This window comes from Carettochelys insculpta, chromosome 1 (assembly GCF_033958435.1).
Source record: "Carettochelys insculpta isolate YL-2023 chromosome 1, ASM3395843v1, whole genome shotgun sequence".
Classification (NCBI taxonomy): Eukaryota; Metazoa; Chordata; order Testudines; family Carettochelyidae; genus Carettochelys; species Carettochelys insculpta.
Window position 1 is genome coordinate 367338978 of NC_134137.1, and position 288358 is coordinate 367627335.

Here is a 288358-nt window from a genome sequence, read left to right on the forward strand (position 1 = left end):
AAGAGAACATCTTGGTTGTGCAATATCAGAGGGTCCCAGGAGGAGGTTCGGAAAATGACCAAGGACAGAGGAAATCTTGTAACATGTTCTGACAGGCCGGGAAGATAGAAAGCCCAAATTAGGTAACAAACGCTTTAATTGGCCAGGTATTGAACCCCAATTAAGAAACAGTATAAAAGGTGATTTAGCAGGGACAAGGGGGTGCGCTCCTGGACACTAGGCAGAGGCTAGCAACTTCCAGTCCAGACAGCAGACCCCAGCCTGATCACCTGGACGTCACCACCACGAAAGGTCCCAACCAAGCCGTATCTCTGACTTGAAGGGCCGCTGTAACGTAGTTGTTGGTAAGATGTGGGAACATTGGATGTTATTGGTAAGTCACATGTAATTATATACAGCTATATGTAACCTAGTGTTTAGCCTATGCCAAATAAATAAATATATTTCAGACAAGTGTTCAGTAGTTGTAGTTACGCATAAATGAATCAGTCATTATCGGTAAATACCACTAGCTGGACTAGCTGGGGCTGTATAGAGAATTATTGGGACTTTAGAACAGCCACAGGGCATTGTGGTGTTCACAATCAGAGTGTTATTGTTCCTGGTACTTATAATACTGTGGAAACCCAGGTTTTAAAGTAGATACACTGAATCACATATTGCTGCTACACTATATAAGGCTGCTATAGCAGTGGGGTGGTCGGTCCTGGGCCATCCCCCCCCCCCCCGCCCCGCTGTATCAAACCCCACGCGCACCAACGGGACCCGGAATAGGTCGGCACATTGTCACTAACATCAAGCTTCAATATGATGCTTCAATGGTGCAAAACCAAAGGAATTTAAAAAAATGAATTAAAGCTCTGTAAAGCTTAGATTTTTGACAAAGGGTTTGAGGTTTTATTTCACAAAAATGCATTTTGGCCAAATTTAGCATGCCCCTATAAAGAAAAAGGACACTGCTGAAGTTAAAAAAAAATAAAAAAATCACACTTCTATTGTTACAAGGAACAACATCAATGATTGCAATAACAAGGAAAATAGAAAAAAAAAGCAATACTTATATTTTTTTTAAACTGAGAAACATTTATTCACTAATAAGCAGTTATTCATCCAAGTAGCCCTATAAGAGACAAAGGCCTTATGTGTTTTTGATAGCATTTTGTGGTGTAGGTAGAGGTCCAGCTCCTTACATATATAAACATTTTCTTTTTAGTCCATTTCCCTTACTAATGTGGATCGTTCACATAGCATAAGAAGAGACAAAAAGTATTTTTAAAAAAATGAGTAATTGAGACACGGAAACTGTTTCCAGCTGATTTTACAAAGATGACTAGATTTCAGATTGACAAGTTTCTAAGTTTCATGTAATAGGTGGAACATAATAAATAGGTTCAGCATTACGTATACAATTATGTGATTGTAAAATATTTTGTCCTTTCATGGTTCTTACTACTTGAAGTGGGCAAAATTATAGAGACTTGGTAGTGCGCTTGACAACAGGATATATAAATCCTATGTTTCAAAGCAGAAGTACTAGACTAGGATCAACAACCCCCAGCACATGTGCCAAAAGTGGTCCACGAGCCAATTTCCTCTGACACATGGTGGGACCTCAGCCCCATAGATAGATTTATTAGCAGCATATTTACTTTGGGAAAAGCCTATCAAGAACAACAATGAAGAAGCCAGACACAGAGCAAATAGTCCATTAGCAAAAGCCAACTTAGTGGAGAATTGTCTCCCTGAAGACATGCTACAAAGGCAATTGTTATGTCATCAGATGCTGGTATTCATCTTGATTCTGGCACTTTTCCACAGGAGTGGGGAATGGAACAAAGACTTCCCACCCTATGTGAATTCTAAACAAGGAAAGGGAAGAAGAAAATAATTATTGTCTTCAGCTGGCTTTACAAACTGCCTCCCTGGAAATAAAAGAACTGGAACAAGACAAGGGGGAACTCAGATTAAAAAAAAAAAAAGACATATCTGGTCTGAGAAGGACTTTTACTGCATACAAAAAAAATTAGGGTGAGTAAATATGATTTTTAACTTCTTAGTGCCATATACTGAGGGACTCATGTTACTAGCACCAAAATATCCTTGGAATTTCTACAAACTATAGGTGACAATTTTGTAACTTGGAACATGCTACAACTAACATGGGGAAATTCTATGTTGGACCTCTTCACAGATAATGAGAGCTAATCACAGATCTGGAAGTCATTGCTTATGTGCAAGTGAACATAACTTGTATAAATGAACTCTGTACCTCCAAATAACACCTTGGAATCCTCACATACAACACTGTAATATGATTGATAAAATTTTCATGGAGATACACAACCTCCCTAGGCAATTTATTTCAGCCCTTACCCACTCAGACCATCAGAATTTTTTTCTTAATGTCCAACCTGAACATCCCTTGCTGCAGTTTAAGCTCATAGCTCCCTGTCCTATCCTCAGAAGTTAAGGACACGAAATGTAGGTACTTGGAAGTTATCATGTCCCCTCTTGGTCTTCTGTTTTTTAGACTAAACAAACCCAATTCTTTCAATCTTCCCTCATAGTTCATATTTTCTACACCTTTAACCATTTTTGCTGGTCTTCTCTGGACCTTCTCCACATCTTCCCTGAAATGTGACAAGCAGAACCGGACATAGTACTCCAGTTGAGGCCTAATCAGAGTAGAGTAGAAGAATTACTTCTCATGTTTTGCTTACAACACCCCTGTTAATACATCCCAGAATGATAGGTTGACTCATTTAAGCTGTGTCTACACGTGCATGCTACTTCGAAGTAGCGGCACTAACTTCGAAATAGCGCCCGTCGTGGCTACACGCGTCAGGCGCTATTTCAAAGTTAACTTCGACGTTAGGCAGCGAGACGTCGAAGTCGCTAACCTCATGAGGGGATCGGAATAGCGCCCTACTTCGACGTTCAACGTCGAAGTAGGGACCGTGTAGACGATCCGCGTCCCGCAACGTCGAAATTGTGGGGTCCTCCATGGCAGCCATCAGCTGGGGGGTTGAGAGACGCTGTCTCTCCAGCCCGTGCGGGGCTCTATGGTCACCGTGTGCAGCAGCCCTTAGCCCAGGGCTTCTGGCTGCTGCTGCTGCAGCGGGGGATTCATGCTGCATGCACAGGGTCTGCAACTCGTTGTCGGCTCTGTGGATCTTGTGGTGTTTAGTGCAAGTGTGTCTGGGAGGGGCCCTTTAAGGGAGCAGCTGGCTGTTGAGTCCGCCGTGTGACCCTGTCTGCAGCTGTGCCTGGCACCCTTATTTCGATGTGTGCTACTGTGGCGTGTAGACGTTCCCTCGCTGCGCCTATTTCGATGTGGTGCTGCGCAACGTTGATGTTGAACGTCGACGTTGCCAGCCCTGGAGGACGTGTAGACGTTATTCATCGAAATAGCCTATTTCGATGTCGCCACATCGAAATAGGCTACTTCGATGTAGGCTTCACGTGTAGACGTAGCCTTACCCTGTGATCCACTTTAACCCTGAAATCCCTTTTTATGGTATTCCTTCCTAGACAGTCATTTCCCATTTTGTATGTGTAACTGATTGTTCTTTCCTAAGTGGAGTAGTTTGCATTTGTCTTTATTGAATTTTATCCTATTTATGTCAGACCACTTCTCCAGTTTATCCAGTTCATTTTCAATTTTTGTCCTATCCTCCAAAGCACTTTCAACACCTCCCAGGCCAGTATCATCCTAAAATTTTATAAGTGTACTTTCTATCCAAATATCTAAATTGTTGATGAAGATATTGAACCAAACTAGTCTGAAAAAGCATCACTGTGGAACCCCACTTGTTACATCCTCCCAGTGTGATTGTGAACCATTGATAAGTACTCTCTAGGAACCAGCAGTTATTCACCCACCTTATGGAAGCCTTATTTCAGAGCTTAACTATTCACACAGGCTACATAAGAACATAAGAATGGCCATATTGGGTCAGACCAAAGGTCCATCCAGCCCAGTATCCCGTCTGCTGACAGTGGCCAATGCCAGGTGCCCCAGAGAAGGAGAACAGAAGACAATGATCAAGTGATTTATCTCCTGCCATCCATCTCCTGCCCCTATACTGAAGGCTAGGGCACCATACTTTACCCCTGGCTAATAGCCATTTATGGACCTAACCTGCAAAAATTTACCAAGCTCTTTTTTAAACCCTAATAGAGTCCTGGCCTTCACAGCCTCCTCCGGCAAGGAGTTCCACAGGTTGACTGTGCGCTGTGTGAAGAAAAAATTCCTTTTATTAGTTTTGAACCTACTACCCATCAATTTCATTTGGTGTCCCCTAGTTCTTGTATTATGGGAAAAGGTAAATAATTTTTCTATATTCACTTTCTCCACACCATTCATGATTTTATATACCTCTATCATATCGCCCCTCAATCGCCTCTTTTTCAGACTGAAAAGTCCCAGTCTCTCTAGCCTCTCCCCATATGGGACCCGTTCCAAACCCCTAATCATCTTAGTTGCCCTTTTCTGAACCTTTTCTAATGCCAATATATCTTTTTTGAGGTGAGGAGACCACATCTGCACGCAGTACTCAAGATGTGGGCGTACCATAGTTTTATATACGGGAAGTATGATATCTTTTGTCTTATTATCTATCCCTTTTTTAATAATTCCTAACATCCTATTTGCTTTACTAACTGCCGCTGCACACTGCGTGGATGTCTTCAGAGAACTATCCACTATAACTCCAAGATCCCTTTCCTGATCTGTCGTAGCTAAATTTGACCCCATCATGTTGTACGTGTAATTTGGGTTATTTTTTCCAATGTGCATTACCTTACACTTACCCACATTAAATTTCATTTGCCATTTTGCTGCCCAATCACTCAGTTTGCTGAGATCTTTTTGTAGTTCTTCACAATCCCTTTTGGTTTTGACTGTCCTGAACAACTCGGTGTCATCTGCAAACTTTGCCACCTCACTGCTTACCTCATTTTCTAGATCATTGATGAACAAGTTGAACAGGATCGGTCCCAGGACTGAGACCTGGGGAACACCACTAGTTACCCCCCTCCATTGTGAAAATTTACCATTTACTCGAACCCTTTGTTTTCTGTCTTTTAACCAATTCCCGATCCATGAAAGGATATTTCCTCTTATCCCATGACCGCCTAATTTACATAAAAGCCTTTGGTGTGGGACCGTGTCAAAGGCTTTCTGGAAATCTAGGTATATTATGTCCACTGGGTGCCCCTTGTCCGCATGTTTATTAACCCCTTCAAATAATTCTAATAGATTAGTTAGACACGACTTCCCTCTGCAGAAACCATGCTGATTTTTGCCCAACAATTTGTGCTCTTCTACGTGCCTTGCAATTTTATTCTTTACTATTGTTTCTACTAATTTGCCTGGTACATCTACACTAGAAGCATCTGTCAACAATAACATCTGTCGACAGAGTTCTGTCTACCCACAAAAGCAGATCAACAGAGCAATCCACTTCATCAACAGAGAGGAGCCAGACTGCCCTTCCTTCTATATACAGAACGGCTGACCGGAAGGTCTGAAAACAGGACCGTCCGGTGAACCAGAAGCCCTCTCTTTCCACAGAAGTATCTACGCTGCTCTTCTGTCAACAGAACTCTGTTGACAGAAGCATTATTCCTCAACTTTTCTAGGGGTAACACTGTCGAGACAAATGCAGAGTTCTGTCAAGACTCTGTCAACAGAGTATTTTATGCGTGTAGATGGTCCCTGAGTTATGTTGACAGAAGGGGCCTTCTGTCGACGAAATTCTCTAGTGTAGACACAGCCACAAAGTTTTTCCCAGTACAGTAATCCCCCAAGGTACATGCATTCAAAATGCACATATCTTGCATTTATGCAAGTGGGGTGTGGAGAGACAGTGTTGGCGGGGGGTGGGGAGATCTGCAGCCCCTACAGCTGCAAGCCAGCTGGATAGCACCTGGCTGGCAAAGCCAGCTGTGGGGTCCCTGGCCGGGGGTGGGCAGACCCTGCAGCCAGAGGCTTCTCCCTCACTTCCCACAGACGCATGGCTGCCTGACAGCTGTGTGGCTGGGGGACGGGAGGTAGAAGGCTCTTAGCCTGGTTCCTGGCTCCCCACTTGAGGAACCGGGAAGCTGACCAGCCCTCAGCTGATCAATTTCTCAGGTCCCACAAGCTGTGGGGAGAACTAGAATCAGACTGACCCCTGGTTCCCCACTCCTGCCACTCTGGGAGCTAGGAAACTGACCAGCCCACTGGGGCTGCTCAGTTTCCTGACTCCTGCATGCTCAGGTTCCTGATTCTCAGCTCCCCTTGACTTGTGCAAAAATTTGAGTTACTTGGGGGTTGCAGGAACGCAAGTCCCACATAACTTGAGGGTTTACTATATCTAGATTTCCTTTGCTGCATATTAAGCCCATTACTTCTTGTTCTTCCTTCAGCGGACATGGAATGATCACAGTCCTGTTTATTGAAATCCTTAATATAGCTGAAGGCTGTTCTCAGATTCCACCACTTATTTTTCTTTTCTTAAGAATAAACATGCCCAGGGCTTTAAAACCATTTTCCCCCATGCCTCAAGGTTTTCTAAACCTTTTAACATTTTTGTTGCTCTACTTTGGACTCTTGCCACCTCTTTTCTAAAGTATGGTATCCAGAACTGGACACAATACTGCAGCTGAGGCTTCACCAGTGCCAAGCAGAGCTCAATTAATGTACAATCAACCTGCAGAACTTGTAGCCAAGGTCAAAACTATAATCGGGTTCCAAAAGAAATAGATAAATTCATGGCTACTACCCACAACATCTAGATGCAACCCCATGGCCTGGGTGCCCCTAGATTCTGAGTATCAGAAGCTAGGACTGGATGACAAAAGGATCACTCCAGGATTGCCTGTTCTTTTCATTCCTTCTGAAGCAACTAGTGTTGACTACAGTAAACCACTGACACACGTGATTTTGACTTACACGTTATTTGCATTAACAGAAGTCGAAATTGTGAATGACAGGGAGCCAGGCTGCCACCTGCTTCTCAGCTCCTCCCGACTTGCACAAAATTTGAGTTGTGTGGTTGTCCAGGAACGCAACTTAACACACAACTCAGTACAGTAGACCCGCATCAAAAGACAAGATAGTGATCTATCAGGGGTTCTTAAGTTCAGTGCAGTGACTCCTTTTTGAGAACAAAAACTACTGTATGATGCCAGGATGGGGATCTAAAGATAAAGGTCAAGGGTTTCAGCATCAGGATGAGGACCTCCCCTGCACAGTTTGGGGAGGGATAGCTCAGTGGTTTGAACATTGGTCTACTGAATCCAGGGTTGTTAATTGAGGGGGGTCATTTAGGCATCTGAGACAGCTAAATTAAAGAAATCTGTCAGGGATGGTGATAGATCCTGCTGTAAGTGAAGTGGACTGGCCTTGATGACCTCTCAATGTCCCTTTCAGTTCTGTACAATAGGTATAATCATGGGTCTGACATTTTCCTGTGGTTTATATAGAACATTCCTATAAATACAGCCCAGAAACTTTAGCAACTTCTTTGCAACTGCATCACCTTGCTGACATATTCAACTTCGGTTCAGCTAGAAACCCCACAGCCCTCTTACTAATACCATCAGCTAGCCAGTTATTGCCTACTCCGCAGGTATACATTTGAAGTGAGGGCATATCACGTGCCATGGATGACTTTGAGGCGCGCCATGCTCACGTGCATGTAACTGCATTGCACTGCGCCGTGCACGGCGTTTGGCGGGACCTGACCGTACTGAGAGGATATCACAAAAGCCTCATCCCATATGGCTACGACATAACGGTCTGCAATGTGATGTCATCCCACAAGCCATGCGTCAGGTCACGACACGCTGACATCACCGCTCAAAGGCACCAGTAGGCTAATGCCCCTGGACTACGGAGGGGTAGGATAGAGCCTGGAGGCTGCGTCCCAACCCGACTCCCGACCCCCACCTTCCCCCTCGGGCCATTTCCGCCTCCAGCTCCCGATAACCACAGCACTGTGCGCCCTGCCGCCTGCGCCAAGGACCCAACCCCCAGCCCGGGGCTGCCTACCGCGGTGCCTGTTCCGTACCTGCTTGTATAAGCTACTCGCCGACTAAGCCCGTGGGGGCGTGGCGGAGCTGCTAGACCGGAGTTCTACTCGCTTCCTCCCCTTGCAGCCAGGAGAGAGCTGAGTCGACCCTTCCCGGCGAGGTGTTTTCAGTTAGGCGGCGCTCCAGGCAGCCCGGGGTCCTGTGCGGGCCATTGGAGGGGGCAGGAGCTGCGGGTGCAAGAGGGGCTAGAGGAGTCCGAGCCGATGTTTACACCGGGTAGAGGTAACTGCTCCTCCCCCACCCCGGCCTGAGGGCGGAGAAGAGGGACCGCGGCGAGCCGGCGGGGTGGAGCTGGGCTGGGGGCAGGGGGCCTCCTGGGAGTAGGGCAGGGACAGAGAGAGTGCGGCCTGCAGGGACATCCGGGACGGGGCAGGGCTGGCGGGGAGGGGGTTGCCGGGAGTAGAGCGGCCAGGAGATGGGTGGGACTTGAGGAGGGGGCCGGGGCCTGGGGGTAGAGAGGCTCCGTCATTAGGGGGCGGGGCGGGGCGAGGCGAGGAGGTAGGATTTCGGCGTGGGGAGGGGCCTGGTGGGCGTGGAAAGGTCGCGGACAGATAGGCCGCGAGCAGCAGGGCAAGTGGGCCGCGGGGTTTCCCTGAGGGAGGACGGGGGAAGGCAGGTGGGCGGAGTGTGGGGCACTAGATGAGGCCGGGGGCGGATGGGGTGAGGAGGTGCCGGGAGAGAAGCGGGGCTGGTTGTGCTTGGAGGGAGAAGTGATGGGATGCTAGAGGGGGCACGGAGATGACGGTGGGGAGGGGCTGGGTATTTGAAGGCTTGAATAAAGGAGGGGTCGCTCATTTGTATAATGTTGAAGGGTGGTCGGTGGGCATTGGTTTGTGTGTGACTTTCAGAGTAGGAGACACGTTGTTTACTTTGTGTGGGAACCTTCTTTTCTTTCCACTTAGTGACCCTTTTTCACGTTTTGTTTTCCCCATTTGCCCCAACAAAGGAGGCTCGTCTGCAAAGTTGGGACTGCAAAAGCTTTTTTTTTTTTAATGAGACAGGCAGAAGCGAAAGTAAAACTCAGTTACAAACGTTAGATCAAAACCATTACTTGTCCAATTAAACACCAGCAGGAATGTTTCTCTTCCCTTTTCCCCCACTACTTTTTTTGGTTTGTTTTATGGGGTTGAGTTTAGGGCTGTCTGTGATTGAAGCATTTCACTGATGAAGGTTGGGTTATTCATGTATCTTGTTTAGTTCGGAGGGTTTGTAGAGCTGTCATGGAATATTTGTCATAAGGAGCTATGCAGACATTGTGGGAGTATGTATTACTAAGTATCTTATCAAAACGGGTCTCATTTTATATAAATATTTTTTCAATTTGTTTAGCCAGCAGTTTATAAACTATCTGGACAAGCGTCTGCAATGGGAACCTTCAAATGACCAAGATGTAACTTCTCATAGCAGTACAGAGATTTTTTTGTGGAAAAACCCTTCTATTAAATCTTGTCAAACAAAATCTAGTCTTTTGCACTTCCATAGTAATTACAAATGTAAGTTAATGAAAACTCAAAAAATCAATATTATTGTATTCCCATTTTGTAGGTGGAGAAAAACTAAGAACAGAGGGCTGGGTGCTGGGCTCTCTCCTTCCACCTTTAAAGGTGGCTGCATTAATTATGCTAGATATACTGTACATATTTTGCATAAACTGTTTTGGTTCCCTCAAGCTTAAAAACACTACAATAATTTTCTACTAAACATAGTTTGTATACTATTTTTGAAAATAGACCTAGGCTCCTGTGCTCCCAAGGTATCTTAGAACTGACAGTCTTTGTATTCTGAACCAGTGTGAATATAACTACATAAAGCTTTCATGTATCAGATTTGTTATCAATCATAAATATTCAGAAATAAATCAAGAAAGTTCCGAAACAAACCTAACATTGTGTTAAAGATGGAAACACATGTAATTAGAACATTAAAAACTTGTGCAATATTGGACAAAATCAAACATTGGGAAATGAGAATACTAAAAGGCTTTCATTTCTAGACCCTTAAATGTCACTACAGGGCAGCTCAGTGAAATTTCCAACACCATCCTTAACTCTGAATTTCCTATTTACCCCTATGTTTTTATGCTTATCTTTTAGTTATGAGCTTCAGGTTTCTACTACATACTGGATTGTAAACTGCTAATGCCTGTATCCCTAGTACAAATTCAGATGAATTGTTGGATGTCAATTTCTTTTCCATTTACATAGTCTGGTCAAAACCTCACATTATTTTCATATAGACCTCCTTGTCATCCATACTAGATCTTGCCTTTATTTGTCTTATGAACAGTATAAATTTCTCTACATGGTTTATTTATTCAGTGTTGGCCAGCTATAGACCCAGTGATCAAAGTTTTCAGTATCAGCCTTAATATACAAAATGCATATCTGCACTGATGAGACATTCCTTTGCAAAATACAAGTCGTTAATTTCTCCCTGCTTTTGATGTAAGCTAGCAGGGTCAATGCAATTTAACTTTTCAGCAAATGATCATGATAAAATAATTCATATGTACAACAGAGGATGTTTAATTTTTTTTTTCAAGCAGTAACTAGTGGGTGAGCAAAGGTAAGAGTTAGATTGTTAGTATATAAACAGATATTTAGGGGCTTTCCAGCATTTTTGGTTTTTACTTGACTGACTTATAAGTTTCCATCTTTCAGATGGTTATGTTTAACGTTAGGTTTACCAAATTTTAGAAATCCTTTTTTTGTGCAAAATTACAGCATTCTAATGCATCTAATTTAAAATTTATTGATTAGATTCCTTTAACTTTTTTCAGCAGAACTTTATTTAGTGGTGTCATCAAGAAGCATGCAAATGTCAGGGCACTTGTTAAAGAGAATCTAGTGGAATATTAAGGTAGACAGAATCTTATCAGTGAAGACGTTAAACTGACTTTAATATGAGAGAGTGTTTAAAATTAAACTTCTCCTTTCCAAAACAAGCAAAAGCACTTGAGTAGTAGGCTTGGATTGTTATGGCCTCAATTACTTGCTATTTGTAAGTTTGATCTGCTAAATGTTACTTTTGAATTTGGGGTATATGATCTAGAGCAGGAGTGGGCAATAATTTTCTCTTGAGGGGCCAGTCTACAAATTTTGATACTGGTCATAGGCTGGCTCTGGGCTCTCTGGAAGGGGCAGGGCCTTGGGCAGAATGGTTGCGGCTGGGGGATACAGAGAGAAATGAGGGTGAGTGTGTGAGAGAGACACACTTTGGGTGTGAGTGACAGACTTTGTAATGCAGATTGTATGCCACAGTGTATATGCAACAGTGAATATGTGTCTGTGGCACAGACTGGGTATGTGGGACAGACACAGAGTGTATACTGGTTGCTGCTGAGTAAGTTTTTAAGAAAAGTCACCCTCTGTCTCTTTAAGGGAAATCTGTCCTGCTCTGTTGTCTCCCCCTTCCTCTGCTCTGCGCTGTCCGTGCTTCAGACTGGAGCAGCTCCACTGCGTCTACCTTTCCCTGATCCCTGTTCTTCACAAATGGGGTACGGGGTAGGGGAACACCCTGACTTCAGCACTGCCTTCTCCCCTTCATCCCCTACTCCTCTGCACAGCTAGAAGGAGAATCCTAGGAGCAGCTCAGCTGCAGACAAAACAAGGTGGGAGGAGAGGCAGATGAAAACATGCTGCTTCCTGTAAGCGCTGCTAATCAGGTGGGTGGGCTGGAGAGAAATGCTTTGGGGGCTGGATCCAGGCCCTGGGGCTGATTTTGCCTACCTGTGATTTAGAGGAAGAGATCTTGCAACTGGATTCAATCGTGTAGATCCCAAATACCTACATATAGCCTATCCACATAGTTGCAGAATCATTCCTTTTACAGGGTAGTTACTTAACAAAAACACATTTTAAGTCAATTCTAAGTAAACTAAAAAGTCAAAATACATTGTTCTCGATTGCCAACCTTCTGTGCTGCTGCCAGCAGAGCTGGGTCCTCAGTCAGCAACCACCACTCTCTGGCCACCCAGCTCTGAAGGCAGCAGTGCAGAAGAACAGCAATACCAAGATCGTCCCTGAAATAATCTTATGAACCCCCTGAAACTCTCTTTTTGTTTAAGAATCCCCATTTGATAAAAATCTAGTCTTCCCTGTGAAATCCATGTATATTTTAGGGCAGTGTTTCCACAGTGTGGTATGTGCACCATTGGTGGTACATGAAAGGATTTCAAGTGGTATCTGGCAGAAAGTAAATTATTCAAAAATCAGGAGATAAGCACTTGGATGGCACTGGGAGAGGGGGTACGCTGAAAAGGCCAAAGTACCAAAAGGGGTACACAAATGTTTTAAGTTTGGGAAACACTGGTATAGGTTAAGGCACAAAAAGACCAGATTTTACAGGAGGAGGCCAGATTTCATGGTTCATGATGCATTTTCATGGCCATGAATTGGATAGGTCCCTACTTATGTCAAATTAATTGCCCTCTGGCCAGTTTCCAGTGAATATAAATCGATGTCTCCCCTTGCGGTTGGTCCTCATTCAGACTTCTGAAACAGAGAAGCTAAATATTGAATCAACCATCCATGGTAACTGACCTGTGTCTCACATTATTGATACGTCTTCAGTGGGTGGGAAAAAAAATAAAAAGAGGCAAAAAGTATGGTCTTCACTGGGGTTATCTAATTTAGGTTAAATTAGCAGTGAGGAGGTAGCAACTTCTACTTTTACTTCAAGATAGCACCAAAGTCGGAATGGGGAACGAACTCAAGGTGCTAACTTGAGTTAAAAGCCATTTGGTATTTCATCACTGCTATTTTAAATCACATTATTTAACTTTTTGAGTTGAGAAGGCTCTTTCTCTTGCATTGGAGGCATACATCATCCAATAGCAAAGGCCAATAATATGGGTGTGGGTGTGTAAAACAAAGCCTTTTAATATTGGGAAGCATTTTCCTTATAATTTCATGTCTGTTGATGCGCAAATATCCCATTGTTTTTTGTTTGCCCAAACATTTTAAGAAAATAACACATAACTTAATCTGACTAGGCAGTTTTCATTGTCCAAGGTGACTGAAATGTAGAAAATACATAAAAAGAAATAGCAGAAAAAATTTTCTTTTCACTACTCACAGTTCTAACAATTTCAGTACATATTAGTAACATAGTTAGAGATGTCTATCCTCCTGTCCACTAGAAGATTCCAAATTCAGTAGTGCAAAAGTTTTTAAAATTTCCTTTGGGAAAAAAAGAGAATGCATGTTAAACTTTTACTGGAAATGAGCATATTTAAAAACCCTTTCCCTTGTGCCCTGATTCTGCAAATGTTTACTTATGTGCTTAATTTTATGCACGTGAATAACTATAGTGGGACGTAAGATCAGAATTTTAAAAGCATTTAGGCATTACTGTACTCAGTTTTACAAAGTCTAAATCTTTTTCAAAAGCGTTTTAGGCACTTAGGAGCCTAAATACCATTAACAATTAGTAGAATTTAGGCTTCTAAGTGCTTTTTGAAAATGAGTTTTGAGGTTCCAAATCAGATATTATTAGAACACTAAGCACAACAGCGCCTGAATACCTGTAAAATCTGGATTTTAAGGTAAGCGTGTACACAAATATTTGCTGAATCAGGGCTATAGTTCTGTCAGTCTGTAACAATCCCACAATAACTCTTTCCATATTTCATGATCTAAAAATGTATAGCAGCATTAAGCACACTAGCAACCTCAAGCTAAGCTACACAAACTGTAAAAAAAATTTTTTTTGCAACGCATGATATGGGAAGAAAAGATTTTTACGAAAGGCTTTCTTTGAGGTTTTTTATTTGTTCTAATTTTTTTAAGCTTGCCAGTACTTGGTCTGATCAAGTAACTTTAAAATAAAAATGTGCATGCTAGCTTTGCTGCCCAGATTTAGGTTTTCCCCAGCCTGGGGTAGCTTTGAACAGTCATCTGACTACACAACTCCATGGAAGTGAATACCAAAATATATTCTGAAAGGAATTGCAGGCACTTGGATTTTATGCAGTACTCTCTGATAGTTTCTCTTTAATCATGATCTTTGAGAGATGGGAACAATGTGGCAGTGTAGTTATTTTGGATATCATCCTCCAAACTGCATGTTTAGTTTCACCTGATTTCCTAATTGAATTTCATTCTTATTCAGACTTACATGAACTGTTCGAGTGAATGTTAGGTTACTGTGAAAACTAGCTTGTTTGTATATTGGGAATGCAATAATTACACTCATATTCTGGTACTTTTGCAGATTTGCCTGGGTAACATAATGCCAGCTGAGCGTAAAAAAACAGCTAATATGGAAGAAAAAGAATCTTCATTAAATAACAAAGAAAAAGACTTCAGTGAAAGACGGTCAGTGAGCAGCAGAGAGAAACCAAAGGAGGATGTAAAGCCTGGCCTAAAAAGAGAGACCCTCAAAGCACCTGAAGATAAAAAGAAGAAACTGGAGGAGGATAAACGGAAAAAAGAAGACAAGGAGCGAAAAAAGAAAGATGAGGATAAGGTAAAAGCTGAAGAAGATCAGAAGAGGAAAGAAGATGAAGAAAAAAAGAAATATGAAGAGGAAGAGAAAAAGAAGCAAGAAGAGGAAGTAAAACGTCAGCAAGAGGAGGCAGCTGCTCAACTGAAGTAAGATTTATATTTTAAGGTTTAACTGTGCCTAATGGTATAGTCCTTACTCAGGAAAAATTCCCAGTGAAGTCAGTGGGGAATTTTGCCACAGTGAGGACTGCAATATTTGGGTCACATTTTTAACTTTTATCAATAAGAGAGTAGATAAATTATTTAGTAAACATAGAAAAAAGCGTGATCTGTGAGAAACTAGAAATATGCAGTTGTTGTACATGTGTATGTACTAACTGTTATCAGTTTGGATTTCAGTAATATCTGTCTGGAGATATAAATGTGTTTGAATTAAGCAGCCCTCTCACTGAGGCTCAGAAGTGTTTATCCCCATTTTACAGATGGGGAAACAGCAGCACAGAGGCTAAGTGACTTGCCCTTCATAACAAGGAAATCAATCCAGGAGTAGGAGCTAGGTAGCTTAATTATTGGTATGGTCCTTGATCACAAGACCTACCTTACTTTAAGCAGTTGCTATAATCTATTAAGCCCTGGAAATGGTCTGTGATCTGTACAGTGTTCCTTTTACTGTGTAGTCATAGATAATTGGTATGTCAGTGAAAAACCTACAAAGAGAATCTGGGTAGGATACAGCAGATAGTGGTATTTAATTTAGTTTTCTCTCCAAGGGCAGGTCTACACTACAAGGGAAGGCTGAATTAAGGTATGCCATTCCAGCTATGTTAATTATGTAGCAAGAGTTGGTGTACCTTAATTTGGGCTTCCGTGTGGTCTCCACTAAGGGAGGTAGACTGAGCTTGTGCTCCTGGTGACTTTCCTTACTCCTAATGCGGGGCAAGAGTACAAAGGGGGCAAGTGGTCAAAGGAGGTGCCCTATGAGTTCAATTTAGGCGAGTTAAATTGAACTCCAGAAAATCAACCTTGTCAGGGTCAGTCTTCCCTTTAGTGAAGATGCACATCGTCAGTATCCATAGCATGGTGTTAAGAGACATGGTAGTGAGAGAAACAAAACCAAGATTTTACCTGTTTCTGTTCATTGAAGGTAGCATGATACTTTCCTAAAGAGTAAGATTATTGATGTATTTGTCTTTGTCAAACACCAGGGTAGGTGAACATATTTTCTCTGCTTAAATGCCTGTGCAATTTCAGTTAGATTTGGAATTCTTCTTCTCTAGAACACTTGTGTTGTGCTGCTGTGTTCTGTCCCAAAGTTGATTGTATTTTTTCTTGAGTGAAAGAATTGTAGTATTCATACTTTATGATGAAAAGTTGCTGCATAGCCCCTTGATAATACATTTATTTTAATATATAAAAGGCATTTAAACATTTAATAAAGAGTGCTATTGAGTGTGGCCTTGGGAGTTGTTAGCAATTCCTACTACAGAATTTCTACGACCACAGAAAATTAATTAGAAGAATCAGGAAAAAATTAAAACTGCACTACAGTTGAAAAAAATTGTTTTGAAAGGATTTACTTGTAAGTTTACAAAATTCAGTCATCTGTAATGGAAATTAGTGAGGTTTTATCAGGTCATAATTATTTTTTTTTTCTTTAGAGAAAGAGAGGAGGCACATCAGCTCCATCAGGAAGCTTGGGAGCGCCATCAAGCAAGAAAGGAACTCCGCAGCAAAAATCAAAGTGCACCAGACAACCGCCCAGAGGAGAATTTCTTTAGCAGACTGGACTCAAGTCTGAAGAAGAACACTGCTTTTGTTAAGAAGCTAAAAACTATCACAGAACAACAGAGGGACTCCTTGTCCCATGATTTTAATAGTCTCAATTTAAGCAAGTACATTGCAGAAGCTGTAGCTTCTATTGTTGAAGCAAAGCTGAAAATATCAGACGTAAACTGTGCTGTGCACTTGTGTTCTCTGTTTCACCAGCGCTATGCTGATTTTGCTCCATCACTTCTTCAGGTTTGGAAAAAGCATTTTGAAGCCAGGAAAGAGGAGAAAACGCCCAACATTACTAAACTAAGAACTGATTTGCGTTTTATTGCAGAATTGACAATAGTTGGGATTTTCACAGATAAAGAAGGCCTGTCTTTAATCTATGAACAGCTAAAAAACATAATTAATGCTGACCGAGAGACCCATGCTCATGTTTCTGTGGTAATAAGCTTTTGCCGGCACTGTGGAGATGATATTGCTGGTTTGGTACCAAGGAAGGTTAAAAATGCTGCAGAGAAGTTTAACTTGAGTTTTCCTCCTAGTGAGATAATCAGTCCAGAGAAGCAACAGCCTTTCCAGAATTTGCTGAAGGAATACTTTACATCTTTGACCAAACACCTGAAAAGGGACCACAGAGAGCTACAAAATATTGAGAGACAAAACAGGTGATATTTAAATATTATATTTCATAACTTGATATAACAGTGCAGCTCATTGGAAGCTTTAAGATTTCGTTTTATTGTTGCCACCACAGCAAAACTGTGTGGGAAGAAGTGCTCTTTTGCAGAAGGTTCTTTGAAATAACATGCTCACAGATTTCCCACTTAGAAAATCTTAATAGAGCCTTGACTGTTATGTAGTGGGTCATTGTTTTTAATAACTTTTTGAGAAGACTAAATAAGTTTCTCTTGCTTTAATTTTTTTTTAACTCCTCCACTTGTTTTGTAACACTGCTTTAACAGCTTGAGACTAACATTTCTTTCCCAGCTGGTTCTGTCCTTTTCCAGTTGGCATCAAGTGTTTGGTTTTTTTCCCCTCTCCTCCCACGTATTTGTTATGGACCATATGCTGACATGGATCTGTTGTGTTTATTTTTTGTGTGTGTACCAATATTGTATGTGATATTAGCATAGTTCTAAGTATAGGGAGAAAATAGGTTGTCAAAGAAGCGTGCTTTAGATTTTAATATTCAAGAAATTTAGAAAGTCAAAAAGTGGGCCTAAACTACCAACCATGTCCTGTTAAATCTTGACTCAGAACATTAAGTGCTACAGACCTAAGCTAACTAGCCATCTGTTAGACTGAAAAGAGATTTCACTCTATGAATGTTGTTGAATAAAATATCCACTTTTCTCTGAAGTGTCCAGTACTGGTGATTGTTGAAGCCATAATGCTCTCCTAAGAAGAGCAATAGTCTGATAAGCACACAGAACTGGACGGAATGTCCTGGGTAATCAAGTCCTGTCTCCTGATATGGCAGTCATTGTCATCATATGATTTTATTTGTAGGCTGTGGTAATTCTTGTTTTCCTTGAATATTTTTAATACAGATACGCAAAGTATTTGAATTGCGGTTATTGTTGATGGGTCTGAACCAAAATTCTTTATCCCAGGTCAAATTGCATATGTCTATAATGTTGAGTACAAAAAAATTCTTCTGATCTCAACACTGTCAAACACTGGGGTTTGAAACTAGACACCAGTTTGAACTTTCCTAGAGTTTGGGGTGATCAATTTTGGTGTTGGACGTGGCCTATTGTAAGGATTTGGGTGTGAGAGGCAAACTTAAATATATGTTGTAGTCTAGGCCCATCTCTATTAGTTGTGTGACTGTATTTTGTCACAGAGCAGCCGGAGCAGTCCCAGTCTGTGGTGAGGCGGCGGTCCACTTCAGCCTGGCTGGTCTGAAGTGGGCCTCTTCAGACACCCTTGCCCCACCTCTGGGGCCAGCATGAACGGGGCTATTTCAGCCTGCCTGGAGCAACCCCACTTGTGTCAACTCTGTGGGGCTGAAGCAACCCCCTGCCCTTGGCAAGTGGGAGGCTGCTCCAGCCTGAACCAGTTAGCGGTAACCAGTTAAACTTTAACATGCTACTCCTCTGGTGACCGATGTCATTTGATTGATAATATAGCCTTCCTGTTTTTGGCTGCTCTCTGTTGAGATGGCTGACATATTCTACTAATCATTTAAGTCCACTGACGTGCATCTTAATTACCAAGTTGTTACAAACAGTTTTAAAGTTATTTTAATTCATAACAAATTCATGGAGTATTAGTTTAAAAACTGTTTTCAGTGCAGTAACTACCTGGCTAGGTGTTTCAGTTACAGAGCTACCAGTATAACACTGAGCAGACACTGTTTTCCTTTCTTTGAAATCCTTTGGGACAAAACTAAGTTTGGGAGTTTAGAAGTTTGGGGGTTTTGTTTTCTGTGGAAGAAAGAAAGAGAGGCGGGTCCTAGAGCAGTCAGCTGATGGTAAGGACACTTGGCTCAGGTGTGGTATGGAAGACCCAGTCTTACGTCCTCTGTCTGTGATATGGAAGGCCCAGGAAGATCAGGGACTTTAGCTTGGGGCTCCCACAACCCAGGTGAATGGCTATTTTTGAGTTGCTGTGGATCAAAAATTTAATTCTGGAGCTCAGAAGCCTTTTTTAGAAAAAGTATAGAACATAAGGTACAAAGTGTTTTGTTTTGGTATATAGGTAATAAAGAGTATCATTTAGGATTGTGTGGAGATGGTTGTCTTGGTTATGTAGATTTAACATGTTAAGTCTTCTACCTTAATGACAATTAGAGAATGAGAAAGTATTTTCAGTTTCTCAAAAATTCCCTTTTCTGCCTAATTTAATGTGGCTTATGCTTGTCTTTCTCCATATTCATACCAGATAAACGCATACATTAGATATGGATGCATAAGGCTGAAGACCAATGGGAAGTTTGGGTACCTAACAGAATTTCATTTAGCGTGTGGCTCTATTATAAAAAATTACGATAAAGGTATCTATTTCCTTATTCAACACATCTATTGAAAGACTTCTACTTCACTGACAAAAATAAGCTTACTGTTTTTATTTACACTAGTACAGCAGAAACAAAATGAAGAGGGGGAGAACTAGAACAGGTTACTCTTTATACATCAACTGAACTGTTTACTTAATCTGTATAGTCACTGCACAGTTAAATTTGAGTTAGCCTTCCTCAACTGAGATCAGCTATACTGCAAAATAGCACTCAAGCTACCCAGTGCATAGGATAGTTATGTCAGCAGCTGATGAGTTTTATTAACTTGAATTGTAGCCTGCCCACCCTCAAGTCAGGAGTTTTGTGTGAGGATAGGACTCCAGTTAGTGGTAATGCTCGAGTTACAATATCAGGTTAATAGATCAGTGAAGATAAACCCTATATTCAGCCAGTGGCCACTGTATACAGCACCTGAAAGTAGTAATGAGCACAAATATTAGTGGTAGCAAAGCCTGCAGACAACATATAACTAAGCACATAATCTGAGTTTGTAGAATCTTTGTTACTGGTAGTGATGGATTAGTACGGAAAAATATGCCTGGCTCTCAGATGTCGGGCTGAGTTCTCAAAGCTAACTGGTGGGCAAGGAGGAACTAAACTTATTTTTTGTAAATTAATCATGTTAAGATTCAGTAAATAAGAAACTCTACATGTAATCATTAGACCCTTCAGATTATTACTAAGTTTCAAAGTGTTACTGCAACTGTAAACCTAGCGAGTAATAGTATTAACAGCTTAGTAGTGAGCTCTGACCAAAGTTCATTTAGGCCAATACATTTAAAATCTTATCAGCTAATTCATTTTTTCTTTTGAGAATGCTTATTTTAGAAGATGGAAACTGTACCTAAACTGCTGTCTTTACTGGAAAGGAAATACTGTTAATTGTTGCTGAGATATAAACACCACCTATTAAATGCAGTAATAACACTTTTAATTGAAGAACTAAGAAACCAGTAAAATTTACGGCCCTTGTACACAGCAGTGTATAGGAGATACATGTGTCAAAAATGCCCTAATGGCTGGAGATGGTGTGCTGGATGGAGTGGGCTCTGGTTTACTGCACAGAGTTCTTTCTCAGGTATCTGTGTGGTGAGTTTTGCCTATGAGCTCAGGGTATAACTCATCACCATATTTGGCAGTGGGAAGAATTTTTCTCTTAGGTTAGATTGGTGCAGAGCCTGGCTTGGGGTTCCCGCCCCCACATGTTTTTTTGGTTGGCTGTGGGGTTTTTTTTTTTTTTTTTTTTGCCTTCCTTTGCAGCATGGCACATGGATCACTTGCAGGTTTAAACTAGTGTGAATGGTGAATTCTCTGTAATTTGAAGTCTTTAAACCATGATTTGAAGACTTCAGTAACTCAGCCAGAGGTTAGGGCTATATTACATGTGCAGGTGTGTGACGTTTTGTGGCCTGTGATGTGCAGGAGGTCAGTCTAGAAAGATGATCACAATGGTCTCCTGTGACATTAAAGCATGCAAGTTTATAATGTGACATGAGATGTGTTGCTTTGTGGCTTCCTATAAAATAGCAAGAGATAGACAACACACCTGATACTAAACAAAATACTTTCTTTAAAATTTATTCCCTTTACCACCGTTAGTTACTTTTGTTACTTTTTGTAGTTCATCTTAAAGAAAGCAAACTTCAATTTGACTTCTGTTAATCTGCTTCTTGTCAGTACAGTAGATTCCCAAATTATGCGTAGGTTGCGTTCCTGGGCAACCATGCGTAAGTCAAGTTTTGTGCAAGTTGGGAGGAGCCGGGAAACTGACCAGTACAGCAGCGCTGGTTAGTTTCCTGGCTTTGGTGAGTGGTGGGGAGCTGGGAACCAGGTGGCAGCCTGGCTCCCGTCTGCTTGCAGAGCCGGGAAACTAACCAGTGCTATTGATTAGCACTCCCGGAAACCGCTCCTGTCAGGGGCGGTAGCCTGGCTCTCGGCAGCCACCCTGACAGGAGTAGGAAGACTGCTCCAGATGGGAGGCAAGAGGCAAGCTGCCACCCCGACAGGAACAGTTTCCCCGCTCCTGACAAGGATGGCAGCCATTCCTGCCAGGGGCAGCAGCCTAGAGTCAGGTTCTCAGCTGCTGCCCCTGACGGGAGCCGGGAAGTTGACCAGTGCAGCAGCTGGTCATTTTCCCCGCTCCTCTGAGTGGTGGGGAGCTGGTACCTTGTCAGCCCCGAAACAAACGCCAGCTCCCTGCCACTCAGTTGCAGTAACCCAAGATACACACAAGTTGAATGTGGGTATCTCAGGGTTTTACGGTATTGTTTTCTGATCCTCCTGATGGCACAGGGCTGCTGTGTTTAGGTTCAAAGACTGCAAGTGTATGTATACATTTATTACAGCAATTTTAAAACAAACATTCAGAGAATTCCTGTGGCCTGCATTATCATGGAACTAAGAGTAGATGATACCACTAGAGTCTGTCTGGTCTTGTTCACCTTTTTATGTCAACAGTTTTGTTCATATTGGTATTGAATAATCTTTCTTTAGCAAAACCTAACATTTGAGGCCTAAGGTAGATTGGCAGTGTTCTTTTAATGCATTAATCAATGTTTCATTATGTGGTCACACTAATTTCTCTATTATCCTTCCATGCCCGCCCAGGCAGTGAGCAACGATTTATTTCTTCCTATAGCTGGGGACAGAAGACATCCATGGCTTTTTATAAAGGGCTTGATATCTGCCAGGTTCCTCCACTTGTTCTGGTCTGGCTGTTCTGTGGGATTAGTTGGAAATAATGAACATTGAAGACCTTTGGGCATGCCTGGGAATTGTATGAAATTTTTAGCAACTAGTAGATCTTAAGTACCATGCTTTTGTGGTCTGCTCTCTTCTTTTCCTCTTCAGTAGTCAAAATTTAATGATAAGCATTGGAAAGTAGCCTGTTTCCAGGATGGTGGAGTTGACATTATATTCCAAGTTACTAACTTATCTGTTTTGAGTCTGGGATTCAGGTTCAGGCCAATTTTTGATCAGCAGTAACAGCTGATCAATCAGATGCCACTAGCACCACTTTCAGACAACAGTAAAACTGTGTTATACCAGACCCTGTTTTACTGGGTGTTGGTAATAAAGGATCACTGTCTTCCCCCCTCCCCCTCCCCCAAGAAAACAGAGTACTGTGAAGTACTATAAAGGGATCCCTGGCATGGCTGGGAGAGTTGCTGCCACTGGGCCCCCCACCCCACCCACTCCCAGTAGTTGGGACTGCTGCAGCTGTGGGGTCCCTGACTGTGGCTGGGACTACTTCAACTGCTGCCCCTGTTGGATCTCCCCACTGCACCAGCCCCCCATGGTTGAGACCACCGCAGCCATGGGGAGCCCCTGCGCTCAGCGCAGAGCACAAGTGGCTGGCAGCCTGAGCAGCCTCCGCGCTCTGCCCTGTAAACCCTCAGACATAACAGGCTTTCTGTTTTAATGGGCTCCCTTCTCCCTTTATTGGCCCTTTATATCTAGAGTATACTGTACTTTGAAACCAGAGAGGGCAGCTAACCAAGAAAACAGTCATTTTTCATTTGAAAGCACACATTGGGCCCATGTGACAGTAGCCTTGGAGCCTGTTGGATATTTGTACAGTGCACTTAAAAACCCATGGCTGGCCCATGCCAGTTTACTCGGGCTCTTGTGGCACATACTAAGGTGCTGTTTAATCGCCATGTGGCTGTTCAGGCTGGGATGGGATTGTATACTCTGGGATGTTGCAAGCTGGGAACATCCCAGAACATTGGCTACAGTGTGAGCCCAAAGATCTAAACCACAATTGAATACTACCTTACTCAGCCCCATGAGCCCATGTCAGCTGGCTTGGTGCCCTCCGGGGTGTTAAATTGCAGCGTAGACATACCCTTAAGCCAAGTCTACATGACCATTTACTTCAGTATAACTACAGCACTCAGGTGTAAATAAGTCATGTCACTGGGAGCCATAAGTTACACTAACCTAAGCATGTAAATAGAGCTGTGTTGCTGGGAGAATATCTTCCTCTCAACATAGCTAATGCCTCTTGCAGAGGTGGATTTATTGTGCTGATGAGAGCTCTTTCCAGAGAGTGTCTTCACCAGGAGTGCTGTAGCAGCTGCCCCAGTGTAGACCAACATGTGAGCTGATGCTTTCGTGTAATGGGTTCCAAATCAGCTACCTAGGCCCTAAGGAGGATTGACAGAGGAGACCAACCCTTTGCTCCCCACTGATGCAGAACTGATTCTGCACCTTCATCAACATGAGACCCTTTGACATAGCAGGGGACATGTCAGACAGGAAGTGGTATGTCTGAGGCAGTACTGCATCCCAGGTGTTGTAAACCTCACTGAGGCCTTGCTGGCTGTGTACAAGCTAGGGCAGATCTAGCCAGTGCCAGAGATCAAATTTTATACCTTGGAGTTTGGGATCAATAGTGGCAGAAATGGCCCTTGTTTTCTTGTACCAAACTTGGCACTAACACAGGGATTAATTATATGGGTAGGTCTCTGCTTAAAACTGCATCAGCACAGCTGCAGTGCTTCAGTGAAGAGAGTGCTAGATGGACAGGAGAGTTTCTTTTGTCAATTTATTTAAACCATCTTTTTTGATGGAAGAATCCCTCCTACCAACTTGGTGCTGTCTATACTGGAGAATAGGTCACTATAACTATGTCAGTTAGGGATGTGTTTCTTAACATCTCTGAGCAACATAGCGTTGTCATGTGTTTGTTTTTTTTTTATAGCATAGGTCTGGCCTGTGTTTGAATCAAACTACTTGAAAGTAATTATTCTGAAGAATCTGTGGTATATCTGAACTGAAATGAGTTTCTGCAAATTGGATTTTCTCTTCCATCTGCTATTCACAGTTTCTCCACTATCTTGTGTAGACAGAATGTTTTGGCATTTAAGCCATTCTGACTTTGTCATTACAAGACTTAGCAAGTGGTAAATCGTGCATGACATTATTCAAATCAGGCGTAATACAGAGTAATCATCTCAAAGAGATGAGATGTGTGAGGTAATGTCTTCTATTGAACCGACTTCTTTTGGTGAAAGACAAGCTTTGAGCTTATACAGAGCTTTTCTTCAGGTCTGGGAAAGGCAGGTACTCAGTGTAACAGCTGAATACAGAGTGGAACAGGTAAGGAGTTCACATGTTTTTGCAAAAAATCATTCAAGGGAAAAGTGGGTAATTAACATATTTACATTTATAGGATAAAGGAGAGTTAGTAGATTACAAGATGCGACAAATGCAGAGTTTTTATTAAATCCATGATTTTTGATGTCTAGCTCAGTGATGAATTAAAGTTCCTAAGCTGCTTCTTCAGAAGTGGTGTTCATGTTTCCTAATGTGTTATGTGTGAATTCTTTCAATGACCTAGTGATTTGTTTGGTTTTACCTCCATAGTTGGTATTAGGGAAATTAGTGCTCTGGATCAGGTATATTTCATGTTGTTTGATAATCATGCTTAGGATCCATGGATCTAGAAAAGTGTGTTTTGTCTTGGGGGTGTTGATCATCATAGCAGTGGAGGTATGCCAGCAGGTTTTGGCTCTGTTATGGCAGGATGTGGTGTTGCTTTGAGTTGGTGTGTTCTGATCTGTGGTGAGCTTGCATTTGATGATGAACTTGGCAAGCTTTTGGATTTATTTGAAGGCCAGGAGAGAGGGGGTTGAAAGATTTATTTTAGGGTGTGGACCTCATCAAGTGTGGGTTGTAGCTGTTTAAAGATATCTTGAATAGGTTCTGATATGTAGTGGTAGGTGACAACTAGAGGTGTGCAGAAGCAGAGATGTTCTGGGTTTTTTGGGGGATGCAGGGGGCTTTTATTGAAGCAGCCTCTCTGAGTATTTGGATTTCATCAGATAATTGATTCCTCTGGTGGACTGTTTTTGAAATGATTTTGTGTGTGTACAGGTGTGTATCCTGGACCACCTTCTCAGAGCATGTTCTGTGGTGTCTGAATTGCTGCCTGTAGATAACAGATGTCTTAGTGTGTTTTGGTGGTTTCTGGATCTGTGAGGGAGTTTATGATTAAGCTGATCATGGTGTCCAGGAAGCTAATGCTACTGTTGGAGTGTTTGATGGATGGGTGTTAATTGTTGAAGTGATGACCACAACCTTTGGGGACGTTTCAATTGTCTGTCAAGAAGTTTAGAGTGTCTCAGATATTAGATTGGTTTTGTGATGTGTTTGCCTAGTGATTCTTCCTCAAAGTAGCTCATAGAATCATAGAAGAGTAGGACTGGAAGGGACCTCGAGAGGCCATCGAGTCCAGCCCCCTGCCCTCACGGCAGGACCAAGCACTTTCTAGACCATCCCTGAAAGCCATCTATGTAACCTCTTCTTAAATATCTCCAGTGATGGAGATTCTACCACTTCTCTTGGCAATTTGTTCCAGTGTTTGATCACCCTGACAGTTAGGAACTCTTTCCTAATGTCCAACCTGAACCTCCCCTGCTGCAATTTAAGTCCATTGCCTCTTGTTCTGTCCTCAGAGGCAAGGAAGAACAAGTTCCCTCCCTCTGCCTTATGACACCCTTTTAGATACCTGAAAACTGCCATCATGCCCCCCCTCAATCTTCTCTTTTCAAACTAAATAAGCCCAATTCTTTCAGCCTTTCTTCATAGGTCATGTTCTCTAGACCTTTGATCATTCTCGTTGCTCTCCTCTGGACCCTCTCCAATTTCTCCACATCCTTCCTGAACTGCGGTGCCCAGAACTGGACACAGTACTCCAGCTGAGGCCTAACCAGCGCAGAGTAGAGCGGGAGAATGACTTCTCGTGTCTTGTTCACAACACACCTATTAATGCATCCTAGAATCATGTTTGCTTTTTTTTGCAACAGCATCACACTTTTGACTCGTATTTAGCTTGTGATCCACTATAACCCCTAGATCCCTTTCTGCTGTACTCATTCCTAGGCAGTCCTTTCCCATTCTGTATGTGTGACACTGATTGTTCCTTCCTAAGTGGAGCACTTTGCATTTGTCCTTATTAAACTTCATCCTGTTTGCCTCAGCCCATTTCTCCAGTTTATCTGGTTCCTTTTGAATTATGACCCTATCCTCCAAAGAAGTTGCAACCCCTCCCAGCTTGGTATCATCTGCAAACGTAATAAGTGTACTTTCTATGCCAATATCTAAATCATCAATGAAGATATTGAACAGAACCGGTCCTAAAACAGACCCCTGCGGAACCCCACTAGTTATACTTTTCCAGCAGGATTGAAAACCATTAATAACTACTCTCTGGGTACGGTTATCCAGCCAGTTGTTCACCCACCTTTATAGTAGCCCCATCTAAGTTGTATTTGCGTAGTTTATTGATAAGTATATTATATGAGGCCGTGTCAAATGCTTTACTGAAGTCTAGGTATACCACATCCACCGCTTCTCCCTTATCCACAAGACTCGTTATTCTATCAAAGAAAGCTATTAGATTGGTTTGACATGATCTGTTTTTAACAAAAGCATGCTGTCTGTTCCCTATCACCTTACCACCTTCCAAATGCTTGCAGATGATTTCTTTAATTACCTGCTCCATTATCTTTCCTGGCACAGAAGTTAAGCTGACTGGCCTGTAGTTTCCCGGGTTAGTCTTGTTCCCCTTTTTATAAATGGGTACTATATTTGCCCTTTTCCAGTCTTCTGGAATCTCTCCCATCTCCCACGGTTTTCCAAAAATGATTGCTAAAGGCTCAGATACCTTTGTCAGCTCCTTGAGGATTCTAGGATGCATTTCATCAGGCCCTCGTGATTTGCAGACATCTAATTTTTCTAAGTAAATTTTAATTTGTTCTTTTCTTATTTCAACTTCTAAACCTACCCCTTTTTCACTAGCATTCTCTATGTCAGGCATTCCTTCAGATTTCTCAGTGAAGACCGAAACAAAGAAATCATTAAACATCTCGGCCATTTCCAAATTCCCTGTCACTGTTTCTCCCTCCTCACTGACCAACGGCCCTACCCTCTTCTTGGTCTTCCTCTTGTTACCAATGTATTTGTAAAAAGCCTTCTTGTTTCCCATTATGCTTGTAGCTAGTTTGAGCTCATTTTGTGCCTTAGCCTTTCTAATCTTGCTCCTGCATGCTCGTGTTTGCCTATATTCGTCCTTTGTAATTTGTCCTAGTTTCCATTTCTTATACGATTCCTTTTTTATTTTGAGATCATGCAAGGTCTCCTGGTTAAGCCAAGCCAGTCTTTTGCCATGTTTTCTATTTTTCCTACACAGCGGGATAGCTTGCTTTTGGGCCCTTAATAATGTCCCTTTGAAAAACTGCCAACTCTCCTCAGCCATTTTTTCCCTCAGTTTAGCTTCCCATGGGACCTTACCTACCAGCTGTCTGAGTTTACCAAAATCTGCCTTCCTGAAATCCATTGTCTCTATTGTACTGTTTTCCCTTCTACCCTTCCTTAGAATTGTGAACTCTATGATTTCATGATCATTTTCACCCAAGCATCCTTCCACTTTCAAATTCTCAATAATTTCCTCCCTATTTGTTAAAATTAAATCTAGAACAGCTTACCCCCGGTAGCTTTTTCAACCTTTTGGAATAAAAAGTTGTCTGCAATGCAATCCAAGAATTTATTGGACGGTCTGTCCCCTGCTGTATGAGTTTCCCAACATATACCTGGATAGTTGAAGTCCCCCATCACCACCAAATTCTGGGCCCTGGATGATTTTGTTAGCTGTTTAAATAAAGCCTCTTCCACTGGGCTAGGGGGCCTGTAGTAGACTCCTAGTAGGACCTCATCCTTGTTTTTTACTCCTCTGAGTCTAACCCAGAGACTCTTAACCCGTCCATCTCCTACGTCCATCTCCACCTCTGTCCAAGTGTGTACATTTTTAATATACAAGGCAACACCTCCTCCCTTCTTTCCCTGTCTGTCCTTCCTAAGCAGGCTGTACCCTTCAATACCAACATTCCAATGATGAGTATTATCCCACCAAGTTTCTGTGATGCCAACAATATCATAGTTGTATTCATTTATTAGTACTTCCAATTCTTCTTGTTTATTTCCCATACTTCTTGCATTTGTATATAGGCATCTCAGACATTGATTTGGTCTTGCCTCCCAGTTTTGCCCTGGCCCTCTCTTTACTCTCCCAGTGTAGTCCATACTCCCTCCCATTTCAAGTTCATCTCCCAGGTATCCATGCTCTCCATGTACCTGCAGGCTTTGCTCCCCTGCCACCGTCGAACCTAGTTTAAAGCCCTCCTCACTAGGTTAGCCAGCCTGTGTCCGAATATCGTCTTCCCCTTCCTTGAAAGGTGAACGCCATCTCTGCCTAGCAGTCCTTCCTGGAAAAGGATCCCGTGGTCAAAGAAACCAAACCAAACCAAAGCCTTCCTGGAGACACCATCTACACAACCAAGCATTCACCTCTAGGATACACCTGTCTCTGCCTGGGCCCCTATCTCTGACAGGTAGGATTGAAGACAATACCACCTGCGCCCCAAACTCCCTGACCCGTGCCCCCAGAGCCCTGAAGTCACTCTTGACCCGCTCAGCTTCACACCTCGCAGTATCATTAGTGCCTACATGGATGAGAAGCATGGGATAGTAGTCAGAGGGCTGGATAATCCTCGACAATGCCTGCGTAACATCTCGGATACAGGCCCCCGGCAGGCAGCACACCTCTCGAGATGAAATGTCAGGGCGACAGATGGGCGCCTCCGTCCCCCTCAGAAGAGAGTCTCCAACCACCACTACTCTACGTTTCCTTCTTACAGGTGTGGCGGTAGACTTCCCAGCCTTGGGGGTACGAGGTTTCTCCTCTTCTGTACAGGGTAGTTCTTGGTCTGTATCGAGTACAGCATAACGGTTTTCCACTACCACTACTCATGAAAAGTTTGGCTTATTTAGGAGCCATCCTAATACGCAGGTGTGGACAGAATGTTTGTTGTTGAATGTATAGTTGATTGCATATAATTTACTGGAAATCTTGTAATGGTTCACTTACCATATTTAAGCTACATGATAGCTTTTCATATGTTGCTTTTTCTGAATAAAATTGAATGTTAACTTCTGGGCTAGGGATGTTAAACTTTTTAATTTGTAAGCCTCACTCTAAATGGATGAGGCTTATTGGCTACAGGGATGGAGTCCCCCCTGCCCAGGTATGCCATGGACAGGAGCTGCTCTGAAGCACCCTCCACCTGTGACAGCACTGTGGCAGGGACACTCCAGCAGGGTTGGAGCAGCCCTGTTCCCTGGGGCACCTTGAGTAGGGCACACCAGCTCAGCTGGACAGCTCCTGTCCATGGTGGGATGTTGCTCTAGCCTGGCCTCCCTAGCCTCTCCGCAGCCTGTTTAATCAGTTAAGTGGTTAACCTAATGTTTAACTGATGAACCAATTAAATGGGGTTTTACATGCCTGTTCTGGGCATTTCCTGTATTTGTGCATATTTCTGTATGCACTTGCTATAGGTTTTGCCCCTTTTTGTTTCTTTGTACATGGAACCATAAAATACTAGATCTGAGAGGGCATCAAGTCTGTCACAGCAGGACCAGACATCACCTAGATCATCCCTTCAGTTGCTCCCCATTTTCCTTGAAAAGTGGTGCCCGGAGCTGGAAACAATGCTGCAGTAGAGGCCTAATTAGCGCAGAGTGCTGCACAAGAATTATGTCTCATGTCTTGCTCACAGAATCCTGTTTATGCGTCTCAGAATCATGTTGTTTCTTTTGTGTTTTGTTTTTTTTGCAACAGTGTTACAGCGTTGACTTAGCTTGAGGTCCGCTATTACTCCTAGATTTCTCTCTGCAGTAGTCCATCCCGAGGGAGTCCCTTTCCATTTTGTATGTATGAAACTGGTTATTCCTTCCTAAATGGAGTACTTTGCATTTGTCCTTATTAAACTTCATCCTATTTACTTAAGACTGTTTCTCCAATTTGTCCAGATTTTTTTGAATTACAACCCTATTCTCCAAAGTACTTGCAACTCCTCCCAGCTTTGTATCATCTGGAAACTTTATAAGCATGCTCTCTCTGCCATTATCTAAATTGTTGATGAGGATATTGAACATAACTGGTCCTACTGCAGAACCCCACTTGTTAAGGCCTTCCAGCATGACCGTGAATCATTCATAATAACTCTCTGAGAATGGTTATGTAGCTCAACCTTTTTTTTCAGTAAAGTACCCCCTTTAATACACACAAACACACACACAGCCCTACAGTAGCTATGATTTTCAGACACACATTTTTTTTCTACCATTGCAACACATTTGTTTATACAACTTAATTATAACTGGGTGGTTGGAAGAAATTGCTTATAGGCAAATAACTTGTCATCATGGTTATTATTGTGCAAAAAGGATAAATAAAAAAATTAGATGAACATAAAATAAGTCCAGTTGAGAAACACTGAGTTAATGTACATGTACCCCGATTGAGAACCACTGATCTGGCCAGTTATACACCCTTCTTATAGTAGCCCCATATAGGTTGCTTTTCCCTAGTTTATTGATAAGGTAATGCAAAACTGGGTTATCAAATGCTTTACTGAAGTATAGGTATACCATGTCTACTGCTTCCCCTTTATCCACAAGACTTGTTGTCCTATCAAAGTATCATCTTTTTTCCAACCTACTGGTTTTGCCTTTCGTTGTGTAAAGCTGCAATTCACAAACTTCATTTTCCTCTTCAGACAATAAAAATCACTACCTAATCCTCTTGCTTCCCCACAGCCTCCTGGGGCTGAAGCTGTAGCCCAAATCCTGCTGTGTGTGGCGACTTGGGTTTGGCTGTGGGAACTTGCATTTTGGCTTCAGCCACTGGCTTCAACAAATCTGCCCCAATAACCCTGTTAAAATAGCATCTTGTCTCTGTTTTTTGTGGGATAGTAGTCTGCAGGACACTGATGTACCACAAATTTCCATATGGAAGTTGGTTATTGGCTTTTAACTATCATGTAACAGTATTTTAAGAAAGTAGGTTTCATATGTGTTTCACACATTACCCACCCAGAGGAATAGAAAAATATTCAGTAATAATGGAATAGACATTGTAAATGTGTACAACCCTGTGTGCACATGCCCCTGTTTTCATTGTGGTTAATGGTGAAGCTGTTGACCCATCGCACACTCTGTTCTTCCTTTGTCAGGAAAGGTATGATGGTAGATGATGATGGTGTTTCTAGCAGTGGCTCATAGAACTTTAACTAGTAATTAAGTAGGTGAGAGAGGTTTTTTTGCTCACCACATGACCCTAAATTTTCCATGATAAGAGTGCTGTGCTATGTAGGATTTGTAAAATGTATTTGAAAAGAGTCTTTGATTAAAAAGAGTAGTTTAAATTTTTCCATGCTTAAAAACTGTCACAGTAGTGCAAAAGAAACCAAAATGTACCTAAACTGACTCTTTTTAGACTTTATTTCAAGGTTGTCAGCTTATATTAATGGACTAGCTTGGAAGTAAATGGCTCCTTCTTCAAACTAGCACTTTTGAGCCAGTTGGTGATGAACACTCCCTTCCAATATCAACAGTTGAAGCCTTTTTGTCATCGACTGCAAAACAGTCTTTATCCTGCTTTAATACTAGTCCAACATTTTACTCAAAATATTGCACATTAAGAATCTTGCACTATAGAATATTTAATGAAAAAGAAGCTTCTCTGTTCTTCATCTTCTCAGTTAGATTATGCTTAATGGCATTAAAGTTAAAATTGCTGTGGTTATAGAACATTTAAGTTTATTGAATTTGGTATTAAATTGAATTTTGATGGTAGTGTTAGGTATCGGTGAAAAAGAAGAGTCTCAACTTAGAGCGTCTGTATCATAATTCTGTCCTGGGGTAAGAGTGATGTTCAGTAAACAACTTAGTCGGTGGTTCAATATAGGTCAAGTAATTCTTTAATAAGCAGACAATGTCTGAGTGTATATTTTTTTTTTTCAACTATGCTCTTTATAGGCGTATTCTACACTCTAAAGGAGAGTTGAGTGAAGATCGACACAAGCAATATGAAGAATTTGCAATGTCCTATCAGAAGCTGTTGGCAAATTCTCAGTCTCTGGCTGATCTGTTGGATGAAAATATGCCTGATCTTCCCCAAGATAAACCAACGCCAGAGGGTAGGACATCTTTTAGGGTTGATAGGTTATACAATATTGAAAACGTTCCTTTAGGGTGGAAAACAAAATCCTCCCTTTGATTGTGTTTTCAGTACAAGTTTCCTTTCTAACATTAATAGCTTAGCTTCTCCTATTTAAGTGTGTGGAATAGATAAAGCTTTCTTTTGATATACCAATAAAGCTTCATATATGATTTATTGAGTTCAGTGGATTGAGCCTGAACAGGCTGGCACGAGATCAAAATAAGTAGTGAAAACTCGTGGGCACTATATGTAGCCTGGAATGTGAGTGCTTTAAAAAATGTAACTATTATAGGTATTACTATTTAGTAATACATTGTACTTACTTTAGGATGATTTTATAAAGGTGGTAAGGTGATGGGTCCCATGTGGAAAAAAAAAATCATATTGTTGGTTTTAATCTTCACCATCACTTTGAATATATTTATTTTCATAAGATTTACATGATGAAATAACTAGTCTTTCATGGGTTTTATTTTGCAGTTGAAGGATTTTTTAAATCTTATGACTATATGAACTGCCTTTGAAATGAAATTTTGAATGGATTACTGGAGAAATGTGCAAGCAAATACTATGAAATTTCAGTGAAATTGTCTAACTTCCTTTTTACTTGTCTTCCTTGTTTCTCAAATCACATAGGAGGCACTCTGTTTTGATTATTTCTTACTGTACTTTGCATCTGTTTTTAGAAGAGCTGAGTCTCAGAGCTTTACAGTTCAATATAGATTTAAAATGAACTTTAAACTTGACCTCTAAAGTATTTAAAAATTACAGATTGGGAAATGTTTCACGACCTGTTACATATGTCACCTGTGTCTTCTGAACATGAGGGCAAAATTTGGTATACCACACTAATCTGTGTCTCCATGTCTGTCAAATTTTAGTATTTATAAATTTGAGATGCTTAAAATCATAGACCTTAAGTTTGTCCAAAAATGCTCTTGGGCTTTAAAAAAAAACAAAAACAAAAACCAACTGTTTCAAAGAAGAAAAGCGATTATGCCACAGTTTCCTTTTTTTGATGGCCAGATCCTGATCAACCAGCATGCAATTGTTGCACAGGGGTTGCCCAATCTCAGGGGGCTCCTGAGGACCTGGCTGTTTTTTTTACCCTTTTGTCCATTTTTTTTCCTCCATGGTTGCCGATTGCAGTGTGCTTGTGCTTTTTTGAACTTGTAAGTTACAAATTGGGGGAAACACTCCAGCACAATGCAACACTTCAACCATTGCTGCATGCATGTGCTGTGACATTACAATTGCTTCAATTACAACATTCTGGTCATGTGCCTGTTGGCTTGATCCACTTGTCAGGCCCTCAGTGAGCCAGCTCTTTTCAGTGCCAGAAAGCAGGGCAGGCTGAGGCTCAGCAGCAGACAGGTGTAAGAAACAGAGACCAAAGTGGGTGAGACAGGGATTCCTGGGAGCTTTGGAAGGAGTAATAGAGGGCTTTCTTGAGCTAAGGCTCCTGGGAGGGGCTAGTAGTAGAAGGTATGGGCTAGAGATCAGGCTTGTGAGAGAGGAACAGGAGGGTCACATTTTGTGGGGAGATAGGGTCAGGGATGCATTGGTGGTACAGAGAAGGGTCAGGATGGTGTAGAAGGGGCAATGGCTAGCTTTTCTGCTTCTTGAAAGTAACAGTCCTATTTGTGTCCCAACCAGATTGGCCCAATTGCCCCTCCCTCCCTGGTCATTGCTGCCCACCCTGGCCGTGTCTACACGTGCCCCAAACTTCGAAATGGCCACGCAAATGGCCATTTCGAAGTTTACTAATGAAGCGCTGAAATGCATATTCAGCGCTTCATTAGCATGCGGGTGGCCGCCGCGCTCGCAGCGCGTCCAGACGGGGCTCCTTTTTGAAAGGACACCGCCTACTTTGAAGTCCCCTTGAATAATGGCACTTGAATAAGGGGACTTCGAAGTAGGCGGCGTCAAGGCACGTCAATTTTGAAGCGCGGCGGCCGCCCGCATGCTAATGAAGCGCTGAATATGCATTTCAACGCTTCATTAGTAAACTTTGAAATGGCCATTTGCGTGGCCGTTTCGAAGTTTGGGGCACGTGTAGACGTAGCCTCTCTGTCATGAGTCAAAGTTCAATGAATGGCTTTGTGGCCTGAATTAGAGTATATTCTACTGAAAAAAACTAAATTGCAATATATATTTAATTTAAATATTCCAAGATATATTAATATTAAGTCATATTAATTCTTTGTCTTTTCTAAACTAATAATAAAAATTGAGCTGTTCTGTTATTTATAAACAATATTTAATAATGGTCAGTTTTAGAATCCAAGGTAGTGGCAGTAACAGAGAAACTAGTTTTACTGTTTATCCCAAATCTGTCTTTTTTTTTTTTTTTTTTTTAAAGAGCTGATCTGAAACTTGAGTTATGTAGCTCTAACCCTTATCTTAAAAGGAAATCTTTCTTTTAGTATTACTGTATTGATAAGAGTGCATTTGTGTATTCTCTGATTCTAGAACATGGGCCTGGCATTGACATTTTTACCCCTGGAAAACCTGGAGAATATGACCTGGAAGGGGGCATCTGGGAGGATGAAGATGCTCGAAATTTCTATGAGAACCTTATTGATCTAAAAGCTTTTGTGCCTGCCATTTTGTTTAAAGATAATGAAAAATGTTCTCAGAACAAGGACTCCAGCAAGGATGAGTTTAGAGGTAAAACAAGTTGAAAGAAAATGTTCTACAGTTTTTTAATTTTGTGTTAGATCCAACAGCCTTGTATGTTTGGCAATAGTAATAAGAGTCTTTATAAATAATGATTATTTAATCTATAGCAGTCAGAACACTTCACTAGGATAGTTGAATCTCTCTTGTCCAGCGCCCTTGGGACCTGACCGGTGCCAGACAAGAGAATTTGCCATACCACAAGAGGTCAATATTGTCTAGCACATTACCAACACTTCCACTGCTTACTGGGCTCCTTGAAGATCTTTAGGGGTAAATTTAAAGGTAAATAACAGCACAGAACACTGAGAGGCAGGACTGGTGGCTGGAAACAAACTTTATGGGACCATGGGAAACATGGCCACACCCATGTTGAGTGGTCATCCAGCTAACTAAAATCATGCAGGATTACAGATATTGCCAGCCGAGTGTATGCCTGATGAGAGAGGTAGATAATCTGAATACAAAGTTCTCATGACAATAATAAATAAAAATGAGTATTGATAGCATTTTTCACCCAAATATATGTGGTTTTGGTGGGAAGCTGTTCATATTTATATCTTTATATATGAATGAAGCAAGGCTGTGTCTTCACTGCGAAGAAAGGTATGGGTTTTTTTTTTACATTGAGATAATTATCTTATTAGCTGTCATTCAAAAACTTTCTAGTACAGACAAGGCATAGGTAGGTGGTTTGTTTTTTTGGACCTTGTTATTAACCTTGATCAGATCTGACCCACCTGCAAGCCATACACACCTGGGGTGACATTGATTAGATGCGTTAGGGTAAAAACTATTCGTGCCATAACCATTTAAAATTCTAGTGGATACATCTTGCCGTAAAATACACCTATGTCACGAAGTTTAACACTTTATCCATGATCGCAGAGTGAGTAAGTGCCTGTCAGGAGTGAAACTCCATTCATCAGTCTCTGAGGACTTGTTTATGCAGCAAGTTACTGTTTGACAAGCCATGGTGCAAATCTACAATATACTAGCTGGTGTACTGAAAATTCACAGGCAGGCTTGCTGAGCAGTAACTTGCTGTGTAGACAGACCCTCAGTCCTATGTCCCAGGCATGGTGGGGGTTGCTCTACACTTCAACTCGCCACTAGAGTACTGTGCATATGCTCCAGGTGAGTCTGAGAGCTCACAAGGGTGGGGAGGAGACAGCACTGTGCATTCCTGGTGGCGGTGAGGCCTGGCAGCCGCCAGCCCCACTCCCACACTTTGTCCGTGGGTCTGGCAAATCTGTTGGCTCCCTTGCTGCATACTAATCACTAAGCATATTGAGTGTCCCAATGAATGTTACTTCTGTACTAAGCACATGCCTCTTGAAGTTTTATCAAATATTTTGTTTATGAAATAGCGAAGTTAAATTAAACTTTTTTTTAAAAAGGGAGTTATGGGTTTATAAAATGCAAATTAATGTAATTAGAGACTACTGATACAGTACGTAGAAGGAATACTAAAATTAGGAAATATATTTCAGGTTATGTGTAGATTATAGTCATTGAAAACTTCAGTTGTGATGAATTTAGTTTGTCATTTAAGAAAACAAAAATACATTTTAGCATCAGATAGGGATACAAAAAGAGTAACCGTGTAACTGATCAGAATTCTATGGTTACAGAGTTTAAATGTTTAAGTGGGGAACTAGGGGTACAGAAGGAGTACCAACATGTACAGGGTCCTAGCTGCTGGTTGGCCCTGCACCTCTGGCTTTGCTACTGGCACCCCAGTCCTGAGGCTCTACTGTTGGCAGACATCCTAGCATGCACGGGGTGCCAGCTACCAGCTGCACGTGGCGGCTGGGATTGCAGGCAGCAGCAGCAGGTTGGCTGTAATAGACCCTAATTGCTGGGTCAGAGCCCTACTGTGGGGCCCACAGCCTGGAGGGACCCCAGACAGCAGCAAGTGCAGCAGCTGCAAGGGACCTTGGGGTTTCAAGATGCCCTGTGGCTGTGGAGTTCTGGCATGTGGCAGCAGCTGGGATGGCAGGCAGCACCAGAGCCCCAGGCACCATATGCAGAAACTTCAGGCACAAAGCCAGAAGGCGGGACCCTAGGCAGAGTGTGACCATTAATGGAGTCTGGTAAGCATCAGCTTATCTAGTAATCAGTCAAACACTTAGCCTTGATATCAGATTCTTATCATAGGTTAATAGATTTTAAGATAAGAATAGACTATTAGATTTCGTAGTCCAACATCCAGCAAAAAACTGTCTGCTGTGCAAATACAGGTTTCTGATGGGAACAAAAAGGGGTTCAACAAGAGTTCATTGTAAGCTTTTTGAAACTTGCAACATTTTGGGGACTGGGGCTTCACCTTGTATTTGTTATATTTCAGGTAGATTTTGTGGGAGATTTGTAACTGTAAAATCTTGGTGGAACTGTTTGCCTTAGGTAGTTTTGCCTCAAGTTCTTGAGTTCTCATCTTGGATTATGCAGCAGAACTTCACAATCCTGTTGCTCTCAGGTGTCCCATTTCTGGCATGAAGATATGTCATGGGGGCAGCACATAAAATAGAATAAAATTTCACTTTATGCATGATCGCCACCCTTTCAAAGTTTGCTGGTAGACTCATGTATTCAAGTTCTTGGGTCCTCCCATTTGTTTGGAGTTTTCTCCCTTCTTAGGACATATAGTTCCTTGGGCATTCAAATTTAATACTTTGCACTTCTCCAGTGCCTTCCTCTGGGGATTTCAATATGCTTTACAAGCGGGTGCTGCCTTTGAAGTTTTGAGTTTATTGTTCATGCTATTAAACATAGGGCACTGTAGATTACTTGTAGAATGCCTAATAACATATCCCAGTCCAATGAAGACAGAGCAAGTTCTATTGGGAACAAACCAAAACATTCAAAAGGTGTGAGCACCTTTTAACTGAAGTACATCATAGAAAAAATTGAATTAGGAAGATTGTTCTAGGCATGCTAAGTGATATGAAAGATGGTACAAAGTCCAGAGTTGACAAATGAGGCTAATACAGTTATTAGAAGACCAGTGTGCTGCTTCTCTGTAGAGGGGAATTAGAGTGTGTAAGAGGTCAGGTTAGATATGCAGTCATACACAAACCACGTCTTACAATATTTTTAATCCATGTTAACTTGCGCTTGTTTTACATGTAAAATATTTTCTTCCTTTTCTGAAACAGAATCAAAAGAGGGCAAGGATAACAAGGATGTTACTGGTACTGAGGATTTGGAGTTGGATATGGAGAATTTGGACATTAATGATGATAATTTGGAGTTAGATTGTGGTGATGAAGCAGAAGATCTTACAAAAAAGCTTCTTGACGAGCAAGGTAAAAGCAGAGTTGATAAACGTTTTAGGGCTACTGCATTTGTTTTCTATTTGGGTCCCTGTATTTCTTCAGTTCCTTGTATTAATGTGGAAGGGTTAGGTAGAAGCCGTTTTGAGTGATGTCACTCCTTCCTGCAGCCACTCTTGCTCAACTGGTGCTTTAAACCAGTCAGTCAGTCAGTAAAGAGAGAGAAGACATAAGAGTGCTCTGCAGAAAGAAAAGAGAAATGGTCCAACACTGCTGATGGATAAAAATAGAAGTAATAACTTCTGTTTAGTAAGAACACGAAGACTAGGATGCTTTAGTAACCACCACTTCGAGGTTTGTGTGGTGAAGTTTAATAGATGCCTTTGTTACTACTTTGACGTTTGATTGAATTGTTAAGAAAGATTAATGTAAAGACAATTCTACTCAGGACAGTGACTGTAATAAATAAGTTCAGGATTTGGTATCAATTAGTATATTATCAGTTGTGCTCAGCTTACAAACAAAATGACATCTTACTTTCAAGCCTGAAAGTCCTGCTAATGGTGCACAAGAAAGAATAGACTCCAGGTCATCCTTTTGTCTGTAGCAAGATTAGCACAGACAGCAGGAATGAAAACTGGTAAAGTCTATGTGGGTTGTGGTGAATTTGCACCTGTAAGTTATGAGCCTCCTACCAGTGTTGTTGAATTTTGGTAACCTTCTGAAAAGCAATACCAAATGTCAGGTACCAAGGGCCACAGACTTTTCAATTACTTCCTTTCTGCAGTTAGCTACAGAAAAAGGGACTTCCTTTGTGTGCATCACGTCTCATGATTTTGGCAGCGGTGAAAGTGAATGATGTCTGGGAATATTCATTCCTCAGATTCTGCTCTGGTTATATGGCCTTCAGACTTGACCTGCACCAATGGTTAGAGGCTCAATGGCCTTAAATTTGAAAAGCCTTATGAATCCCATCCCCAGATACGTTAAGCATTCTTCTGTCCCCATGAAGGAACAGACTGCGTTTGACTTCAAAGCCAAACAATGTGGGGCTGACTGTGGCATTGGAGAATTTTGTGTCTTTTTCTAAGTCTTCAGTGGGCTCTGAGGTTTCATTGGCTCAAAGACATGAGCCTTCTGGTACAAGAACTTAACCAATTCTGAGGGTAATTTCTGGTTCTAAAGTACTTGCCACAGGATCTCCTTTATCAGGGCCATGGCTTTCTGGGCACCAAAGAGACTTTGTACTAAATAGGCATGCTGGTGGGTGAGTGGTTTTAGTAAAAAGCAAGGGGAATAACATTCTAAACCTCAATCCTGATAACTTGTGATTGTTCAGATGAGTTGGCTTATTTGGTGGCATCTGCTCTTTTTGAGTTAGTACTTCTGGCTTGAATCTTTGGGCCTTTTGTTTGAGGCTTAGGTCTGTGTTGCAGACCATCCTTTCGAGAGGGAGAGTTTTTTCATTTAAAAGATTAATGATTTGATGAAGAAAGAAAAGAACATTGAGTTTGCTGTTAGGTCCTAGTGCATCCTCAATAGGTGCTGTTTTTCAGAAGATTCCTGAAGCTCAGTTATGCTGATGGTATCTCCACAATACAAAGATAGACACATAGTTATGGTCAGTAATGAGCTTTAAAACTCCGTTCATATATGATTCTGATACACAGAGGGAGCAAGCGCCATTGACCTAAGAATGTGCCTTCTTGACGTGGTCATTTTTGATGATAGACATACTTCAAATATATTTTAAGCTACTTCTAAAACATATTGCTGTAAATTACTTGTCTCTGTGAGCATCAGGAATTTTGAGGGCCCCAGAGAGCTTTCTAAATGACAGTGCAAACAAATGCAAAACATTAAAGAAGGAAGTGAATATTGATAAGAGGGAAGAATTCTCCCTCCAGTCTCTATTTGATTTGTGTGTAATGCAGCCAAAACTAAGTTACTTATTTTTGCTCGCGCTTTCCATCAACACCAATCATGACCTTGTCACTCAGTCCCCAATCTGGGGGTTATATTTTTGCTCGCCCAGCTCCTTTTGCTGCAGGCATCCATGCTGTATGCATATTCTTCTGTTCCTTCCTCCACTGTATCCAAAAACTATCCTTTTCTTTCCATCCCAGAAATTAACTCACCTTTATGCTCTCATTGTTTCCTGCCTTGCCTGTAACATCCTTCCCTAACACCCATGATGCTTTTAATATATATAAAATGCTGCAGCTTGTCACCTTCCTTTCCTGTTATTCTGGTCATCTCACTCCTCCCTTGGAATTCCCTGCCATGGCGTCACATGCCAACTTTAGCACATACAAGCTTGTGGTCATCATCTTGAAAACCCTGCAGAAATCATTCCTTCTTATTCTCCCTACTCTTGTTTTGCATTGTCAAACCTTGTCAAGCTGTCAGATTCTTACATAAATACATCCATGTCATCTTCCATGAAGTGGTCTGACTTGCCTCTTCTATACTTCCTGTACATTCCTGGTATTTAAGTCCCTGTTGAAAACTAACTTTTCCATTCTGCTTATGATGCATCTGTTTGGTACGTATATTTAAAAAAACTATTCTCTTCCTCCCATTTTTTCTACTTGTCTTTCTGTCCATCCCTTAGATTCTGAGATCCTTGGGGCAAGGACCATTCCTCCATGTCTATCTTGGGAGCACATTGTGGACACAACATTAAATACATTGTGTTTTTTATTCAGAGAACGATCTCTTTTAGGTACAACATGTGAAGGGCTTTTTCAGAGCATAGAAGAACTTAAAAATGCAGACATGCAATATCCTGACCTATCCTTAGCTCACCAATACTCACCAAAATTGGTTGATTTCACGCATCCTACCAGGCCTGTGAAATCAAACGACAGGTTTGACCCTTAGTAGGTTGATCTTCAAAGTAATGTAGACATGGCCTGAGTGTCTTTCTGAAACCACCAAGTGCCACCATCGGTGACATTTTTTCTTACCTTCTGGAATACTGAGATAATTGTGACAGTATATTATTACCCTTATTAATAATGTTTATTACAGTAATGCTTAAGGACCAAGCAAGAATGGAGTTCTGTTGTGCTAGGCATAGTACACAAAGTCGCAGACAATAACTGTCCTGAAGAGCTTGCAAACTAAATATATAAGACTGATAGAGGGTGAGAAAATGATAGAATGCACAAGTGAAGTGAACAGAATGAAGGCAGGAAATGTCATGTTAGTGCCACGAAATTTTTGGATAGGTTAGTTAGGAGGGGATGAGCTTAAATGAAAAGTGAAGGAAGAGGGAATGTTGAAGGGAAGGGAGTGTTAAGGGGACACAGCAAGAGAGAAGAGGGGAAGAAAACAATGTATGAAATGAACCTCGGATGAAGAGACTGAGACAGCAGGAAGACGACAGTTGGAGAAGATAGCCAGTCATCATGGACTAAAGAATGTCATGTCAAAACTGCAGCAAGTGCTCTGAATATCAGAAGTTATCTCTATATCTGGTTCTACTGTCTGGAGTGTGTCTGATTTCTTTCTCCAGTTTTCCCCAAAGCCCTATTACATGGGGGCGGGGGGAAGGAAGGCTCTAGTTTCTTCAAAGTGGTTTCCTCTGCAAAATTGTGGGCCAGTAGCAAGCTAGAGAGAGGGATGTCTCTATGTCGCTCCCCTTTTCCTTCCTCCTCCCCACATCTAGTACATAAGTTCCTGCTTTGCCTGCTTCTGCAGCTGTCCCTACCAGCTAAAGTCCAGTTTAGTCCAGAGTTCAAGTAATAGATTTGTCATTAGTAGAAAAATTAATAATGAATGTGTTCTGTGCTTAATGCATATGTATAAGTGTAATGTAATAAAGGTGCTTTGAGACCTTCCAGATAAACTAATTAAGGACAGTTTAACACATCTGTTCTCTAAAGGGTTTCTCACTACTTGTTAATCAAATAACTCTCAATTAGCTTTGAGATTGCTTTAGTGAAACCATATTCATAATTGTCTTTCCATCACACTGTGGGAAAGGGATCTTTGAAATAACAGCATGAGGGTAGAGGACAGGGTAACCAGGTGATAAAATTAAAAGAAATCTATGTGCCTACTGCTTAGTCTGCCTTTCTCACATATTACTGTATCATAGAGATGCTGATACAGAGCAGTGGTTCAACAGAGAAAGGATACTTACCAGGTGTGACCTGTCCTTCCCATGTTAAAGTTTTGCTTCCTATTTTTAAATCTTTTTACTGATTAAGGGGAGTGATTGAATCAATAATTTGAAAACCTAAGGAGAGACTTTTCTTGCTTTTTTGCAAACGCTGTTACTGAAAACTCAGTGTGTGATGGTGCTGTATAATTCCAAAACAGCCTTTTCTTTGATTGTGGGTGTCCGTACTGTTTATCCTAAATTGTGAGAGAGCCAAGTTGCTTTAGCACCATACACAAGCATCTTTGAGTAATACTTGCTTTTTGCCCCAATAAAAAGTGTTAAAATGACCACCAGTCAGCTGTCCTACTATTCCAATTGCTGCCAATGCAGAAGAGTCATTTCAGTTTCTGAGCTTGCCTGTCCATTAGGGAGTGTTAGTAACATAAGTGCATCCCCACATTTTCATTTTTCCCATAACAAGTTACTAGGGCATAATTTGAACTAGTTTTTGCAGGCCCCCAGGCAATGGATAGGTTTGACATCTTTTGAAGATATCATATTGGACTCTAAATAAAATTGTACAATAAATTAAGTCCATTTGACTTTACAAAAAAAGGCTATTGATATGGCATATAGTGTGTGTGCAGTTTTATTGATGAATAAGTAGTAGTCCTCACCCAACAAGTTTAGCATTTTTGTTGAATGTTACTATAACAAGAAGTAATGAAGTCATGAGGAGGAAAAAGAGGATATATACTCAGGAGGGAAGTTGAAACTGCTCATTCAAAGGTATCATTATAAGGAATTTAGATCAAAGAATTTTACTTCTGTCATGTTTCTTTTGGGTACATTTTAATTTTGTTTTATTTTTAGTATGCTCAGGCAAGAGAAAGGGAGCAGATAGCACCGGAGCTGAAAATAGTGACGGAAAACAAGCTGAAAGAAGTGAGTTTTGAGGTGCTATTTGAAGGAGAGGAGGTTGCTCGGCACGTTGAAAGAATGAAGCTATGTGGTGGGAGACAAAGGGACTATTAAGAAGAGAGGAGTGTGCACGGTGAAGGGCACAAGTGCTGGGAGTAGAAGGAAGCTGGTGTCGACACATACCTAGGATTAAAAATAGGTCTCTAATACCAAGTAGTCTATAAAAGAAAGAACATTCACAAAATGAGTTTGAATATTATGCCTATTTCTCAGTATCCTATTTAGAAGACTGGGAGGGCTGTTCTAGATACAAAAACAAAAAAAACAGCATGTTGAGAAGTATTTGCTGTGAATTATCCTGAGGGATTGGATGGCTTAGGAAGCTAGAATCCTTCTTCACCAAGTCTCTAAGTCAACAAAGCAGTTAGGCACATGCCCAAGTGCAAAACTGAATCAGGACCCTAGATACTGATTTGAATCCAGTCATGGTTAGTAACATCTGAAAGCCATCACCATGTAATGGTTGCTTGGTTTGAAATTAATTTAATGATTTTAGTACAGTGCAGAGGTGACCACATTTAAAAAAAATCAGTAATTGTTACTAATTGCTCCTTTGTCAGCAGCCTAAACAGGGAGGCCGGAGACGAATAGGACCAAGAAAGCTGAAACTGTCTCTGCCTCCTGGCAGGTTGTTGCTTCTAGGGGAGACAGAAGCAACTAGCCCAGAGGCTGCTAAGCAGCTGTAGAGCCCAGGGAAGCAGTAATAGGAGCATCTATATAATTACCTGGTGGAGTGTGGTCATTGTTACGCATTAAGGGACAAGGGAATTGGCGGGAGAAAAACCTGTGGTTCCTCAGACTATCTTCTGCAGCAGTTGCAGCAGGTATTAGGGATAATTCATGATGAAAAGGCTTTAGTTTCTTCCCCATCTCTTCCTCTGAAAATTATAAGCTCGTATCAACTTGACTTCTAGTAAATGAAAATAAAAAAGTATTTTCAGCTATTACAGCAATACTGGTGTTTCCTGACAATTATTGTGGGCTTTCTTAATGAAAACATTTTTTCTCTTAGTTGCTGTGAAAGATTCCAAGAAACAAAATAGGGAACTGAGACCATGCAGGAAAACAGTGAAATAATATTCTGTTAAGTGTATAAAATAAGTACTTTTACTTCTTCCATTCTAATTGTTAAATGTAAAAACAATACATAAAAAAGAGAAGTGTGGAGCAGATGAACTATTGAAATGATAGCGGGACCTCTCCCAGAAGGATTGTCTGCTAGGCATTGGAGAGAGAAGTGGAGCAGAGGTAGGGTTTTGGGTTTTTTTTTTTTTGTTTTTCCTCCAAAAGAGCTGTCACCTTTGAGATGGTGGCTCAGATAATGAGAACAAATGAGGTCCCCTACAGAGTATAGAGGCTGTTTGGAGAGAGAACCATGAAAGCTACCAAAGAATGTGCTGGAAATGGGTCAGGAGAGCACAACTACAGAAGCCTAAACAGGAGAAAATAGAGATGGGGACATTTCAAATCCATTTCCATAGTCATCTCTCCAAGACGAAAAATAATCAAATGCCTCTGGCTTGGGCTTGAGAGCTGTTATGTGCAGTCTGGTGAATTTTAACAAGCAGTCCTATGACACCTTAGAGACTAACAAATGTATTAGGTCATGAGCTTTCATAGGTAAAACCCACTTCCTCAGATGGGAAAAAAACCACCTTTAGTGAAGGATGGAAGGTCTAAGTTCTCTGTGTTCAGGTGGAATCTCTTTCACACTCAGTTGTGAATGCTCAGTCTTCTTCCCGTTTTTCTTTCCTGGCAATGGAAGGAGGTTTGGGACTGCACAAATTCTTTTGTATTCCTTGTTTCCCTGTGTTCTCTATTCCTCTGCATTCTGCTCACGTGCCTCTTTCTCCCACTTAGCCTAAAGTTGGTTCGGGGAAGGATTTATCAGTTCTCTCCCCCTCTGTGCTTAAGAGCCATGTTGACTACTTTCTGCCTGGACTGCCTCACTCTCTTCCATGTTACATTTGTGCTGCCCTGCTCAAATCTGAAACTCCAGTGGATGGCAGAAGCTTAAAAGAGGCCCTGTCTCAGGCATCCTTCTCATATGTTCCCCTCCATTGACACTCCAAAGTCAAAAGGTTAGCTTTTAACTGTTTTACTAGCTGCCCAGGATTTTAGCTAGAACAGAGAGCATAAAGGACCGTTTTTAAATATCAGACAGTTGGCAAATATGGAGAAGTATTTCAAGAACATATGGCTTGCACTTGCACTTGCAGTACCTCTTGTCTCTCAGGACTGTCACACATGTTTATATTCTGCCTTGCCTGTTGATGGAGCTTATGGGATGCTCTTCCTGGGTGCCTTGGTTCCACCACACCCTCTGTCTCTTGTGGAATTATTGTCCGCATGGATTTTGCTTCTAGTGCACAGATACCCGAGATTAGGTTCTTTTGGTCTATAATGCCCATTTAGGGCTGCCCCTGTGCTTTTGATGCTGTCACACTCCCCGCCTAAAAGCATAAAGGGCAGAGTGGGTCCAGTCAGCTTTCTGTTTCTTCTTTCCATTCACAGATGTAAAGTTGAACCCCTGCAGTTCACTTTTCTTTGCACTGTGCAACATTCATAGCCACATGAGAGATTTGAGCTCATAGGACTGCTCTGTTATGCTTAGGGTCTCTAAAAGACTCCTCGGCTGCACCCTACTTTTCAATAGAAATGGTGTGAAATCTGGTGATTTGCATTCCAGTCCCCTCCCACCCCAGGTCCTTGTTAAACCAAAGCAAAGGACATGCACACCTTTGTTGTGCACAGAGTTCTCTCATATTACTATATCAAACAAGGTTTCCCAGAAGCTTTCCCAGGCTGCTTGTAACGTTGAAGATAGGAGCTCTTCTTTCTAGGCTGTTAGCATTGTAGAGAGAATTAATGACAAGCAATATTTACTCAAATATTGTCTAGGCAGGTAACCAGTTTTATTAAATCATGGTATGAAACAGCTAAGTTAACTCCGTCTGTATAGGTGATACACCAGACACCATCTGTGATTTCTTGGAGAAGCGTGTCAGTTTCTGAAATTTGCAAGTCATCTATGTTGGGATTAGCGGAAGAGAGAATAGTTCCTTGCCTTGCAGTAACTGTGGTTCATGGAGATGTCTTGTTCACATGGATTCCATGACCTGCCCTCCCTCCCCTCTCTACCATCTGGATTCTGTATTGCCAAAGGAACTGAGGGATCAGATGGGTCCACCCCACCTTTTATGCACTTACGTGGCATCCAGGATGCAGGTGCAGTCCCAACAGATGCTGCTGCTCAAAGTATCTGATCTCATGTGCTTGAGGCACATGAACATCATAAGTGAAATCCAAACGGACATTGCACCTTCTAGAACTGCAGTTACTGTAAGGTAAGTAACTGTTCTTTGCCTTCCCACTCCTCAGGAAGATTGTGTGACCCACATCTTATGATTGAAAGAACCTTGCAAGTCTTGGTAGGGAGATGTGGTTGTTGATGCACCTCTGGGTGTAATTTAACTGGTAGAAGATACTTATTCATAGACCATGGATTGGAAGGTATCCAGACAATAGTCTTTAGATTAGTTAATAGGTAACTTCCTTGTCGCTTCCCTTTCCATGCAGGTGTTTGATAGGTGAGTATTGTAAGCACTGAACAGACCCGTGTATCACATTTAGCAAATTAAAGGCAATGGTTGGTATTGTGCACCACAAAATGTGCTGTTTGTTTGCTTTCTACTAGAGCAAGAGGATGAAGAAGCCAGTACTGGGTCTCACTTAAAACTAATAGTAGATGCTTTCCTTTTGCAACTTCCGAACTGTGTCAACAGAGACCTCATAGACAAGGTAAAGTCACATTAATGTATTATGCTCCTTTAATCCCAGAATGCTAAGCCTTGCATATTAATTTGATCTAAAATGTAATTCATGTGTTTGTACCAGTTTAATAGCAAGAGAAACTATAAGCCACAGGGTAGACTGTGGAGGCTTTAGCAAGATGTTTTTAGTTTACACACAAATTCAGATACTTCTGTCTTTTTCCCAGACAGCTGACTTGGCAATTTCTTTCGTATTTTGTATAGCCATATCAGATCATAAGGCCCTATGTGGGCCAAATCAACTACTTCTGCTGCTTGGTTTTTGAAAGACCTTCACTCTTGAGAGTCTATCAGGTGTAGGGTCCCTTCCTGATCTTGAGTACGTCCTCCTCCCTTCGTCACAAAAGCAGCAGTTGGGTAAGGACTTGCCTATGCCAAGAGTTAGAATCCAGAATCAGACATTACTCTGCGCATGGGGATTGTGATACTTATGGCCTTTCTGCGCACACACATTAATTTAAATTAAGTTATACTGTGAGTTTGAAGTCCAGCAGCTTGTCCTGGTTAATTCCATGTGTGGATCCTCTTTATTCAGGAACAAGAATGCTTTATCCCAAAATGGCTTAATCCTTGGAGGAAGTGGACTAAGTTAATTCAGAAGAAGGCATTCTTATTCTGGAATCATATCATTCATTTATGGAGTTAAATCAGTAATATCTATTGTACCTGCACAGTTGCCATATGTGGCTGTTGGTCCTGTAGAAAAGGCAGCCTCTCTTCATAGCTAGTGAACCTTGCAACTGTTTTCCAGACAGTTGACTCATTCTTTGTCTGTCTCCCCATCAACTCAAAGTTTCCATTTTCCATCTAGTGCACTGGTTCTCAAGCTGTGATCTGCAGACTATATAATAGTCTGCAGCTGTCTTACAGGTGGGCTGCAAGGCTTGGGGCTCACCCACCCAGAGTTCTTGCACCACCTTCCCACTGCAGGCAGGGGTAGCCCCAAGCCTCGCATGCTGGATGCAGTCCCCAGGGATGGGGGGAAAAAGCACTCCCCTTCCTCTTTGCTGGGAGAAATGCAGTGCCAGAAACCACTTCTGAGAGGGTTTCCTTGCTGCTCCCATGGGCGAAAATTTGGCCCATGGGAGCAGTGGAGAGTGGTACCTGGGGAGCAGCAGGGAACGTGGCATCAGTTAAGTGCCCATGCCGCATGGCCATCCCCTGTACCCTCATCCTCCTTTGCACCCCCTTCCCACCCAGTTCTCCGAGTCCCCCAGTCGGCTTCCCCTACCTCCCAGCTCTCTCAGCCCCACTGCCCTGGTTGGCTCCCTCACCCCTTCCCACCTGGCTCCTGGACCTCCAAGCCTTCGTGGGCTCTTGCGCCTCTCCTTCATCCTTCACACTCTCTCTCTCTCCTCGACAGACTTTGCACCCTACCTTATTACTTCATTCTCGCCTTTAGCCAGACACCCTACCCCACCAGCCTGATCCTGCATCCTTCATCAATCCTTCTCTCTCCTCCTCAGCCAGACCCTGCATGCACCCTTGCTCCTTCACCCTCTTATGGCCAGACACCCTATTGCCAGCCTGCTCCTGCACCCTTCCTCCATGCCAGATACCTCACATCCAGCCCACTGTTGCACCTCCCCTGCTTTCCAGAGCACTAACCCTCAGTCTTTATCTGCAACCTCCCTCTGGGCCAAGCACCCCACCCTGGCTCGCTTCTGCACCCTCCCACCATTTCACAACCCTCCACCCTTAGCCTGCTCCTGCACCCTCCCTCCTAGCCAGACCACCTCTCCCAGCTGACCTCAGCACGCTACCTCCCACCCAGACCTCCACCCTCACCCCCATCCCTATCCCACTCCCTGGCACCCCCTCCTGCACACTGAACTCCTCATTTTGGCCTTGCCTCAGGGTGGGGCTCACAAAAACTGCTAACCACAGGACCCCAAAAGAATTAATCTTGCCTGTGGGGGAGGCCTTGAAGCTTGGTCATCACTGTCTCCCTTCCCACCCCGCCTAATACACTGTGGAGCTGGAGTGCCAGATGAGTGAGGTATCTCAGTGAGGGCAACATCAGTGAGTGTTGAGGGGGTGGTATGATTTTTTGAGGGGGGCAGTTGCTGCTCACTTTTGAGGCCCCTGACTGATTTTTCTGTAGATAGAGGCCCCCAATCCAAAAAGGGTTCCCTACCCCACCATACATAAAGACAGTGTTGAAACCATTTTTTAAGACACAAATTAATATTTTATTTTATTTCAAATGAAGTTGGGTAAACATGATAGAGTGCTTATTCTGTTTATTTTGTTTTTCATTATTAATATTTCTTACTGATTACATACACCCCCTTATGTTACAGCTCCACTAGCCCAATGTGAATAATTTAGTATTTTAAGTATTTAGAAATAAACAAAGGCATTCCTTCAACATGGATGTTTGGCTGGTGGTTAGTGGAAAGGTTTGTGTTGAGTGGGATGGGCCATGGGTCAGAGAGCTTGAAAACCCTTATATCTTCTGAATGTGTAAATTCTAACTAGAAAATGAAGATTATATTGTTTTTAAGCAATTGGATGTAGCAAAACCTTGATTTAAGTAACAGACACTTCTAATATGTAAGTTTTACTGCTTTATATGTAGAAGCTCAGGTTTAAAAGTGAAACATTGATTTTTCCCTCACAGGCAGCAATGGATTTTTGCATGAGTATGAACACAAAAGCCAATAGAAGAAAGTTAGTACGAGCTCTCTTCATAGTTCCTAGACAGAGGTAAGTAAAGAAAAAAAAGTAGAGTAACGCTTTATTTAACTTGGCTTTAGTGTGTTAAACAAGAATGTGCAGTGTAAATACTAAGTCACATGTATCTACAGGTTGGACCTCCTGGGTCCAGTAACCTCGGGACCTGATCAGTCTCAAATGAAGGAATTTGCCAGACTAAGGGAGGCCCCTGCCTCCAGTCTTCTCTCCTCTCCCCCTGCTGCCCCTCCCCATGGCTGATTGTGCTTCTGCCCTGGTTGGCCCAGCTGGGCTGCTGCCCATTCCGGATGCTGGCACTGCCCCTGCTGTGGCCAGCCCCAGCCCTGGATGGGCTACTGGATGCCAGCTCTCGTCTCCTTGAGGACTCTGGTTCTACCCATAGCCAGGTTGGCCAATGCCAGCCCTGCTGAGCTCCCAGCCACCTGCTCTTCTGTCAGTAGGCTCCCCACCAGAGGGCTCTCTTGTCCTGGAGCATTCATGGTCTGTACTGCGCATGTTGCCAGACCAGAGAGTCCTGGTTTTGGGACGTACAACCTGTCGTACGCTTACCCATGATGCACACTTCTCTGGTGGTATTTTCTTATGGATTAAGGGGACACTTAAAACTAGAAAGCAAACTAAGATTGTTCATACTGGAACAGCTTTTAGTATGGATACTCTTGTGACTTGCTTTCTTTTTTCTGATGATAGTTATGGTTATTATAAATCTTTTGGTGACTCATGTTTTGTTTAAACCATGACATCAAAAATAAAGCTTTTCCAAGAAAAAGTAGTTTGTGTTACTCAAGAGAAATACTTTAATCATATCTGAAAGCCCATTCTATCCACAGGTGTGGCAGTTAGGCCAAGTAATCCATTTTCTGTGCAATCTTTCTCATACAACCAATAAAATTCTTGCATGCAGCTCAGCTGTAGAGTATAGGTGGTAGTGATGGCAGAAGTAAGCCAGCCTCTCTGGTCTTGGGCTCTTGGCATGGGTGCTTTAGTGTACACTGTTCAGTTACTATTTATAGAGCCAAAATGGCATGAACTAAAAAACTGACAGTAGCAGACTGCAAATCCCAATGGTGACTGAACCTTTTGATAGTTTAATAAAAAGGAGTTATCAGCCTTGTTTGTAGCTGCTAGCCAGTCATGGCCAGTGGGTGCTGCAAGAAGTGTCGCAGACCAGGACACCACTTCTTGCAGCGCCCTTTGGCTGGGAGTGGTGGTCTGCATCCAGTGAGAGCTGTGAGCAGCTATACGTGTGGATGCATAGATAAAGTGAGTGTCTGGTGGCCTGCCAGTGGCTAACCCTGGCAAACCACATCCAGTCCATGGGATGCTTCTTTCCCACTGATGGTAGCTGTTTCCTTTGCTTCATACTGGTTCTGTAACATTCATTCTAGGCTTCAGAGTGATACAGAATGGTAATCACTAAATCCTATTATACAGATTATCCCGGGGAAGTTAGCAGTAAGATAAAGTGATAGTACAGTAACAAAGGGTCAGCTGCTTGCAGATGAGGACCTAACCTGCTAACACAAACAGTGCAGTGAGCTCTGACCACTCTCATCTTTTCACGGGTCCTCTACTAAAGAATAATCTGGGCACATCCCTCTAATCTCAGGTACAAAGCAGACTTCAGGTTAACAGTGAGATAATCAGTATGCAAAATCATGCTCTTTACACAAGAGCACAAGAATAGAAGAGTCCTTTTTATGCTAGACTTGGGGATAGGTACTGCTATAGTAGTAATTAGTTTGTGTGAGATTTTTTTTTGTGTGTTATGCACAATCTCAAGATAATAGCTAAGGCTGTCGAGATAATAACCATTCAGCTGTCATGGGAATTTTGTTGTACTGAAACCTTTCATGACCTCTTTCTTCCTCTCTTTATGGTCAGCAGCTTTTTGAATGGATATGCTGACTGCATCTATCATCTGTGTGGCACTTGGAATTCTACCGATTAAGAGCTCTATCATTTTCTCCCTGTTTGCCTGTTTTAACGGGTCTGAGAACTTTATTTGCAAATAGCCTTAGAGTCAAATGGTTTATTTAAAAAAAAAAAAAAAAAAAAAAAAAAGGAATATGTGTAGAGAAGATTATATTAAAACAGACTGATCTGTGTTATGTATCTAGCCCTTATTCTCTGCCAAAGCTCATCTAGTACTTTATGTGCTTGCTATGAAGAAATAATCTAATGCTTTTAGATTGATATGAAATCCTGGAAGTACGCAGCTGCTTTTGGTCTGCAGCTGTTAATATTGAAGCCTCTGATTCTCAGATGTCTTGGGTCATCTAGAGAGCAGCCTTATAAAGAGTGTGTGGTTTATAGTCCTAGTCCATTCAGGATTGTATTAATTGCTTTGAATACAAGGGATTTGGTTCTTGGTTCCCATGCTATTTTTTCCATTTAAAAATCTGTGTACATGGTGCAATAGCTATCTTCTATCCCTTCTTTCCATCTTGTTTGTAATAAGTGTCTAGTGTTCAAAGGACCTTGTCTTGTTGTGTAAAGACCATGCATTCTGATTATCCTGATTTTTAACCTGAATGTCTGTCTTAATGTCTGAATTAAGAGGGGGAAGGGCCTATGTAATTGTTTAGTGGCAGGCTGTCAGAACATGACAGTTATTAGCATACACTCCATCCTGTTAACAGGAGGTGTCCTCACTAGTAGTCAGCTGACCCTTTGTCCTTGTAAGTGATCCAGGTAATTTACATAGATTAGAAAGGCCACAAATGGAATGAAAATACTTACGTATGGGATGCAAGATGCATTTCAGTTTATTGACAGACATGCAATAATTTGCTTCTGTAATATAGACCAGGTCTAAAAAAACTGCCCTTTTTTTGAAAAACACCACATTTACTCTGCTTAAATCAGTTATTTTGTTATGAATAATATTATTATTAAATAAGTCCCTTTTACATAGATTTAGATCATTAATGCTGGCTACTCCTTTGTAGCTCATTGAAAAAGAGCAAAGTTAACAGCTATAGCTAATGGTCAATATGAGCAGTCTAATCTCTACAGCATTTTGTGGGGATGCAAGTTTGGGAAATAGAACAAGTGTTACTGTATGTTTCCAGAATCTCACGTGGTAAATGGAAATGCTGTAATACTTTTATCACTGCAGAAAAACTTCTGCTGTTTACAACGGAGCTGAAGTCCGAATGTTTTAAATAGTTTAATATGAGTAGTTTAACTGGTTTAAATAGTTTAATATGAATCCAAATTTTGAGTAAATAATCTTTAAAGCTCCCTGAGCATGTTTCAGGATTATCAAAGGCTGATTCATAAACACAGTTTTCTTTCTGAGCATCTTAAATTTATGCTGAAGAGTTGTCAGAATAAATTGAAGATGCATCTTTGTTTTAAGATAGAAAATATACAATTATTCAGAAAATTCCTAGATGAATTTGAAATGTGCATCTGACAGATCAGCATTAATATGCCAGTTATTAATATCTGACAGTGCAATTAGTGTTGAGAGAGAACTAATACTTAGTTTGTTAGCTAAGAGTACAGCTAAAAATCTCATTGCCCATTATGACTACCTTAGTATCTACTCTTCCACATGCACTTCCCATGTTCCCTGTTGGAAGGGTCATTCTCCCTGCTCTATGGGTCCTCAATTAGACAGAGATCTAGCTATAGATCTCTGGCTTAGACTGCATTCAATGCACTGCCCCCATTCTCTTACCTTGTTCAGTGATATCTACCTGTAATTGTGCTATTCAGCTGCAGAACCACTGATGGTATGTTGGTTGGTCTGCTCTCTCTGAACCACAGTTTTCTTAGTCACAGTAATCCTATTTGGAAACTGTCACCTTGTTGTGATGAAGAGGCTCGCATGTTTCAGTGACCTACAGAGCTAACTTGTCAGGAGCATCCTGTTCTGAGAGGATCTCTTGAGATGAACAGGTCAGAGGAGAATCCTAGAACAGGGCTTAGCAACGTTGCCTGGTGGAGTGCCAAAATTTGACCTTTTGACCTCTATGTATGGTCTGAGTGCTAGTGATGCTTTTCTGAAGTCACTACCAGTCCTACTTAAAACACCTTCATTAATACATAAATTAAGATGCAGAGCATTATTATTTATGTGCTGGTTAGTAGCATTAGCTGGTCTTTTGTTAATCCACAGCTGGCATGACTTTGAACAAGTTCCCAGCTGCATCGAGGAGGAGGAGGAGCGGGGCTGAGCTCCTGCTTCACCTGTGGATGAAAATTGGCTCACGTGCCACTCTTGGCACTCGTGCCAGGGGTTGCTAACCCCCTGTTCTAGACAAAGCATAGCCTAATCCTCACAAGTGCTCAGTGGTGGGTCACGTGAAAGTGAGTTCTTGGATCTCAACAGTTATGAAAGCAGATGAAGGCTGCAGCAAGTTGGAAATCTAGGGTCATCTTGGCCTTTTCCTGCCATTGGCCCTGGACCTCCAGCTTGTTGTGATCATGGCTGCTGTTGTAAGCACACCGACTTCCCCATGTGTTTAAAAAAAAATGCCATGCAGCCTTCTGCCATGAGAAATGGCCTCTTTCCAATCTTTTAAACCCTGCAACAATGAACTAGTGGTGGGAACAAGATTAGTAAATCTGGGAGTCCCTAGCTAGCATCTACACCTTTTCAGTAGTAGTTAAATGGTCATCTTATAGCTGGACTGAAATTGTGTGAAATTCTGCAGCTACTATAGTGACTGTGAAGTCCTCTTTGGGATCTCTGCTGCTCACCCCACGGGGGGATAAGGCTAGAAAACATGCTCTATATGTAGGCTGTCTCATACACTACTAGCTTGATTACTTTGTCTAGTGGGATCGCTCTGACTGTGGTCAAACCTGTGAAAAGACAGTGACTTTAGCTACATGGAATGTTTGCACTGTGATGAATACTAAAGATAATATATGGCCAGAATGAAGAACTGCTATCATCAGAGAACGTGTGAGATGCATCAAGTTTGCTTGCCTGAGTAAGACAAGGTAACGAGATGAAGGTTAATCAAGGGAAGAAGGTAGATGTGGCTGCACCTTTTTGAAAGGGAAATCTGCAGAGGACAGGCAGGCAGGACAGGCATGAAAGTTGATGGTTTTAGTTTTGCAATCAGGATTCAGTTTGTCAGTTTACGGCAGTGTCTCCTAGTTTTATTTGGCCATGGAACCCGTTTAAACTCAAAACAATTTTGTGGAACCCCATTCCCAAGCTCTAGCCCCCTTGGCCTCCAAACCCACTCCCCATCACCAGGCTTTACCCACTTCAGCCCTCAGGCCCCAAATCTGCCCCTCATCCCCAGGCTTTACCCCCCAATCCCTCAACCCCCTCACATCCCTAGGCTTAATCCACCTCAGCTCCAAAGCCAGCCCCCAGGACTAACCCATTTGTGGTGCTGGCTGGGGAGCCTACACAGGCAGCCACATGCACCCAGCAGAAGGAAGGTAGGCGTGGCGATGTTCTGCTGGTGGGGGTGAGTGGACTCATGCCCACTGGAGGGCTGTGGTTGCCTGGATATGGGATAAGTGAGCAACTCTCAGCGGCTCCCTGCCCTGCCCCTGCTGAAATGATGGAACTAAATTCAATTGGTTTAATGGCTGGATCCCTCCCACCACCCTGCTGGTCGTTAAACCAATTAAATGTAGTTGTAGTGTTTTCAGCAGTGGCAGGGCAGGAATCCACAGAGGAATCTTGTCATGGAATGCTTATTTTCACTTCACAGAACCCCATTTGGGAAACACTGGCTTACAGAATTTCTTGCAGGAATCAATGACTATCTTAAGACTCTTTGCATTGAGCTCAAAAACAACCAGTTTGTCATCTGTGCCTATGCCTCAATGCTGGATTGTATTGAGGATATTAAGTAACAATTCTATACAAATCTGGACAGAGTCTTTACCAGCATTCCCATGGAGGATAAGATCAGTTTCCTCTGAGATTTTAACGCCCAGGTCGGGCAGGAGTCAGATCTCTGGAATGGCAGATGAAGTAGGAAAGGCTCACTCCCAACAGCATCCTGTGCCTGAGAAAATGCATAGAATGTGGTGGGGTCATTATGAACACCCTCTGTAGATGTAGTGAGAAGTGTAAGACCACCTGGAGAGACACTTGTGCTCCAGGCATGGGCACCTTCTTAAGTATGTCATTGTTAATGCACAAGATAGGAAGGATGTCCATATCATGAGGCCTATACATGGAACTGGTAACTGTTAAACAGTCATCTTGTTAGATCACTCATAAATTTCCAGTTTGCTTCAAGGCATCACAAGCAGGCAAAATCAGTACTAAAGAAAATTCAAGATCAAGTCCCTTGAATATATAGAATGGCTTAAAAGAAATGTCAGCAGTATCTACAGGAGCAACTGGCTGATGAACGTTTCTGGAAGGGATTAAAGATTGCCATTCTCTCTTACCCTGCCTGCTTTCACCAGAGTTGTGGTGGTGGTGGTGGTGGTGTGTGTTTTGTTTGTTTGTTTTGCTACGTGAGGTGATCTTTTCTTTTCTGGTAGAGCAGGCCCTAGATCTCAGCGTTGTTCTCATTTAAAAACGATGTATCACGCCTGCAGAAGAGTCATACAAGCAGCTCCAGGCTGAAGCCCAAGGGAAAATCTTTGACATCAAAATTTAAGTGGTGGTGAGAAGAGCCCAAGGAGATTGAGGTCTATAATGCTAAAACATAGCATGAGCTTTTTTCAGGCAATAAGGGCCACTAGTGGCCCTCAGCAGGGTTCCCTCTAATTTTTTCCCATCCACATGTGGAATACATTTTTGTTATGTGCACCAAGGCATGTGTGGATGTGAGCACCAATACAAACGCGTTGCCTACTGTGGCACTCTGCTGATCAGCTGGGCAGCATCTGAGTCTCTTCTGGGCAGCCACCTAAGTACTCAGCTTATGGGGAACACTAACCCCAAGGTCTCTTGGCCCCACACCACCTGGAGTCCAAGACAAGTCCAGTGTATTTTAAGGCCAGCAAATCAATAAAAGCCAGATGGAAGGAGCACTGTTACTCTGAACTGAGAGTCAGCAGCTTCTACTGCCACTATTGAATCTATACCTCACTGCCATGAGACTCTTGCTAATGCCATCCCTCGGTCCCAGAAGCTTAACACAAGCCAGCATGCAGACCAAAAACAACAAGGCAACAGCCAGATTGCATGGCAGCTGAAGTATTCACATTTTGTCGTGAAGAACTGACAAAGAAGGTCCACTGGCTTTTTCTTCACATCTGGTACAGGTAGCACCTCCTGAAACCAGCACTTTCTTATCCAGCAACATCCCTTTAGTCCTAGCTAAAGATCACTACAGAATGGATGGGCAGCTCTGTAATCTTCAATCTCTGCATCCATTTCTGATCTTCAGTACGCTGATTGTGTCTTCCTTTTGCACATTGGGAATAATCCATACTGGATTTCCTCACACGTTTGCTGAAGCCTTCACTCACTCCATATTTAAAGGCTCAAGTGCTCTATCAGCCTGTTTCAGGCCTTGCATGTGACCCATCACAAATCACCACTGAGGGTCAGACTTTGGAAACAGCTGAGCATTTTACTGTCTTGAAGCCAACTTCCTCAAAATGCAGAAATTGACAGTGAGGTCCAGCACAGGATTCAAGTGTGCAAGTACTTCCTTTGGGTAACTGCTTTGATGTCATTTTGTAACTGTGACCTGTAGCAGGACATCAAGATCCAGGTCTCCAAGACAATTGTTGGTCCTAAATTGTTTTACATGTGCAAAACCTGGGTGACCTATGGAGAGCACCTTAGGTTTCAGGGGAGGTAGCACCAAAAATGCCTCTGGAAGATACTTCACTTAAAGTGGCAAGATCACTGCTCTAATGCCAGCATCCTTGCTGAAGCAATTGTCACCAACAAAGAAGAAATGATCCTCATGTACCAGCGTCACTGAGCTGAACATTGTGTGTGGATGCCAGACTCTTGTTTCTTAAAACAAGTCCTCTACTCTGAGCTCACCCGTTGTCAGAGATCCATTGGTGGTCAGAGGTAACACTGAGGACATACTGAGTGTTTTAAGAAAACTGATATGGACATCACAAGGTAGGAGGAGCAAGCCACCAACTGACTTACAGTGGCACCGTATTCTCCATCAGGCAGTGACCTGATTTGAGGAGAAGCACCTTGCCCTCAAAGCTGAAAAGAGAGAAAGAAGCAAAAAGAAAGAACTTTCTCCCAGCAGGAAGCTGGCCTGTCAGAAATCCACTGTGGGTGGAACTGTGGTTCCGAGATTGGACTCATGAATCACATCAGGACCCATATGTCAATCCTTGATAGAGATCATCCTCAAATTGAGGAATTACGAATGAATGAATGAATGAAAGTCACTGTAAGAGTTTCTGCCCTCAAGCTACAGAGGGAATGTTGTCTGAGACTGCAGTAGGAAGAGCAGAGAAGGCAGATATGGTGTTTGCAGCCCCTTATGGTTCCAAATCCCCATGTGTGGGAGGGACTGTGAGGACCATAGCTAGCAGCCCCTCTGCTCGTTGTGCTGCACCGCCAGCTGGCAGCCTCCACTGTTTAGGGTTTTTTTCAGTATGATCTGTTGGAGTTGTTAAGGAGAGAGTCACTTTTTCTTTAAATCAGACTTCTAATATTTGTGGTAAGAATTATAGATGATGCTGTATTACATACAACATCTAGTGCCAAAAATATATATACTTTTAATAAAATATTAACATGCTTTACAAAAGTGGTAGTGCAGTGCTTACCCTAAAACTTAAAGGCTACGTCTACACGTGCCCCAAACTTCGAAATGGCCACGCAAATGGCCAATTCGAAGTTTACTAATGAAGCGCTGAAATGCATATTCAGCGCTTCATTAGCATGCGGGCGGCCGGGGCACTTCGAAATTGACGCGCCTCGCCGCCGCGCGTCTCGTCCAGACGGGGCTCCTTTTCGAAAGGAGCCCGCCTACTTCGAAGTGCCCTTATTCCCATCAGCTCATGGGAATAAGGGGACTTCGAAGTAGGCGGGGTCCTTTCAAAAAGGAGCCCCGTCTGGACGAGACGCGCGGCGGCGAGGCGCGTCAATTTCGAAGTGCCCCGGCCGCCCGCATGCTAATGAAGCGCTGAATATGCATTTCAGCGCTTCATTAGTAAACTTTGAAATGGCCATTTGCGTGGCTATTTCGAAGTTTGGGGCACGTGTAGACACGGCCAAAGGTTGTTCACTAACAGAGCCTTCTCTGGGGGTTACCAGGTTGATGTATTCCAGCATGCAAGTTTCCTTTTTGAACTCCTGATACAAACTTTACTTACCATTTCCAGTAGTTTACACCATCTCTTCATGATGGCAATGGGGAAACAAAATGTCAGGATGCATTACGTGTCTGCCTTTAATTTAAAAGGTTAGAACAACAATATCCTTCTAGAAATGAGACTAAATAGCACATTTCAAATACATTTAGTCTTGGTGGATAATTGTACTTGTTAGAAGTCATATAGTCTGAATTATACTGAAATCCAAAACAGTAAGGTTAGACAAGGATTTTTTTATTTTATAAGTGGTTTTTGTTTTTTTCTATTTAAATAGGTATCAGCTATTAAACAACCACTTCTTCATGAACTCTTTGCTACAGAATGCAAATCAGTGCATTTGTGAACAGTTTCCTGGACCCATCAGCAGCTTATTCAGTAGAGGTTGAACATCTAATCCAGTAAACCCTCATCGAGCAATATCCATAACATGACATGATTTTAGTTAGCCAGATGACCACTTCTCCTGGGTATATCGAAACTTCCCATGAAGTTTGTTTACAACCATCAGCGCTGGCTCTCAGTATTCTGTGCTGTTACTTAAATGTAATTTACTCCCTAAATGTCCTTCTAAGAGGCCAGTAAGCAGGGAAAGTGTTAGTAGTGCTGCTAAACAATATTGACCTCCCATGGTCTGGCAAATTCTCTCATTTGTCCGCTGGTCAGGTGCCAAGGGTGCTGGACTCAAGACATTCCACCTGTATATTATTATGCAGTGTTGCTCTTTGTAAGGCTTTCTAACGCTCTCTCACTTTTAGGATAGAAAGTTTTGATACTCTTCATAACCTGTTTAGCAAAAAACAAAAACTGAGCTGTTTGTTTTTCAATTCAATGAAAACTGGTGTCAGAATAGCACTGCATTGCACTGTGTGGTGCATAAGTGTGGGCATATTTTAATTTTTCAGCTGAGGTTTGAACCTCTGACCTCAAGGGTACAGAATGTCTTGCTTAAACAGTGTTTTGCTTGCTAGCATTCAAGTAAGTGGCTTTCAGACTTGGAATTAAAAGGTACCTATTTAAAACTAAATATCAGTAGATTAATCCCGTGTAAATTTATTTTTACAAAACAACTTTACAGTAATTAAAACATGGCTACTCGATGGCAAGAGAATTATGGATAATTTATTGTTGGATAGCTAAATGGTTAAATCTGCCCGCTAAAGTGGTTAATTTAACAGTTTACTTGCATGCTGCAATCCTATAGGTATTCTCCATCAATAGAGAAGCTTACATGTTCTTACAGGTTATAAATTCTAGTAGAATAAGAATTCTAAAACAAGAGGTAATTGGAATTTGTTGTGTGTTCTGAGTTCTGCCAAAATCTAATATTTTTTTAATATTTTAAAATTAAAATGACATCCTGGATTATGAAAACTCTTACTCATATGGTATTAAAATTTTGAGCATTAGTTATTTTTAAGACACGAGATTCTCGTTTTCTACTTTAAGATGCATTTTTTATTTAAATTTAAACTAACTTCTAAATAAAACCCCCTGTCTCTAACTTCTTTCAACTCTTTGGCTTTTTAATTATCAGTAACCAGGTCAATTTTGTTTAACTGAACGTTAGCATGTCCCTGTTCATGAAGACCTTGTATTTCAGGATAAGAGTCTCTCAGAGATCTGTATAAGTTGTTGAGACTTATAGTTGAGAAGCATCAAAAGTCGGGGGCATAATTCATTTGGTCATTCCTACTGCTTTGATTGAAGGTGTTAAGAAAGGACTTCACATCACCAGTCAATATATTTGACTATTGATCAATACGTGTGTCAGAGCATAGAACTATTTAGATGCTATAAATATTTTAGCTCAGTGTTTCTCAGCCTTTTTTTTTTTTTTTTTTTTAAATAAATAAAGTACCCCCCAGGCTTCTTTCACATACCACTGATTGAGAAACATGGTTTTAAAGTAATCTGAGGTTTCGAAACAAGGGCCATTCAACCTTTCCAGATTACTGTACCCTTTTCAGGAGTCAGATTTGTTTTGCATATCACCAAGTTACACCTCACTTAAAAACTACTCGCTTACAAAAACATGCAAAAATATCACAGAATACTGCTACTGAAAACTTAGTGACTTTCTATCATCTTGTTATCAAATAAATGAATTGGAATAGAAATATTGTACTTACATATCAGCAAAAGGCATGTGAAGCAGTAGAAACAAGTCACTGTCTGAGAGAAGTTTTAGGTAGTACTAAGTTTACTCGTGTTTTTACATAGCCCGTTGTAAAACTAAGAACATATCTACATCAGATGAAGCGTACACGTAGCCTTGGTTGAGAAACACTGTCTTAGCTTATATGAGGTGGGCAGTTTGCGTCTTTTGTTCTTGAAGTTTTACATATCCGTAACCTCTCGTTCTGGCAAAATACTATTACCCAAGTATGACAGATCTTTTGGTATTTTATACTGTGACTTTTTGAACGCAGCTCATATGCAGAAGCTACAGTCTTATAACTTTAATTAAGCTAGGTCTTTACATATAACATCAGTTTGTTTTTTTAAAAAAAAAAAAAAAAAGGAGATTAACATCCCAGAAATATATCTCAAAAGGTACAAATACAGGACAGCCTAATGGCAAATGTCAGGATATGATCCTGTCTGGAGTGCGTACACCAAAAAGGTGGAGAGATGAAACTGCGCTTTGTGTCTGTCTGTCTGATTTTGCTTGACCTTGCTCAAGGTGGTGGTAGTGGACTTCACAGAATGCTTCATCTGTGAAGCCAGAGCTTAGTGTGTAAAAGTGGAAATAGAGGACCTTGTTCAATATGCTTCCTCTTCCTCAAAAAAGGGGAAGACTACTATGTGAGAGGGTGAAATGATCAAATGACCACAATTTGAGTTAGAACATGACTTTTTACAAAATATAGGTACCGGTAGATGGTGCTGTTACACACTGTACACTTGTATTAGGGGGTGTGAGAAAGAACAGACAAGATTGTTTGTTTGCTGGCTGCTGGTTTCACAGTACTTGACCCCAGGCTTTTCTTTATTATATTTCACCTATTTGGAAATACACTCTTAGTATTTTTCTCTATTTAAAAAAAAAAATCTTTGCTGTGCTCCAGTAGTACAGCAGCCAGGTGCTCTAAGGCTTAGTTTTCCCACAAGTATGTTGGGTTTAAGGAGATAAAATGAATTAATAGTGCTTAACATTCAAGAGCTAAACAAAACATTTTTTCTTTTAAGAAAGAGAAATTGAGCAGAAGAATAACCTCAAATAAACAAAATCCAGCAAAAGCAGTTCTTTTTGAGTATTTTAGATTTTTTATGGAGTTAATGGATAATGTAGTACTAATTAGCTATGCCTAGCATTCTTGACTGCATGTTCCAGTAAATCTTTAAAATGTAAATACTAGTTAGGTTATCGGTTAACAGGAGAGATAATAAAAGCCATTAAATACTTACCTGAAGTGGTGTGTAATTTTTTACTGGGATTTCTATGCATCATTAAGAGTCAGTTTGGTTTTCTGTCTTTCTAAGGCAGTGTAAATTAGTGTCTTCAGCTGAAAATTTAAATAGAGAAGCTCCTGTGTCCTCCATGTGGATATTAAAGATTTCATAACACTTCAAGAGTTTCTTGAGTGACATTGCGCAATGTTTTTCCTCTACCCATTATTGCGTGATGTGTGCAATATACACTTTTCTGTCTGCTGCTGTTCTCCAGTCCAGAAGTATAGTAAACTCTTCCATATCCAGCAGCTCTGGAATGGGGAGGTTGCTGGATATTCAAATATTGTGGATAATAGTGAGGTAAAGCTAGCAATGCACAATGCTAAAGAAAAACAAGATTAGATGGTAAATTAAGTACTCTGCAGACATTTTGTTTCTTACCAACAACACTAGTATTGTACAATGTAAACTTACACTGTATTTGCTGTGTTTTTTTATTTACTTTCACTATACTGTAGTTATGGAAAGCATAACTAAAATTAACTTATGGTTAAAATGCCAGTTATTTGAGAGTTCTGGATATTAAAAAGTTTACTGAAGTTACACTTCAGTGGTGACAACAAGAAGTCCTGTGGCACCTTGTAAATGAACAGATTTTTTGGAGCATAAGCTTTTGTTGGCAAAGACCCATTTCATCAGATGCATTTTGTCACCACCATTTAGTGGTGACATGAATCCTGTAGGTGTTTATGTAGCATTTCTCCCCGAAGGTTCTAAAGTAAATATAAATTACTTTTACTTGCCATAATTACCTTATACTTCAAGGCCTTAGTTATTCAGTGTTCTGAGCACTCTGGCCACAGTTGAGGTAGACACGTAAGTATCTGCTAAAAGCTACGTCTACATTAGCCCTCTCCTTTTGGAAGGGGTATGTTAATGATACAGTTTGGAAGATGCTAATGAGACACTGAAATGAATATGTAGTCCCTCATTAGCATAATGGCAGCCATGCACGATTCAAAAGTGCTGCTTTCAGAATGCACGCTGCCTGTGTAGAAGGGGCCCATTGGAAAGGACCTCCCACAGACTTCTAAAGCCCCTTCTTCCTAAAACCAAAAAAGAAGAAGGGACTTCTGAAGTCTTGGGGGGTCCTTTCAAAAGGCCTCCATCTACATGGGCAGCCTGCGTTCCAAAAGCAGCACTTCTGAATCATGCGTGACTGCCGTTATACTAATGAGGTGTTACATATTCATGTCAGCACCTCATTAGCATCGTCCGAACTGCCTCGTTAACATGCACTTTCTAAAAAGAGTGTCCAGTGTAGAAGTAGCTAAAATGTTTTACAGGAGCAGAGCCAAAGTGATCAGCTTGAGACTTTCAGATTGACCTTTGCCCAGGTTTTCATTTTTAAAACACTTGACAAACCTAAATACAGTAAGTTTAAAATATGTTATTTTCACGTTAGACCAATAGCAGTGTTTCTCTTCAGTTCCAGGAGTAGAGGATAATCAGCCTTCTTAAAGTGCAGTTGAGAAAAATGATCTCATTTCTGTTCACAAATGCTCTCCTCTCATGTCAATGAATTGTTTTGAGGCACCTTCTCTCCTTTATTGCTGCTCCCTAGCAGTGGATTTTAAATTATTTGGCATAAGGGGAAGATACAGTAAAAGCTTGATTATCCAGCATCCCTGGGGACCAGGGAATGCCAGATAATCAAATTTGCTGGATGTGGCCTAGCTCTGCTGACCCTGGAGAGGGAGGGGCGCACACTGCTCCAGAGCACTGGAGGGGCCACCCTGCTGCCACCAGCCCAGTATCTAATGCTGTAATAGGTATTAGCAAAAATAAGTAAAAAGTGTAAGCCATTTCATATGTAACTATACACGTATGCCAATAAAAGTCTCAGGGGGTAGCTGTGTTAGTCTGTAACTTCAAAATCAACAAGCAGTTCTGTGGCACTTTAGAAAAGAACATATTTATTAGGTTATCAAAACAAAAAGCAGTCAAGTAGCACTTTAAAGACTAGCAAAATAATTTATTAGGCGAGCTTTCGTGGGACAGACCCACGTCTTCAGACCATAGCCAGACCACAACAGACTCAATATTTAAGGCACAGAGAACCAAAAACAGTAAGCAAGGAGAACAAATCAGAAAAAGATAATCAAGGTGAGCAAATCAGAGAGTGGAGGGGTGGGGGGGAAGACCAAGAATTAGATTGAGCCAAGTATGCAGACGAGCCCCTATAGTGACTCAGAAAATTCCCATCATGATTTAAACCATGTGTTAATGTGCCGAATTTGAATGTAAAAGTCAGCTCCTCCACTTCTCTCTCTCAAACGGTGCGATTAATGTCTCTTCAGTAACACACATACCTTGAGGTCATTGACAGAATGGGGCATTCGTCTGCATACTTGGCTCAATCTAATTCTTGATCTTCCCCCCCCACCCCTCCACCCTCTGATTTGCTCACCTTGATTATCTTTTTCTGATTTGTCCTCCTTGCTTACTGTTTTTGGTTCTCTGTGCCTTAAATATTGAGTCTGTTCTGGTCTGGCTATGGTCTGAAGGAAGTGGGTCTGTCCCACGAAAGCTCGCCTAATAAACTATTTTGCTAGTCTTTAAAGGGCTACTTGACTGCCTTTTGTTTTGATAGTGCATAGACTAGCACGGCTTCCTCTCTGTTACTATTTATTAGGTTGTGAGCTTTTGTGGGTAAAACCCCCTTCATCAGGTGGGCAGGAGTCCTTTCCACTCAGTTGGTAGTTGTATGTATATCCGTGGGCATAATACAGTTTTATATAACCTAAGTTATCCGTGCTTTGTCCTTTCATCTTACACATGTATTAAACTTTTGTTTACAGGTTGGATTTACTACCGTTTTATGCAAGGCTGGTTGCCACATTGCATCCCTGTATGTCTGATGTAGCAGAGGATCTTTGTTCCATGCTGAAAGGGGATTTCAGATTTCATGTATGTTTTGTTTGTTTTACTACATACAGATTAAGAAATCTTTCAAAATCTTTTGAAGTTATTGTAAGTTATATGCACTAAAGCATATGCTGACTCAAACTTCGTAGAATAGTCAGATATCTGAGTAGTCTTATTTTTTAATCACAGCTTTGTTATATTATGTTGGATTTATGTGTTAATCGAATAACCTTTCTGACAGACTGTGGGTGTATCTACACTAGGAACTAACTTTGAAGTTAGGCACTACTTTGAAGTAGCCAGCAGAGAGTCTTCACACATTTTCCGTTACTTGGAAGTTAACTTCAAAGTAGGGAGCCCAACTTTTGAAGTCCTTACTCCATTCCCAGGAAGTTTAACTTGAAGTAGGGTGTTTGGAGATGCTCAACTTTGAACTAAGCAACTTCAAAGTTATTTTTGTAGCGTAGACACAGCCTGCAAATGTATTTATACATGTTCATATACTGCCTTCTTCAAGATCCAGTATTAAACTGCAGTTAAATTTAGTGAAGATGGTGGCATGACTTAGAAACTACATTAAAGGTAGGACAGAAGCTGCAAAAACTAGTAGTAGTATTGCAGAATAGAACTGGTAGTTCACAGTTAAAACTGACCTCAACCTGTATTAATAGCAGCTATTTGTTTACAAAAAGATCTCTGCTATGTATTGTGCTTTATCAGTCATACTGCATCCATTTTTGAAAACATCAAGAAAGGTGATAAATATGGAATGTAGGAAGATTAGAAATCTGAGAATGTAGTTCTTCACAAACTTATTACTCAATATTGTTTCCTGCCTTACATCTACATTTGATTACAAAGTTAAATTTATGTTGGACAACAGATACTTCTTGAGTGTTTTCCCCTGAACTTTATTACAGATAGCTCAAAATGTGTTTTCCCTAGTGGAATCAGTTAATACAACAAATACATAAATTATTTAAATAAATGTATAGTAGTTAACTTAAATTTATTATTGTTTATGCTAAAGCCAAAGCATCAGTTTGCATATTGGGGGAATTTGATTATTTGCATTTTATTAAATAATAAGATTATTAGAAAGGAAATCATACTTTGTGTTTGGTTTAATTGCAAAAATGTCCATCCATACTACTTACTTCTTTTTATGAAACAGTCATCACTTTAGGCAGGACTATCCCAAGGGGTGTGGGTCCTGGGGAACCCCCTTCCCCAGTGCCACAGGTGCGTGGGTTCCAGGGCAACCCCCTGCACCCCAGGCCCCACCCCCTCCCTTACCCCATCCCCAGCCATCCAGTCTGGGGATTATCTGGGACAGGGTGGAGTAGCAGCAGCAGGGCATCACTTCCCCTCAGGGCCTGCCCTCTGCACACACCATGCCCTCCAAGCCCACTGAGCCCCGCTTCTTTGGGGGCAGTGGATAATGGAGCCGCTTCCAGCTTCTTCAGAGAAGTATGGCTCCGTGGGCACCCACTTCGTGAGTGCAGTGGATGGGAGATGACAACCTCCTGCTGCTGCCATTTGCCACCACTGCCATGGCCTGCCCCAGTTAATCCTCCCATCCATAGAATGGCTGGGTCAGCTGCTGCGGGGCACCCAAAATGCAGCACGCGTCCTGTTCATGTGACAGCTCTGACTTTGACTAAGAAAGTCCTGTTAAGTTTCCCAAGTTATGTCTACACTATGAGATAAAATCAACTTCTAATAAATTCAATTTCTCAACCTTAATATTACGAATTTGAATTTGAGTGTCCACAAACTTTCAGGAGATTTGACCCTCAGTTTTTCTCTGAGTTTCTGCGACTCCATTTCCTTATCCAAGTTTGACTGTGTGAGCAATGCATTGTGGGTACCTATTCCCCAATTCCTTAGCTCTGGTTGCTTGAGGGTGTTTAATGTCATGATCCCAGAATGCTAAGTACTGTACCCAAATTCAGAGCACCCAGTAACCATGCAAAAACAAATGGGAGACCGTGCCATTTTCTCCGTTGCAACACTAGCACAACCATGGACCCTCAAATACGTGAAGTCATTGCACACACCGTTATGGCAACTTCACGGACAATTGTGCAATTTTTGTGTCGATTACAAAGTGAGGTGATGGTTTATGATGATGAAAGTTTTGAAGAGGAAATCTTTCTATTGTGGTCCAAGAGCTCACAACTGCTGGCTGCCCTGAATGAGTTGCGGACAGTGGAGTGTAGGTTTTGGATTCATTGAGACCAGCAGACACTGGTGGGACCACATCGTTTTGGAGTCCTGGGATGAGGAGCAGTGGCTGCAGACTTTTGAATGTGCAAGTCCGCTTTTATGGAACTTTGACATGCTGGCACCCAGCCTGAAGCGCAGCAACACAAGAATGAGGCTGTCTTTAACAGTTCAGAAGCAGGTGGCAGTTGCTCTTTGGAAGTTTGCAACACCTGACAGTTACCTACCAGTTGCAAATCAATTTGGCATGAGTGGATCTACAGTGGGGGCTGTGGTGATTCAGGTAGCTAATGCAATCTGTTGGTGTCTCTTCAGGAAGACTGTGACCCTGGGAGATATACAGGCCATAGTGGATGGTTTTGCTGGCCAGGGCTTTCTTAACTGCAGTGGGGCAATAGGTGGCATGCACATCCCCATCATGGCCCCGGCCCACCTGGCCTCTGAGTATATAAACAGAAAGGGGTACTTCTTGATGGTATTGCAGGTGTTGGTAGATCACAGAGGTATTTTCACAGACATTAACATGGGATGGTCAGGGAAGGTTCAAGATGTGTGCATCTTCAGAAATTCTGGGCTGTACAGAAAGCTCCTGGGGACTTTTTTCTAAGACTGGAAAATCAAGATCGGCGACGTGGAGATGCCTTATGAAACCCTACACAGGAGCCCTGGACCACAGCAAGGAAAACTTCAGTGTCAGACTGAGCAAGAGCAGAATGGCAATTGAATGCGTCTTTGGCTGTTTAAAAGTGAGGTTCAGATGCTTATGGATCCATTTGGACCTTTGTGAAACCAATGTCCCCACCATGATCACAGTGTGCATTATTTTGCTTAACACTTGGGAATCCAGGCAGGAGAATTTCCTGAATACCTGGAATGTCAAGGCTGAGGCCATAGGCAGGACTGACTTACAGCCGCCTACACAGCCATTCACCAATAGCCATACAGAGGCAGCAGCAATCAGGGATGCTTTAAAAAATAGCTTAATGAATGATCTGCCACGCACATAACAATGTATTTCTCTGTTGTAATAGCAACCAACCCCCACTCACCAACCTGATTTGTGCTCCCCATCAAATGTGAACTAATAAATCCGATCATGTCGTACACAGAAAGAATGCTTTTACTTGGTGGGAGGGGGTTAAGTTGCAGACAGAATAATGGATGTGGAGGGAGAGTTATTTTCTTTAAAAAGGAGGGCACAGGCCTCCCCCGCCCAGGTGCCTCTGCCACGAGTCCTTTGCAGACCTTGTGTAGCAGCAGCAACCTGTGCTATTGTCCCCCCGACCCCTGCCTTGTTTCCAGCAATGATTTGTGTACCATACCATTCATGCATGCCAAAAAAAAATCACATTGAGCTCAAAAGAATAAGTTTATTTTGGATGGAGAGGAGGTTTAAGCTGCAGGGAACAGTGTGGTTAAGGTTGGTGGAATAACCATTTGCAGTGGCCCTTGGGGCTGTAGTGGCAGGCTACCTTTGCCCTCCCTTCCTGTGTCCAGGGAATGTGACAAGTGGGGTGGGGTCGGTGACCTGTCTTAAAAGGATTCCCAACTGTTGTGTTGGGAGCTGCTCTGCAGCTCCAGCATGGAGTGCAGGACCTCCATTTGGTCACTATTGCCATTATGAGCTTTGTTGCATCTTCCCTCTGGTTTGCTGCTTCCTCTCTCTGGAAGTCACGCATAATTTGGCATCAGAGTAGAGCACAGTGGTGTCAGAGTACAACACAATGGCAGGCACTGTGCTGTCTCACTTTTCATGTCACTGGTCTCTGATTCAGACTGCTCCATGTGCTGCAGGATCAGATACTGCTTGGACCTTCTGTGCTTCCTTGGGCTGTCTCCCACGCTGAGCATGACAGCTGTAAAGTGAGGGTCACAACTGAGATACAATTCATACTAAGCCTTTACCCATGGAATGAATGGGTATCTGTTTCTACCATCAGGGAAAGTTTCTTTTTGCAAGGCTGCTTAAGGTTTATTAAGGATGGCATTCAAGGCATGCATCACACAATCCATCATTTTATCCAGAACGTTTCATTGTGGACATGGTAAGCTATTGTCTGCTTTCCCAAGGTGGGAGGGGAGTGGGACTGTAAAGAAGGGCAAGCTGTCTGTTCTCCTGGAGCAGGGGAAAAAACTTTTTTTGCCCATTCCTGGACCAAACTTCCGCAGGGCTGGGCAGCTGCATGGCAAGGGGAAATGGTGGGAAGGGTTTGATTCCAGCCACATGGATGGCTGGGTGTGGCATGATCCCTGTACATTTTTAAAAAATGCAAGTGGGGATGGTGTTTCCCAGCTAGGTTGGGGTAAAAAAAAAATTCTCTGATCACCAGAGCAGCCCTTATCAGGAAAAAAGGCCATGTAAAAGAGGGCAAACACACCTGTACTGCACATGCCAGTTTGTTGTAGCTGGGTCCACAGAGCCTGGCAGCCGTGTGGTGCTGGGGAAGGGTGGGAAGGGTTAGATTCCAGCTGCATGGATGGCAGAGGTATCCCTGTAAACTGAAAAAAAAAATGTGGGCGGGAAAGGGAAAAGGTGGGGGAGAATGCCCAAAGAGCCTGCCACCCTTGCAGAGAGTGGGGGAGACAGAGCGTGTTACCAGATGTTGTGCGGCGTTGCACTCCAGGGAAATATAAAAGGGCAGGAAGCATTACAAAAAAAAATACAATCCAAATTCTCATGCTTCTATAGGCTGTCCAAGAAGACATCACCCTCCTAAAACTAACAGATAGCAAAAAAGAAGAGGTACTCATCCTGTGTGACCACAAGCCTGGAAATTTTGCCAAAATGCTGTGTGGTTCCATGACACCAGACTGTGCTATCATGGACGCTGCAATAAGTCAAGCCTGCCCAAAAACCTTGTTAAAAAAAATCCAAGAGTGCCTGGATGAGGCATTTGAGGAGCTCTCCAACAAGGATAAGCACTCCATCTGCAGAAATATCAACATGCTGTTCTGAGGGCACAGATCCATGGAAAACCTGTACCCATACCTACACCTGCCCACAATTCACTTCTAGCATTCAGAACAAAATACTCACTGAAACAGTTTGGTTCTGGGGGCTCAAGGACCTAAGTAGGGGGCGACCAGTTCCAGCTCTAGGGTGAAAAGCTCTGGGCTGTTGGGAAGAACTTCCGTGGGCCTGTGCTGGTTGACCCCGTTCCTCCTCTGCATTAATCTCTGGTGGTCATCTCATGCGACATCTTGTCATATAGCTCCACATTTCTCTTGGACACCCAAAGTCTGCTCGCCACTGATTCCTCTCCCCAAACTGCAAGAAGATCCAGAATCTTCTGATGGCTCCATACTGGAGCTTTCTTATGAGCCTGAGAACTACTAGGTAGATCACTACCCTGCATGTTCATTATTGAAGGAGGTGCCTACCAGTGCAATGCAATGAGTAAAAGAAATTTTTCATTTTGGGTGTCCTTTATGTTGTAAGACTGGGTGCTAATGAGCTCAAATTCAAATTCCTGGGCTTCCTATGACCTCCTTCCTGCGCACCTGAAGAGCAGCAGCCATACCTGGTGGGAAACCATGTAGCTTTGTGGAATAACATATGGGACACTTCTGGAGGCTAATAAATTTGATTTTGAGAGATGGCGCTTCTACGCTGACCTTCATTTGAATTTTAAATTCAAACTTGACACTACATGCAGCTGGTACCAACAATATAATGTTATCGATATTAGTGCTCCTTAATTTAAACTAATGGTATTTGCAGTGAAGACAATGACATTTTCATATTGAAGTAACTGCCTTAAATTCGAATTCATCTTGTAGATGTAGCCCCAGTTTGGCTTCAAGACTCCTCATTTTGTCTGCTTCCCTTAGAACACTAACAATAGGCTCCACATAGGGGCTACATCTACACTAGCCCCAAACTTTGAAATGGCCATGCAAATGGCCGTTTTGAAGCTTACTAATGAAGTGCTGAAATGCATATTCAGCGCTTCGTTAGCATGTGGGCGGCTGCGGCACTTCGAAATTGACGTGCCTCACCGCTGCGCGGATTGTCCTGACGGGGCTCCTTTTCGAAAGGACCCCGCCTACTTCGGAGTCCCCTTATTCCCATCTACTCACAGGAATAAGGGGACTTCGAAGTAGGCGGGGTCCTTTTCAAAAAGGAGCCCAGTTGGGGCGAGCCGCGTCAATTTCGAAGCGCCGTGGCCGCCCACATGCTAATGAAGCACTGAATATGCATTTCAGCACTTCATTAGTAAACTTCGAAATGGCCATTTGCATGGCCATTTTGAAGTTTGGGGCTGGTGTAGACACAGCTAGAGTGTCACGGTGATAATGCCTAGGGTGCTGTAGAGCAGGGGTGTGCAAAGTGGGGGGTGGGTCACCTTGTGGGCAGGGGGCATGTAATTTTGTAAGGGGCGCAGCAGGATGTGCTGCTGGGTCTCAGGTTCATCATCTCATTAAAAGTGTTACTGTTTTTATATATGTGCATTCACATTTATATACTGATAAGGTTTTACATTCTACATACTTATTTCCTTACATGTGCCAAAAGGGTTTTTTTTTTTTCATATAAATATAACTAAAATTTCTATCGGTTTAGATTACATTAGATGTGTTGGCTGGGGGGGAGGCCTGCTAATTGCATGGGTGAAAAGTGGGGCCCAGGGTGAAAAGTTTGCTTATCTCTGGTATAGAATGTCACACTAGTTATGTTTCTAGGGCTATTAATATGTTGAGGGACAATATTCTAGACAAGAAGGAAGGTCAGAGATGGAGATGTTTAAGAGACAGGGAGGATGGGGAGGAAGGGAGTTAGAAGATTAATCAAATCAGGGGAATGGGGGAAATTTGAGTGGCAAGCCCAAACAGGGGGAAGGTGGGAAGCTGGCGATAGGTGAAGGCATAGTTGGGAGCGGTGGAGGGGAATCAGACTGGAAATTTCCAGCTTTCTGAACTCTCAGGTTTAACAAGTATTCTATGATGAAAGGAAATTTATTAGAAATACATAAAATGTACATATTTCTGAGAGCCTAAAATTAAATGAATATATATTTCTGTTTTTATTTAGGTGAGAAAAAAGGACCAGATCAATATTGAAACAAAAAATAAAACTGTGAGATTTATTGGAGAGCTTGCCAAGTTTAAGATGTTCTCCAAAAATGACACCTTGCATTGTTTAAAGGTTAGTGTTGGTGAGACGTATAGTTAGAGAAGTACAGTACTTGTTTGTAATGTATAAAATAATCTTCCCACTCCCATCTTCCACTTTTCTGGTCATTGTTTTATTGTTATGTTGTGTAAAGGTTTGGAACCTTTTTTTTTTGGTTAGTGTTCGGGGAGGAAAAACGATTTATTTATTGTGTTGCATCTGACAAAGCGGGTCTTTGTCCATGAAACCTTATGCTCCAAAATGTCTGTTAGTCTATATGAGGTCACAGGACTTCTTGTTGGTTTTGAAGATACAGATGAACTCGGCTACCTCTCATACTTTATTTTACAATCACTTGAGAAATATCCCTGGAGTATTTTAATCTCTAGTACTAAAAATCTGTTACACTATACTTCCCTACTGGGATATGAGAAAATGATTCACTACTAATGTTTTTTATCAGAAGGTAGAGGCAAACAATCCCCAGTCATCCATCCAAACTTCCTTGCAAAGCTGGAAATGAGTTTTTTGTTGTTAGTTTGTTTGTTCTGACTTTCTTGTTACTTCTCCAGTAAAAAGGAAAATTTTCAGCGAGTATGCAAGAGAGGCTGATATGCCACTTATTGCAAAAGTAGTAAATGAGTTCAGAATATTGATCCCCCGATGTTCCATTCCAGATGTATATGCGACAGTAAGAGCAAGTCTTACTGTTTATCTTTTCCTTACAATTAAATTTAACTCAGACTTTTAAAATATTAGGTGTTTATTCAAGGACGCATTTGTAGATACACTATGTTCTCAAGACACTTTGGGTAGCAGTGGAGTTAATTTTTTATTTTACTTGTTAAAACTGCATTTTAAAAATCAGACTGACTCATTGTTTATTCGGCTTTTTAGTTGCTGGTGAGTATCTGGATAGTATTATAAAATGCAAAGTTCTAGTCCTGAATTTGTTGCTGAGCAATAAAACTAGGTTAATCAATTTCACTTTTAGGTAGTCTTTTCTTGTACAATATTAAGTATTGGTTTACTGATGTAGCAGAGCAAATTTTAAAAGCATTTATGAATTATTAAAAAAAATTGTGCTATCTTTTTAAAAAGCTATGAGCTTTCTTATAATAGGCTTTGTAAACATCCTATTTTTAAATGTATAAATTCTATATTTGTGACCTAAACCACCACTTTACAACATTAATTTCTTATTAAAAGGAAGTTGTATAATGAAATGGGATGAGAATATTGCCAATATCTTATAACTCCAATGAAGATGAAAATATTTGTTTTTAAAAATATATGAACAAGCAGTTACATTAATAATACATTAATAACTGTCTAGTTTATAAAATCATGTATTCTTACTAACTGAAAAAGATTCAGAATTTGGTGACTGTGCGTATGTTTTCCTAGATGCTTCTGTCAGACTTTTCTCATCACCATATTGAAATGGCATGTACTCTGCTGGAAACATGTGGAAGATTCCTATTTAGATCACCAGAGTCTCACTTAAGAACAAGTGTTCTTTTGGTAAGATAAATGATAGCCATTTTGTTATACAAAATCATATACTGAGTTCAATTGTCATCACTGTCTTTTCTCTGTTTTGCAGCTCTGTTATACAACCTGGCAGTAAGGGTTATAATACCTCTTCCAATAAACTACACTGTTTATTCAGAAATTAGTGCCAACTTTAGTTAGATTTTATCCCCTACTATAACAAAAGAGTGAGGATCTCCAGGGTGCAGAGATAGTAGCTATAAAGAAACTGTTTCCATTTTGTTTTTTCCCGTGTGTCTGCTCTTGGTTTTTGAGCTATGCAGACAGAAGTTTTCTATAATAATTTATAGGGAAGGGAGAGGTATAACTTAAAATATAATTGAAAATAAAAACTCTAAGCAGTAAACTCCTACAAGTTTCTGTACATTAGAACAGAAACTGACTTTTAGGAGTAGGGTTTAAGTAGTAGGGGGAAATCTTTACAACTTTGCACATGCTGTTTTTAGGACAGGAGTTTTCTTTTTGAGACACTGGAATATGCTTGTACTTCACTTTTGTCCATGTCCAATGTGAAGGCATATTAGAGATGGGTGAGTTTTTCAAACTTTAACTCTGTTACATCACCTGCTTCCTTTGGCTCATAACATTCCCTCTTGATCATTTGTATCTTTTATGATAGCGATGGGCAACCAAGGTTAGTGAGTGAGCTACATGAGTGGTCCTCCTTCATTTCAGTGGGTTGCAAGATTGTTGTAACCAATAGTCTCATGGGATTGGGTAATTTTGCTAACTGTGCTCGTGTACCTTACAGGGTATGCTGATTGAACCACAGCAGTGCTTTGATTCAATATAGAGGAAGTACATGGCTCTCTCGTAGGCAATGTGTGCAATTAGTGCACTCCTCACTTTTCATGCCACTGCTTTACGTGTGTGACAGTTTAGTATTACCAGTAGGAAATAACCTGTGTGGTTGGCAACCCTGCGCATGGGCAATGGTAAACAAAATATCTCATAGGCCACACATAGAACCGCGATAGGCTGCAGGTTGCCCACCAGTGTTTTATGATCTTGTACTGAAACACTGAGCACTGCTCAATGTTAAGGTGTAGACCTCAGTGCCTGTTTGACCTATAAAACTTTTATAGTGCTAGTTGCATTTCCATATTTCACCTGCATGGATGGTAGGTGACCATTGGTCCTGTCTTGGGCAGGACAGCCGCATATTTCGGGCACTGTTCTGGTGTCCTGATTTATTTTGCAACAGAGGCTAATTGCCCTGTATTTCACCATGGCTCACCAGGAGCTGGGAACCAGACCGTGTGTCAGCTCACCTGCCACCTGGCTCCTCCCAGTGGAGGCTGGAGCTCAGACAGGGTTGGGACTGGAGCCGCCGGGAGAAGGGGGTGAACTGGGGCTTCAGTGTGGTTAGATCTGAGGCCTGTGTGGTGGGGGTTGGAGCAGGGGCCGGGGCTGCAGGGTTTGGGGCAGTAGCCGGCATTGGAGCCAGAGCTGTGGGGGAATTGAGCCGGGCCGCGGAGGTTGGAGTGGGAGCTGGAGCTGGAGGGATAGTAGGAGCAGGGCTGCTGGTGCTAGAGCCAGGGCCACGGAGGTTGGAGCCGGAGCCGTGTGGGTTTGAGCTGTGGGTGGGGATGTGAACTATGGCCACAGTGCAGTTGGTGCTGGAGCCGCCCGGCTTCCCCCACTTGGGGCAGCCAGGAGCTGGACCTGTCCAGCAGTCTGGGCTGCCACCCATAGCTTGGAGGAGCCAGGAGCTTTGCAGGCAGGGCGGCAGCCCTGTTCCTGGCACCCCAGATAAGGTGACCATCCATCCCGTTTTGGCTGGGACTGGGGTCATTCTCCATGTCCCATATTTGGCTGGGGAGATACTGTCATCCTAATGGGTGGTGGCTTTCTGAAGGTAAAGTTTGAGAAATCCAGTTATGTGTAAAATCTTCGTGATTTGCAGAACAACTTAGTGAGACTGTAGTTTATTTGAAGAAAAGGATTGGATTTTAATTAGAAGTGGAAATACAGAATCGTAAGAATAAGAGACGGAGATTGGAGGAATTAAGAGGGAGTAGCCTGGGCAAGATAGGAGTTGAGAAGTAGTCATGAGTAAGTTAAGAGTTCATTAACTTAGAAGAGCAAATTGTTAATTGGAGTAGAAGTTTGTGGAAGTCATGGTTTCATTCAGTAGCATAACAATATCTGAACTCTTAAACTCATCAGCTCACTTTCTTGCCACACTGCATACTGTTAACACATCAGTTAGCCATTCACTGATTGTCCCTCGCTTCCCATCATTGCATCTGATCCCTGAAAATAATACAGGGGCTAGGACTGTATTCTCAAAGTTAGAAGAAAGAGGATAAGAAAGTCTAGGAAAAAAGAACTTTTAACTTTCCCCTTCACTGCACAGAGAATGCCAACACGGGTGGTGACAGTGAAATATCATACGCTGAATTTATAACACAAACAGGAATCTCAACGAGCCCCCTGCCGCCCGTGTTTCTGAGGGGGTTCAAACACGAAGACAGGAGATGTTAGAAAAAGATTTTATAACCGAAATGTAAAACCAATAGGTGTCTGCAATGGGCAGCAAGCTCCCAACAATATTTTTGGCGGGGTGTGTGGGGGGGAGGGGTGCTGTGGTCTGTGGCTGTAGAGCCACTTGGAATGCTGAAATAGTCGTGTTCCCCCCCCCCCCACTACTATCTTAGCCACCAAGGGAGACTTCATGCCAGTGGCTGCAAGCCCTAGTGGTCCTGGGCTATGGGTGTGGGGTGGTTCAGTGGGGGGCCAATTCACTTGGTTCTTCTCGAGTATCTTAGCCACTGGGGGAGAATTCCCCTCAGCGGCAGCAAGCCCCCCCAGTATCTTAGCAGCCAGGGGAGACTTCCCCCCTGTGGCTGCAAGCCCCAGTGGTCCCATACTATGGGTGTGGGGGGCTTCAATGAGGGGGGCTGTTGAAGTGGTCCTCCCTGAGTATCTTAGCTGCCAGGGGAGACTTTCCCCCAGTGACTGGAAGCCCCGGGGGGCCCATGCTATGGGCATGGGGGCATTCAGTGGGCAGTTGAGGTGGTCCTCATCGAGTATCTTAGCTGCCGGGGAAGACTTCCCTGAAAATCTTAGTCGTCGGGGGAGACCCCCCCCCCATCAGCTGCAAGCCCCTGAATATCTTTCCCGCCCTTGGAGCCCTAAACGTGCACAAGCTATGACATGGTATTGCCTGGCACCACAGTCAGCACCGAACCACAGACAAATCTTTTTATTGGGTTGGGGGCTACCTATGTGATGTGGCTGAGCTGCATGGTGCCTGTTGGGGAGGGAAGGGGGTTTGTGTACAAATGTAAGCCACTGAGAACTTTCTCCGTGTCTTATGCAAGCACAACTCCCACAACAGCCCTGTTGCAATGTGGTGTGGTGGGGCAGCAGCTGGCACCAGGCAGCACTTTTTTTTTTTTTTTTTTTTAAAAGTAGAGAGGGAACCACGAGCTCCATGTGGGGTATTTGTAATGGGTAGATGTGCTCACAGCACGAATTGCAAAGAAAGAAAGACATTTCTCAGACTCTCATACAAACAGGAGCCCACAGCCACAGGCTTGGTGGGAGCACACTTTGAAATTCATGGGCTTCTTGTTACCTAATTCTGGCAAACTGGAGAGCAGCAGCCAGAGTGGAGCACTGAGGGGCATTGTGGGTTACCTATGGGACACCTCTGGAGGGTAATAAATTCAATTTTAAGACGTGGCATTTCCTCACTGGCCTGTAATTGAACTTCTGAATTTGAGCTTGATGTTCTACCCGTCAGGTGTTGGCGATATTGTAATCTCTGTATTAGTGCTTCCAAAATTGAGCTAACGGTATTTACAGTGAAGACATTCACATGGTAATATCAAGCTAGCTGCCTTAAATTGGAATTTATCTTGTAATGTAGATGCAGCCTCAGACACAAGTTTGCTTTTAGATTGTATCTACAGAAGGAAATAGTCACATTTATTTAAGTTGACTTTATTCCCGTAGATTTTATAAAGTCAATGGTGAGTGTCCACACCTGTTTAGAAAGTTGACATAGTGTGTCCATATTTGGGTGTCCACCTTTGCTAAGTATCAGAGAGGTAGCTGTGTTAGTCTGTAGTTTTGTGAACAGCAAGAAGTCTTGTGGCACCTTATAGACTGCGTGCTGATGAAGCGGTCTTTGCCCACGAAAGCTTATGCTCCAAAATATCTGTTAGTCTATAAGGTGCCACAAGACTTCTTGTTGTTCACCTTTGCTAAGTTCAGCTGTGTCAGCAGTACATTGTGGGTACTTGTCCCACAGTTCCTGCACCCCATTTCTTTCTGGGTTTCTGTGCCAGTGTGTTATGAGGAAAAAATGCACCACATGTGGTTGTGGGTATTTGATATCATCTCAGAGTACATTAGTCTCACTTCCTGCTCCCATTGAAACGCCAAGTGCCTTTTCCCACAACGTATCCATAGCCTTCCCCTGACACATCCTGTGTGCAAGGGGAAGGGTAGCAGGCCAGTCCTGAGAAACGTAAAATGCAGAAATAAAAATCAATTTTCAATTTGGAGCTATTGAAAAGTTCTTTTTATATTATTGAAATGCTTCATTTTTGGTAGTGTTACTTTGATTAAATTCATTTTGACTTGGCAGCCACGTGGTTTTGGGAGTCAGCTGAAGAGCCTGGCAGCTGTGCGGTGCAGGGATCGAGAAGGAGAGCCCAGCAGCCACATGGGGTAGGGGAGGGCAGCTGGAGAGCCCGGCAGCCCTGTGGTGGTGGAGGGGTCGAGACGGAGAGCCCATCAGCCATGTGGTGGAGGGGTCGAGCCAGAGAGCCCAAGCTGATCCCTGTTTTCTACTTCCTGCTCACGTGGAGAGAAGCGGAAGGGAAAGCAATGGTCAGAATGGAGAGATTAGAGGCCTTGTGGGATCCTTCTGGAGGTCAATAAAATTGAATTAAATAACAGCGTCTACACTAGCATTAAGTCAGCCTTGTAAATTTGAATTTGGCATTATGCTTAGTGAAAAAGGTCAGGTAGAACAGTCGGGCTTAGGACCCCTTAAAATCAACCTAATGGTATTTGTTGAGAAGATAGGTATGCTATAAAATCGACCTAACTCACTTTAAATTGACTTTATGCTCTAGTGTAGACATAGCCAAAAAATGGCACCCCCCCTTTTTTTCCTTAGTCCATGGTGGCACATGTTTACAGTATTTCATGTGCTGAAACCCTCTGTTAATTTAATAGTTGGGATGTCTCCATCTTTCAGGTAACTTTCATAGTCTTTTTCTTGGCTGGACCAGGATCATGACTTGGAACTGGTTTTCTCTAAACACCTGACATGCCTTTCGTTGCAGTGGGATAAAGTTGAAATTACAGTACAAGTTACAAGCACAGTTTTTAAGTATAGTATGTGTGTATGCACATTGTAGTTATTGTGACAGGCTACTGGCCAGAGAGCCTGATCCAGAGCTCTGTCATGGCAACCCCGCCTTGAGAAAGTAAATGACAGGCAGCAAAGCAAACTTGGGCCTGATGACTCGCATCTGTGAGCCCCTGACCAAAGGGGTTATATAAGGCAGCTGGGAGTGCAGGAGTGCTAGAGAGAGGAAGGGAAGGAGCCAGGGTCAGGAAGGCTCTGCTCCCCTAAAGCTGGGTAGCCAGAGGGGTTACTGTAATCGGCTGTATGTAGGAGATGATGGGACTTTCACACATAAAAAAAGCACAGGTGCCTAGAACTGGAGTAATCTTTGATGAGTTGGTGGACAGAACAGAGGCCTGGGGCCTAGAAGCATGAAAGGCCCCATTACATTATCTATCTTATAATGACCATCAGGTGTAGAATATTACAAACTTTATAAATGACCTTATTTAATACACTTTTCTAGTACAATAATGCAATATTCATCAGGTTGTTCAGCTGTTCATTTTGGTGTTTAAAACTTCTGGTCTCTCTTTGAGGTATCTGGAACATATTACAACAGTTGGTAAGCTTAATTGCCAGATGAGATAAGTGGGTATTTGTTATGTATCTGTATATACTCCCAGTTTAAGCCCTGTTCCATTAATTTTTAAAAAAAAAATGTATTTGCATAGTGTGATCACTTTTCCGTCTCTTATGCTCAGCTGTAAAATGTGTCCACTTCTCCAGTCTGTTTGTATGTATATTTGGAAAACAAAATGGGTCTTTTATCCTTTTAAAGATGTTTCCTTTAATGTATTGCATCACTTGTAGTTAGTACAAGTTTACAAGTCAAGATAAATAAAGTACACCTTTTCCCCAAATTTCAGTCATGCGTGCCATAAAAATTCTCCGTTATTAGCTACTCCCACTGGTAACGTGCTGTATCAGGACCAACTGTGGTTTTGCTAGAACCATTGCCAAGAACAATCCATGTTTACCATTTCGGAGATCATGGTTAAAATCTGCTAAAAATTACAGTTGAGTAATTATCCCTTGCTGTACACAGAGGGGCCTTGCTGTAGGAAGTTGCAGATGGCAGAGAAGCATTTGACGCACCTCATGAATTAGAAATATAGAAGATTAAGTAGCTCTATCCCCTATAAGCTCTAGTACCACCTTACTGTAAACACAAAAATCCAATTTTTTACTTAAACAGCATTATACAAATTGGATTGTAGGCTTATGGTAGCAGTATATGTGAATTGTTAAAGGGATTAGTATCAGAGCAAATAATTTGGGACCACCTCATGGGAAAATCTAATCAGGTATAAAGCTTTTCTTAGAGTCTAATATGTAGAATTGTGGCCTCTTGAGTTCTGATGGATCATAAACATATTTTTATGCTTTAGCTTTTCCTGCTGAGCATAAATTTTGTTAAAAGGTCTCCAACTTGCTCTGTCTTATTGGCAGTCGTACAGCAGCTAACTGGATCATTTCCTATGTACAAGGATCCAGATGGGAAACTGAAATGAGAGCAAGTTCTTCACAATCATAGAACTAGATAAACAAAACTCAGTAGTGGTAAGGAAATGAACTTTTTTTTTTTTCCCCAGAGGGGAATGTTTTGAGTCTTTGGAATCCTTTTCCTTTAACTTGCATTCTGTTTCCAGGTAGATCATAAAGTCAATTTTAATCATAAAGTCAATTTTAAGGCTATTAGCTTGATTTTATAATATCACTTTGTCTTCACTTTGAATGCCATTAGGTTGATTTTAATGAGTGCTAAGGTTGATATTTACACCCACAGAGTCAATGTAATATCAAGTTTGAATTTAAAAGGTCGAATTAATGCTAGTGTGGAAACTCCATTTCTTTAAATCAACTTTACTGGCCTCCAGAGATGTCCCATATGTATCCCACAATGCCCCACGGTTTTCTGCTCTGACTGTGTCCATCCCCATTGCTCTTCAGGTACACAGGAAGTAGGTAACAGAAAGCCCGTGAATTTTAACTTGGCACCAGGAAACCTGGGATATTTTTTTCTGTGTTGGCGCCAGTTCCTGCCCCACCGCATCACATGGTGGCTAGGCTGTGGGGGTCATACTTGTATTTATTTACTCATTGTTATCAGTGCAGTGATTGCATCCATGAAAAAATAGCCCAATGCAGGGTGATGGCTTCTTCCCTTCACAGGATATAGCAAGAGAGACCAAGATTTCTTTTCAGGGCTGGTGCCAGCCCCTGCACCCACCACACCACATAGCAGCTAGGCTGTGGGGATCATGCTGGTATTGAAGTGACATTAGAGGAGGTTTTGGAGTTAATTGATAAGCTGAATAGTAACAAGTCTCCAGGACCAGACGGTATTCACCCAAGGGTTCTGAAAGAACTCAAATGTGAAATTGCGGAGTTTATTAACAGTGGTTTGTAACCTATCCTTTAAATCCGCTTCAGTAGCCAATGACTGGAAGACGGCCAATATAACGCCAATATTTAAAAAAGGCTCCAGAGGAGACCCTGGCAATTATAGATCGATAAGTCTAACATCAGTACCAGGCAAATTAGTAGAAACAATAGTAAAGAATAAAATTGCAAGGCACGTAGAAGAGCATGAATTGTTGGGCAAAAGTCAGCATGGTTTCTGCAGAGGGAAGTCGTGTCTAACTAATCTATTAGAATTCTTTGAAGGGGTTAATAAACATGCGGACAAGGGGCACCCAATGGACATAATATACCTAGATTTCCAGAAAGCCTTTGACACGGTCCCACACGAAAGGCTTTTAGGTAAATTAGGTGGTCATGGGATAGGAGGAAAGATCCTTTCATGGATCGGGAATTGGCTAAAAGACAGAAAACAAAGGGTTGGAATAACTGGTAAATTTTCACAATGGAGGAGGGTAACTAGTGGTGTTCCCCAGGGGTCAGTCCTGGGACCGATCCTGTTCAACTTGTTCATCAATGATCTAGAAAATGAGGTAAGCAGTGAGGTGGCAAAGTTTGCAGATGACACCAAGTTGTTCAGCACAGTCAAAACCAAAAGGGATTGTGAAGAACTACAAAAAGATCTCCGCAAACGGAGTGATTGGGCAGCAAAATGGCAAATGAAATTTAATGTGGGTAAGTGTAAGGTAATGCACATTGGAAAAAATAACCCAAATTACACGTACAACATGGTGTGGTCAAATTTAGCTACGACAGATCAGGAAAGGGATCTTGGAATTATAGTGGATAGTTCTCTGAAGACATCCACGCAGTGTGCAGCGGCAGTTAATAAAGCAAATAGGATGTTAGGAATTATTAAAAAAGGGATAGATAATAAGACAAAAGATATCATACTTCCCGTATATAAAACTATGGTACGCCCACATCTTGAGTACTGCGTGCAGATGTGGTCTCCTCACCTCAAAAAAGATTTATTGGCATTAGAAAAGGTTCAGAAAAGGGCGACTAAGATGATTAGGGGTTTGGAACGGGTCCCATATGGGGAGAGGCTAGAGAGACTGAGACTTTTCAGTCTGGAAAAGAGGCGATTGAGGGCGATATGATAGAGGTATATAAAATCATGAATGGTGTGGAGAAAGTGAATATAGAAAAATTATTTACATTTTCCCATAATACAAGAACTAGGGGACACCAAATGAAATTGATGGGTAGTAGGTTCAAAACTAATAAAAGGAAATTTTTCTTCACACAGCGCACAGTCAACCTGTGGAACTCCTTGCCGGAGGAGGCTGTGAAGGCCAGGACTCTATTAGGGTTTAAAAAAGAGCTCGATAAATGTTTGCAGGTTAGGTCCATAAATGGCTATTAGCCAGGGATAAAGTATGGTGCCCTAGCCTTCAGAACAAGGGCAGGAGATGGATGGCAGGAGATAAATCACTTGATCATTGTCTTCTGTTCTCCTTCTCTGGGGCACCTGGCATTGGCCACTGTCGGCAGACGGGATACTGGGCTGGATGGACCTTTGGTCTGACCCAGTATGGCCATTCTTGTGTTCTTATGTTGTTCTTATGAGAGGCTGAGAAACTTTTCTGTGGTTCACATTTGTATAGGGACAGTCCCCCTCCTCCACCACAGACAGCATGGAGTCAGGGTCAGTCTACTGCCCAACCACATCATGTGGCTAGCTCCCAACCCAATAAAAGCACACATCTGCAGTGCAGCACAGACCATGCTGCCAGACAACACCATGTCTTGGCTTGCGCGCAGTGAAGGCTCCAAAGGCAGGAAAGATTTTTTGGGGCTGGCTGTTGCCAGGGGAAGTCCCCACCTCCCCTCACAAAGATTTTTGGGGGCTGGCTGTCACTGGGGGGAGTGTGTCAACTGGCCCTTCTACCAGTTTCCCCTAAGATATTCCTCACTGAATATCGGGAGAGCTAGATATCACAAGCTGTAATTTGTTCCTGTAATATTTTCATCCTTGGAATATTGTGGAAGGACAGTGTGTCCAACACTACCGTCCTTGAGCAAGCTGGAATCCCAACTATGCACACGCTCCTCAGGCAGCCGCGGCTCCTCTGGCTTGGTCACGTCCACAGGATGAATGATGGAAGGATCCCAAAAGACATCCTGTATGGCGAGCTAGCCTGTGGCAAAAGACCTCCCGGATGCCCCCAGCTGCGCTACAAAGATGTTTGCAAGAGAGATCTCAGGGAAGCAGACATCAAGCCAGACAGCTGGGAGGAGCTGGCAGACGATCGCAGCAGATGGAGGCAGGAACTATACAAGGGCCTTCAGAAGGGTGAGTTGAGGATCAGACAGCTAGCAAAGGAGAAGCGAGCCCACAGAAAGCACAGCAAGGACCTGCCAGACACCCATTACATCTGCAAGAGATGCAGCAAGGACTCGTGTGGGTCTTCACAGTCACAGCCGACACTGCAAATGACGATGCCAAGCGGAACTACAAAGGGCGCGATCCATAGTCTACGTAGACTGAAGGATGCTGCTACTAATATTTTCAGAGAGGATGTTTCTTGTAGAAGTCATACCATTTGGCCAGGCAGGGATGGTGTGAAGGTTGGGGAAAGTGGCTGTGGGGCCAGTTGAGATGGCACGGTCACCTGGGCAATCCCAGGGCAGTATGACAGTCCCCTGTCTGTTGTGCTACTTGGCTGGCAATGTAAAAGTGGTATTGTGGCTGGGCAGGGGTGGTTTCAAGGGGGTACGAAGTGGCTAGGAGTGCCAGTTGAGATGGTACAGCCATCTGGGTGATCCTAAGGCACAGAGTCATTCTGGCATGTGGGTCTGATAGCCCCCTTCCTGGTGTGCTACTTGGCTGATCAGGCAAAAGTCATACCTACATGTGTTCTTTGTATGGGGAGGAGCAGCTGAGCAACCAGTTTACGTGGTTCAGTCTTCTTCTGAAGCCAGCCTATTTGGTGTTCTTTTGCCTGGGATTCGCTACTTTTCCTTCTTTCCTTCTGAAAAAATGGCCGTGTGCTTTCCACGGAAGGGAATGAGGGCAATGCATTGTGGGAAGATGACATCACATACCCACTACCACTTGTGGTCATTTTTTTCCCATACTTCACCAGCGAAAAAAATCAGAAGGCTACAGAGCTGAGGGAAGTGTGGGATAGTTTCCCACAGTACTCTGCTGCAACAGTCGATGTTTGGCGATTGTGTGGCAGCGCTAATTCGACTTTGTGGTAAGGTGAGGATAATCAAAATTGAATTTATAAAACCCAGCCTTATAAAATCTAATTTAATAAAATTGAATTGATATCGTAGTGTAAATGTAGCCCAAGGCTCTGTGTCACAGTGAGCAGCAGAAGGCTGGAAAAGACTTGATCAGAATTGTCACAGAGAGGTAGCCCTGTTATTCTGTATCTTCACAAAACAAAAAGCAGTCATGTAGCACTTGAAAGAATAATAAAAATCTAATAAATTATTTTGCTAGTCTTTAAAGTGCTACATGACTGCTTTTTTGTTTTGATCAGAATTGTCCATTAATGGGACCATTAAAGAGGGTTTTATAGTGGGATTGACAGGTCAAGGCTTGAGATCTGAACTTGTTTCTCATGTGCATGATTTTACAGATTATGAGATGAGTTTTCATAGGGGGGGAACTTAAAAAATGTGAATTTCATATAACAATATATGCTTGTACTAGTATTTTCTATTTTTTATTAGTGAGGATAATATGTATTTGTGTAAAGCTTTCTTCTCAGCATGGTGTCCTCTACAGATAAAGGGTAGCAGGTTTTCAGAAACTTTGTTGGTGTTCCAGAATTCCCAGAGTCTGTACCCCTCCCCCATGCAAACTTCCCTTCCCACTGCGCCCCCATCACTGCCTACCTGAGTCTCTGAGAGAACTTTTGGGTGGGGGAGAGTACGGGCTCTTGTATGTAGTTTAGATGTTTTGGTGACAGGCTTTTGGCTGGAGCAGGAAATTGGGTGGCAGGAAGGGGTGCAGGCTTTGGGCGGGAGTTTAGGTGTGAGGTGTGTGAGGGATGGGATTCTGGGGTGGCTTGGGTACAGGTGAAGGCCTGAAGTGCAAGCTTTAGAAGGGAATGGGATGCATGGGGGGAGGGACGGGGTGCCATGCTTACCTGTGGGCACCCCGTCTGGCAATGGCTGGGCGGGGGGGCGGGAAGGAGTCATCTGGGTGCTTCCCCTGGTGCAATTTAAAATGTTACGGGCAGCCCCTGCAGAGGGACATCTCCTCCCCTCTCCTCTGGGCCCACAGAGCCACTAGGGCCAACTGGCATTTTAAATCATTCAGTGGCAGCAGTGGAGTCAGGGAACATGCAGAGGGAGCAAATGGGTTGCAGGGGACCTGGGGAAAGCGGGGGCAGGTGTGGCTTTTGGTGGAGCTTGGATCCAGGCCCGTAATATTTCTTACGGCAGGACACCATGGGCCTCTTATGCTCCCGGGTTTGAAGTGCAACACAGAATTGTGGTTTTGTTACAGTATATTGATTCGTTGCTGTGGCAGTAATTTATGATTTAGTATTTTGGGCTGTAAAGAAAACAAACTTTGGATAATGAACAACATGCTAAGAAAAAAGTGAATCCACATTTACCTTTCTGATCTTGATTATTCAGTAAGATATATTAGAAAATTTGTCTCAAAATAATAATAGTTTTGAACAAAAGGTCTTTGCTTATCGGACAGTCATATCTCTATCTTTTGTATCCCCCTCTCGTCTTAGTGATATTCAAGGTGTTATAAAAAGCAGCTATTAATTAAGCTCTGTAGTGCCTCTGTGGAATAGGTGCATCAAAGTTATCTATTTTTAGGTTAGGAAACTGGCACAGAGGAAGAGTTTTTTACTAGCACTAATTCAAGTCTGTGACGGGCAGGAATAGAACACAGATCCACTAACTTCTCCTGTTTTTCAGCAACTAGAGCTTGCTTCCTTTCTACTTATTATTTATACCTCCTTAAAAATGTTAGGCACTTCAGTATAACCCAATCCTTCATCCAGGAAGTTTACAACTTGATTTGAGATGTGGTGCAGTCAGTGAGTTCAGCAAAGTGGGGCATGGACGGTGAAGGAAAGACAAAAGGATAGTTCGTGGCTACAATATTATTTTATAGGCTTGTGGTGATGCTGATCCAGCAAAGGCCTTTTAAACACATGCTTAATTTTAAGCACGTGAATAGTCTCAGAGGAGTCAACAGGATTAATAATGTGTTCAGTGTTTAACATGTGCTTAGGTGCTTTGATGTCCCTTTTATTATTCCTGGGGGAATTATGCACCATAGCACAATGCAGAATTTTGCGGAGATAACATGCATGTAGAGTTTTCTTTCTGCTGCAGGAATGGACTGCATTGCTGCTAGCTTATGCTAGCAGAGCTCAGTTTGTACATAGAAGACACTGCGTGTGGGGAGGGAGAGGGAGCTAGAGAGTTCCTGGCAACTGTCCTTCCCAGCATACTCTGAAGGATAGAGAGAATGGCAGGCAGAAAACTACAAGCCTAGATTTGGACATGAATCCGTTTCTCCCTTTTGGGTCCCTGGCCTTGGGTGGGGGTAAAGCGGAGCATGTCTGAGCAAGGTAAGGACTGCTGGGAGGAAGAGTTTGGGTATATTCTCCAGGGGTAGGGATGTGCAGGTGGACTCTGCTTAGGATCTTGTGGGTGTCTGGTCACCTGGCTGGACTCTGGGTGTTGGGCACAAAATGGGCAGAGAAATAGGAACTGGCTTGTCATAGGGGTTTCTTTAACTCTCTGTCCTGGGGAAATTTTTTTGCATGTGTGTATTGTTATGTACGTACTTGCTAACTGGTATTTTGAAATAAATTATCAAAATACTTAGAACTGGCATGATTATGTAGAGTTATTTTGACAAATCAAACTTGGAGTATTTTAAAATAGTGTGGAGAGTTGTCATGTTTTGGCACAGATTACCCCCGGAAGTAATTTCTGCACATCCTCTGATGGTACAGCTGTTCATTTTCTGAAAAATTTAGTTAACACTTCAGGTTTTTTGTTTTGAAAGCTCCTTTGTAACGTTATTTCTCATTTTGTTTCTCATTGCCAATAGGCATTGTCAGCATTTTACTCATGGTAAAATAGCCAAAGGTGTCCACTAAGGAATTATCAACTGAAATCAGAGTTCAGGACTCTTGGCTCCAAGATCTGTAATCTTACCATACTCCTCTCTAAAAATACATCTGCATTATGCATATATGTAGAGAGACTTCTCAGCAGGTTAAACAAAGTACAGTAAACCCTTGCTTTACATGATTTTGACATACACGTTAATCGTGTTAATGCAAATGTTGAACTCCTGGGCTCCAGCTGGGGGAAGTGGGTGGCTGGAGCCTTGGGGGGGCATGCGTCCCCTGGGGGGAAGCCAGGGGAAGCCGCGGGGCTGCTGCTTTTCAGCGCTCTGCCCCTCAGCCCCAGGGAGCTGGGAGCCAGTTGCAAAGCACCTGGCTCCCAGGGGGACGAGGGAGGCAGAAGGCGGAGGGGAAGCACCTCAGCCCCTTGGGAGGCGGGAAACTGACCAGGCACTACTGCAGATGTAGCAAAATTGATCTCTCTGGGCTCAACTCTTAACATTGGCGCACTGAGTAAGGAACGTCAGCACAAACCTGAAGATCCTTGGTGTACGCCAGAGAAGAAAGTCAATCGTGATACATCAATTCTAACTATGCAAATAGTGCGGCTAGACTTGCTCATCTGGAATCAACTTTGATCCCTAGTGTAGACCAGACCTAATTTCTGTTTCAAATTTGTGCTAGTTCATAGTATTTCAGTTAGGTAGGTTTAGTGGTTCTCCTTTTTTTTCCTTCTAAAAACAAACACAACCACAGCCTCATTTTTCTTTTGTTCTAGAATGGCAAACTCCCTGTCCTTAGTTAGTTATTTTTCCTTGTCTCTTTCCTTTGGGAAAGTGAAACCTGCAGAGAGTATGCCTAGTTCTCTTAGGTTTTAACATGACCTCTCATGGCGTGAAGCAGTCCTGGTCAGTGATAGGTTTTCCTGCTGCATTCACTGCTTCGGGAGTTACATATGCCTCAGAGGTGAACTTTCTGCCTTAAATTAAAAAAGCCAGAAAGAATCATGAGCCAAAACTCTTGCTACTAATGGTAGAAAGCTCATTCTAGCTGGCTTCCAATCTTGGTCTAGCCATCTCCCATATAAAGGTTCTTGATTAGGCTGATTCCATCAACTTTCTTAACTCAGCAAGTCACAGTGGCTTCAAAGAGGAAGTCTTTGAATCCTCTCAAACAAGTAGACTACAGATCTCATGTTTAACGAGCCTACCACAAAGAGACAATCACCGGTTGAGCTCCACCTCTGTACAGACTACAGGGTCCTCAGGTACAGGTATGACTGGGAAACCTAAATAGGCTAAGGTTTAGGCTCCAGAAGATTGGTACGATTGGGTGAATGGAGTTGTAAAGAGAGAACGAGATTCTCTATATCTGGAACAGCAGAGTCCTACAGGGTACCAGCATTGCAAAAGACCAGGCCAGCACCTTCTAATAATTTACTGGAGCACAAGAGACTTCCTGTAGTGTTCACTCCTTCTACATTGGCTGCTTCCGTTCATCTTAGTGGTACTGCTCACAATTCTGGTACAGCAGGAATTTTGCTTTCTTTGGGACTTGCTGGCTTAAGAGGTGCCTAAATTTCTCTTGCTTGGCACCAACAGGTTCTCAGTGCCAACCACATTTCGTTCCCCAGATATGCATTACTGTACTGATGCAGTCTCAGCATCCGTAACTGCTCCATTTCTGCCAAATGGTGATGCGGAGGGTTACAGTTTCTCCTCAGCCTCTGTTGAAGGCTCTCCATTGGAGTAGTAGGGACCAAGCCAAGCTGATGCCTCTGCAGAACTAGCTTACTGCCTCTGGAGACATGGCTCACCCAGTTGGTATTGTTCATTTTGCATCCATCCCCATTGTCCCTCATATCCTCCATGAACTTATTGAGTTCTGTTTTGAGCCCTGTTATAGTCTTGACCTTCACGACATCCCCTGGCAAATAATTCCAAAGATTTACTATTTGCTATGTTAAGAAATTCTTCCTTTTGTTTGTTTTAAACCTCCTGCCTGTTAATTTGATTCGGTGACCTCTGGTTCCTGTGTTATGTGGAAGAGTAAATAACATGTCCTTATTTACTTCCTCCACACCTAAGTCATAATTTTATAGACCTGTATCGTATCATCCCTGCTTAGTAGTCTCTTTTCCAAGATGAGAAGTCTCAATCTCATTAACCTCTCTTCTTATGGGAGCTGTTTCATAATATTAATAGTTTGTATTGCCCTTTTCTGTAGTTTTTCTAATTCTGGTATATCTTTTTTTGAGATGGGGAGACTAGATCTGCATGCAGTAATTAAGCTTTGTCGTACATAAAGGCAGTCTGATATTTTTGTGTTGTTATCTATTCCTTTCTTAATGATTACCAACGTTGTTTCCTTTCTGACTGTTAGTGCACAGTAAGTGTTGGTTTGCAGAGAACTATCCCCAGTGACTTCAAGACTCTCTCTTGAGTGGTAACATCAAATTTAGTTCACATTATGCTTTGGATTTAGTGTCTTGAGTAATTTTGCATTATCTACAATTTTTACCATCTCACTGTTTTACCTCTTTTCCAGATCATTTATGAATATGTTGAACAGCATTGTTTCCAGCTCAGGTCCCTTTGAACACCACTATTTACCTCACTCCACTCTGAAAACTGACCATTTTTTCCTACATTTTGCTTTCTATCTTTTAATCAGGTACTGGTCCATAAGAGGATCTCTGCTCTTATCCCATGACAACTTACTTTGCTTAAGAGTTTAAGGCTTTCTGAAACTTTCTGTGCAGTATATCTACTGGTTCACCCCATTCACATTCTTGATGATTCTCAAAGAATTCCAATAGATTAGTGAAGTATGATCTCCCTTTACGAAAACCACATTGCCTCTTATCCAGCAAACTATATTCATCTATGGGCTTGATCATTCTGTTGTAAATAGATTCAACCATCTTCTGGTATAGAAGTTGGTTTACCAGCCTGTAATTGTCGAAATTCCTGAAGCCTTTTTTAAAAAGTGTGGGTAAGAGTCTAGAATGGGGTACCTCCACCCATTTTCAAAGACAAGATTACCCTGTAACCACACCCCAGGTTCCCACTGAAAATATCTTTGGATTCCCATATAAACTAGTTTACCCACTTCCTAGTTTTCTTTTGGAAACAACATTGGGACAAAAAATAAGGCAATATTATACTCTCTTGATGCCAGGATATCATTGGCCTTCTATGCGGGCAGGACTGAGCCCTTCAGGAATTCTCCCAGACAATTTCTCTCTGTTGCAGCTAGATCTAAGGGATCCTTGGTCTCTTTGGGGCGGGGGGCAGGAAAAGACACCCTTGATGAATATTGGACTGCATTACCTATTCCTACCGCTTTCACTATCTTCAGCATACTTCTAGACTTTTCTGATTATTAGGGCAAGATTACAGTGAAAGAGTGCCAACTATTCTTGACCAGACCATTTTGGCTTAATGAATAGCTTTTGCATGTTGGAATGAAAAAATACTGGGAAGTTAAGCTTTAATGGTAGCTAGACATGATGCTCTGTTAGTGTGCATAAATAAGCTAAGATTTGGATACATGCTTACGTAGTGTGATCAATTCTTGTTTGGTTTCTTAACACATACTCATCCAAAGTTATAGGATCCCTTTAGGCCTGGGGCTGTCTTCAAAATTTTTCTGACTGTGTGGAAGCCCATAATAACCTTGTTGTGGTTTATATAATTTTGTTTCAAATAATGATACATTAAATCTGTGTTTTTAATTGTATAGTACACCAGTTTAGAACCACTTATGCTTTTATGTATATTCATATAGTGGATTTTAACTTCTGACTCTTGTTCCTGTTTTTTCTGAAATAGTCGTGTACTGTTTGTGAGCTATTATCATGTCATCCCAAAATCTAGTTTCCACAGTAGGAAATATAAATATCAGGGACTATACCTCTGAAAGAAAACAAATATGGAATCTCAATGTATTTTTTGCTGATAGTCACACTACTATTGTAAAAGCATGTAATTAATTTAAATAACTAATATTCAAAACCATTATTTTTATTTTAGCAGCTAAGGGTTTTAATCTTTGACGAAAGTCTGATAATGCTAATCATTGTACAAACACAGGATTTATGCTTAATAGTTGAAAAGCTTATTAAGTAGAATCATAACATGGGAGCTTTTTAGGTTTCACTAAGATAAAACTTAAAAGTGTCTTAAATCCTCTCTTTGTGGTCCTTATAGAAGCACAGATGAAAATAAATGAGATTTATAATGGTAATATAGAACAAAATAAGTAATTCAGCCTTTTGCCTGAGTTCTTAAGATGTTTGCAAAAAAAAATGGTCATAGTCATAGTCTTTAAGGGACCAATAGATTATCTAGTCTGACTTCCTATATATCATAGGCAACTATCACCACCCAGCACCTGCACACTAAACCTAACCATGGAAATGAGTCCAAAATAAGTGAGACCTAGAGGAGAGTAGACTTATGTGCCACAGGCAGAGACTAGGAAGGACTGAGGTGCACTGGTTTTTGAGGGCCTTCCAATGGCAGGAAAAAGATTGAGGTAGAGCTGCTCAGATCTGTCATGTGACCTATGCTCACACGTTACAGAAGGTGCCATAAAAACAACAAAGTCATTGCCAGTCTGACGTAGGAGCAAATTCCTTTTTGACTCCTGATATGGCAGTTACTGGCTGACTGTGAGAGCAAACACCAGCTAGCCAAGTACCGGAGAGAATGAGAGTGCTCGATGCCCCCTCAGAGCCCTCGCCTATCCAGCCCCATGTCCCGTCTCCAGTTTTGGCCATCCCTGATGCTTCTGAGGAAAGAGATCTGAAAAAACTCCCAGAATACATTGTGAGAAAGACAATCTATTCCTGAGTTCTACCACTTCCCCACTGAAACCCTGAAGCATGGGCAAGGTGAGCAGGGCAGTTGGCTTGTGTCCCACACCTTCAGGGCCACACTCTGTACTTGACTACAGCATCCGCTGCCTGCCTGCTGGACTCTTACTTGTGTGCCACCATGGATCCCATTCACTGGCTCAGCCCCACTGAGTTGGATCTGGTATGAGCTATAGGAGCCTATGGCATGAACTGGAAATTTGCCTCAGGGCTGTTGAGCTCTGTCTCCCCTCATAAGCAACATACTTGTAACTTATTTCTCCATACTTTGTCTCCTGCCCCAAGTCACTTACACGATGAAAATTTTTGATGATGGAAATGCAATAGCTCAATGAGGAACATTTTTCACCTCATAAGTTTTATTTGTTTTGTAGGAACAAATGATGAGAAAGAAACAAGCAATGCATCTTGATGCACGGTATGTCACAATGGTGGAGAATGCATACTACTACTGTAATCCCCCTCCTGCTGAAAAAACCGTGAAGAAGAAACGCCCACCTCTGCAGGAGTATATTCGTAAGCTTCTTTACAAGGATCTCTCCAAGGTTACCACTGAGAAGGTAGATCCATGTTAAATCTTGATGTGGGAGAGGGAAGTACTTATGATGTGATAAAACACTTCCTTTTGTATATTTTCTTACAATATTTGTTACAAAACCAATAGTTATAGGTACTTATTTTGAACCGAAGAGTGAAAGGATCAACCATTAGTTAATAAATTCTAGGAAGGAGGGCTTCTGCTTTACCCTTGTAAATTGGTTGATGTTGTAAAGGAAGGGAAATGTTTTGAATTATCCAGATGTAATATCTTTTCAAGGATCCCAGAAAGCTGGAACACACGAAGTGTCTGAGGGGGCAGGGTTAGGATTAATGTTTAATACTCCCAGGAAACGAGAAGCTGCTTCTGCTATGCATTGATCAGGATTATATTAGAGATGGGCACTGACTGGATTGTTAAAAATCAGAGGAATATGAATGCTAAAAAGCTAAGATACTTTAATGTGAGTCAGTAGGGATGTCTGATCAGAGTTTCAGGCATGATTTTAGTGTTCCAGGAAGAGAAGAGCAGCAGATCTGAGAATATACAAGTCCCAGAAAAGAACACTTTTTGTAGTTTCTCATCAAGTCACACTGGGTGGTAAAAACAAGTAGTCCTGTGGCACCTTGTAGAATAACAGATACTTTTGTGGGCAAAGACCCGCTTCATCAGATGCATGTTACTGGGGGTAAGGCACACCAGTTTTATTGCTAGACATGTGCAGGGAGAATCTATGGTATCTCTGGGATATAAGCATATGTTTCTGTTAGACTGGTGTCTCTCACCCTTTCCAGACTACTGTGCCCCTTTCAGGAGTCTTTGTACCCCCAAAATTTCAACTCACTTAAAAACTACTTGATTAGTAAATTAGACAAAAAATACAATTGTCCCAGTATGCTGTTACTGAAAAATTGCTTGCTTTCTCATTTTTACCATGTCACTTGAAAATCAACTGGAATATGCACATTTTGCTTAGATTTCAGTGTACAAGTTAAAACTCCCATATCCAGTATTTTCTCCTCTGGCAACATCCATCGTTTGGCAGGACCACAGATCTTCCAGGACCAGAGAGTCCCAGGGCTGGGAGAAGGAGGGACCAGACAGAGAAGTGGCAGGAGCCTAAGGCAGGGCAGCCACAGCTGGTCTGGCAGAAAGAGGTGGGGGGCAGCAGGGGCCAGGGAACCTGGGCTGGGAGCAGCAGTAGGGAGTAGTGGCCTGGGCTGGTAAGCTGGCAGCCCAGGCTGGGGAGTGGCGATGATTGCTGGGGCTGGGCAGGAAGCCATGCCTAGGGGAAACCTGCAGAGTGGAGGGAGGGAAGAAGGGGTTGGAATATGCAGGTGGTGAGTCCAGGAGCGGGGGCTGAGGCCAGTAGGGAAGCAGAATTGACCACCCCAGGTCTGGCAAAATCCATGTTTTGGGACTGATTTATGTCCCAGGTGTACTGGACCAGGGAGGTTAAACCTGTATGGCATAAAGGGCAGTATAAATAAGTAATCGAATGAAATTTTAGTTTGTATGGACTTTGCTGGTGCTTTTTATGTAGACTTTTGTAAAATCAGGCAAATAACAGAATGAGTGGAGGTACTGCCTCCCTGCATTCCCCCAGGAGTACACATACCTCTTGTTGAGAGCCACTGTGTTAGACATCCAGTGCTGAATGAATTATGGTACCAAAGCATCTAGGAGGGATGTTTCTGTGCTGCACAATGTTTGCATTATGTCACAGCAGATATATTCCGTACCTTTTTATAAGCAGTCTAGATTTCTTTCTCCCTTTGTTTTTAATTGCAATTGGCAAAATAAATAATGTGTACACATCAAGAATCAGATCTTTAGCTTGTGTAAATTGGTGGAGCTTCATTAGCAGTAATAGATCTCCACAACAACTCCCAGTTTATTCCTGGCCCTGTAAGTTTAAATCTTATAAGGTTCCTGGTTTTTATTCTATAGTCTTCACTTTCCACATTAAAACAATTGTGTATAGCTTGAATGTGAAGATTCATGTATGGGATCAGAGTAGCATTACTGAAGTTGTGACTCTGTTTACTAAGATAAAAAGAAATGCAAAGTTTTGTTTTAATTTTAAATTTATTTTTCAGCACCATTCCAATATGCTAGTTCTGCTCTTAGTTACGTTACAAGTTCTAGTGAATTTCCATGGATTTTAGGGAAGAAGGTTAAGGTACCAGTTCACTGATGAAGTGGTACTTCCTGCTGTCTGAACCTTTCAGAAGAATATTGTCTTGGAGTTTGCAGTGAGTTAGTTGTTCTCTATTTTTCTGCTCCTGGTAACATGATCTCTTTCTGGCTTCCTAGAAGATTGAGGATGGCACCATTAATGAGAAAGATGAAGAGGAGCAGCAGTCTTCTCATGGAGTGGGGTTTTGATTAGCTACTCAGAGTTTGGGATATGTATCCAATATATTCACTTCACTGGGTAACACAGAAAAGCCACTTAATATGAGGGAATGTCTTTTTAGAAAGAGGCCACAAATACTATTTGGGTTTGACATTTGTAATGACAACAAGATATAAGAGGTTATATTAACATATAAATTCATCCAACTTTGCCTATTGTGTTTGCATGTTTGAAATCTTCTTTAGGTCCTGAGACAAATGCGCAAATTGCCCTGGCAGGACCCTGAAGTGAAAGATTATGTTATATGTTGTATGATCAACATCTGGAATGTGAAATACAATAGTATTCACTGTGTAGCCAACCTGTTAGCAGGGTTGGTGCTCTACCAAGAGGATGTTGGAATCCATGTTGTGGATGGAGTGCTAGAGGATATTCGCCTAGGCATGGAGGTAAAAAACAAAACAAAACCTAGAATGTATCTTATGTCATTTTCAAGCCTAATTTCATTCATTTGATTATAAGAGATATTAAAACCTTTCTAAATACAACTTAAAAATAGAGAGGTTATGGAAACTCTTTTAATTGCTTGGTTGATTAATTTTGTACGTATTCACCAGCAGCTTTCTTTAAGGTCAATCACAAGTTTGGAATAAAAATGAGAGCGGCTTTTTGGGGAAGTTGGATTGGATCCTTGGACTATAAGACAGATAGAAAGCTGGCCTGATGTTTGGGCCCAATGGGTAGTGGTCAGTGGCTCAATATCTGGATGGCGGTCTGTTTCAAGTGGAGTGCTGCAAGGCATGGTTCTGGGGCCGGTGTTATTCAACATCTTTATTAAGGACCTGGATGAGGGACTGGCTTACACCCTCAGCAAGTTTGCGGATGACACAAAACTAGGGGGAGAGGTAGAGTCCTTGGAGGGTAGAGGGAGAATCCAGAGGGACCTGGATAAATTGGAGGACTGGGCCAAAAGAATTCTGATGCAGTTCAATAAGGAGAAGGGTAGAGTCCTGCACCTGGGGCGGAAGAATCTCAAGCATTGTTACAGGCTGGGGACCGACTGGCTGAGTAGCAGTACAATGGAAAGAGACCTAGGGGTTGTGGTGGATGAAAGGCTGGATATGAGTAAACAGTGTGGCCTTGTAGCCAAGAAGGCTAACGGCATACTAGAGTGCATTAGGAGGAGCATTTTGAGCAGATCTAAAGAGGTAGTTATACCTCTTTATTCGGCACTGGTGAGGCCACATCTGGAATATTGTGTCCAGTTTTGGGCCCCCCTAGTATAAAAAGGATGTGGATTTGCTGGAGCAGGTTCAGCGAAGGGCAACAAAAATGATGAGGGGTCTGGAGCACAAGACCTATGAGGATAGGCTGAGGGATTTGGGCTTGTTTAGTTTACAGAAGAGAAGACTTAGTGGTGATTTAATAGCAGCCTTCAACTTCCTGAACGGGAGCTCTAAAAAGGAGGGTGAGAAACTGTTCTCAGTGGTGTCAGATGGCAGAACAAGGAGTAGTGGTCTGAAGTTGAAGAGGGAGAGGTGTAGGTTAGATATGAGGAAAAACTGCTTCACCAGGAGGGTGGTGAAGCATTGGAATGCGTTGCCTAGAGAGGTGGTGGATTCTCCATCCCTTGAGGTTTTTCAGTCCTGGCTGGACAAGGTCCTGGCTGGGATGACTTAGTTGGGGTTGATCCTGCTTGAAGCAGGGGGCTGGACTAGATGACCTCCTGAGGTCCCTTCCAGCTCTGTGATTCTGTGAAGTTACTTCATCTCCTTGCCATAGGAAGATTGTTCCCGATGTAGTATTTATAATGCTTCTCTAATCTAGTATTTAAATGTCTGAAACTATGGATTTTCATATCCTTTTCTTTGGTGACCAATACATGATTAGGTAGGGTTCACTGTTGTTGAAAGTTTTTTCTAGATCACAAAAAAGTAAATTATAGAAACATTTTTAATAATACAAGAATTGGCTTCATTTGAACCTTCATGTGCTCTGTTAATTGATGCTGTGTGCTAAAATTTATGTATTATGTTATAGAGATAGAACATAGTTACTTTGAGATCTATTATAACAAATTATATCAAGGAGTGAAAATATTATTCAAGCAAAACATACGTGTTTAGTTTACAGTTCTATAATGGAGACCGTGTCGGGCTCCTTATAGTAATTCCTGTTGTGTTCACATTTAGAAAAACAAATGCGTGTCTTGCACTAAACTAGTACATGTCTGGTTTTGTTTAAGGTTAACCAGCCAAAATTTAATCAGCGGCGGATCAGCAGTGCCAAGTTCTTGGGGGAACTTTACAATTATCGAATGGTAGAGTCAGCTGTAATATTTCGAACTCTGTATTCATTTACATCATTTGGTGTGAATGCTGATGGGACTCCTAGTCCACTGGACCCTCCAGAGCATCTTTTCCGAATTAGACTGGTTTGCACCATCCTTGATACCTGTGGGCAATATTTTGACAGAGGCTCCAGCAAACGGAAGCTTGATTGCTTCCTTGTTTACTTTCAGGTATTATAAACTTTGTGTTTAAAATTACCTTTGTCTGATGGGTGTTTATATCTCTCCATGGTGCTAAAGATTTACAATATTTATATTTATAAACATACAGTATTTATAATCTTTACACTTAGGTTTTTATATTTAGGCTCCGATTCATTAAAGCATTTAAATTTAAGCGCATAAGCAATTCCATAGACTTCACTGGGATTATTTGCTTGCTTAAACTGAGCACATGATTAAATACTTTGCTGAAATTAGGCTAAGTGCCACTTCTGCAAACTCTGTCATGATTTTAAAAAACACTCTGATGATAATTTTAGTAAGTTATTTTTGAAATGGCATTAGATGTCAGATGTAACTGGATGATGCCAAGGTAATGCAACAGAATACTGTCAAACCTTCATGTACTTCAGAGTGCTTGTATTGATCTCTAATTTTGATGGTAACTATAGTGAAGTAGTATTGTTGTGAGTATACTGACTTAGTGCCTTTGTTGGTAAACTAAAGAAGTGATTATCTGAAATATTACAGGGTTCCATGTTTGTTTCTGTGTAAATACATATCAGATTTAGTCAGACAAAAATTTAAACATATGTTTTTACCTAAATGCTGTTAATCCTTGAGAATCTTAGTCAGACAGTTCTTTCTGGCTTGAACATCCCCACCATTAATGAAAGTTCTGCTAATCATACACTGCCTTCAGATGCACCTATGCAACCTCATTGTTCTCTTTCTGTCCTTAAATACGCTTTCATAAATAAGGGAAGAATTTATTTGCTTGTTACAAATGAATGTAGTTCCAGAGAAGGAGCTGTGTTAATCTATATAGTATCAAAACAAAAAATGCCAATGTACAAATGTACACTGGTCTGGTATGGCTATGGTCTGAAGAAGTAGGTCTGTCCCACGAAAGCTCACCTAATAAATTATTTTGTTAGTCTTTAAAGTGCTACTTGACTGCTTTTTTGTTTTGAATGTAGTTCCAGTTTGCTATAAAGATTTCCATAATATGATACTTCTGTATAGAATCATCATCTAGTGATATCTGAAGTTTTAACACTCTCATTTTGTGATAAATATCTTCCCTTTTAAAAATAAATACGATTTGTACAGCGGCATGTGTATGAGAATGAAAGAGAGATGTCCAAATGCACAAAGGGTAATTATGTGCCAATCTCCCACTGAACATTTCTGCCCCTAAAAAGGGTATTTACATATGTTTTTTACGATCATCAGTTACCAGAGATGACTTATTGATTACAGAATTTAAAATTTGGACTTTCATTTGAAGATGCTATATAGACATTTTTATTTTAGGGTTTTTCTTTGAATTGTTTCAAAATGTTTTAGACAGATACATGATTTTACTTTGTTTTTAGTGAATTGTATGCTTTCATATTTTCTTTAATGTTTTGGTAATGTCTCTCTTTCTTGCTAAAATAGCTTCATTCAATGTGGAGTACAGCATGTGTACATCATGTGAGGATGTTTTTATGTTTCAGAGGTATGTTTGGTGGAAAAAGAGTTTGGAAGTTTGGACAAAAGACCATCCATTTCCTATTGACATTGATTATATGATCAGTGATACACTAGAACTGTTGAGACCAAAGATAAAACTCTGCAATTCTCTGGAAGAATCTGTCAGGCAGGTACAAGACTTGGAACGAGAATTCTTAATAAAACTAGGTAAGAAATAATACATTAGCAAAGTCACTTGTTCATGTTGTTTACACTGTCCCTATTATCACTATCACTCAAGCATTTTAACCTTTCTGCATTTCCTGACCTATTCTGAATCTGTAACAGACTAATCTGATATACTTAAAGAAGTGCTAAACACAAAGGTGGCTGTGTTTGTATTTATGATGACTGGTATGCAAGTAAAATAAATCCACAAACTGTGTCAGTACACAAGAACTTTTGGCTGCTTTGACATGATATTTAGAGCCTCCACCGCTCCTGGTAGCTGAGTGGTCAACACACACAGGTATATCCATTGGTTCTACTACCTGGACTTACACGGTACCCTTACAGTCAAACACTGGACTTGTAAAACAGTGTGTCAGGTGCCCACGTTTGACTGTAAAGTATGGTCAAAAAAAGGACCTTGCATAGTCTAGTTATTGAGAGCAGGGAAGGCACCAGGGCATCACCTGCTTCATCTGGGGTCTCCTCCTATCTTTGCTGGGTGGCTGCAGCTCCCAGCTCCACAGGAAAGTCCATCGTGACCCAGGAGGTAATGTGAGAGGGGAAAAGCAGCAAGGGATGTAGGGGAGGGATGAAAAGGGAAAAACTGCAAGTGGCAGGGAGAAGAGAGGAAGAGAAATGTGTGGGGATGGGGCTTTGGGAAGAGGTGGAGCAGTGTGGGTTTTCTTGGTGGGGGATAAGCAGGGCAGGGGCATGCCCTCCCGGGAAGAGGTAGGACAAAGGAGATTCCAGCTCTACTCTTGGAGTGTCCAATTTGTAAATATTGCCAAGCAGGCAAGCCTAAGAACAAGGCATTCAAATACACTTGAAATTAATATTGTAATATCTATTCACTGAAATGAACAATAGTGCCTACTTTTGTGGTCTAATTGTGCCCACTTTGTGGTCTAAAGGGTATATTGTGAAAGTGTGTTTCATTTGAGTTCTCTTATTCAATCTTGTCATGTGACCTTAGACAACTCACTTGACCTGTTCCTTTCCGTATTCCTTCATCATTACCTGCCTCATAATAGTTGAAACTTAACTAATTGAAAACCATCAGCATAGTCTTCAAAGATAGACATTGCAGAAATGCACAGAGCTATGTTTCTTGTTTGTATCTCCTTTTATACACTTAGTCATGAGTACATATACAAGGGCCGATGGACTCAAGTGGTCTAAGCAACCAAGTGTAAGAATTGTTTTGCATCCTTGACTTAGTCACTGACTTGCTAAGTTACCTTTGGCAATGCACATAATCTTTGACCCTCAGTTACATCATTTTGTAAAACAGAGATATTTACTAACCCCTCTATTGGACGAGGATTGCAATACACAGTTCTTTTCACCCATAAAAGCGTGGTTTTAGTTTGTCTGCAATGAATACTTTAATCTAGGAAAACGGTGCTCGGTTTATCTTTTCCAGCACTCAAGGAAGGTTAAACTTGATCATGTAGTATCCTTCTCTTTAAGGTTAGGTCTCCAGCATGTCATGCGTATCTAGAGAAATTAAGTGTTTTTAACGGTGATGTATTACAAAAATAAAGTAGAAGGAATACTGTTGTTTGAACTTTAGGAATATTTAGCCAGCGGTTCTGGAGACAAACTAAGTAATTCTTTTAGAGACTTTAATGAGTTGAGGAGACCTAAAGAGGTGGTTGACAGAATCACTCCCTGGAAGAAGTTCTTCCCTTCAGGATGCATAAAAGTTCTGCCAGATAAATGTCAGCAAAGAACTGCTACTGGTGATCTGCATAAGAGGAAGAAATGGCAATTGTGTTGTTTGGGGTTACAGTATCCTTCATTCACTGGGTTAAAAAGGATGAGCATAATCCTATATTTTCCAAGATGCATGTTGGCTTAGGCTTTTGTTAGGCATGGCGGTAGCAATTCTTGTCCAGCTGGAGTAGTCTGGAACTATAGTAAAGAAAGGGAATCTGTTGGCTATTCTGTTTGATGACCATAGCTCTATTTCTAGAAAGCAGACTCTTGAACAATATGAGTCTTTCATATATTTCTTGGAATGTTCATAAATAGGCTCACAGTTTTTAGTAGAGGAAATTAGTACGTGAGAAAATGACTTCCTTACCTAGGCTAAATATAAACATTACTTCTGTTTTTCTTTGAGTGCTTGCTCATATCTATTCGTATATAGACTAACACGGCTCCTTCTCTGTTATTGTTCGTTAGGTGTGCGCATACCACATGCACGACTGTCAGAAAGTTTTACCCTAGATGCTAACTAATGGGTCAGATGTGGAGCCCCCTGGAGTGTCACCAATGAAGAGCCTTAAATATATGACCCTGCTGACTTAACCACCCCTCAATTCCTTCTTACCACCTTCTTAGCACCTCCAGTGCTGGCTGTTGGAACTGTGGCTGAGTATTCTGTTGCTAGCCATATCTCCCTAGCTCATTGTTGTGTAAATAGTTCTCCTTTAGAATAGTAACAGAGAGGGAGCCGTGCTAGCTATATACTATCAAAACAAAAAAGCAGTCAAGTAGCACTTTAAAGACTAACAAAATAATTTATTAGGTGATGAGCTTTTGCGGGACAGACCCACTTCTTCAGACCATAGCCAGACCAGAATAGACTTAATATTTAAGGCATTGAGAACCAAAAACAGTAATCAAGGTTGACAAATCAGAAAAAAAATTATCAATGTGAACAAATCAGAGAGCAGGGGGCGGGGGCGGAGGGGGAGAGTCAAGACTTAGATTAAGCCAAGTATGCAAAAGAGCCCCTATAATGTCCCAGAAAATTTGCATCCCAGTTCAAACCACGTGTTAATGTTGAGTCTGTTCTGGTATGGCTATGGTCTGAAGAAGTGGGTCTGTCCCGCGAAAGCTCACCTAATAAATTATTTTGTTAGCCTTTAAAGTGCTACTTTACTGCTTATTTGTTTTGATAGTATATAGACTAGCACGGCTTTCTCTCCGTTACTAATTAACTTACTAGTGAAGTGTCTAATAGCCAACCAGCAGACTGAGGTTGTACAGTGAACTCGAGTAGGTTGACATTTGTCTCCTTTGAGCCATGAAACTGAAATGAGGAACTGTGCTACATGTTGCTTGTTTGTAAGCCATCTATGTACTGAAAGCTACACCATCCTTTTCTGACAGAGCCTGATCATCTGTGTTTGAGGAAGTCTATACTGAGCTGATCAGAGTTGGTCTGTGTTGAAGCCCCAGTTTAATACATTTAGGCCCATAGAACCAAAAAAATCTCTCCTGCTACGAATATTTGTCCCCATCTCAGGTTCCACATTTAGGAAAATGAGCCCCAAACTTGCTGGAGTAGATTAAAATGTTGCTTGCTGTTAATAGGAAACAAAGCTAACTGTTCTATGTTTTAGGATGATAGAAATTCTTTCTTTACTCTCCAACATAACTAACTTAAGTGTATGTGGTATAGCTTAAATTGTGAATAAGGTACTGTGTACTGACTAGATCACAATTTTGAAGGGTATTTTTTGAAAAAATCGTTGGCTGAAGTCATGTGTTGGACAAGGCTAGCATCAGTGTCCATTCTCTGCTAGCTCAAACCACAGTCTGCGTGAATATAAAGTAGCATGGATTAATGAAAAAAATTAAGGAATGTATGAAAGGGTACTGTGTGGTAGAAGTACGTCCTTTTTTGCAATGGAAGCTTAGCTTTTTCAAGAGTTTTTTTTTCCAAAATAAAAATAAATTGTTTTGCCACCTCTCAGAGCCATACTGAATCCTCATCTTTTTCATGAATAGTTTTACTATTTCTAAGACTAAGTTGGAAGCTGAACAATGCATTTCAGTTTTATAGAAAACTGCATTTTCTGACCTGATGTGTACCAGGGTGTGAGTCCATAAATCAGAATTAAAACTATGTCACAGAATGTATGGTAAGGTAAAAACAGGGTCTGGGATAATCCAAAATTATCCAGACTTAAATTAAAATACACATTTGCCATTATCTAAAATGGACAATATAGATAACAGAAAAGACCAAGTGGAAGGATAATTTAATGAAGGAACAAGAAAATTAGCAATTGGTTGTCTGGTCAAAATAATGCAAAACAAAAAACAAAGTAGATTTACAGGGATGGAGACAATGGATAAGATGTTATGATGAGCTGGGCACCTTTGATTTATCCCGCTCTTCAGTAATATGGGGATATTAGATGATGTATTTGGGAGGGGCTTTTGATCTGTAAGGGGCTCAACATGGGTTCAGGATTTGCACATAAGTACTGAAATGCAGAATCTCGGGGCCTTTCATTAGGAAACAGAAATCATTTTCGGCTTTACAGGAATCCATTATAAATAGATGAATTTTTTTCAGAATTGTGAACTGTACTGTGAGGTTTTCATTTCATAATAAATCACAAACAACAAAAATCTTGACTGTGAATTTGTTTAATGTGATGCATAAGCTGAGATCAGAAAGTTCTGAAAACAGGTTGTAGGAATTTTGATTACGTTCTCCGAAGAGTTTCTTAAACATTCTGTGTAGTTTTATACATCTCCCAGAACACTGAAAGTCATACTGCTGTCATCCAATAAATACGAGCATCTAGCATTTTATGTTTGGCATCGATGATATTTCTGTCATTTTAGTGTAGTCTTCAAAATATAGTACAGGAAAGCTGAAGAATGTCAAAGATATTTTGAGATGTAACACTTCATTACTTGCTTGGTGCTCTTTGAGATGTCCTAAATATTTCCAGTAAAATTTTTTCCTCATTGTTTTGAAACCACTTTCTCTTGTTCCAGTTTTGCTCAGAAAGAAATACCTCATGCACTTAATAATTTGAGGTATCATTGAGACTGAATCACTATTACCACATAATATGATACTCAGCATTTACTAGAGTGGCTTTTTCAAACTGGGATTCACAAAATCATAAAATGCTAGGACTGGAAGGGACATCGAGAGGTCATTGTCCAGCCCCCTGCCCTCATGGCAGGATCAAGTACTGTCTAGACCATCCCTGATAGACACTTATCTAACCTGTTCTTAAATATCTCCAGAGTTGGAGATTCCACAACCTCCCTAGGCAGTTTATTCCAGTGTTTGAGCACCCTGACAGTTAGGAACTTTTTTCTGATGTCGAACCTAAACCTCTCTTGCTGCAGTTTAAGCCCATTCCTTTTTGTTCTATCCTCAGAGGCCAAGAACAACAAGTTTTCTCCCTCCTCCTTTTGACACCCTTTTAGATACCTGAAAACCGCTATCATGCCCCCCCCTTAATCTTCTTTTTTCTAAACTAAACAAGCCCAATTCTTTCAGCCTTTCTTCATAAGTCATGATCTCTAGACCTTTGATCATTCTTGTTGCTCTTTTCTGGACCCTTTCCAATTTCTCCACATATTTCTTGAAAAGAAAGTACAACATTTACCACGTGATGCCACAGCACAGTAGTTTCCTGTGTAAGACATTCTTTTCCTTAATCCCTTCCTATTTTTCATTTCTCAGGACTTATGAATGACAAAGATTCTAAAGATTCCATGACAGAAGGAGAGAATCTGGAGGAAGAGGAAGAGGAGGAGGAAGGTGGGGTAGAGACAGAAGAACAATCTGGAAATGAAAGTGAAGTAAATGAGCCAGAGGAAGAGGTGATTAGTTAAATTTATCTTATTTTACACTTTCCTTATGTGAAAGGAAATAATGCTTTGTGAACAATAAAGGTCTAAACCCTGTGATGTGCCTGAAAAAAGCCTCAGGTTCAGTGCATGCAGCATAGCGCTGCTTCTTCACAGAGACCTAGTTGCAGAGAGAATGTTTAGGAGGGACTCTAAACCTAAGTGCTATGGATTTACCAATTCTGCTTGTGCTTCATGGAGGGAAGGATTTTGCCTCCTACTTGCTATGGAGAGTTCCTGTACAAAAATCCATTTGCTCAGTTTATTCAGGAAGGGCCCTTGATATCTGGCCCTTAATCTCCTACAACACCCCTGCAAGGTAGGCAGTAACACACCCATTTTAAATGGATGGAAAAGTGAGCACTGACCATTCAAGAGACTTGCCCAAGGTAAGTAGTGATAGAGGGAGGTTTAAAAGTCAACCCTGTCCTCAATCCAAAATTCTGTCCTCAAACCAACAGAATATGCTACCTCTTGTCATGTTTATGCTATCGATTTCTAAATATAAAGCCATTTTATGTTATCTCCTCTACCAGTTATTGGAGCAGTTGCATTAACTATCACATAAAAGACCAAAACTAAAGGTCATGATTTTGTGTGTACGTGTGTGTAATAGAAATAAAGGGCATTCAAACTGTCAGTCTTCCTCGTTTCTGTTTCATTAATCTTTTGAATTAAATTGATAATAGCCAGTAAAATGGAAGTGTATGATATATTAGTATGCATGATCTTGGAAATTCTAACTTCTGTGTCTTAATGTAGCACAAAAGTTTCTCTCTCGCCAGCAGAAGTTGTTCCAGTGAATGTTCCTCACCCACCTTATCTCTCTCATATCCTGGGATCAACACAAGTTCAAGAACAGTAACAGAGAGGAAGCCGTGCTAGTTTATACACTATCAAAACAAAAAGCAGTCAAGTAGCACTTTAAAGACTAGCAAAATAGTTTATTAGGTGAGCTTTCGTGGGACAGACCCACTTCTTCAGACCATAGCCAGACCAGAACAGACTCAATGTTTAAGGCACAGAGAACCAAAAACAGTAGGCAAGGAGGACCAATCAGAAAAAGATAATCAAGGTGAGCAAATCAGAGAGTGGACGGGTCGGGGGGGAGGTCAAGAATTAGACTGAGTTGGCTCATTCTAATTCTTGACCTCCCCCCCCAACCCGTCCACTCTCTGATTTGCTCACCTTGATTATCTTTTTCTGATTGGTCCTCCTTGCTTACTGTTTTTGGTTCTCTGTGCCTTAAACATTGAGTCTGTTCTGGTCTGGCTATGGTCTGAAGAAGTGGGTCTGTCCCACGAAAGCTCACCTAATAAACTATTTTGCTAGTCTTAAAAGTGCTACTTGACTGCTTTTTGTTTTGAAGTTCAAGAACAGTGCACAAAACATCTTGTCAGTTTAATATTTGATTTAAAAAAATTACTCTGCTTTCAGATCAGTTTCAGTGGGTGAAAAATGTAATTTGTTCAGTAAAGCAGTGGAAACAAGATGAGGACCCATGCATGCTGCATATCAAGGATTAATGTGACAGTAAGATGAATATTCAGAAACTGATCAATAAAATTTTACTAGCTGGCATAGCATTCTCATTGGAAGCAGACATTGCATGTTGCCATGAAAAACCAATCAATCACTTATATAGCATTTCATGGCAGTGATGGGGACTGGTAAATAATGAATGTACTTAATGTTACTCTCATTAAATTATGATAACGGGTAGCATGTTGTTAAAATGTAAACGTTAAATGTACTATTTCAGGAGTGCTCAGATAATGATGATGAGGAAGGTGAAGAAGAAGAGGAAGAGAATACTGATTACCTCACAGACTCCAATAAAGAGAATGAAACTGATGAAGAGAACACAGTATGTGCCATTGCTTTTGAATAACGAGACTAGTTTTATGTAATCAGTTTTCTTGATCATATATTTTTCGCTTATAATGCTCATCAGAGATTAGGGTACATACACGTAACAATACAAAGGTTTCAAACACAAATCAATTTTTCTTTAACATTTGCAACCTCCTGATGTTGGTTTTTCCACTAACATTCATGCGAACAGTTTTGCTTACAAGACTTTTAGGAAAATGGATGTGTCACAAGTAGTCAGGAAAATATACATTCACATTGGAAGAGATTTCATAGCCATTGCGAAAATCTTGAGTGGATTGCAAAAAGATGGGAAGTTTTGACATGCCAGTGAAGAGTTCCTCTGTAGATAACTAGCGTCTCATTGAATCAGTGTGTCCTTACATCAGCTGTCCCATGAATTTACACTCGTATATGTGTGTGGTTTACAAGTATTTAAGGGCTTCTTCCTCTGAATATGCATTCTAATTCCACAGTCTTAAGAAACACCTCCAGATCAATCCACTGCTGGTGTAAATGGGGAGAAAATATTCTTTTGTATGTATTGTACGTACAGTGTGTAAAATAATTGCAAATCAATGTGCCTACTGTATTGCAACATATTGCAAATCATGGGGATTTTTAAGCAATGTTAGAAAGCAGTAGGTCAGTAAACACCAAAATTCTTTCATCTGAGCAAATCCATTTTAACATTTTTTTTTAACTCCAATAATTTTTTTTTTAAACTAAGCCCATGACAGATTTTGTCAGAGATGGAGGCAGGATAATTTTCTTAGTAATTCAGATCTATCCTGAATGTCTGTACTGCTGAAGTTAATGTAACAGGCTATTTGTCTTCTATACCAGGAAGTAATGATTAAAGGAGGAGGGCTTAAACATGTTCCTTGTGTGGAGGATGAGGACTTCATTCAGGCATTGGATAAAATGATGTTGGAGAATCTTCAGGTATTATTCCTTGTTATTGTCTTGGATTAAATAAGCACCTGTACTGCAAAGCTGAATCAGAAATAAGTGGTTAACATTGAGCTGCTTGCACCATGGGGTCGGGGGTAGGGTGGTTTCATAGGCTATGTCTACACTACGAGATAAATTTGAATTTATTGAAATAGATTTTATAATGCTAGTTTTTCTAAATTTGATTTTGAGTATCCTCACTTCCCACAGGCTCCCAATAAATTTGACACATGGGTGATTTCAGTGTGGAAGCAAACGTCAGCTGTTGCAGCAGTGCATTGTGGGAACCCATCCCACCATTCCCTCAGCCCTGCATTCTGAGCCAGGTGCCGCAGTGGTGTCAGTTTCCTGGTCCAGCAGCTTGGTCAATTTCCCAGCTCCTGCTAGTACAGTAAACCCTCCATTTAATGTACTTACAGGGCTGTCCGTTCTTCCTCATAGGCCGTTAAATGTGAGGGTTTACTCCCCCTCCCCAGAGACTCCCCAAGCCCCAGTCCCACTCCAACTTCCTCCCAAAAATAGCTCCACCAAAGAAACACCTAACGCCCCCCAAACACACCAAAAAAAAACCCTCTCCAAAAAATCCTCAAACCCCTGCTACTCACTGGCTCCACTGAAAAAGCTGCTGGAGCCCGCTTGTTGGGGACACCTGGTTGCAGGTGGCCATGGGTGCCTGCCCTTGAGCATCTGGCCCCGCGTGGCTTGAGCTGCCTGGCCATGGGATGCCTGGCCCTGCGCATGGCTCCAGCAGCCCAGCAGTCGGGTGCCTGGCCCTGCGCACGGGTCCAGCAGTCGGGTGCCTGGCCCCGTGTGTAGCTCGAGCTGCCTGGCTGCAGAGTGCTTAGCCTTGCATGTGGCCCCACAGGAGAGCAGCAGCCTGGTCAATTTCCCAGCTCCTGCTAGTAGCGGGGATCTGGGAGCCAGGTGCAGCACGCATAGCTTTGTGGGATAGATAGGGAACTCTTCTGGAGGCTAATACATTCTATTTTAGGATGTGGTACTTCCACACTGGGCTTTAATTGAACCTCTGAATTCGAGCTTGATGCTGGAACTGTCAGGTAACCGCGATTTTGTAATCTTGAGATTAGTGCACCTTAAATCGAGTTAATGGTATTTTCAGTGAAGACAGTCACCTGATAATATCAAGCTAACTGCCTTAAATTCAAATTTATCTCATAATGTAGATGCAGCCGTACTCTTGTCTTCCTCCAGTTGCTAAGCTTTCTTAATTCTGCACAGCTGCTGTCTGGCTATACCTGCTGGGATATAAATTTTGTCTGTCTAGGTAGGGTCCTTTTGGGGTGTGAGGAACAGTCATGAAAATCAATCTTCAGTGGTGGTATGGCTCAATCATGTGCTTTCATTAAAGTATTATCTTTACCCTCTGTCCTTTCATCACAGGTGTTCTGCAGCCATGAGTGTTGAATGGAGCTCTGTTAATCTTATGTCTTATTGACCAGCAGGTGTGCTTTTGTGATGCACCCATCTTGCCAGCTCAGGAAGGGAGAGATAATACAAAATTTAGTCTTGAGTCTAATGTTTGACAATAGCCTGATTGTTAATTTTAGATAAAAAGGCAATATTAAATTTATCTGTTTTTCCAGTAGTACTGCTAAACACCACATAGATGAATTAGCCTTTGGATGGTGCCATCTTAATTAAAATATGCACAAAAAATTCTTGATGAGCTTACTGATGTTGCTGGAGTGATAGCTGTAGGTTTTACTTGTTTCATTGAATGCTAGTGATGTTTCTGGGAGGTATTTTGTGATACTGATGACTTGTAACGGTGCTAAGGCGTAAGTTTTCACTCTTGTAACATCCAGTGGGACTTCATGAATTATTTGCTGATGGTGCATCTTTGAAACAGGTCTCATAGGTGGGCTTTTAACAATCCTATCTGTTCACATATTTTAATAAAATAGAATCAATACAAAAATGTTTTCTTAACTTAATGGGCCTTGTTAAGTGCTATAAACCTGGTAGATTTTATTATTTGTATCCAGTCAGAATGCTCAATTCCAGGTATTTCTTATACGGCTTGTGACTTGGAATTGTATTTTGAATGCCAGTATATCCCTTTAATAACTTATGTAAAATTCCTAGCAAGGGGAAAAGTTTTGAAATGGTTGTTTTTTAAAAATCAGAAATGCGATATTTGTATTTCTGAAAGGTGACTGTGCAGAAACTGTTTCCAGACCAGCATTGGCTGTTTAACTTGTCATGCATAATTGAAGGATTGATAAATATACGGAATCTGTCAGTGGAGGGATGCAGTACAAATATTTTAAAAACTACATGGTAACAGCCATAATGGGAAAGCAGCACCTGGGCCAAGAAAATAATGCTGTAATCCTATATGTACGACGGTGGAAAGGGTGGAAATTCCAGAGGACACTCTGGGAGGAGAAGATAGTGATTATGTAGGAACACTATAAAATGAGCTAAATACTGTTTTCAAGAATCAGTGATTGACTGCAGTGTCCAGTACATTCACTACTCACCACACATGGCAAACAGAACACCGTGGTGTGGCAATTCCCGCTCTGGAGCCATACCCAGCTCTTGGAGCCTTTAAATGCGGCTCCTCGTAGAGCTGCATAGGGGAGTGCTCTCCGCTCACCTGCTCCACGCTCATGACCCACCATTTGGTGGAAGAAGTGCATGGCGGCACCAGACCCAGCCTCTGTGCCCCTGGCAGCTTCAGCCACTCTGGCTTCTGTGGTGGTTCTGGTGAGTCGCTGGCACTGATTTAGAATGTGGGGGGTTGTGTGCCCGGCTCTGGGGAAGGGGGAAGGCATTTATTTAGAGTAGTGGGGGGTTGTGGCAAATATGGAAGGATGCAAACACAAGTGTAGCCATCTTTGAATTCTTATTGGACACCACTGGAGTAAGAAATAGAAGTAGTGTGACTGGTTGCGAATTATTTTTTGTAAAGCAGCTGTTAATTATTTTCATCTGCCCACTAAACGTGTAGAGATGCTGACTGTTTTTTTTTTTCAACTGACTGCTCAATAAAGATAAATCCTGTGATGCATTCTGTTTTTGGCTTTATACGTTACATGATAATCTATACATCCATGTTATGTTAAGCATTAAAGATGTTGCTGCCATTTTAATTTACATATCATATGAAAGACTAAAATAAAATAAAAACAGGTGACGCCTGGAGAATAATTTAGCAGTATGTTACAAGCACTGAATCAAGAATGGAATGAGATATTACCAAAAAAAAAAACCCTGAATCCAGAATTACTGATCTTAACATTGTCTAATTTTAGTTGAATTGTTTAATTCATCTTAAATATAATTTACAAATCTAGTTAAAATTGAGTACATTTCATATTATGGTTTTCTTAATTAGCATTCTGCAATGTTCTCAGTTCTCTGTAATGACTATATGAGGGTAAGAAATGTAGGTACTTCGGATGAAACAAAATACAATCTGACACTTTACACATGTATAGTTCTTATCTTAGAAGATAATTGACATTTTTCATGAAAAGTGAATTGTGGTAAAGTTGCTTTCATATTTTTTAGGATTTGATTGCTTACTGCATTTTTCATCCACTCTTCCTTTAGCAAAGGAGTGGAGAGTCTGTGAAAGTGCATCAGCTGGATGTTGCTATTCCTTTGCATCTCAAGAGTCAGCTAAAGAAGGGTCCACCCTTGGGTGGTGGAGAAGGAGAATCAGAGTCTGGAGACACAATGCCATTTGTCATGCTAACTCGAAAAGGCAACAAGCAGCAGGTAAGGAGTTGTGTGGATGTAAGTACACGTTTTTCTTTGTCACGAAGTTTGATTTCTTCATCTTTATTTTTTAGAATGGGATTCAGTCCTCTTTGTTCCATTAATGGGAGCTCCCTGGAATGCTTAATTCTTATTAGGATTTGTGTAGAGGATGTGATCATTTTATACCACTTTACAACATTGTTTGTTTTTATATTAAATGGTTCTCTAATTAGAACCAAAGAGAACAGATGCTGAACATTGTTACCTAAGAATACAAAGTACAGGCGGGAATTAGAATCCTTGATATTTTAAGATGCCATAGGAAAATGGAAAGCCAGCATGATTAACACCATCAATAGGAAAAATATATTCAAATGGGGTGTCACAGATCTAGTCAAGTGTCCACTCTTGCATGCCCATTAAACTGCTGATGAGATCTACCTCATTAAGCCATCAGAGATTTAAGCCTTTAGAATGTAAACTTAAGTCTACGCAGTGCCCTTGTTGAGTGTTTTTGCGCATGTCTTCAGTATGTAAATCCCTTGTCTAGCAACCCTTCTGAGAACTGAGACCCGGCAATTCAACTGCCTATTCTCTGGGGACTAGTGCTGACCTCTGAAGCAGTTTAGAGCCTCCAGAAGCTTATGCATCTCTGATGAATCTGAGTGCCCTCTTACTAAGTTTGCAAGACTTCTAGAATCACAGTTGGAATTATCTCCAGTACCTTGTCAGTAACCACTGGTTACTGATATTGGTTGTTCAATCAACAGATGATATATGTTATCAGTAACATCTACTAGTTATTCCCTCTACCTGTCTGGACAGGCAAACATTTACCATACTCTGCCATAGTCTGCCTTCTCTCTGGACTATGTAGATGACAACATTTTTGATTGCCCAAATTTCCATGCAAGTTTCCTTTGATGTATCAACCCAGGTCTAAGTGCCCTGAATCTGTCTTCTTAAGGAACATTTCAAAACCCAGGCAGCCGCAGACTCAGTCATTCTTCTTGGTATGCTTGGACTTCACCGCAAAGCCCATATTGAGATTCTTGAGCAGCCTACTGCCAGTAGCTCTCCAAAGCTCTGAGCTCTCAGGAGGAGTTTTACAGGCAGCAGTCTCTCTTTTTTCTGCCCCAACTTCCCTCTGTCTCCCTGCATCACTCCCAGCCATGAGAACAATTATTGAAGAAAAAGAAAGGAGAAAAAGTTGCCTAGGTAACCCTTCACATGAATATTTCATCATCCTCTCCAGATGAAGCTGTTCCCCCTCATCTGTCTCTCATAGATGATTTCAAACAGTTTAGAACTTGGTGAAGAGAGTGGCTGATGCTTTGCAAATGCCATTGGGAGCAATCCAAGAGACCCAACGCAGGCTGTTGGATATTCTTCATACACAAAGTTCCGTAAGAGTGACTTTACTTACAAATGGTGCATTATTAGAGCCACCAAGACAATTGACAAACTCTGGCCACTGTTTGTCTGATCTGCAAAGAGAACTGACGATAAATATTGTGTTCTGGCTAGGTGTTTAGTTTTTGTTTTCATGACCTGCTGTCGTCTCTTTAATTGTGATGAATGAATACAGCAGGCCAAACCATTTGACACCTACCCTATGTGACAAAGACTAAAAGTGCTTGAACATTTTTGATTGCAAGAGCTACTCCTCTGCCACTCCAGAATTCAAAATTTCTGATTACCATGGGATTCTTGCTAAATATAACTGTTATCTGTAGGAATCTTAATTCTTATATTGAACATCTCTCACAAGACCAAAGAAAATGGTCTTTCTGTCATTACAAAAAAGCAGTCCAGTAGCCCTTTAAAGACTAACAAAATAATTTATTAGGTGGTGAGCTTTCGTGGGACAGACCCACTTCTTCAGATCATAGCCATACCAGAACAGACTCAATATTTAAGGCACAGAGAACCAAAAAATAGTAATCAAGATTAACAAATCCAGAAAAATTGTCATCAAGATAAGCAAATCAGAGAGCAGAGGGGCAGAAGGGGGTGGCGGGGGAGTCATTGTTTAGGGACTATTACTTGTAAGGAACAAACTTGTGCTAGCTTTTCTTGACATAGCTGATACAGCAACTCACTTCATCTCAATAGCAGTTGTCATGCTTGAAGACTCCTGGTTGTAATCCTCAGGAATTCTGAGGCTAAAAACACAGTGGAAGATCTTCCCTTTGGTGGCTTTTGGTGGTTCAGTGAGATCGCGCATAGTCCTTACGTTTTGTCAAAGATGCAGCATGAGCCTCCACCCACTGGGGATTGTTACATTGGCAAATAGGAGATGATTAACTTTTTCCAGACACCCTGGAGATCTTGCCTGTCTGTGTTCTACCTATATCAGGTCACAGGACCCTTCTAAAAAGAAACCTAGATTCCAGAAAAGAAAACCATTGACTGCTCCATCTGTTAAAATATATAATTGTCCTTATTAACCAAGCTTTTTGACACCTTAATTGAGGATCATGAACATCTCCACTTCTCAATTCTGCTGCTGCAGCAGCCTATTCACAACTTCGCCTACCTTTTGTAGGTTGTCTCTCTAATTTCTGCACCTCCTGAGAATAAATTACTTAACAGGTGGGTTGTGAAGTTCATAGCATCAGGGTACACCATCCATTTTCAGTCCTATCTCCCAAGCCTTTTCTGATGCAACTGGTTCTGTCACTTCTCCACAAAAGAGTTTTGAGACTACTTCCTATAGAGTATGGAGGAAAAGAACTTTATTCCAAATGCTTCCAGGTTCCCAAAAAGGGAGGCAGAGGGAGACCAGGTATCTCAGGTACTCAATGTCTTCATCAAAGTACAGAAGCTCAGGATGGTGACACACATGGCTATAATACCATCTTTAGATGAAGGGGAACTGGGGTTCAAGCCTCAGCTTACAAGACATATACTTTTCATATCGTGATACACCATTCCCACACGAGGTTTCTGTGTTGTCTCATCAGTCAGGCGCTTTCCATACTGAGTGATTTTTTTTTTTTTTTTTCCCACCAAGATGTTTACAAAAGTCACAGGAAATGGACGGAACATGTAATCATCAAATGATCTGTCTGTCCCATCACTCATTCCCACCTTCTGACAAACAGAGGCTGAGACACTTTAGAACATGGCTTTGAATCCCTGATTGTCCTGGCTAATAGCGATTGATGGATCTGTCCTCCATGAACTTACTTGGCTCTTTTTTTTGAATCCAGTTATAGTTTTGGTCTTCAACATTCTCTGGCAAAGAATTCCACAGGTTGATTCTGCATTGTATGATGAAGTACTTCTTTTTGATTGTTTTAAATCTATTACCTATTTATTGTGAATTGTGATCTGTTTGTCTTTTGCTAGTTGCTGTGGAATACTGAAGTGAGCAAAAGTGCACTTCAGTTTCTTGCTAACATTGTGTCATGTTATGTCTTTCAAGTATGTTATTCTGTAGGTCTGGAAAAATTGTACATGATGACCAGGTAATGATGCCCTTCAAATCGTATAAATCTTCAAGTTGTCTCTTTAAACATCACTCTGATATAGTTGTTTGTGCATTATGTGATTCACCAGCTACGTCTACACTAGCCAAAAACTTGAAAATGGCCATGCAAATGGCCATTTCAAAGTTTACTAATGAGGCGCTGAAATATATATTCAGCACCTCATTAGCATGCGGGCGACTGCGGCACTTCGAAATTGACGCAGCACGTCCAGACGGGGCTCCTTTTCAAAAGGACCCCAGCCTACTTCGAAGTCCCCTTATTCCTATGAGCAGATGGGAATAAGGGGACTTAGAAGTAGCTGGGGTTCTTTCAAAAAGGAGCCCCGTCTGGACAAGCCATGCAGTGGCGAGCTGCGTCAATTTCCAAGTGCCACGGCTGCCCGCATGCTAATGAGGCGCTGAATATGTATTTCAGCGCTCCATTAGTAAACTTCGAAATGGCCATTTCGAAGTTTTTGGCTGGTGTAGACACGGCTACCATATTCTTAAGTTGATTTATAGTGGACCTCCTTTCAAAGGTCCAACATCAAATCCTCCATCTAGTTATTCCACTTATCACCAAAGTTGTCGTGACAGCTCTTGTTTTTGATCCTTTGATCAAATGCGCGTGGAATGCCTAGATTTTGTCTTCGTAAGCTCTTTCTGTAGTAAACAGACCCTTTTAGTTCAGAATATCTCCAGGGCTGGTAAGAGCTCTGTTAGGTGGCTTCAGCTGTGGCAGGGATTGATGACAATTGTAAGTAGCTTCTGAGATGGTTATGACTTCCAACTTCTGTGTCAGTTTTGCTATGAATACAAGGATTGACCTTGTGCCTGTGTGTCCCTGTGCGGGGGGAGAGGGGGATGCAGGGAAGATCACCCAGAAAAATATAGGGGGCATGAGAGGACTCTTCATTTAGCAATTAACATTTTGGTGGGGGCACAGGGAGGCAGTGCACCTCCCAGGTGCTACCTCCTATGATAAATATTCGATTTAATTCTCCAGGCAGGCTCTATGTCATCACAAGTGATAGATCCCAGAAAAAAAGGGTCTTGGTTGTCAGTGATATGAGTCAACTTCCTGAATCCTTGTGTGGGTCTAACAGCTGCAAAATGTCCATATTTCATCCGTGTAATGTTACACCCCAGGGGCCTCTGGCAGGACATGCATCATCTCCAAGGATATGATTTTTTCCGCACCTTGTGCATGTGGACTGGAATTTGTTCTTTTTAGCCTGATAGTTGTCTCTTGGGTTCCATAATAATCACTTTTAACACTCTAGTGTCTGGCAAACTTCTAAGTTAGCTTGGGGATTTTCAGGTTCCTTCTGCTGATTTGTGGAGCCCTGTGTGGATACAAATGTTTACTGCAGCTATCCATGGATAGAAATCCAGATCCACAGAGCTCTACGTCCAAGGGACACTGTGTCCAGTGGAGAGGAGCGTGGGTCCGTTGTGCCCGGGAGCCCAGTGCCCCCCACTGGCAGGGCAGCTGTACCACCCTCAGCCCCACCCCCAGCCACAGTGTCTCCTGTCAGCAGATTTTTGGTGCTACGGAAGTACTGGGAGGGAAGGAGAGGAGTAGGAAGTTTGGGGCCCCAGTCTGTGAGAGGCATATGGGGAAGGGGGACAAATGGGGTCTACAAGCTACTATTGGAGCTCTAGTGCGCCATGTGTGGCCTGTGGGCCACAGGTTGGCCACCATTGTTTTAAAAATATGCTCTGCTTGCTTTCCTGTATCATAAAATAAAGATGATACAGGTATGTTATCTCCAGTTTCTCCATAGAGTTTATTTGCAATGTGAAATCTTGTGAAATGCTGTCAGGTCTGTCCTTTCTGAAGATTTTTCGAAGCTGAAATTCTCGGGGGCTTTAAAGACTGACATAAGATTCTTCACCCTTTGTTGTTTTCCTTCTGGTTCTTTTCTTAGTTTACTCCTGACACCAACTCCTATAACTCCTGTATCAGATAGAGACTGGCTGCCCAGTTTGGTAAACACTGCGTATTTGGTAAACAGTGTGTATAATCATAAGGTCCTTTAGTGCTCTGCCAGGTATGGCAGAGTTTAGCTTACATTAGGTATGTTATACACTGCACCACATGGCAACCAAACACTATAATGCATTGTAGCATTCCATTACACCAGGAGTGGGGAACCAATGGTCTGGATTCAGACTGTGGCTTGCTGGTCTGGATCCTGAGGCTCAGGGCTCCCCTCCCCACCATCCAACCCAGATACAGACCGTAGGCTGTGCTGGGAATTCTGGCCAATCGGAGCAGTGGCCTGTGGTATCTGGGAGCTGGTGGAATGGGGAAGAGGGCACAGAGCCATGTGTGTCTTTGGAAGCTGCACACGTAAGCTGCACAGCGGTCGCCCAGACCCCATGTCCCCAGACAGCTCCTGAGACGTGTCCTACCCTGACCTCCCCTCCCAAACCCTTCCTGCACCCTCCCTCTCACCCTGCCTCCCCACCCCCACCCTGCTCCTGTCCCCTCCCTCTCAGATCCCCTGTCCCCAGCCCGCTCTTGCATCCCTCTGTCCTGCCCACATCACCCACTCCTATATCCTCCCTCCTGCCCAGAGCCACCATTTCCCAGCCTGCTCCTGCATCCTCCCTCCCACACATTACCCACACCCCAAGCCCACTTCCTGGCAGCCCCATCCCATACAGAACCCCTCATTCCCTACGCACACCAGCCACAGAACCTTGAGGGGTCCACAAAATATACTAGCCCTGTCTCGCTAGGTTCTTGGGCTGGTGTGCAAGGGGAGTGAGAGGAGTGTCTCCTTTTTGTTCTTCATTCGGAGACCACATCAGCCCCACCCTGCATTACCCATTCTTCACAGACTGAGTTTTTGTACTTTGGGAAGAAGTCTCAGAGTAAAGTATTTTAATTAAAATAATTGAGTTGCAGTTATTTAGGGGACAGATGAGCAGTTTTGTCAAATACTGAAGAAACATTTTAACTTGCGTAGACTTGGAGACACAATGCATATTACTGTATCTAATGATTTATTAAGTGAAGAAACACCATAAAAGAATGTTCCTTGAGCCTTGGTCCCACTGATGTGTGGGAGTTCATGTAGAAGCAATGAGATAGTAGTCATATGTGACATGACTTGTAGCATCTGCTAAATCTTTGCTGAGAGTAGACAGGCCACAGTTTTATTGTGGATAAATAAAATTCCTATTGGTTTGCCTGGTGCCCAAATTTCAGTCACTTGTCAGGTTCAGGAACCTTAAACCTCATGCACCCAGCGAGGCAGGTGAACTGTGGCGGGACAGTACCCTATTGGCTGGGGGCTGCCCAGCTTGAGGCGGGCGGTGACTGTCCAGTGAGATGCGAGGATCTCTCCCACCGTCGAAGGCAACCCCTGGCGCTCCTTCTCTATGCCAATCGAGCAAGAGCTTATAACCGGTATCTGTTGCTTCCCGTGTTGATGCAACGCTGTTCAGCGATGCCGGAGTACCTCTCCGGGCGCGAGCCTGGGCACTTATTATGGAGACTCTGGGCTGCCCAGACACCAGTTTCTCCCTCTCGGCTTTACTGATATAGTCCAAAGGAGAGGATAACCTCCACATCTGGTACCAGCTCAGCTGCAGGAGTTGCCGGGACAGTGCCAGAAGTTGACACCGAACCGCCTTTGGACTCCACTCCGGATTTTCTGTGAGGGTTTACTCCCTTAGCCTTTCTCCTTCCCAGGATAACCCATAAGGCAGTGGGGTGTGGAGAATGTGGATCAGTTCTCCAAAGCGTGCAAGGACTTTGGGCTTACCATCAGCCTAAACAAGACAAACGTACTCGGTCAGGACGTTGCTGAATCCCCATCAATCAGCATTGACAACTATACGTTAGAGGTCCTCCACGAGTTCGTTTACCTCGGGTCCACCATCACTGACACCCTGTCGTTGGACACTGAGCTAAATAGGAGGATCGGAAAAGCGGCCACAACTCTGTCTAGACTCAGCAAGAGAGTGTGGAATAACAACAAGCTGTACACTCACACCAAAATGCAAGTCTACAGAGCCTGCTTCCTCAGCACCCTCCTTTATGGCAGCGAGACTTGGACCCTGTATGCCCGCCAGGAAAAGAGGCTAAATGTCTTCCACTTGCGCTGCCTCAGGCGCATCCTTGTAATATCATGGAAGGACAGAGTGACCAACACCGCCGTCCTCGAGCAAGCTGGAATCCCAACCATGCACACCCTCCTCAGGTAGCGTCGACTCCGCTGGCTTGGCCACGTCCACAGGATGAGTGATGGAAGGATTCCAAAAGACATCCTGGATGGTGAGCTAGCCTCTGGCAAAAGACCTCCAGGACGCCCCCAGTTGCGCTACAAAGATGTCTGCAAGAGAGACCTGAGAGAGGTAGACATGGAGGAGGACAACTGGGAAGAACTAGCAGATGACCGCAGCAGATGGAGGCAGGGGTTACACAAGGGCCTTCAGAATGGCAAGTTGAAGATCAGACAGCTAGCAGAGGAGAAGCGAGCGCACAGAAAGCACAATAAAGACTTGCCAGACACCCACTACATCTGCAAGAGATGCAGCAAGGACTGTCACTCTCGTGTGGGTCTTCATAGTCACAATAGATGCTGTAAATGAAGTCCTCAATTGAAACTATAAAGGGCGCAATCCATAGTCTATGCAGACTGAAGGATGCCTACTACCTACTAAATAAAATTCCATTATACCACCTCTACCCTTTCATTCCCCTTTGCAATATTTTAGTACCTCCTTCTTCTCCCCCCTGCCCTTGAACTACTTACGTTGCTTGGAATGGTAGTAATATATTTTATGGTGCTATTAGAGTTAAAAACAGATACACTCATCCCTCACTATACAAGCACAGATGGTTCCCAAATTTCAGCTCGTAGGCGAAAACTCATCAGGGCGACACTAAATTTTCATTAAAATACATGTAAAAGTCTCCAGTTCATTCCAAGGGCTTGTAACTTGACATAAACCAGGTGACTTTAGGTACCTTTCTGATGTATTTGAATAGTTTGGCACCAGAAATAGGATGTAGTGTATGTATGTAGAGCAGAGATTCCCAACCTATGGGTCACGACCCAAACATAGGTCCCATTAGATTTGTTAAAGGTCACCAGCTGGGCAGTTTCCAGCTGCATGTGGCTGTTAAAGAAGCCATTTGCAGTTTCTTAATACTGCTGCCTCAGCCAGATATCCATCAATAAAGGTAGTTGCTGGAGATGGCAGTTATCTCCATCACTAAAGATAGCACAAAAACAAAAAAGCAGTCCAGTAGCACTTTAAAGACTAACAAAATAATTTATAAGGTGATGAGCTTTTGTGGGACAGACCCACTTCTTCAGACCATAGCCATACCAGAAGTCATAGAGAACCAAAAATAGTAATCAAGGCTGACAAATCAGAAAAATGATTATCAAGGTGAGCAAATCAGAGAGCAGAGGGGCAGAAAGAGGGGGGGGGGATCAAGAATTAGATAAAGCAAAGTATGTAAAAGAGCCCCTATAGTGAGCTAGAAAAATTCCCATCCCAGTTCAAACCATGTGTTAATGTGTCGAATTTGAGTATAAAAGAGAGTTCATCAGCCTCTCTTTCCAAACGGCTGTGAAAATTCCTTTTCAGTAAAACAGACTTTCAGGTCATTAACAGAATGGTCCACTCCATTAAAGTGCTGGTTGACAGGTTTGTGAATCAGGAGTGTTTTTGTCATTTTATGCACATTAATTGTTTGTCTCAGAGGGTTTGAAGTCTGTGCAATATACAAAGCATCTGGGCATTATTGTTACATAATGGCATATATGATGTTAGTTGAGGAACAAGAGAATTTGCCCATGATTCTGTGAATAACCTGGTTAGGTCCAGTGATGGTATCTCCAGAATAGATATGTGGACAAAGTTGGCAACAGGCCTTGTTGCAAGGAAAAGTCCCAGGACTGGTGTTCCTGTGGTACAGACAGTGGCTGTTGGTGAGAATCCTCGTAAGGTTGGGATGTTGTCTGTAGGAGAGAACAGGTCTGTCACCTAGGGCCTTCTGGAGTGTGGCATCCTAATTAAGGATAGGTTATAGGTCTTTAATAATACGTTGCAGTGGTTTGAGTTGGGCCTTGGCCACGTTTTAACTGCCCCCCATGGTCCCAAACTGCCTCCAGCCTTAGATCCCCCCCGCCCCCCAGCAGCCACAAATCACCTCCAGCCTTAGAGCCCCCCAGCATCCCCAACTGCCCCAAGGCTAACCCTCCCAGCAGCCCCAAACTGCCCCCAGCATTAGACTCTCCCTGCAGCCCCAAACTTCCCCCAGTCTTAGACCCCCCCACATCCCTCAACAGCCCCAGCCTTAGACACCCCTCCTGCTCCCACAGCCTCTTCACTGGGGCTGCTGTTTTGATTTGATTTGATTTCTCCTAGCAATTACCTTATGCCTGGGTGCTGAAACCTTAAGACTTGAGTTAACTGCTGGGAGCAGGAGGGCTGGGAGAGCCACCCAGACTAGCAGACCCAGTGAAGAGGCTGTGGGAGGAGGAGGGGTGTCTAAGGCTGGGGCTGTTGAGGGATGCAGTGGGGGGAGGTGGGTCGAAGACTGGGGGAAGTTTGGGGCCGCGGGGGAAGTCTAATCCAGGGGGCGGTTTGGGGCTGCTGGGGTGGTGTGAGCCTTGGGGCTGCTGGAGGGCCCTAAGGCTGGAGACAGTTTGGGACCATGGGAGCCAGTTAAAACCTGGCCAAGGGTGAGGTCTGCAGGGCAAGTGGGGGGTCTAATACAGTAAACTCTCGAGTTACCCAGGGGTTGTTCCTGCAGCCCCTGCATAACTCGAATTTTCCTGCAAGTGGAGGGGACCTAGGAACCACCAGGGCTGGTCCAGTCTCCCCAGGGCTTGCGGGGCTGGGAAACTGATCACTTTGTGGCTGGTCAGTTTCACGTTCCCATCATTACAGGGAAGAGAACCAGGCTAAGAGCCTTCTCCCTCTCTTCCCCCAGCCAAAGGGCTGTCAGACAGCTGCATGTCTGAGGGAAGGGAGGGAGAAGGCTCCAGCTGCGGGTCTCCCTGCCCCCAGCCAGGGACCCCGCCCATATAAGCGGGGAAAGCTCATTCATATAGTGCATAAAGATAGGTATATATGTTCCTCATTTTAATGAGTACTTATAAGTAAAGTACTCATTAGATGAGGGATGAGTGTATGTGTATATGAACATTGGGGTTTTTTTGTGTGTGTACATTCACACAGTAGCTTATCGTGGTGTCCCTTTTATCTAAACATTTGACCCCCAAAGTTATACATTATAGTGCCTGTGCAATTAAATATGAAAAGTAATGAATAAAATCTTGTTAACTGCAAAAAGGGTTTTATACCAGCTTTTGGGATCACGTGTCTAATTCCAAACTTGAGAATTCTCTTTTCATATCATTAGGTTGACTTGTGATTTACATTTTGAATTACTTTTAGTAAAGAATGAGTGATTTGTGCATTCATATACGAATCGGAAGTTAGTAGTGCACTTAACTTTATTTCCTTTGGCATTCATGCTGCAAAAAGCATTGCCTTGAGTTCTGTTTTACTGGCAGTTGATTATTAAGTTTAAATTTGTAGACCTTCCAAAAAAAACAAAACAAAATAATCCACACCTCTAACTGTGATCACTAAGGAACCAGAGATTTTTGGGAAGCTCTTCATTATGATGTCTTTTCAATTGTTTCAGGATAATGTAGGCAGGGATTTTGTAAAATATATAAATATTTGGGAGCATCGCACTTGTGTGTGAGAGGAAAATGGTGTTGGCATTTTGCAGGATGAAAAAGAAAGCTGAACTTGTTCTGAATCTATCCCCACCACCACCCTCCATATTTGCTTTTGGGAGTAGGCTCTTCCTGGCAAAACTCTTTCTGACGTTTCCAGTAGTGTAAAATGTGTTGCCTTATAGGATACCTTGGTGATTGAGTCTATGAAAGACTTCTTTGTCTACAAATTTGTGTTCGGAAAAAACATACTCTAGTGGTCGGTTTTAAAAGAAAAATAAGGAGATGAGGTGACATTGAAAAGAAAATAATTGTGTTCCTTCATACGTTTGTAAGTGAATGTTAAACCTTGGAGTGTAGAATATGCACTGAATTTTAAAGTGATGGAAGTCTTTATTACATGTCAAAATTGCAATCAGAATGTTAATGTATATATTTTGACCTTTTAACTAGTAATATATATTATGCACATTATTTTAAAGTAGGCTTTTTCAGTAGATTGTGGAACGGCATAATAACTGCATTAGACAAACTGGGCTGTCCAAGAAATTAACTTCCCACCTGTCAAACATAACAATCAGTCGACAATCAGCATTTGTCATTACAGAGTAAGTGTAGAGTCCAGTTCTGTCATAGAGATTTACCCATTGTGTTTCCGCTGGGTGAAACCATCTGGGATTGTGCAATTATATGTGATTAATAAGGACAACATTTTATTTTGTTATGTGCTGAAGAGACTAATCATGGTAACTGGTATTTATTTTTTCTATATGACAAAGCACTCCTTGATGATACTGGTACATTTTGTTCCTCCTTCCAGTGTTGGCATTAATACTGGATAATTAGGATCCAAACCATCTCCAGATTCTGGGCCCAGGTCCCAATGTCCATGAAAACTGCATACCATTGATGAAGTCATTAGTGTGTCATATATGCAGAAGAGTAGCAGTATGCAGCATTGTTCACAAGTGATTGCTATTAAACAGCTGCAAGTAATCACAATTAATTCCTCTCGGGGCCAATAGGAGTACAACCCTGAAATTTCAGCTGCTGGTTTGTCATGTGCTGCACAAGTGGAAAAAGAGGAAGGGAGACCAGCAGGATAGTATCTCAGAACTTCTGATGCTTGGTAGATGCCTGCTGTCATTACTGAGTTGTGTGGCTCTTCACCCAAGATTATCAGGAGGAGAGCCGTGGAGACCTGGTATCCTCAATACCTCAAGCTGCGTCACCAGTCCCAACTTATTGTAGTACTTTTACAGGAAAGGGAAGGAAACAGCAATATTCATGCAGGATCAAGTCTGTTTAGTCTATTTATTCTTACTCCAACAGTAGCCAACGTCAGTTCTTTCTGAGAGGCAGTGACTACACTAGCCCCAGACTTCGAAATGGCCATGCAAATGGCCATTTCGAAGTTTACTAATGAAGCGCTGAAATACATATTCAGCGCTTCGTTAGCATGCGGGCAACCGCGGCACTTCGAAGTAGGCGGGGTCCTTTCGAAAAGGAGCCCCGTCGGGACGAGCCGCGCGGCGGCAAGGCGCGTCAATTTCGAAGTCCCCTTATTCCCATCTGCTCACGGGAATAAGGGGACTTTGAAATAGGTGGGGTCCTTTCGAAAAGGAGCCCTGTCGGGACGAGCCGCATGGCAGCGAGGCGCGCCAATTTCGAAGTGCCGCGGTTGCCCGCATGCTAACGAAGCGCTGAATATGTATTTCAGCGCTTCATTAGTAAACTTCAAAATGGCCATATGCATGGCCATTTCGAAGTTTGGGGATAGTGTAGACACGGCCAGAAAGGCACAAAAAATCCCATGGTAGACAGATACTGGATAAGCTGCCTCCCTTAGGAGCCACCTCCTTCTAATGAAAGACAAGTTTAAGCAGTGCAGCATGCGGTTTATCAACCTTGGAAAATTTTATAAGCATTTATTTTTTTGTGACTGGTTATTTTGTTATGCATATGAATGTCCAGTCTTCTTTGCATCTTGTGAAGATCTTGGCCTCAACCAAATACTGTGGCAAAGAGTTCTTCAATCTAATTGTTTGTTAAAATACTTTGACACTGAAAGTTTCATTGGTGGTCCCGTTGTTTTTTTTTCTCCCACAGTATTAGATGTTTCCAATCTACCTTCTGTTTCAATGGGAGACTCAGAGGCTACTCTGGCTGGGCAGTTCTTATTTGTCTTAGTGATTGTCCTGTATCTTAGGCTGCGTCTACACTACGAGATAAAATCAAATAGTCAGTTAGCCCAATTTTTCCCAGTGCCTGTCCTCACTATAAATTCCATTAGCTCGATTTATGGACCACTAAAATGGACATAATATCGAAATCCTAAAATCATAGTAACCCAATGGGTGTAGCATTCAATTTGAATTTAAAAATCCGAATGAAGGGTAGTAAAGACGTGTCTTTAAACTGAATTAAGAAACCTCCACAGATGTCACATGTATGCACCACAGTTCTCCTCTCTGGCCTCTTACATTTCCACTGCTCTCAAGTGCAGAGGAATTAGGCAACAGGACCGTTACAATTTGGCACCTGCAAGCCCATGGCTGTAGGGTCATGAGAGGCTGAAAAATCTTGTTTCTTTTTCTTTGCTAGGAGCACAGCTGTGGGGCCTGTGCTTCTGTGGATACCTCTACTAGCTGCCTTTTTCTCTTCACTGTCTGGCACCAGCCGCTGTCCCCACCATACCATGTGTCAGCTAGGCCGTGGGTGGGGGTCGTACTTGTCTGATAGTATGAGAAATTTCTTTTCAGCCATTTACATGTTGTCCTGACCCCCATATCCGCTCTGGTCCCTCTCCCCAGAGGTGCCACGCAGTCTGGAACATTCCCGTGCCCAGCTGCATTACAGGGCTTGACCCTGAACCAATAAAAGGACATGCTGCTCAAGGTGCCAGCAGATTGTGTGCGGCGAGGGTCACAATTTTCAGGGCCTGGCAGTAGCCGTGGTCTTGTAGCTGCCCAGGGGATGTTTCCCTCGGTGGTCATGATTTTCAGGGGCTGTTTGTGGCCAGAAGTCTCGTAACCGCCCAGGGGATGTCTCCCTCATTGGTTATGATTTTGAGGGACTGGCTGTAGCTGGGGCTCTTTTAACTGCCACAAGCCATACATGTCTCTATGAAGACAATGTATTAGCTAGACAATTACCACAGTTGTCAAAGTAAGGCTTGCAGCGGGGAATATTGTTGTCCTAAGGGTCGTCTTTTCCAGGTGCAAACCTGGCTGTAGTCTGGGGTCTTTTAGCCTGATAATCATTTGAGTTTCAATGTAGCAATCATGTCTACTTAGACATGAGGGTCATCTTTGGTAGGTGGCTTAAATCCAGATTCAGTTTCCCAAAAGACCCTCCATGGGTGGTGACAATTTTCGTGGCTGTCAATGGTGTACTGTTTTTAGCTGCCATGGCCCATTACTGATGATTCACTTGAGTTTCAGTGTAACAACGTTGTCTGCTTAGACTAAGGGCCTTCTTTCCCAGGTGGCCTAAATCCTGATTCAGTGTCCTGAAAGGGCCTCCGTGTGCTGTCACGATTTTAGTGGCTGTCAACAGTTTACTGTCTTTTAGCCACCCTGGCCCATTACTGAAGATTCATTTGAGTTTCAGTGTAGCACCTGTCTGCTTAAGAGTCCTCTTTCCCAGGAGGCATAAATCAATATCTAAGCCCAAAATAAAGCCTATGCATGCTGTTTCAGTGTAGCACCCATCTCTACTTAAATATACTCAGCATGGCACGGGAGAGAGGGGAATGAAATGTGGGAAGATGGCATCATGTACCCACATCTACTTGTGGGGTGAGAATGTAAAGGGGCTTGGAACTGTGAGAGGTTTCCACAATACATTGCAGCAGCACTCGATTTAAGCTACTGGTTTGTGGCTACAGTAAGTCAATTTTGTGGGGAGCACGTGGGAAGGTGAAGATGTTCAAAATCAAATGAATGAAACCCAGCATTAAGAAATTGATTTTAATAAAATTGATCTTATCTCCTAGTTTAGACGCAGCCTTAGTCAGCATGCCAGGCATACCGCCAGGCTGCCTTGATAGGGATTGAGAGGGTGTAGAGCAAACAAACTGATTCATCATCATGGAAGAGAAGACATCATAACTCTGTTATCGAGTGGGGGAGCGGGCAAGAGTGTCAGTGGCAAACAGAGGTAATTTAATTTGATAGAGAAAGAAGAATGAACAAGCTAACCCAAGCTGATTGACTGTCTCCTGGAGACACAATATTTACCAGGGGCAGGTCTGTCCTGTGTCGACAGGTCAGAATTATTTGGGACGAAAATCCATTTTTATAGGCAAGTGGGTGGATGCTGTTGACAGGCTGGGCTGGAAGGATGCATGGAAGTGTCTCTTGGTGGAGAGATGGGACCTAGAAGGATGTGGCTCATTAAAGAACTTTCAAGTTTTTGAGAGATCAGGGCTCCAGTCAATGTGCCTGCCTACAACAGAATGTAATTCTTGTCTCATTAGTTGTTCATTATCAGTTTACAGTCTTTTAGGACCCTTCTGGCTTCATTTAATCATCTAAATTTCATATTCCATTCCATTTTAGTCTGAGCATTCTCCCTTACAGAGTTTTGCTAGCCTGATTTAACTCAGAAAATGAGACAAAAAGTAAAATTCAGATTTCCTTTGTATTAGTCTGTGCACCACTAGGCCCTGGATTTAGTACATGGTTTATATCTTTAGATGCTACTGATAGCTGCAAATCTGTATAGTTCATTTGATACAGATAAGATTCAAGTGTGTACTTACTTTTCCTCTGGGTATCCATAGGAATGTAATCTTTGTTTTGTTTTGTTCCTTGGTTGCTTTTTCCTCTTACATCTGTGAATTAAAATGCTTTTAATATTCAAATGTGACATCCAGAATTCTTGATAATCTCTTCACTGTTTTCTGGTTTTATTCATAACACACTTTTTCCCTTCCCTACCTAAGGAGCATTCTAACTGACAGTGTCACACAACGATGTTGCAGTTCATTTCCAGGTCTCTGTACAGTCAGTCTTAATTGTTGCCACCAACGGTTGAGTTTTCATCCAAAAACTAACTGTTTTTCAAATGTTGTAGCTGCTTTGGCCACTCACTGGCAACAGAATGATTCCTCCTCTTTGCATCCCCACCATTGACAGGCAGCCAAAACTGAGCTGCTCTATGATAGGCCCTGTGATATTTCACAGAAATTCTGTTCTATTGCACTGAGTACAGTGAACTCACTATGAGAAATTTGCTCTGCAATTTTTGTCAATGCAGGTGACAAAAATGCTTGCAAACTGGCTGCCATTCATTTCCATTCCCATAGCAGCAGATTTCTGTATCAACAAAAGCAATCAGGAGACTTCAAAATAATTCTCATTCAGTTGCAGCTGATTATCTTAACAGTTTTTTTCTGACAGCCATTTATCCTTGGTGGGGGGAAATGTAGATACTTTTAGAAGAACAAGTGACATTTTTCAAGACTTTCATAGATGTTAAGATCAACAGGCTTTTCTGAAAGCTAGTTTTTCTACTTTGAAATTGTGGCATCTGATTCCCGAAGGCTTCTTCAGAAATCACAGACATTATATCTTGGAGAAGAGGAACTTGGATGTAGGGCATCCAACAGCCTCCACAGGCACATGGTAGAGGTATTCGGGGTTGGGGAGGCTCTGTGTCCCCGGGAGGGGTAGGACCGCAGCACTGTGGGCCCTCCACACAAACACACACAGCCCTAAGAGCCGTGCAGAGCAGTACTCTGGAAGTAATTTGAAATGGCACCCAGGAGCCCCAAAGCCCTTTAAATGACTGGTCCAGATCTCTGTCAACAGAGGCGTTATTCCTCCTTGGAAGCATGTTACAGTTGTAAACAGAAGTGCTACGTTCTGGATGCACCGCGGGTTTTGTTGGCAAAATCCTCTAGTGTAGACATAGCCTAAGAGTCCAACAATGTTCATGAAATGAAAAGTGCAGGTCAGGTAGCATCTGGGGCTAGTTGATCATTGACTTCCCTCTTCTGGGAGGATTTCCTGTGTAGTCCTGGCGAGAAATATAAACTGCCCTGCCTCTGTGTAGCAACCAAGGACTAGTTATGATAGAAATACAACCTGACTTAACCTGTGGTTTAATCCCTCCAAAAGGCAGAAAGTCTTGATGTCATGGGAAGTGCAGCTTTCACTTTTCTTTGCCAGCCATGGTGAATCTGAATCTTGTACAAGATCATATACCCACTCACACAATGGAAACTTTTATCAGCCAGTCATATGCCACCTTTACATATATTGATTTTTATGTATTTTGGTAGTATTGATATTCTACTGAGAAATAAGCATTGAACTTTCCATTTTGTATTCAGGGAATATCCAGCTGTCTTAGTTTCTATACAAATTGTTATTAAATATTTCCCATATATATTTGCTCTTGCAGAGCACATATATATGTATTTTGATTTTAAAAGATTGGTTAGTGAGTTTGATGTGAGCAACAAAACTTTACCTTTTGTCACCTATTAAGAGAAAATGCAAAGGTTTTGTTTACTGCGAGTGTTTACTTAATTACACTAACTATATATGTTTCTCAAATGTTGGAGGATGCTGCTTTAAAATTGTTTAAAAATGTTTCATGTGTGTGTGACCATAGATGAGAGCAAGGAACATACTCCATCCCCACCCCAACCTCAAAAACTGTCCAGTACGTCTATGCTAGGGGGCTGCGCACCCTGCTTGCCAGGTGCGCAAACCTTCCTCTCTTCCCCGGGGGTTGGGGAGCTACGTAGCCAACCCTGGCCTTTCTGGAGACACCCTCTCCTGTCCCACCATGGCCCCTATCCCTGCTCTAGTGTGTCCGCCACCCAGAAGATTTCAGAGAGATTGTTTTGGGCCACTCAGGCAGTGTGGTAAGGGAGGTGGGGTGGAGCTGGGTTGCCTCTGGCTTTGCATAAGGGGAGGAGCTGAGAGCCAAGCCTTGGTGAGGAAGGGAGGTGCTGCTTAGAGCTGAGCTCTGGTTTCTGGGCTGGGGAGAGGGGCTGTGGGGAGCCCCTAGGAATGCTGGGGAGATATGCAGCCTACCCTGGCCTTCCTGCTGGGGGCAGGGAGCAAGTGCGCAGCCCACCCTGGCCTCTTTCCCTCACCAACTAGCATGTCTCCCCTGGGTGGCAGACTGACATTGTTATTCTGTCACCTGAGAGGAACATTTTTTATAAATTTTTATAAATTTTAGAAATTCTTATAAATTTATAAACAACCTTCAAGGTTGTTCGGAAATAACATTCAATTTGGCACATCTTTCATAATTAGCCTCTTCTTTCTATTCTTTGTAAGTATGTACTTGAAGAGATTATTGTTTCTTTCAGTTTAAGATCCTAAATGTGCCAATGTCTTCCCAACTTGCTGCCAACCACTGGAATCAACAACAAGCTGAGCAAGAGGAGAGAATGAGAATGAAAAAGCTCACTCTGGATATAAATGAACGGCAAGAACAAGAGGACTATCAGGGTATGAAATTCTTTCAAAAGAATAGGATATTTCAGTTTTATTCTTAGAGAAATTAATCAGTAAAAATTCAGTCCCAGGATGTATGTCCTTGCTGCAACCAACTGCATTCTGCTGTATATCTCAGCATGCACAGTGATGGTTCTCGTAATCTATAGGAATCCCAATGAAATACGAAGCCAGCACATAAACCTAGATAAACGTTGGAGGATTGGAAGTTTAATTATGATGCACTGAGTTTTGAGTTCTTTTTATGCACCTTGGAGATATAAAATTGTTACATTTAGGGAAATTTTACCCAAAAAAGCAGTTTATCTGATACTTTGTAGCCTAGCAACAAGCTTCATTAGTGTTCCATGATGTCTGTACTATCACCTGCAATGTAGTAGGAACAGAAACCAGTCAGGTGCAGGGGAAATGGATTGTATGCAGCATGAGTGAAGGTGCATTATTACATATTGCAGTATTCATATATTAAATTAATCTTGCTAATAGCATTGGTTGGTTCATACTGGCATTGTGAAGTTGATGGAAATTTAATTTACTCCTCCCTTTCTGCATTCTCAAGGAGAATGTTTAAATATATTGACAGCATAAATATTTCCTATTAATTACTAAGTATTTTTATATCAGTTTATATTTAATTCAAGTGATTTGGAACAGACAAAGTGGGGAGGCCTATGAAGCAATCAGCAAACTGGATATAGGCCATACCCGAGTGAATTCAATATGTTATGTCAGCTTCCATTTTCCGTGGCAAACCCTGATGATAACCAGGGCCAAACCTAATAAAGCAGATGATATTCTTAGTCCTTAAATCACTATTTTCCATTTATTGCCTCCACAGTTCTTCCTCTGTCATTAATAGCATTTATTTCCACTTCAGAACTGAAACATAAGCTGTAAGTAATAAAACAATAAATCACATTCCCATATTTGATGATTAATAATGAACTGTAGTTTTTCTTTTAAATTTTAAATTCAAAATAACCCTATTAATCAAATAAAAGCCTTAGAATACAAAACGTGTTTCAGAACTCTGACATGAGAACCAAATTCAGTTAGGCTCTGTATCGTATTTTTCTAGAAGCAGAGTAGCTATGGAAATCTGAAATTGTAAATATAATACAGATTTTGTACATTTTAAGCCTCCTGAACAATTTAAAGCTTTCTTTTACCAAGTACCTCCTTGTTGCAAACCCCAGGTTGAAAATGAAAAATAAGGTTTTTTCATATTCATGCAGCTTGAGTGCTGTGGATAGAGTTGTTGTGTAGATCTATAACATAATGCTGCATTTTTCCATTATGTAGGGTTCCTAGTATATTTTTAAAGGTCAATACACATATGATTTTGTTACGATTGGTTTCAGTTGATTTGGGTGCGAAATCTTTATAAGTGTAATTCATTTAGCACAGGATTTTGTTGTGACTAGGTAAGAATGGCACTCCTCATGGATCTCTGTTTTGTGGTGGATGAATGAAACTGGTTATTAATGCCAATTAGTAAGAAGTGGTCCTTTTCTCATGAATATTCCCATTTTGCATATTTAAAAATGCAAGTAGCAGTAATATATTTACAATAGGAAGTGAATATGACAAATGTCTCTGGTTCTTTTTTTCTGTGTTGATTTTTCTCCCACTGATTATGTTCATAACAGACAGATAAAAGGACGTCAGTTCTGTAAACCCAAAACTTGACCTGTTTAATCTGTTCTCAATGTTCATATTATTCACTCTTTTCAATTTTTATAAATTAATGTATTAGCTTAGTACCTTCAGAGGTTGTGGATCCAGGCCCTCCTCCCATCTTGCCCTGAGGCCCACCATGTTTGTTGGCCCCACTACCAACACCTGAGCCATTCTTTTCTGGTGACAGATCTGAGGAACTATCCCCAGCTGAGGTGTCAGTAGCAGAGGTTTTGGAACAAATAATGTACAAAAAAGAAATAAGTCACCAGAACCAGATGGTATTCTCCCAAGTGTTCTGGAAAAAAATGAATATGAAACTGCAGTAGTATGGGATGGGTCTCTTAAATTAGCCTCTGTATCATGACTGGAGAATTATTAAAGTAATGCTGACTTTTTAAAAAAGGGTCTTGAGTTGATCCTGGCAATTAGAAACAAACAGTGTTCCCTATAAGCTGTGTGCTTATGCAGCCGCTCATGAGAAATTCAAATGCCCCCGAGGTGATGTCACTGTATAAATCAATGGTATCACTCACACCTTGAATACTGCATACAATTCTGAGCACTCTATCTCAAAAAATTTATATTAGAATTGGAAAAAGTACAGAGAAGGACAGTCTAAATTATTAGGGTTATAGAACAGATTCCGTCTAAAGAGAGGTTAAAATACTGGAACAGTTCATCTTGGAAAAGAGATGGTTAAGGACAAGTATGATAGAGGGACATTAAATGAAAAGTGTAGAGAAAGTGAATTAAGGAAGAGTTGTGTACCCTGTCACATAATAGAGGAACCAAAGGGTCACCCAATAAAATTAATAGGCAGGAGGTTTAAAGCAAACATAAGGAAGAACTTCACACAATCCATTGTCAACCTGTGGAGCTTCTTGCCAGGGGATGTTGTGAAGGCCAAAAGCCTGACTGCATTTAAAAATAATTAGATGAGTTTGTCAATAGATAGGTATGTCAGTGGCTGTTAGCCAAGATGTTGAGGATACAACACTTGGCTCCAGGTGTCCCAAACCTCTGATGCCCAGAAGCGCAGACTAGACACATGGCACGGCTCATTGAACAATTACCCTGTTCTGTTTATTCCCACTGAAGCATCTGGCATTGGCTGCTGTTGGAAGATCGGATACTGGGTAGACCATTTGTCTGACACAGTACGGCCAGGCTTATGCTCTTAGAGACACCATGGTTTAATAATCAGTAGCTATCAACCCCCACACCCGCCCTGTAACTGGATGTAACACATACGAATCATAACTCTGGTAAAACGTTTAAAATATTTTCACAGTAAATGGGCAAGCTGGAGCTTCCATTCTACTTAATGGAGTTTCCCTCTTTTGTATACATCATGAAATCTCATTAATTGACTTTAGCTTTCATTAATATAGCCAGTGGAAAACTCCACCAGTACCCTGCAAACTGGATTCTAGCAGATGCTGGACATATCTTGAATGAGATTACCAAAGATTAGAGAATCAGACAGTGTAGACTTTTAAAAGAAATTTAATTAACAGCTTATTCCACTTTTCCCCTTTGTTTATTCCATCTGTTCATGTTTGCTGAGCAATATGTATGCTTGCACAGGTGCTCTGTCAGAATTACTTTAAATTAAACATGTTCATTTACTACTAACACATGGTCTGTGAAGGTAAACTTATCATGTTATGCTAAGAAAGACACTGATTGTTAAATTAGCCATTTACTTCAGCTGCTCAGAATTCTATTCTAGTTATGTTGATTATTTCTCTCCTGGTGCAAAGAAAGTTTAGTTGAATGATTTTTAAATGTTTACATGGCAGCTGCCTTTTGCGCTTGCTGTTACTTCTAGATGGTTTTTAAGGGGCACCCCCTTATAGCATGACAAGTGTTTGATATCATGTGACATTGGAACCTGACTTTGTCATTCACTTCAATCTCTGTAAGAAAAGATCGTTGCTTTGTACCAGTGATGAAAAACACTGCTGACAGCTGGTCCTAACTGAACATTAAGCAGCAGCTGACAACCAAGTACACGTCACAGAATAGCTGCAGATATCAAAACTGCCTTTGTAATTTCAAAAACATATTTAAAAGAATCTCTAATGGTCATGAATTGGCTGCGCTGAGGAAGGTTTTGCCCACAAATATATGAATGTATGAATTAAAGCATTTTTAATGATTGATGTAGAAGTGTGTCAGATGTGTGAGGTACTATACTGTTTGTTCTATATAAATTCCACTTTAAAAAGGAGGCAAAAGCTTTAATCTTTTTATATGAAATTACAGAGATGTTACAGTCTCTAGCACAGCGTCCAGCTCCAGCAAATACTAATCGCGAACGACGGCCTCGTTACCAGCATCCGAAGGGAGCACCTAATGCAGATCTAATCTTTAAAACTGGTGGGAGGTAAGACAACATTTCTTTAATTAACTCATTAATTCTGTTTCTAAGTAAGTTCCAGCATACCAAAAAGTTAATGATCTGTGCACTGAAATTAAGATGTTTCCTTTTAAAATAATGCTATTCTATGAGCTATTAAAGTACTCAGCAGATTAGTTTTATGTGTTGGTTATCCAGTGACCCTAGTATGTGCCACTGACAGGGAGGAGTTGGAAGGGTTCCAAGGAATCCTAATTTAACTGTTAAATTGTTATCAAATCTTGTACTATTGAGTTCAGAATAAAAGGGGTAGTTCACACAGAAAGTGTGCAGGAGGGAAGGAAGTTGAAAGCTTCTTTTTCTTCTAATGCAATTGTGGCTCTTTGAACTCTGTAAGCTTGAAACCCTCATTTTTTGTATTGTCATAAGTTAAAGGAAAACAGAGACAGATTCCACTGTATATCCTTGAAATTACTCTGAAGACAGATGCTGAATCTAAAGATGACAACTCTGTGTCTGACGTAACCAGGATGAGGGAATGAATGGCCGCTGCAAAGCATGAAGAAGGCTCTTGGTTTCAGAGCAAGGATCCTTGCCTGGACACCACTGTTTGTTTGTTTTTGTGTTCGCACCGTTGTTGTAGCCTTGGCCTCTGAAATCCCAAAGCTTTGTTTTATTCTCATCCAAAAAGTTCCATTAGGCCTTTTCCAGTACAGTAGTCCTCAGGCTCCTTGAGTGGAACTCTCACCTGTACATAACTGTCATAGACTTCGAAAAAGTCTTCCACAGAGGTGATAGAGGCACTTTGTGGAAATTGCAGCAGTACTGTGGCATCCCATCCAGAATTATTAACCTAATAATAAGGGTTCCTGTTGTCACCTTTCCTGTTCTTGATCGCAATGGACTGGATTATGAGCAAGACAACAGATGGCCATCCACAAGGCATTCAGTGGACACTTTGCAAACAGCTAAAGGACGTTGATTTTGCTGGTGATGTCTCCCTCCTTCCACCACCATGAAAACATGCAAGAAAAAGTTGCAACACTAGGCAAAACTGCCTCCGTGGCTGGACTGAGCATTAATAAGGGAAAGACCAAGACAATGAAGATCAACCAGTCCAACACCACCACCATCACATTGGTAGGGGATGACCTGGAGCGTTTCACCTCGTTGGAGAGTATTATGGGCAGAGACGGAGGAACAGACAAGGTTATCAGTGACAAGATAGGGAACACAGCAGCTGCGTTCAAGACTCTTCGTCCTATATGGAGCTCACAAATAATATCTGCGCAGACGAAACTGTGGCTCTTCAGCCCAAATATTAAGTGTGTGCTTTTGTTTAGATGCGAGACCTGGCATACTAAAAAGTCTTCAAATCACAAGCTACAGACGCTCATAAACATATGCTAGAGATACATCCTTCACATCAATGGGCAAGACTTTGTCACAAATGAGGCACTTTGGAACAGAGCAGGACAAGAACCAGTTGACATTCAAATCAAGAGAAGAAAGTGGGGATGGCTAGGCAGCACTCTCAGAAAACCATTATCCAGCATAGTCTGTCAAGCTCTCATGTGCAACCTGCAAGGAAAAGGCAAAAGAGGAAGACATCGGACAATGTGGAGAAGATCTGTTGAGGCTGAAGAACAATAATTAGGGTACTCCTGGAGTCAGTGTGAAGTGGAGGAGACTTGTAAATGGTCTACGCTCCACTCGGAGTACAAGGGTTCAAGTCAGTCAGTCTTCATACTGGAAACAGGTAGACTGTGTCCCTTTACATGAATACAGACATCCATGTAGTCAACAAATCTTACTATCAATTACATGTTTTCACTGTGCCTAAACCCAGGAGTGCAGCCTGCTATTACACTGTAGTACTTCACTTTACTGTGCCACATCAATATGTTACCGAGCACCTTCCTTGTAGAGGTGTAGTAATTAAGTCAATGTGTCAGGTGAGAGAGATCGGCAGAAGGGACCTGGTAATGCAGATGCATATATGTTGGCATAAGGTGGCTTCCATCAACCTAAATTTGTAGTATAGACCAGGCCTGAGATCAATGGGAAATATTTCCTATCTCAGTTTAATGTTCCCCCTGAGAACACAGCAGAGCCAGTGGTGCAAGTTCAGGACTGGAGTACATTACAAATTTTTGTTGGCATAGCTGTATCAGCTCAGAGTATGAAGAACAAATGTCACCTCCTAGCCAACATAGCTGTGGCAGAGGAACCTCTGGTGTAGATGCAACTGCATAGGGTTTCTACTGATATCACTAATGTGATTTAGAGAGATGATACAAGTTATGCTGCAGAACAACTCCATCTGCTGGTTTATATTGTGTCTCTGCTAGACAGCTCTGCTGACATAGCTATACGAAGTATATGTATCAAAACAAAAAGCAGTCAAGTAGCACTTTAAAGACTAGCAAAATAATTTATTAGGTGAGCTTTCGTGGGACAAAAAATCTCACCTAATAAATTATTTTGCTAGTCTTTAAAGTGCTACTTGACTGCTTTTTGTTTTTATAGTGTATAGACTAGCACAGCTCCCTCTCTGTTACTATTAAGTATGTGTAGTGTTATATATCAATCTTTTACAAATTTCTGTCTCAAAATGTATGAAAAGCAGTAGAGTTTGCAGTGGCCAGGCCAATTTAAGCGTAAGAGAAATCATAGTTGTTTGCATATCAAAAGGTAAATACCATTCTGACATACAGTAAAATATGGATTATGTGGAATTTGGATAACCGGCATACTCAATTAACAAGAGCAGGTGCCGGTTGCTCTGAGACTAGTGTGACTGACTGCCTAGCTGTGGCCTGCAGCCCTTGGGCCAGCTGGCACTGGGGATGGCTGCCTGGTCAAGGCCACAGGGGCAGCTTTCTGGGCAGCAGTGCAGGGGGTAGCTGTGGCTAAAGGGCCGGCTGTCCAACAGGCACCAGGGGCGACCGGGCTGGTAGAACAGGGTGAGTGACCCTATTCCAAAATCCAGCACTCTTGATTATCTAGCAACCCTCAGTTCTTTGGGGTTGCTGGGTAATGCATTTTCTACTGTACTTCTGTTTTAAATAATCTAAAAAGTCATAATTTTAGGCTTTCACAATGAGGTAGGTGTCTTCAGAGTGAGTTCAGCCAAATTTTAGGACTAAAGAGCTTTAAATCCTTCCTCTTTTTCAAACTGTAGAATGGGTGCTCATCACTCTGCCTTTATTTTGTATTATGCTGCAATTTAGCTACTGTGCCTTTTACTCAGTAAGCTCTGTAGGGCAAGAGCCAGAGTTTGCCAAGTGGGTCTATTGGCCATGTTGATTGCACAGTATAAAATAAGCAATTTTTAAAGAGATCTGAAAAAGTGGGGGTCTCCTCACCCCAGTCAAAGTAAATTTTCATGCACTTGATTCAGAAAATTTACAATTTTATATACATACTCAAACGGCATGTAATTATGGTGTGTGTATGTGTGAGTATATAGATAGATAATTACGTGCTCATTTTACCTTATTAATCTATTTATGCTTCCTAGTTTTTTTTTTTAAAGAGGCAATAAGCCTCATACAGATTATTAAAAAAATACATCCTAGAGTTTGGGAGGATGGATTTGTGGGGTGGGGGGGCACGTTCATTGAGATTCAGGTTAAGGCAAACATGCTGCTATTTTTATTTCTGGTAATAGAGACTGCGTGAATGGGGCAATGGAATGGAATCCCAGGTTCTGTATGAGACACGTGTTCTTGTAGAAGTTCTGCACTCCCATGCAACTTCCCCCACCCCAAGATTTACATTTTTTTCCTGATTGTGTGACACCATGTCCAACGCGCACTCATACCCACTTTAAGCACGGTAAATAAGGGACCCACAGTACAGTGAACACTCTCTTGAAGAATGCCTTAGCACATAGGACCCCTTTGAGATACCCCTTATTCACCCCTTACGCCACAAGTGGTCTCACTGACTTCACCAAGAGGATTTGTGGTATAAAGTACTATGCGTTGTGAGCCAGGGCATTGCATTCTGGCTTCTAGGTTAGGAATTTGCTGTTTGAATAAGCACTGCTTTTCTAATGTGAAAGTGAGTTGTTAAAGCAGTGTGTTTGTTTTGCCATTCACATGATGAGTGCTCTGTCCTTTCTTTTTTTTTTTCCTGTGTGTACCTATTACTGACCAGACTGACTCATTGTGGGTTTGTTTCACACAATTATGAGTCAGGGCCTAGTTGACTATATTATTTACTAAAAATAGCAGCATATTTGCTTTAAGGAAGCCAGGCTTTTGTTGTTCAAAACTTCCTGATTGGATTCATGCCTGTCAAAGTTATGGGTGTGTTTATATTGAAATCACAGTCTGAGGCTGCTTTTAAATTAGTATTTGTTTGAGGGTTCTAATCTGCAAGTTGTGGAGAAGTTGGCACGGTGTTTCACCAATACTTTTGTATCATTAACAGTGACATAAATCTCAGTGTTTGTAATGTGCCACAAGAACTACTTACAGAGCAAGCTATCCTGCTGAAATGTTACCTGTGCCATCTGTAACTTCTAGCGATGGAGAAGGGAGGTTGTCCTACAATGATCCCCTGTCTAACTGAATGCTATTGACGTAAAATTTTAATCAGGCTGAAGATACAGATTCATGAGCCGCTCCACACATGTCCAGACCAGTCTTTCATTTGTTTTGGACTTAATTGCAGGCTATGGCTATTGTGCAAGCACCAATAAGGCCTTTTGATTTAAGGTTGTCTGCAAGGGTCAGGCTGAAGTGGGAATGTAGCCTGGTAGAAGGAACAGGCATAGCCTCCTGATTGAGTGGGTACATTATAGTAAACTCTAAGTGAAATTGTAGTGTGAAACAAAATTAGAAATACAATGAGAGGGCAGAGGCTGTGGGAGGGAAGAGTGATGATTCAGTGAGGGCTGCTCCTCTTTGCACCATGTCCCATAGCCAGTCCTACTTACTCATGGTGGTGAGTGAAACCCTGTCCTTGATGGTACAGGAGATGGCCCTGTTCAGCATCCACACCCAGCTGCTCAAATGCTCCACTGTGAGCCTGGGAAATCAGGAAACATGGAAGCATCACCCTGCCACCCACTAATGCTCCCTCTGAAAGAGTTTGCCCTTCAGGCCAGCTTAGCAGCACACAACTCTGATGTCATCACAAAGTGAGCTGGCCAGGAGCAGCACCACCATGATGGAAGACAGTTTCTCATGCAAAGGACTGAACGCAGATACACGTCACACACCTTTTTGCATCCTTGGCTTCATGATTTCTGTGGCTGTAGCTGAAACTATGAATCCCTGTTAAAGCTGACCCTGTGCTGTACCTAACCCAGGCTCTCCCAACAGTTCCTGCTTGTTAACCTTCCCATTATATTTGCATATCTTCCTACCTGACCATTCATCTTATCACCTTGTTGCCTGCACTAACATTTCTTGGTGAAAGTGGAAAAGAAAAGGAAGAAGCCCCACAATTTTTATGGGCCAAGAGGGAGCAAGAGCTAGTAGAGGGGGAAACCCCTTCTTGATCAAGAGGGTCAGGAGCAACAAGAGTCTTTGCACCGAAGCAGCATCTACAACAGCTGGCTGGCTTCATTTGCCTCCAGTGCTGAATCCCCTGCCAAGCCACAAGCTTCTGCTACATGACATGGCCCTTGCTCAGAAGCTGCAGTTTTAATTTCTAGCAGTTTTTTTGCTGTGTTTCATCAGTGGGATCTGTGTCAGGATTGAGGTGGGGAAAGCTGACAGTTGGGTATGTGGGTACCTACTGCTCCAATTCAAAGCCTGATTATACTGAGACTTAGCCTAAAAACAGCATTTAATCCCTTTGTTTAACCAGTTTGTTTCAAGATTTTAGTTTGTAAATTGGCACAGTTTTTTTCAGAGGAAAATTGAATTTTCTGGGTGAAATACTTCATTTTTTATAATCTATTTGTAGTTGTAATTTAAGAAACATTCAGTACTTGATCTTCCATTTTTTCACTAGTTAACTTGCATGCTGTATTTTATCTAGTTAATTTGCATGCTGTATTTTTGTCTTAGGTACACATGCTATACTGATTGCTGTGATGACCTCTGTTCCTTGCCATTCCCCTAAGTCTCCATGTGTGTGGTGAGCTAGGAGTACAAACAAGTTTGCTGATTGCCCAACATCATACGTCTATTCATTAAGATTCTTGAAAGAGTCTTGGACCATAAATCATAGGAATTCTATTACTATTATTCTTAGATTTTCTGCTTGCTTAGTTTTAGGTCTAAGGACCTGCTGGTGTTACTCTATCTTGGAGTTCTTTTTTAAGTCTCAGTAGAAACCCAAGACTTACTGGAGATAAAGACAATCTCCCCTAAGAGAACAAAACAACAGTCAAGTAGGCCTGTCACGTAGGGCCTTCTGAAGTATAACATCATGATCTAGAATAGGTTGTAGGTTTTTAATGATGTGTTGCAGGGGTTTGAGCTGGGTGCTATAGGTGAGGGTAAGTGGTAGGTGACAGTTCTGTTCTCTCCTACAGACAACCTCCTTACCTAATGAAGTTTCTCACCAGCAACCACAGGCTATAGCACAATAATATGAATCCTGGAACCTTTCCTTGCAACAAACCCCATTGCCAGCTTTGTCCAAATATTTATTCTGGAGATACCATCACTGGACCTAACCATGTTAATTACAACATCAGGGGCTCATTCTCCTGTACCTCAACCAATGTTATATATGGCATTATGTGCCAGCAGTGCCCCTCCATAATGTACATTGGACAAACTGAGCAAACACTTCACCAAAAAATTAATGAACACAGAGCACACGTTAGGAATCTCAATACACATAAGCCTGTCAGTGATCATTCCAAAGGAGTGGGCCATTCTGTTAAAGACCTGCGAATATGCGTCCTAAAACAGAGAGACTTTAAAAACAGATTTCATAGGGAGATTTGTGAACTGGGATCAGATTCAAATTTGACACATTAACACTTGGTATGAACATGACAGTAGTTTTCTCACACATTACAGAGACACACATTCCCTTCCTTTGATGTTTCTAATTATCTCAGACTAAACACTTAACATCCCCCCACCCCCCTCCTTCCATTCCATGTATTTGATTTGTCAGTTTTTATTGCCCTTTTTTGGACCTCTGTACTATATAATTGAGTCTGGACTGGAAATGCTATAGATCTGAAGAAGTGGGTCTATCCCACGAAAGCTCATCACCTAATAAATTATTTTGTTAGTCTTTAAAGTGCTAGATGACTGTTTTTGTTTTGTTAGAATACAGACTAACACGGCTCTCTCTCTATTACTACCCTAAGAGAGTTGTCCTTCCAGATCAAGGTTGAGGTACATTGGCAGAATAGAGTGGAGAAAGATTGTGCACTGGCTCTGTGCATAATGCTAAGACTTGTCAGTCTGATACTTCCACAAAAGTCATTTTTTTGTCTTTGTCCAGGGGGGATAGCCCTATTACTAAAATATTCCACTGTAAGTCTCAGGTGTAGGTTCATGATTGAAATTAAGTAAACATCTTCTACAAATTTATATAATACTTCAGAGACTTGGGTCTAAGAAGGCCAGAAAGGTTTAAATTATTCAGAATGTTTAACTCTAGGAGGAAAGTGAGGAGCCAGGGATAGAGCGCGAATCAGGTGATGTGTGCACTCCACAAGTGCTGGAAGGGAGAAGGAGGCATAGAAGGTATGGGGCGAGAGGCACTGGGGGTGGCAGAGGAAATGGAGGTCCCTGCGCCACAGGTGGAGCCCCAGTGGGTTGCAGATTGCCCTCCATTAGTTTAACTGATTTGTTTATATATTAGGCAGCATTATTGTAGCTGTTTTGGCCCAGAATGTTAGAGACACAAGATGAGTTCATCTTCAGGTCTGGAAATATGCATAAGCAACATATTATGAAGTTTGGCTCTTGTTTTAAAAATATAAATAATCTATTAATAAAGGCAACAGAGATAGCAAAGGAGACATGATTCAGAAATAGTAATTTCCATGCAATGTTTAACCTCTAATTTACTTTTTAAAAGCTCTTCTTTAAATAGCCATAACTTATAAACTAATTGCTCTGTCAGAAATTTGTCATAGAAAGAAGAAATTATTATCTGATCTATATCAAAGAGCATAGTTTAAGGGGTGGCTTAAACCTCACAAAGGAGTCTGAGTAATATAAACACCTTCACTTGTGGTGTTGTGTACCCATTTCTTTGTAAGTAAGCACTTCTTGTGGTTATGTACTAGTTGACAAGTACAATCTAAGTAGGTTTTAGTGAAAGCATTTGTCATGATGATTGTGGAATCACTTATTTTTACATCTGTTTGATTTTTTTTCCCTGTAAGCAATTTGAATGAGAAATGAAGTGTAAAGACAATAACAAGATGTTAGGGTTTTATTACCAAATAGTCATTAAAATCCCATAATAAAGTCTGGTTTATTAGTGCTGAAAAATAAAGGCAAGCTTAACAAGGGAAAAGTTAGATCTTCTAACATAATTTCCCATTTCTGCTATTGAGCAAGACAGGTAAATGCATATGACTCTCCATACAGCTGTCCTTTTGACCCATGTTCTTGTATTTCACTCTCTTCTTTCAACTTTATGCTAAAAGCTAGAAATCTTAGTCATCTTGTATCCCAGCTTCTCTTCTCCTCACAGCTCCTCTTTAGAGTTAACTATATTCAGCTTAATGTGTCATTTTTTTTTGCTCTACGCTAGGTGTTAAAACTAGTAATTTTCCAAACTACCCCAGCATTATATGTTGCTGTGTCACAGTTTCCAAGTCTTTGCCAGACTTAATCCTTATTTTATTTCTCCCTCTTCTGAAATCCTTATTTGGCTCCCCTATTAGCTTTCTTCTACTGCTTTTCTCAATTCCTAGTCTTTTTAAAGAGGGAATGGACTGGCTGTAATAACATTACATCCTAGCCTCAAGGAATATGGTCTTATTGTTCCCATCCTCCATTTTCCTGGGTATCTTCTCCACTTTAAACACTGATGCTTTGATAGTCAAAACTCTGAAATAACTCTGCTTTCCACTACAGTCCTGAGCTGCCTTCACCCACTTCCTTCGGTCTAGGCTTCTTCAGTCCCCTCCTTGATTCTTTCCTCTTGGTGGGTTATGCTTCTGTCTGTGCATGCCCAACACATTTCTCTCTTCCCCTTTCTAATCTCTGCAGTACTGGGGAAGTCCAGCAGAGCAGTACGTTGTTCCCTTGACCCCTAAGAGCATGCATAAAAAAGCAACTAAATGCCTGTAGCTGACACATCCTAGTCGACTTCAACTTGCAGGGATCAAGGCTGTGCGCAGCTGTTTCATTGTTGTGTGGGCTTCCTGGCACTGGGACCCTCCCCTCCCAACCCCCCAGAGAAATGTGTGTAGTTGTGTGCACGTGTCCTACAGCTTGGACTCCAGCCTGAGCCTGGAAGCCTACGTGGTAATGAAACACCCCACAGCCAAGTCTGACAACCCCAAGTTGACCTTTATGTATGGCCTGAATGCTGGTGATACTTTTTAAAGTCACTAATAGTCCTACTTACAACAGTTTCATTGATTTAAAAAAAAAAATGAAAATGCAGAGCTTTAGCTTTTAGCTGGTGGTTGGTAGTATAGCTGGTCTTTTGTTAATCCACAGGCGGCCTGGCTTTGAGCAAGCACCCAGCTACATGGGAGAGGAGGGGCGGGGCTGAGCTCCTGCCTCGTGAGCCAATGAAAATTGTCTCACATGCCACTCTTAGCACCTGTTTTGGGGGTTGTTGACCCCTGGGGTAGACTAAAACAAAATATATAATTTGTAGAAAAAATGTGTTTGGCAAATATTACCATTCAGCAACTTCATATTTTTTTAATATGTTTAGATTGACTCCAAGCATTAATCATTGAAATTTCCTCTACCCCATGTACAATAAGCTACTACACAGACATATGAAAATCTGTCTGAGGTAGTAACGTAGCCACACACTACTGTGCTGTCCAAAAGTCTCACAATATTTAATGCATTTATCCTCCACAGCCCTGAGGGGTAAGGAAGTCCTATTATTTCCATTTTTAACAATGGGGAACTAGAGACATTAAGTGGGGAGGGATAGCTCAGTGGTTTGCGCATTGGCCTGCTAAACCCGAGATTGAGAGTTTAGGGATTTGGGGCAAATAGATTAAATAAAAAAATCTGTGAAGAATGGTCATAGGTCCTGCTGCAAGAGCAGAGGACTAGTCTTGATGACCTCCAAAGGTCCCTTCCAGTTCTGTGAGATAGGTATATCTCCGTATATTTAAAGTGCCTTGTCCAAGGTCTTGCAGGAAATCTGGGGCAAACCAGGGGCTTAAATCCAGACTCTGAAATTCCTAAACTAATACTCCAACCTCTGTGTTCGCATATACGTGTTACTTGTCATCGATGTATGTGGTTCTTTAAGGATAACGTTCCTGCTTTGAAGGTTACATAATCCAAATTGAGGTGGTGGTGAAGCAAGAAAACATCATTCTGAGCAAAACAAAATGTGAAAAGGAAAACTGCTAATGAAATAGTAATGTTTAGAAAGAAATCAGAAGCTCCCTGGGTGTCGTTCCTGTTTTTGTTTAATGTGGTCAGGCAAGAGAGAAGGAACAGAAAGCACCGAAGTTGAAATTAGTCATGGAAAGCACACGAAAAAGTGAGTTTTGAGGAGGTATTTCGAGCCCAGAAGAGGGCACCTGGCATACAGGAAGAATGAGGTTACTTCAGGGCATGGAGTTTTAGGTTGGTGGAGGAGACAAAGTGGTTGGGTAGAAAGCTGTGACTGCTTGATGATCTGGTACGTTAATTAGTCATAAGAATTTTGCTCTTATGGTTTGGTGTTAGCAGATCCCCTTCATGTAATTACGCTCAATTATTACTACTTATGCATCAAGATTGTGTGTTTTTCATGAGAGTAAATGTATTATCTTGAAAAACAACAAAAGAGGGATACATCTGATGAAGCAGGTGTTTGCCCACGAAAGCTTATGCTCCAGAATATCTGTTAGTCTATAAGGTGCAACAGGACTTCTTGTTGCACTCGAAGATACAGACTAACATGGCTACCTCTCTAATACTTGTATTATCTTGGGAATCTTGCCCACATTCCAGTTTGGGCCATTACATTCTGGATTATGTGTCTGAATCCCCATTTTAAGTGTGTATGGGGTCTTCACTTCCTGACCTAACCTATTGTATACATTGCACATTTAAATAGTTGTGTTCTACTTTAGACACAAGGTGCATTGCAGCGTCAGGTGAAGTGAGCCTTGTATATTCCTTAAAGTGCTTTAGAAATGCAAAGTAACTTTTGCAGGTGCTAAAAAACCAACAATTGTAGGATGGATTAAGTTTTACTATCCTATTTTCAGATGCTCATAATTTGTTGAAAAATATTTCCATATTTTATTTAACGAGAAGGTATTGTTTGCCTCTCTTTTTTTTTTTTTTTTTTTTTTTTTTTTTTGTAGTTTGGCCAAGGACTAAAGTAGATTAATTGATTGTCTTTCCCCCTTTTAAGACATTCTACTTTCTTTATTCATGTATAACACAAAAGGCTCTACCTGGAATCTTTCATTAAAATATGTCTTAATAAAGGGAGTATTTTTGAACATGATTAGAGATCAGTGTATTCTCTCCTGTATCACAAATTTAGGGGCAGGTGTTAGTGGGAGAATTTGCATGAGAGAGATTTATTGCATCAAAACACATGGAGAGGAACCCAGAAATTACATCAGCAGTAGATAGGAAGTGTGTTTGTTTCTTTGTGTCACAGATTGCACTGTTTTTGTAAAATTGTGTGGCATTCTGTAATTGTTCCGTTTAATTACAGGTGTAAAAATTTAAGCTTTTTCCTTTGCATAGCTATAACTTGTGCTGGTTATTTTGGAAAAAGAATTTTATAAAATCTATATTAATGTAACACGTAAGTCATGCAGTTGAAATAACAGTAAAAAAATACATTGGTAAAGATTCCAATGGTAGTGTTAACTTAGCCTGATTACATATCCTACATATTTTACTGTATACATTTAATAGCATAAGAAGAAATATGCATATGTACTATATATGATTTTGGTCCCTTTATATCACATCCCACCATGCTGTTTCCATTTACCGTCTTGTGAAAATTAAAAATATTTTACCCAGCTAGAACTACTTCACATACTAGGTATAACTTAAGATTTTAACATGACTATTCCTCTCACTATAAGATTTTTCTGAACATTTCTGTATTTCACTTTAGAAAGCCCAGCTCTGGTTTATTCTTTAAGCTTTACCCAAATCTATTATGCAGTAAACTTTCATATCCAGCAGCTCCAGGACCGGGAGGCTGCCAGATTTTCAAATATTCTGGATAATAGAGAGGTGAACCTAGCAATGCATAACACTAAAGCGAAACAAGATTAGCTATTAAGAAACAAACAAATGTGTGCAGAGTAATTTATCAACAACAATAGTATTGTTCACTGTAAACTTAGAATGTATTTGCTGTATTTATTTTGCTGTATATGGTACATATGGAAAACGTAACTAAAATTTACTTATGGTTAAAATGCTGGTCATTTGAACATCTGGATAATGGAATGCCAGATATGAAAGAGTTTACTGTAATTTGTACAGCAAGAAAAATTATTCATGTAAAGTCTATGTTAAGTGAAGTAACAGTCTTTACCTACATTTCAACAAATGTTGCATGGTGACTCTGAACTTGTCTCGCAGTCAGTTTTGTGCTTGAAAGTGGTGTCCCCATTTTGGAAGTAGGTGGGTCACGACAGAGAATTTCTCTGAGTCTCCTGGGGTTTCTTTGCATGGTGATGTATTTGCCTGCCTTTGGCACACATTTTTTGTAAAAGTCTTTATAAAATGAAGATGTGAAGTATAGAGACTACATTTTGGAGGAAAGGCAATAAAACAGCCAGCCACAAAGGACTCTAAGTCTGTCTTTAGGTCCTACGGAACTGCATGGGTTTAATCCTTCAAAAATAATTTCTCTCTTTCCACTCCTTCAGGAGACGTTGATCCAGCAGCAAGTGTCATTTCATTAGGTCCTGTATCTCTGATGTTGTGGATAGTGGAGTCCTCCAGCAATTAAATGAGAGCCGTGGACACATCTCAGCATGTCAGTCTAGAGCGTTCAGAATCGAAACCTGGGACAGGCTGGAGCCATGGGGAAGAAACACCAGCCTCCACTAAAAACAGAACAAGTGGAAGCTTCCAAGTCATGGCCTACTAAAAAAGCACTTTGTTACAGGAACCGTGTGAGGGTTAATCTTCTCATGAGAATGGAAGTAAATAAATGAGATGGTTAACTTGACCAGTGAGCAGTTCAGTTACAACAAAGAGCAATTGAAAAAAACGATGGATTACACTGGAACGGAAAGGGTTTTGATGGCTCATTGTGGGGGAAAAACAAAGGAAGGTCTAAATCCAGTGGGAGTTACATTATCTTGAATAGAGCATTCTGTGGCAGAAGAATATTCATTTGGGGGCTTCAAGTTTGCAGTAGAAAAGCATAGAGCAAGCAGTAAAAATCTTATCTCAGACCCTGACATGTAGGACAACGAAATTATGATCAATTCCCAAACTTCAGATACTCCACAGAGGGAAGGCTTTTGTTTTGTAAAAGGGATAGCTGGGAGGGGGAAAAAATCAAACAGAGTCAAGGAGATAAATTTATCTGGCAAGGTTAAAGACTAAATGTGAAGTTTATTGACATAGTGTTTACCCAAATTGCATAGAGAAGCCTGACACCAGCCTAAGAACAGGGATATTGTTGAGCCCATTGTAAGTATCATTGAAAACCAAAATGTGCCAGTCAGCATGACAGAAAGACATCAAGGGGCAGAGCCAAATATTTTGTTGACCTCCACAGGTTGATACGCCTTTGTGTCTGAAAAGAGAGGAAGAAAAAAGTCTGGAAATAAATAGAATTTTTATTTTATTTCTTTTTCGTGGTAGAAATGAGGTTTCTTGGTCTGTTTCTGACAATCTGTTATTTATTAGTATAGTTGTGGTTTTTTGTTCGCTTTCAGATAGGTGTAGTACATTCAGTTAGAGTACATCTGTATGCTACTACTCAATTAAATCTTTTTTTTTCTAGCTCTTTTAAAAATTCTTTCTACCACTGGTTTGGTTTTTGCATGTAGAATAAAAAAGACTTGTAAAATTGTAACATTTCACACCGAAATGCCACCCGATCTTCACCAGCTTCAGAAATCTGACCTTTGCCGATGCTGCAATAAAGTGTTGTAATTTAGAATTAGCGTCTGTCTCTATCTCTGAGTCCATTTTGAAGTAAATGATTATCTGAAATGATTCTAGTAATACATGATGTACTGTTTGCTTTTGAAGAAATTTTGACCCAGTATGTCCTTATTTAAGTGTCATAAGGAGTATATGGCTTTGCAGAGGTGGGGTATGTACCCCAAAAGTTACTTGAGTAAAAGTGTAGCTGCTGGGGGGGTGGGGCTTGATACTTAAGTACAAGTTACCAGAGTCCATCTGGAAAACTACCCCAGTAAAAGTATGCGTTCGTGTACACACACACACACACACACACACACACACACACACACACACACACACACACACACACACACACACACACACACACACACACACACACGGCCCTTCCTCCCAACAAGATGATAAATTACATCACACAGGGTAGTTTAGTATTGTCGTCATTTGAGACAGCCTGAGTACCTTCTGGCTGCTGTCTAGGTTCTCTCCTCAGTCCTGATCTATTTGTGTTAGAGGGAGGTAGGTGTACGTCCAACTTTTCTCAATTTCTTCATGCAGATAAATGTATCATTTTTTAGTTTCAACTATTGATTGAGTGCAATCCCCAGCATATGGATTACAGTTATATATCAGATTGGTAAAATATTAACAACTTGCTTTCCAAAAAACATTGAAAAATTAGACCAACAGTCATGCAGCACTTTAAAGACTAACAAAATAATTTATTAGGTAATGAGTTTTCAGGGGGAGACCCACTTCCTCAGATCTGGTGGGTCTGCCCCATGAAAACTCATCACTTAATAAATTATTCTGTTAGTCTTTAAAGTGCTATATGACTGCTGACTTGTGTTAGAATACAGACTGACACAGCTACCTCTCTGTTGCTATGAAAAATTAGGATGAAAAAGGGCACCAAATTTAGACTTGGTAGTGTTAAGCAACGAAGAATAGCTAAAATGAAGAAATTACAGTTAGTATAGGTGCTATGCCTGCATGTAATTTCCTATGAAGAGACTCATGTTTTCAGTTGCTTGTAATTTTGTGAAACTTTCATTCGTTCAGGCTAAAATTGTCCACTTCAGATATCCACCAGGAAAACATAGTTCAGACATTTCTGAGAATATGGGAAATACCTGTAAGAATTTTCTTAACATGGGCAAACCATGAGACATTCGTGCCTTCAAACTTTGAACCAGGGATTAGATCTGGCATGGAGCATTGCTCAGGAATGTGTGTGTCAGGAATGTCCCTTTTGCCATTTCCCTGAGGAAAACGAAAATCATTCAGATCTGGCCAGGTTATAAATCTTTGGGGGAAAAAGAAAAAATCTGTTTGCACGTGCTCAGTAGAATCCTGGTAGCTTAGCAGCTAAATTTCAAAAATTCCATCTGTACTGTGCATTCTCCATGCCATGGCTGCAGGAATAGAGTCAGACTTCCCATCAATTGCTCGACTCAGCTGCACTCTTTCCTTTGCTCTCAGCATCCTCCATACTGATGCCCAGGTGGCCTGATTCACATGTAGAACAGTAATGAATATGGAGGGAGAGAAGGTTTCATGGTGAGAGTCAAATGGAGAAGCAAAGGACTTGGGTGGGGGGGGGGAGAGAGAGTTTGGATCCAGAGGATCTGTTCAAGGGCAGAAGAGGCACAGACTTAAGGAATAATGGTAAAGGGAGGAGTTAGGGCAGTGTAGTGGGCAGTGAGATAACAGCAGACAGAGGGTGGGATGGGCAGAAGGAGGATAGTGGGAAGTCTGGTAATGTAAGTAAGAGCTAGGGAAGAAGGATAAGAGGAGGAGGCAGGGACACAATATGGTGAACACAAGCGAAGGTGTGTAAGAGCAATCTCAGGTTCTGTAGGGAAGTACTGACATGACTTGAGATGTCCAGGGTAAATTCATATCTTTTGCTTACAGCAGGCAGAGCCCTCTTGGTTCCCTACCAGGGGAAACTCTCCCTAGTCACTGGCAACTGGTAAGTTGTCATGGGATAAGAGGGAAGGTCTTATAGATCAGGGTGGGTAAAAGATAGGAAATAAAGAGTTGGCCAATGGTTAGTTTTCAGAAAGTAGTGAGAGTGAAGTAACTAGTGGTGTTCCCCAGGGATGTGAAGTAGGACCAGTCCTATCCAACATGCTCCTAAATTATCGGGAAACAGGTAATACCAGCGATGGGCAACCTAGGCTAACGAATGGGCTGCACGAGTGCACCTCCATCTTAGTGGCCTGTAAGACTGTCGTAACCAAGATCGTCTCCTGGGGTAAGGTAATTTTGTTGACTATGCTTGCATACCTAGAATTTGTGCTGTGTGCTCATTGACCCATAGCAGCACTCTGATTGGATGCACATGGCTTTTACATTCAGTGTTGCATGCAATCAGCACCCTCCTTGCTTTGTGTGCCTTTACTGTCTATGAATGTCACTTTAGTAATACTGGTAGGAAAAAAATTATGCAGATGGACACCTCTGGAATCTGGTAATCCTACATGTGGGCAACAGTAAACAAAATGTCTGGCAGGCCATGCATGTCTGTGGGCTGCAGGTTGTCCACCACTGGTGTAAAACAGTGAGGTGGCAAAATTTGCACAATACAAAATTACTTAAGATAGTTAAGTCCAAAGCAAAGAGTTACAAAGAAATCTCGCATAACTGGGCAACAAAATGACAGATGAAATTCAGTCTTAATAAATACAAAGTAAAGCACTTTGGCAAACATATTCGCAACTTTGCATATAAAATGATGAGGTCTAAATTAGCTATTACTACACAAGAAAGTGATGTTGCAGTCATTGCAGCAGCTCAGGACAAGCAAAGCACCTGGGGGCCTGCCAGGGCAAATGGTAATGAGCCATGTCCAGCCAGCATGGCAGAGGTTCCCCATCCCTGGTGTAAGTTCTCTTTGCGCCTTGCAATCCTAGGAGCCCATGGAACATGGTCTGCCTACAAAACCTGCTTGAGCTTCTAGCCCTTTTACTGAGGCAGCTGGAATACCTTGCCAGTAGGCTTTCTAGAAGCTGATGGTTTTACCCAGTACTGTGTCTGTAGCAAAGCAAGAAAACAAATTGAGCTACAGCTATGATGCTGGAGCATTTCTCACTTGAGCAAACAGCCCCTTCTCTTCCTCAGGGGTGCTGAGGCTCAGTCTTTCACAAGGTAATCTTTCCACTGGCTCATAGGGAGAAGAAATCTTTAAGGATGTTTTTATGCATTGTAAAGATGCAAAGTCCCCTCCTTTTTGTTGGTTAATATATTTTCTCTTTAAAACTGTCCTATCTTTGCTCCCGCAGCCACATGATCAGAAGTTAGTGAGGAGATGCCACTTCAGGTGCCACTGTTTCATTGCTGCAATGTTACATTTAATTAAAATGGGAATGGGCTTGGCTTCTTAAGTAAAGTTAGGGCTACTGAAAGGTGCTAAACTGACAGCACTAGGAAAGGAAGTCTTGCAGTGGTAAAGAAGGCATCTGAATGCTGCCCAGTCCATGAACCTCAGCTGTGATCCAGAGGCAGAATTTCTGAAGGTGAGTGACTAATACTCCATGCTCCTTTAATTCTTAGCACCTGTGAAGTGACAGCAAGGTGTGGGCATTGGTTGCAACTGGAGTGATGTTAGTGATGAGGACATATATCCCCTGGGACTGCAAAATTCCATACACCTGGGTCACTGAACAACCATCACGTGTATCTGGTTATGCCTTATGCAGTCACTATATTACATCAGAGCCGAAGACAGAGCTAAGAAAAAGGCTTGGTCGATGGATGACTTACTACTAAGTGTCCATAGCAAGTGACACAACTTTATGAAAATTCCCCACCACACCTTTTGATACGCTGAACGTGTGCACTGAGTAAGTGAATGAGTAATGAAAACTGTGAAACCAAAACTGCTTCTTGGTGAGGAATATTCTCTGCATTTCTTGTATTTTCCTTTCAACGGTCGGCATCCTTAGTGATTTTGTTTACAGTCAAGTCTTCTACCTTACAAAAGACATTCATATGAGATTACACTTGACTTTCTCCTCCCAGAACCTGATGCTCACTATAACCAGATTTGTCATCAGACCTGAACAGTTCTGAACCTATAAACAGGAAGCTCTTTGGAAGATATTAAACAACCACACTTACGTCAAAACATTTATTCATATTTAAATTGTGAACTTTAAAAATACCAACCCCATACCACAGGGAAAAGATGATGACTTTAAAAAGCCAGTTCTGTGACTGAATGATTCAAAAACTTTCTTTTCTTCCCTTAAGTGAGTCAAGAGGCAATAAATGAAAAAAAATGTAGTACAAAATGGAAGGTGTTACTGTTGTTCATTTTGCCCTTGGTTCTATTACATTACTTATAAGAAAGGTGCATCTGTTGTGTTCCTGAGTTGTCTATATTTTTTATTATTGGAGAAGGTTAACAGATTGTCAGCCCTACAGTTTTAAATTGTCCCTCTACAGAAGGGGTCAAAACATTTGGCAAATGCAATAAATCTTCTTGCATCATTTCTCCTAAAGTCTTAACCTTAGCCTCATTGGCACACCTCAGTGCTGTATTTACATTACTAGCCAATTTTGTAGACCTGTTTCATCAATGCAAGCTGTAAAATAAATGGGGCTCCGCTGTTGTCTATCATTGTATGGCCTACCCTCACAAGCAGCTTGTCCGACTTCCCTCGTTACAACAATCACAGCATGTTTCAGGTGGCCAGCTCATTTTCTTTTACAAAATTTAAGATTTTGTTTTGATCAATTATATTCTCCACCCTTGTGATTGTGGCAATGGCATTTTGTGTGTGAATCAGTGCAGTGGTAGCTCTCTGACTACCTCAAATTATCTTACCATTCATCTCACTGGGACCATAAAAGCCTGATGACAATGGAGTATCATTGTTATTTAGAGCGAAAAGGTGGGGGAGGTAATTGTTGGTTATTTTATACTTTAACTTCTCCCACTTTGTCTCTTGAATAGCTGCTTGTCTTCCTGCGCAGGTACAGCTCTACAGCAACACCACTTCTCCAGTTGGTGTAGTTAATCTACCTCCCTGAGAAGAGGTAGATCTGTCAGCAGAAGAAGCTCTCCTGTCAATAAAGTACTGTCTACACCAGAGGTTAAGTCAGTGGTACTATGTTGCTCACGGGGATGGATTTGTCATATCCCTGAGTGACTTACTTAAAGTAATACTGGCCTGTAGTGGAGATAGTACCAAATAACTTGGGACCAACACAGTTCTAGAGGGCTGTAACTCACTGCACACAATTTTATTGTCATTGAGGAGAAACATTTATTTAGGGCATGTCTGCAAGAGAAAGTTTTACTAGTTATACCAGTAAAACCATGGGCATCCTTTCTACTGCCCCAGCCTGCCCTTCCTGTGTGCTTACTCTTATTCTGGTATAAAAAGTAGGGTTTTTGTTTAACTTAGGCCAGGCCTACACCGTAAACTTTTGCCAGTATAATAGTGTAGGTTGGGGGTGGGGGGGTGTTAATTTTTAAGACATTTTTTGTAACCGCACAAGCCATAGTCGAGCATCTTTTAATGTGTTTGGAATGCTGGTACAAGAAAGCACGTTTTTGCTAGAAGATGATGCATCAACACAACACCAGCAAACATTTTCTAATATAATTAGACGCTGGAAGAAGGTGTTCTAGCTCTACCTTTCTAAGGGTAGTACTGTGCTGCAAGGCCAGTGATATGTGAGTTGGGGTGACCGTATTTCCCTACGCTGAGTAGGGAACATGTGGGAAAATTACTTGTATTCAAGGGAGCTCAGTGGTAATGAAGCAGAACTTTGTGGTGCAAATGTTCAAATGACATCAAGTCAGCTGAGGAATTGAAAAGAAATACTGAGTAGCTGGAGTCTTTTTCTTTACCTTCTTATCTTGTAGGTTTGCATGGGGAGAAGTGACATGTGCACACACCCCTACACCCCCTTTCACATGAGGATGGGAGTGGCCAACTGACATGACCCAACCCCATGGCCTAGGGCTCTCCAACCTCCAGGCCTGGCGGGGACAAGCCCTCCTCTCCTGGTATGTTGTGCTGTGTCTTCTCAAGGCAGCACAGGGGGTTTCACACCAGAACTTGGTCAGCAGCTGCCTTTTGGCACTGTTCATGAGGTTAAGAGCTGGGAGCTGCTTCCAGCTGTAGGGAGGTAGAGATGGGGGGACAGGGATGACTTGTCTTTGCAGAGATCATCACTCCCTTCTTCCCACGCCCACTCCCTGTGGCTAGAAGCACCTAGTCCCTTCCTGCCCATGGAAAGGCCACTAACTCCCAAGCTGCTGCTGGCCAACACCAGAACTCAGCCACCACTTTTGCTTGGGCTACAGGGTGGGCAGGAAGAAGTGAAACCCTGGGGCTGCAGTGTGCACCAGGGATCCTGAGGGCAGGAGCTTCAGTGAACCTGGCCAGAGAGGTGGCTCAGCAGGGGAGGATGACTTAGGGGCATAGGCAACAGGTGGGAGATGTACAGGGCCCCCTCCTTCCCCATACACACAAACACACACTCTCCAGCAGCACCACCCCCGACACATTCACCGTCAGTGCTGCACTGCACCACTTCCGAGGAGTGCTGGGGTCTCCCCGGGGGTGGTGCAACGTGAGAGCAGTGCAAGCTAGGAAGCTTCTGCTACTCGTAGGCCTGGCTGCTCTGGGGTAGGGGAAGGAACTACCCCTCCGCACCAGAAGCACTGGGCAGAGCAGAGGCAGAGAGAGGGTGGGACCTGGGCAGAGCAAGGGGAGGAGCAGGGGAAGGGTAGGTCATGGTCAGAGCAGGAGTAGGTGGGTGGGAAGGGATGGGGCATGAAAGGAGCGCAGGGGCACATAGCTGGTGCCCCCCACCCCTGCCATTCCTGCACCGGTTGCCTCTGCCTGGGGGACAAAGCAGCCCTGCGCTGCCTGATAGCAGGACTGAGGACGGCGGTGGCATGTGATGAGGGTGCTAAGCCACTGCCCCACACCTGCTCCGGAGCCTGCAGGGCCAGGCCACGAACAGGTTGGAACTAGCTTCCACCCCACCACTTCAGGACGCAGCTGAGGGGACGGAGGAGCTGCCCCGTGCCAGCGCTCTGGAGCATCGGCACACGCAAGATTTGGCTCTTCCTGGCCAGCGTCCTGGAGCCAGAGGGTCTTGAACTTTCCAAGGGTCCAGGCCAGCCCGAGGCAGTGGGTGAAGGAAGGAACCGTCCAGCCAGGCTGTTAGTGAGCTGAATGATCCAACTGGGGCTGGTTCTCTGTGCAGTGCTGGGAGCAGGATGCACCCTGTCATGGGGGGGCTAAGCAGGAGCAGCAGGCCTGAGAGTGTGAAGTGGTACAGCAGAGAGACAACAGTGCGAGGCAGCACCTGTAAAGGGCCAATAGCTGCGCAAGAGACTCCGTATGGCACCAGCCTTCCCGGCACTGGCTGGAAACGGGATGGGAAGGTGAGGGGGCCCAGCTGGCCATGGGGAGACACACAGCAGGTACTGCACTGACTGGCCAGCAGGGACACACCTGGCCAAGCACAGTGCAGCTTTGCCCAACCTCCGGCCTGACACCCCCGCCCCCCCGCCACTGTTCATCACTGGTGGGCGGCTGGCGAGTGGGGATCCAGCTCAGGGAGGAGCCAACATAGGCATGTTGGCAAAGCTTTGCTCTATAGTCTCGGCCACCTAGTGCCCCTGCTTTTCGTAGCCTGTGGCCAAGATTTAACACGTCCCAGTGAGTTTCTGTCCCATATTACACACAGATACACGCATCCCTTGATATACGAGCACTATTGGTTCCCAAATTTCTGCTTGTCGGCAAAAATGCATAAGAGTGACACTAAATTCCCATTAAAATACACGTAAAAGTCTCCAATTCGTTCCAAGGGCTTGTAACTTGACATGAACCAGGTGAGTTTAGGTACTTTTCTGATGTATTTGAATAGTTTGGCACCAGAAATAGGATGTAGTGTATGTATGTAGAGCAGAGATTCCCAGCCTGTAGGTCGGGACCCAACCATGGGTCCCATTAGGTTTGTTAAAGGTCACCAGCTGGGCAGTTCCCAGCTGCATGTGGCTGTTAAAGAAGCCATTTGCAATTTCTTAACACTGCTGCCTCAGGCAGATTATCTATCAATAGAGAGAGCTGCTGGAGATGGCAGCTATCTCTGTCACAAGGGATAGCAATTATCTTATGCCTAGGTGCTGAAACTGTAACACTTGAGTTACTTGCTGGAAGCAGGAGGGCTGGGGGAGCCACCCAGCCTAGCAGCCCTGGTGATGAGGCTGTGGGAGGAAGAGGGATGTTTAAGGCTGGGGCTGTTGAGGGATGCGGAGTGGGGGGGTCTAAGACTGGTAGAAGTTTGGGGCTGCAGGGTTGGGTTATACAACTGGGGGCAGATTGGGACCTGGAGGGGTTTAAAAACCTGGCTGAGGGTGAGGTCTGGGGGGCGGGGTCCTAATACAGTACACTCTGGAGTTACCCAAGGGTTGTTCCTGCAACTCCTGTATAGCTTGAATTTTTCTGCAAGGGGAGGGGATCCAGGAACCACCAGGGCTGGTCAGTTTCCTGGCTCCCAGAGTGGCAGGAGCTGGGAACCAGGGCCAGGCTGGTTCCAGTCTCCCCAGGGCTTGTAGGGCTGGGAAAGATCAGCTCAGGGCTGGGAAAGATCAGCTCAGGGCTGGTCAGTTTCACATTTCTGCCATTGCAGGGGAGGGAACCAGGCTAAGCACGTTCTCCCTCCCTTGCCCCAGCTCCATGTCTGAGACAAGGAAGGGAGAGGGCTCCAGCTGCAGGGCTGCAGGTCTCCCCGTCCCCAGCCAGGGACCCTGCTCATATAAGCGGGGAAAGTTCAGTCATATAGTGAATAAAGGTAGGTATATATGTTCCTTGGTTTAGAGCGTACGCATTAGTAGAGGAGTAACAGAGAGAAAGCCGTGCTTGTCCATATACTACCAAACAAAAATCAGTCAAGTAGCACTTTAAAGACTAACAAAATAATTTATGAGGTGATGAGCTTTCGTGGGACAAACCCTCTTCTTCAGACTTGATAATTTTTTTCTGATTTGTCAACCTTGATTACTATTTTCGGTTCTCTGTGCCTTAACTACTGAGTCTGTTCTGGTCTGGCTATGGTCTGAAGAAGTGGGTCTGTCCCACGAAAGCTCACCACCTAATAAATTATTTTGTTAGTCTTTAAAGTGCTACTGGACTGCTTTTTTGTTTTTATTAGTAAAGTACTTGTTAAATAAGGGATGAGTGTATTACACACGCTAACCCTGGTACCACTGGTACCTGTTCCTTTGGGTACATAGCCAAGTGACAGTCCTGAATTGCTTGTTTGTTAATGGACTTTCGCTCCTCTTGATTATGGAGTTTCATTCTTTCTCATCCGCGTCCAATGTGTGAATTGCTCAGGAATGTGGTTTTGTCACTTATCTGGCAAACAACATTCCAAGTGTATCACAACACCTATTTCTCTACTGGCTTTCACCTCATTGCACTTTATAAATAGCAAGAATTCGTATACATATTAAGGAACTTCATAAGCTGCACTGGTGTATGTCCTGCTTTTTACCAGTGTAACAGCTGATGGGCAGCCTCAAACCTGGGACCTCTGGAGCTCAGTGCATGGGCCTCTGCACAGTTTGAGCTAAAAGCCAGCTGCCTCTCAGCTAAGGCTGTAAAAACAAATTATTTTTATTCTGTGTATGTGGTCTAGGTGCAACTAGTGTGTGGGTTACACCAGCATAGCCTCTCTAAGGTGTAATCTGTGCACTTTTGAGGCTGGTGTAACTATTTTATTTAGGCTATGAGTATGCTGGAACTAGCTGCAGCAGATGAAGCTATTCTACTATTGCTTATTCCTCTTCTGCTAGGTCACTGATTCCCAAACTTTTCAGCATCCAGCCTCCCCTTGTGACTTTTCAGAATCCCTCATGGCCCCACCTCCTCTTTACCATCATCCAACCCCCTTTAGCAAACATTCAATTCATAATTTAAAACAAACACAAAAACTTGATATGACTGTTATTTAAAGTTAAAATTAAATACAAAATGTTTTTCTTGGCCTCTTGCAGGTGCCTGGTGCAGCCCCAGTTGGACAGCTGCCTGAGCCCTATGCCAGCCGCTAGAGCTGCCCGTGCCAGCTGCATGCCCGCCTGAGCCTTGTGCTGCCAGAGATGCCATCTGAGCTGCCCAAGCCCCACACCACTGGAGCCAGCTGCCTGCCAGCTTGCCAGCCAATGGAGCCCTGTGCTGCCAGGGGCAGCCCCCCGCCCACCAACCCGAGCTGCTCAAGCCCCACGAGCCCCCCCCCAGCCAGGCATCCCCCCAGCCCTCTATCTAACCCCATCCTCCCCAACCCACACTCACCTTTGCAGGAGGCAACTAGCTCTGCGTGGGTCTTCACTGGCTGCCTGCTTTTTACAGCAGCTGCACCAGGTTGCCCACATAAAATGGCAGGGGCTGAGCACCAGCAGCAAAGGCTGGATTTTTCTTTGGGTGAGGAGATTGATGGGGGGGGGCTGGGTTGTCCCCTCCCTTCCCCTGGAATTTCTTCATGTCCCCCTAGGTGGGCATGCCCCCCAGTTTGGGAACCCATGCACTATGTGAACAACTTTACCAGTATATTAGTATGGCTGTCGCTTAATAATGATATAACTGCAGCCAGGCTGCGGGGGGGGGGGGCGGGGTTGTATTGATTTGTTATATTGGCATAATTAAAACTATATGATGTCTGCATGTGGATAAAGCCTGTATTAGTGGCTTGCATGTCCCTGGAGTGAATTTTCCTAATGTGTAAGGGGCCTAAGGACTTGTCCATCCAGGGACAAGTATTGGGATAATTATACCAACAGAACTATAGGGGTATAATTTCACTGGCACAATTATGCAAGTAGATTTGGGTGGGTAAAGAAGTCCTGCCACTAATATTGTCAAGTGTCCACCCTGGCCTCAATTCTGTACTGCACAGAGAGCTGCTCCCACACAGAGTCCCACTCTCAGTTGTGAGGCTCTGTGCAAATGGAGGCGTCAGCTCATGATGTTGCAGATTTGCTTAGTGGCAAATGCTTCCAGGGTGCCCACCCTGGGACATGCCTGGCCTTCCTTTATGAGGTGCTGATGCCCTTTGCTTTCATTTCTTCCCAGGGGACAAAAAGACACCACCACATCTACGCTGCTCTGGCAGTGTCTCACCCCACTCACGTGCCAGCTCCAGCAGATAAAAGGAGACATCAATATGGCTTGACAACGAGCTTTGTCTTCCTGGAATGCTCTGGAAGAACGCGCCTTAGACTCAGCAACAGGACTGTCATTCTGCTCTGCTCACAGGTGAGCCCTCCTCTTTGGGTTGTGTGCTCACCGATTAGTCACTTAATGCATTCATTCCAGTCTGTTTGCGTTGGCCTTGTTTCTGTTTCAAGGGGAAAAAAAAAAAAAGCAAAAAAAATGTGGCAGTGCAAGTTATCACATAATTGCACCAGTTTCTGACTGTGACTGCACAGCACAGCCAGGAGAAAATAACTCCACAGTCTGGGCCATCAGCAGAGCGCTTCAGTCCTGAGCTCCTATTGTTTGAAATTCAGCACTGTGAGACCGCTGCCTCCCCTGTGCTTCCCTGATGGGCCTTCTAGTAACATTCCACCACCATCTCAGGACAGACAGGTACACAGTTCAGCAGTACTGCAGGTGTATGCTACCTTGCCCGCCCTGAAACAACACAGCAGGGATCAGGCATTTCAATGGCTTAGTCCATGACATCTGTGAACGAAAACTGTGTTTGCAACTACATTAATTACGTTTTATGCGCTTATAGCAAAGGGTTTGTGAGTATCTAAGTTAATGGCTCCATCTGAACAGCAACATGTAAAATGATGCAGGAAAATTCCTGTGGGCCTTGCAAATCTTTGAGGAATATAAGCCACTTCCTACACTCATGCCAACTTCTTGTTGCAGCTGCTGGAGGTATTAGGTGGGTGACATGCCTTGACCTATTAGAGAGAGACATTAGCACTTGATTTTTAACTGACTCACCAATGAAACCACCCCTTGTGCATACCTAGCATGTCAAAAGCTAGAGGAATTAGTTACACACTTCACCAGCAATGTGATAGTTACAGCAAGGCGCATTTTTCTCCTCTCATGATGGCTGAAGCAAAAGCTATGAATCCATTCCTAGGTTATACACCATAAGCGCATACGCGTCACTCCAAAGAACATATTCCAAGTTCAATTTCATGTGAGATGCTCTCTTGACATAAATGGAAAGTTAAATTTAATCAGGCTTAAATCCAGTTAGGAAGTCAGGAAACATGCAGCAGTAATTAAGGTCGTCAGAAAGCCTAAGGACCATGTTGATGAGAAAGTGCACTTCCGCCCTCTTCGATACCCTGGTGGTAACTTGTGTATTAGAAGTAGAAATGGGCTGAAAACTATTAATTTTCCTCTTGCTGTGACAGCCTCCATGAAATACTCCTGTTTCACTTAGTGTCGTTCTACTTGAGAAACACCAGTAAAATGAGGGATTGATCTGCATTATGCAAACAATGTTCTCTTAGGATAGCCTGGCCATATGGAAGAACTTGACTTCAGCCACTCAAAGCTTTAGGGAGATAATGAAATATTTCCATTTGGCAGGTGGAAAAACTGAGGCATGGAGTGGTTAAGAGACTTCCTCAAGATGGCACAGGAAGTGAACGGCAGAACTGAGAGAAGGGCCAGCACCATAGCTATTTCTTTGTCAGAAATTTCAAAAATCAAATGGAAAGAGAAATCTCTGAGCTGCAATTTATTTGCAAATTTGACTCCATTAACCAAGGATTAAACAGAAACTGGGAGTGGCTAGCAGCTTACAAAGGCAGCTTCTCTGCCCTGGGTGTTACTATCTCTCCAATAGACTCTGACAAAGGCTCACATCCCCCTGTCTGATCTGACTTGTTTGTAATCTCTTTTGATAAGTGCTGTTGATACTGGGCCATTTCCACCTTACTGAATAGACTTTGTCAGCTCTGGCCCTCTCTCTTACTGGGACCCCACTCTTTAAATACCCCTCTGAAACCACTCCCCCTTGCTCTCATGCATCTGATGAAGCAGGTCTTTGCCCACGAAAGCTTATGCTCCAAAATATCTGTTAGTCTATAAGGTGCCACAAGACTTCCTGTTGTTCTCAAAGCTACAGACTAACATGGCTACCTCTCTGATACTTGTCACATTCCTGAAGTGGTTCTCAACATCTTAATTGGATTACCAGCCATCAGGCAGTTAAGCCAGTCAATTACATTGAGAACCGTTCAGCTGCCGGGCAGAGAACTGCATACCTGAGGAGCAGTCCCTAGCTCAGGTAAGGTGGGAGCCTGCGTCTGAGGGTGCAGGGGAGGGCGGAGCTGATCAGCTCCCTGGCTTCCAGCCGCTGCAGAAGATGGGGGCCTGCCAGGCCCCAGCAGTGTTCCCACAGGCTGGATTCCAGCTGCAGGAGTTGGGCTCACCTCCCTGGCACAGCTGTTTTCCAGTCCTTGAGAGTCTGGGTCTCCCCCTGGTCCCAGCCAGCGGTCCTGCGGCTGGCTCTGCCAGCCAGGGCTCTGCTGCGGAGGTCCCCCCCTGCAGTGGTCGGTGTTCCTGTGGCTGGTGCTGCTGGCCACAGCTCTGTGCCCTAGCCAACTTCCAGCCGCAGGGGTCCCTGGGCCTTCCCTAGCTCCCTCCAGCCTGTGAGTGACTCCTACCCCTCTGCGTGTGATTCCCTTAGCCCCTGAATGAGACACCATTAGCCCCCCTGCAGCCCATGAGTGACTCCTAGCCCCAGAGTGTGACGCCCCCTAGCCCCTGATTGTGGGGCTTAAGCTGAGGGGGGGCAGTTTGGGGATGAGTGTCTTTCCACCACAACTCTGACTACCTATAGTAAATGTAATGTTATTTTATTAATTTATTTCCCCTTTTCTATGAAATAACTATTATGAATATAGCCATGGGGTGGGGGCACAATTTTATATTCTTGCCTCAGGTGCAATATTAGCTAGTTACAGCTCTGCTGGCCCCCTTCCGCCCCCTTTTTGAATTGCCTTGGGTCATCAAGTCTGCCTGAATTGGCAAAATGAGGCCCTGTCTGGAAAAGATTGGGAACCGCTGGTTTAGATGGTGCTTGGTCCTGCCATGAGGGCAGGAGACTGGACTCGTTGACCTGTCAAGGTCCCTTCCAGTCGCAGTGTTCGTTGATTCTATGAAAGGTCTAGCACCTACCAGGGCCAGGCAAGTGCAGCTGGCTGCTGTTTCTAGGCAGACAACCAGGTTCTGACTACTCACAGCATCTGTTTAATCCTCAGCCACGGTTGGCTCCCTTTTGCTGCTCTTTATTTTATCGGTAGTAAGTGGGCGGAGGTCGCCGTGACCTGATAGACTGGGGTGTAACTGCTGATCCTGTTACAAAAAAAATAGCCTTTCCTTCCACGTCCCTGGAGGTAAGCACACATCTGACAATTCAGTAATTCAGTGCTTGCCTGGGGCAGGCCTGCTGCCGCCAAGGGATGGTACTTCCTAATTCGGGAGGGGTCACCCAAGCTCGGAAGGGAGAGCCCAGTTCTAAGAAATGCTTTAAAAATTCCAAGAGGGCAAGAACAGAAACAGTGAGGGGTGTGTGAGGGACCATGGGGGTGCTGGTGCGTTAGACAGGACCCATGTCTGGATCCCTCGGCGTGAAGAGGGACCCTCCTTACACCAGGGAAAGAGGGAGCAACTCTTCCTGTTAGGCTCCAGTGTGTTTTCACCACAGAGCTAGCTCCTGTGAGGTAAACGGTCTCAGAGGGGTAGTTGCGTTAGGCTGTAGCGTCTGTGACTAATTGTTGTGTAGGAAATAGGCTTAAAAATTAGACTCTCTCAAGAGGATTAAACAAAGGGACAAATTCATAGGGGCTGCATGAGGGGATGTAGATTTGAATCTCTTGCACTCAGCTAGACTTGTTTTTTAAACCCTAATGATTTAGGGTTACACTACTTGAACTGTCAAACAAGAGGACATGCCTGAGAGGGAGTGTATCTGCATCAGCATCTACCAACTCAGCGTGCATTAATGTACGAGACATACAATAATACAGTAATACAGGCTGAGTTGGTAGATGCTGATGCAGATACACTCCCTCTCAGGCATGTCCTCTTGTTTGACAGCTCAAATAAGGTACAGTAGTTCCTTGAGTTGTGCAAGGCTGGGTTGCCACACACACTCGCGTAACTCAAACCTTGCATAAGTGTGGTGGGGGGGTGGCTTTTTTCCCTGACGGAACGCATGTCCAGCAGCTGGGGAAGCAGCAGGAGCCCCTGATTGGTCGCAGCCCCCCACCCCTCACCTGCCTGGAGATGTCCCTCCCACCATTTCACTCTCTGCCACCCCTGTTATACCTGCCCAGGTCTGCCCCGCTGTGCCCAGCTCAGTTCTGTCCTCCTCTGTCCCTGCTTCTCTGCCAGCCCAGCCCAGCCCAGCCCAGCTTTGCCCTCGCCCCTCTCTGCCCTCCAGCAACCTCCTGCCCAGCTCAGCTACTTCCCGCTCTGTCCCCAGCCCATTTCTGCCCTCTCCACGCTCCTGGGCCCAGTAAGGCTCCCTGTCCCTCTCTGCCCCCCGCAGCCCCCTTTTCCTTCTAGCTGTCCTTCACCCTCCCCACTGGCGCCTTCCACCCAGCCATCATCCCTGCCCACCTTTCCCCCAATCCTTCTGCTCTTTCCCCTTCCCCTTCCCCCCTCTGGTTCCTCTGCCCCCGCAGGCCTCACTCCCTTCCGGCTCATGCCCAGCTTTACCCCAGAGCTCAGCTTCCTCCTCTTCCTCCCAGCCTGTCTCTCCTCTCCCCCTTGATCACAGTTGCAACCATCCAGCCCACCCCCCATTCACCCAGGCCTGCAACGCTGAGCGTCAGCTGCAGGGCACTTATAGTCCTCTCATACTGCTCCATCAGTGCTATTTATAGGGGCCTGGAACCCAGGCAGGGCTACGGCAGTGGTGGTGGCACTGACAGACCCAGGCCCTCTTAAGTCCACTAGGCCCCTTTGCTCTCCCAGCTGACAGCAGGCCTGGCTACACCTAGGGTTAGGCTATCAGCACAGAAAATGCAGACTGAATTCAAATTTCGCTAGTAAGGTGCAGCTGTAAGACACACAGTGGAGCGAGTTTACCGGCTGTAACATACACAGCTGGGTCTGGCAGTAAGAGTTACATGAATGTAGATGCTTTGCTGAACTTCTCCCCCCCAAGTTCACATCTCACCCTCTCTTCTTTTACTAGGACATCACCACTGCACATATAGGGCTAGGCTATAAGTCCTGGTAATACCAAGGCAAGATCTGGAAAAGCAAAGCAATTAGCTTAAGAATGAACCTGGGCATCTTGAAACCGTGTGTATTCAGCAGCATGTTGCACGGATGTGAGACATGGGTGATAATGAAAGATTCAAAAAGAAGAATATTGGCATTCGAAAGGAGTTGTTATAGAAAGATTCTGAGAATAGGCTGGATGCAGAAGGTCACCAATGAGGAATTACAGAGGAAGATACAGCTGAAAGAGAACCTGCTGCAGAAGGTTATAAAACAGAAGCTACAACCATTTGGACATATTTGCAGAATGAATGAAAAATCAAGACCCTGGTATTCAGCATAGTGGACGGTTCGAATAGGTGAGGCAGACCCCCACAGAGAATGGATAGATTGGTGTGGAGCCAGTCTACAGAAAGCCATGCCACATTGGACAGGGAAAGATGGAAGGAAATACTGAGAGCAGCATCAGACACCAATGGGCGCTGAGCTGACAGTTATTGATGATGAATATCAAAGCATTGTTACACCATGGGTGGTGTTGCAGAAGGAAATGCTCTTGAGGTAACAAAGGGCTTTGTTTTGTAGCTGTCTCCACGACACATGAGCAATGACTCAGGTCAGTTCATTAGCACGTGACACTTGCCATTCTGTTTGATTCGGGGTAGTGTACTTTCCATTATAGCCTCGTTCTTGCGCTGCCAACCGCCAAGGATGGCGGCAATGAGACAGCCAAGGAATGTGTTTTGCAACTTCCACCTGAGCGAATTCAGTTATGAAACGGTTCCAGCTCATTCTAGCAGTGCCGTTAAATTACAGTCCTGCTGTCCTGGCTTCTAGCATCAGTGAGTGTCAGACGGACGAGAGCTGAAACTATCTACTGCTTTTTGTTCCTCCTAGACAGCAAGCAGGGGCAACCCTGAGTGTAGAAAGAACCTGTGTTTTGTTAAGATAGGGCGACCCCACCCCACTGTTTCTGGCTGTCTCTGTCCCACATAATGAGAGGCAGTGGGTCTCTGTAACAATACTATAGGCAGGTAGGTGCATTAGAACATATTCCTGCTGTTCCACTAATCTCATGTTAGGATGGAGCCATACCTAAGGCTCTCTGAGTACAGCACTAAGCATGGATGGTGTTTAGCGACTGACTGTGTCTCCATTTCTGGGCAGGTAGACAGCCTGAGCTGCCGCACCATTAAAATTAATGGAGCTCAGCAGGAGATGCAGCCAATGGGGAACTTTCTTACTCAAAGCTCCCTCAGTGAGAATAAAATTAGTGCCAGGCTCCTCTCCTGCCTCCCACAGGGCACGTGATTTCTGTACTTGGCTGCTCTTTCAAACCCTACAGTTCATATCCAAATCTACCATCTTGATAGAGTATGATGGGAATAAAAAAAAGTTTCAGAGGATGCTGATTAAAGCCACCCTGTAGTCAAACAATGTCCCTTGTGTATGTGAAACTGAGTAACACTGTCAGTACCTTGTACACTGCAGTTTGCAAAGGTGTGTCACAATCTCGGGTCAAAGGTTTCACAGGCATGCTACATTAACTGCAGTCCAGGAATGTGACCACCCCCCCCACCCCCTCCCCCCAGGCCCAGCTTGAGGCATTACAAAGTTAGCTGCATACATCCTGCAGCAGAGTAATGCACAGGTCCACGCCCATGGGCCCTGGCCAAGTTAGGATCACTGCAATTGCTGTAGAAGTGGCGGGGGGGGGGGCCTGTTCTGGGAAAGGTAGTGCCAGCCCGTTTCTCCCCTCCCTCCCCAGGGCTCTGATCCCGCCCCGCCCCGGCCAAGCCAGGCAGGAGGCTGGAACCAGGTTGTGGTAAAATTGCTCAGAGAACGCAGGCCCCTGGAGTGCACAGTGCACTTGCTAAATTGCTATCAATGTGCAGAATAAATGTTGGGGTGACCGGATGGGCACTACCACTAGAAGCATGTGGCCAGCTCTGGGGGCTCTGCAAATCAGCTGGGCAGCAACTGACTCGCTTAGGTGGCCGCCCTGGTGCACAGCCTACCTTGGGTGGGGGCCTGGGCTGCCCCAGAGCAGCTCTGGGCAGGTGTTCCCATTCCTATGGGCACACTGCCCAGGGCAGGCAGCAGGGCTGTGCATTGGTGCGGTCGGGAGAGGGCAATGCCTTTGTTCAAGCAGCTGCAGGCCACGTCCAACAGGGGCTTGGTTCTGGCAGGAGAAGTAGGGGTGGTCCCTAGGACAACTGCATCAACAACCCCTGCTCCCTGCCTGTGCCCAGCCATGGCCCTGGCCCCTTTGCCTAGGTAAGGCCCCAGGGCTTGTGCAAACCTGCTGGGGGTAGGTAGTGCAGCTGCTGGACAGGCAGCAGACAGGGCACCAGCTTGCTGAGGCTGGAGGCCTAGCTCAGTGCCACAGCCTGGGCAGGGCTGAGGGCAGGTCTTGCTGTGGCAAGGCACACTGGTTGCTTTTGGGCAGAGAGGTGACTGAAGGGCTGGGACTCCTCTATAAAGGCAGATCATTTCTGTTTGTCCCCCAACCTCCAATAGCATCCCTTTAACTCAGGCTGTACAGTAAACCTTCAAATAGCGTGGTGTTTGCATTTCCGCAACCCACACCTCACTTGAATTTTTGTGCAAGTTGAGAAGAGATGGGAACCAGGTTGGAGCCTGCTTCCAAGCTGCCCTAGGCTTGCAGGAGCTGGGAAACTGACCAATGCAGCTGGACTTTGTTTCCTGGCTCCTAGTGTAGCAGAGCCAGGAACCAGTGAGCAGCCTGGTTTCTGTCTCCCTGGCGCTTGTGGGACCCAAGGAAGTGACCAGCAGGTCAGGTTCCCAGGTCCTGCAAGACACTGGGAGCTGGGAATTGGGCAGCAGCCTGGCTCCTGCTCCCCTCTGCTTGCAGAGAAGGGAAATTGAGCAGGGCAGCAGCAGCCTTCTTCAGAAGGTTTCCCGGCTCCAACCACTGGACGGGAGCTGGGAACCAGGCTCCCCTCTGCTCCTTAGAGCCAGGAAACTAACCAAGGCTGCTGCCCTGCTCAGTTTTCCAGCTCTGCAAGCGGCAGGGGGTTGGAAGCTAGGTTGCTGCCTGATGCCCAGCTCCCATCACTCCAGAGCCCGGGAAACTGCTCCTTTGAGGGGGGACAGTCTGATTCATGGCTGCTGCCCTTGACAGGAGAGGTTTCCTGTCAGGGGCAGCAGTCGTGAGTCAGGCTGCCATCCCTCACTGGAGCAGAGGAAAAAGAAATGCTCTTTTGAGGGACAGCAGCCTGACTCGCAGCTGCCACCCTTGACACTGGGGGCTGCTGCCCCTGACAGGAGCAGGAAACCATTCCTTGCAAGGGTGGCAAGAGTAAGGCTACTGCCCCTGAGGGGAGCAACTTCCCCACTATTGTCAAGGACAGCAGCCTGACTTGTGACTGCCATCCCTGACACGAGTGGTCTCCTACTCCTGGCAGGGGCAGCAGTCATGTTAATTCAAGACATGCACAACTTCACTGTATGTATCTTGAGAGTTTACCATACCAGACACACTTGAAGAAAATTGTTAACTTGGGCAAAAGTTTATTTAAACTGGTGGTCAAGTGACAGTATACAGTGGAAAAAGACCTCCATCCATTCATCAGCAGCTAGAACCTCCCACACCAGTTAAGTGTTCACCACCACATCCATGCCCCTGGAGTGTTTTGAGTGTAGATAGTTCACAATCCAGAGAGACACTGGGGTATGAAGACCCACTCAGTCCACCACTGGTCCCCCTGTCAACTCTGGTACTGCACCAGCACAAGGTGAGTAAAGGGAGTCAACAGGAGTTTCTTCTGTAGCCACTGCTGGGTTCACAGTGCGCCAGAAGTAGATCTAAAGCTACAGCAACTGAGTTATGCTACTTGACTTGCTCCTGTAGCGCATACCCATCCCTAGTTAATTCAAACTAGGCCCCCTATGGGCAATTGTAGGTTGTTGGAAGAACTCTTCTGTCCACCTAATACTGCCTTTCAGAGGTGGATTCACTGCAGTGCTGGAAGAACCCCTTAGGTCGCTGTAATGAGGGCCTACAGTACAGCTATGCCAGTGTAATGTTGCTAGTGTAGACATACTTTAAGGATCAGCCCCTTGGGACACAGCTTGGGCTTGCACTAGGCCCCGCTGACAATGCATTTCTTTTGCTCTTCATATGCTCACTGCATCAGCCACTTTGCACAGACTGAAGCACCCGAACAAGTGACCCTGATTTTCAGACACTGTCAACCTGAAGCTCCCATGAGCTTTGGTGGGAGTGGCAGATGTATGGCACCTGTGCAGAGACGACAACTGGCTTAGCCATTTAATCACAGAATGCTAGGACTGGAAGGGACCTTGAGAGGTCATCATGTCCAACCCCCCTACCCTCATGGCAGGACCAAGTACTGTCTAGACCATCCCTGATAAACACTTATCTAACCTGTTCTTAAATATCTCCAGAGACAGAGATTCCACAACCTCCCTAGGCAATTTATTCCAGCGTTGACCACCCTGGCAGTTAAGAACTTTTTCCTAACGTCCAACCTAAGCCTCCCTTGCTGCAGTTTAAGCCCATTGCTTCTTGTTCTATCCTCAGAGACCAAGAAGTTCTCTCCCTCCTTCTGACACCCTTTTAGATACTTGAAAACCACTATTATGTCTCCCACACCTTAATCTTTTTTCCAAAACTACACAAGCCCATTTCTTTCAGCCTTTCTTCATAGGTCACGTTCTCTAGACTTTTGATCATTCTTGTTGCTCTTTTTGGACCCTTTCCAATTTCTCCACATCTTTCTTGAAAGGCAGCACCCAGAACTGGACACAATACTCCAACTGGGGCCTAACCAGTGCAGAGTAGAGTAGCAGAATGAATGTGTGTGTCTTGTTCACAACACATCTGTTAAGGCATCCCAGAATCATATTTGCTTTCTTTTCAACAGCATCACACCGACTCATTTAACTTGTGGTCCACTGTAACTCCTAGATCCCTTTCTGACATACTCCTTCCTAGACAGTCGCTTCCCATTCTGTATGTGTGAAATTGATTGCTCCACTTAGGAAGGAACACTTCACATTTGTCTTTATGAAACTTCATCCTGTTTACTTCAGACCATTTCTCCAATTTGTCCAGCTCATTTTGAATTTTGACCCTATCCTCCAAAGCAGTTGCAACCCCTCCTAGCTTGGCATCATCTGCAAACTTAATAAGCGTGCTGTCTATTTAAAAAAAAGAGGTGGAGGGGGGCTCACCTTAGGCACCCACATTTGACATTTTTGGCTACAGCAGCAATTTGAAAAGCACTTTCAAATGGAAGCTTGACCTAGCAGCTGGAACACAAATAGAACATTTTTTTAAAGAAAGAGTTAAACCTTGTCTGTCCACCACAGGGTTTCTACACTGGGCTGGACACACACCTTTAAAGTTTTGTGACAAGATTCTCAGTCCTGCATTTATCTTTATAAAGTATCCAGGGAAAAGCAATCAGGAAGAGCACAGAGAACATTATGTACAAATCTGCTATATAGAAACTCCTTCCAGCACAAGTTGGGGGGGAGGAGGCCCTCTTAGGTACACTCCTCTGCAATTATGCTGGCTTCCTACAATATGGGCAGCACATCCTACTGTGCAGACATGGAGTTGTTAATGCTGTTTCCTGCAAAAAAAAAAAAAAACCACCACACTCTTAAGATCTGTATTTAGGAGGTTACAACAGCAGCAAATGGTGGGGAAAGGCAGTTGCTTGTGCTTGCTTATTACAATACAGAGAAGGGACATCTATACTTAATGGTAGATCCACCCAGGCAGGGTTGATCTTCTGGAATTCAATGTCACACTCCCAGTTTGATTTTATGCATCCCAGCTACCAGGTCTCAACTACGCGCCCCCCCCGTCCCCGCTCTTAATTATTAGGATGAATAATGGAAGTCAACAGGAGAGTTTCTCTCATCGATCTCCCTAAGTGAGGATGGCCAGGTAAGTCAATTGCAGATACATCAATTCCAGCTACACAGCTGTCCTTGCTGGAATTGCGTATCTCGGATTGACTTTCAGGCCTAGTGCAGACTTGTCCACAAACTGCTTGTCTGGTCCAAAGGCTACTACCCTGCAGGCCGGCACGCGAACGTTTCTTTATGAAATGAGTGCTATGTTCTTAACACACCACACAGTGTTGTTTTCTTACAGTTGTGGATCTCTAAGTACTAGAGCTGAGATGAGATGGGAAGGGGCTAATTCAGGTTGTCAGCTATTTGAAACCTAGTTGACATGTGAAATTTAAAAAAACCACCCTCATTCCATAATCCTGGGGGTAACTGCAGCTAAATCAAAGTCTAACAATGTAGCTAATGCCACATGGAGTGCTGGAGTAACTATGGTTATCGAGAAACCTCTTCCACTGCTCTAGGATGGATCTCTGGCACAAGTGCTACAGAAGAACTGCAGATGTAACATGGTAGCCGCCGAAGGGTAGACATAACCTCAGGTCATTTCATTTTAGAAAGAAAGGAAGAAACTCCGTTTTCCATTCATTACCAATTGTTGGGTTTTATCCTAATTAGTTTAATCAGCTGAGTCATGATGGTTTTCATAGCAGATATTTATCTATGACATGTTACCACCGTAATACTCAACATTTACATACACAGTAACATGATACAAAATATAACCTGTATATTAATGCAAACCTTTTCATTAGCAGCTATAACAACTTCACATATATGCACAGCTTCACTTCCTACAGTTTCAGGCACACTGCAAGGGTCTCACCAATGAGATACTGGGTACGTAAGACTATCAAAATACACACACTGGCTCACATCAGCCGGTGTGCCTTAAGAATTATGCCAGGATTCAAAACTAACTGAATAATGAAAGGATAAAATTAACATTAAAATTTGCCATCTCTTATTCAAACCCTTACCAATTTCTAAAGGTTACGATCTTACTAATATTTTGGGGGACGGGGGGGAAAAAATCAGCTTTAGTCAGTTGAAAAAATTGGGTAAACTTTTGTTTCAAATTAAGAGGGTGATGTCACCTTAGGGTCAATACTTGTTACTGTGGAGAAAAAATGTGATTAAACATGAAGCAAGGTTTATATAGGTTTAGCCTGTATAGTGTTTCCTTACTAGAATTCAAAAGTTGAACGTGTAGAACCGGTGGGATCCTTAATTTGATTTCCTTGTAGAAAAATAAAAGCATTTGAAATAAAAAAATGCTTAAGATTACACATTTAATGAATTGGCAATACCTTATTAACCTCACTCATTTCCATATTAAGGATAGCACGTAGGTACTTTAAGTCCAAAGCAAATGTTTAAATATAGTCCTGAACTGCAGCCAGATTCCGGGATCCAGCAAAACACTTAATACACACTGGAGGTTCAGCATGCAAGTAGTCTCATTTGCATCAGAGGGTCTAGTCACTATTTCAAAATTAAATACAAGTTGTTACAACAGGGGACAGGATCTTTTAAATCAAAGTCTGAAAAAATAATCCCTCCTTTAAATAAAACCAGACAGATTCCATAATATACGCAATTATAAAACTGATTCAATACTATTAAAAAGGATTTTATAACTTATGAGGCAAGTAAACGATTATGAAATTTTTCCTTCACTAAATCTTCATTTGTAAATTCTACTCAGCAAGTTTTAAGCAACACTTTCTACCAAGGAAATAGAGACACATTTATCACAGTTGTCAGAACTATTACAATAGAAGGGGAGTTACTCCCTATTGTAACCACTCCTTGTTTTCCAAGGCTTATTAACTCTGCCATTAAAAAAAACCACACACACACACCCACCCCAAAAGGAAAAAATTGCTCAGGCTACCAAAAGAGTGTGGTGAGAGAGACTGGGTTTGTTTTTTCCTGTTGATGAAATTACAAGTTTTGGGCCTTTTACAAATTTAAAAAAAAAAAAGAATAGGATTCAGACATTGTCATTAGAAACCAAACAAGCTTCTATTCTTATAGAATTTTGGAATACATATGGAAGGAGAAAATAAGCTTTTTTTTTTTTTTTTTTAAAATAGAAAGGATGAATTTATGTCCTATATGGCAAAGTTATTCTAAAAATGTTTCAAAATAAATATTCTCTCAACACCTTTAAACTCTGGCTGCTGGACACAGAAGTGGAAACTAGATAGACTTTTGGAAGCCAAGACGTGTTGGTAAATACAAGCTCCCTTAATTCTGTTTAATGTGCAAGGATTATGGTTATAAATTTGGTGGTATGTTAAGCAAGACAGGATGATTTTTTTTTTTTCAAAGAATTGGGAACTATTAGCACTCAATACACTACAGGATAACCGTTAAGACAGACCGATAAAAACAGTTAAAAGTAACAGTACTGGGCCACAGCTACTCTGTGGATTAGAACTATTGTTTCAGAACAGTGAGATCTCCTTCACTGAACTCTTATTTAAAGCAGGACATTAAACATAAGGCTCAGAGTTCACTTGTTCCTATGGCTTCTCCAGTAGTCACTTCTTGTATATAAAAGTTTAGTTTCTTGATTGTCAAGTTCCTCTTTGGTTGTCAGTGAAACATGATGAGACATTGTGTGTGTCCTTGAGAGTTAACAGGTGCCTTTCCCTGTACACCCAGTTGCTAAATGTTCAACAGGCAGCTGCTTAGGCAGAGAGGTGACCTTCAAATTAAGTGGAAGAACAATGCCATTACCTACTCCACGCTCAACCACCTATGTCCAAGAGAAGGTCAAATAGAAAAGCACTCTCACTACAGAGGCACAAGTCAGACATGCTTGAGCTGCGATTTTGGCCAGAGTGTGGAGAAAGATGATCCCATCACCTGGTATATAAAAATCGACGAGGGTAGAGGTGGGTAATACAACGATAGGAAAGAAAATTCATGCAATTACACCACACAGGTCAAAGACTGGAGTTTTAATGTATCTTGACGTTCTCTGTGTGCGCGCAGGGATCTTTGTTTTTTGGCTTCAGAATGGTACAGGATAAACGAAAATCCTCCATTTGATTTGCCAGCTACATAGAATAAAAAAAATACTGAACAGAACACTTCATTAACACAATGCCCTCTGCTACAGCCACAACTTTAAAAATAAAAGGTCTTCACAAGTCCCTGAATACTAGATGGGGTGTATTGTGTGGGGATGTAGTGTTAACCCATTGCTGACTCTCTGGTCTGAAGACAGCTAGTCCTTATGATTGTAAGGTATTTAGTACCTCTTTGGGTTGAAGGAACAGAGAACAACTCCTTGTCCACCCAGCTTCCTCTAAAACCCAGTCCTATTTGACTACTCCAGCACAGAGAAAATCCATTCGCTTGCCTTCAGGTATTAGGGTGGCTCCCCTCAGATTTTCACAAAGTCTCTTTCAGCAGTCCCAGTTTCCGAAGAGCCTCTTTCCTGGCTTCTTCCGTTGAGCCTCGCCCGGAAAACTTTACTGTTATCCCCTGGGGTGGAAATCCTGAAGGTCGAGGTAGTGAGCCTGACCGCTTTCTCATATCCAGCTTTAAACTGGGCTGCCCATGGTCAGAAAAGCTTTTGGCAACATTCTGTAGAGCAACATCATCGCTGCCAAGAGCCACATCTCGTTTGATTGTCACTGTCTTGCCCGTAGAAAGGAAAGGGCTAGGATGGCATTTTAATATTGCATGGATATTTTGATATCCATTCGGAATAGTCTCTCCTTGTTCTGCCTTCAAGTCTTGCATCTTGTGTGTGTTTGGGGCATGATACTGTTGGGCCAGGCTTGGCTTTTCCTTCACCAGGCCTAGTTTCATCAGAGCCTCGTATCGTGTTTGCTCAGGCGTCAAATCTCTTAAGGAGGAACTTCTGCTGCGAACCAGGACTTCATTCTTCCGCAACCTCTCTTCTACTTCAGCTGTCTCAAAAGCGGCTCCGTTCATGTTGGCTAACACCTGAGCCTTACGCTCCTGCACACTGACCGCTGCCTTAGAGATAGTTTGGCTGAAATCTCTCTCAGCTGCATTAGTTATGTTGATATTACTTGGAAACCGGTAGGATTTGGGTGTTGGCAGTGGAGGGTGTTTAGGAGCTGGGAAACAGATGCCATTGGCCACGGGGATTTGCTTCCTTTCCACAGGGTCCCCCTCTCTGGGGGAAGGAGGAGAACATGTCCCGGTCTCATTTTGCTTTTCAGACATTTTCTGAGCCAGGACAATTGGAGTGGGGATGGCACGATGAAGACTGGCATGCTGCAGTGGGCAGGGAGCTGGGACTCCCCCGTAGCTTGTCAATGGAGAAGCTGGAGGATGGTTTGGTGCAGCATCAGGAACTGGAATCTTCTCCGGCAGCTCATGGCCCTCTGGCTTAGGACCATCCATTCCCCTCGCAGCTTCTGACACTTAGAACAAAAAACAGAATCTCATTAGCTCCTTGCACAGAGAAGAACACAAGACTTCCTTTGACCAGCATTGGCCTCTCTCACCACAACTTCTCCTGATCCAGCTTTTCCCTTAAGTTGCAATTCTCATAGAATCACTGAAAGAGACCTCAGGAGGTCATCAAGTCCAACCCCCATTGGGCAGCTCAATGTCTTCTCAGGCAAGAAACTAAGATCTCCATTTAGACACTTGCTTTCGCTCTAATATACTGTTCCCATATCTGCTAGATGTGGGCTACTGAAACACTGCATATTCTCTATTCCTTGCATTTGTGCCCTTTCTTGGATACTGTGACCAGAGAGGAAAGAAACATCTTTAAAACCCAAGTGGCACATTTGCTAGCAGGCAACTGAGTCATGGGAAATTGGTTGCATACAGGGACTGGGAGACCACAATCCACAGGTACTGACTGCTCACATGGTGGGGTTTGGTCAGTGAAGTCACATTCTTCACTATGGCTCCACTATCAGACATGCACAATGGCTGTCCACAGGAGATTGGGCTGGAGGGTGAATGAACGAATGAGTGCGCAAACAAGTACATTTGTTCTAGTCCTTGTTACACGTTTCACTGCTGTTGCTCACTGGAACAACTTCACCACACTTACTTTGTTTCAGAGCTGCTGTTTTGGGGGGAGAGGGCAGAGAGAAATAGGAGTCACCACTCAGCTGTATACGAACACTTAAATGAACGCAACTAATGATGAGCACCCTCCCCCCCCCCCCCCCCACACACATAAAAGCAGTCCTGTAGCACCTTAAATACTAACAATTTTATTTATTAGGTAATAAGCATTCCTGGGTCTTACAGGACTACTTGGGTTTTTTTGTGAAGCTACAGACTGACATGGCTACTCCCGAGACAGATGTTGAGCTAGTAAATCACATGACGTTATACTCAGAGATGACCCATACCAGCTGAGGAGGGAGGCACAGCCCCAGAACAGCTCAAGTCACACAAACCCCAAGTCACCTCCCAGAAAGCAGCCATCCCACCTTGCAGCTTCCAGCTGTTGCTGTTGCTTCTGCCTCACCCTACTTTAGCAGCTCCATGAGAGGGAAGGGACAGGGAGGAGGAGGGTGGTAGTGTTGGGTCACACAGAGACTAAGCAAATTGAGAAGGGGTGCATACCACCATGTATTTCCCCCTCCATGTGTCACCTCAGGTGAAACTGAGGCACAAGCTTCCCCTAAAGCTGGGAGCTACATGATGAGAATCTTTTTTTAAAAAGGCAAGATTCATCCAATGCAGAACAAGAGGTATGTCAATTCTGAAAAGACCTAGAACTGCCGCATCCAGAACAGATTTTCTTCAGTGTACACACACTAGAAGCTGTCATACTTTACCTGGTGCTATTTCCCTGTTTGCGGTACACTTGTCATCACTGTTCTCAGGGACTGACTGCACCAAATCAATGATATCTTCAGACTCCGAGTGGCTGGAAGCATTTTCTTCTGTTGATCTTGGGGAATGACAGTGGATTCCACTGTCACGTAGGACTTGTTCTTCCAAGTCATCTTCGAAAGCATCAATAGTTTCTTCAAAAAACAGGAGAACATCTTTCTCCTCATGGGTCAGGTACTGTAGGCTTTCATCCTCCTATAGGTAGAGAAACAGAGAGTCAAAGACAAGACCACAAAAGCTAGCTGTCTAGGATTTCACAAAGACTGGCTAAATATGAAGAGGGAACAAAAACAGCACCTGGTTTAAAAGGAAAAAAAAAGTTCAATCTCAGATATTTCATAGTTTAACAACGTTGGAAGTATTGAGAGAAAAAAGTCTAAAACAGCTCTAACACACACCATGAGTGTATTTAAACAATATGGGGTTGTCAGAGCAAAAAGTCTTGACAGGAAAGTTTTTGCTTGTTTAACAGAACTACAAAATTCTTAGAAACAAAATAATGAGATCCCTGCTGCTGTAATACTCACTTTTAGCAGAATGTGTAAAATAACTCACTCAGTTGCTTAGATTGAGAATGATAGGCCAGGATCAGCAACCTTTTCGAGGTTAAGTGCCTAAATTTAATAATTTGACCTCTGTGTATGGTCTGAGTGCCAATGATACTTTTTAAAGTCACTAATAATCCTACTTACAACAGCTCCATTAACAAATTAAGATGCAGAGCTTTACAGTTTATTTGGTGGTTGGTAGCAGTAGCTGGTCTTTTGTTGATACACAGGCAGCATGGCTTTGAGCAAGCTCCCAGATGCATGCAGGAGAAGGAACAATGCTCAGATCCTGCCTCACATGCTGATAAAAAAAAAAAAAAAAAAAAAAAGTGAGCACCACTCTTGGCACCCGTGCCAGGACTGCTGACCACGGGGATGGGCTCATTTACAAGTGTTCCGTAATGGAGTGTCCAATGCAACATCAACTTAAGTGCCTGATTTTTTAGAAGAACTTTTGAGTCATGCTGGGCTTCCAAAAATAGTAATTTTGGTCACTTATCAAGTTTGGAGATGAGAGGGATACAGCAAAGGGCAAAGATAGATAATAATTTGTAAATAGCTCATTTACTATGGATAACACTAAGGACAAAGGGGAATTTAAAAAAAAAAACAAAAAACAGGGAAATTTAGAATAAATGCCAGGAAATGCTTCCTTATAATTGAGGGACCAGCTGAGCAGCTTTTGTCCTATAGGTAACAGGCCTGCAGGAGTGGGGAAAACAGATGGGAAGAGCCAAAAAGTCACTTGTTATTCCCTGACTCATGGTTCTCGACTAACCTGATCCTGATGAGACTCCTTCACACAGCAAAGCATGAACTGCTCAGCCTCTTATCACATGGAAAACACTCTCTTTCCCACAAGCATGACAAATAGTGACTAGAAAGGAGTTTTATTACGAGACAATGGGTTAAAAAAAATTCCCAGCGAGTTTGCAAACCACGCGCAAGCAACTATTCGCTATCAATGAGGGAAGTGCAGACTGGCTTCCTTTTCTAGATTTCACTTCTCATGCCTACATACTGTATGAAAGAACAGCTAGCAGTTACTGGTTGCCAAAAGGTAACCAGGCAGAGTGTAGAGATACAAGTTCCATTTTCACCTTGGCTTTTAGCTCATTCCATAGCCTGAAACAAGCCAGACATCCATGCAAAATCCTACAGGAAACCCTTTACACCAAGGTAACATAACATGCCAAACTGAAGTATGCTGTGCCGATACAAGTCAAACTGTGCTGGGGTAAACAAGCATTTGACTAGACCTTGCGTTAGATTGTTTGAGTTGTTTTTCCTAATACAAGAAGTACAAGATGTAGATATATTCCCTGAAATCCAGATTTACTGCTGGCAGAGTAAATGTTGCCTGATGGGTAAGAGCAAAATGCTGCAACACAGAAGCCCACACAACACGCATTCGTTTTGTAAGCTGATGTGTACACCTACCGGACCGGGTGAATTGCTCTAGTGACAGCCATGGCTGCGTGTTACACACTGATGTGGTTCACAACCTTGAGTACGACTTCAGTCAGGAAAAGTGCAAACACTCAAAGCTGTGATAAGTTCTAGAACTAGGATCAAATGTCAACTCCTGGATCATGGACACAGTCTCACCAGGATGTCACAGGCACATCTGCACAAGCCTTTGGGCACATTAAATTTATTCTGCACGAGGCTGGAACACAGTTGGGAACACTGCCCCCCCCCCCCCCCCCCAGCCGTTCTCAAAACTTCACTGCACGGTGACCCTCATGCACCCAACCCCCAACACCACGACTGCTGGAGGGGGAGACTGACGCCTACGTTCACCCAAACCTCTCCAGCCCCAGTGGGAGAGCCAAGCCCAAAGCCTGCGCCAAACAGCGCCGCAGCAGTAGGGGGAACCAAAGCCCAAGGGCTGCAGACATAGGGAGTGGCACGTAAGCTCAGAGATACAGCCCAGGGCACAAGTCCTTGGGCTTTGGCTCCAGGCCCCGGAAAGTGTAACCCAGCCCTTGCTGCCCCATTAAAATGGGGTCCCAACCCTCAGTTTGAGAGCTGCCACCTTAGACCTTCAATATATCTGACCATCCAACAGTCTGTTTTACTGCCTTCATTCAGCTTTCAAGTCCATAACAAATGAGCATTCTTGCATTCCTTGAATAATGCATTTCCCAGGTTGCAATAGGGCCATTAACTAATCCTTTGCTCTGCAGTGTTCTTTGATGGCCCCTTTGATTTTGCTAGTTCTTCTGGGTGGGTGGGGCCGGGAAGAAGGTGGCAGTGCTGATGCTGGGCTGTCTGCTCGGGCCAGGAAGAAGCTGGCTGGGGTGCCGGGGAATGCTGGCAGCTCTGGGAAGCTGGCTAGGACAGGGGTAACTCTGGCAAGTGATGGGGCCAGGGGAAGGTGGCACATGTGTGCCAGTTATAGGAGCACTTTGGTTGAATGAATACTGGATATGAGTTTATTGTAGTCAGCTTCTCATGGAAAGTCATGAGATAGCAGCTTCATCAGATCTTTTGGTTTAGGGCACTGAGTTGGGGTTTAGGAAACCCCCCAAAAATCCAGATTCCAGCCTTGCCCTAGGCACATCGTGCCTCAAGTTTCCCCATCTGTAAAGTGGGTATAATCTATGTTCCCTGCTGCAGAGGGGTCATGAGGATCTCTCTATTGGTGTTCAAGCTGCTCAGACACTACGGCGATATCTCTAGGTCAGCCCTGCAGGACAACATGCTTAAAGCAGTGACAGCTCGTGACTACTAGCTACTGCTTACATTGTCTCCAATTACTTCTACAGTGTAATGAGGAATTACAAGCTATTATTGCTCTAAGAGCATTGCTGTCCTACAAAATGCTCTTCTGCATTCTTCAACATTACTCAAAGCTTCAGCAAAAGGGAAGGAATTTTATTCAGGTAAGTGCTGGTCATGCCAAACTATAACTAAAGGTTAAAAACCCTATTTTCCACATAGCCTCAAAAATAAGCCCCAAGAGAGGTGACCTGGGGACCTTCTGCCCAAAAAAGTAACTTGTGTTCAGAAAGTTTGAGTAGAGTCCCTTCAATTCCTTGTGATCCAGGAAAGGAAAGGTGGGGGGAGGGAAGCCGTCAAAGAACAGCTGAAGTTTGAAAATTTAGATACATAGAATCTTAGCACTATTGTTTGTAAGGGAAGAAATTTGGATGGTGAGCCAAAAAAAAAAAAAAAAAAAGACCTGAGCATCCTCACCTGGCATTTAACATTTTAGAACATAACCCACATGTGCTCTATCTGGCATGAGCAGAGTGTGCTACTGGAGTATTTTTCGTAAAGGAAGGTTTGCTTTAATTATTCTATTTTATTATTATTCTAACGAGCAAGTTCTCCTTCTTCCCTGTCCAGAAGTGTTATTAAAACAACAGGAGAAATTATAGTCATGGACCACTGCAGTCTTGCATACTGCGTGATTTTACCAAAGCTGAATTTTTTTTGCTACTTTTAAGTATAAAAGTCAGAGTTTAGATCTATATGTGGATTAGGGGGGAGGGGGGGAGAAGAGTAAAATTCTGCATCCACTGTGCTTGATTTCTGCTGAAAATTTAAGTAAAAACGTGGAAAGCCATCTCTGCAATCACATCATTGGATCTGAAAGATTCTGTGAATTGTGTGCGTGCGTGCGCGCGTAACTAAGGCTTTGGGAGGTGAAATAAGTCCCACAGTAACTTGTGCAATACATGTTTTAAATGGGCGAAAGGTCTGATCCACTAGCCCTTTAATATAAAGGAGTCATTTTAATTTTTATTGGTTAGAATTATAGAGATGCTTGAGGACAAGAATGATTAGTTATTTGCAGATATGATTGTGTGATGAGATTCTCTACATACAGACCACCACACAGGTATTTTGTGAATAGAAATGGAAAAAAAAAAAAAAAAAAAAAATCAGGGATTGAGGATCACCTCAATATTCTGAGAACAGTGTTTTTACAGACCCATTTACTCTTATGTAAGAGGTTACCTATGTTCAGCATGGTCTAAAGAGTTACTGTGTATTATGTTCAGTCCACTGTAAATTCATATAAATGAAGGGAGTAGTTGTAGACTGAGTATTCAAGCTCACAATTCCTAACCAAACACACTTAACTTCTAAGCCCTTACTGCAATGCCAACACCTTGGTTTAAGAAGAGAAGTTGCAAGAAGCCAGATGCAGCGAAGGCTGAGCAGGTGCTTGTGCAAGGGGAAGGTTGGAGATTAACCTGAATGGGACTGGTTCACACAGTTGGATGTTACAAGACAAAACTAGGAATGGGGAGGAATGCAGCCGCACACTGCCCAGTCCAGGAGTTCTCGATCTGCAAGAGAAGTTCGTTAGCCATTCAAACTGACACTACTTCTACCTACATCATCATCACTGCACTGATCAGAGGAGGCTTTTTCTGAGCAAGGCTAAACACAGGAGTGCAAATAGGCATTGTTCTGCTGCAATCTCCTAGTGCAGAGGTGTCCAATACGTTTGCGACATGGGTCAAACAGGAAACTGCATTATGGTGAATATGGGGGTGGCCAACCTGCAGCTCTTGGAGCCTCTAACTGTGACTCCCCCCCAAGAGCCACATGTGAGGAGTACAACCATCTGTTCTGCACACACACCCCATAGCTTGATGGGAGAAGCATGTGGTGGCAGCCCTGGTGAGTTACCAGCATTGAATTAGAAGTGGGGAACTGGAGCAGGGGCAGGGTTTCAGACTGCCTAGATCTATGAAGTTTTGTAATAATATAACGTGGCAAATACAGAAAGAGGACTACCACAAGTGTGGAGATCTTTGAATTCCTATTGGACACTGCTGTCCTAGTGAGCCGGTCATTGTTTAAGGTAGCACGTCTGCCCTCTCTGTAGTTTCCTGGCCAAGGGTCAAGCTATCTGCATGATACACAATAGAGCAGGCTATTTTGTCAGCATTCGCTCATTCCACATTCTCCTAACGTCAGAACGAGACTGTTGCAGCACATGACAGACGTGGCAATTCCCCACAATGTCCTTGAAACACCTTATCGTCTTTGGAGTCCATTGCAACAAATGTAACACTTGGGTGTTATCTAGAGCCTTGGGAAAAGTTATGAACTTCAAATGGACTGTACAGACAATGGGCCAGACAAGAATGGACAACTGGATGACATCAAGTGGTTTGCCTGGCAAATCTCCAGGGAAGGAAATGCAAATTTCCGTGACCAGTTATGGAAACAAATAGCCCATGTGGATGCTACACACTAAATAGGTAGCCATTGTCTGCCCATTTTCAATTCCCGCTCTCTGAAGAGCGAAGGCCAACACGGTAAGAAGAGATTATCCCATGCATGGCTAAGTTTAGTCTGAACCAAGGTGTTAGGAACTTGACTACAGAAACACTAGCATGGCTTACTCTGTTACTATTCAACATGCAAGGCACTTCCTACAAGAGAACTTGTTTGCCCAGGGGTGGACAAGCAGAGTAACCGCTGGTAACTTTAATGGCAACATGTGTAAGTTGTTTGTATCATGTTCTCTGTAATGCTTTCACCTTACAAATAAATGTGCTTTCTTAGAAAGCTGGGTGGTAATGGCCAGCAGCTGGCAGTTACATTAGCCATAACCTTTGAAAAATAAGCAAAGTGCAGATGCTGACCTATTTACAGAGTCTGGCTTGTGAGGGAGTATCTCAACATAGGCAGAGACTGTGGATCCTGAAAGTACAGCAGTCAGGAGGCAGGAAGACATCAGACTCCACCCTAGAGAGGTAACGACTGGAAGGCAGAAGCCTAAAAGTGCCTGCTCTAGGTACACCACAGAAGAGGAATACAAGTGCATTTGTCCTGAACTGTGACAGTGCAGGGGCCTCTCCTCAAAAGGCTGCTTTCTCCGGAAGAGTTGCCACCCAACTACAGGTAGTGGTGAACATAACCATGCCAATTTGGAGCAACAAATAGCCAACCTCAAGACTTGGGAAACTCTGTTTTTCCATTGTGTGTCTACAGACCAAGCCAAACAGGGCTATGACGACAGATTAAAGGGCTGAGGGTACAATACAATAAAGCCTGTGACAACAGTAGATCAAATGCAAGCAGGAAAATCTGCTCACTTTGGGAACCGAACACAGTTCTCAGGACTTTCCCTTCAGTGTAGCTGGAAGTGTTGCACAACAGCATGTAAAGAATTCAGTATATCATAGGAGAGACAAGCCGTGAGATCCCTTTGCAGCTTTTCAGTCTGCTCTGACTTGTCTTGAATAATTTTGTATTGCTGGCAAGTTTTGCCACCTCACTTCTACATCCTTTTTCCAGGTTATTTACAGCTAGGTTGAATAGAACTAATCCCAGTACAGATCATCGAGGACACCACTATTTACCATTCTCCATTCTCAAAGCTGATCATTTATTCCTATGCCTTGTTTTCCCCCTTAGCCACTACTTGCTCTTGTCTAGGAGAAGCCCTTCCCTCTAATGCCATCACTGCTGTTTGTTGACATCCCCTCTGAAGAATTCTAGGGGATTTGTAAGCCATGTTGGCTCCCCACACCCCATCATGTTCATCTGCACGTCTCCATACTCTGTTCTTTACCATGGTTTCATACTAATTTGACTGGTACTGAAGTTTGGTTTACCAGCCTTCAGTTCTAGCATCACATCTGGAACCTTTCACAGGAACTGGAGAATGGCTAATGTGACACGTCATCTGGTATGGAAGATTTACATCACAAGTTACAATGAGTTGTCTGCGATTTCACATTTGAGTTCCTGCGGAACTCTCGGGCGAATACCATCTGGTGCTAGTGACTTGTTACTGTTTGGTTTAATCTATTTGTTCTCAAATTTCCACTGACATCTCAATCGGGAACAGTTCCTCAGGATTGGCCACCTAAAACAAGTGGTTTGGGATTCTCCCTCACCTCCTCTGCAGCGGAGACAGATGCAAAGAATTATTTAGTTCCTTCACCAGGGCCTTACTTCGACTGCCTGGGGAGTAGTAGTGGCACATAACCCCATGTACCTTTGCCTTGCCCTGCCCCTGCCTGGGGGTAATGCATCAACTGCATCACCAAGAGTCTAACCCCATCCAGACACAAAGTAAGAGGACACAATAAGGTCCATTGCATTGTGAGCACACATGCACACAGGGTACACACAGTGCTCAAGAACAGGAAGTACTTATCTTCCAGGGAGATCCCCAAATGAAGGAGGTGCTCTCAGTGGCTCTCACTTACATTTGAGACACGAGCACAGGGATTTGCAACTTGAGGCTTGGAAGCCACATGAAATTCTTTAAGAACTTCTTTACGGTGACCAACACTATAATTGCCAGGTAAAAACCTCCTATTTTTGATAGATGGTGAATGTCTAAAAGCCCCAAAAATGAACAACTCATGTCTAAATAGCCAACAACGTGGGATTTTGAAACATTGGATAACTCCCTCTATCATCCTCCAGAGAGGGGGAAGGATTGGGAGTGAACGTCAGCAGGACAGCAGTCTGCACACACGTGTCCGTTTAAGTCTGAGGAAACAGACTATGTAAAAAGTTTGAGAACAGCCTGCAGTAAACACGTAATGCGATACATGTCATTGAATGTGCACTGCTCTTAAAATAGGGGTTCCGAATAGTACGTTTGACATTAAGGAGCGTTTCATTCACATGCACTGCAGCTCTTGAATTAAAAAGGTTTTTTTTTTTTTTTTTTTTTTTTTTGTTTGTTTTTTTAAACCCCAAATAGGAAAAAATGGCTCTTCTTGCCATTTTGGTTGCCAACCCCTGCACCAGTAAAATCTCAATATAACCACAACTTGCCTGAGCCATGCTTGAGCACCCTCCATGTAGTTTCAGCAAGTGACGCTACTGCACTGATGTCCTCGTCCCACCTAGAATTGGCTTCAGAGACTCATCGCTCCATTGACAAACTGTACAGTCAGAGGCAGTGGGTACAGCAAGGCCAGGGGAAGCTCAGCCTCCACTGCTGCTGCACCCCAGGTGTGGGGTGGGAAGCAGGTTTTATTATGCGCCATGCAAGTTCCAGGGTGGCTGAGGAGGATGTATGTGCTAGTCAACTTCCCAGGTGCATCAGTAATCTCCCGGAATTTGAGAGACAGATTACCGAACAACCCAGGATACTGCCTCCTCAGCTGCCCTGGAACCTGCATGGGACATACCTAAAGTGTCTGAGTTACGATGCTTTTCTCCAGGGTGGCTTGGGTCTGGGGAAGAGAGGTACATCTGTGGCCAGCCTAGGGCTCATCTAGGAAGGTGAAGGGGGGCCCCCTTCAGCTGGCCCTGGCTCTTCTGGCCAAGGGTGGGGAGGTGGAAAGCATGCACAGGCCTTCAGCTGGCCTGGGACTTTTCCAGATGTGGGAGGGGCACACTAAGCTCCTCCAAAAAGATGGTGGGAATAGAGAGAGAGTCTCAGGGCTTTGGCCAAAGGGGGTATGAGGGGCAGAGTCAGGGGTTAGACTCCCTGAAGAATTAAAGCACTGAAAAAGGAGGATGCCTGGCTGCATAAACCCACCAGAACTTTGTTTTTTTTTGGTCTAAAATTGTTGAGGCATGAGCATCCAGCCTGAAAAAAGTCAAAAGCCTCATTGTATACTGAGCGTGATTCAAAGGCCATCTTAAACTGCTCTGCCTGGATTGACCTGCACTTGTTTCATCAGCCATGGAAGAGAGCTGGTCAAGAACAGGAGCCCTTGGCCCAAGTGAAAAGAGGCATGCTTGAAATTTAGGATGCTTGAGTAGACCCGAGTATTTTAGTTTACTGATCCTTTCAGAGCCATGCAAGTGATTCCACGCATGGAGAAGGGGAACTCCTCAGTGACATCACTGAGAACATTTCTATTGATCTGAGCGTTCAGCAGACAGATAGTTTTAGACACTGCCAGAGGGTCACTTTTCATGCTCACAGACCCACGTGTAAACTTATTGCCTTGAATAATTAGACTTTACAGTTCTGATGATAAAAAGTCATAGGCTGGATTGCTTTTCAATTAAACTTACATTTTGGTTTGTGGTGTTAATCCTTAAGCAGACAATCTGTTCAGAAAATTCCATGCCAAACACACAGCACGCATACAGTACCATTAAAATCAGCTTGTCATCCAGTCTCCCAATGGATGTTCCATGGAACCCCCGGGTTCCGGTGTGAAATTAAGGGTTCCGTGGTCAGGAGTTCTGGTTCCAGAGCCACATGCAGCCCTGGGCACTGTCGCCACGGACTCCTCGTGGCTCCCTGCCCTGGCACACTTAAACCAATCAAATTTAGTTCCATTAGTGAACAGCTGGCAGAAGGGATCTGGCCAGTAAACGAATTACACTTAGTTCCATTATTTCAGCGTGGCAGGGCAGAGAGCTGCCTGCATTGCAGGTGGGGGAAGCGAGCAGGAGAGCTGGGGGCAGGGGTGGCTGAGGAGGAGCAATGGCACAGTGTGCAGCTGGTTGGCTGAGGCAGGTTTGTCCTGGGGCTGGGGTGGGGAGCAGGTTTGGGGCTGAGAAGGATTTAAGTCTGGGGATACGGGGCAGATTTGGGGGCTGGGGTCAGGGTGAAGCCTGAGAATGTAGTTCTGCAAAATTCTTTGCAGTTAAAAGGGCTCCATGGCCAAAAAAAATGGGCAACACTGTTCTAGTCAACACAAAATAAGGTGCACATGCTGTTCTTAAAAAAAAAAAGCATGTAAACGTATAAACATGCAGACAGCTGCACCACATTTCCAAGCCTTCCTGTTTAAATATATTAAGTGACAGTAGATTGCAGGCAAGACTCAACTTTTATTATGTTTTTATCATACATAGTTTGGCACATCGGGCTGGTGTAAACTGAGAATTTAAGTCTCCCTCACAAAAAAAAAAAAAAAAAAAGAAGTTGAGCACTGGTACAGTTTCACAGATGCAGTGCTAATGCAGACAGTTTAGCAGACATGGTACCTAAAAAGACCAAAACGGCAGACTGGCTCTGAGCAGCCAGCATATGCCAGAGCTAATTTAACTGTTTGCACATGCTACTGTTTTCAGGTGTTTGTTTGAATTCCATAGAGATGTCCTATGCAAAGGTTACACCTGCCAACTGGCTGGAGTTTAGACACCTACAGATATGAAAGCCTGTTCCTAGTAATCAGACTGTGGGGGAGGGAGGAACCTCATGGCACACTTTTTTTAATTTTCTGCAAACCCACAGTGACCGACTCCCTGTGTTGTGTCTAGTTAACTAGAAACTCATTAATGTCAATACATAAGCTCACAGAAACCTTTAAAATTTATGATCTCTGCCTTGTCATATCAAAGATTGCAGTGTCAGCTGAAAAGCAGTGACAGGTGACTAATATTTGCAGAGAGCCATTAAGTTGCAGTGAAGTGTTTTAATAGTTTGTTAATATGGACTAAGTCAAATGCTGCCAGGACTTCCCTCCCCTCCATGCCCACCACTGTACAACACACCATAGGTAAATTTTATTTATTTTCACTTTGTAAGTGAGGAAGCAAGGGCAAATGGTTTCTGAGAGTTTGTCTTTACTGGATGGTGAATTGATACTGCAGCAACTGGTCCAGTGACAGCTGATTTATTGTAAACAATTAGACATACCTTGACCTCTGAGCAAGTGCCCATCATCAACTCTGTTACTCCCCCACGATGAGAATAGTAGCCAGAGTTGATGGGAGAGCAGCCCCCATCAACCTTAAGGCACAGAGACACTGGGGGAAGTACATGACTTCAGTTAGGCTATCTGTATGGCTGAAGTTGTGTAAGTTGATCAACAGGGCATGTGTATTGGAACAGACAAGACCTGAGGCTGGCTTAAAGGCCACAAAAGGAACAGGGCTGCCGGGAGGAAGTGTCCCCCTTAAGGCATTTATAACGCAAGCACTGAATTGAGTAGCAGATTAGCCAGTAATGCGACTGCCTCCTCATTATGCTAGAGGATGTAATGGCTTACTCTACGTTAAGATCTAGTGGAATATGTTGCACTATGCTTAATCATTGATCGATCTTCTCTTTCATCTCCCCGAAGGGAAAAATTACTGTTCCCTCTATTTAGTAGATTGCAAAGGCACTATTTGTATGTACTTATGGTTGCAAGTTCAACTGTTACCTGTACATGGAAGAGGCATATTGGAAAAATTCCAATCTTCACTCTTGGTGAAGTTTTTAAAAGCATGGAACAAACATATGGCACAGGCTAACATTACAATTAGGGTTGTCAGGTGTCTGGTCTTTGGGACCTGGCAACTGAACCAGAAGTCTGGTTGTTGGATCACAGGGGTGGGCACTGGATCATGAACCTCCTTCTACCTGCTCCTCAAGGCAAGCCAGTGAACGATAGGGGGAGAGGGGAAAAAGGTGAAAGCAGTGGTGGGGCCTTAGGGGTCCAGTTACCAAACAGTTAGGAAACAGGATAACCCCCAAATATATTTTTCATTTTTTTTTTTTTTTTTTTTTTTTTTTATGATTGTGAAGGGGGGGAACCAAACTAAAGACTTCCTTCCTCTTGAGCCAGATCCACCAATGAGGCAGACCACCCTTGATGGTCTCCTCCATAGATCATGCACTTGTTTACGTAAGATTTAATTGCAGCATTCCTTAGGACAGAATGCCAGCAGTATCTTATCACCTATGATATTGAAGTATAGGAGGCAGACTTCCATCAACTTCCACCCAAAGGTAAAAGAACAAGACTGCTTTTCTCTCTTTTCTACAGCAATTTCTCTTTAGTTGCTAGCCTCTTTATCTACTAGGTCACCCATTAAACATCTACGTGAAGATAAGAGCTTCTATTGATGCAATTTGAGACTTATCACACTAAAATGAATCTTTCTGGCTGCCTAGGGATGAAACAGCCAAATGAACTGAGCCACATAAAAAGCATTTGTCTTTTCCAAGCTTAACTGGCTAATGCATATCAAAAGGTGAGGAAATTGCCCTTGTAATTTGCACTTTTACCTCACACAGAGAATGAGACAATTCAGTTCAATTTGCTACATTTACTGCTCCTATTAATGATCAGTAACTCTCCCCTTCCTTTTTGACTGCTATATATCCCTTTGGTTCTGCAATTTCCACTCCAACTCATCTGATGAATAGTAACAGAGAGGGAGCCGTGCTAGTCTATACATCATCAAAACAAAAAGCAGTCAAGCAGCACTTTAAAGACAATAAATTATTTTGTTGGTCTTTAAAGTGCTGCTTGACTGCTTTTTTGTTTTCGTCTGATGAAGTGGGTTTTACCTATAAAAGCTCATGACCTAGTAAGTTACGCTTTAAGGTGCCACAGGACTGCTTGCTGTTTTTGAAGTGACAGACTAACATGGCTGCCCTTCTGAGAGACTTCATAAGCTTGACAAGCTGAGAGATTCAATACGCTGGTGGAAGTCCTCCATCAATAGCCAGGTTTTTATTTTTGTTGGGCTGGGCACAAAACCACAATCTACCCTTCATGCATACCAGAACACCAATTCAGCAGCAGATTTCCACCCTTTCATGTAGGCATATCGCACCTACTGAGGTAAAAGGTCATTTTAAAAAAAGACTGCTCATGTCTCTTCTTGGCACTGAAGATAGACATGGCACCACGTGAACACCTGTTGTGTTTAATTTCTTAAGAGCTGCCACTGATTTGGGTGCTCCGAGACCTACCACACTAGGTGCTCCGTGCTTCTGAGAAGCAGACAGTGACTCATGACCCAAGCTTGAAAGAACCACCCCAGCCCTTTCCTGGCCCCTCCTGTGACAATGCTTGAATACTAAAGTCAACAGTCATTCTAATTAGAGGATGCAAGACTCATGCCTCTCACATTCAGCCATTACTCATGTGCTCTTTTAATGACATACAAGCATTCAAGTGAAGACAGCTATGTTTAGGGCTATGTATTCATTACACACCAAATTATATTATGACTGACTGAGTGGTACAGCTTTTATGCAGCTAGTGGCAATTAAGTGCCTAATCTAATAGGAAACAATGCCGGAGATATCTATAGCCAAGTACTCAGTACCTGATTAATAGTTATTTTCAAAGTTGCCCTGCTTTGGAAACTTCTCCAATTTCTTCCTTTGGGAGGAAAAAAAAAAGTCTATGTTTGGAATAAGTCTATGATGGTAAGGTGCAAGAGAACAGACCAGGGAAGTTTAGAATAGGATTTGCTCTACGAAAGTAGCCTTGGTTATTCCAGCTTTGAGAATGAAATAAAATAAAGCATTTCCCTGAGCTCTGGCCTGCATCACAGGCAGGGGAGTGGGAAGAATCAGATTATGGGATCAACAGGACTACTTCCAGCTTCACATTTACGTAGACCTAAAAATCAGAAAGATCATCATGCAGCATAGTCCATCAAGCTCTCACACAGAAGCCGCAAGGAAAAAGCAAAAGAGGAAGACCTTGGACAATGTGGAGAAGGTCTGAGATAGGAGGACAACTGGGGTACTCCTGGAGCCAGCTAGAAGTTTAGTCCCAAGACAGAGTGGAGGAGACTTGTAGATGACCTGTGCTCTATGCAGAGTACAAGGGTTAAGTAGTAGTTTTAAAAAAAAAAAAAAAAAAAAATAATGCAGCCACCCACAGCCCAGTTAATACAGGACTCAAGTCAGTTGAGCTAAACATTTTAAAAAGAGCTAAAGTTTATGTACATTGAGAACTTACCAAGGTAAAATTTCTGCACCTAGAGTGACTGCTTCGACTCTCCAAGCTGCCACTTGTTTCAAAGCTCTTGAGTCTGCACTTTGGCGAGATTTCAGATGCCATTTTTAAGATGTCCAACACCAAATTTCTAGGCATCCCACCCCAAAGAAAGCAGGTTCCAATGCCACTTTGTCATGCAGTGTGGAAAGATGTCAACATTTTATGTGGGGCTGCTCACTTTTCATCTCTGAAAGTAGAAAAAGATTGGTGTTAAAAAAAAATTTTTTTAAAGAGGTAGGGAGGGTAAGCAGTGAAGATGATCTTGAAGTCTATAATCAGGAAAATCTTTAGTCACCCTGCAGGACACCAGAGTATTTTCATCAACCATGGGCATCTTAAAATTCAGTTTTAATCTAAAAGGTGACTTCAGCACACATGAAATAGAGGGGTCTCCATATCCACTTCAGCAATGGACAGATGGGCTCTTACTACATAGACTGAGTTCACAGGACTGGTAGCTTATGTTTTCTATTACTTGTGTTTCCACACATCACTAAAGCCACAGATTCTGCATGCCAAAACTGTTACCCCTTTCACGACCTCTGTGCAACCCAATTATTATGTCCAATGGACATGAAGGGAACAATTGGTTTGTTAGTATGTGTAAGAGTAATGGAATCCAGTTCCATCTCTTGGCTCCAGGAGGCTGGCTTGTATGTGAACAGATGCAAACTCGATTACATTCACTGAACGCATCTGTGGAGTGAGCAGGTACCATTTTTACAATCACAGTTATGAGTGAAATTACACTTGAAACTGTAAAGAGCTTCTGGCTCTAATTTGATGTCATTCACTGTCATGCAAAAAGCTGGATTATTCCAGGCTTCTTGGCATAAGCAGCATGTACATGAGTATTTACTAATGCACAAGAGCTTTCAAATCATCCAAGGATTCCATTCCACAGTATCTGGCTGATTACAATTGTAAGGCTTTTAAGGAAACTAACCCCAATTTTTCCTTCAGTGCCAAACACTAATGCAAAGACAAAAGCATCCCCTAGAGATGGTTCTCACTAACAGCATGAGTCACTCCCATCTCCTCTCTCTGCTCAAACATCCAGACGTAGCTAAAAGCATGACATGGTACTGGTAACACCACATACCTAATAACGCATCAGAAAAGTATTTGGTGTTATGCGTACACCACATGTCCCAAGCATAGGCAACACTTAGAATACTCTATACAGTGGTAAGTTTCTCACTTCACTGGGCTGGTGTTTACTGCTAACAAGTCCATCAACTATCACATTTGCTACAGCCAAGCTCTGGGGGGAGATCACTGAGAATGGGACCCTATGCTAAAATCGTGACTGATGTGGAAAACTTGAATAAAAAGTTTTGTTCCCATAAGTACTAGGCTGTCACCAAATGACATTAACAGGCAGCAGGTTTAAGACAAACAAAAGGAAGTTCTTCTTCATGCAGCACACAGTAGGCATGTGGAACTCCTTGCCAGAGGGTGCTGGGAAGCCCAGGACTTTAACAGGCTTCAAAAAAGAACTAGATAAGCACCTGGAGGTTAGTCCCATCAATGGTTATTAGCTATAATGTGAAAGGATGGTGTCACTAGCACCTATGTTTATCAGGGGCAGGAAATGGATGGGATCACTTCATGATTACCTGTTCAGTTCACTCCCTCTGGTATTGGCCACTGTCAGAAGAAAAGTAACAGAGGAGTAGCCATGTTAGTCTATAAGGTGCCATAGGACTTCCCCTTGTTTTTGTGGATACAGACTAAGCTACAGTAAACACTTGTTTATCCATTATTTGATCAGCTGGAGCTTTCAGATAACAGGCATTATGCTGGCAAACTCAGTTTCCCAGGGTGATATGCGAGGCCCCCTCCCCGCCTCCATCACTGGCTCCTCATGCTGAATGACATCTGCACTGCAATGTCCCCCTGCAAGCGGCTCCTTGTGGGGCCCAGCTGTGCCTGCTGGCCCACAAACAGCTTCTCATACCATGTGGCAACGTCCACTGCCCCATGACCAGCTCCTGCTGTTCCCACCAAAAGGCGAACGGGGCAGCAGTTAAGTGGGCGTAAACACTGGGGGTTGGGAGTAGCTGAATTTTCTTATGGGGGTGGGGCACTGGCCCATGCCTGTGCCTCCCCACAGCAACTCTTCCATTAACTGGAATATTTGAATATCTGGCAGCCTCTGGGTCCTGGGGCTGCTGAATATCAGTTTACTGCATATAGGAGCATAAGATTTCATGCACAAAGATGAAGTGGGTCTTTGCCCAGGAACGCTTATGCTCCAATAAATCTGTTAGTCTACAAGTTGTCACATGACTTCTCATGGTTTGCGTCAGAAGACGCGATACTGAGCTACATGGACACTTGGTCTGACCCAGTATGTCCATTTGTATGTCATGTACTGTGCCAAACTCAGTACTAACAGAATTTTGCTGAGCAGAAGAACTTGCATTCTCATAGTTGGACTCCTTAGGTGTGAAACATACAGGAGGTGGGGAGCCCTGGTTGTATTTACAGTTCTACTTGATTATTTCTCCTTTTCCACCCCCCCATCCCAGGGTGGAAACAGCTCTCAGAAACCAAAGCCTTTTTCTGCCCCTTAGTCAGCTGACTGGCATGTTACATCAGTACAAAAGCACTCTGCAACAATTCCATTCTTCCGATCACTTCATCCTGGCAAAATGCTATGTTAACAAAGGTCTCTATTAATATTGTCATAGCTCTGCCATCACTCCAACCTGGGTCTTGTGGAAGACTCCCACACAACCTAGCTAGGCACACAATCCAAACTGAACAGAGCAGTGGATTTCCTCTCTGCTGAGCCATGCTAAAAACACACATTGCTTGCAAAAGCAGCTCTTTCATTGAACAGTTATGATTTACTCTGGAGACTTTGAAAGTCACCTATCCATTGGAACAAACACTTCCTAGTTGGCTTTCTTGTGCTCATTTCTTACAACACTGTAATCCACAGTTGCAAAAAAGCTGCAATTACACAGAAATCAGATGCGTTTTCTTGCAGCAACCCCATGTAAGTGAATGCCCACAATTCCCACAGGTATACTACGAAAACCACAACCACAAGTTTTTAAACATGGCTGTAGCTACAGCACTCTCATTTCTGCCCATCCAAGCACCAAAGATATGCAGGGGTAGGAGGTGGTCAAATTCAAACAAGCAACATGAAGGAAGACTGCACCTTGTGCCATTAGTTGGACTCCTCCACTCCACCTTCAGATTATGGACTAGGACACAGAACTAGACTATTCACATGGTTAGGAGCAGCATTTGGTCAAAGGTAATTATAGAGTAAAAATTGTGACTGCTGAAGTCTACTGGGAAGTTCCCATGACTTCAATGGAGCAAGGATTTCACCTATTGTCTTTAAAGATACTGCTTACAAGTAGGAGAATGCCCACTTCTTAACTACTCCAGGATAACAGGATGCTCACCACCCATTTGCACCTTTGAACATCTTCCTGTAATATTTAGGTAAGAGTCTTGGGTTGAACATGCTGGAAACAAAGAACAGTGGGACCAAGTTGGTGAACAGTGTCTTTCAATGAGCCCCAGGTTTTTTCCTTATCCTAATCCAAAAGCTTCTTGCTGACACCCCCACTCTCCCTGAACTTCCACAGTGGCGCTCCATTTCTGACAGAAGGTCACTAGGTTCAAGGTCTATCTAGGAATTCACCTCACCAGGGCATCACAAAGAGTCTCCAAGAGTTTATACTGGACCGAAGAGTCCTGATCTGCTCCCACTGAAGTCAGCTGCAAAACTCATGGGGGTCCAGAATGGAGTGGGGTATTCTTTGCACGTCAAAGAGCACCCAGGTCCAATGCTGATAAGTACTCTAAAAACTCCATGTTATAATTCATCCTGCTTTGCCGGCACAGAACAGCTTCATATAGCTCCCAAGCAATTTAACTAAATCACCCCCCTCCTCCCAAACAGCTAACATGTATTATGGTAGTGATTATTCTTCTCTTGTTGGAACTGATTAGTCTATGTATTTTGCTCCTGGGAGGATAGCCCAGTTTATACATTTAGCTGCTGGTGTTGGGAAGGCAGAAGGGTATTTTTTTTTTTTTTTTTAAATTTAACGGTGTCTTGGATTTGATCTTTTGGGCCATAACTCTGTTACACATCGCTTAATCACACAGGGAGCATCACCTGGGTATTAGGAGAAGTTCCCAACAGAGCAGAAACATGTAATTCAGACAGAGGTCTTTTGATTATCCAGCACGGCATCATCCAGCACATGATTATCCATCATGGCAATTTATTGATAAATTCAGGGCTACATAGCTTTGGCCAAGGATAGAGGGCAGTGCAGGTGGGAGTGGCAAAGGTAATTCCCAGTCTGGTGCTGCCCACAAGAGGAATCAGTAGACTTGGGTTCCATACTCAGGCTGTGAGATATCCTGGACAAGTCATTCAGTCTCCTTGACCTTCAAAGCTCCACCAAACACCCACCAACAGGAGGAGCAAAAGGAGGAAACTGCCTAGGTGCCTAGCAATTCCAAAGAGCCCAGGGCTTCCAGCTACTGGAGTGCCAGGCCCTTGGAATTCATGTGGCATGACCTGGGGAGCTCGGAGGGCTGGCAGGTTAGAAGCACAGTGCAGTTCAGGCAGTGCTGAGAGCTAAGGGCCCCAGGCAAGTCACCTCCCCCTCCCACCATACAGCCTCTTGCCCCCTGGCCCAGCAAGTCTGTTCCCCCCACTGCCCATTCTCATCTGCAAGAGAAGGATAACGCTGCCTTTCTCCCACTCTGACCATCACTGTGTCTCTATTTGGAGTCTAGACTTTATGCTTGCCAGGGCAAGGATTGTCTCCTGCTAGTGTTTTGTACAGGGCCTGATCTCAACTGAGGCTTCCAAGCATTGCTATTGTACAAACAGTAATTTACAGGCAAATTCCTTTCTTGGACCCGAATAATGCAGAAGTCTTTCCACACCCTGGTACTGAATCACTAGCAAGTGACAGATTTTATGACTTTAGGCTCCTCTATCCTCACATTCTAATGAGCTTCAAAACACCTTCTTCCCCCATGGTATTGCCCATAGGATTGTCAAGGTAACCAGCCACGCTCAAAATAAAAGGACAATCTTCAGAGAGACGCCACAGCAGGTTAAGGGGAAGCTGCTCTTCTTGACCTTCACAAATGCATTAAAAATGAAGGCGGCTCACAACAGGATTTCTTTTCTACTCCCTACCCATCCCACCCGCATTATGGGCACAGTTCAGGAGTCTGAATTCAATGCCCTTACTAGAATCAATGGTGTCAGACTCTTCCCAGCAGTGGGATGCTTGGGCCACTTCAGGCCAGGCAGCAGCAGAAAAGTACATCTGAAAACGCTGACCATTGTCCTTAGCGCAAGTTCCCCATCCACAATTAAACTGGGTTCACCTGTAATCCTGCAGTGAAAATTGGGATAGTGTATCTTACCTAAATGGGACCGAAGGATGGTTAGATAACCCTCAAGGTTGGATAATGCAGTTTCCACTGTATTTCCGGAAGCCACTCAGATGCATTGCTCCAGAGGAGGGTAAGCTATTCACTGAAAATTGCAGCAGTGGGGGCAGCTGCTCTAGCAGGACTCACTGCTGCAGGGCCAGTGGCTGCTGGGGTGGATGGGGTAGCTGTCTAGGGCTGGTGGAGAGGGACCACCCGCAGGGAGGTGGCTGTCTGGGCCAGCTGCCCAGGACTGGAAGAGCAGGCTGGCAGCTGCAGGGCTGTCTAATCGGTGCAGCGTTTTGGACAATCCAGAGGATTGGTTAAGTAAAGGTTGAATAACCAAAGTTCTCCTGTATTTGAAAGCTGCACAATTCTTACATTTAACTGCAATTATGTTCTGTCAGTAGATGGAGATTCTATAAACAATAATCATGCATCTGATGAAGTGGGTAATTGCCCATGAAAGCTTATGCTCCAAAATATCTGTTAGTCTAAGGTGCCACGGGACTTTGTGTTGTTTTTCTACGATACAGACTAATTCGGCTACCCCGATACATAATTTTGTAACTGACATGGATAATTTTAGCATCAGTTAATTTTTTAATCTTCCCAATGTGCACAGACTCCAAGAGATTATGAAAAATTGCTGGAAGTGACAGAATGGTCTTTCATTCCAGGAAGCCAAAGTTTTAAAGCATATGAACTCTATTCTACTTCAAATTTAGCAACCAAAGGAAATTTTTTGTATAATGGGACCTGAGTTATGTACTTGTTAGCAAACCACAAATGCTATTTTGTTTGACAGCTTAATAGGTAATATTGATCCTTCCAAAATGGAAAGTAGCCAGAGGAAGAGAACAGCATCACCCCACATACACGACCAGTATGATTAGCTGAAGAAAATGTGGTCATGATTCTTGGAAAGTTATCAAATTAAAATGTACTGTCTTCCGCATGAACGATAAATAAATCCACAGTTATGCAAATAATCAAAGCAGCTGTAAGTTCTCTGCATCAAATCAAAGTGTATTACCAGTAAAACTATTTTGGTGAAAAACACCACATGTTCCTGATCTGCACACACATAATTTAGCTCAGCCAGGACCAATTTACCATTACACCATTCAGTAGTACAAGGGTAGGGAGGGGTGTGTCTGATGTTTGGCAGCACAGCAGGGTTCAGGCAGGCAGGCTGCCTGCATCTTGTGGCCAGTGATCCACGCTGCTCCCAGAAATGGCCAGCTGTTAGCAGGTCTGTGTGCCCCTGGTGGCTAGGGGGAAAGCAACTCTGCAAACACTGCCCGACCTGAGCAGCGCACAGAAACCTGCTGACCCTCCGCCACCTAAGCAGCATGGAAAGACATGTCAGCAGCAGCAGGGTTAAGGCAGCTCCCTGCCTCCTCCCCTCTGTGCTGCTCCCAGAAGTGGCCAGCATGGCCTGTGACCTTTAGAGGGAGGTGGTCTTCACACACTGCCTTGCCCTGAGCACTGACTGCGCAGCTTCCATTGGCCAGGAATGCAGCTAATGGGAGCTGCAGAGGCAGTGCCTGAGAGCAGTAGCACTGTGCATTTGCAGGCCCACAGTTCTCCCCCAGCTAGGAGCCACTGCCAGAAGGATGTGCTGGTTCCTTTGGGAGCTGACCAACATAAACACCAGCCTGGTTCTCTCCCACATCCCCAATTAAGATACCTCACCATAGGAAGGTGCTGGAGATGAATGTTTTTTCTTGGCCGGATGCTCAGGGTGGGAGGGTCGGTGGGGGGGAAGCAAAAATAAAGCTGCGCACAGCACCCCACTAACTCACTTAGTCCACCACTGCCAATGGCACTTCTGTATGTACATAACTGTGTGCAGGGTTACAGCCTGCAGGCCTGACCTACAGCTCAGCGAGGAAAGATTCTCATTTACTTCAGTGGCCTTTGGATAAGCCCCAGAAGGTACAAGACAAATGTACTTTCTGAAGTGAAGACAAGGGCTGGCCAGGCAGAATGACAAAACCCAGCCGTTTTATGATCTGGTTCAGTCCCAGGCATGCTGCACTCCAAAGAGGACACGCACGCTTGGTGAGGATGTGCTCGTGCACAGAGATGGAAGATGCACAGTGCCTGTTGTTGCCTTCCCTTAGCACTTCTGGGGGCTGGCATGAGTGAAATCCCTCAACTTTAGGAGAGCACACTCCCCTATGCTGGTAATAAAATGACCAAGGAGACAGAGGCCTCCTAGATACATGTAAAGCAAAAACAGCAATGGCATTGGGACAGGACAAAAGTAACGGCCATGTCTGTACTAGGGACCACTATGAGGATAAGTGTTAATTTAGAGCTTCTCCGCATTACGGAAAAAGTCTAAGCGCCCACTGGGATGCTGACAAGTTTTGTAAGGAAAGCGCTCAGAGCCACTGAACCAAACAAACCCTGGATATAATTGAATCTATTTCCAGACAGGTGTGGCAGCACCTCCTGCACGTAGGCCAATACCATGGAAGAGGTGATGCATTTTAAACCTAGCAGAGACAGCATAGGTTCTTGAATCACCTCAACATAGTTGCCCCTTCTTCCCCAGGGATCACTATGACCAGCTACACCAAGATAAAACTAAAACTCGCGCTACCTACGCTAGGATTTTAAATTGTGTTGGGTGTGTATTTGAAACCTAGTAGGTACAGCTGCATCAAAATTGCTGGGTACCTGGCTGGAGGTGGGGAGAGGGGAAGAACAGCTCCAGGTCCCAGGAAGGGCAGGGCTGGGGCCTGGCCTCCTCCAGCCGGCCATTCAGCCTGCCTGGCTCATGCTGGCTGGGGCTCTGGCAGCAACTGAAAGGTCCCAGGACTCTGGCTGCTGCTGCTACTACATGGTAGCAACAACTGGAAGCCTCAAGCCTTGTTAAAAATCATTGGGCTCCAGGGCAGCTGCCCTTCTGCCCCACCCCCATCGGCAGCCCTACTGGTAGGGTATGCTCGGAAGCAGCTAACCTAGCTCAAGTAACACGTCAGACACGTATCAGAGAGGTAGCCATGTCAGTCTATCTTCAAAAACAAGAAGTGCTGCGGCACTGTACAGACTAGCAGATATTTTGGAAAATAAGCTTTTGTGGGCAAAGACCCCCATGTAAGACAGCTCAGCACCAAGTGGCAACAGGTCTTCAAACACGGGGGTTACCTCAAGCCAGGTGGCGTTTCAAAAGCTTGTTTATCTTTACCCACTCTCTGGGCAACAGAGTATTTCACTTCTTGATAGTTCTAAGTGTGTTAACACAAATATCTAAAGGCTTTACTAAGTGAAAATTCAGACTGCGGCCACCAGTGAGGTGTCTTCTCCCACAGGAGCCTGATGCTTAAGTTAGGACTTGATCAAAGTGCTCTCTTTGAACCAGGACTGCCCCAAAGCACTTTAAAGAACTACTAATGCCTTTCAGCAGGATCCAAGTGGACAGACTGTAGCAGGCTGGGGGGGGAAAGAGGTAAGTTCACACCTCATTTTGCCAGTCTCGTGGTTAGGGCTTGTCCACACAAACACAATACACTATCTGCACTGGGACAATGTGCTCAACCTACATTTGGTCAGGGCTTCTAGCAGGATCAAATTAGATTATGAGCAAGTAACCAAGAAAGGCCCTAAACCTACCAACTACAGCTTCTCTCTAAATACTCAGAGACAAACTGATGTGCTAATGCATAGCTTAGCTTTTAAAGTTAAGTGCCCAGCACAACCCCACCCACACAAGCCAGGTGAACAATGTATTTGGCCAAAAACTGTTCTTGCTGGTCTAAAAAAGAAAGGTTACTCACCGTAGTAACGGTGGTTCTTCGAGATGTGTCCCCGTGGGTGCTCCACATTAGGTGTCGGGCTCGCCCGGCGCCGCAGATCGGATCTTCCAAGCAGTTTCTGCCGGACCGCGCATGCGCCGGTGCGCGCCGCTCCCCCGCGCGCTCCCGGCCATGTGCGCGATCCGGTCCCCGCCAGTTCCTTGACCAACCGCCTCGGATGCTCCTGCAAAACACTAAACAGAGATCCGGAGCGGGGAGGATGGGCGGGTAGTGGAGCACCCACGGGGACACATCTCGAAGAACCACCGTTACTACGGTGAGTAACCTTTCTTTCTTCTTCAAGTGTCCCCGTGGGTGCTCCACATTAGGTGACTACCCAGCAGTAACCCAAGATAGGAGGTGGGTAATCGGATTATGTGCAGCTTGTCCCCGAGAGGACCGCTGCCAAGAGACGGGTATCCTCTTGGAATACCCTGTGAAGGGCGTAATGTTTGGCGAAGGTGTCACAGGATGACCAGGTCGCCACTCTGCAAATGTCTTTTAGCGCAACGCCCTTGAAAAAAGACTGTTGATGCTGCCACCGCCCTAGTGGAATGAGCCCTGGGCGTGGCCAGTAAAGGAGTCTTTTTGAGTTTGTAGCACATTTTTATGCAAGATACGATGTGCTTAGAGATTCTCTGCGAAGAGAGACATTCTCCTTTTGATTTGGGAGCGATAGAGACTAGGAGCCTATCCGTTCTCCGGAAGGACTTGGTCCTGTCCATATAGAAAGCTAGCGCCTGCTCACGTCCAGGAGGTGTAGGCGCACCTCTTTGTTAGAGTTATGAGGCTTTGGATAAACAAGGGTAAACAATAGGTTCGTTAGTATGAAACTCAGAAAGAAACTTTAGGAACAAAGGCTGGATGCAGCCGTATGGTTACCGCCTCCTTGGAAAAACAGCGCAGGGCGGCGTTGCCATAACTGCCTCAAGCTCGCTCACCCTGCGAGCCGACGTGATTGCGAGAAGAAAGGTCGTCTTCATCATAAGGAGGCGGAGGGAAACCGTGGCCAAAGGCTCAAACGGTGGTCCCCTTTTCGCATTAAGCACCAGGTCCGAGTTCCACAGAGGTGGAAGCGGTTTCTGAGGGGGGTATAGGCTTACCAGCCCTTTGAAGAACCTGGTAACCATGGGATGGGCGAACACCGTGTGCCCTTCCTCTTCGTGTCTGAACACCAAAATGGCGGCCAGGTGGACCTGAAACGAGGATAGCGAGAGTCCTCCTCTCTTGAGGTCCAGTAAATACTCTAATATCACAGCCATAGGCACCGAAAGGGGGCTAGCTGTTTGGTAGAACACCATGCCGTAAAGCGAGTCCATTTCTGCTTGAAGGTCTTCCTGGTGGAAGTCCTCCTGCTACTTTCTAGGACTTGCTGCACTTCCTCCGTACATGTGCTCTCTAGGGAGCTGAGCCATGGATTAACCACGTTTGTAGTCGCAGGCTTTGGGGGTGCGGATGCACTATGGACCCCTGGGCTTGCGTGAGCAGATCCCGCGCCACCGGAGGGGACCTCAGTGGCCGGTCCGACATGCGCAGGAATAGGGGGAACCATTGCTGTCGATCCCACGTTGGGACTATCGGGATCATTCAGGTTCCTTCCCTCCTGGCTTTCTGCAACACTTTGTGGATGAGCACTGTGGGAGGGAAAGCGTAAAGCAGGGGGCCCCTCCATGAGATCGCGAAGGCATCCCTCAGGGACCCCCGTCCCAGTCCTGCCCTGGAGCAGAATTGTGGGCACTTCTTGTTGTGCTGAGTAGCAAACAGGGTCTATCTGGGGAAAAACCCCATGCGTGGAAAAATCGGTTGCAGCAGATCGGGACGGATCTGCCACTCGTGCGTGAGTGCGAAACGCCTGCTCAGCTGGTCTGCCTTCACATTGCGAGCGCCTGGTAAGTACGAGGCTTTCAAGGTTACATTGTTGGCGATGCAGCAGTTCCACAACCGGACTGCTTCTACACATAAGGCACGGGACCGAGCTCCTCCTTGCCGATTTATATAAAACATGGTGGAGGTATCGTCTGTACTGATCCCGACTACCTTGCCTTTCAGTTGGTCTCGAAAGTGTCTGCAGGCGTTGAACACTGCTTTGAGCTCCAGTATATTTGTGTGCAGTGACTGCTCCATAGAGGACCACAGCCCTTGCGTCACCTCTTCGCCCATGTGTGCTCCCCACCCTATGAGGGGGGCATCTGTAGTAAGAAAAACCAATACGTGTGGTTGGTGGAAGGGTACCCTTGTTAGCAGGTTCTCTGGGTTTACCCACCATTGCAGGGATTTGCGCACCTCCGTTGTGGGCGACGCCATCCTGTGAACAGTGTGTGCTGCCGGTTTGTATACGCTCGCCAGCCAATGCTGCATGCTGCGCATGTGTAACCTGGCGTTCTGATGTACGAAACGTTGCTGCTGCCATGTGGCCCAGCGGCTGTAAGCACGTCAGAACCGGCACCATAGGGCTGAAGGTGAAGCCTTGCGCGAGGGAGCCGATGGCCCGAAAGCGAGTCTCTGGTAGATACACCCTAGCTGTAATAGAATTTATGCGTGCCCCTACGAACTCTATGTTCTGTGTGGGGTCTGTCTTTGATTTTGTCAGATTGATAAGCAGGCCGAGCGAAGAGAACGTGCCTGCTGTGACACATATTATGCGTAGTACCTCCTCCTTTGAGGCCCCTTTGAGTAGGCAGTCATTCAGATACTGGAATATAAATACCCCCTGTCTGTGCAGGTAGGCTGACACCACTGCCAAGGTCTTGGTGAAGACTCTGGGGGCTGAGGAGAGCCCAAACGGTAGGACCTTGTAAGTCGAGGGCTGCGAACCAATCTCCATCGTCTAGTGCCGTAAGGATGGAGGCGTTTGTGATCATCCGAAAACGTTGCTTGCGCAGGTACCGGTGAGGCCTCGAAAATCTAAGATGGACCTCCCCGTGAGGAAGTACCTCGAGTAGAACCCTCTCCCTTGCAGTTGCTCCGGCACTCTTTCCACTGCCCCTACGAGCATGAGATGGTCTACCTCCTGCTTGAGCCTCGCTACATGGGAGGTCTCCTGGAGGTGGGGCCCCGGGTGGAGGTCATGGCGGTGGGAGCAACTGGGAGGGGATGGCGTACCCCGTGGCTATGATCTCCAGCACCCATGTGTCTGTGGTGATCCTTTGCCACTGGTTATAAAATGGTCGGATGATGGCCTTGAGCACTGGTTTCGTGCCCTCTGGAAGCGAGTCCATGAGGGAGGTCAACCTAATGTGGTTTCTGAAATTATGGTTCGCTAGATGCGCTGCGTAATTTGCCATTGGCAACAGTAGCGTGGAGGAGGAGTAGACCTTTCTGCCCAACAGCTCTAGCTTTTTGGCATGTTTGTTTATTCCCCCACGTTGCGACGACTCCGCCACCAAAGAATTTGGTTGTGGGTGGCTGAACAGGAACTCCATGCCCTTCGTGGGCACGAAGTATTTTTTTTTTTTTTTTTTTCCGCTCTTTTGTGGACAGGCGGAATAGTCGCAGGAGTCTGCCATATCATAGTGGCAGGCTCCAAGATTGCGTCATCAGCGGTATTGCTATTTTGGAGGAGGCCGGAGGTCTCAGATTTTTGAGGAGCTTATGGTGTTGCTCTTGCACCTTTGCTGTCTGGAAGCCTTGCGTGAAGGCCACCCTCGTAAAACAGCTCTTGGAACTGTTTGAGATCGTCCGGAGGATGGACGCCCCCCGGGGCCGTAGCCTCATCCGGGGAGGAAAGCGAGGAACCGCTGGGGTACGTCTTTCTGGACCCTTCCGGTTCCTGCTGATGATGGTACACCCTCTCACTAGAGGTGTGCGAGGAAACATCTCGGGGTTCCATAACCAGTCCCCCCTGAGATGCTTAAGTCTCTGTCCCCGGTCACAATTGCCCTTGGGGGTACGAGATCGTTCGTAGGGATCTTTCCCTAGTAGATTGCCGATGGTGTCTATGCCCTGCGTGGTAGGGGCGACCACGGCAGTATAAGCACTGGTCTTGGGAAGGTGACCTAGACCACTCCCTTGGTGCATACCCTTTGCGTCTGGGGGAGGGAGACCGTCGAGACCCTGGAGAGAGCGACTTTGCCTAATAGTCCAGCGGTTCAAATCCCAGGAAGGGTGGAGGTGGTCCCAGCCAGGGTGAGGCTGGTTGCAGAAATGGAGAAGGGGGCTCTGGGTAGGCCAAGGAGGGGGGGGACCCCTGCCTTCTAGTTGGAGTCTGCAACATAGCGGAGGGCTGTGAGAAAGCAACTACACAGCCCTGTGCGGAGAGGGGCTGCAATGCCTCCTCTTGTGTGCAGTCTTCCCCCTCCCTTGAGGAGGTAACTCCGCCCCTGACATACAGGGGATCCCGGCCACGTCCGCACCGAGCTCGGCACACTCGAAGTCGGTGCCGCATGTGCGGTGTCCTTCGGTGCCGGCAGGCTGCGTGCCTGCGCGCTCTGCACCGCCGGTTTTCCAGGGGTCGGTGGTACCGGCGCTTGTTTAGCCGCCGCCCTGCCTGCGGTGCGGGGCGGCTGGCTGATTATCGAAGGGTGAGCTGCTTGCACGTGGCTCTCCGTGCCGCCGCCGATCAGCTGTTGCTGCGGCTGGGGGCTGCTCGCTCCTCCTGTCCCGCTCGTTGTTGCTGCCGGCAGGGATCGGGCTGGGGGGCATACAGGGCATTCCGGCGTCCGCACCGAGCTCGGCACGCTCAAGGGCGGTGCCGCACGTGCGGTGTCCTCCAGTGCCGGCAGGCTACGTGCCTGCGCGCTCTGCACCGCCGGTTCCCCAGGGGTCGGTGCCGCTGCCTGCGGTGCCGCTGGTACCAGCGCTTGTTTAGCCGCCGCCCTGCCTGCGGTGCGGGGCGGCTGGCTGATTATCGGAGGCTGAGCTGCTTCCACGTGGCTCTCCGTGCCGCCGCTGATCAGCTGTTGCTGCGGCTGGGGGCTGCTCGCTCCTCCCGTCCCGCTCGCTGTTGCTGCCGGCAGGGATCGGGCTGGGGAGCATACAGGGGATTCCGGCCCCGTCTGCACCGAGCTCGGCACGCTCGAGGGCGATGCCGCATGTGCGGTGTCCTCCGGTGCCGGCAGGCTGCGTGCCTGCGCGCTCTGCACCGCCGGTTCCCCGGGGGTCGGTGCCGCTGCCTGCGGTGCCGCCAGTACCAGCGTTTGCTTAGCCGCCGCCCTGCCTGCGGTGCGGGGCGGCTGGCTGAGTATTGGAGGCTGAGCCGCTTCCACGTGGCTCTCCGTGCCGCCGCCGATCAGCTGTTGCTGCGGCTGGGGGCTGCTTGCTCCTCCCGTCCCGCTCGCTGTTGCTGCCGGCAGGGATCGGGCTGGAGATACTTTCCTCCGTTTCTGCGCTGATGGGGTGAGGGAGGCAGCTTTCCTTTTAAGGGCCCCGGAGGGTCCCTCCTGCTGCGGCCGCTCCGGCACTTCTGGCTGGAGGGCCTTGTCAAGAAGCAGCATTTTTTTTTTTTTTTTTTTTTTTTAAGGCCTGAAGAGGACATTGTTGGTGAGTCTTTGTGTTTTTAAGTGGGTACTTAGCACCTTCTTTGTGCCGTTTTCCCCGTCCGATGGTCTGCCTTAGCCGGAGGGCTGATAGCCCTAGCTCCTGGCCTCCGGCGCTTGTTACTGGGACTGGCTGAGCTGTCCCTCTCCTAGCTTGTTCGTTGTTTTTTTTTTTTTTTTTTTTTTTTTTACAAAATAACAAACGGCTAGCTCATAGTAGCCTAAGTGCCTGAAAAAACTTTAAGAAAAAACAGATAAAGCCATTGAATACACTACTTGGCCTTAGCCTAGTTGGATTCCGTCTGCAGCCGACGGCGGTTAAGAGGAACTGGCGGGGACCGGATCGCGCACATGGCCGGGAGCGCGCGGGGGAGCGGCGCGCACCGGCGCATGCGCGGTCCGGCAGAAACTGCTTGGAAGATCCGATCTGCGGCGCCGGGCGAGCCCGACACCTAATGTGGAGCACCCACGGGGACACTCGAAGAAGAACACAGCTGTTAGGCTATGAGCGTGGGGTTGGTATACACTGAAAACCAACACCAGTCTAGCTATGTTAGTCAGGGGTACGAAAAAAAATCCCACACCCTCAAGAGTTATGCTGGCAAATGCCACATCACACATGCAGCTCTGCAGACAAGTGTTTGTCAACACAACTAACATGGGCGGGGGAGGGGTGGCATTCTTGTAGGAGGGGAAAAAAGTTACAGGAGTTGACAACACTACAGTAATTAAGCCTGTCCCTAATGCCCTAAAACAACCAGACAAGTGAAGGCCCAAATTCAGTAAAGCACTTAGGTACCTGCTTGAATCCAATCTACTACACAAGGATTTTAAGCATGTGTTCTAGTATTTTGCTGAAATCAGAGCCTACATGAAATTTGGGAGAACTGCTTTTTTTTTTTTTTTTTTTTTTTTAAAAAAAAAAAAGGAACTATAAATTTGTGACTGACTCCAACATCCCGCTCCAAACAATACCTCACTTCAACACGTAGAATACTTTGTCTTCTTTAATATTGACAGCTAAGGTTACATCTGTGACCAAATTAATCTCAAGTCTTGCAAAGCTAAAAACCAGCCAGTTTGATGCCTTCATTTTTGAACCGGTCTTTCCAGATTTTTGAGATCAAGCTATTTGTTGTTGAAAGAACACACTTTTCAAACTATCTGCTAAGCAATAGGAGATTAATAAGGCAAGACAAGGTAAGATAACCAAATCAGCCTCAAAATGAAACAATTTACTGCCTTTCAGATGACTGTAGTTCTGGAAATAACACCTCAAGACCCTCAGGTAAGCGAACTGTTCAGAACACAGTAAAATCTTGGTTATAGACCTAACCCTCACTTCAGCAGGTGGTGAGGGGGCACAAATTCAAGAGAACCAAAAAGAACAGTGTTGAGATGCAAGTTGGTCTGAGCCTTCCCGCTTGTGCGTAATAGGTTATCATTTACAAAAAACAAGCATGGTTTAGACAGATCTACGCTGTACCAAATAAAGCCAAGTGGGACAAGGCCTGCGTGCTAACTATCAGGTTCAACCACCAAAGGAAGGCCAACTAGTGCTGTAAGCAAAAATAAAAATCCCTACCCACCCTGCCTAAAAATAAAACCTCAGCCAGTGACAAGTTGTTGCTTTTCTTTAGATTAGCTGTGGTTGAGATTTGACTACTTAAGGAAGTACTAGACACTACCAGTGACTGCCTAGACCCATTTTATATTTGGTATTAAATATGCCCTAGGACTGAACTCTCCCAAGACTTTAAACACTCTTATGCAAGTTGCCCAGAGGGGAATTTTTGAGCACTTGAAAAGTTAGTTTGCATTCTCCTCTTGATAACTTGGTGCTCAGTGGCAGGACTTATGCTTTAGAACTGCATAGAAGACAATTCAAGGTACAGGTTTTTCTTTAGTTAAACTGGACTTCCCATCGTCACAAGTGTTAACACCATAAGGTGTAGGGTCCCATAACTTACATCCCACTGCTCTACAGATCACAAGTGCACTGCTTTCCACTGTATTAAGGAAGGCATGAGAATTTTTGTCCCCAAACTACTACAGCATCACTATGTCACAGCCTAACAAAGGTGTTAGCAATCTCTTGTGAATGTTTCACCCTCTCGACTAAGCTGCAAGAGGAGATGGCAGTGCAAAACAGTCAGAAGCTGCGTCTACACGTGCACGCTACTTCGAAGTAGCGGCAGTAACTTCGAAATAGCGCCCGTCGCGGCTACACGTGTTGGGCGCTATTTCGAAGTTGAAATCGACGTTAGGTGGCGAGACGTCGAAGTCGCTAACCCCATGAGGGGATGGGAATAGCGCCCTACTTCGACGTTCAACATCGAAGTAGGGACGTGTAGACGATCCGCGTCCCGCAACATCGAAATAGCGGGGTCCGCCATGGCGGCCATCAGCTGGGGGGTTGAGAGATACTCTCTCTCCAGCCCTTGCGGGGCTCTGTGGTCACCGTGTGCAGCAGCCCTTAGCCCAGGGCTTCTGGCTGCTGCTGCTGCAGCTGGGGATCCGTGCTGCATATACAGGGTCTGCAACTAGTTGTTGGCTCTGTGTATCTTGCACTGTTTAATGAAAGTGTGTCTGGGAGGGGCCCTTTAAGGGAGCGACTTGCTGTTGAGTCCGCCCCGTGACCCTGTCTGCAGCTGTGCCTGGATCCCTTATTTCGATGTGTGCTACTTTGGCGTGTAGACGTTCCCTCGCTGCGCCTATTTCGATGTTGGGCTGAGCAACGTCGAAGTTGAACATCGACGTTGCCGGCCCTGGAGGACGTGTAGACGTTATTCATCGAAATAGGCTATTTCGATGTCGCTACTTCGAAATTAGCTATTTCGATGTAGCGTGCACGTGTAGACGTAGCCAGAATGTTTTGCCTCAAAGAGAGCATGGGTAAATGGCAGGAGAGATGCAACAGGTTGGAATGCAAAGGGTCGCCTATTGAGGTAGCATGCTGTGACCATCTGTCCTGTTTTTACAGGGACAGGTCCTTTTTTAAGGTGTCTCAACTTTAAGATAATGGGCAAAATGTCCTGTAGTTTGCCAGACTCTTGTTCCCCAGCACCCTGCATCTTAGGCCCCACTGTGGAGCAGCTGCTCAGTTCCTCAGTGCCCCATGGCTCATGGTGCACAATCCCACTGCCAGGGAGCTCCTCCACATGGTGGCCGTCCCATTTCCCAGCATAGCTATGGGGTAGCTTCCCCACTGCATGGTGTCTCACGCCTCAGGGAGACAGACCCTGCTGCAGAGAAGCATCTCAGTGGGGCAGCTGCCCTGTTCCCTGGCACCCTGCATGCCTCTGGCCAGCAACCCCTGTAGCACGTGAGCCCTGATGTGGGGTGGCTCTCTCATTCCTTGGCAAAGCCACCACCCCCAGTGCCCCTACCATGGGGCAGCAGCCCCCATTGCTGGAGGCCTGGTGTCTTGTATTTGCCATAGGGCAATGTGGCCACCTTAAGGCAATGGTCTGGGTTAAGGATTTGTTCCTCTGTTTGGTAAGCTTTCTGCCACAAGGGTTAACTGGGATTATTAAGGAGTAGATGTCAGAGATCATAACAATCAGAGAGACTTAGACCTCAGTGACTGTCTTGACTCAGCACCAGGGTGACAGGGGGCTCACGCAGCTCCCAGAGCATCAAGCACCCACAGGAGACAGGGAGACCCCAGGGCCTATAGCTCTAAGAGCAGTGGGTCTAGCTTTCCCTCTCTGCAGGGGGACTTGGGTTCTCATCCTCCCAGGTTTTAAATCACTTCCCAGCAGATCCCCTCACCTCACTAGTTTTAGTTAAAGTCATAGAGGTCACAAGCTTCTATGAATTGTTGCTTATTACCCAGGACCTGTCTGTAACTTACTAAAAATAGCCATGACTAGAATCTTAACAGTGATTATCTGGCCATCACTGGTGCATAGCTAAACACAACGCAGCCTACCAGGGAGGGGACTGCAAAAGCCAGCAGTAAACAAGAATTGCAAGTTGTCAAATACATTCTGATAACAGAACAGGTAGAATGTAATGGATGTGGCAGCTGGTATCTTGTAACTCCCTCCTATTGATATTTTTTCACATCCTCCCTGTCAGAGGGGCATGATCTGCTTAAAATACTCCATTGCCAGTGAAGACCGTTTACTGTACATTCTATCATCTGGAATTCTCAAATAACCAGCATTTTAACCATAAGTAAATGTTAGTTATATTTTCCATAAGTACAGTATAGTGCAAGTAAATAAAGCAGACAGTATGCGTTTACAGTCTACAATACTACTGTTGCTGGTAAAGTACTCTGCATACATTTGTTTCTTAATATCTAAGCTTATTTGTCTTTAGTTTTATGCATTGCCAGCCATACCTCTCTATTATCTAGAATATTTGAATATCCAGCAGCCTCCCAGTCTCAGGGCTGCCAGACATGAAAGTTTACTGTAAAAAGCTTTGGATCACTACACCCATAATGCCTGTGTTCCTGCTTCATATTTTTTGCTGAAGCACCCACAAAAGCAAGCAGCAAAAAACAGACTACACAGGGAGAAGCATGAAAGACTATTCAGAAACACAAATAAAGAATTCCCCCTCTGCTACTGAAATCTCAGATGCTACTGTAGTCCTAGTCAGTACAGCATCTCAATTCTAATTTAAAATCATTGTCCCTGTACACTTAGTTGGGAAGAACACAAATTAGACACTTAATTCTTGAATCAGGAAATGTGTATCACTGAACAGTGATCTGAACCTAGTACTGGTTTCAGCTGCATCTGAAAAAAGTATCTTAACACAAGTATTTGACTACTAACTTAGTTTATTTTACTCTACAGTATGACTGACTATTCTATATAAAAATTTGCTGCATCTATACAGCAGCAGCCATCCAAAGAGCTGCATTAACCAGAGATCTATAAAAGAGAGTCTTAAAATACCTTTCATTAGCCTAAGCCAGAAAACACACAAGCTTTTAAGAGCAAGACTCACTCTTTTGTAAGCAGTGTGTGTGTGTGTTTTCTGGTTCCTTAACTGCCATTGTTCTGCAAACTGGGGGCAAAAGAGACACTTGAAAATTGAAGAATTTGATCTTGAGCAAGTCACTTTGCCTTTTTCTGCCTCAGTTTCCCTTTTCAGCTGTCTCATCTATTTAGTGTTCAAGCTATTAGTATGTGTACTGCACCTAACAAAATGGGACCTTGACCTCACCTCTGGCTTCTACATGGGATAATTATAAAATGGATTTTTTTCCCCAATATTAGGAATCAACAGATGTTGCTTCTACAACATAAGCCCAACCACAGGTAAATGGCTTTTGAGCTTGCTGCTATTAAGAGACATTTATCTCCCTCTCAAACCATCTTAACTCCCACTAAAGAAAATGCGTAGTTGGCACATACTAGTAACAGACCTTCAGGGCCTGATTCCTCCTACTGAAGGCAACTGAGATTTTTCCACTGACTCAATGTTAAACAAAAAAAAAAAAAAAAAGGAGTGGGGAGGAGAAGATTAGGTCAGCCCCTCCCAGTACCACCAGACTAGACCATAATCCTACCATCTAAACATTCATTTCACTGCTATGTAGTATACTGTAACCATTAAAAAAACAAAACAAAAAAACCTGACAACTCTGTCATGCTTTGCTTCTGGCAGTATACCAGGGCTTGTCTAGACTTATGCTACAGCTGTGACACCCCACATCTTAGTGGAGACCGTACTGTGTTGATGAGAGCACTTCTCCCCTCCGTATGGGAATGCCCGTGGATACAGCTGTTGCCTTTCCAGGAGGTGAAGAGGAACTCCCCTCAACACAGCACTGTCTACCTAGGAAGTTATATAAAAAGAGTTAGGTCGGTATCACTGCATGACTCAGGAGCACTGGTCCCAGCAAGCTGTGTGCCGGGGCAACCACCCAGGAGAGATTCAAATGCTGCCCAGCCAATTAGAAGAGCACCCACAGCTGGCACGATGGTTTCCTATTGCTGGTGCACATGAAATTTATTCTGCACACGGATGGAAAATGAGAGGGAACATTGCTTAGGAGTGTGGCATTCCCTCCCCCCTACCCCCAAGCGTCAGTCTACACTAAAGTCTGTCAGTACAACTAGCTTTTTCCAGAGGCCGGAGGAAATAAAGTAAACTTGGTCTTTTGAATACTGGGGAACCTTACATGCTCCTGTGAATCCCACTTTGCTTGTGGGCATGGGTCTCCTCATGCAGGCAAGCACCTACTTCACTTACCTCTTTGCCACGTGGCTCTCGCTCATCGTTCCGCCCTTACAACTAATACTATTGCATCAAACCACATAGACCTGTCTGCAGCAAGCTCAGAAACCAAGGCATTTAAAAGCCCAGCTGTGGTGTACAGCCTTTCCCCTGCTAACACTGGCAGCAGTGCTACTGCAGCTGGGCAGCTAGAAAGCAGCGAGACGCAGCCCTGGAGAGGCACAGGACACACACCCAGGATCCCTGGCCACAAAACATCAATCTGTGACCCAACCACCAAACCCAGGAGTCTGTCGTCTTCTCGCCTATGGCAGCTGCACCCCTATGGCTACTTCTCTTTAGCTCCAGCTCGTTAGGATAAACAGCCCAGCAGAGCCTCCTACCCCAGAGGAGAAGGAGCTGCTGGCGCAGGGCAGCCAGGCCCGTCGCCTGGGAGAGCCACCCTCGCAGGGGTGGTGTTTGGATAACCTTGGGCTGGTTTCCTATGGGATCCGCCTGGGGGTGGGGGGGGGGGCTGAGCACAGGCAACGCTCCCAGCGGGCCGGAAGGGCCAGGCAGGGGCGCGGGAAGAGCCTCAGCGCCTCACGGGTGTGCGTGGAAATGGCTCAACTCCACCAGCCCTGCTCTGCTCGCCACAGGGTCACCGGCGGGGAAAGACTCGGGGCTCTCCGGACGGGGCTGCTGGGCACAATGCAGCCGCGCGGTGCGACCGGCTTCCCAGCCCCGGGCGGGGGCAGGAGCGTCCCAGCTGAGCCAGGAGAAGATCGGAGGGGGCAGCAGCGAGGCCGGGGGGGCAGGAGGGCTGACGGATACACGGGGACCCCCCCCCACGGCAGCGCCGCGCAGCCCACACTCACCTGGCGGCCCGGTCTCGCGTGCCCAGGGCAGAGCAGGTGCAGCTGCGGCCGCCCCGCGCTGCTGTGTGTCCCGCTCGGGCAGAGACGCGCACGCCCAACCCCCGGACTCATGCGCACTGCGCCCAGACCACGCCCCCTCCGCCCCGCGCGCGTTTAAAGGAGCCGCTCGCCCTGCCCGCGCCCGGCTGCGGGGCGGGGACCCTCTCCCAAGTCCCACCCAAGCGCGATGGGCTGGAAGCGCAGCGGGGGCTCTCCGCCTTCCCAGGCAGCTGAGCTGCCTGCAGGGATCCGGGCTTGCCTGCCCCAGCTTCACCTCCCCGCAGAGCCGCTGGCTGACGAAACCAGAGCCCCCCAGCCACGGTCTCGTTGTTGCCGGGTGGTTACAAATCCCCCCGGGCAGGAACGGTGCACGTCCGGGCGGGTGGCTGGGAAGTGGGTGGCAGCAATCGGGCAGCCTCTGTGGGAAAGGCGAGTTTAGTTTGTTGAGAACCCCTGGTCTAGGGCACACACATGTCATAGAGCTGGAAGGGGCCTCTGGACATCACTGAGTCCAGCCCCCTTGGCAGGGCCAAGCACCAGCCCTTTAGTTTTCTTAACGCCATTTGCCCCAGTCACTAAATGGCCCCCTCAAGGGCTAAGCTCACAACCCGGGGTTTACTCGGCTCGAACCACTGGCTTAGGAACCAGTTGAACCACTCTGGACTGGTACTTTCTCGTCAGGCCATAGCCGTCACCTGGTATGATCTTCCTTCGCCGGATGCAGAGCCATCCCATCCATAGCGTGAGGTGGGGCGGCTGTCCTGGGCCCCATGCTTTCGGGGGCCCCCAGTGGCTGCCCCACACTCTCCTATGGACAGGTGGGGCAGGATAACCTGGGGTATGTGGTGGGGTAGAAGCCAGAGCAGATGGTCTCCTCCCCAGCTTTCTTCTCTCCTCCTGTCCACGTTCACCACCACGTGCTTCGCCATGGCCTCCTGGCCCGCTGAGCTCCACTTCTCTACAGCTGGGCAGTGGAGTGCAGTGGGCCAGGAGGCCACATCTGAGTGCTAGGTGGCAAGTGTGGGGGGCAGGGGCAGGGAAGAGGCAATCCACCGTGGCTTCTGCTCCAGGTAATCTCTGGTGGGGGCAAGGGTGGGGGTTGGGCAGGGTCTGAGGTTCAGTGGGGGGTGCCCAGGGCCCCACACCTAGGGCCACTGGAGGGGAGTTGCTTTGTCCCCCACTTGGGAAGCCCTGGCCAGACAACCACTTATCACGGGCATGGTCAAGTTTCCCGTGGTCCCATACAGTTTGTTTACAGACACCAGTGTTCTGTGCTGTCATTTAGCTGTGATTCACTCCTAAATGTCTTCTAAGAGCCCAGTAAGCAGTGGAAGTGTTGGTAATGCTACTAGACAATATTGACCTCCCGCGGTTTGGCAAATTCTCGTGTTCTGCACTGGTCAGGTCCCAAAGGTGCTGGACTAAAGAGGTCCAACCTGTAGTGCTTTTTAGGTAGCCTGCTGTAAAACTAGGCAAACATCTAGATGAGATAATGTACCCACTGGAAGACCTCTGCACACTCCCCAGGCAGAGTTTCCTTTAATTTTTTCCATTCTTGTGTGGAATAACTTTTATTGTGTGCACCAAAGCATGCATGGATGTGCACCACCAACAGAAACACATGTAGCCCATTGTGGACACTCTGCTAATCCATGGGGCAGTGCCTGAATGTCTCTTGAACAGCCACCCAAGTCCTCGTCTTAGAGGGAAAACTTCCCCTAGGGACCAACGTACCCTGGTTGAGAAGTGAGGTGAAGAATAGGATCAGAGCTACAGTGATGCTCATTCTGCAATACCGTAATACCATGTTAGGCAGAGAGGGCTGATGGTGAAGTAGCTATGTATATACAAGCACACCCTTGTAATGCTTGGCTTATTTCTGATATTGACTTGCAGAGATTTGTAAACTTGTTAAAACACCCCAAAAATATATAAATGGGGGAGGGCTGGGAGGGGCCTAGTAACTTGCCACGTATCAAAATGAGATTCACCGGCTCCCATGGCTCATCTGGGATTTATTGGTTTAAATTTTTAAAGCCACAATCACCTGTGGACCAAAATCCCTGTGTGGACATCCATACGTGCTTTGGTGCACGTAACAAAATACCTTCCAGCCCAGGAACTCAAAGTACTTTACAAATTGAGAGCACAACTCAGCGAATACCTAAAGCAGATGTGTAACTTTACTCTGGGAGGAGAGTCCCATCAATGTAAAACATGCATGAACCCTTACAGCAATCCTGTGCCCAAGAGACATAAGTATCTTTACTATATGATAGGCAAATCTCAGAGATGCTGCCCAGATCCTCAAAGGTCATTAGATGCCTAGCTCTTTATGTCTGGACCAGTATTTTTTAAACTTTTTGAAACCATGGAACACCAAACAATAAGAGTTTTTTATGCCAAACACCTATGAAAATTTTCTTCCAAATAATTGTCAGACCAAAAAACAAAACACAAACAAGCAAACAAACAAACAAACAAAAAGCAAACAGCAACATATATAGCAAAAACAAAATGAAGTAATTTGATCAGGTATCATAGGAATGAAGAAGTAACATTGTATCTGGTTTTAATAACAGAAAATATATACCATGAGTGCTGGATATCAAAAAAATGTCAGATGCTCAAAGCATGCCTACAAGTTGTTCATAAAACACCAGTGTTCCACAGAACACAGTTTAAGGAACACTGGTCTAGATGATGCTAGTTAAAAGGGAAGCACATCTGAGGTTTGTTATACTCCCAGCATTCCAAAATTACAAACCAGGCCTGAGAAAGATCATGAGATTGGGTTAGAACTCTTGACAGTGTTAAAAGAAATAATGTATTTGTGGTTCTTCTTATTCTCCAAGTTTTTAAATCCACAGCATCGCTTATTCAAGCTTTTGCCTGAAATAAGGAAGTCTAGAAACATTTTAAACATGAAAATGGAGCTTCTCACATAATCACATGACTCCAGTGGCTGGGGCCTTAGCAACATCAAATAATAGGAGATTCATTGTAAATCACAAATGGTGGCAACACGGCCAGCCTACTCTAGAGCCCCAATTATTGTTACTCCTTGAGGAACTGCACTGGTGAAAAAATTTAAGGTAAAAAAAAACACCTCCATGATTTCAAAGCTAGGAAAACTAGTTTCATAGCTGGGAGTCTTGGCTTTTTTCCCCAGACCTTTCTCTTCTAGGGCTTATAGCTCAATGAGGAAAAGGAAGCTATTCTGTCTCCCACACGTTATCTCCATTGTGTGTTTGATTAAACAGTGCCTCCATCTCACCAACAAACACAGACAAATCTGTTTGAACATAATGTAAATGAAGTGCAGCTGAGAGTTTTTTCCAGTTCAAATGCTGGTGTTTGTACTGTCCTGCCTTTTCAAAATAGCTTGCTGCAGTTAAATTAGCCCTGATTTCTAGTATAGAAAGTGGAGTTGTTATTATTTACTACATGCATTATTGTAGCAATTAAAGACCAGTATTAGGACTAAACATTTTTAGATCAAAACTTTTTTCTGCCCAAAATCACAGATTTGGTTCAACCAAACCATGTTGTGAATTTGAAGGGGCGGAGGGAGAACCAAAAAAAAAAAAAAAGAACTTTTAAAAAATATATTTTCAAAATGAATTCATTTGATTATTCAGAACAACCTTTCAGTTTTCACTTTACCTCAGTTTTATTTGTTAAAGCTTAAAATACACCCCAAAGTGAAATGTTTCCGACTGACACAAACTCTTCTTTTCCCCAGCTTCTGAAGTTTTCAGGAAAAAAAATTATTTGGGTCTACCCAAAACAATTTATCTCCAGTTAGGTCAGTGAACAATTATTCACGCAGCTCTAATCAGGATCCCATTATACTGGGCAGTGCACATCCATAGTGTGTATATTTAACCATAATAAAGATCTGCTGACATGATTGGGACCTAAACTGGGATTTATCCAAGCGGCTTGCGTGTGCATGCACTTCCATATGCATATATGTTACTTCCTGTCACCGTGCTGACTAGCAGTGTAACAAGCGTTCCAAAAGGATCGTTACCACTCTTATTCAAATACCATGACAATGAGTGTGATATAACATAAGGCTCATAGACTCAAGTCATTGGCAGAAAGGAATGAACTTGTAACCTTAAGGGCTAAAGCCACGTACTTTATTTACCACATAAGGGCTCAGTGATTCTAGGGTTGCATAAGATCCTCAGCTGGATAGAACTGAAACAGGATCTATTGTAAAGCTCCAGATATAGCAGTTCCCAGCCCTCCAGGATTGACCTGGCATTTCCAGGAATTAAAAATTAACCTTTAATTAAAGATTCTGTCATGTGATGAAACCTCCAGGGTTATAGCCAACCAAAACTGGCAATCCCATTTAAAATTCACAAAAGTATTGTAATAATCCAACCAACTACCTCAGAAGCATTTATTTATACCCCAGTTGGGGTCATGCCAGTCATCACATTAATGTATTTTCCAAACCACACAATAGAGATTCCAAACCATTATCTCAGTGGACTTTGTACCATGCTTATGGAAATTGGCGCTCACCACACTTACCTTTGACACAGTTTTTCTCTATTGTGCTTCAAAGAGAAGCAGAAGGAGACATGTGAAAAAGGCCAGACCTCATATTAAAGAAACAGGAGAACAAAAATGCATGACTGAGTGGGGTGTGATGCAATTATATATGGAGATACATATCCTATAGCACTGGAAGGGACTTTGGGAAGTCATTGGCTACGTCTACACATGAAGCCTACATCGAAGTAGCCTATTTCGATGTGGCGACATCAAAATAGGGTATTTCGATGAATAACGTCTACACGTCCTCCAGGGCTGGCAACGTCAATGTTCAACATCGACGTTGCGCAGCACCACATCGAAATAGGTGCAGCGAGGGAACGTCTACACGCCACAGTAGCACACATCGAAATAAGGGTGCCAGGCACAGCTGCAGACAGGGTCACAGGGCGGACTCAACAGCCAGCCGCTCCCTTAAAGGGCCCCTCCCAGACACACTTGCACTAAACAGCACAAGATACACAGAGCCGACAACGAGTTGCAGACCCTGTGCATGCAGCATGAATCCCCCGCTGCAGCAGCAGCAGCCAGAAGACCTGGGCTAAGGCCTGCTGCACACGGTGACCATAGAGCCCCGCACAGGCTGGAGAGACAGCGTCTCTCAACCCCCCAGCTGATGGCTGCCATGGAGGACCCCACAATTTCGAAGTTGCAGGACGCGGATCGTCTACACAGTCCCTACTTCGACGTTGAACGTCAAAGTAGGGCGCTATTCCGATCCCCTCATGAGGTTAGCGACTTCGACGTCTCGCCGCCTAACGTCGAAGTTAACTTCGAAATAGCGCCCGACGTGTGTAGCCGCGATGGGCGCTATTTCGAAGTTAGTGCCGCTACTTCGAAGTAGCGTGCACGTGTAGACACAGCTATTGAGTCCAGTCCCCTGCCCTCTTAGCACAACTAAGCACCATCTTTCTCCCCAATCCCTAAATGGCCCCCTCAAGGATGGAGCTCACAACCCTGGGTTTTTTTTGGGGGTGGGGGGCAATGCTCAAACCACTGAGCTATCCCTCCCTGGCAAAGTTTGGAAAGTCACCCAAGCTCTGGCACCTCCTGAGTAAAATAATCACCCACACTTCTGGCTATAAAAAACCGCTGTAGCACCCCACCCATCACATGGGAGCAGTTTATTGAGAAGAGCAAGGCAGAGGGCTTTTATTCCTATACTTCTCAAACCATAAGTTGGGACCCCAAAGTGGGCCACAAACTCTTTTTAGTTGGGTTTCCACCTACCGAGCCCTAAGCCTGGCTGTAGTGCACTCATGCCAGCATTCAGGAGAAATTCAGATGCCACAGAGCTGATTTGCAGAGTGCCCACAACTAGGTTCTGCGTTACTATTGGTGATGCACATTTGTACAGGCCTTGTATTCCACTCATGGATGGAAAACATTAGAGAGAACACTGATTACCACCTTGCTGGGACCTAGGGCCAATGTCTGAGCCCCACTGCCCAAGGGCAAAGCCTGAAAACTTCAGCCCAAGTGGCAGGGCTCAGATTAGAAGCTTCAGCTTTGATTTCCCTACCTGGTTTGATGGGCCACAAGTTTTGGCTTTTGCCCCATGTCCCCTCCCTGCTCCCAAGGCAGCAGGGCTCAGATGCACTCAGCTTCACTCCTGTTTCCTGGGGTCATGTCGTAATTTTGGTTGTCAAAAGGGGGTGATGGTGCAACGAGGTTTGAGAACCTCTGAAATGCTCTATTCCTAGCTCTGCCATCAATCCCACATGCCAACTATTAAACAATTAGGATTCAGTGTGAAGTCATTACTACCTTATTTAAATTAGCTACGAGTGAATTATTTATTGTTGCAGAACATAAGTGTCTCCATCTCTAGATACATAAAATGGGACTGAGGCCCACCTCATGGAGTGCTGGAAATCACTTAAAATTTGGTGTATGCTTAAATGCTTTCCTGAATCAGGGCCATAAGACAATAACTGTAAAATGTTTCTGATACACTATGAAAGACTTAAGATAACTGTAAAGTATCCTTACTACTGTTGACTAGGAAGCGAATATTAACTGCACAATTCATTCTGCTGCCACTAAGGCTTGGTCTATACTAGGCAGGTAAGTCAATTGCAGATACACAATTCTAGCTATGACAATTGCGTAGGCAGAATTGACATCTTTAATCGACTTACTCGGCCATCCACACAGAGGGAGGTCAATGGTCAACTTTCTCCAGTTGACCTCCCTTGCTCCTTGCAACAGTGAGGGGTGCAGGGGTCAACTGCCAACCCCAGATAGTTTGATTTCACCTGCCCCTATCAGGCGCGTGAAATCAAACTCTGAAAGATTGACCCTAAATGGGGCGATCTTCCCTGTAGTGTAGACAAGCCCTAAGAGGTGGGGCTGTTATGCTTAGCTTTTCTTAGCCCAGTGAGTGATTGCATTGAGGGAAAACAGCTGCTTTCCAGATCTTTGTCAATCCTTTAGGTCTACGTAGAATCTTTGTATTTAATGCTTCCGGGGTGGGGGGTGGGGTGGGGCTGACACAGTTGCGAGGCCCCTGGACAAGGTGTGTGTGTGGGAAGGGGTACGGGGCTGTGTGCTCTCTGAAGGGGTGGGGCCTCAGACAGAAGGGGTAGGGCTGGAGGCAGCTTGCCCTCTGTGCCCCCAGAGCACCCTGCACTGCGTGTCCCCCTGCAGCCAGACCACAGTCTCCTGGTGCATGTCGTGCTGGGCTCTGGCAGTTATCTAAAGGGCCCAGGGCTCCAGATGGTGCTGCTCCTGCAACAGTGGCATTGGGAGCCCCAGTCCATTTTGAATTGACGGGCCCCAAGGCAACTGCACCATCCCCCACCCCATAAAAGGCCTGAATGATTTATCTCATGTACCTGATGGTGTCAGTGCCTTACACAACAAGGCTATGCACAAAAACTGTTTCCGTCTATGCAGTCTCTTGCCCCTCTCTGGGTCACCTGGAAGGATGTTTTAAAATTATTTTTCTTTATGTTTTCACTTTTTCCTCCTTTCCTCATTTTTCAGTCTCATCTGTGAGTTTGATTGCTATATCTGGGAGGGGGCGGGGGGGCGGACGGCTTACAAAGGGGCTATGTCTTACCCTGAGTCCTCAAATTCATGGTGTATAGTTCCCAGCCTGTCACGTGTTCATTATATGCAGTAGCGAGAGCTCCTGTACACAGCACAGCACTAACTTGTTACACCTGTTTAAAAAGAACGTGAAGCATGCACCTCCTTCCTGTGCCATGGCTTCCTGATGAGCATGCAGTACTGACATTTCTGACCATCGCTGAACAAGCCAATACATGATTGCAAATGGATTTGTCTTTTCTTGATACCTGTCCAATAAGAAGCATGACAACAACAAAACATACCTGATGATGGCATCAGAACAATCATAGCCACATGCAGAAGAATCCTGTTTCTCCTCTATGAGTTTTCCCTGTCCCAGGACTGCAAGGTAGGTTTGTATCTGTGAGCCTACTTAGGGAGGAGGGTTATGTATTTCACAGATGAATAATCTACCACCATCTCACACAGAGTTGTTAGTCTGCTTTTGCTGATACAAATGTCTGAGTGCACAAGTATTGCACTGGGAAACGTAGGGTCAAAGAGATTCTCATTTGTGCTCCGACATTCCAGCCCATGCTATTGTAAATTTCCTGCATTACTAGCTTTCATTTTGGATCTTTTTCCCCATACTTGGGTTGTTCGGGTTTGGTTGAGTGGGTAATATTAAGCAACTGGAAAGCATTAATAAAATGAAGGGGTAGGTATTATTTATTATTACAGGTTGAACCTCTCTAGTCCAACACTTTCTCACCCAGTAACATCCATAGTCTGGCATGATTTTAGTTAGCCAGATGACCACTTAACATGCATGTGGCCGAGTTTCCCGAGGTCCCATAAGGTTGGTTTACAGCCATCAGTCCTGCCTCTCAGTGTTTTGTGCTGTTCGTTAGCTCTAATTTACCCCCACGTCTTCTAAGAGCTCAGTAAGCAGCGGAAGTGTTGGTAACGTGCTAGACAATATTGACCTTCCATGGTCTGGCAAATTCTCTCGTTCAGCGCCGGTCAGTTCTAAGGGTGCCAAACTAGAGAAGTTCAAGCTGTACTCAGTTGTATGGCGGTAGCCTCTAAGAAGCCTGATCAGGAAGTGGTGTCCTATTGTACAAGACACTTTACAAAGAATAAAGACAGGTCTTGTCCCAAAGAGCTCATAATCTGCACATCAGGCAGGATATAACAGATGGGACAGGTGCCGTGAGAAGATGAGATAATTATAATATGGACAGATGTAGCAGGAGTTACATTTTATTACTATGACTATTGACTTATTGTTATTATTACTGGGTTTATTATTATGGTTTGTTACTTATATGACATTAACATTTAGAAATCCCCGATAAGACTAGGGCTCCATTATGCTAACCCCTGAATCAACACAGCATTTTCGACAGTCACTTTTGCTACTCTGCACAATCATGTGGCATAATACACAAGAAATATGGAGGAGTTGCTCAGCTTTTCATGACTGTGTAACTGCACATGTGGACTGATCTCTCATTACACTTGCCAATGCATTGAGCCAGAGAGAACATATGGGATGACTTTATAGGTTAGTGACTAAGATACCCGCCTTGGAAGAGGAAGGGTCTAACCTGCTTGCTCCAATGACTATCAGTGTCCATCTCCTTCAGCCATGTGTGTGTGGAGTGAGACAGTTACTTAATTCATTCTCATAAGTAGCAGCTTTGCTACCTAACTTCTACCTAGAGAGAGGGTCTCTTCTGTGGCCCCCAACCTGAACTAGTTGTTTCCTGTTTTTAGATCAAGAACCCGGACACCTTACTTGGTGACACAGGAAGGGCTTAGGATGCATCCCTCTCCTTGGCATTTTCTACTGACTAGTGTATGTGGCTCCCTGCCTAGTATCTTGGCTTTTGTGGATCACAATAGCAAGCACCTACCAGGGTTGTCAATTTTCTACTCACACAAAACCAAACACCTTTGCCTCACCTCCTGCCCCACCCTCCTCTGAGGCCCTGCCCCTTCTCTGAGGCCAGGTCCCAGCTCACTCCATCCCGCCACTCTCTGTTATTCACTCTGCCCACCTTCACTCACTCACTCATTTTCACCAGGCTAGGGCAGAGGGTTGCCGTGTGTGAGGGGTGAGGGGTCTGGCTGCGGGTTAGGTCTCTGGTATGGGACCAGTGATGATGGAATTGAAGTGCAGAAGTGGTATCATGTCTGGGGCTGAGTGGCTCAGAGTGCAGGAGGCGGGTCTGGGCTGGCCAGAGGGCTGGAGAGTGGGGCTCAGGGTTCAGGCTCCAGGCAGCTCTTACCTCGAGCAACTCGTGGAAGAAGTGGCATGTCCCTGCTCCAGCTGCTGAATAGAGGGGCAGTCAGGAAGCTCTGCACGCTGCCCCACCTGCAGGTGCCACCTCTGCAGCTCCCATTGGATGTGGTAACTGGCCAATGGGAGCCGCAGAATTACCACTTGGGACGGGGAGCCTTCTGGGTGCCCCTACACATAGGAACTGGAGTGAGGACATGGCACTGATTCTCAGAGCTGGATGAAGCCAAGGCAGGCAGGGAGCCTACCATAGTCCTGCTGTGCTGCTGACTGGAGTACTTGCTAGCCAGAGGAAGGCAGAATAAGACCAAAGGCTGGAAGGTGAAACCAGAGAAATTCATATTAGAAACAGGGCACAAATATTTCACAGTGAGGATGATTCACCTTTGAAACAAACCACCAAAGCAAGTGATGGATTCTCCATTTCTAGATGCCTTCCAATGAAGGCTAGATGCCTTTCGGGTATGTGCTTGGATCAAAACTTAGCCACTGAGGTATACATGACAGCTGGGATATGCAGGGGTCAGATTTGATGCTCTAATGGTCCCTTCTGGCCTTTTAAACTGTACTAATTAATCAAAAACTGAGTGGTGCGTAAGGAGCAGACTCTGGTGCTTTGCTGTGCAGCAGCTTCATCCCCAGACTCATCTATCAATAAATGGGATGATTGAGGAGAAGGAACTCAACATTCAAAGAATCTGGCCAGGGTCAGGACACCAGCCTTGCAGGAGACAGGTAGGAGCATCAATGATAGCAGTGACATCACAAAGGCCTGTTGCACAACCTCAGCCTATTGAGGGACAGTGGTGGGGAGGTGGTGAGCTCACAGAGAGACCCTGACACCAGCCAGGCAGGACAGAGGCACAAGGCAGGGACAACTTCAGAGACTCCTGTGGCTCTGCAGCAGCAAGGCTCCTTCTCAAGTTCTCTCCCTTGGGATGGAGAGGGAATTCGGGTTAATGGATGTGAGCATGAGGCAGAACCTTGTCAGAGTTTTATCCTTCCCTACTTCTGATTTTGTAGTCCCTGTTTAGAAGGTACGAGCCTCAGAGAGGTTTGTCTGATCCATTTGGCACTCTCTCAATTCTAGGCATAGAAAACACTCGGTTTAGACGATTTGATTTCCTACCAAAGACTCTATCCTGTAGCATTACTGGGGGGATTGGGGGTTTGTCCTTTTAGTTTCACTTTTCCTCTCTCTTCCTCTCTCTCTTCTTCTCTTCCTTCTTGTGCCTCATTTCCCTTTTTCCCTCCCTCCATCAAGGAAGGAGGGGTGCCCAGGAGGGGGTTGCTCTCACAGTGGGAGGTCCTCACCAAGATGTGGGGCTGGAATTGCTCTGAGATTGATCCACTCTGGTGGTGACCTTGGCCATCCTTCAGGACTTCTGCTGAGACCCCTCTGCCTCTCACCTCTGAGACTCTCAATGCTGATTGACCAAGCACGTGGCTATTGACAAGGAAGACTCAGGTCCTTTTCTTCTCGTTAAGATCAAACAAATAAGTCACAAGCTATCATGTATTTTTGATTGATTGAGTTTCTCTCCAGTTATTGCCTCTGCACAGTTCCTGATTCCCTCTAATGTGCCAGTTCCTTTCAAATACTTGCTGACTGACAACTACGAGCAACTGTTGGCCTGTGGCTCCCTGGAGAGCACTTTATTCTGATCAGTTTGTTTGATATCCAGGGGCTGGACATCAGCCTTGCAGGGAAGGGATGGGGATGACTTGACATCACAAAGGCCTGTGATGAGGCCTTAGCCTAGTGGGGAAAGGTGGTGGGGCAGTGGAGAACTCACTGAGAGACCCTGACAGGAGCCAGGCTGGACAGAGGTGCAAGGCAGAGGACACTTCCCCACCTCCACTTGTAGCTTTGTGAGGGGCTCTCCCAAAAGCTGGAGCTGGAATAATGCTCTGAGATTGACCTCTCTGGTGGTGACCTGGGCCATCCTTTGGGACATCTGCTGAGACCTTTCAGGCTCCCACTTCTCAGTCTCAATGCTGATTGGCCAAGCAGGGACGGGGGGAGAAGTTTTTCCAGCTGTGACCCAGAGGTGCCCTTCCTTTGCAGGCCCTGCACAAGGCCTTGTCTGAACTCAGGCGTGGCATGTGGGGAACCTCTTGGCAGTGTCCCCAGACATGGACTGGCTGTGATGCCCCCTGGAGATGAGCGACTTGAGGGACAAAGAATCCTGGTCCAGGGGTGATTGGGAGGAGGACAGGAGAATGCTGATGGAGCCCTTTCTCTTCCCATTCATTAGAACCCTGCACAGTTCCCCCAAACTAGGAAACTTGGGCTGTTGCCACACTTCCCCTCCCTTTCGGAAGGGACATGCTAATGTGGGACTTTGGAAGATGTTAATAACGTGCTGACATGAATATGCAGCAGCTCATTAGCATAACGGTGGCTGTGCACTATTCGAAAGTGCCGCTTTCGAAATGCATGCCGCCCCTGTAGCCAGGGACCTTTTGAAAAGACCCCCTGATTTCAAAAGCCCCTTCTTCCTAAAACCAAATGTGCTAATGCTCTGCCTATTCATATTGGAAATAAGTGTGGGTGAGAACAAAGTTACATAGGTCAGCCACCAGATTTGCTGTGGTAACATCAGGGATGGTGTTCTGGATAGCTTGTAGTCCATCTTCATGTGGAATATTAGTGTAGAGAGCCCCTACATCCAAGGATGGAATTGTCAGGAGGGTTTCCAATGTTTTGCAATTTCCTCAGGAAGTCATTGGTATCTTGGAGATAGCTAGGAGTGCTGGTGGCATAGGGTTTGAGGAGGGAGTCTACATAGTGGGTTAGTTCGGTAGTAAGAGTGCCAATACCTGAAATGATAGGGCATCTTGGGTTTCAAGGTTTGTGGATTTTAGGCAGTAAATAGAATAATCCAGGTTGGGGCTCAGACAGTGTGTCTGAGTGAATTTGGTCTCAAGTAGAAGCAGGGAGCTCCTTAAGTAGATGGTGTAGTTTCCAATTCTATCCTTGCCACCATGGATGGAGAGATGCTCCAATTTGGGGACAATTTATACGTCCGGAATAGTGGCACTGCTATGGGCACTCACATAAGAACATAAGAACATAAGAATGGCCATACTGGGTCAGACCAAAGGTCCATCCAGCCCAGCATCCCATCTGCCGACGGTGGCCAATGCCAGGTGCCCCAGAGAAGGAGAACAGAAGACAATGATCAAGTGATTTATCTCCTGCCATCCATCTCCTGCCCTTGTTCTGAAGGCTAGGCACCATACTTTATCCCTGGCTAATAGCCATTTATGGACCTAACCTGCAAAAATTTATCAAGCTCTTTTTTAAACCCTAATAGAGTCCTGGCCTTCACAGCCTCCTCGGGCAAAGAGTTCCACAGGTTGACTGTGCGCTGTGTGAAGAAAAATTTCCTTTTATTAATTTTGAACCTACTACCCATCAATTTCATTTGGTGTCCCCTAGTTCTTGTATTATGGGAAAAGGTAAATAATTTTTCTATATTCACTTTCTCCACACCATTCATAATTTTATATACCTCTATCATATCACCCCTCAATCGCCTCTTTTCCAAACTGAAAAGTCCCAGTCTCTCTAGCCTCTGCCCATATGGGACCCGTTCCAAGCCCCTAATCATCTTAGTTGCCCTTTTCTGAACCTTTTCTAATGCCAATATATCTTTTTTGAGGTGAGGAGACCACATCTGCACGCAGTACTCAAGATGTGGGCGTACCATAGTTTTATATAGGGGAAGTATGATATCTTTTTTCTTATTATCGATCCCTTTTTTAATAATTCCTAACATCCTATTTGCCTTACTAACTGCCGCTGCACACTGCGTGGATGTCTTCAGAGAACTATCCACTATAACTCCAAAATCCCTTTCCTGATCTGTCGTAGCTAAATTTGACCCCATCATGTAGTACGTGTAATTTGGGTTATTTTTTCCAACATGCATTACCTTACACTTACCCACATTAAATTTCATTTGCCATTTTGCTGCCCAATCACTCAGTTTGCTGAGATCTTTTTGTAGTTCTTCACAATCTGTTTTGGTTTTGACTGTGCTGAACAACGTGGTGTCATCTGCAAACTTTGCCACCTCACTGCTTACCTCATTTTCTAGATCATTGATGAACAAGTTGAACAGGATCGGTCCCAGGACTGACCCCTGGGGAACACCACTAGTTACCCTCCTCCATTGTGAAAATTTACCATTTATTCCCACCCTTTGTTTTCTGTCTTTTAACCAATTCCCGATCCATGAAAGGATCTTTCCTCCTATCCCATGACCACCTAATTTACATAAAAGCCTTTGGTGTGGGACCGTGTCAAAGGCTTTCTGGAAATCTAGGTATATTATGTCCACTGGGTGCCCCTTGTCCGCATGTTTATTAACCCCTTCACAGAATTCTAATAGATTAGTTAGACACGACTTCCCTCTGCAGAAACCATGCTGACTTTTGCCCAACAATTCGTGCTCTTCTACGTGCCTTGCAATTTTATTCTTTACTATTGTTTCTACTAATTTGCCTGGTACTGATGTTAGACTTATCGGTCTATAATTGCCCGGGTCTCCTCTGGAGCCTTTTTTAAATATTGGCGTTATATTGGCCGTCTTCCAGTCATTTGGTACCAAAATGGATTTAAAGGATAGGTTACAAACCACTGTTAATAACTCCGCAATTTCATGTTTGAGTTCTTTCAGATCCCTTGGGTGAATACCGTCTGGTCCTGGAGACATGGCCCCACAACATGCAAACATTTCTACAGCCAACTTATAACAACGATTCCTTAGCTCTAGTCCCCTGCTACTCCTCCTTTAATTACGCGACACCGATGACATCTTTATCATTTGGCCCCACGGTAAAGATACTCTGGAAGAATACAACAGAGATTTTAACAGCCTGCACCCTACCATCAATCTCAGCCTTGACTATTCCATGAGAAGTACATTTTCTGGATACCACAGTACAAATCACTGATGGCCACATTGACACCGCCCTCTACCAGAAACCCACTGACAGCTACACTTACCTACATGCCTTCAGCTTCCATCCAGCACACACCACAAAATACATCGTTTATAGTCAAGCCCTTAGATGCAATCACATGTGCTCTGATCTTACTGACAGAGACCGAACACTTAAAGATCTCTAAGAAGCATTTATAAAGCTTAATTATCCACTGGGAGAAGTAAATAAACAGATTGACAGGACCAGACGAATACCCAGAAACCAGCTACTTTAAGATAGGCCCAAGAAGATCCATAACAGAACACAACATGTCATCACCAATAGCCCCCAGCTCAACCCCTGCAACACATTTTTAAAAACCTATTCTAGATCTACAACCCGCCCCTCCCTGCTGGTTAATACAAGCCTAACCCCCTCCCCATGGCTCCAACCTGCCGCAGCCTAATCCCCCGCCGGCTCCACGACCCCAACCCACCACAGTCTGAACCCCCATTGTCCCGCAGACTCAACCTGCTTCAGCCTTAACTCAATCCACCTGCCCCACGGACCCAACCTGTTACCAGGTTTTAGCCCTCCCCCTCACTCACAGCCCCAAACTGCCCCCCAGCCTTTATCCCTCTCCAATCCCCACCCCCAAACCCAAGGTTCACTTACCTTTCACAAGCAGTGCCACATGTTGCCACTCCTCCACCCAATTAGGAACACTTGAAACCAATCAGAGACTTTTACGTGCATTTTAATGGGAATTTAGCATCCCTCTTATGAGTTTTTGCCTCCGAGCAGAAAGTTGGGAACCAATTGTGTTCATATAGCCAGGGATGAGTGCATTTAGGCACTTCATCCCTTTTGAAATCAATGAGAGTTTGAATCTTTGAGGATTCTTGCTGAAAGGCCACCTTCTCCTGCTTGTGCAAGAGCTGAGCTCAGTGTAGGGACTGAGCTGGGCAAAACTGGCTGCACACCAGTTCTGCACCTCTCCTGAGCTGGTTGGTTCAGACTTGTACAAAGGTTAGAGCAACTTCAGGAGATCCCCTCATTTGTGCCTGGTTGCCACTCGCCCTGATGAGCAGTGTTCCCTGTAATCTGAGCACTTGGTTGGCCACCCAGGAGGGATTCAGGTGCCGCCCAGCTGATTTGGAGATCACCCACAGCCATCCACAGTGGGCAGCATGTGGTACACATCCGCACATGCCTCAGTGCATGTAAAATTTATTCCACCTATGAATAGAAAAAAATTAGAGGGAACACTGCTTATGAGCTGTTCTGGTAGCTGGGAATAACTGGGACATAAGAAACTCCTGACCATGCTTCTTTTACCCACAAGAATGCCCCTCACATACTTCCTGCACTGGAGGATAGCATAGGAGCCATCGGATGGTAAGGGATAGCACAGAGCCAGCTATCTGCTCCTGCAAGCCAGGTGCAGAAGCACTGGTCAGTTTCCTAGCTCCTCCAAGCTGCTGGGACCCAGCAACCAGGCAGCAGGGTGAGCGCTGCCAGTAGTGGGGGTGTAGTAGGGCCGGTGGGGAGGGCACAGAATGTGTGGCTGAGGGAACTGTGGGATAGGTTCCCACAATGCACTGCTCCAACAGTTGATGTTTGGCCACCCTAGTGTGGGAGCACAAACTCTGTGTGGACTTTGTGGGAAGTGAGAATACTCAAAATCAAATTTATAAAACCCAGAGTTATAAAATCAAATCGAATTTATCTGGTAGTGTGAACGTAGCCAAAATGTAATTGTAATTGGAGAATGGCCATCAAAAAGGTATGTTTCCAGTGCCATCCTGCAAGGATTGGTTCTTGGCTGTACACTAGCTAACTTTATTGTCAGTGGTCTGTAAGAAAACAAAATCTTCACTGATAAATTTTGCAACTGATGCAATAATTGGGGACGTGCTAAATAAGAAAGAGGACAGGTCGCTGACTCAGAGCGATCTAGACCACTTTTGCCAAGTACACCTGGTACATGGTTGGTTGCAGGACTGCTCACAAGCACTGACTTTTATTTTTCCCGGTAGGTGCTCCACCCCTGCTTTGCCTGAGGCCCCCTTACCCCTTTCCCCCATGCCCTATCCCCACTCTGCCCCTCTACCAATCCCTCACCAAGAGGTAGCTTGGGCTGACTCTCTTCTTCTGATATCGCCCACCTAAATCCCAGCTGCCTGTCCGGGGCTGGCAGCAATGGTGAAGAACTAAAGGTGGTAACAGGGCACCAAAGCTGATGTGAAAAGTTATATTGACAAACATCTGTTTTCACATTGCCACCTTTACTTCTGTGCTGTGTCTGGTGCAGTGCTGTCTTCAGAGCTTGGAGCCCAGCCAGCAGCCACTGCTGTCCAGTCTGCCTTCAGAACTGGTCGGTCATGTATGTATTTGTGAGTGGGGTGTATGTGTGTGTCCTAAATACTACAGGCACAAAAAAGTGGGGAATACGCAAATAAATTTGAGGACCAGTGTATGGCCCCTGGGAATGACTGTAGTGAGCTTAAGTTAAATATGTTGCACATGTTGCCACCTAGTGGATGAATAGTATAAAACGGTTTAGCATTTTTTCGTGTCTTGCTCCTTTTACAGTCTACACCTTCCCACTGGCTGAAAAGATAAAGGCCTTCCTGGCTGATCCCTGAGCCTTTGTGGCTGCTGCCCCTGTGGCAGCTGAAACTGCAGCTCCTGCTGCAGCAGCTCCAGCCAAAGAAGAAGTAAAGGAGGAATCAGAGGAGTCTGACGAGGACATGGGATTCGGTCTTTTTGACTAATTCCCGCCACAAGCTAGCCAGCCACTTCATCAGCTGGTTTATTTGGAGAAACAAAGTGCTGTCTTACAAAACAAAAGTTACAAAATTCACACTGTCCTGCTTTCTTTGAAGTTCAGTGCAGATCAGTTTGTTAAGTGTCTCTGCACCATACTTCTTTTCTAATTACCTGGCTCAAAAACATAACAATCTGGTCCCTCTGACAGTCTGTTAGTTGCAACAACTGGCTGTGGTCAGTTTGAAATCTTGGAGTCTAGGTGTTCTATCACCTCCGTTGTAGAGTTTAATGCCGTGATTGTTCTTTGAGGAACAAAATGTAGACACAGATGGTTTCTGTTGCACTCTTCACTATCAGTCCCAATCACATCTACTCTGGGTACTGAATTCTTCTTCTTTACAACAGCTGAGGTTTGCCATCCTTTTTATCCGTCTAATATGAATATGGGCATCAAATTCTAAACCTGGAAGTTCTGAGTAATGTCTGTTGTAAATGTGTTTACAGGCCCTTTTTGCCTTTTTTATTTGGTTTGGCTACTTTCTTCAAGTCTGGACATTCTGGAGATAGATTCTTTTCCAAAGTTTGAATTGTAGTTCTGAGCTGTCATCCCATCAGGAGCTGTGCTGGATTATATCCAGTAGCTGTTACACATGTTCATTTACTTATCTGACCAGCTTAGTTAAAGTAGAGGACAACAAAAGTTCATTTATAAGTAAGATAAATAAAGCCATCAAGCTAAATTAGTAGAAGCAGACCACTTACTTTTCATGCAGAGGGACAGAATGTGCACACTTGGAAGCCTTCTGGGGTCTCAGAAGAGAGACAACAGATTTTGGGCAGCGCAAAGTGTGGGGTGGGGTGAAAAGGTGGCATTTTAGATATCTAAGTGCCATCTGAGCCTATGAAAACTGAACCCAGGAGAAGTCCGTCCATAAGGTGTCACAGAACAGATATTTTGGAGCATAAGCTTTTGTGGGCAAAGACCCACCTGGTCAGATGCATGTTCTTCCCATGAAAGCTTACACTCCAAAATATCTGTTTGTCTATAAGGTGCCACAGGACTTCTTGTTGTTTCTGCAGATACAGACTAACATGGCCACCCCTCTGATATTTGAATCCTCTAGAGGCCAAGAGTAGCTGGAAACTGACTGTAAGTGAGAAAACCTGTTGGAGGCCGAGGGAGTGGGCGGGCACAGCCTGCCCACGACTAAAAGGCCCCTCTCATGGCGAAGGGGGACCTGCTAAAAGAAACAGCCCCAAGTGAGTTTGGGAGACAACAAAAGAAAAAACAGGGACAGGAGTGAGGGTCAGAGGTTCAAAATGAGGGAACCGGAGGGGGACACCGAGCAGAGAACCCCAGACAGCGCCCACCGCTCCTCAAAGGTATCGAAGGAGTCGGTGGACGCTGCCCAAAGAAACTCTGTCCAGATTCGTGACCAGAGGGAGGAACGGAAGTAGGCCCCACAGTCGCCAGTTGCCCCCTCTGCCAGCCTCCTCTCTCTAGTCTTATAAATGGCCATTTTGGCCACGGCCAGGAGGAGGCTGATGAGGTGGTCTCGCGACTTCGTGGGGCCATGGATTGGGTGTGAGAGGATGAGAAGATGTGGGGAGAAATGCAGCCAGAACCTCAGGAGGAGGTTCTGGAGGAGCTGGAAGAGGGGCTGCTGCCTGGTGCATTCGATGTAAATGTGTGCCAGGGTCTCCCTCATGCCACAAAAGGTGCAAGTGTCTGGGGTGGGGGTGAACTGCGCCAGGTACACGCCCGTGCTCACCGCTCCACGGAGAATTCTCCAGCTGATGTCCCCGGCTGGCTGCGGAACCAAGGTGGAATAGAGGCTGGCCCGCCAGGGCTCCCCACCCTCTGAAGGCGTTAAGAGGTCCCACCATTTATGGTCAGGGTGGGACATGAGGGTGGGGAAGTGGAGCGTGTGAAGCATGAGCGTGTACAAGAGATGTTTAGGTACGGTTCGGAAGGGGACCGGCTGCAGGGTATGCAGCCGGCTGGGATGATGAGGGGGAGGAGGGTGGGCGGTGATGCGGGGCTGGGGGCCCACAGAGAGGTCCGGAGGGCCAGGAGTGAGAGGTGGGCGGGGCACACCCTCTCGCAGGACTTGCCCAAGGTAAACGTGAGCAGTAGGCAGCAGGGTGGCCTTCACCTCCTCGAGTACGCACCAGGGGGAGTGTAGGGTGGAGATCCCCATGCGCCGAGTGAGCGCTGGGGCCTCCATCCAGTGCCCCCCGGCTGTAGTCCAGGAGGTCTCCGACCCTGATGATTCCACCTAGGACCAACCTCCGGTGCACTGCGGGAGACTCCATTGCCTGCACACTAAGGTAGGGGTTGTGTAGCAGGGGCTCCGCGAGGAGGTCTTCCCCTGTGGCAGCCCCTAAGGGCCTGGCAGCTGCAAGCAGCCGCCAGGCACGGAGGAGGTCCTGGTAGAAGGCCAGCAGCTCCAAGAGGCCTCATGGATGGTCTCTCAGGGATAAATAAAGGAGCTGCCACTCGTATCGGTGCCCTCGGTAACGACGGAGGAAAGCGTGCGCTAGCGTACTCCATGACGGACTATCTGCACTGTTGGTGTTAGTATTGAGAAGTCCCTGCAGGGCCCGGAGGCAGAAGACATGGACCTGAGTGTGCATGCAAGTCAGGCCCTGTCCCCCCTCCTCTGGGGGGAGATGGAGTACCCCTGCAGGGACCCAGTGCAGTCCTGGCCAGAAAAACCTCGGAACTGACTTCTGGAGCTGGACCAGGAACTCTGGGGGTGGGACCAGGGTGTTGAGGAGATGCCAGAGCATGGACAGGATCAGCTGGTTAAGCACCAGTGCCCTCCCGTGTAGGGAGAGGCACTGAAGCAGTCCTGTCCACCTCCGCATCTGCCCAGCCGCCCTGCTCCCTAAATCTTGCCAGTTTTCTGGCGGACAGGGATAAGTGGCAGATAAGTAGATGCCGAGATAGAGCAGCGGACCCACACTCCACTGGATGGCCTGGTAAGTGAGAAATGGAGCACAAAGATTGTAAACTTTCTAAAATTAGGTTTTAGTTACTAGAAAGTGTGGTTTCTTTGTTAAATCGTACCCATTTCTTTGACTCTTACTTATTATCACTGTGATGGGGTGTTCTCATTAACCCAGAAAAGTTAATGAGTCTGAGAAGGGACCATTTACCTGGACAGGCCACAGTTGAGGAGAATTAGGTGGCTTAAGTAAGCCCTGACTGCTGATGCAGCCCAGTATAAAGCCAGGAAGCTAGCACCTGAAAAGGGCTTTATTGAGGGGGCCAGTAGCTACTCTCTGGCTATGAGTGAAGGAAGAAAGGCAACCTAGACAAGAGGGTGTAGGAAAAGGCTGGAGGAAAAGGCAGGATGGTTTGAAATGGTACAGACTGGCTGCTGATTTGACGGTACATGAACTGGAAACCAGAACAGACAGCAACAGGGAACAGCAAATGGAAAGAATGCTGCAAAGTTTGTACAGAGGGACTGATACCCCAGACAGGGAAAACGTGGTTGGGGGACCTGACTGGCTGGCCAAGCAATGAAGGATGGAGCATGTCAAGTCAGAGAGGTTGTTGAGCATGCAAATGAGTGAGGGAAGAGATTGCTTCTTCCAGATGCAGCAAATTCCCAAAGCAGCAAGGAGAAGATGCCCTAGTGGTGAGTGACCTCACCACCTCCAGGTGAGCAACCTATTTTTGTTCTTAGTGCAAAATAAGTTCAGTGCTCTGTATTAGTTGAGCTAAAGAATTACTCTTCAACAGGCTGATGTGTGCTCAGTATTTTCAGAAACAGCCAATTTAGACCAGATCTACCATACAAAGCTTAAAAAAAGACCAGTTCTCTCCCTGAGTGGTGCAGTTATACCAACTTAGCCCCTCCCCTCACCCGGCGTAGACAGATCTATGTAAATGGGAGCACTTCTGTTGTGGCCATAGCTACCACCTCTTGCAGAGGTGGATTAACTAAGCTTCCCTTTTATTTCTGTTCAGAGACTAGTTTATTTGTGATACCATGATGAGCTTTCATGGGACAGACCCACTTCATCTGTCCCACAAAAGCTCATCACTAAATAAATCATTTTGCTAGTCTTAAAGTGCTACATTCTGCTGCTCTGTTTTGTTGGAGTACAGACTAACACAGCTACTTCTGTTACTATTCTGATACCATGTCACGCGCTTCTTATAAACAGTAGGTTGCAGGGCTTGTCAGGCTTCCACATCCAAGGTGGACTGACCAGTTTCCTTCTCCTGAGAGAGATAGGACACGCAGCTTTAGCATAAGATCTTTTAACATACAGCCTGAAGTGGCTGAACATTATAATACAGTTTCACATTCTATAGCAAATGGGATGCAAGCAAACAAGATGTATTTTTAATACAGGTAAATGTGTATATCTAAGAACAGAGTATAGGCTGTGCTTACAGAATGGGGGATTGTAACCTAGGAGGCAGTGACTCTGAAAGATTAGGAGGTTACGGCTGATAAACAGCTGAACATCCACTCCTAACATGATGCTGTACCCAAAGGCGCTGGTACAGTCCTAGTGTGCATGAACTTTGACTCAAGGAAGAGTAGAAAGGTTCTTCTACCTCTGTATTTGGCCCTGGTTCAACCACTGCCTGAATACTGTGCCCAGTTCTAGTGCCAACAGTTCAAGAAGGATGTTGATCCACTAAAACAAAAAAGCAGTCCAGTAGCACTTTAAAGACTAACAAAATAATTTATTAGGTGAGAGCTTTTGTGGGACAGACCTGGTTCAGAGAGAGGGTTCAGAGAGACTTACAAGAATGATCACAGGATTAGATAGTCTCAGAGAGCTCAATGTAATGAGCAGAAAGTCTAAGGGTGAGCTGACCAGTCTGAAGTACCTTTGGGGGAGCAAATATTTAACAATGGGCTCTTTAACCTAGGAGAGAAAGGTGTGATACAATCCAAAGGCTGGAAGTGGAACACATTCAGACAAGAAATAAGGTATAAAAATTTGACAACGAAGGTAATTATCTACTACAGCAAGTTATCAAAGGTCATGGTGGAGTCTCATCACTAGTAACTTAACTCATAATTGGATAACTTTTTTTTTCTAAATCTCTGTTCTAAGAGTTATTTTGCAAAAGTTCTTTGTCCTATGTCAGACAGAAGGTGGAGTAGATAATCACATTGGGCCTTCTGGCTTTACATGGGAACTTCTGCAAAAATATTTTTGACTTTCACTTTTTTAAAGCCGGCTTTTAATTTAAAAAACAAAGTTTAAAACCTAATAAAATCCATTTATCTAAAAACTGAAATGGCTGGCACCCCTTGCCCCAAACCAAGGAAGTTTTAGTTTTCAGATTTTTAATTGACGGAAACAAGTTTTGAAGAAACTACAAAAATGTGCAAAAGCAATGAGGGGTTCTGTGGCACCTTATAAACTGGACAGTCCCTACGGAAAAGAATAAATGCACACAAATCGGATATCAGAAATGGCAATGTATAAAAGCCTGTAGGAGGGCACTTCTGTCTACCAGGACACACAGTAACAGATTTAAAAGTAGGTATCCTACAGCAAAAAAATTTTAAAGCCAGACTCCAAAGAAACTGCTGAGCTCCATTTCATCTGCAAATCTGACACCCTCAGCTCAGGATTAAACAAAGACTGTGAATGGCTAGCTAAATACAAAAGCAGTTTCTCCTCTTAGTGTTCACACCTCCAGATCAACTGCTGGCTGTAGGTCTCACTCTCCCTGACAGAGTTAACCTCATTATCTCCAGCCTTGCTCTGGCCTGCCTATTTATACCCACCTCTGCAAATTTCCACTACCTGCATCTGATGAAGCGCGTCTTTGTCCACGAAAGCTTATGCTCGTACATTTGTTAGCCTATAAGGTGCCACAGGACCCCTTGTTGCTTTTGCAGATCCAGACTAACACTGCTACCCCTCTGATACAAAAATGTGTTTTCACTGACATTTTTGATGGGGTGAAAAACATCTTCCCATCCAGACCCCGTTTTTGCAGGTGCCGTGCTCTTTGAACCCATGATTCTTTAACAATCTTTCCCCACAAAATTATCACTAATTTTAACAGCTTTTTTAAAAACTTGTCTGAGTTGCAGTATTTCTTTTTGTCCCAGTTACACATTGGTGTCTGAAGTGTAAACTTCGTCTGAGCACCAGTTTTAGGGAACTATATTACATGGCCTTGTTATGGGGTGCCTGCCCAGCAAGGGTTAAACTCAGCCTTGGGAGAGGGCAGTGATTGTGGAGCCTGCAGCTGCGGCACTTAAGAAGTACTTAGGGTCCAGCTGAGAGCTCTATAAAGGAGGGCTCCTGGAGAGTAGGAGAGAGACTCTCCATTGGGCTGTGATGTAGGAGGGATCTAGCTGTCAGGGAAGCTACAAGGGGCTCCCTAGCATGGAGCAGGGCTGAGAAAAGCAGGCAGAGCTCTGGCTAGGAAACCCCTATGCTCAGGCCTTGCTCTAAAGGCCTAAGGATACCACGGCTGGAGGGAGGCAGCCAGGGCAGCAGGTACAAAACCCCTTTGCCAGTGATCAGTGGCCCTTTCAGACTAAGTTTCCCTGGAAACACAGAACAGATGGTCACCTTAGCCCTCCTCTAACCCCTGAGCCCAGGGTATAGTCCCTTATTTAAGCTCTGTCTGGACTCATTAAGAAAATGGGCTAATTGTCTCTTATCTTGTGGGGCTCCTGGTCGCTGGCATCCACTGTCTTGAGGCAGCAGCCTCTGCTGGATGGTTGCCCCATTCCCTGGCACCCCAGAGGCAGCCCCCACTGCCTGTGACTTCTACCATGGGGTAAACTTTGTTCCGTGGTGCCCCTCTGCTGGGAGGTTGTGGAACCCCCATTTTCCACTCCCCCATCAGGTGGCTGTGCAGCCCCCATCCCTGGTGCCTCACTGTGGGGCAGCTTCCACATAGTTGGAGATACCCATCTCCTAGAACTGGAAAGGACCTTGGGAGGTCATCTAGTCCAGTCCCCTGCCATCTTGGCAGGACCAAGCACCATCCCTGGCATCTATTTGCCCCAATCCCTAAATGGCCTCCTCAAGGATTCAGCTCACAACTCCAGGTTTAGCAGGCCAATGCTCAAACCACTGAGCTATCCCTCCCTGACATGGAAGAGCAGCCCCCCCATCCTTGGAGGCCAATGTCCTGTATTTGCCGTAGGGCAATGTCATCACCCTAATGATACCAAGGTGGGTATAGAGGTTTGGGATTCCCTAGGAGAGGAGGACCCAGGGTAAGGGAGGTACTCAGGAAGGGCATCATGGTCTGGGAGGGACATGGGTTCTGATAAGCTGGCAGAGAGCATAAGGCAGGTAAGTGGGCAACATACTGGCCAAAAGAGGGTGCTCCAGAGGCTGGAAGAACTAATTCCATGAGTAACCAGCAGGAGGTGCTGATGTAGTAAGTTGTGGCCAGTTGCAGGCCTCCATTATCACATCACCTCACAATCTCTAAAGAATCTCCTAGCACTCTGGTGTGGTAGGAAATGCTAATTTCTCCATCTTTGGGCTAAGATACAAAGGTGTATTTAGGCTCCTAACTTCCAGGGGATCAGTGGATGCTAGAAGTCTAAATACCATGGAGGGGCTGAGTCTAAGTAACTTGCCTAAAATCACTGCAGAAGTTGAACTCAGTGTTGTGTACTAAGCTAGTGGCCTTACCACTAGAACATCCTTAGGTAACACTATTTTGGGAGCCTATCTTGAAGGGTGGGTAGATGTCATAATGAATGCCTATAAAGGGTTAAACCCAGAGAGTGGGCTCTGTTGGCAAGCTGCCAGGTGAGGCAATGCAAAGGGGGATCTCCTACCTGTGGAGCAGGTCGGTCTTCTGTGTGACTGAGTAGAGAGATGTTTAGTCCTGAGCAGGGTTAATGAATCCAGTAAACATTCAGGCCACAAAAAGACCTAGGTAAACAGATACCGAAGTAAAGAAACATTTAGTCAGACACAATCAGGTTTTCTGGCTTTGGGAGGGACTTCTCAAGCTGGCTGATGTTCCTCTCTGTGCACTAACTTTTAAACTGAATCCCAGAGAAGTGGTTCTCTGTGCTTTAACCCACTTCTAAACTGCTCTAGAACACACAGCAACCAAGTGTATTATCTATCTTTGCATACTTTTGTTCATAAGCTTTTGCATTAAGGCAATGATTTAATTCTGGTGTCCTAGAGAAGGGTTTGTTTATATCCATGCCTAAAACTGAAAGGTCAGCTATCCGACTGCAGCTAGACTTCTTCCTTTGTTTTCAAGCTATCTCCTAGGGGAGGGTTAAGAGCTTGAGATGTCTCCCTGTGGGGTAATACCAAGTGTCTTCCTGAGTTTTAAAATGGGGTTCTCTCATTCAGGTGGAGAAGCTTTTAAGCAGCAGTTTAGAGTATTTTTCAGGTCTCTTGTGGGCCCTCATCTTCTGCACGTGGAGTGTCAGAGTGGGGAATAGCCTTGACAATAGGCCACATCTAAAGAAGAATGAAGCCTAAAACAGAAATGGCTAGAGGTTGCATAGCGGGGGTCATACTGACTGTTTCATTACTGGCTCAGTGCCTGGCATGCATGAAAGCCAAACAAAAGGTCACAAAAATGTCATCACCTTTTCCATGCTGCAGCTGTCACCCTAATTCATTGGTAGACTTGCACCGTTCAGCCTCTGGAGCTGCCCATGACCCATAAGGAAGCCTAAAACCACATCTGGCCATTTCCCCATGGCTGGTGGAGAGATGGTGCAGCGAACCCATGCATCACCTTCCATACTTGCGTGCAGTTGTGGATTAGGGGTTTGGGGCTCTGGGCCACAGCAATTTTGGACCCTTCTCTACCCCTTCTTGCCTGCAGTCCCCCACACTTCTGGCCTGCCTGCCACAGAAATGGGGTCAGGGTACTGGGGCTTGTCAGGTGAATAAGGCAGGACACACCTGGCAGGGAGTTGGGTTGGGAGCAGCGCCTTCCTTTGATGCGCTGCCCACCCAGGGCTCCTGCCGGAGTGTCAGGAGCCATAAGTGGATGAGGCAGATTGGTGTACAGGGTAGGGTTATCATGTAAGCAGAGGATGCCCCTGAGGGAGTGTATCACTATCAGTATCTACCAACTTGCACTGTGTGTAGAGTACATTAATGTGAGTTGGTAGATGCTGACAATGATACACTCCCTCTCAGGGCTGTCATTCTCTGAAAGGTCAAATGGGGTAACCCTAGTATGGGGTGCCCACTTTTCAGGGGATAATTGACTGCTGCTTGAAGGCAGTTGAAGCCCAAACCTGAAGACAAGCTCTTTGTATAAGCTTGTTTGTCTTGCCCAGAGGTTAGTCCAATGAAAGACACTACCTCCTCTCCAACCTTGTTGCTCTAGCTTCCATGCTGATCAGAGTTTGATCCAGGTCTGTTTGCTACATTCCAAGGGGGATAGATAAATGTTTACCTGAATTCCTCTGCAGTTTCAACTGGATCCAGTATTAACCTGCTGCTTAGGTGCTGGAACTGGGAATGAAGTGCCCTTCATCAGATACAGGATTTAGTTTGGTTCAGTGGCTCTTAGCAGCCCCACTATGCTAATTTTCCTGCACCGCTGATCTGTTGCCTTTAAACTGCTGTGGTCTTCACCCTGGGAATTAGGTGGGCCCCTGCACACCCTTCTCTGCATCCTGGAGAACTGTGACAGATAGCTGTGTTAGTCTGTATTCTATCAAAACAAAACCAGTCAGGTAGCACTTTAACCTCACAGCTCTCCATGATAAATGATTTTGTTTAGTCTTTAGTTTTTTTGCAAAGCAGCAAACATTCCAACCATATTTGGTCATTACTTGTATTACCACTGTTGTATGTGTCATTAAGGTCAGGCGTAACATTAAAGTCCAGATCAAGAGCTACCTGGCACAGGGATAGCTTCATACTGACAATTGTCAAATGATTCCCGGAGCAGACTACTGCAGAGTGCCCACCCACCTTGAGGGAGCAGGATGACTCTGCACAAAAGCTGCATCACAAATACCGTGGTGTTCCTGCTGGAAAGGGACTCTACAGAGGGTTGTTTATTTTTCAGTAGTTCCTGCTGCACCTTGACATTTAACAGCCTATTTTGAGTAATGCCTTAAATCCCCATATGCAGTGTGCTGTAGCTGTGCTGGTCCCAGGGTATTAGAGATGAGGTGCATGAGGTAATATTGCATATTGGCCCAACCTCTGCTGGCCAGAGAGATGAGTGTACACAGAGCTCTGGGGAGCGACTCGCTGTTAGTCAAGATGGAACAGATTGGTTAGTATAGGCAGTAAAAACACTTGAAGGGACAATTTGGGGTGAAGTGGATAGTTAAGCCCTATGACTGGAAGGTAGCTGGGCTGTGAGTGGGTGCTAACAGGTTACATTATTGTAATAAGCCATAAACCCAGGCTCTCCATTCAGAGCATGACTTTTAGGGGCTAACGTAGTTATGATGTTTATGAAGACTTAGTTACATACTACAGAGGTCCAAAAAAACTGACAAATCAAATACATAGGACTGAAGGCGCAGGGGTGAGAGGTAGAGGATGCTAAGTGTCTTGCCTGTGATAATAACAAACATCCATTCCTTTGTTTGTAATTATCTCATGTAAGACAACATCCCCTACACCTTGCCCCCGCCCCCTTCAGTTCTATGTATTTGGTTTGTCAGGTTTTTTGTGTGTGTGTGTGTGTGTGTGTGTGTGTCTCTCTCTCTCTCTCTCTCTCTCTCTCGGACCTCTGTCAGGCTGTACTGGGAATGCTGTAGATCTGAAGAAGTGGGTCTGTCCCATGAGAGTTCATCACGTAATAAATCATGTTAGTCTTTCAAGTGCTACATGACTGCTGTTCTGTTAGAATACAGAGTAACGCAGCTATCGCTCTGTTACCACACCACATAGATATACTTTAAGAGAAATCCAGGGATTCCTTAGTGGTGCTGGAGGGAATGGTTCAGTTGTACAGACACAAGTGAATGCGGGGGTTGGGATTCTAATCTTGTGGAGTGGGTGCCAGAGGGGCGCTCAACAAGCTTTTCTCAAATGCAGGCACCAGGGCTTTTTTGTGTGGCCTCAGTCTCCCATGTGGTGCTGGGCAGTGGCCCTTCTCCTAGGTCTGCCAGAAGAGACTGGGCCCTGTCTGCTCTGGAGCCAGACTGGATAAGCAGGTAGGCATTGGGGTTTGGGCTACAGGCTTGGGGCTGCAGGTGGCAGACTCTAGCTGTGTGTCTGTGGTCTACATCCCCTGGTCATGGGCTTTGATTTCTGACCTCAGCCCCAGGTTCACTCCCCCTTGTTCTGCCTCCTCCAGGCCAGGGCTCACAGTGGGCCCTAACCCTCAGTTGCAGGGTTCTGATCTTCAGCCATGGGGCTGCACAGTCTAGCCCCCCAGCTGTGCCGGTGCAGCCGTGCATGACAGCCTCAAACTCCCCTCTTCTCCAGTGCCGCCTCTGGCCTCAGTTCCTGGCTATACAGTGGCAGAGGCCTGCTCTCCAGTCTCACCCCTAGCTGCCTCCCTACCATACACACGTCCTCATTCAGGGCTTAATATGTCCCCCTGCTTCCCCTCAGTTTGCCTGGGCTGAGTAAGTCTGAAAAGTGTAACATTACCTTTTCACAGCCTCCACTAGTTGGCAATCTGCTGCCGTGAAAAGCGATATTAACACGAGGCAAATATCCCAGTTCGCAGGGACTGACTTGATCTCAAAACTGGTGTTTCATTTGGTTTTAGTTTCTATTGTTTTAAGTCCAGTAAAGAACAGAACTGTCAATTTTTTGTTTGTGCTTTAATCAGTCATTTGTTCCATGTACTCACCCCAGTGAAAGAAGGCAAGACCCATAGTAGGACATTAACCTGCAGGCGCTTCAAAACATGAGTTTTTCTCGCCATCTACTGGTGGTTTGCTTGATAGCTCCCTCAGTCCTTCAGAAATGTGTCCTATACTTGCAGCTCAAGGCAGGAATCCTGGGAATTTTTGACAAAGTGGGTGCACTCTTTGAAGTGACAATTCTGTTCTGACTTTAGCCTCTGTCTGGTTGGATATTATCCACAAACAGCTTCTGGTAGCTATGAATAGTTATTTCCGTTTGTATTTCAGTGGTATTGCTGACAAAATACTTCATCGTACCTACATAGAGTAAGAGGATCTCAAGTGCTTGGCCAGAGGAGCCAGACAAATTGCTGGAGAAAAGTATTAATTGCCTGTGGTTCCAGATGAAAAGAAAAGATTAAGGCTGTTTCAACTAGACAGAAGTCGATGGACAATACACCTATTGTAGCTAAAATTGATTTATCAGTAGCTGACTTCAGTGTCTGTCTACATGGAGGAAGTCACCCTTCTTTATTCCTCACTTCTCACGAGGAGTTCTGGGGCCAGCTTTGACCCTGGAAAGCGTTTTGCACGTGTGCAGAATGAAACCCCGGAAGATCGACCTGTTCAGGGTTGATCTTCTGCAGTAGTGTGGCTGTAGGCTAAGTGGAGCTTGCAGTTCAAACAGACCCACTGAGGGCTGGAGGAAGAGGGCAACTGCCCTGGTCCTGGTGATTAAAAAGGGGCTCAGGGCTCCCAGCCAGTGGCACTGCTACTGTGACCGTGGTGGTGACAGGAGCCTTGGGCCCCTTTTGAATTGCAGCTGGAGTGCAGCTTGTGGTCAGGGAGGTGCACCATGGTCTGGGAAGCATTGAGGGCTGACTTCCTGAGGCCCCATCCCTTGAGGGAGGGCAGGCACCAGCCAGTCCCTCTGCACCTTGCCCTGGGGTCCATGGTGCCTGTCAGCCCTGCTGAGCGCAAACAGTTCTGTTGTGCTGGCTAGAAATGGAAGCCAACCCAATGTAACAGGGAGGGTGACCAGCCATTGCAACAAACTGCTGAGGGCAGGGCTGGATTTGGAGATCTTCAAATCTTCAGGAAAACAGAATTAGCGGGGTAACTGCATAGAGCACCCCTTGAATTGGCACCTGGTGCTGGAGCATTCAAAGGAAAAAAGATGGGTGCTCAGTGCCCCATGAGCTGTGCCCCTCCCCTGCCCCAGCACCCACCAATGGCCATATCAATCCTCTTCTATGACCGTTCTCTTCTGTTCCACGAAGGCCGTGATTTATAGAAACAAATTTGCAGACCTGCTTAGGGGAGGGGGAGGTGCAAACAGGGCAGCTGCACTGGGACCCAGCAAACCAAGAGGCCCAAGGCTCCCAGCTGCCACCTCCACTGTACCAGACACAGTGCTGGCCAGAGCCTGGGGCCTTTAAATTGCCCCCAGAGCACTGGGTGATGTGCTCCAGGCAGCTCTTCACGTCTGGCTGAGGTCAGGGGCACAGAGGCCAGCGCAGCATGTTTTGAGCAGTGCTGCATCCTGGCTGCCCCCAGCACTGCCCCCTTCTACCTGAGGCCCTGCCTTTCCAGGAGCACAGATCCAAGCACCCTCCATCTCCCCCTTGCCCAAGGGCCCCGCAAGCCCGATCCCATAGCATATTTTAATACTAGAGAGTTCTAGAAATCCACCTTTGAGACTCAGCTAAAAGATCTACATGGAGGAGGTGCTTGAAACCATGACTGGGGCTTTGAGCATTTGCTCTTTAGTTCACTATTCATGTAGTGTGGCTGCCCCAGTCTCAGGGCATTGCTGTGGGATCAGGAAACAGAAATATTTTCAAGAAGGCTGAAGGGCACCTCTGGCTTGACTATGGTGTCTGAATAAATATTTATACAGTGATTCACAGGGCCTCCTTCCTACCCCCCCTTCTCCAAACAATCCTGTGTACAAAGATAGGGCTCCCACGTGGGCAAACGCATGGTGTTGTGATGGCCTTGGGAGTAAGTAAAGGGTTACCTGTCCAGCCTGGTGTAAGACCAGGTGGTGAAAATACCTACGCACTGTCCCTAGTGCAGCTTCCACCACTACAGCTCTGCTAACAAAGAGTCATGGGTCCAAACTTCTCTGAGGTTGATGCCCCCTGGTAAAAGCTCAATCAGCCTGTTCCGGAGAAGGAATTGGCTTAAGCGGTAGCAAGGAAAATTCACAGGGTGTGCTAGAAAATGCTTTAATGACTATTGTTAATGTAGTGTGGCAACAACCAGAAACACCAGGGGAGGTAAATGTATGTGTAGAGAACTGATGAGAGGCTGAGGAGAATATGGAGTCAAGACAAATGGTAGGGAGAACAAACGTGAGGGCAGGACAAAGCAGGAAGTAGGTGAGGGAAGGCAATACAGGAAATGTCAGAATATAGAGGGGTACCATCTTGTCCCCCACAAGCAGGAATGATAAATCCACCCACTGTTAACAAAAACTGAGGCATTAATGCAGATTTTTAGGGTGCTCCTCCTGGGCTGGGCCACCCCCCCGAGAATGGCTTTGACTGTCTGCCCACAGGGTAAATTCTGCTGAAAGTCTGGGAATGAGTGTGGAAGCTACATTAGTGCGTGGCTGACCCTGTGTGTCTAGCAGAACCCATGAAATCCACACAGCTGCCATGAGCTCTGCTGCATTTGGAGCCTCTACCATTATTGCCCTACCTGTGGTCAGATGAAGTTAAATGCTCTTTCTCAGCTCCTGAATAAACACATGGGTGGGGGAGAAATCCAGGAAGTTCAACCCACGTCTCCAGCCCCTCTCCAGCCATTTATTTCCTTCCTAGCTATTTTTATCAAATTTAATTCTGCTTGTCCCAATGTGTCACAAAAAAAAAACAAACCCTTTCCACTCTACTACTTATTGCAATGTTTCCAACTCTGGTGACTTTTATTTTGATACTTGATATTTTGTGACACGTAGGCTGGGTCTACACTTGCCCCCAACTTTGAAGGGGGCATGTTAATCAGAGTGATGGGAGATTACTAATGGAGTGCTGCAGTGGATACGCAGCACTTCATCTGGCTAATTCTCCCCTGGGGCAACTTCAAAGCTGCGGAGGAGAACTAGCATAATGAAGTGCTGCATATTCACTGCAGCATTTCATTAGTAATCTCCCGTTGCCCTGATTAACATGCCCCCTTTGAAAGTGGGGGTAAGTGTAGACAAGCCCTTGGTGGGTTTTTAAACCCCAGCTCCTAGATTCACGTTGTGTAGCGTGACCATCTGTCCTGTTTGTACCAGCACAGTTCCTTATTTGAGGCACCTCCCAGGCACCCGCCTTTTTACAGAAAATGAATGGGCAAATTGCCCATATTTTGCAAGGTTCCTGATCTCTGTCACCTAAAGCCTTGAGGCAGCAGAGCTTCCCAGCAGTGGTGGCTGCCAGAGGGCAGCTACCTTATCCCCTGTGCCTCAGTATGGCAGCTTCCACTGTGCAGGATCCCTGCTGCAGGGTGTCTGCTGTACTCCGATTCCTCAGGGTGGCAGCTCCTTCTTCCAGGGAGCCCTGCTATGAGACAGCTGCCCTGTTCCCTGGTGCTCCATAGGGGAAGCTGCAAAGCACCCATCCCTGGTGCCCCAATGTGGGGCAGCAGCTCCCCCTAGCCAGGGAGCCCTGATATGGGACAGCATCTCCCCATTCCCTGAAGCTAGGTGTCCCATATTTGGCATAGGAGAATGTGGTCACCCTAAGTATGTAACAATCTCTTCTTTCATTCAAAAAAAAAAAAGTTCCAGCCCACAAAGTTTGACAATGTGATTCAAGTGCACACCTAAGCCTCAAAACAAAACACAAATCTCAAAGTTCTCATGATGTTTTGAGCCAGTCTTATGAGGATCATGATTATTTTTCTATTTACATTATCTTGAAAGGACAATTCTGATGTAATTTGAATGCCAGATGACAATCTTAATGACACACATTTTACATCACCCCATTAAACAGGAAATGTCTGAACTGAAAGCCACATTCAGTACACAGCTTTACAGAGGCATTTGGAAATTCTGTTCTCCCTTACTCCCTATTATTTACAGCGTACTCAGTTTTTACTCTTACTGTGTAAACTGTTTGTCCTTACAAGGATGTACAAGTGGGAAAAAGTATTTGAGAGGTAGCCAAATTCATCTGTCTTCGAAAACAACAGGAAGTCATGTGGCACCTTATAGACTAACATATTTTGGAGCATAAGCTTTCATGGGCAAAGACCTGCTTTGTCGGATGGAAGTGGGAATAATCTACCAAGCTGGATGATGAAGGTATAAAGGGAAACACAGCCACAATCATCTCACCCAAGTGATTTCTCAGTGCCATTGTTGAAAGGTACATTTGGAATAAGCTCTATTCAATAGAGCTGCAAGAGGTCCATATGCATCCCAACACCCTCACCCAGCCTTCATCAGTTGAGGCACGCTGAATGTTGCCCATCATTGTGTAAGTTATTCAAAGAAAGTGGTGTAAATATAGGCATATTTTCAGCAACCAGCAGTTCTAGGGTGCAGACCTGTGGTTCCTACCAGCTCAACATTCCTATGCACATCTCTGGGTGTTGAGAGAGTGGGGAGTGAGACTGTATTTTAAAAAAATAAAAGGTTTGTGAGTGCAGGGGAAGACGAGAGCACAAGTTTGTCATTCAGGTCTGAAGACCTAAAGATGTCTTGCAGAAGGAAAAGACTATGTGGCTTGTTTGTGCCTATTTAGCTGCTTGATGATGCCTAAAGAAGGCCTGAAAGAAGGTCATTTGATGTTTCTCTTGGTTTTGTTCCTCACAGATATTAAAAATTCATGGTCTGGTCTGCCCTGGTTCTGTGTGAAGTCTTCCACATGGACTTGGATGTCGGGTACAGGCAGTTTAACATGGAAGTATACAATCTTATCAGTTTGTCTAGTTTGTGGTTATGTTTTAGCTCGAGCTAACTGCTCATTATGTCAGTTAACTAAAGCCACTGCAAATGCTAGCATGGAAACCTTACATCTTGTGTCGCATTCCCCCCACCACATGGGCTTGCATTAAGTAGCTGTTAGCAAAATAAAAAAACAAAAGTTCAGTTTTGCTAACCTCAAATATTTAAAAATGAGTCAGATCTCCAAAAAACATGAGATTGGCTTAACATTTCGGCAGATTTTAATAATATCTTGATCTTTTTATTTGCTTTTTGAATTTTTAAGAGGACCCATTTTCCAGCTTTTCTTTACAACAGAGGCCTAGATTAAACAACAAAACACTGAAATTCTCATGTGACTGTAGGAGCTGGGGCTTTCAGAAAAATACCAGTTATTACAAGACACATGATAAAATTGAGAGTTGGCAACACTGTCTGAAACCATTTCACTAAACCACTTCCCCCTTTCACTTAATCAGTGGAATTAGTGGTGTCATATTGCTTCCAGTTTTCCAGAAGGGCTTCAAGTCTAGAGAAGAACTATGTCTAATATAAAAAACAAGTGAGAAACTCAGATGTAGGTCACATCATAAAGTGAAAGCAGCACTGCTCTGAAGCCTGTCTCCCCATAAAAAAAATTTGAAGGCTACAGCATGCCAGTTGGTTAAAATCAGACAAGGGTGATACATTCAGTTATATTGATCCCAACAGAAATGCATACTGCCACATAACCTTGGCATGAGTTTTGTCCAACAAGCTTTAGCTCTTCATGAAAACTTAGCCATTTATCTGAATTCTCCTTAATTTAGGGAAGGCTGCCAGCATTCCCACTGAATTATTCTAATGCAGAATTATTAGACAATTTTGCAGCCACAGAGGTTTTTTTCCATCACACAGAATCTATGCTCTTTGTGGCAACCTGATGTGATACTGAGCAAGTTAATGGTCAGAAAGAACTTTGCAAGGCTCCTAATGGGAAACTGTTGACAGTAAAATTCCCCCAACATTCATCAAAAAACCAATAAATGTCAAGTGTGGGACTTTTGATGCAGTAGCTCATAATTCCTTCCCTAAGCCTTTTGAGTCTTTTCAGAGTATGCACCTGTCCTGCATTTCTGCTGATTTTACTGAAAACTTAGCCCCTGAAGAAGCTTATTGATGCTGGCTGACCATGTGACCTTGGCAAAACAAATGGCATCATTATCTACATCTGTAAAATGGAATAATAGCAGTATTGCCAACCCCCAGCATTCAAAATATCAAGAGATTAGCTTAAAAATAAGCTTTAAAATTACTAAATTTTGGGTTTATTTGCCTTTTGGATTTTGAACCATTATAGTGCACATTTTCAAGCTTTCCCCTGCAATTATAAGAACTAGAACTTTATTTAAAACGAAATACCAATGAACGCTGACAGTCTCACGTAATTCTCTGACTCAAGGAGTTACAGATTTCAGAAAAATACCAAACATGATGCTTGTGAGGTAAAAAAGAAATATTAGTATGGGGGTGGGGGAGGGATTGATATATTCTGATTTGCTGCTCCTTTGCATATTTAACATCGTGTCCTGAGCATGTCTAAGAGCACCTTTCAGCATATTTGCCTAGCACAGACCATTCTTTGAGCAAGGGCAGTCATTAGTCTAGCTGCATTGCACTTATAGTATAGTATCTGTACACATAGACCTCTTTTGCTCACTCTTCATTAAAGAAATCTGTTCAAATAGCACATACTCATGTTAAATGTCTTGAGACTTCAGGATGTAAATGTGACCTAAATTTATCCATTAGGGGCTCACAAACTTGTCTCTAAGGCAGAGGTGTGCAAAGTGGGGGTTGGGAACCTTTCGTGGGGGCATGACATTTCATAAGGGAGTGCAGCAGAATCAGCTGCTGTCTCAGGCTTGTCCATCTTGTTAAGATGTTAGTGTGTTAAATGTGTATGTACATTTATGTACCAATAAAGTTTTTACATTCTACATATTTTCCTAGATGCTGAAAGGGTTTTTTGCGTGAACATAAGCAAAACTTCCATTGATTTTACGTTAGACAAGATTGGGGGCTTTTCTAATTTCAGGGATGAAATGTGGGGCCTCATGTAAAGAGTTTGGTCACCCCTGCTCTAAGGAAATGGTGCCCAAACTTTCCTTATGCCCCTTACACGATCAGTAATGGAACATCTGTGGCACCCCAGTGCCTGAGAGGGGGTACAACTGTCATGGTTCAGGGGCTTGTGGAAGAGGGGAAAGGCTCAGTGGTGCTGGGGAGGGTAGGGTGTGGGACCCTGGGCTGGGCTGGGCTGGGCTGAGGGGGCCTCCTGGAAGGGGTGGACTCAGGGGTATAAGTAGATAGATGTAGGACCCTGATCCAGCAGCTGAAAGCAGGTGCTGGCCTGGAGGGAAGCTGAGGGCAGAGCAGGACTGGGTGGCATTTCCTCCTGGGCACTGCTGACCTCCCCCCCTCCCCAGATGTTCCTTTGCACCCCCTTCCAGTACCCCTCCCCTGCACCACATGGGTACCACAGTTCTAAGGAATCTAGTCCTAACTACTCTCTGGGGCAAGATGCCTGACCAAGAGAACAACTGAGCAGAGATGACAATTCGTATCTCTCCCAGATCCCACTCCAGCTGCTGCTGAGTATATTGTACAGTTAGCAGAAATCGTTTCCTTTCCTGTCAGAGCCAATTGTAAAGAGAAACTGCATTCCTAGGTACTCAATGCAGAGACATGTCCCTTGCAATTAGCGTCACCTGGAACTAGACTAATTACCTGGCAGGCTGACTGCTCTTGAGCAGATTCTTTAACAAATGAATGGTGTGATGAGGGAGAGACTATTATTTCCAGGCCAATTCTATTCTCAGGCATCAGCTAGGCAGAGCCCGAGGGTTTTCAATTTATTATCTAGTTTGCTGAGCCTGGGGTGTAGAACTCAACACATGTGCAACAATTCTGCTTTACAGTAATATGTGGTGAGCTCATGAAATTAGATAACAGTCTTTGTGGGTTTAAAAAAAAAAGTGCCAATATTAGAGGGAAGCTTAGGGCACCCTGTGAGTCTCTTTGCAATTTTGTTCTAGTCCTTTAATGCCTTGCTCCATCCAGCAAGACCCATTTCAAGCAACGGGGTATGCAGCATTTCCCATGGGGCAAACCCGCCCACAGACTTCAGCACTCTAGAGACAAATGGATTACTGTGATATTCCCAAATGGAACCAGCCTGTGCTGATCACACAATTTCTTTATTGTTCAAAAATAGTTCAAGTCTGCATCTTAAAACATAAATGTGACACTTCAGTAAGTGCTCAGAGGTCTTCATATGAAGAGCACTTGGCACAGAATTTGACATTTGTTATGCCTCATAAAATGCTGCTTCTGAGTGACATGGGCCTTCAAGAGTCAGCTACATTAACAGTTAGAGCTTGATCCTTGAGGGTGCTGAAAATCCTCAACTTCCTCTGAAATTGTTGAAGAAACCTAGAACATTGGAAGTTTGGACCCCAAAACAGCAAACAAGTGGGGAGAGAACTCATGAACCCTGAATCCTACTCCCCAGTCTAGCTAATAAGTAACCAACACTCCCTCACTTAAAGGCTGAAGCCATGCTCTTGCAAAGGTATATAGATGGATGTTTACTACTGCTTGAGCTGAATAGTCCTATTGATTTCAACAAGCCTGTGTCACTGTTAATCTCTCTCATCCAAGACAAATATTGAGGCAGAAATTCAATGCCCTCTGAGCTGCGCCAGTGCAGCTTTTGCTTGTTTACAGCACAGGGTTTTTGAAGATTGCTACATTTGAACAGACACTGAGCTTCTTATTTAGCAAGCTGTTATTTTCCCAACACTTGTTGTATGGGCCTGAATCCTGGACAACCTCCAGACATCGGCCTATGCATTCGGGGGGGCTGATGGAGGTATGACCGCCTGGCAACAACAGTGATGTCTTCGAGGAGGAGGACAGCCATGAGGAGGTGCAGCAGGTTCTGAAGAGCCTCCGTGGGGAGCCAGTGCCAGCCCAGGGGCTGCTCTGGCACTATGGCTCACTAGAAAGAGCTGCCTCTCAGGGGCCGTGTCTACACTAGCCCCAAACTTTGAAATGGCCACGCAAATGGCCATTTCGAAGTTTATTAATGAAGCGCTGAAATGCATATTCAGCGCTTCATTAGCATGCGGGCGGCTGCAGCACTTCGAAATTGACGCACCTAGCTGCAGCGTGGCTCGTCCCGATGGGGCTCCTTTTCGAAAGGACCCCGCCTACTTCGAAGTCCCCTTATTCCCATGAGCAGCCGGGCAGTCCGACTGCTCTGTCAACAGAGCAGATCGAAAGAGCGAGCCGCTTTGCAGTCTGGCTGCGATCTGTCCACAGAAGTTTTGTTGGAGCACCTACAGGAAAAAATTATGAAGTGCTCAGCAACCAAGCTCCCCCTCAACCCTGTGTGCCTCTTGCCGACGGGTGACCCTGCTGACTAACTCCTCCGGCACACTGTGACATTTTGATGCTTGGGAGGCTCTGGGAGAGAGTGGGGGAGGAGCAGGGATGCAGCATGCTAGGGGAAGGAGGTTGGTCAGGGGTTGGGGGAAGGGTGGATTGTGGACAGCGGTAGAGCAGGGATGGGCAGAGGTGGAGTGGTGCTGAGCACCCCTTCCGCAAGAGGAGAAGTTGGCACTTATGTCACAAAACCAAAGAGCGGAGCTGGGCTGGTTGCTACACTAGGGCTGTGTCTACACTACAAACTAACCTTGAAGTTGCTTACTTTGAAGTATAACTTCGAAGTAAGCGACTTGAAGTAGAGCGTCCACACACAAAATGCACCTTCCCTTACTTCGAAGTAGGCTTTGCCCTACGTTGAAGTTAAACGTCTACACACAATTAGTCCCTTCTTCAAAGCAAGGGGCCAGGAAATGATGCAGGCACGGGGGTCGCACAGCAGACAAGCCCTTCCGGGCTCGCAGCCAGCCGACCCCTGAAAGGGCCCCTCCCAACACCCACAGCCCGCACGTGCTCAAGGCTGACAGGCTGAAGACAGCAGCAGCACATACACAGGGGAACAGCCGGAGACCACGCCAGTTCCCTCCCTTCCAGAGGGTGATGCCCTCTCAATCCTGGTCAGCCTATTGGCCGTGCTGCTCACCATGCAGCACCAGCAGCTTGGGCGGCTCGCCCACCTGGAACCCAGCCTTGAGGTCCTTGCCACCCTCATGCTGCCCCTCTCCTATCCCCCCCCCAGATGGCGCCAGTGGGCCTACGCCACCAGCACTGAGCGGTGGGACCGGCTGGTGCTGGAGGACTGGGACGACAAGCAGTGGCTGAGGAGTTTCAGGATGACCCGGCAGACATTCGAGGACCTCTGTCACTGGCTCACCCCAGTCCTCCAGCACTGGGACACCCATATGCGGCCAGCGCTCCTGGTGCGGAAGAGGGTGACCATTGCACTGTGGCTGGCCACCCCTGACAGCCACAGATCCGTTAGCCACCAATTCAGCGTTGGCGAGGCCACCATCGGAGCAGTTCTGGAGATATGGCCAGCCCCCACCATAGACCCACCCTGGGGAGAGGCGACCAGGAAGGGGGCAGGGGGCTCCTGGTTGGGGGTGGGGGGGTCTCGCAGTCTGGGGGTCATGGACTTCCCCTCCTTCCCCCGCCAGGTCGTCCAAGCCATCAACACAGTGCTCCTGTGATGTGTTGGGACCCTGGGGGATCTGGATGCTGCCCTTGCTGGGTTCGTGGACCTGGGCTTCCCCATTTGTTTTGAAGCCCTGGATGGGATGCATGTTGCGATCCAGGCTCTGGACCACAGCGGGGGCACCTACATAAACAGGAAGGGGTACCACTCAGTGGTCCTCCAGGCCCTGGTGGACGTGAGGGTCTGTTTCCTGGACGTGTGTGTGAGGTGGCCGGGCAGGGGCCATGATGACTAGGTGTTCCAGAATTCGTGGTTGGGATTCTGGATGCAGGACAGCACGTATGTTCCCCGGTGGGAGCTCCCGCTTGGGGACATCACGATGCCCCCCCTGCATTGTGGCCAATGCTGCGTACCTGCTGCACCTGTGGCTCATGTGCTCCTGTACTGGACACACCACGTCGGCCTAGGATACTTTTAATGGTCACCTTAACCATGGCAGTGGCACAGTTGAGTGGGCGTTTGGGAGGCTGAAGGGGAGGTTTCGCAGCCTCCTCACCAGGCTGGATGTCAGCCTCCTGAATGTCCCTGAGGTCACTGCTGCCTGCTGTGCCCTCCACAACCTTGTGGAGGGCTGCCAGGAGCCCTTTATGCAGGGCTCAGCCGCGGACCAGGGCGCTGGTGATGAGCAGCTGCTTGGTGCCCTGTGCCGTGAGGCACAGTGGGATGGGGTTAGGGTCTGGGTTGCCCTGGGCTGGGCTTTCAAGCAGGGCCTGCTCTGAACCACCTCCAGCCACACCCCACCCCACCCTGCACCCCTCACCACCCCCCCCACCACGAAGCACCAGGGACACGGGTTAGGGTGGGAACAACACACTTTAATGGGGGAAATAAAGAATTGTACAACGGGGGAATGGTTGACAGTGGGGAGGTGGGGGCTTGGATGGGAGACTGAACTGAGAAGGGGCTCGGGTGGGGGACTGAACTGGAACGGGGGCTGGGATGGGAGCTGGGTCAGTTGGCTGGAGGTGTGGAGGGGCGGGAGCCATCTGGGCCACGGCTGCCCCTACTGCCCTGGGTCTGGGGTCCCCTGTGGGGCTGTGATGGGGCTGGGACCATGGGGAGGTAGGGCTGGGGTGGTGGTGCCACAGGCTCTGGCTCCACGGGGTGTGCAGAAGGGGCCACTGGGGCTGAGTCAGGTGCGCCCGCCTCTGTCAGCAGCCACCGGGCCAGCTCAAGGAGCTCAGCTGGTGACAGGTCTGCCACGTGTCAGGCAGCTGCTGGAGGGGCGGCTGTGGGAAAGGCGGCTGCAGGAGGGGCTGGTGAGGGTGCAGGAGGCTGGGAGACGTTGGAAGCCAAGGCCTGGAGCATCACGTCCATGCTGCTGGCCAGCCTCACCCACACGTCCCATTCCATCACCAGCCATTCCTGCAGCACCCTGGTCAGCTCCTGCACAACCAGCCGGTTGACAGCCGTCTCCTCATCCCTCCACTGCCATCTCAGAGGTCTGGCCATGGCCATGGGGGGATGCAGGCTGGGGCGATGGGGTGGCCTCCCGGCCTTCTGCAATTGCGGCCCGCTCAGGTCTGCGATGTGGACTGACTGGCAAGGGACCTGTGGAGACAGAAGGGGATGGGGGGATGGACCTGAGTGCTGGCTCCTGACCTGGGGTGACTGGATCCCCTGCTCTCTTGTCCCCTGCCCTGGTTCCCTGCCGACCGATGGCCTGTGAGATACCAGATGCCCAAGAGTTCCTACTTGGCAAGGATCAGGTTGTGCTTCCCCCGCGCCAGGTGTGTGGGCTGTGGGGTTGGGGGGGGGCCCATTCCCATCCCTTGTGATATACCGCTTGCCCCAAACGTACTGGCTGTGACCTCCTGGGGCTTGGGTGAGGCCCAGCTCGATGATGCCTCGCTTGGTGTTCCAGAGGGGAAGGTAATGACGGGGGTCCCATTGCTGGAGCTCTTGTCATCGCCCTCGGTCAGCTGGTCTCCGCATGGGGGGCTGGTGGTGTTGGAGGGGCCCGCCTCCTCGCTGCTGTCCATGGGAGGGGCCAGCGGTGTCCAACAGGTGCTCCGGGCTGGCCACCTCCCTCGGCCCCAGGAGCCTGTGCAGCTTCTGGTAGTGGGGGCAGTGCACAGGTTGTGCCCCTGACCGCTGGCAGCGTCACAGTCCTTGATATACATCTGCTGCAGCTCCTTTACCTTGGTATGAACGCTGCTGCCAGACGGCGAGACTGCTGGCCAACCGGTCAAAGGCCTCGGCATTGCGCTGGTGGGCGCTGGTTTGCTGAAGGACCACTTCCTCCCCCCACAGAGCGAGGAGGTCCTTCAGCTCCGCCTCTGTCCAGGAGGGTCCCCTCTTGCCTGGGCCCTATGAGTCTTTGGACTCCTTCTCTGGAGCCCCTGGAGGGGGAAGAGGGTCCTGCCATGCCACCATGGTGGACAGGGGCTGTGGAGGCTGGCAGGTGCTTCATGCAAGGGCAGTTCAAGGCAGAGCTTGTGCTGCCCCTGCTTGTGACACACTCTCAGCTTCCTGCTTGGGGCTGCTGGGGAGCTGCTTCATTTAAGGCAGCTGGCAGGGACCATAGAGCCCTGTCTTGGCTAGACAGACTGTCTCCATCCTCCAGGGGAGGGGGCCCTCCTTGGAGGACTCCTTACTTCATAGTAAGGAGTGCAGAGCATCTACACACACTTAACTTCGAAGTTAAACTTTGAAGTAAGCCACTACTCTGTTCCTGGGAATGGAGTAGTGACTTTGCAGTTAGTCTCCCTTACTTCGAAGTTAACTTCGAGGTAAGGGAAAGCATGTGTAGATGCTCTGCAGGCTACTTTGAAGTAGTCCCTTACTTTGAAGTTAACTTAGAAATTAGTTTGTAGTGTAGACGCTGCACCCTAGGTGTTCTGTGGGAAGCTGGCTAGCTGAGCTGCTCTGGCTGAGTTATGCTTTGTGGGGGCAAGAGAGGGAAGCCATATGGAGAATATTAAAACTAATCTAGATAATGATGAAGACGTGCTTAGTGCTGCTGTAGCGCAAATACCTGCTCGGGAATAACCGTACATCTTGGGTGACTTCAATGCAAGAGTTGGAGCTGATTGGGCCTCATGGCCTTCCTGCTTAGGACACTTCGGTGTGGGAAAAATGAATGACAATGGACAGCGTCTCCTTGAACTGTGCACGTACCACAATCTGTGCATCAGAAACACATTCTTCCGAACGAAGCCACAGCACAGAGTGTCGTGGGGACACCCACGCTCGAAGCACTGGCATCAACTTGATGTGGTCATCACTAGGCGTAATAACCTCAAAAATGTCCTTCTGACACGCAGGTATCATAGTGCTGACTGTGATACAGATCACTCGCTAGTTTGCTCCAAGCTCAAGCTGAGACCCAAGAAGCTGTACCGCTCTAAACCTGCTGGAAGGCCCCGCATTGACACCAGAAAGACGGCAAACTCGGAGAAAGCTGTAAAGTTCAGAGAGACCCTCCAGGAAAATCTGCGCAGTGGCCCTTGGGGCATCAATGCTACATCCAAATGGCAACATCTGAGGGATACAGTTTACAACACGGCCTTGTCGGTGTTTGGAAGAAGAGCTAGAAACACGAACGACTGGTTCGAAGCTAACTCTGATGAGATGATTCCAGTCATTGAAAAGAAGCGCGCTGCACTCCTGGAGTACAAACGCTCACCAAGCCAGAGTACCCAGCAAGCACTTAGAGAGGCCAGAAGAACAGTACAGCAGACAGCCAGGTGCTGTGCCAACAACCACTGGCTCCAGCTATGCAGCAGCATCCAGACCTGTGCCGACTTTGGAAATCTCAGAGGAATGTACGAGGGTATGAAGAAGGCATTAGGACCCACCCAGAACAAGATGGCACCTCTAAAATCCAAATCTGGTGAGGTCATCGATGACAAAGCCAAACAGATGGAGCGCTGGGTTGAGCACTACTCTGACCTGTACTCACGCAAGAATGTTGTGGTTGACACAGCCCTCGATGCCATCGAGCTCCTACCAGTAATGGACAAACTGGATCAAGAACCAACTGTGGATGAACTGAAGAGAGCCATCGACAGCATTGGAGCAGGAAAGGCCCCTGGTCAGGATGGTATACCACCAGAGATAATCAAATGTGCTGCGGACACACTCCTGGAACCCCTGCATGAGCTACTGTGCCTGTGCTGGAAAGAGGGTGAGGTTCCACAGGATATGCGTGACGCTAACATTGTAACGTTGTATAAGAACAAAGGAGACAGAAGTGACTGCAACAACTACCGTGGAATCTCCCTCCTAAGCGTCACTGGTAAACTGTTCACTCGCGTCATCCTTGGCAGACTCCAGAAGATTGCTGAGAGGGTGTACCCCGAATCGCAGTGCGGATTCCACGCAGAGAGGTCTACCATTGACATGGTCTTCTCTCTAAGGCAGCTGCAGGAGAAGTGCAGGGAGCAGAGAAAGCCACTCTACATAGCCTTCATTGACTTGACCAAGGCTTTTGACTTGGTCAGCAGGGATGGTCTGTTCAAGCTGCTCCACAAGATAGGCTGTCCTCCACGGTTACTCAAGATGATCCAGTCGTTCCACGAAGACATGAGAGGAACCATCCAATATGACGGCGCATTATCAGATGCTTTCAGAATCAGGAGCGGCGTCAAACAAGGATGCGTGCTTGCTCCGACATTGTTTGGGATCTTCTTCGCACTCCTCCTGAAGCATGCCTTTGGATCTTCAACAGAGGGCATCTTGCTGCACACAAGATCTGATGGGAAACTGTTTAACCTTGCAAGGCTGAAAGCTAAGACTAAGGTGCGAGAAGTCCTCATCAGAGACATGCTGTTCGCAGATGATGCTGCTGTAGTGTCTCACACAGAAGACCAGCTTCAAAAACTGCTGGATCGGTTCTCCAAAGTGTGCAAGGACTTTGGGCTTACCATCAGCCTAAAGAAGACAAATGTACTCGGTCAGGATGTTGCTGAATCCCCATCAATCAGCATTGACAACTATACGTTAGAGGTCGTCCACGAGTTCGTTTACCTCGGGTCCACCATCACTGACACCCTGTCGTTGGACACTGAGCTAAATAGGAGGATCGGAAAAGCGGCCACAACTCTGTCCAGACTCAGCAAGAGAGTGTGGAATAACAACAAGCTGTACACTCACACCAAAATGCAAGTCTACAGAGCTTGCATCCTCAGCACCTCCTTTATGGCAGCGAGACTTGGACCCTGTATGCCTGCCAGGAAAAGAGGCTGAACGCCTTCCACTTACGCTGCCTCAGGCGCATCCTTGGAATACCATGGAAGGACAGAGTTACCAACACAGCCGTCCTCGAGCAAGCTGGAATCCCAACCATGCACACCCTCCTCAGGCAGCGTCGGCTCCGCTGGCTTGGCCACGTCCACAGGATGAACAATGGAAAGATTCCAAAAGACATCCTGTATGGTGAGCTAGCCTCTGGTAAAAGACCCCCCGGACGCCCCCAGTTGCATTACAAAGATGTCTGCAAGAGAGACCTCAGAGAGGTAGACATCGAGCTGGACAACTGGGAAGAACTAGCAGACGACCACAGAAGATGGAGGCAGGGGTTACACAAGGGCCTTCAGAAGGGCGAGTTGAAGATCAGACAGCTAGCAGAGGAGAAGCGAGCGCACAGGAAGCACAATAAAGACTTGCCAGACACCCACTACATCTGCAAGAGATGCAGCAAGGACTGTCACTCTCATGTGGGTCTTCATAGTCACCATAGATGCTGTAAATGAAGTCTTCAACTGAAACTTTTAAGGGCGCGATCCATAGTCTATGCAGACTGAAGGATGCCTACTACTAGTGGACACTGATCACTGAAGAAAGAGTGGTCAGGCCAGATCTAGAACAAACAGGCAGAAAGACAGGAAAGAGTAAAGAGAAAAATCTAAATGCAGTAATGACACTATCCTTAGTGAAGACTGAATATAGGGAATATAAAACCTCAGAGATTAGGGCTACACTGGCTGTGGAAGATCGAACGCTTGGGTTCAATTTTCTGGGGTGCTGTTTCGCGCATTCAGTGTTGACCCTGGAACTCCCTGTAAGCTGCAAGGATTAAGGAACGTTGGCAGGAGGAGCACTCCTGTCGACATCCTGCAGTAAGGATAGGGACCAACGTCGATGCTGCGAAATCGATTTTAGGTATGCAATTGGCATACCTAAAATTGCGCAGCAAACATCGACAGTCCCAGGAAGTGCAGATGTAACCTGAGTGGGTTACAGAGTGATGGAGACAGAGCTGCAAAGCTACAAGGAGGAGATCTTTCAAATGAACATAAAAGCAACAAACAACTGGGGAAACCATTAAAGACTAAAGTATTAGGAACATGGAAAGTGAGCTGCCAACTAGCTAAGATTCTGCTAGAGAGAAGATGAGTTGTGTGTGGGGTGCTGATCAAAATGACTGAAGATTAATTAAAGCTCAGGTATGCTACGTGGCTGATGAGCAAGAAAGGAAGGGAAAAAGCTGCCAATAGCTGTGGTATTTGCATTTAAAGGAGGGACCCTTTCAGATAAGTGAACAAAAGGATCGACTTCTTTTGGACATAGCCCACTCCAGTCAGGTGCTACAGGTGTCAAAAGTTTGGCTATGTGGCAAATGTGTGTAAAGAGAAAATTAGATACAGTCAGTGTGGCCGGGAGCACTTCTGTGACTAGTCAGCAAGTAAACAAACCAGCAGAAATGTAGCACTTTAAAGACTAACACAACGATGTATTCGGTGATGAGCTTTCATGGGACAGACCCACTTCAGCCGATCAATCTCATTTCCAGTACAGACTGACATTTATAAGTACAGTAACTGACACTTATAAGTACAATTATAAGTAAAAAAAAAAAAAAGCAATAAAAACTGACAAATCAAATAGGATTGAAAGAGGGGGTGGGGGGTCAGTCTTAAATGAATTTTTTTTTTGGTCCTCTGTACTTATAAATGTCAGTCTGTACTGGAAATGAGACTGATTGGATGAAGTGGGTCTGTCCCATGAAAGCTCAACACCGAATAAATCATTTTGTTTGTCTTTAAAGTGCTACATTTCTGCTGCTTTGTTTTGTTGGAGGACAGATGAACATGGCTACCTCTCTGTTACTAGTTGCAACTGTGGAGGAAAGCACAGTGCAGCCTCTGGAAACTGTACAGCAGCCAAGCCAAGATGCAGAAGCTACTAGGAGACATCTAAGAGGAAAACAAAGCAAGCACTCCTGCAGCACCTTAAAGACAGACTGTTTCATTTATGAGGTAATGAGCTTTCATGGGAAAGACCCACTTCCTCAGATTCTTGTGCTCCAGTGGGTTTTCCTGTGCAAGCTCATTACCTCATAAGTAAAATAGTTTGCCTTTAAGGCGCTACAGGACTGCTTGCTTTACTTGTGAAGATACAGACCAACACGGCTACCCCTCTGAGACTAAGAGGAAAGGAAGCTCAGTAAGGAGGAAAAGAGCACACAACGCAATGAATCAAAGGACATAATAGGTGTGTCTACACTAGAATGCAATGTCGAAGTAGCAAGCCCAACTTCGAAACAGCGCACCCCGCGTCTACACACAGCACATGCTATTTTGAAGTTGAAATCGAAGTTAGACAGCGAGACGGCGAAATCACTGTTCCTATCAGAAGATGGGAATAGCACCCTACATCAAGGTCTAACATGGACATAGGATGCATGTAGACGTTCTGTGTCCCGCTACTTCGAAAGAGCGGGGTCTGCCATGGCGGCAATCAGCTGTTAGGCGGAGACGTGCTGTCCAGCCCCTGCGGGGCTCTATGATCTCTGTGCCCAGCAGTTCTTAAAGCCGCACGGGCCCAGAAACCCTGTAGCAGGAATCTGACACCGTGCAGGCAGCAGCCGTGCCATGAGGTGCCCCTGTACAGCCCAGAGGGGGACCATGGCAGCAAGCTGGCCCCCCGAGCACCCCCAGAGCTCCCCTCTGGGGACATCCCAGGGCTCCCAGGCCTCCAGCTGTTGGGGCAGGAAGCGGGGCCCCTCCTGGACTGACTCTGAGCTCCGTGACCTGCTGGGGCTCTGGGGTGAGGAGGAGGTGCTCCACGTAATGGGGAGCAAGCGGCGGAAAGTGGAGGCATTCGCCCGGCTGGCCAAGGGCCTGGCCACCCGGGGTCACTCTGCCCGCACTCCTGACCATGTCAGAAGTAAGGTCAAGGAATTGCGGCAGGGGTACGCCCAGGCCTGGGGCTCAGCCAGCTGGTCTGGGGCTGCTCCTGCCGCTTGCCCCTATTACCGGGAGCTCAGGGCTATCCTGGGCCCCTGGGACACCTCCTTCCCCCGCCCCAGCCACCATAGACACCACGGCCGACGAGCCCCAGCAGGCCTCGGAGCCAAGGTCATGTCTGGAGGCCACCCCTGCACCCCCAGGGCCAGAGCTGGGACCCTCCACCCCGGCCACAGAGTGGTCCGGGGGGGGGGGGCGGGGGGGGGGGGGGGGCTCGTGCTGGACCTCCCCTTCTGCAGCTCCAGCCGGGCATCTGCCAGATGGGCCTCCCCTGACCATGGCGCACACCCACAGGGCACACACCCTCCGGGCATGGGGTGGGGGCACCACTTGATCGGGGCCCCCCACATCCCCAGAAGACCCCAGCCTGCCAGGGCCCGGGCAGACCATGGCCCAGGAACAGAGCCACAGCCACCAGTGCCCAGCAGCACCTCCATCCATGGCCCCACCCCTGGTCGGAGGTAGGAGGGGTGGACCACTGGAAAGGGCCACCCAAAGGGTCACTGCACACACACCAATGGGGGACGGGGGATTGGGACTAGATGCCCTTGGGGGGATGGGGCTGGGCCATGGGTCAGGGCTCAGTACTCATGGCCTCCCTCCCTCCTACCCCCGTTTCTGCAGCTGCACCATCCGTGGTCCCAGACAGCCCTGCGAGACCCCTGGACCACCAGCGCCTGGGGCCACCGCCTGCGCCGGGACGGGCCCACCCCCCCGCCGGGGCCAGAGGCGCATCAAGCACAACCCTGAGGTGGCCGCTGCCCTCCGGCGCCAGGTGGACACCATGGCGCAGAGACTCCACTTTGAGCAGCGGGAGGCCGCCTGGCGCCAGGAGGCCTGGCGGGACTTTAGGACCACCTTTAACCAAGTGTCCCCACGTTCAAGGAGCTGGTGGCCCAGCTGCACCCCCTCGTTGTCCTCCATGCTGCCCTCCTTGTCGCCTCGCCTGATGTCCCACCTGATGTCCTGCCTGCTGCCCTGCCTGACGTCTCGCCTGCCACCCCACCCACCAGCTCCTCAGGGCAGGAGCCCACTGGGGCCAAAGACCAGGCTGAGGACCTGCCTCAGTCGTACCTCTCTGTCCTCCCGGCCCCCAGCCGGCCTCACCGGGGACCCTGGCTGGTGGGGGGGACTGCCCACCCTAACATGGTGGGGGTCACACCTGTCCACCCCTGCCCCAGAATAATGGGCTGATGTCTGGCCTGCTCACGTCTCCCCCGTGTATATAGGTGTCCCCGCCCTGTATATAGTTATTATAGTTGTCCCCACCTGTATATAGTTATTTTCCATGATGCTGTTTGTTATTGGTTTATATGCACAGAGGTGAGGTTTTTGGTTATTTAAACAATGAGGCAGTTTTATTTTTCAAAAACCCGTGTCCCGTGTGCTTTCAGTGAGGGCGGCATGCGGGTGCTAGGGGCGGTGTGCAGGAGACCCACCAGGGATGGCCTGGGTGGCGCTCACTAGGCCCCCTGGTCAAAGTACTCCCACAGGGCCTCCCCGACCCAGACCCCATCCTGGTGGGCCTGGCGGCTAGGGGCAGCAGCCGGCTGGTGGTAGCCTGTTCCAGCCTCCAGCGCCCAGCCCTGCACGAAAGCCTCCCCCTTGCTTTCCACCAGGTTGTGGAGCGTGCAGCAGGCACCCACAACCTGGGGGATGTTTGGGAGGCCCACATCCACGTGGGCCAGGAGGCAACGCCACCGGTCCTTCAGACGCTTGAAGGCCTGCTTGACCACTTGGCGGGAGTGATTCAGTTGTGTGTTGTAGTGCTCCTGGCTGGCATTGAGGTCGCCTGTGTAGGGGTGCACAAGCCAGGGTTGGAGGGGGTAGGCCACATCTGCCATGAGACAGAGGGGTACAGTGGTGTCCCCCAGAGGGATATCCCTCTGGGGGATGTAGGTCCCTGCCTCCAGTCAGCGGCATAGTCCCGAATTGCGGAACTCGTGAGTGTCATGGGTACAGCCAGGCCAGTCCACATATGCATCCTGGAAGCAGCCATGGCTGTCCACCATGGCCTGCAGGACCACGGAGTCATAGCCCTTCCTGTTTATATAGCACCCACCACTGTGGTCCGGGCTGCGGATGGGGATGTGGGTCCCCCTGAGGGCCCCAAAGCAGTTAGGGCATCCCATGGTGGCGAATCCCACGACGGCCATGTCCAGGTCCCCAACTTGGATGACCCTCTGTAGCAGTAGGGCATTGAGTGCACGCACCACCTGTGGGGAGGGGACATGGGTGCCTGGGAGGATATGCAGAGTGCGCCCGCCCACCTGGGCCCCCCTCCCGGGCTCCCCACCCCCCAGTGGGTTCAGGCCCAGGCCTCCTTGCCTCCATCACAACAGCCCCGATGTGGCCTTGCTAACATCAAACTGCTGGCCCATGGAGCGGTAGCTGTCTGGAGTGGCCAGCTTCTAGACTACTATTGCGACCCTCTTCTCAACTGTGAGGGCACACTGTATCTGGATGTCCTGGTGCCTCGAGGTGGGGGTGAGCCACTGGCAGAGCTCCATGAAGGTCTGCCGGCGCATGTGGAAGTTCCACAGACACTGGTCATCATCCCATGCCCCCATAACCAGCTGCTCCCACCACTTGGTGCTGGAGGGGTAGCTCCAAAGCTGGTGGGGCACCCAGCGGGGGGGCAGGGGACAGGAGGGCCCGATGGTCTGGGGCATCCCCTTGTGCCTCTGGAGAGGGCTTCCCTGCCAGGAGCTGCTGGGCGGCTGCTCTTGCAGCATCTAGCAGGGCGCCTGCTCCATGGAAACGGCTTGGAGGGCTTCCAGCTGTTGCTGGACATCCATGTCTGCAGGCGTGAGGTCTGCGAGGCTTGTGTCACCAACCCAGGGCTCGTGCAGTGCAGGCCGGGTGTGTCTGGGAGAGGCCCTTTAAGGGAGTGGCTTGCTGTTGCCCCAGAAGGGCTAGTCTGCCCTGTGACCCCCGTCCGCAGGCTTTCTTGACCCCTTATTTTGAAGGGGGGTGCTTGTGTGTGTGGATGCTCTGCTTTTCCTTCCAGGATGGTCCCTTTCGACGTTTCCCGTCACTACTTCAATGTCGTACATCGACAGCACCAGCCCCGGAGGATGTGTGGACGATACGTGTCGAAGTAGCCTATTTCGATGTCGTTACTTCGAAATAAGCTACGTCGACATAGTGTCCTAGTGTAGACGTAGCCAATGAATGACATTCACTATATGGGCGATGTTTTACACCATTTATGATGGAAGCCATAAACTGCATATCCCAGGAAGGGGAAAAACAAAATGAAAACTATAGTTAAAGCCAAGGAAAGTACATGTTAGCAACTTATCAGATGAATAATTCATGCTTTTTTAAGTGAAAGAAACACTGACGGATAAATAAACTGGTACTAAGTATTTAGTTTTACTGTTTAGTGGCAGGTGAACAGGAACTGAAGAAAAATGTAATTGGTAATTATATTAAACCTGATATATTTACATATACGAAACATCGTTCATGGGGAAAATGATTCAGAATATCAGGCTATGGCATTTATAGGCAAGAAAGAGAAATTGGAAGGGGAATCTGTACATTCACTGAGGGAAACCCAAATCATTGCAAATCTGAGAAGAAACTTAATATAAAGCTTCCAAAGCAGAATAGATGTGCATCTTTGAGATTACATGCAACCCCTGTGGAAAACTAGAGACTAAGTACTTGACAGGGACAGTGGAAGATTGAAAGAATGGGGCTTGTTTAGTTTAGAAAAGAGAAGACTTAGAAGAGACATGACAGAGGTATCTAAAAGAGAGTTACCAAGAGGGAAGAAGGATGCTATTTTACATTTTGAAAGTACCACTTTTGATGTGGTGAGTGGCTATTATGCAAATGAGGCAATAAATAATTGTATCAGTGCCTCATTTGCATTTTCAACTCAGCACATTCAAAAGGGAGGGGCCAGTGCAGCTGTAGCCCCAGTGTTTTATGATTCTTTTAAGATGCTACGGACCCATATATTATATGTGGAAACCAAAACTGTCGTAACAGCTTACGGGGAAGTGGAATAAATGATAATGGGAAATGTCTAGATCTATTCATTGATGAAAATTATTTAGTAATACTGAATGATGGTGCAGTGAATAGATTTAATGCAGCCAAAGGCAATCTCTCCTGTCTAGAGCTTGGAATTCTGTCAAGTAGTACAGCAGGAAAATGCATCTGGGAGTTGATAAAGAGATCACTTTCCAGTATTTGTAGGTTATGGAGGTAAAGGCAATGTTGAGGATGGAGGAAGGGCCTGTCATGTAATATTTCATAGGCTTTATGAAGATGTTCTGAATGTCAATTCAGATATGCTTGATGCAAGACGGCTCATGTAAAATATAATTGGAAAGGCTGTAATTTACTGAATACAATTATCCCACTTGTGTGCATTGTGGCAAACCTGCGACTATCCGTTTAGGGGTCCTGTGCTTTCAGGCAGTTCCTGGTGTGCCTCAGCGACCCTGAGAGGCCCTTTTGTTGCCCTGGAGCTTCCCAAGGGCAAGGGTCTCCCTTCACCGAGCCATTTTCATCAGAGACCAGTCTTGAGTGAGGGCAGAGTATGAACCCCTCCAGGGGAAGGGTGGGGGGAGTCCAGTCCCACACACTGCTCTAGACTCTGGCCCAGGGACCCTAGGATGAAAAGGAGCTAAGAGAGCTTTCACCCCTACCCCACAGCAGCACCCCGTCCCTGGGTCTCTGTACCCACCACTTCCCTCTGGTACCTGGCGTCCCTCGGCTTCACTCAGCCTGTCCTGCTCCGTACTTCTCTTGGCCCTCCAACCTCCTCCGCTCCTGGCACTGCTCCCTCGCTGCTGCCTGGGGAAACCTTGTATAAGGAACCTGGAGGCCTTAACTGGTGGCAGGTGCTTGACTGCAAGCAGTTGCTGGCTGACTCCTAATGAGCCCCAGCTGCCTATCCAGCCTGCAGGTCCGCATCATCTGGGGATTTAGGAGGGGAACAAAAAGGGGTTCCTCCAGCTCCCAAACTGTCTGGGCGCTCCTAGTGGGCTCCTGCAGCTCCTGGGCAGTGGTCTGCCCCAGGGAGCGCACTTGGGGACCCCTGTGGTTGGGAGGTGGGCTACTGGGAAGTGGACAGCCTTTGGCTGTTGTTTTTCAGCCTCCCTTGGGGCTACTCTTTGGCCCCTCTCTGGCTGAGCTCTCGGAAGCCCTCTGTCTCATGCCAACCAACAAATCCCCAGACATGGAAGGGCTGACCGTGGCGTTCTACCATGTGTTTTGGGACGTCCTTGGCCCAGACCTAGTCAGCATCTGTGCTGAGTCCTTACAATGTGGGGTCCTCCCTTTATCATGCAGGCGAGCTGTGCTCAATGTGCTGCCTAAGAAGGTGGACCTCCGCGATCTCAGGAACTGGCGTCCCACTTCGCTCCTCAGCATGGACTTCAAGATCATTGCCAATGCCATCTCACTTTGCTTGGGGTCTGTGCTGAAGGACGCGGTCCACCCCAACCAGACCTACACTGTGCCAGGCCGTACCATCTTTGATAATCTCTATTTGGTCCGGGATCTCCTTGAGCTAGGGTGTAGAGATGGTCTGTTGTTCACCCTCTTGTCCTTGGACCAGGAGAAGGTGTTCAACAGGGTGGACCACAGGTATCTCCTGAGCACTCCTGCAGGCCTTTGGCTTCGGGCCCTGTTTCGCTGCCTCAGAGTGCTTGGTCAAGCTCGACTGGACCCTGACCGCTCTGGTCAGCTTCAGATGAGGAGTACGTCAAGGCTGCCTGCTGTTAGGCCAGCTTTACACTCTGGCCATCGAACCCTTCCTCTGTTTCCTTCGTCAAAGGCTGACAGGGTTGGTGCTCCATGAGCCGGAGATGCGGCTGGTCCTGTCAGCGTACGCTGACAACGTGCTCCTCGTGGTCCAGGACCCAGGTGAGCTGGCACAGTTGGAGGCCTGCCAGGCCATCTACTCGGTAGGCCCCTCTGCTCAGGTCAACTGGGTCAAAAGCTCTGGCCTGGTGGTCAGGGCTGGATGGCAGGTGGGCCACCTCCCACCCACGTTTCAGGTCATTTGGTGGAGCGCGGGTCCGCTGCCCTATCTCGGCATCTTTCTATCCACCACGCATCCCTCCCCGCTGGAAAACTGGCAGGGTTTAGACAGGGTAGGGTGGCTGAGCGGTTGCAGAGGTGGACAGGACTGCTCCAGTGCCTCTCCCTGCAAGGGAGAGCACTAGTGCTTAACCAGCTGGTCCTGTCCATGCTCTGGCACCATCTCAACACCCTGGTTCCACCCCCAGAGTTCCTGGCTGACTTCCAGAAGCTAATTCTGGAGTTCTTCTGGCCAGGACTGTGCTGGGTCTCTGCAGGGGTTCTCCATCTCCCCCCGGAGGAGGGGGAACAGGGCCTGATGTGCTTACGCACCCAGGTCCATGTCTTCCGCCTCTGGGCCCTGGAGGGACTCCTCAACAACGGTGCAGATAGTCCGGCATGGAGTTCGCTAGCGCACGTTTCCTCCGTCATTTCCAGGGGCTCCGATAGGACCGGCAGTTCCTTTATTTACCATTGAGAGGCCATCTGCAAGACCTCTCGGAGCTGCTGGCTTTCTACCAGGACTTCCTCTGCACCTGGTGGCTACTCTTGGCCTCCAGGTCTTTATGGGCCGCCACGAGGGAAGACCTCCCCGCAGAAGCCCTGCTACACATCCTTATCTCCGCATGCAGGTGGCGGAGTCCCCCGTGGTGCGCCGGAGGTTGGTCCTTGGCGGAATCACTAGGGTTGGAGACCTCCTGGACTATGACCAGGGAGTCTGGATGGAGGCCTTGACACTCGCCCGGCCCATGGGGCTCTCCACCCTATGCTCTCCCTGGTGCGTACTCAAGGAGGTGAAGGCTGCTTTGCCGCCCGCTGCTCATGTTTACCGCGGCCAGGTCCTGTGAGAGGGTGCACCCCACCCCCCTCTCACTCCTGGCCCTCCAGATCTCTTTGTGGGCCCCCGGCCTCGCGAGCTCCCCTGCCCCCCTCACCATCCCAGCCAGCTACACACCTTGCAGCCAATCCCCTTCTGAACTGTGCCACAACGTCATCTATACACGCTCGTGCTTCACTTGCTCCATTTCCCCACCCTCGTGTCCCAGCCCGATCATAAGCGGTGGGACCTCCTAATGCCATTGGAGGGTGGGGAGCCCTGATGGGCCAGTCTTTACTCCACCCAGGTCCTGTGGCCCGCCGGGGACATCGGTTGGAGAATCCTCCATGGGGCAGTGAGCACAGGCGTGTACCTGGCGTGGTTCACCCCCCGCCCCCAATACTTGCCCCTTCTATGGCGTGAGGGAGACCCTGGCGCACATCTATGTTGAGTGTGCCAGGTTGCAGCCCCTCTTCCGGCTCCTCCAGAACCTCTTGTTGAGGTTCTGGCTGCATTTCTCCCCGCACCTTCTGATCCTGGCATACCCCATCTGCAGCCCCACTAAGTTGCGGGACCTCATTGTCAGCCTCCTCCTGGCTATGGCTAAAGTGGCCATCTATAATACTAGAGAGAGGAGGCTGGCTGAGGGGGAGACCTGTGACTGTGGGGCCTATTTCTGCTTCACCCTCTGCTCACGAATCCGGGCAACTTCCTCTGGGCGGCATCCACTGGCTCCCTCGACGCCTTCAAAGAGGAGTGGGCACTTTCTGGGGTTCTCTGCTTGGTGTCCCCCTCTGGTTCCCTTGTTTTAAACCTCTGACCTCCACTCCTGTCCCTGTTTTTCTTTTTAGTTGTCCCCCGACTTCACTTGGGGCCATGTCTCTTAATGGGTCCCCCTCACCTTGAAAGGGGCCTTTTAGCCATAGGTGGGCTGCACCCACCCACCCCCGGTCCCAAATAGATCCCCAAATGTTTGGCCTCTATTAGACCTTTGCTGGCAGCCACTTCTGGTCTGCCACAGCATGTATCAGTTTTGTATGTGAAGTTAGGATTATTGACCTATCTGTAATTTCACACTTGCTGCTTTGGGTTGCTCCCACTGCTGACACTTCAGCTACGATGATAAAAGAGGCCACAGTGCTGCTGGCTCATCAGCAAGACCATATGGGCTAAAGCAGGAAATTAGTGAGAAACAAATTAATGAAGCACTTAGGAAAAGTGATGAATGGAGAATTGTGAGGCTTTGAATTCTCAAAATGAAAGGGATAATAGTCGCTAAAAGGAAAATCAAAAGGACTTTCTGTTCCTGTATGAACACAAAAGCTACAAATTTGTTGGTGTGGCACACTGAAAATATAGTAGATAAATATAAAGGGAAACTCTATCTACTAAAATAGTTCTGAACCTACCTGGGGAATCACAAAAGAAAGCCATGGTAATGAGTTCCAGAGCATTAATAAAACCAAACACTGAGTACAGATGACATATTTAGTTCAGCGTTAAAAATGAGCTAAGGAAGCTAGACTCAATCCAAGTTCATGCATTATGCATTGAATGTGGTGGCTTCATCGCAATCCTATTGTGTGTAATGCAGACAGCACCTGATGAAATACTTGTGGTGTTAACATGGAAGTTATTGGACTTAACCTCTCGGGCAAAAGTTACAGGAAACAGGAAAGGTGAAAACCCTAAACAAATATATGCAGAAAAGTGGGAATTCAGTGGACAATGTAGAGGGGGAACCCCCACCAAATGCCTCCCATTAATAGGATTGAAGTGTGGACAAAAGAATGAAGCGGGGGGTGGGGAAAAACACCTAAAATAAATGTCCACATACAGGGCTCTGTGTTTGTTTTCTATTCTGTGACTTCTGCAGCAACCACTGCACTAGAAGAAGAACTGAAGAAAATAATTATACACTGGCCAAGGGAGATAGACTAATGGTTTTGCTGGTTCAGAACAACATATTTTAAGGAGGAGAAAGGACTCTGGCAGGACTTTGTATAGATTATAACTATAAAGTGTTAATACTGTAATTAACTATAGCACAAATTTGTACAATTCCCATCTCTAAAATGAATCTAAGCTGATTAGCTATGTGTCATCAGCTCTCCACTACTAATTAATAAAGATACTAATTAATGGAGATTTTCACTTAGCTCAAGGAGCAGGGGGCCTATGCTTTCAAAACAGCAGGAACCAAGTTTTTTCTCCACTGTATCTGTCAAAGTCCAAGTAGCCACAAACGTTACACTGAACTGAGCCCTTCTGAAACTGCTCACATGACTGAGTTCTGCAAAGGCTGACCTGACTTATGTCATTTAATTGTGCGCTCAGAAACCTTTTGATTGTTGGCATCTCTCGAAGAACATTCTGAAATGTTAGCTATTATCCTTCTTGTCACCACAGCAATGACATCCTCCCAAGAGATACACCAAAAATTCGCTCCCTGGGATTTTGCAGAGAAGACACGTGTGGATTAGCTAAGCCTGAGGTTAGAAATTGAGTGAATTTTCCTTGAACTCATTTGCAAGCTCTGTCTGAGGTATGCGACCAGACAGGCTTGCGTTTCTGAGTAAAAGCCTCTATTCCTTCCTGCCCATCCTTCAGGGTCAGATTGTCCACCATGATCTGGGAGGTCATTCTGTAGGCAGCATCAAGGTCCAGTGCCATCTGTTTGTAAAAGGTGGCTTTCCCCAGTGCCACAACAGACCTGCTGGTTTCACATATCTTGTGCGCAATTTTCATGGTCTCCTCATCCAGCTTGTCTTCCGGTACCACCTGGCTGAGAAGTCCATGCAGCAATGCATCATGGGCAGAAATAGGCTCTCCTGTAAACAGCATCTCCAGCACAACCTGAACAGTAGGGGGGAAAAGAAAAATTGAGCCAGTTCAACTTGCTTTGGTTTGTGTCAGCAACTGAAATGGAGACATATGGCCCAGTCTTGCTTCCCCTGCAATAACTGGGCTTCCACAGGAGCTGGATTGAGTTCAGAGATGTTTCAAAAGTGCCCACAGATTTTAGTTGCCGACTGGGGTCCCTTGATCCTGAGAAGTGTAGACCCCTATAATTCCAACAGAAGCCAAGGAGAGAGTAGCATGTTCAGCATTATCTAAAACATAGCTCCACTGTGGTGCTTTAAATTGGGGGAGCACAAAATAAAATGAAGGCATGCCAAATTGGTGTATAGTTTCTGAAAATGTTGTCTTTAGTTTTGGTTTTGTGTGTGTTTTCAGTTAGACTTCCTGTTGTCCATGTTAGATCACTGCTGTATCTATTTCTGCATCCTGCTATAGCGCGTCCAATGAAGGGGAAAAAACATCCATAATGTATTTGGCTAATTGTACAGTGCTACATAAATGCAGAGAAAAATGCCTTGCTGACCATAGAGATAATCAGCCCATAGACCCCATGATTAAGGGAACCCACCCTCGTTATCAATTTTTTTTTTGCTACAAATACAAGCATCTTGGTAACATTTAAGATGTAAAAACAGAAATCTGAACAGTTGCAGCAACAATGCTTTTAATGTGATATGGGGACATTTGCACATGGAAAAATACAATTCAATATATTCTGAATGTAGATTGTACATTTTACGTGGCATAATCAGAAATGCTGGAAGGATGACCTCGGAATAACTGTTGTATCAACTCATTTTAATTCACTCAATAGAAAATGAACTAGATTTTAAGGTGATGGCATCAGAGCCAGGAACTTAGGGGTTAAGGCTCCTTTCCTGCAAGCTGATCTGCACAAGAGGATACCTGCACTTGATCAGAGCCCCACTGATATCAGGGAGACATAAGCTTCTGCCCAGGGGGATCCCATACAAAGACTGGGTCCTGAGGTTGCATGTTTCAAACATGGCTTGGTAAAAAGCAGTCAAGTAGCGCTTTAAAGACTAGCAAAATAGTTCATTAGGTGAGCTTTTGTGGGACAGACCCACTTCTTCAGACCATAGCCAGACCAGAACAGACTCAATATTTAAGTCTGGTCTGGCTATGGTCTGAAGAAATAGGTCTGTCCCACAAAAGCTCACCTAATGAACTATTTTGCTAGTCTTTAAAGTGCTACTTGACTGCTTTTTGTTTTGATAGTGTATAGACTAGCACAGCTTCCTCTCTGTTACTGTGGCTTGGTAAAGTGTGCTGTGTTCCTTATGCAGTGAGTGAGGTCAATACAGTCACTAAGAAAGAAATGGGGAGGAGATAAAACGAGGGTCATAGCAGCTGGTTAGAACAGATTGAGGCAGATCATGTTGGCAATGAAATGTCAGTGCCTGCTGGGAATGACTTCCTAATGGCATCAGTATTCTGAGCGCGGAAGGGGCTCTCAGCAGGGGAAGGAGTCACTGTGCGGAGGAAGGCATTTACTGGCAAGAGGGAGAAGAGCCCCTGTGCCGCTCTGCTGCTGCTGCAGGGACCTGGGGCTGGGAAGAGGGAAGAAGCAGGGCTGCTGTCCTGCAATACAGGTCACTTCTACACTGTGCTTGGACTCCCCAGTCCTCATTCCAACATTTTTTCTCCTCAAGTTGCTTTTAGTTTTTTGCTGCGAAGTGCTGAGCGAGGGAGGTGCATAGATGGGAGACAGCGTGTCAATACAAGCTCTGCTTTCAGGAAATCACTTCTCTCTTGAGCCAGGCCTACCTTTCTCGGAAGGGCTCTCCCCAGTGCCACAGCTGGAGTGGAGCAGAACAGCCCAACGTTGACTCCGGGTGTAGCAAACCTGGATTTGTCACTCGCTATTGCTATGTCGCAGCTTGCCACCAGCTGGCAGCCTGCGGCCGTAGCCAAGCCATTTACCTTGGCAATCACCGGTACCGGCAGTTTTTGGAGCAGAGTCATGACCTGTATGTACAAAAGAAAGTGGTCAGCAGGGCACAGATGCGTAATTGCAATGTGTTTGACTTACCCATGATGTGTTAATGTTATTACCATACAATAATGATCTTAGGTGATTATTACTTTTACTATGACAGCACAGAATCTCATTGTGCTAGGCACTGAAGCAGCATACTGTAAAAGACAGTCCCTCCCCAAAGAATACTACCCAGTGCTGGGGGTTAGGATATTTCTGTGCTACTGACACCCTGGCAAATTGCTTACTTTCTCAGCACTTTTGTTTACTCATGTGTACACTGATACTTTTCCCCATGCTTGAGCTCTACAAAGGGCTATGTACTTGCTAAATGTCACTATGATTACTTAGCGACAAACAACTCACATCAGCACACTGTATGAAGATGACAAATTTCAGATGGTTTCTTCCTTCTCTTCCTATGGGGAGAAATCATTTCTGCTTAATCGTATTTTACACTCCTTGGTTGAAATCTCCAAATTCAGTTTTGCATTCACTCTGCCCTTACTGCAGTTCTTGCGCTATTGTTTAAAAAACACTGTCTTTGGCACTTCTTGAAAAATGGAACCAGGAAACGTACCTGTTTGTGTACAGTACTCCCATCTGAAGGTACTTTCTTCAAAAGAACCTTTTTTTTAAAACCATATTCATTTTACTGTGTTTAAAAATATCAAGAGATCAAGCTATTATTCCAAACTATATCAGTTTCGTGGGGGAAAATAATACCTAGCTTCTAAACAGTGCTTTTATCGGTGGGTTTCAAAGCAGGTCAGTATTATCACCATCCCTTAGTTTATAGGCTGAGATGAAGTGAAATGCCCAAAAGCAGCCACAAGGCCATGAGCGGAACCAGGACTAAAACCAACATCTCCTGAACCTCTAGCTAAAGCAGCACTGTATTCACCAGATGACACTGCTCTGGATATATCACTTACATGACTCAGTTTTCCCACATGTAAGGTGTCTGTTTACCAATCATACTTCCCTGTCAGAGAGGGTAAAGTGAGGTTTGATTGTTTTACTGCTATTAAATCTCTTTAAGATCCTCTGATAGAAGGAGCTGCTGAAGTAGAAGACGTTACTGTCAGAAAACAAGATCACAGATTTATTTCTGTCCCTTGCATTTCATTTCCTTTTGAATTTTCTTTATCATTTTCATTGTCCCAGGAATATTTTTTTGAAGTATGATGCATTCTTTGTTCTTTACACTACTGGCTAAATTATTACACTTGTCATACACTAAGGCCCTGATCCTGCCAGACACATGCACTGTTTTAACTTTTTACCCTGCAAATAGTCTGCTAATCCTCCTATATTTTTCTTTACTAAATCAAAGCCTAGCCTGCCACATCATGAACCCCAAGGAATGAACTATCAAGTCATTCTATTCCTGTCTGCTTGCTGATTACAACGGGAACTGCTGATTTCTGCATTCCTGCACACGTTCATGGGTGTAATTACACACCCAGGACAATTTAATTTCCTTTGGCGTTGAAGTGGAGAAATTTGCAAGCTCTTGATTCCACTGTACATGGAAGTGAAATCAAGACTTTTATGTTTTATATTTCTTCCCTTGTCCATAAACAGTGGCTGCTTGCTCAGCCTCCCACAGCCAGTATGGCAGGACATTGCCTGGATGGGGTAAGGTACAAGCTTGAACCAATAGCAAATGATTCTCTTCTACCAGTGCAGAGGTAGCCGGTCCTGATTCAATGGGTGCACTCTACTAAATTGCTGAGGGGGCAGCTTCTGCCTGCAGCAGCACCCTGCTTCTTGGCACTGCAACATTGACCCCAGCTGTATGCAGAGGGGAGGCCCCAAGCGGGTGGGGGCTGAAGCCTATCCCCCTAACTCACCCTGCAGCAGCAGCTCCTGTCCTGTGAGGAGCCCCTGTCTGTCTTGCAGCAGCTCCTGTCCATCTAGCTCCCCACTCTGAGTGTAGCAACCTCACACACAGGGTAATATCATTCAAGTTCAGCCTGGCTGTCCCAACATCATTTTTTCTTGTTTTTGCACCCTTGCTTTCCATGATTTCATAGAATGCTAGAACTGGAAGGGACCTCAAGAGGGCATCAAGTCCTGTCCCCTGCCCTCATGGCAGGACCAAGCTCCATGTATATAATTCCTGTTTCCCTCTGTGAAATACGGGACCCTGGTAAAATTGCTCGGAATTAAGGGACTGCCACTGAACTCAATCAGAACTGTGCAGTACAAACATTCCGTATAACATTAACTTGACTGAGCCCCCATTTAAACCATATACTGCATTACTGTAACAAAAACAGGTACAAATAAAAATAAATACCTAAAATGCAGTGGTTATGGGGCTATAGAAGTGACTGCCTTGTCCTCATCTTGCTGTCCTCCAGATTGTGGGCCGGTAGTGTGAGAGAGAGGTGCAGGAGGGTTGGGTTATGTGAGTGAGCTGCTGGAAATCAGGGCTGGGTGTGTGTGCAGGAGGGCAGGAGTCAGGGATAGGGGGCAGGAGGCTGGGAGTGGAAGAGCCCTGGGTCCGGGTTCTGGAACAATTTAAACCATCAGATATTTCTGCAGCCGTATAAAAAGAGAATGAAACCTACTAGGCCAATTAACCCCACAACCCCATTTATATTTCACTGCAGTCAGTGGATTTACAACGGATAAATTATGGTGCCTGTGTGTTTCCTAGCTACTGCCTTTGGGCTCCCCTTTCCTCCTCTGCTCTGCAGTCCTGGCCAAGATAGCTCCCCCATTCCTCAGGACAGGGACAAATTAAGATAAGAGCTGCAGCCCAATGGCTCAAATACCCCTTCCCAGAAAAATGCTAAAACCTGATAGAAATCACTTATCTGGAAATCCAGCTCTAATTGAAAAGTGAAACAAATAAATAGGATCTATGCTAAAGTTCTTCCCGTTTTTAATTTACCATGCATCAATTAGTAAAGTAACACAGAATATTTTTTAAAAAATTCATCAGTTTCCGATAGCTGCAAAACTCCTAACGGACTATGTTGTGAAAAGAATTCTTTCCCTTCTAAACCACTGACTCCTGTGCAAAGTGGAGCAGCCAAACTCCCTACCCCATCCCTATTTCTCCTATCACCAAACCCTTTTCTACCTCCTCTCGAAGGGTGCGGGGCTGCTGCTCTAGTCTAGCCTTTGAGGGAAGGTACAGGCAGAAAGAATGGAGCAGGGGCGGGGAGGGTGTTCTGGGGCTTTTAAATTGCCTGGGCACTTGCCCCCTTTGCCATCCATCCTTGAGTGAACTAAGTTGAGCCCCCTCCCACACTCAAAACTTCTGGGCCCCAGTCTGGAGCCCCCTCCTGCTGCACTCCAAACCCTTCATCCCAGGCTCTACCTCAGAACAGGCACTCCTAGGTGGAGCACTCTCGCCCCATCTCACACCCCAGCCTTCTGACCCAGCCTGGAGCCCCCCAACTCCCATGAGTTTCGTGCTCACCCCAGATCCTAGAGGCCCCACAAAATCTAAGAGCTCTGGCCCCCAGAAGAGTTAATCCAGCCCTACTAGCCCTGCTCTATGATTCACCTTCCTTGTCCCCTTCCTCCTGTCTCTGCTCCCTCCTGAGCCATCCCTCACCCTTCTTGGGACTCCTCCAAACCCATGACCCCCCATCTAACCCCTGGCCTGGGTCAAGCTGCCCTTTACTTCAGGGACTTGCCTGTTTGCACTGCCTGTGGGCTACCAAGCTAAGTGCAACTGCCCAGCAGCTGTCTCGCCTGTTCCCCAAGCGGCTGCACCCCATTCCCTGCCATACGGCCCTGCCCTCCCATCCCATCCCAATCCTTTTACCTGCCAGCAGTGTGTTTGGGGCAGGGGTGGGGAGTGATATCTGAGACTCAGCCTCCTCTGTCCTTCTCAGGCAGCGTGAGCAGAGCGCAGCAGCTTGACCTTGGCTTCTGACAGCCTTGTCCCTCCTCCACCCCACAACTGCTCCGGGCCTGTGCTGCTGGCAACAGCCTGGTTAAACAATCCATTTAAAGAACCTACCTGCCTCCTCCAGCCTCTACACCCAGCTCTTGAAACAGACAGCCCCTGCCTGTTTAAGGGGCTGTCTCTTTCATATTCAGGTCCCTGCTTTGCAACATAAGGAACCACTAGTCTTTTGTTCAAAAAAAAAAAATCGGGACACTCTCCAGGTTGCTAAAAAAGGAACAGTACAGTCTAAAACAGGAAGGATGGTCGCCCTATCCCTGTTTAGATATTTATCCAACCTGTTCTTAAGTACCTCCAATGACGGAGAGTCTACAAACACCCTTGGCAATTTGTTCCAGTACTTAATCACCCTGGCAGTTTGGAAATTTTTCCTAATGTCTAATCTAAACCTTTCTGGCTGCAATTTAATCCCATTGCTTCTTGCCCTATCACCAGAGGCTAAGGAAAACGTTACTCTCTCCTCCTTCTAACCTCCTTTTAGTTACTTGAATGCCCTCTCAGCATTCCCTTGTCCAAACTAAAGAAACCCAATTATTTTAATCTTCTCTCATAGGTCATGTCTTCTAGACTTTGATTGTTTTACTTGCTCTTCTCGGGACTCTCTCCAATTTTTCCACAGCTTTCCTAAAATGAGGTGCCAGAACTAGACAGAGTATTCTTGTTGAAGCCTAATCAGTGCAGGGTAGATCCGAAGAATGACTTCTTGGGCCTTACTCACCACACTCCTGTCATCCTTGAGTCATGTTTGCTTTTTTTGCAACAGTGTCTCACTGTTGACTTATACTTTGCTTGTTGTTCACTATGACCTCCAGATCCTCTCCTGCAGTACAGTAAACCCGAGATAGGCACAAGCACCTTGTGCGTGTCTCAGCTTAACGCGACTGCTGCCCCTGACAGGAGGGTTTCCTAATCCTGTCACAGGCGGCAGCCACTCCTGTCACGGGCAGCAGCTGAGAGTCAGGCTGCCACCCCTGACAGGAGTGGGGAAACTGCTCCTGTCAGGGGTGGCAGCCTGACTCCTGGTCCCCCAGAGTGGCAGGTCCCCTCTGCTTGCAGAGCCAGGAAACTAACCAGGGCAACAGCCCTGGTCAGTTTCCTGGCTCCAAGGAGTGGAGGGGAGCCTGGAGCCAGGCTGTCCCAGGTTCCGGCTCCCCCGCAACTGGCTGGAGCCAGAAAACTGACCAAGGCCCTGGTCAGTTTTCCAGCTCTGCAAGGAGAGGGGAGCCAGGCTGCTGTCTGGTTTCCAGCTCCAAACTGCTTGCAGGACCCAGAAAACTAACCAGACATGTGCTGGTCAGTTTCCTGGGTCCTGCAAGCAGCAGGGAACTGGGAACCAGACTGTGCCTGGCGCCTGGCTCCTGGCTCCCGCCTCCCCGCCACTCTGGGAGGCAGGAAACTGACCTGCCCATCTCTGGTCAGTTTCCCAGCTCCTGCAAGCCCAGGGGATCTGGGAACCAGGCTGCAGCCTGGTTCCCGTCTCCTCTCAAGTTGCACGAAAATTTGAGTTACATGGGGTTTGCAGGAACGCAACCTGTGTGTAACTCAAGGATTTACTGTACTCCATGATAGCAAGTTACCTCCCACTTTGTATGTATGAAACTGATTGTTGCTCCTTAACTGCAGTATTTTGCATTTGTCCTTATTGAACTTCATCCTATTTGCCTCAGATTGGTTCACCAGTTTGTCCAGATCATTTTGAATTATGACCCTGTCCTCCAAAGCATGTGCATTCCCTCCCAGATTGGCATCAACTGCAAACTTAATAAGCATATTCTCTATGCCATTATCTAAAGCACACACGAAAATATTTAACAGAACTGGCCCCAAAACCAATCCCTGTGGAACCCCGCTTGTTACTCCCTTCCAGCATAACTGTGGGGGTAGCTGCACCCAGGAACCTACTCTCAAGCCATCCCGCCCTTCAACTGAAAAGAGCAAAAAAATGGCCTTAAATTAGCTTTGTCTTGCTAATAATATAAAATTAGCATGAAGATGACAAGAGGCAAAACCATGGATGTTAACAGTACATCTAATAGTACCTGGCACTTACATCACAACTTTCACATGAGGCTCTCAGAGCTTTTAACAAATATCAGTAAATTAACCCTGACAACACCTATGAGTCCCATTTGGTTCCAGCTGATCAACTAGGTTTTGGAACAGGACAACAGATTGTAACTGTATAAGGTAGCTCAGTTGTATTATGCCTATTTAACAGATAAGGCATTGCCCATATTTGCTCAGATTGCAAGACTCATACAGTGATGATACAGGGATGAAAAATTAAATAGATTTAAAATAAAGAACATGCCACAATAATACCAAGATCAGAGTGAATCAGTGGCAGAGTCAGGAATTAGAGTCAGGAATCCAGGAGCCAAGCTCTATGCTAACTACTAGATTATCACATTCTCTAACTTGTTTCATTGCCCCTTTCAGCTCCTCACTTGTGGATTCACTGAAAACACCAGCATCTCTTTGCTATCGTTAATGCAAAGCCTTTGGCTTACCTCAGCGCAGGTCTCAAATATGTCCGTAAGGTACTCAGTGTCCTGTTCGCTAGATAATTCTTTTAAATCATGGCCCGCAGAAAACACAGGTCCTTCTGCTGCAAAGCATTCAATAAAAGGAAGCGGGGAAAACCATTAGGTGGTGCTAATCTGAATGTATCTAGCATTTTGGACCAGGGACAATTCCGAATGCACTAAGTCAGACGTGGGTAGAAGTGGAGTACTCCAGAAAGGTAGGGAAGGGGTACTTTACAAAAACCATTACGAAATATTAGCTCCTGTTTTTAGCCCAAGATTTCAATGATCATTATACAGGCTGCTGCACCACATTTAGTCATGTAAGCCTCACTGACATGAATGGGGATTTTAAGAACAGATCTGTAGAGGAAGCCCATGAACTCTCATTTTCAGCTTCTACTTTGCCTTCTATTCTAAGTACCCAGTGAAATGCAACCAGTGATCTCATATCACTTGCTATTGAGCACTTCTGCAACTTAGTTGAAGCCATAACAACTGCCCGTCTAGGAGAGGCACAGTAAGACATACCAAGGATTTACATGCACGTAGTATGGCACCTTATAGTCCTAAATTGGTGTACAAGCCACACAAAGATCTCTTGAGCTCATACTTAAATGCAGCCACCTTTGAGCTGAAAACATGAGTTTTTTCATTGCATGCTAACGCTATGGATCGGTTCAAGACAGGAGACAACTGCATTGTTACACTAATGACAAATCACAGCAGGCCACTATTATAGTGTTAGTGCTGTGTGTGACATGCTCCTTGGCAACTCACGTCTCCTATGGGAAATCCAGATGGGGAACAATGCAGCTCCTTGCACCCTCTCCTCAGCTCGGAGAGAAGGTGGTTTACCCAATGCACAGCACACGAACGAGGGAGTGGAGCAGGAGGAGACAAGGGAAAAGCACAGCAGGACTGTCTCCCTCCAGGACTGCCCTGTGACTTGCGTGTGGGCAGCCACCCAGGAGAGATTCAAATGCTGCTCAGCTGAGTAGCAGGGCACCCCCAGATAGCAGTATGCGTTTCTCCTGGTGGTGCACATCCGCACATGCCTTGGGGCACATAACCACATTTATTCTGCACATGGAAGGCCAAAGTTAGAGGAAGCATTGTGCCCTGCGAAGATAGAAAACCGTATCTCCATGGATCCTCAAGCTCTGTGGAATCAGGAGGCCGCAGCCCTTTGGGAGCACACGAAAACACACTCACTGGACTTCTTGGAATTTTTACCTTTCTCTGTTGGCTCTTCCACGGGGTGTGTGGTGGGGGAGGGGAAGAAGAGGAGGAAAAACAAGAGGGAATATTTTGCTTTCTGTATTTAGCAGAATTTCCTACCCAAGTTGAAAGGAAGTGAAGGGGCTTGATAGGACCCAGCCCAGCTTCTCAGCAAACACCCCAGAATAGCTGTTCAGTGCAACTTTTAAACAACGTCTGACCTAGCATGGAGGGGAGTGGCTCTGCTCAGAGACAGATTAATGCAGTGACACAGCTCTCAGCAACCTTTGGCTAATGTTTTACCCATGCTAAATAAACATCATGATTTTGGTGCCCGGTTGTTCAGGAGGGCAATGGACAAGAGCTGTCTACAGGCAGGCAAAATACAGACCACAGGCCGGATCCGGCCCAGGAATCTGTCAGGCTTCCTGCCAACCCCACCTCGTTCTGTGCTCACGGCAGCTGTCTGAATGCTGCTAGGCTGGTGGGAGGCGGGGAGAGTCTTCATGCGCTGCCCCTACCCCAGTGAAATTTTGCAGTTCCCATTGACCTGTTTCTGACCAATGGGAGCTGCCTGTTTTGCACGACAGGCAGCGCGCAACACAGCAGCAGCCTGCCTCCTGCACCCCAGCTCCTCATTCCTCCCAACTCTTTCCCTGTAATCCAAACCCTCTGCACCCCTGCTCCTGCACCCCTAACCTCTCCCAAACCTTGCATCCCACCCCACTAACCTCAGTCACCACTCAAATCCCTGTACCCCCTCCTACACTGCTCCTCCAAGTCACAACCCCCACCCAGACACTACACCACCTCTCCTGCCCCAGGTCACAGCCACCTCCTTCCCTCAAACTCCCTCCCGGATTCTACACTCCTCCTGCATCCCAACCCTTTCCCCTAGGCAGCCTCCATCCCAAACTCAACACCTCCTCCTTTACCATTTCTCACATTCTTAGAGTGGCCTCCTGTTAAAAATAATCCCCCACTTCCATCTCAGGTGGTTGTAGGCAATGGCTGCTCCACTTCCAGAGCTCCCATTTGTGCAGTCCCCCATAATCCTCTCTTTCTCTTGTCACCCCATGTTTGTTTATCTACATGGTGCTATCAGGAAGGCTGATGTGACAGCACAGATGGACGTCCCAGCAATATACATCTTGTTTTTGTCAATCACAGACAGTCCCTTCCCCCAGCTTTCTCAAGGCCTTCCAGAACTCTGCACCTAGATGAACTCTGAATCCAGGCCACAGCCAGGTAATAGTGATAAGAAGAAGGAACTACTACAGTGAACTGAATGCCCCTCTCTCTATCGAGGGCATTGGCCCTCGGAATAAGTTGGTCTGCAGTTCCAAGGTTCTTCAGAGCTCCTCATTGCTAATGGATGCTCATGTAGCCATTCACCAAAATAAAATTTAAGTTCAACTGCAAGATTGTGTCCCATCTTAGCAGACGGACAGCGCCCTGGCTATTCAAATATTCCTTCCCTGCTAGGTTGTTGTAATTAAATCATGTCTGGGAAAAAGATGCACTCCCTCACAAAGCTCCAATTTATACAAAACACAATAGCCCAAGTGAGATTCCACTGCTAGTTCATGATATTCAAAATCATCCCATCGGATGCAGCCAAGATCACCTCCTCCTCCAGGTCAGCTGCATCCCACCAGAGCAATGAAACTGAAGCAGAAACTGGCTGGAAGAGCTAACAAAACAATTCAAACAAAAGCCACTGTCCCCCAGCAAGCACCTTGAATATGTCACGAGACGTTTACTTTTTTAATTCGGAAAATTTCTTACAAAAATTCCACGAAAGGGTCAGTTTCCTCATTTACTTCACCCTCTGTTTTGTGGTGCTCCACCCCAACAAGCTCATGGATGTGCAGGAATCAGAATTTTCACAGGGGTGGCACTTAGAGGACAAAAGGCATTACAGTGGGCGATAAAAAGCACTATGGCCTTTCACAGCTAAATGAAAACTCATCTCTCTGTCTTACTTTTCCCTCTGCAAGCCCTTTACTGGCAGAGATAGACACAGAATCCAACTCTCATGCACACAAAACTAAAAAGAATTACAAACAAACCAATTGCTCCATTAGGCCAGTAAAGAAAAATATTGTTTACTGATTTTTCTAAGTTATGTACTTCGGAAGATACTGTTTTATTGAAGTTCTTTACCATACCCTTCAGGTTTACCTACAGTGACAGGAGTTATACAAATACTTAGAAAGAGGAAAGGACATGACAGAACTTAGCTTTGATACTATGACTGTCACCTTTAGATCTTTATGATGCTTATCTTTTCTTACAAATAGGGAAACGAGGGGATTGTGAGGTTAAGAGTACAAATGAAGCTAGTGACAGAGCTGGGAATAGACTCCAAATCTCCAAAACCCCAATACAATGTGCTAACCACTGAATTTCTGTGCATCCTGTTGTCACATGGTGCACAATACCAACATTAAGCATGTGAACCTCTGTAATTGTCACTGCAATTAATGGGAGTTGTAGAAGCTCAGAACTCCTGAACAGTAAGCCCTTAAAAACAAAACAAAACGAAAAGAATTTTCTTTAATTTACAGTCACCGTAATCTGGATTTTAATCTGCTAAAAATCCCTGTATATAAAACTGAATTTTAAAAGAAAAGAACAAGTAATAACTGGACTTAGGAACTCAAAAATATATTGCAGTAACCGTCCAAAACTTGCAGCTTACAAGAGAGTTTCTGCAGTGTTTGTCACCAGTGTACATGTGTATTTTTCATGAGCAAAGAAAAGTTATTATTATAATCAGTCCTTATAATTACATTCATGGAGCAGGGTCAGATCCTGCCTGGACTAATGCATACATTTACTGCCACACAGTGTGGGTTGTGCTTTCTAAGGTCACTTTAAAGATGTTGCTCACAGGTGTGTAAAGGTAAGCATGTAGGTAGGACTTCAGATTTTAGGTGTTAGCCAATAAAACACCCATAATACAAATAAAATAAAATAAACAGCATTTATCAAATAAAGACGGGAAATGGAAACAGAGAGATAGCCGTGCTAGTCTAAAAACTATGAAAACGGAAAAAGTAGTCCAGTAGCACTTTAAACACAAATTATTTTGTTAGTGTTTAAAGTGCTACTGGACTGCTTTTTTGTTTTCACAGGAAATGGGCATTTGTACCTACATAGGTCAGCAATGCAGACTATGAGGGTGTGATTTTTAAAGTACATTACTGTGTTGTACAGACCCTGCTGGTTGGCACTAAAGGTTGCCTAGTGTGCTTTAGCATACTGTGGTTCAAAACCGTACTAGGTTAATGTACACCAGGAAACATTCTGAAGAGTTTGCTCATTCCAGTGCATACAAAGAGAAACCCCAACATCCCTGATTTTTGGACTCATTGATTTTAAAGTGACAGGGGACCATCATGATCATGTAGTCTGACCTCTAGCACATTGCAGGCCACAGAATATCACCTGTAGTAAGCCCATAACCTTTGACAGAGTTACTAAAGTCTTAAGATCAAGATATGAGGACAAGTTACAGAAAATCCAGCATTTACTCTCATTCAAACCCGCAAGTGACCTGTGAACCACACCACAGAGGAAGGTGAACCCCACACCTTTAAGGTTTCTGCCCATCTGTCCTGGGGAAAAATTCGTCTGACCTCAAATATAGTGATCACTTACATCCTGAGCAGGTGGGTGAGACCCATTAGTCAGAAACCTGGAAAAAAAACTTCTCTGTACAGGTTGAACCTCTCTCATACAGCATCCTCAGGACCTGACTGGTGCTGGATGAAAGAATTTGCTGGACCACGAGAAGTCAATAGTGTCTGCACATTACAACACTTCCACTGCTTACTGGGCTCTTAAAAGATATTTAGGGGTAAATTACAGCTAAATAACAGCACAGAACACTGAGAGCCAGGACTGGTGGCTGTAAACAAACTTATGGGACCATGGGAAACTTGGCCACACCCATAAGTGGTCACCTGGCTAACTAAAATCATGCCAGATTATGAATGTTGCCAGACAAGAGAGTTCCAGATCAGAGAGGTTCAGCTGGCAGTAATCCAGAGCTTTCCAAGTTGGGGATACGGGCCATATACCATTGTAGGCAACCTCACCATAACATGCCTTCCATAAATTTACCAAGTTCAGTCTTCAAACAAGTTAGATATTTTTTTGCCCTGACTGCCCCCGGGGAAGACTGTTCCATCTACAGCAACATAAAACTTAAAAATTGCTAAAAAGTAGACTCCAAAAAATGAAAGTAACAACCGCCCCCAAAAACAGAAGTCTTACATAGATATGTAAGTCTTTGCAGGATCCCCAGACCTCTAACAACATTCATCTAAAACACTTAAGTTTGGGGAAGGATTATTCCCGTTTCACAGCAGAGCAAACAATGGCTCTGACTCTGCAAAGGGTTTCAAACAAGAAGACTTCTGAACCTACGCACAACCCTGCGGACTTCCGTGAGGCTTTGTGCTCCAGAAAGAAGCATGTCTGTCTAGACCACCTCACAGGATGGGGGCCTAAGGCACAAAGAAGTTATTGGCCAGGTTTTTGAAGTCTTTAGGCATCTGAAGATGAGGATGGGCACCTACTGAGACTTTCCAAAGTGCATAGTAATTAGGCACCTAGGTGCATTTGTGAATATTTTGAAAAATCTGGCCTTTATTGACTTGCCCAACATCATGCAGTGATGTCATGTAAGTACCAATTATAATACCCAGGAGACTGAACTTTCTAGTGTCCTGCAGAATTGTTAGACACATGCTGAAGTCTTAAATTAAGTTTATCCCTAGTCTGCAAGACACAGATTTCAGGTTAAGCTTAAGAGCTATACTGAACAGGACGGGACTGAAATCAACTGGTGCCTCAGGACCCTTTCAAATACACTGCACTCCTACTATTTTTCTTATTGTGGTGCAGCATGCACTGGTGCAACCCTGAGTAGAGCTGGCCACAACTTCTTAAACAAATGATTTAACCACTCACAAATTCAATTGACCCAAAGCTCATTGCAAACTCCTGTCAACGTTGCAGAACAGTTTTCAACGGAACTGAAAAAAACAAAACAATGTCCTGAGTGTTGAAATGGAATGAAATCTGTTTAAATTTCTGAACCAAACCATTATTATTTGACCATCTCTAACACTGTGCAAACCACTACAGCTTGGAATTCCTAAATCCAGCACTATCTGGCCTGGCAACATCCCTTATCCAGGAAGATGAGGGATGCCACTGGACCAGAGAGCCAGGCATGGGCGTGCAGCCCATATCCTCTGGCAGCCCTGTGGGGAGGAGAAGAGGAATGCTGCATCAGAACCTGTGTCCCTGCAGCAACCCTCAGGTGAGGCAGGTGTTCAGGGCTGGGTTTGGCATCCAGATGCCCAGGGCCGGAGCCAGCTTTCCCCAGCAGCCATGTAGGCTGGGTCCAACTTCCTCCAGCAGCCCTGAAGGGGCAGCTGTGCAGGGCTTGAGCCATGTCCTCAGTGCAGAGCCAGAGTCAGCTTCTCTGGGGAGCCCCCCAGATCAGAGCCAAAGCTGACTTCTGCCAGCAGCCCCACAGGCCAGGGTCAGAGCTGGAATCGGCTTCCCCTGGCAGCCCTGCAGGGCTGAGGGCAACCATCCAAGGCAGGAGCCTGATCTCCCTGGCAGCCTCAGGCTGCGGACAATAGCTGCAGGTGGGGTAGTAGCCCAGTGGTGGAGTAGGGAGCTGGTGGGAGGGGTGGTGGCTTGGGGTCCCACAGCAGGGAAACTTCCCTGGTTCAGCAAATTCTCTTGTCCGGGACCGGTGAGGTCCTGCTCATGCTGAACAAGGGAGGTGGACCATGTGGTATGGATATGGCTTTACAGAACAGGGAAGTTAATCCATCATCTTTTTTCCAACCCCACCCCCAAGACCAGGGAAGTACCTGAAATGATGATGACTCTGAGGGCCTTGCTTTCAATATCGTGCAGAATATCATTGCGGAGACACTTCAGCATTGATAGTGACAGAGCATTTCTTTTCTTAGGGTTATTCAAGATAATGTGTCTGTAAAGATTTTAATAACAAACTGGTCATAACCCAGTCAAACAAAACAGAACCTCTGCAATTGTTTCAGGAATCAAAGCTTTGGTCAAAATAAGGACTGGCACATGAAATTTGTTATTTTATTTAACATTATTTATTTATATTGCAGCAAAGCCATGAGACCTCATCAGCACTCAGGCACCGTGCAATCAGGTAGGGAAAAAACTGTACCCCTCCTACAGATTTTACAGCTGACCCTAGTTTTAAATGTGCCACCAGAAAGCATTTGTAACCACTTTGTTCCCTAACGGAGGCTGCCATGTTCCTCTGGATCAGATGTGGACTGGCTAGAGAGCCTGGTTATGTGCACCAGAGGAGTTCATCATTAGCCCCTTGGGAGGCCACCTCTTGGGAACAGATAGAAAACATGTTTACTCTTAGAGCCTTGCAAATCTGCATATATCTGCTTTATATCTGTGCATATCTGCAGCTCATTTCTGCACATACAGATGCAGATACATATTTTTTATCTAGAACCCTGCGAATTTGTGAGCATCCCGTTTGTATCTGCGGTATCTGCATCTGTGGATATGGATGTGGATATCCACGGCTCATTTTTGCAGATATGAATATAGATGCAGGCACAAATTTTGTATCTGTGCAGCGCTCTATTTATTGTATTGCCACCTCTTTTCCAGGATGGCATGACAATTTCATAAAGAGGAAGCAGGAGCCCTGACTCTAAAACAAATACAAAATTTATTTTAAAAATTCCAAGCCACACACTTTGTGGTTATGTCTCATAATCATTTAGGGCCCAATCCAGCACACACTTAAAACTTGACATAATACTTGCGACTGTGAACAGTCCCACTTAGGTCATCAGGGCTACACTTGTTGGTGAGCACCATGTGAGCCTTGGGCAACTGGGCTCCAAGCTGGTACAAGTATCCATTCACACAGAAACCACTGCAGGATCCAGCCCTGAGATTGGTGAATCTCTGAGACAGGGCAGCTCCCTCATCTTCACAGGCCTGACCAGCACTATGTACACCAGGAGTGACCTATTTAGGATTTTCTATATCACAAGGAAAACTTGGAAGTGCAAATATGCAGTCAAAAGTATTAAGCCACACCCACTGTACTAGGGGCTGGCTCTTGGGAAAAGCCCTGTCTCAGCTCCTGTAAACTAGCTGATGTCTTTATTGTGTAAAGGACTTTAAAAAAAAGTGATTCCCCTTGGTTTTGATTTCAATACTGGCCTTGAACTGTACTCCATCCACCTCTCAGTTACACTGGCTCATTGCATGGCCAAATCTAGGCAACCCCCCACCCCCAGCCTGACATGGGCCCATTAAATCGCTGACACCCGA

The 288358-nt window shown here is 44.8% G+C and overlaps 3 protein-coding genes across 6 annotated transcripts in view; 1 reads left to right on the forward strand and 2 right to left on the reverse strand.

Annotated features, from left to right (window-relative positions):
* The first annotated feature begins 8228 nt into the window (after positions 1-8228).
* On the forward strand, positions 8229-149399 carry UPF2 (UPF2 regulator of nonsense mediated mRNA decay). 4 transcript variants are annotated; one of them, XM_075017949.1, is made up of 23 exons: positions 8229-8301; positions 14293-14672; positions 16184-16963; positions 32203-32363; positions 34859-35056; positions 38224-38373; positions 43325-43396; positions 47130-47233; positions 49889-49974; positions 65460-65568; positions 72785-72898; positions 74273-74389; positions 93539-93724; positions 96307-96510; positions 98307-98582; positions 100076-100259; positions 105712-105851; positions 107641-107745; positions 108597-108695; positions 112287-112454; positions 130972-131113; positions 135068-135188; positions 148150-149399. In XM_075017949.1, the coding sequence occupies exons 2-23, from the start codon at positions 14311-14313 to the stop codon at positions 148157-148159; spliced, it is 3888 nt and encodes a 1295-aa protein (XP_074874050.1). In that variant the 5' UTR covers positions 8229-8301; positions 14293-14310; the 3' UTR covers positions 148160-149399. The 4 variants fall into 4 exon arrangements, with proteins under 4 accessions (XP_074874050.1, XP_074874053.1, XP_074874052.1 ...); XM_075017951.1 differs by lacking the exon at positions 8229-8301 and adding an exon at positions 9225-9572; XM_075017950.1 differs by lacking the exon at positions 8229-8301 and adding an exon at positions 11460-11689.
* Positions 149400-171304: 21905 nt separating this feature from the next.
* PROSER2 (proline and serine rich 2) lies at positions 171305-213453 on the reverse strand. The gene is made up of 4 exons (XM_075017956.1): positions 213365-213453; positions 191549-191774; positions 177345-177597; positions 171305-175958 (listed from the first exon to the last, which is right to left on the reverse strand). The coding sequence occupies exons 2-4, from the start codon at positions 191681-191683 to the stop codon at positions 174952-174954; spliced, it is 1395 nt and encodes a 464-aa protein (XP_074874057.1). The 5' UTR covers positions 191684-191774; positions 213365-213453; the 3' UTR covers positions 171305-174951.
* Positions 213454-268545: 55092 nt separating this feature from the next.
* Positions 268546-288358, reverse strand: part of ECHDC3 (enoyl-CoA hydratase domain containing 3) — a 20385-nt gene continuing 572 nt past the window's right edge. The window contains exons 2-5 of the mRNA XM_075017957.1: positions 286885-287006; positions 279746-279843; positions 273091-273291; positions 268546-271296 (exon numbers count right to left, since the gene is read on the reverse strand). Coding sequence (XP_074874058.1) covers positions 270964-271296; positions 273091-273291; positions 279746-279843; positions 286885-287006 — 754 coding nt within the window. The 3' untranslated portion in view covers positions 268546-270963. The remainder of the gene's footprint in view (positions 271297-273090; positions 273292-279745; positions 279844-286884; positions 287007-288358) is intronic.

Bases quoted from the DNA above. Each gene is read 5' to 3' on its own strand.
- UPF2 (XM_075017949.1), top strand. From the start codon at position 14,311: ATGCCAGCTGAGCGTAAAAAAACAGCTAATATGGAAGAAAAAGAATCT. The intron at 49,975-65,459 runs GTAAGTAAAGAA...TTTTGTTTACAG, and splicing joins TTCATAGTTCCTAGACAGAG to GTTGGATTTACTACCGTTTT. The intron at 74,390-93,538 runs GTAAGATAAATG...TTTGTTTTGTAG, and splicing joins TAAGAACAAGTGTTCTTTTG to GAACAAATGATGAGAAAGAA.
- PROSER2 (XM_075017956.1), bottom strand. From the start codon at position 191,683: ATGCCTAGAAATTTGGTGTTGGACATCTTAAAAATGGCATCTGAAATC. The intron at 177,598-191,548 runs GTAAGTTCTCAA...CTCTACCTATAG, and splicing joins GGTGCAGAAATTTTACCTTG to GAGGATGAAAGCCTACAGTA. The intron at 175,959-177,344 runs GTAAAGTATGAC...TTTTGTTCTAAG, and splicing joins AAACAGGGAAATAGCACCAG to TGTCAGAAGCTGCGAGGGGA.